The sequence below is a fragment of the Aspergillus piperis genome (assembly GCF_003184755.1).
Source record: "Aspergillus piperis CBS 112811 unplaced genomic scaffold BO85scaffold_17, whole genome shotgun sequence".
Classification (NCBI taxonomy): Eukaryota; Fungi; Ascomycota; class Eurotiomycetes; order Eurotiales; family Aspergillaceae; genus Aspergillus; species Aspergillus piperis.
In genome coordinates this window covers 306,749-555,587 of record NW_020291607.1, presented here as the reverse complement: position 1 = coordinate 555,587, position 248,839 = coordinate 306,749, and the positions used below count along the sequence as shown (strand labels likewise).

At 51.1% G+C, this 248,839-nt stretch overlaps 85 protein-coding genes and 3 non-coding genes across 88 annotated transcripts in view; 36 read left to right on the top strand and 52 right to left on the bottom strand.

The window, feature by feature from the left end:
* Nucleotides 1–4,562, bottom strand: part of BO85DRAFT_461725 (putative AMP-binding domain protein) — a gene marked incomplete at both ends in the record, with an annotated part of 5,138 nt that extends 576 nt beyond the window's left edge. Inside the window, 8 exons of the mRNA XM_025661805.1 lie at nt 1–429; nt 487–933; nt 1,024–1,219; nt 3,428–3,521; nt 3,616–3,874; nt 3,963–4,016; nt 4,222–4,357; nt 4,542–4,562. The exon at nt 1–429 is cut by the window's left edge and continues 201 nt beyond it. Coding sequence (XP_025512959.1) covers nt 1–429; nt 487–933; nt 1,024–1,219; nt 3,428–3,521; nt 3,616–3,874; nt 3,963–4,016; nt 4,222–4,357; nt 4,542–4,562 — 1,636 coding nt within the window. The remainder of the gene's footprint in view (nt 430–486; nt 934–1,023; nt 1,220–3,427; nt 3,522–3,615; nt 3,875–3,962; nt 4,017–4,221; nt 4,358–4,541) is intronic.
* A 967-nt stretch (nt 4,563–5,529) lies between these two features.
* Nucleotides 5,530–7,398, bottom strand: BO85DRAFT_426556 (putative serine palmitoyltransferase 1; the record flags this gene model as incomplete). Its single annotated transcript, XM_025658119.1, has 1 exon — nt 5,530–7,398. One exon carries the CDS (start codon nt 7,396–7,398, stop codon nt 5,530–5,532), a length of 1,869 nt encoding a protein of 622 aa, XP_025512958.1.
* Nucleotides 7,399–7,941: 543 nt separating this feature from the next.
* On the top strand, nt 7,942–9,327 carry BO85DRAFT_90945 (metallophosphatase domain-containing protein). The gene is made up of 2 exons (XM_025665778.1): nt 7,942–8,231; nt 8,374–9,327. The coding sequence occupies exons 1-2, from the start codon at nt 8,030–8,032 to the stop codon at nt 9,306–9,308; spliced, it is 1,137 nt and encodes a 378-aa protein (XP_025512957.1). The 5' UTR covers nt 7,942–8,029; the 3' UTR covers nt 9,309–9,327.
* A 1,119-nt stretch (nt 9,328–10,446) lies between these two features.
* BO85DRAFT_t214 lies at nt 10,447–10,536 on the top strand. The gene has a single exon. It is a non-coding gene; the product is annotated as a tRNA-Asp (tRNA).
* Nucleotides 10,537–11,000: 464 nt separating this feature from the next.
* Nucleotides 11,001–12,181, bottom strand: BO85DRAFT_461722 (uncharacterized protein; the record flags this gene model as incomplete). Its single annotated transcript, XM_025661804.1, has 6 exons — nt 11,001–11,075; nt 11,196–11,372; nt 11,458–11,507; nt 11,622–11,852; nt 11,988–12,022; nt 12,099–12,181. 6 exons carry the CDS (start codon nt 12,179–12,181, stop codon nt 11,001–11,003), a joined length of 651 nt encoding a protein of 216 aa, XP_025512956.1.
* A 3,338-nt stretch (nt 12,182–15,519) lies between these two features.
* Nucleotides 15,520–17,660, top strand: BO85DRAFT_90838 (DnaJ domain protein). Its single transcript, XM_025665777.1, has one exon. The coding sequence runs from the start codon at nt 15,673–15,675 to the stop codon at nt 17,398–17,400; it is 1,728 nt and encodes a 575-aa protein (XP_025512955.1). The 5' UTR covers nt 15,520–15,672; the 3' UTR covers nt 17,401–17,660.
* Nucleotides 17,661–17,985: 325 nt separating this feature from the next.
* On the bottom strand, nt 17,986–19,656 carry BO85DRAFT_440939 (alpha/beta hydrolase; the record flags this gene model as incomplete). The annotated part of the gene is made up of 4 exons (XM_025658790.1): nt 17,986–17,988; nt 18,069–18,111; nt 18,242–18,319; nt 18,752–19,656. 4 exons carry the CDS (start codon nt 19,654–19,656, stop codon nt 17,986–17,988), a joined length of 1,029 nt encoding a protein of 342 aa, XP_025512954.1.
* Nucleotides 19,657–20,298: 642 nt separating this feature from the next.
* Nucleotides 20,299–22,545, bottom strand: BO85DRAFT_377978 (Zn(II)2Cys6 transcription factor domain-containing protein; the record flags this gene model as incomplete). The annotated part of the gene is made up of 4 exons (XM_025656284.1): nt 20,299–20,786; nt 20,836–21,135; nt 21,195–22,322; nt 22,458–22,545. The coding sequence occupies 4 exons, from the start codon at nt 22,543–22,545 to the stop codon at nt 20,299–20,301; spliced, it is 2,004 nt and encodes a 667-aa protein (XP_025512953.1).
* Nucleotides 22,546–22,789: 244 nt separating this feature from the next.
* BO85DRAFT_451937 (putative prefoldin subunit 2) lies at nt 22,790–23,659 on the bottom strand. Its single transcript, XM_025660707.1, has 4 exons — nt 23,452–23,659; nt 23,298–23,388; nt 23,002–23,194; nt 22,790–22,926 (listed from the first exon to the last, which is right to left on the bottom strand). The coding sequence occupies exons 1-4, from the start codon at nt 23,489–23,491 to the stop codon at nt 22,894–22,896; spliced, it is 357 nt and encodes a 118-aa protein (XP_025512952.1). The 5' UTR covers nt 23,492–23,659; the 3' UTR covers nt 22,790–22,893.
* Nucleotides 23,660–26,849: 3,190 nt separating this feature from the next.
* BO85DRAFT_451935 (putative oligosaccharyl transferase subunit Dad1) lies at nt 26,850–27,962 on the bottom strand (the record flags this gene model as incomplete). The annotated part of the gene is made up of 3 exons (XM_025660706.1): nt 27,617–27,962; nt 27,303–27,502; nt 26,850–27,214 (listed from the first exon to the last, which is right to left on the bottom strand). Coding segments are annotated over exons 1-3 (563 nt in total), but the record flags the coding sequence as incomplete, so codon positions are not given.
* A 205-nt stretch (nt 27,963–28,167) lies between these two features.
* Nucleotides 28,168–34,007, bottom strand: BO85DRAFT_426539 (uncharacterized protein). Its single transcript, XM_025658118.1, has 10 exons — nt 33,439–34,007; nt 33,376–33,385; nt 33,285–33,308; nt 33,087–33,231; nt 32,718–33,032; nt 32,539–32,666; nt 32,445–32,486; nt 31,859–31,889; nt 30,368–30,949; nt 28,168–30,281 (listed from the first exon to the last, which is right to left on the bottom strand). The coding sequence occupies exons 1-10, from the start codon at nt 33,590–33,592 to the stop codon at nt 28,434–28,436; spliced, it is 3,279 nt and encodes a 1,092-aa protein (XP_025512950.1). The 5' UTR covers nt 33,593–34,007; the 3' UTR covers nt 28,168–28,433.
* A 3,034-nt stretch (nt 34,008–37,041) lies between these two features.
* Nucleotides 37,042–39,602, top strand: BO85DRAFT_90697 (C6 zinc finger domain protein). Its single transcript, XM_025665775.1, has 3 exons — nt 37,042–38,231; nt 38,282–38,559; nt 38,619–39,602. The coding sequence occupies exons 1-3, from the start codon at nt 37,180–37,182 to the stop codon at nt 39,545–39,547; spliced, it is 2,259 nt and encodes a 752-aa protein (XP_025512949.1). The 5' UTR covers nt 37,042–37,179; the 3' UTR covers nt 39,548–39,602.
* Nucleotides 39,603–41,394: 1,792 nt separating this feature from the next.
* On the top strand, nt 41,395–45,892 carry BO85DRAFT_451926 (DUF726 domain protein). Its single transcript, XM_025660705.1, has 2 exons — nt 41,395–44,101; nt 44,160–45,892. Exons 1-2 carry the CDS (start codon nt 41,894–41,896, stop codon nt 45,456–45,458), a joined length of 3,507 nt encoding a protein of 1,168 aa, XP_025512948.1. The 5' UTR covers nt 41,395–41,893; the 3' UTR covers nt 45,459–45,892.
* Nucleotides 45,893–46,014: 122 nt separating this feature from the next.
* BO85DRAFT_451925 (RTC4 family protein) lies at nt 46,015–48,264 on the top strand. The gene is made up of 2 exons (XM_025660704.1): nt 46,015–47,627; nt 47,690–48,264. The coding sequence occupies exons 1-2, from the start codon at nt 46,429–46,431 to the stop codon at nt 47,955–47,957; spliced, it is 1,467 nt and encodes a 488-aa protein (XP_025512947.1). The 5' UTR covers nt 46,015–46,428; the 3' UTR covers nt 47,958–48,264.
* A 23-nt stretch (nt 48,265–48,287) lies between these two features.
* On the top strand, nt 48,288–51,202 carry BO85DRAFT_90633 (M28 family metallopeptidase). Its single transcript, XM_025665774.1, has 3 exons — nt 48,288–49,334; nt 49,386–50,761; nt 50,816–51,202. Exons 1-3 carry the CDS (start codon nt 48,422–48,424, stop codon nt 50,870–50,872), a joined length of 2,346 nt encoding a protein of 781 aa, XP_025512946.1. The 5' UTR covers nt 48,288–48,421; the 3' UTR covers nt 50,873–51,202.
* BO85DRAFT_499533 (MFS transporter) lies at nt 51,117–53,225 on the top strand (the record flags this gene model as incomplete). Its single annotated transcript, XM_025664073.1, has 6 exons — nt 51,117–51,408; nt 51,468–51,491; nt 51,556–51,584; nt 51,643–52,161; nt 52,220–52,586; nt 52,651–53,225. Exons 1-6 carry the CDS (start codon nt 51,360–51,362, stop codon nt 53,223–53,225), a joined length of 1,563 nt encoding a protein of 520 aa, XP_025512945.1. The 5' UTR covers nt 51,117–51,359.
* Nucleotides 53,226–54,134: 909 nt separating this feature from the next.
* Nucleotides 54,135–55,877, bottom strand: BO85DRAFT_470844 (putative C2H2 finger domain protein). The gene is made up of 3 exons (XM_025662429.1): nt 55,675–55,877; nt 55,254–55,630; nt 54,135–55,204 (listed from the first exon to the last, which is right to left on the bottom strand). The coding sequence occupies exons 1-3, from the start codon at nt 55,835–55,837 to the stop codon at nt 54,470–54,472; spliced, it is 1,275 nt and encodes a 424-aa protein (XP_025512944.1). The 5' UTR covers nt 55,838–55,877; the 3' UTR covers nt 54,135–54,469.
* A 144-nt stretch (nt 55,878–56,021) lies between these two features.
* BO85DRAFT_470843 (uncharacterized protein) lies at nt 56,022–58,813 on the bottom strand. The gene has a single exon (XM_025662428.1). It carries the CDS (start codon nt 58,389–58,391, stop codon nt 56,220–56,222), a length of 2,172 nt encoding a protein of 723 aa, XP_025512943.1. The 5' UTR covers nt 58,392–58,813; the 3' UTR covers nt 56,022–56,219.
* Nucleotides 58,814–61,925: 3,112 nt separating this feature from the next.
* Nucleotides 61,926–64,173, top strand: BO85DRAFT_426513 (DUF5427 domain-containing protein MTC1). The gene is made up of 2 exons (XM_025658117.1): nt 61,926–62,723; nt 62,784–64,173. The coding sequence occupies exons 1-2, from the start codon at nt 62,162–62,164 to the stop codon at nt 63,764–63,766; spliced, it is 1,545 nt and encodes a 514-aa protein (XP_025512942.1). The 5' UTR covers nt 61,926–62,161; the 3' UTR covers nt 63,767–64,173.
* Nucleotides 64,174–64,247: 74 nt separating this feature from the next.
* BO85DRAFT_499529 (5'/3'-nucleotidase SurE) lies at nt 64,248–65,772 on the bottom strand (the record flags this gene model as incomplete). Its single annotated transcript, XM_025664072.1, has 3 exons — nt 64,248–64,498; nt 64,586–65,520; nt 65,761–65,772. 3 exons carry the CDS (start codon nt 65,770–65,772, stop codon nt 64,429–64,431), a joined length of 1,017 nt encoding a protein of 338 aa, XP_025512941.1. The 3' UTR covers nt 64,248–64,428.
* A 1,777-nt stretch (nt 65,773–67,549) lies between these two features.
* Nucleotides 67,550–68,469, bottom strand: BO85DRAFT_451918 (uncharacterized protein). The gene has a single exon (XM_025660703.1). The coding sequence runs from the start codon at nt 68,012–68,014 to the stop codon at nt 67,748–67,750; it is 267 nt and encodes an 88-aa protein (XP_025512940.1). The 5' UTR covers nt 68,015–68,469; the 3' UTR covers nt 67,550–67,747.
* A 74-nt stretch (nt 68,470–68,543) lies between these two features.
* On the top strand, nt 68,544–71,830 carry BO85DRAFT_402886 (uncharacterized protein). The gene is made up of 5 exons (XM_025657208.1): nt 68,544–69,172; nt 69,239–70,394; nt 70,446–70,554; nt 70,611–70,936; nt 70,988–71,830. Exons 1-5 carry the CDS (start codon nt 68,928–68,930, stop codon nt 71,594–71,596), a joined length of 2,445 nt encoding a protein of 814 aa, XP_025512939.1. The 5' UTR covers nt 68,544–68,927; the 3' UTR covers nt 71,597–71,830.
* Nucleotides 71,831–71,918: 88 nt separating this feature from the next.
* BO85DRAFT_451917 (DUF2462 domain-containing protein) lies at nt 71,919–72,590 on the bottom strand. Its single transcript, XM_025660702.1, has 3 exons — nt 72,400–72,590; nt 72,188–72,272; nt 71,919–72,111 (listed from the first exon to the last, which is right to left on the bottom strand). Exons 1-3 carry the CDS (start codon nt 72,456–72,458, stop codon nt 71,986–71,988), a joined length of 270 nt encoding a protein of 89 aa, XP_025512938.1. The 5' UTR covers nt 72,459–72,590; the 3' UTR covers nt 71,919–71,985.
* Nucleotides 72,591–73,184: 594 nt separating this feature from the next.
* BO85DRAFT_451916 (GPI anchored serine-threonine rich protein) lies at nt 73,185–74,841 on the bottom strand. Its single transcript, XM_025660701.1, has 2 exons — nt 74,710–74,841; nt 73,185–74,643 (listed from the first exon to the last, which is right to left on the bottom strand). The coding sequence occupies exon 2, from the start codon at nt 74,404–74,406 to the stop codon at nt 73,438–73,440; it is 969 nt and encodes a 322-aa protein (XP_025512937.1). The 5' UTR covers nt 74,407–74,643; nt 74,710–74,841; the 3' UTR covers nt 73,185–73,437.
* A 2,017-nt stretch (nt 74,842–76,858) lies between these two features.
* Nucleotides 76,859–78,978, bottom strand: BO85DRAFT_451912 (aldehyde dehydrogenase). Its single transcript, XM_025660700.1, has 4 exons — nt 78,324–78,978; nt 77,852–78,245; nt 77,352–77,794; nt 76,859–77,274 (listed from the first exon to the last, which is right to left on the bottom strand). Exons 1-4 carry the CDS (start codon nt 78,788–78,790, stop codon nt 77,130–77,132), a joined length of 1,449 nt encoding a protein of 482 aa, XP_025512936.1. The 5' UTR covers nt 78,791–78,978; the 3' UTR covers nt 76,859–77,129.
* A 1,029-nt stretch (nt 78,979–80,007) lies between these two features.
* BO85DRAFT_451909 (protoglobin family protein) lies at nt 80,008–81,748 on the bottom strand. Its single transcript, XM_025660699.1, has 3 exons — nt 81,145–81,748; nt 80,818–81,088; nt 80,008–80,752 (listed from the first exon to the last, which is right to left on the bottom strand). Exons 1-3 carry the CDS (start codon nt 81,257–81,259, stop codon nt 80,314–80,316), a joined length of 825 nt encoding a protein of 274 aa, XP_025512935.1. The 5' UTR covers nt 81,260–81,748; the 3' UTR covers nt 80,008–80,313.
* A 3,080-nt stretch (nt 81,749–84,828) lies between these two features.
* Nucleotides 84,829–85,835, bottom strand: BO85DRAFT_451903 (uncharacterized protein). Its single transcript, XM_025660698.1, has 2 exons — nt 85,817–85,835; nt 84,829–85,755 (listed from the first exon to the last, which is right to left on the bottom strand). Exon 2 carries the CDS (start codon nt 85,660–85,662, stop codon nt 85,159–85,161), a length of 504 nt encoding a protein of 167 aa, XP_025512934.1. The 5' UTR covers nt 85,663–85,755; nt 85,817–85,835; the 3' UTR covers nt 84,829–85,158.
* Nucleotides 85,836–86,763: 928 nt separating this feature from the next.
* On the top strand, nt 86,764–88,418 carry exg1 (glucan 1,3-beta-glucosidase). The gene is made up of 2 exons (XM_025660697.1): nt 86,764–87,158; nt 87,214–88,418. Exons 1-2 carry the CDS (start codon nt 86,996–86,998, stop codon nt 87,990–87,992), a joined length of 942 nt encoding a protein of 313 aa, XP_025512933.1. The 5' UTR covers nt 86,764–86,995; the 3' UTR covers nt 87,993–88,418.
* Nucleotides 88,184–92,111, bottom strand: BO85DRAFT_89824 (putative importin 11). The gene is made up of 8 exons (XM_025665771.1): nt 92,005–92,111; nt 91,712–91,909; nt 91,547–91,647; nt 91,346–91,483; nt 90,277–91,292; nt 89,750–90,222; nt 89,511–89,699; nt 88,184–89,445 (listed from the first exon to the last, which is right to left on the bottom strand). Exons 2-8 carry the CDS (start codon nt 91,874–91,876, stop codon nt 88,375–88,377), a joined length of 3,153 nt encoding a protein of 1,050 aa, XP_025512932.1. The 5' UTR covers nt 91,877–91,909; nt 92,005–92,111; the 3' UTR covers nt 88,184–88,374.
* Nucleotides 92,112–92,339: 228 nt separating this feature from the next.
* On the top strand, nt 92,340–93,101 carry BO85DRAFT_522406 (uncharacterized protein; the record flags this gene model as incomplete). Its single annotated transcript, XM_025665258.1, has 3 exons — nt 92,340–92,692; nt 92,757–92,895; nt 92,967–93,101. The coding sequence occupies exons 1-3, from the start codon at nt 92,596–92,598 to the stop codon at nt 93,097–93,099; spliced, it is 369 nt and encodes a 122-aa protein (XP_025512931.1). The 5' UTR covers nt 92,340–92,595.
* A 464-nt stretch (nt 93,102–93,565) lies between these two features.
* Nucleotides 93,566–95,183, top strand: BO85DRAFT_377658 (aldehyde dehydrogenase family protein; the record flags this gene model as incomplete). Its single annotated transcript, XM_025656270.1, has 4 exons — nt 93,566–93,622; nt 93,681–93,750; nt 93,801–94,234; nt 94,296–95,183. 4 exons carry the CDS (start codon nt 93,566–93,568, stop codon nt 95,181–95,183), a joined length of 1,449 nt encoding a protein of 482 aa, XP_025512930.1.
* A 391-nt stretch (nt 95,184–95,574) lies between these two features.
* Nucleotides 95,575–97,045, bottom strand: BO85DRAFT_490660 (acid phosphatase PHOa; the record flags this gene model as incomplete). Its single annotated transcript, XM_025663669.1, has 3 exons — nt 95,575–96,673; nt 96,736–96,797; nt 96,860–97,045. 3 exons carry the CDS (start codon nt 97,043–97,045, stop codon nt 95,575–95,577), a joined length of 1,347 nt encoding a protein of 448 aa, XP_025512929.1.
* A 1,472-nt stretch (nt 97,046–98,517) lies between these two features.
* BO85DRAFT_426485 (pex2/pex10/pex12 family protein) lies at nt 98,518–100,513 on the top strand. The gene is made up of 3 exons (XM_025658116.1): nt 98,518–99,099; nt 99,168–99,431; nt 99,482–100,513. Exons 1-3 carry the CDS (start codon nt 98,791–98,793, stop codon nt 100,352–100,354), a joined length of 1,446 nt encoding a protein of 481 aa, XP_025512928.1. The 5' UTR covers nt 98,518–98,790; the 3' UTR covers nt 100,355–100,513.
* A 260-nt stretch (nt 100,514–100,773) lies between these two features.
* On the top strand, nt 100,774–103,235 carry ilv3B (putative mitochondrial dihydroxy acid dehydratase). Its single transcript, XM_025657207.1, has 3 exons — nt 100,774–101,140; nt 101,218–101,431; nt 101,483–103,235. The coding sequence occupies exons 1-3, from the start codon at nt 100,982–100,984 to the stop codon at nt 102,934–102,936; spliced, it is 1,827 nt and encodes a 608-aa protein (XP_025512927.1). The 5' UTR covers nt 100,774–100,981; the 3' UTR covers nt 102,937–103,235.
* Nucleotides 103,236–104,026: 791 nt separating this feature from the next.
* On the top strand, nt 104,027–106,633 carry BO85DRAFT_89702 (RNA 5'-triphosphatase domain-containing protein). Its single transcript, XM_025665770.1, has 2 exons — nt 104,027–104,809; nt 104,857–106,633. Exons 1-2 carry the CDS (start codon nt 104,368–104,370, stop codon nt 106,626–106,628), a joined length of 2,214 nt encoding a protein of 737 aa, XP_025512926.1. The 5' UTR covers nt 104,027–104,367; the 3' UTR covers nt 106,629–106,633.
* Nucleotides 106,634–107,163: 530 nt separating this feature from the next.
* On the top strand, nt 107,164–108,290 carry BO85DRAFT_461696 (40S ribosomal protein eS19; the record flags this gene model as incomplete). Its single annotated transcript, XM_025661803.1, has 4 exons — nt 107,164–107,193; nt 107,730–107,793; nt 107,864–107,924; nt 108,002–108,290. The coding sequence occupies 4 exons, from the start codon at nt 107,164–107,166 to the stop codon at nt 108,288–108,290; spliced, it is 444 nt and encodes a 147-aa protein (XP_025512925.1).
* Nucleotides 108,291–108,981: 691 nt separating this feature from the next.
* On the bottom strand, nt 108,982–109,784 carry BO85DRAFT_89687 (uncharacterized protein). The gene is made up of 3 exons (XM_025665769.1): nt 109,481–109,784; nt 109,129–109,361; nt 108,982–109,034 (listed from the first exon to the last, which is right to left on the bottom strand). Exons 1-3 carry the CDS (start codon nt 109,662–109,664, stop codon nt 109,005–109,007), a joined length of 447 nt encoding a protein of 148 aa, XP_025512924.1. The 5' UTR covers nt 109,665–109,784; the 3' UTR covers nt 108,982–109,004.
* A 251-nt stretch (nt 109,785–110,035) lies between these two features.
* On the bottom strand, nt 110,036–112,244 carry BO85DRAFT_451895 (CAIB/BAIF family enzyme). The gene is made up of 5 exons (XM_025660696.1): nt 112,137–112,244; nt 111,583–112,023; nt 111,237–111,535; nt 110,688–111,188; nt 110,036–110,636 (listed from the first exon to the last, which is right to left on the bottom strand). The coding sequence occupies exons 2-5, from the start codon at nt 111,956–111,958 to the stop codon at nt 110,094–110,096; spliced, it is 1,719 nt and encodes a 572-aa protein (XP_025512923.1). The 5' UTR covers nt 111,959–112,023; nt 112,137–112,244; the 3' UTR covers nt 110,036–110,093.
* A 5,382-nt stretch (nt 112,245–117,626) lies between these two features.
* Nucleotides 117,627–119,151, top strand: BO85DRAFT_89573 (uncharacterized protein). Its single transcript, XM_025665768.1, has one exon. It carries the CDS (start codon nt 117,808–117,810, stop codon nt 118,954–118,956), a length of 1,149 nt encoding a protein of 382 aa, XP_025512922.1. The 5' UTR covers nt 117,627–117,807; the 3' UTR covers nt 118,957–119,151.
* A 393-nt stretch (nt 119,152–119,544) lies between these two features.
* Nucleotides 119,545–120,832, bottom strand: BO85DRAFT_451892 (uncharacterized protein). The gene has a single exon (XM_025660695.1). It carries the CDS (start codon nt 120,787–120,789, stop codon nt 119,908–119,910), a length of 882 nt encoding a protein of 293 aa, XP_025512921.1. The 5' UTR covers nt 120,790–120,832; the 3' UTR covers nt 119,545–119,907.
* Nucleotides 120,833–121,039: 207 nt separating this feature from the next.
* Nucleotides 121,040–122,846, bottom strand: BO85DRAFT_451889 (putative mitochondrial ADP,ATP carrier protein (Ant)). The gene is made up of 5 exons (XM_025660694.1): nt 122,725–122,846; nt 122,509–122,530; nt 122,310–122,386; nt 121,874–122,119; nt 121,040–121,816 (listed from the first exon to the last, which is right to left on the bottom strand). Exons 1-5 carry the CDS (start codon nt 122,773–122,775, stop codon nt 121,253–121,255), a joined length of 960 nt encoding a protein of 319 aa, XP_025512920.1. The 5' UTR covers nt 122,776–122,846; the 3' UTR covers nt 121,040–121,252.
* Nucleotides 122,847–125,007: 2,161 nt separating this feature from the next.
* On the bottom strand, nt 125,008–127,222 carry BO85DRAFT_402843 (Krr1-domain-containing protein). Its single transcript, XM_025657206.1, has 2 exons — nt 126,983–127,222; nt 125,008–126,921 (listed from the first exon to the last, which is right to left on the bottom strand). Exons 1-2 carry the CDS (start codon nt 127,152–127,154, stop codon nt 125,261–125,263), a joined length of 1,833 nt encoding a protein of 610 aa, XP_025512919.1. The 5' UTR covers nt 127,155–127,222; the 3' UTR covers nt 125,008–125,260.
* Nucleotides 127,223–127,444: 222 nt separating this feature from the next.
* On the top strand, nt 127,445–132,319 carry BO85DRAFT_451886 (putative transcription factor SipA3). Its single transcript, XM_025660693.1, has 6 exons — nt 127,445–127,648; nt 127,719–128,082; nt 128,139–130,611; nt 130,659–130,745; nt 130,798–131,019; nt 131,070–132,319. Exons 1-6 carry the CDS (start codon nt 127,593–127,595, stop codon nt 132,044–132,046), a joined length of 4,179 nt encoding a protein of 1,392 aa, XP_025512918.1. The 5' UTR covers nt 127,445–127,592; the 3' UTR covers nt 132,047–132,319.
* BO85DRAFT_89499 (uncharacterized protein) lies at nt 132,190–133,223 on the bottom strand. Its single transcript, XM_025665767.1, has 2 exons — nt 133,140–133,223; nt 132,190–133,063 (listed from the first exon to the last, which is right to left on the bottom strand). Exon 2 carries the CDS (start codon nt 132,988–132,990, stop codon nt 132,334–132,336), a length of 657 nt encoding a protein of 218 aa, XP_025512917.1. The 5' UTR covers nt 132,991–133,063; nt 133,140–133,223; the 3' UTR covers nt 132,190–132,333.
* A 306-nt stretch (nt 133,224–133,529) lies between these two features.
* Nucleotides 133,530–135,006, top strand: BO85DRAFT_470823 (UDP-galactose transporter HUT1; the record flags this gene model as incomplete). Its single annotated transcript, XM_025662427.1, has 2 exons — nt 133,530–133,750; nt 133,816–135,006. The coding sequence occupies 2 exons, from the start codon at nt 133,530–133,532 to the stop codon at nt 134,879–134,881; spliced, it is 1,287 nt and encodes a 428-aa protein (XP_025512916.1). The 3' UTR covers nt 134,882–135,006.
* BO85DRAFT_451883 (peptidylprolyl isomerase) lies at nt 134,900–136,101 on the bottom strand. The gene is made up of 3 exons (XM_025660692.1): nt 135,674–136,101; nt 135,332–135,434; nt 134,900–135,228 (listed from the first exon to the last, which is right to left on the bottom strand). Exons 1-3 carry the CDS (start codon nt 135,788–135,790, stop codon nt 135,074–135,076), a joined length of 375 nt encoding a protein of 124 aa, XP_025512915.1. The 5' UTR covers nt 135,791–136,101; the 3' UTR covers nt 134,900–135,073.
* A 375-nt stretch (nt 136,102–136,476) lies between these two features.
* Nucleotides 136,477–137,405, top strand: BO85DRAFT_426453 (phosphotransferase family protein; the record flags this gene model as incomplete). Its single annotated transcript, XM_025658115.1, has 2 exons — nt 136,477–136,913; nt 136,984–137,405. The coding sequence occupies 2 exons, from the start codon at nt 136,477–136,479 to the stop codon at nt 137,240–137,242; spliced, it is 696 nt and encodes a 231-aa protein (XP_025512914.1). The 3' UTR covers nt 137,243–137,405.
* A 560-nt stretch (nt 137,406–137,965) lies between these two features.
* Nucleotides 137,966–139,154, top strand: BO85DRAFT_470820 (uncharacterized protein; the record flags this gene model as incomplete). Its single annotated transcript, XM_025662426.1, has 2 exons — nt 137,966–138,446; nt 138,540–139,154. Exons 1-2 carry the CDS (start codon nt 138,342–138,344, stop codon nt 139,152–139,154), a joined length of 720 nt encoding a protein of 239 aa, XP_025512913.1. The 5' UTR covers nt 137,966–138,341.
* A 30-nt stretch (nt 139,155–139,184) lies between these two features.
* On the bottom strand, nt 139,185–140,569 carry BO85DRAFT_89361 (putative 3-oxo-5-alpha-steroid 4-dehydrogenase). Its single transcript, XM_025665765.1, has 3 exons — nt 140,238–140,569; nt 139,668–140,145; nt 139,185–139,615 (listed from the first exon to the last, which is right to left on the bottom strand). The coding sequence occupies exons 1-3, from the start codon at nt 140,334–140,336 to the stop codon at nt 139,215–139,217; spliced, it is 978 nt and encodes a 325-aa protein (XP_025512912.1). The 5' UTR covers nt 140,337–140,569; the 3' UTR covers nt 139,185–139,214.
* Nucleotides 140,570–143,756: 3,187 nt separating this feature from the next.
* BO85DRAFT_440897 (putative histone deacetylase complex subunit (Hos4)) lies at nt 143,757–148,640 on the top strand (the record flags this gene model as incomplete). Its single annotated transcript, XM_025658789.1, has 5 exons — nt 143,757–147,341; nt 147,393–147,606; nt 147,667–147,680; nt 148,110–148,434; nt 148,516–148,640. The coding sequence occupies 5 exons, from the start codon at nt 143,757–143,759 to the stop codon at nt 148,638–148,640; spliced, it is 4,263 nt and encodes a 1,420-aa protein (XP_025512911.1).
* A 577-nt stretch (nt 148,641–149,217) lies between these two features.
* On the bottom strand, nt 149,218–151,237 carry BO85DRAFT_461682 (GID4/VID24 family protein; the record flags this gene model as incomplete). The annotated part of the gene is made up of 3 exons (XM_025661802.1): nt 149,218–149,408; nt 149,459–151,001; nt 151,214–151,237. The coding sequence occupies 3 exons, from the start codon at nt 151,235–151,237 to the stop codon at nt 149,218–149,220; spliced, it is 1,758 nt and encodes a 585-aa protein (XP_025512910.1).
* Nucleotides 151,238–151,980: 743 nt separating this feature from the next.
* Nucleotides 151,981–153,604, top strand: BO85DRAFT_89079 (mandelate racemase/muconate lactonizing enzyme family protein). Its single transcript, XM_025665762.1, has 2 exons — nt 151,981–152,469; nt 152,525–153,604. Exons 1-2 carry the CDS (start codon nt 152,294–152,296, stop codon nt 153,498–153,500), a joined length of 1,152 nt encoding a protein of 383 aa, XP_025512909.1. The 5' UTR covers nt 151,981–152,293; the 3' UTR covers nt 153,501–153,604.
* Nucleotides 153,572–155,206, bottom strand: BO85DRAFT_426437 (uridine-cytidine N-ribohydrolase). Its single transcript, XM_025658114.1, has 5 exons — nt 155,065–155,206; nt 155,008–155,015; nt 154,729–154,933; nt 154,343–154,659; nt 153,572–154,251 (listed from the first exon to the last, which is right to left on the bottom strand). The coding sequence occupies exons 1-5, from the start codon at nt 155,114–155,116 to the stop codon at nt 153,709–153,711; spliced, it is 1,125 nt and encodes a 374-aa protein (XP_025512908.1). The 5' UTR covers nt 155,117–155,206; the 3' UTR covers nt 153,572–153,708.
* A 162-nt stretch (nt 155,207–155,368) lies between these two features.
* Nucleotides 155,369–159,424, top strand: BO85DRAFT_451874 (PXA domain-containing protein). Its single transcript, XM_025660691.1, has 3 exons — nt 155,369–156,005; nt 156,077–156,878; nt 158,624–159,424. The coding sequence occupies exons 1-3, from the start codon at nt 155,486–155,488 to the stop codon at nt 159,339–159,341; spliced, it is 2,040 nt and encodes a 679-aa protein (XP_025512907.1). The 5' UTR covers nt 155,369–155,485; the 3' UTR covers nt 159,342–159,424.
* On the bottom strand, nt 159,376–160,673 carry BO85DRAFT_89189 (uncharacterized protein). The gene is made up of 2 exons (XM_025665763.1): nt 159,953–160,673; nt 159,376–159,902 (listed from the first exon to the last, which is right to left on the bottom strand). The coding sequence occupies exons 1-2, from the start codon at nt 160,482–160,484 to the stop codon at nt 159,799–159,801; spliced, it is 636 nt and encodes a 211-aa protein (XP_025512906.1). The 5' UTR covers nt 160,485–160,673; the 3' UTR covers nt 159,376–159,798.
* BO85DRAFT_89060 (centromere binding protein B) lies at nt 160,674–163,123 on the bottom strand. Its single transcript, XM_025665761.1, has 3 exons — nt 162,179–163,123; nt 162,096–162,117; nt 160,674–162,034 (listed from the first exon to the last, which is right to left on the bottom strand). Exons 1-3 carry the CDS (start codon nt 162,687–162,689, stop codon nt 160,864–160,866), a joined length of 1,704 nt encoding a protein of 567 aa, XP_025512905.1. The 5' UTR covers nt 162,690–163,123; the 3' UTR covers nt 160,674–160,863.
* Nucleotides 163,124–168,959: 5,836 nt separating this feature from the next.
* BO85DRAFT_89008 (uncharacterized protein) lies at nt 168,960–169,753 on the bottom strand. The gene has a single exon (XM_025665760.1). It carries the CDS (start codon nt 169,516–169,518, stop codon nt 169,048–169,050), a length of 471 nt encoding a protein of 156 aa, XP_025512904.1. The 5' UTR covers nt 169,519–169,753; the 3' UTR covers nt 168,960–169,047.
* A 2,319-nt stretch (nt 169,754–172,072) lies between these two features.
* On the bottom strand, nt 172,073–174,246 carry BO85DRAFT_499487 (GTP-binding protein RBG1; the record flags this gene model as incomplete). The annotated part of the gene is made up of 8 exons (XM_025664071.1): nt 172,073–172,750; nt 172,819–173,175; nt 173,210–173,571; nt 173,628–173,698; nt 173,754–173,790; nt 173,850–173,927; nt 173,989–174,031; nt 174,226–174,246. The coding sequence occupies 8 exons, from the start codon at nt 174,244–174,246 to the stop codon at nt 172,565–172,567; spliced, it is 1,155 nt and encodes a 384-aa protein (XP_025512903.1). The 3' UTR covers nt 172,073–172,564.
* Nucleotides 174,124–174,973, top strand: BO85DRAFT_88715 (uncharacterized protein). Its single transcript, XM_025665759.1, has one exon. The coding sequence runs from the start codon at nt 174,424–174,426 to the stop codon at nt 174,880–174,882; it is 459 nt and encodes a 152-aa protein (XP_025512902.1). The 5' UTR covers nt 174,124–174,423; the 3' UTR covers nt 174,883–174,973.
* Nucleotides 174,906–176,094, top strand: BO85DRAFT_426424 (putative cysteine dioxygenase Cdo1; the record flags this gene model as incomplete). Its single annotated transcript, XM_025658113.1, has 5 exons — nt 174,906–175,166; nt 175,269–175,340; nt 175,413–175,550; nt 175,635–175,692; nt 175,762–176,094. 5 exons carry the CDS (start codon nt 174,906–174,908, stop codon nt 175,875–175,877), a joined length of 645 nt encoding a protein of 214 aa, XP_025512901.1. The 3' UTR covers nt 175,878–176,094.
* Nucleotides 176,095–176,490: 396 nt separating this feature from the next.
* Nucleotides 176,491–179,189, bottom strand: BO85DRAFT_377893 (glycogenin; the record flags this gene model as incomplete). Its single annotated transcript, XM_025656278.1, has 7 exons — nt 176,491–176,607; nt 176,675–177,350; nt 177,400–178,154; nt 178,225–178,818; nt 178,891–178,997; nt 179,072–179,099; nt 179,157–179,189. 7 exons carry the CDS (start codon nt 179,187–179,189, stop codon nt 176,491–176,493), a joined length of 2,310 nt encoding a protein of 769 aa, XP_025512900.1.
* An 827-nt stretch (nt 179,190–180,016) lies between these two features.
* BO85DRAFT_88681 (alpha/beta fold hydrolase) lies at nt 180,017–181,959 on the bottom strand. Its single transcript, XM_025665758.1, has 3 exons — nt 181,593–181,959; nt 181,028–181,497; nt 180,017–180,974 (listed from the first exon to the last, which is right to left on the bottom strand). Exons 1-3 carry the CDS (start codon nt 181,759–181,761, stop codon nt 180,162–180,164), a joined length of 1,452 nt encoding a protein of 483 aa, XP_025512899.1. The 5' UTR covers nt 181,762–181,959; the 3' UTR covers nt 180,017–180,161.
* Nucleotides 181,960–182,381: 422 nt separating this feature from the next.
* BO85DRAFT_451864 (putative capsule-associated protein CAP1) lies at nt 182,382–184,714 on the bottom strand. The gene is made up of 2 exons (XM_025660690.1): nt 182,680–184,714; nt 182,382–182,624 (listed from the first exon to the last, which is right to left on the bottom strand). Exons 1-2 carry the CDS (start codon nt 184,455–184,457, stop codon nt 182,573–182,575), a joined length of 1,830 nt encoding a protein of 609 aa, XP_025512898.1. The 5' UTR covers nt 184,458–184,714; the 3' UTR covers nt 182,382–182,572.
* A 284-nt stretch (nt 184,715–184,998) lies between these two features.
* BO85DRAFT_461671 (uncharacterized protein) lies at nt 184,999–186,267 on the bottom strand (the record flags this gene model as incomplete). Its single annotated transcript, XM_025661801.1, has 2 exons — nt 184,999–185,705; nt 185,751–186,267. The coding sequence occupies 2 exons, from the start codon at nt 186,265–186,267 to the stop codon at nt 184,999–185,001; spliced, it is 1,224 nt and encodes a 407-aa protein (XP_025512897.1).
* A 2,341-nt stretch (nt 186,268–188,608) lies between these two features.
* On the top strand, nt 188,609–189,749 carry BO85DRAFT_470806 (aminoglycoside phosphotransferase family protein; the record flags this gene model as incomplete). The annotated part of the gene is made up of 3 exons (XM_025662425.1): nt 188,609–189,236; nt 189,294–189,442; nt 189,491–189,749. The coding sequence occupies exons 1-3, from the start codon at nt 188,871–188,873 to the stop codon at nt 189,747–189,749; spliced, it is 774 nt and encodes a 257-aa protein (XP_025512896.1). The 5' UTR covers nt 188,609–188,870.
* A 292-nt stretch (nt 189,750–190,041) lies between these two features.
* BO85DRAFT_88625 (uncharacterized protein) lies at nt 190,042–192,189 on the bottom strand. Its single transcript, XM_025665757.1, has one exon. The coding sequence runs from the start codon at nt 191,811–191,813 to the stop codon at nt 190,236–190,238; it is 1,578 nt and encodes a 525-aa protein (XP_025512895.1). The 5' UTR covers nt 191,814–192,189; the 3' UTR covers nt 190,042–190,235.
* Nucleotides 192,190–192,887: 698 nt separating this feature from the next.
* BO85DRAFT_451861 (putative MYB DNA binding protein (Tbf1)) lies at nt 192,888–196,197 on the top strand. The gene is made up of 4 exons (XM_025660689.1): nt 192,888–193,215; nt 193,373–193,851; nt 193,913–194,566; nt 194,620–196,197. The coding sequence occupies exons 2-4, from the start codon at nt 193,384–193,386 to the stop codon at nt 195,898–195,900; spliced, it is 2,403 nt and encodes an 800-aa protein (XP_025512894.1). The 5' UTR covers nt 192,888–193,215; nt 193,373–193,383; the 3' UTR covers nt 195,901–196,197.
* Nucleotides 196,198–196,338: 141 nt separating this feature from the next.
* Nucleotides 196,339–197,889, top strand: BO85DRAFT_402785 (putative TFIID and and SAGA complex TAF10 subunit). The gene is made up of 2 exons (XM_025657205.1): nt 196,339–196,959; nt 197,083–197,889. The coding sequence occupies exons 1-2, from the start codon at nt 196,588–196,590 to the stop codon at nt 197,539–197,541; spliced, it is 831 nt and encodes a 276-aa protein (XP_025512893.1). The 5' UTR covers nt 196,339–196,587; the 3' UTR covers nt 197,542–197,889.
* A 252-nt stretch (nt 197,890–198,141) lies between these two features.
* BO85DRAFT_451859 (mitochondrial 37S ribosomal uS19m domain-containing protein) lies at nt 198,142–198,999 on the bottom strand. The gene is made up of 2 exons (XM_025660688.1): nt 198,910–198,999; nt 198,142–198,825 (listed from the first exon to the last, which is right to left on the bottom strand). Exon 2 carries the CDS (start codon nt 198,648–198,650, stop codon nt 198,456–198,458), a length of 195 nt encoding a protein of 64 aa, XP_025512892.1. The 5' UTR covers nt 198,651–198,825; nt 198,910–198,999; the 3' UTR covers nt 198,142–198,455.
* A 364-nt stretch (nt 199,000–199,363) lies between these two features.
* On the bottom strand, nt 199,364–199,435 carry BO85DRAFT_t210. Its single transcript has one exon. It is a non-coding gene; the product is annotated as a tRNA-Met (tRNA).
* A 1,147-nt stretch (nt 199,436–200,582) lies between these two features.
* Nucleotides 200,583–200,654, bottom strand: BO85DRAFT_t209. The gene has a single exon. It is a non-coding gene; the product is annotated as a tRNA-Met (tRNA).
* A 230-nt stretch (nt 200,655–200,884) lies between these two features.
* BO85DRAFT_470802 (inositol polyphosphate multikinase) lies at nt 200,885–202,512 on the bottom strand (the record flags this gene model as incomplete). The annotated part of the gene is made up of 2 exons (XM_025662424.1): nt 202,270–202,512; nt 200,885–202,127 (listed from the first exon to the last, which is right to left on the bottom strand). Exons 1-2 carry the CDS (start codon nt 202,353–202,355, stop codon nt 200,885–200,887), a joined length of 1,329 nt encoding a protein of 442 aa, XP_025512891.1. The 5' UTR covers nt 202,356–202,512.
* A 2,116-nt stretch (nt 202,513–204,628) lies between these two features.
* Nucleotides 204,629–206,697, top strand: BO85DRAFT_451855 (uncharacterized protein). The gene is made up of 5 exons (XM_025660687.1): nt 204,629–205,171; nt 205,222–205,307; nt 205,361–205,378; nt 205,427–205,675; nt 205,724–206,697. Exons 1-5 carry the CDS (start codon nt 204,932–204,934, stop codon nt 206,568–206,570), a joined length of 1,440 nt encoding a protein of 479 aa, XP_025512890.1. The 5' UTR covers nt 204,629–204,931; the 3' UTR covers nt 206,571–206,697.
* BO85DRAFT_451853 (quinone oxidoreductase family protein) lies at nt 206,591–208,192 on the bottom strand. The gene is made up of 2 exons (XM_025660686.1): nt 207,000–208,192; nt 206,591–206,942 (listed from the first exon to the last, which is right to left on the bottom strand). The coding sequence occupies exons 1-2, from the start codon at nt 207,941–207,943 to the stop codon at nt 206,720–206,722; spliced, it is 1,167 nt and encodes a 388-aa protein (XP_025512889.1). The 5' UTR covers nt 207,944–208,192; the 3' UTR covers nt 206,591–206,719.
* Nucleotides 208,193–209,769: 1,577 nt separating this feature from the next.
* On the top strand, nt 209,770–212,177 carry BO85DRAFT_402773 (uncharacterized protein; the record flags this gene model as incomplete). The annotated part of the gene is made up of 2 exons (XM_025657204.1): nt 209,770–210,683; nt 210,891–212,177. 2 exons carry the CDS (start codon nt 209,770–209,772, stop codon nt 212,041–212,043), a joined length of 2,067 nt encoding a protein of 688 aa, XP_025512888.1. The 3' UTR covers nt 212,044–212,177.
* Nucleotides 212,166–213,486, bottom strand: BO85DRAFT_426392 (chitin deacetylase CDA4; the record flags this gene model as incomplete). The annotated part of the gene is made up of 1 exon (XM_025658112.1): nt 212,166–213,486. Exon 1 carries the CDS (start codon nt 213,450–213,452, stop codon nt 212,166–212,168), a length of 1,287 nt encoding a protein of 428 aa, XP_025512887.1. The 5' UTR covers nt 213,453–213,486.
* A 12-nt stretch (nt 213,487–213,498) lies between these two features.
* Nucleotides 213,499–215,470, bottom strand: BO85DRAFT_522365 (cleavage polyadenylation factor subunit CLP1). Its single transcript, XM_025665257.1, has 3 exons — nt 215,270–215,470; nt 214,408–215,170; nt 213,499–214,352 (listed from the first exon to the last, which is right to left on the bottom strand). The coding sequence occupies exons 1-3, from the start codon at nt 215,405–215,407 to the stop codon at nt 213,571–213,573; spliced, it is 1,683 nt and encodes a 560-aa protein (XP_025512886.1). The 5' UTR covers nt 215,408–215,470; the 3' UTR covers nt 213,499–213,570.
* Nucleotides 215,471–216,256: 786 nt separating this feature from the next.
* On the bottom strand, nt 216,257–217,841 carry BO85DRAFT_378011 (KilA-N domain-containing protein; the record flags this gene model as incomplete). The annotated part of the gene is made up of 5 exons (XM_025656285.1): nt 216,257–216,281; nt 216,337–217,183; nt 217,233–217,395; nt 217,459–217,712; nt 217,781–217,841. 5 exons carry the CDS (start codon nt 217,839–217,841, stop codon nt 216,257–216,259), a joined length of 1,350 nt encoding a protein of 449 aa, XP_025512885.1.
* A 1,948-nt stretch (nt 217,842–219,789) lies between these two features.
* Nucleotides 219,790–220,771, top strand: BO85DRAFT_490617 (rho GDP-dissociation inhibitor; the record flags this gene model as incomplete). Its single annotated transcript, XM_025663668.1, has 4 exons — nt 219,790–219,880; nt 220,135–220,457; nt 220,519–220,567; nt 220,641–220,771. 4 exons carry the CDS (start codon nt 219,790–219,792, stop codon nt 220,769–220,771), a joined length of 594 nt encoding a protein of 197 aa, XP_025512884.1.
* Nucleotides 220,772–221,622: 851 nt separating this feature from the next.
* BO85DRAFT_402759 (serine/threonine-protein phosphatase) lies at nt 221,623–223,408 on the bottom strand. Its single transcript, XM_025657203.1, has 3 exons — nt 222,953–223,408; nt 222,657–222,890; nt 221,623–222,507 (listed from the first exon to the last, which is right to left on the bottom strand). Exons 1-3 carry the CDS (start codon nt 222,966–222,968, stop codon nt 221,795–221,797), a joined length of 963 nt encoding a protein of 320 aa, XP_025512883.1. The 5' UTR covers nt 222,969–223,408; the 3' UTR covers nt 221,623–221,794.
* Nucleotides 223,409–223,694: 286 nt separating this feature from the next.
* On the bottom strand, nt 223,695–226,449 carry BO85DRAFT_426380 (AP-3 complex subunit beta). Its single transcript, XM_025658111.1, has 3 exons — nt 226,331–226,449; nt 226,097–226,254; nt 223,695–226,028 (listed from the first exon to the last, which is right to left on the bottom strand). The coding sequence occupies exons 1-3, from the start codon at nt 226,368–226,370 to the stop codon at nt 223,785–223,787; spliced, it is 2,442 nt and encodes an 813-aa protein (XP_025512882.1). The 5' UTR covers nt 226,371–226,449; the 3' UTR covers nt 223,695–223,784.
* A 114-nt stretch (nt 226,450–226,563) lies between these two features.
* Nucleotides 226,564–228,555, bottom strand: BO85DRAFT_451845 (MFS general substrate transporter). The gene has a single exon (XM_025660685.1). The coding sequence runs from the start codon at nt 228,091–228,093 to the stop codon at nt 226,990–226,992; it is 1,104 nt and encodes a 367-aa protein (XP_025512881.1). The 5' UTR covers nt 228,094–228,555; the 3' UTR covers nt 226,564–226,989.
* Nucleotides 228,556–229,453: 898 nt separating this feature from the next.
* On the top strand, nt 229,454–230,362 carry BO85DRAFT_470791 (uncharacterized protein). The gene has a single exon (XM_025662423.1). It carries the CDS (start codon nt 229,534–229,536, stop codon nt 230,293–230,295), a length of 762 nt encoding a protein of 253 aa, XP_025512880.1. The 5' UTR covers nt 229,454–229,533; the 3' UTR covers nt 230,296–230,362.
* On the bottom strand, nt 230,245–232,083 carry nuf2 (kinetochore-associated Ndc80 complex subunit NUF2). Its single transcript, XM_025660684.1, has 4 exons — nt 231,889–232,083; nt 231,572–231,832; nt 230,586–231,500; nt 230,245–230,532 (listed from the first exon to the last, which is right to left on the bottom strand). Exons 1-4 carry the CDS (start codon nt 231,988–231,990, stop codon nt 230,419–230,421), a joined length of 1,392 nt encoding a protein of 463 aa, XP_025512879.1. The 5' UTR covers nt 231,991–232,083; the 3' UTR covers nt 230,245–230,418.
* A 133-nt stretch (nt 232,084–232,216) lies between these two features.
* On the top strand, nt 232,217–233,677 carry BO85DRAFT_470789 (translation initiation factor eIF2B subunit alpha). The gene is made up of 2 exons (XM_025662422.1): nt 232,217–232,396; nt 232,463–233,677. The coding sequence occupies exons 1-2, from the start codon at nt 232,350–232,352 to the stop codon at nt 233,475–233,477; spliced, it is 1,062 nt and encodes a 353-aa protein (XP_025512878.1). The 5' UTR covers nt 232,217–232,349; the 3' UTR covers nt 233,478–233,677.
* Nucleotides 233,678–234,108: 431 nt separating this feature from the next.
* On the top strand, nt 234,109–236,851 carry BO85DRAFT_402744 (putative sterol o-acyltransferase (APE2)). The gene is made up of 6 exons (XM_025657202.1): nt 234,109–234,669; nt 234,725–235,168; nt 235,225–235,929; nt 235,988–236,243; nt 236,303–236,344; nt 236,399–236,851. Exons 1-6 carry the CDS (start codon nt 234,551–234,553, stop codon nt 236,423–236,425), a joined length of 1,593 nt encoding a protein of 530 aa, XP_025512877.1. The 5' UTR covers nt 234,109–234,550; the 3' UTR covers nt 236,426–236,851.
* A 389-nt stretch (nt 236,852–237,240) lies between these two features.
* Nucleotides 237,241–238,961, bottom strand: BO85DRAFT_88218 (putative nucleotide-sugar transporter). The gene is made up of 4 exons (XM_025665756.1): nt 238,798–238,961; nt 238,666–238,742; nt 237,724–238,602; nt 237,241–237,661 (listed from the first exon to the last, which is right to left on the bottom strand). Exons 1-4 carry the CDS (start codon nt 238,879–238,881, stop codon nt 237,388–237,390), a joined length of 1,314 nt encoding a protein of 437 aa, XP_025512876.1. The 5' UTR covers nt 238,882–238,961; the 3' UTR covers nt 237,241–237,387.
* Nucleotides 238,962–239,762: 801 nt separating this feature from the next.
* BO85DRAFT_88140 (uncharacterized protein) lies at nt 239,763–244,805 on the bottom strand. The gene is made up of 4 exons (XM_025665755.1): nt 244,446–244,805; nt 244,218–244,320; nt 241,316–244,156; nt 239,763–241,246 (listed from the first exon to the last, which is right to left on the bottom strand). Exons 1-4 carry the CDS (start codon nt 244,646–244,648, stop codon nt 239,840–239,842), a joined length of 4,554 nt encoding a protein of 1,517 aa, XP_025512875.1. The 5' UTR covers nt 244,649–244,805; the 3' UTR covers nt 239,763–239,839.
* Between the last annotated feature and the right edge of the window lie 4,034 nt (nt 244,806–248,839).

Sequence of the window (248,839 nt, the reverse complement as noted above, 5' to 3'; positions counted from 1 at the left end):
TGGTGCCCTCAGGCACATCCGTCTTGATGACCCGCGTTGGCAGACTGGTCAGGAAACCATGGCCTTGCCTGGCCATCCTCCGGAACTTCTCGTCTCGTGGTAATTGATCCCATGCGGGTAGCATATAGCACCTGGTAGTAGGACCATACGTCTCCGTCATACCGTAGACATGCACGGGACGCAGATTCAGGCTGGTCATCTGCTCGAACAGATGAGGCGTAGGCGGACTACCCGCCACTTGGACGATAACAGGTGTTGACAGTGGCTCAGCATCCGGGTGATTGCAAAGCAGTGTGTTCACCGTAGGGGCCGCATTGAAATGGGTGATGCCCTCCTTCTTGAACAACTTCCAAATCTGCCCATAGTCCACCTTGCGCAGACAATAGTGCGTACCACGCGCAGCAGTAACAGCCCATGGAAACGTCCAACCTAAAAAACAATATCAGTAACCATCCGCAACATGCAATTGAGCTCAACAGTACCCACCAACAGCATGAAACATCGGCAAGATCCACAAATACCGACAACGACCATTAAACACATTCAACCCAGACTCGACCACATTCCCCAAAGCAGCTAAATAGGCACCCCGATTTGTATATTCGACACCCTTCGGCCGCGACGTCGTCCCACTCGTATATGCCAAAGCAACAACATCATCTTCCGAACCAGCCTGAGCCTGCAGCCCCTCCCAGCCCTTATTTCCAGTAGCTATATCGTACTTGAGACCTTCCAAAACCGCCTCGTCAAAGGGACCCGACAATTGACCCTCCGCGGCATCGGTATCCGTATCCACAATGATCGGAGTCTCCGGCTTCGCCTCCTTATACACGCGCAGCAAGGGCAGGAATTCCTTATCCACAATGATCACCTCCGCTTCCGAATGTGTAAATATATAAGCGATATCATCTTCTTTGAGTCGGTAATTCACAGCTAGCAGAGCGTAAAACCGTCAGCATGAAACCCCACATCCCGAATAACAAAAGCAAAACACACAAAACAATCAGAAACTAATGAACTCACCAATATTCACCGCCCCGGCGGCCCCAATCCCAAAAATAGACTCCAAGAAAGCCGGGGTATTGGGACACAGAATGCCGACTCTTTTGAACCCGCGCTTCTTCAAGAAATACGCTAATCCTCTTGCTCTGTCTGCAAACTCGAGGTAGGTTCGTCGCAGTTCCTGACCATCGGATGTGATGTGGTAAATAGCTTCTGCCTACAAGCCACCAAAAGAAGACATTATTTAGCCACCCACAATTCGCTAACGTTTTCAATTGCGCCTATTCAGTTTGGAAAACGATGTAGATGAAAACTCACATCCGGTTCAATCGCCGCCGACCTCTGTAGGAAATACGCGGGCGAAAGTGTGTGGAAGTTGACTTTGTTGTTCTTGCTATTTTGCCCCTGATCTGTAGAAGGGCCTTGGGGATCGGATGTAGATGGTGCGGAAGAAGAAGAAGAAGAAGAAGAAGAAGAAGAAGAAGAAGAAGAAGGGATCAAATGGCCTAAGAGGCCGGATAATCTATCTTTGGCGGAAGACATGGGTTGTGAATTGATTCCAAGGGTGGATGGCCAGCCCTACTACTAAGTAATGTTTGGAGATTTGTGAAATTACTGGCCAATAGAGAGGAAGAAAGAGGGGATAATCAAGTGTGTGTGTATGTGACGAGAAGGAGAGATGTGATGGGGAGAAGAGGAGGCGGAGGATGAGAGGAGGAAAAGGAGGTTTGATTTTAGTGAGGGACACCTCCGGACCGAGGGTAATAAGACTAATTACTACTGGGTTAAGTCGTACTACAATAGACAGTACGTAGTAGTAATAGTAGCCTAGGTAAAAAGAGAGGAACAAGATGCGGGGGAAGGCAGATCATCAATCACCGTCGGTAAGCGGAGACGGAGAAGGGAAAAGCGGCGGACGGGGACCAATTCTTGGGCTGGGCTGGGCTGGGGCTGGAACTAGTGCCGGGAGGACCATCTATACCCTAACGAAGGTCTGTTCAGCACTACTTGTTGTATGATGAGGATTTTGAATATCCTACAGAAGTATCAATTTTACTATTGTTCACAGGCAAAAATCAATTGATTTATATACTCAATACCACAATCATACCATCGTTACCTCTCTAGACCCATTGACAGACAGACACTGATACATTAATAAACTGTAGAACTAAACTCACCGGATCCGGATCCGTTTGCACCCACAGTTGCTGTCTGTAGTAGTGCCTGTCTGTACCCACTTAGTTGAAGCAATCTCCGGACCGAGTTCAAACTATGGTCAATTGGTCACACTCTTCGCATGCCCGAGCTTTGAACCCTCTTTATAACCGAGGTATACTGAAGAAAAGAAAATACGTAGTGTGCAGAAACAACATACAGGGATTTTTACTTAGCACAGACCGACTGAAGAAATTTCTTCCAAGTCAGCCAATGACCAGCTAGTCATATCGCAAGCAGCGCTAATGGCCTCTAATGATCGATTGGACGAGACCGGTGTTTGAGAGTCTGCAGCTATGTTAGTGCGGAATCATTTGAGGAGGATTATTTAATCTATCTAGATATGAGGTAACTAGAAATCAGACAGATGGTCAGTTAATACGCCAGGCGATATTAAGTGTGTCGGGACCACTATTCTGAAAGAGGTGGATCCTGGGATTCTATCCGCTGCCCAGGCGGTGTCGTGATCTATCTTTCTACTAGGCATTATCTACTATCTGTATCGGTTATCGTAGGAGTGGATATCGGAACTCCAATGGGCAAGTTGGGGGTTTACTGGGTCACTGATACGGCTCCTAGTGACGTCCTACGCATCATCTGGACTGGCAATCGGTGGCGCTCAGGGCATCATTCTACACAGGAACAAAATAGGGGCAGCATCGCGTGGGCACGGCATGGTAGGTGATGGAACATGGAGCCTCGTCCGGCATCCTGGGTAGTCGCATATCGCAAATCAAGTACAAGATAGGCAGTACTCTTGCTCTCTCTCCGTCCGGGGGCGGGCTAGAGATACACATAATTGCAAGGGGCCAGTAGCAGTAGTAGTAGCGGTGGTAAATGGTGCATCGGATTCGTCACAGCAAAGTCATTTGAACTCTTGAAAAGAAATTCTTGGATTAAACCGCCACGGCGCGAAATAACGGGTCAGCTATTTTGAACAACCTTTCATCCCAAGTGACTCCTGTATTTTTTTTTGTAGAAAGAATCGATCTCTCCAGCCTCCATGTGCGTCACAACATAAGAATTGTGGTATTTCATGAAAAGGTAGGGACAGTGAGAAAAAGGTCGATCGGTTTGCTGTCCATCTTCTTCGCAGAGAACCGTTTCGCGATCCCATCCCATCCCATCACAAACACAAGCAACCAGCCGCGCAACTAGGTATCTAGTATCCGAGGGAAGCGAGCTGGCTCTTGGTCTGCTCGTTAACACCCGCCGACTTCTGGGCGTGGACGAGTTGGCGGCGAGCGGCCTTCTTGCGCTCGTAGTATGCACTGCTCTTAACCTTTCTGCGCTCCTCAAGTCTGTACAAGTAGAAAAAACGAATCCGTTAGCTTTCTGCACCCAATAATTCCAATTTCTCCCCATATCATCCTCTCCAATGCAGTGTAAACGTACCTGGCAACAACGTCCTGGTACTTCCAGCCAACCTCGTGGCTGAGACGACCAACGGTGCAGTACTTGCGGCCGGGGCGCAGGCGGAGAACACGCAGAGCCTGGGGAACGACAACGCGCTTCTTCTTGTCGTAGGGGGGAGGAACACCCTCGAAAACCTTCAGGCGCTCCATAGCGGCGGCACCACGGGCGGTCTTGTGGGGGATCATGCCGCGGACAGCCTTGTAGAAGATGCGGGAGGGGGCACGGAAGTGGAAGGGACCTGTAGCGATTCAGCACTGAGTCCCGAAAAACAATCAAGCGTCGTCTTTCCCCATCGTAAAAGGGGGAAAGTCATCGGGTGGTCTCACCTCCGCGGGTGGGGTTGAAACGAGTCATCTTGCGAAGGTAGGCGTGGTACTTGACTATATCGCGAGATCCAGGTCAGCCCGTCTGTCCACCAGTACGAATGTGTTGCTTGTTCCTCCACAGCTATTCCATGCAATTGTCGATGTCCTCCTCAATATGCCGCGAATCGTCGCACAATTCCCATTCTTCTTCCCATTCATCCCAAGAAAAAATCCATATTGCAAAAGAAAATCGAAAGAAACCGGGTCGGATAGAACATACGCTTCGCGCGGAAGAACTCGCCGGAGATGTTGAGGGCTTCACATCTCACGACGACGATCTTCTGACCGTTGAGCAGCTGCTTAGCAACAGTGCTGGCCAGGCGACCCAAGAGGTGTCCCTTGCCGTCAATGACGACCTGCGAAAAACCCAAGAACTCAAGTCAGCGACAAATTGTACTTTTGTATATATGTGTGAATTCCCCGACTCCAGAGCCCTGTGACGCCCTCTTCCTTTTGACATGTCTTTGTGTGTGTATATTCAATTTCAAGGAGATTGTATGTATATGTGGATGATAGGTTTCGGGATGGGGCGGTACGCACGACTGGCTCGATGGCGGACATCCTGCTCTCTGTCACCGGTTCAAAAAGGATATATCCAGCGAAAGGAAGAGCGCTGCTCTAGGATACTCCCTTGGGATGTATGTTGTCGGCGGTTGTTGTCGTTGGTGGGCTAGGTTCAACGCACACAACGATGTCGGATGAGTTCGCTGGTCGTCGCTAAGCGAGCGGCGCTACTTCCTCTTTGTGCGGGAAGAGCCCCGTTCGAGGGCCACAGCCCTAACGCCCGTGGCTTGTAGGTCACGTGAACCGTTCCGGATCGTCAAGGGGCCCTTTGATTTTCCTTATCTATTATGTTTGTTATTATGCGAGTCCTAATGTCCATGTGGTTTTGGGTTTGGCCATGGAGGTCTGATAGGTTGGCTTAGTATTACATCTACTTATATTGGGTGTGGTGTAACTTTTTTCACCCTTGGATGGTATACTTCATTGTGACTATGCGTGCCGTCATGTTCCATCGACATTAATGCTAAGTCCACCCCGCAAATAATGTATCGCGACACTAGATAGAGACCCAGTCTTCCCCCAGACAGTCCAGGCACTCCTTATTACTAGTACTTAAATCCAACAATATGATTTTTCCCACGGTCGCATTCATGCTCAAGAACAGCAAAGAAACTCCTATTGTAACTCAAATCAGAAAATGACCTTTGATTAGCATAGGATTCTTCTTATTATCTAAAAGAGTAGGCGCCATATGAACAAGATCTCCGGATCCAGCGAGGGTTTGTGTATTGTCTAGAAAGCAGAAATTATTGTATACATTAATATTAATATCATCAAGTACGTTTTGGCGTCTTCAAATGCCGGCCTTTTTTTGTTCAGCGAAAGAATTCAAACAACCCGTAACGCCCAAGTAAAACGAATCCAAAAAGAGGGCATTAGCTATATGTTCTTGGCGTGTATATTCTTGAACATCATGCGGCGTTAGAATGTCCTGTTTCTAATCACATTAAGCGGTGACATTCACCTAGTATAAAGGCTGATTTGCGTCGTAAGTGCCCCTCGCAATGACCTCTTCGAGAGGCCAACGGGGAGGCTCAATAATCCTAGGTCCCTTCGAGCTATCGTGTGCAGACAATGGTTCCCTCAGACCACCTGCAATGCCTGAAGAGAATTTGATCTCCAATGCATCGCCTATTTCATCGCACGCCTGCAGGATGCGATCCAGATCGTCTTTAGTGTGCGCGGCTGAGATGCAGAGTCGCGCCCGTGACAGCTCCAGGGGCGTGGCAGGGTATGTCACAACAACCACGGAGATCTTGCGACGCAGCATTTCTCGAGAGAAGGCGGGCATCTTGGCCGGATTGTACAGCATCAACGGCACAATAGGAGAGTCATCGTGTCCGTAGACGATGAAGCCCAGTCTCTTCAATCCAAGCCGAAGGTAGCGCGAGTTGAAAGCCAGGCGCTGCATCCGCTCGCGTCCCTCGCCCGGGTGAAGAGGATCCTCATCAGCAATGAGTCGCAATGAGGAGTAGATCTGAGCCAGGACAGGAAGCGACGGGGCTTCTCCAAAGATTTGACCAGCGTTTGTGCAGCGAATCTTGTCAATGATGGCTCTGTCGGCCGCGATATAGCCACCGTTCGCCCCGAAGGACTTGGTAAACGTTCCCATCAGGATGTCGACTTCCGCCGGGTCTACTTTGAAGTAGTCGCAAACTCCGCGTCCGTGACGTCCAACAGCTCCAATGGAGTGTGCCTCGTCAACAAAAAGGTGGAACTTGTACTTCTTCTTCAACGCCAGTATCCGAGGAAGGTTGCACATGGTACCTTCCATAGAGAACAGTCCCTCCACGGTAACAAGAATTTTCTTCCACGGCCTATGCGTGCGAGGCTGACCTTGAGAGATTGCCTCCCTGAGACGCTTCTCGAGGTCGGCCATGTTGTTATGCGCGAAGACTTGAATAGCCGCGCCAGACAGACGAGCACCAAACCGGATGGACGCATGATTGAGTTCATCAGACAGGATCAGACATCCCTTTTCCATTATGGAGGGAAAGATAGTCGCATTCGTCACAAAGCCCATGGAGAACACAACTGCGGCTTCTTTTCCCACAAACCGGGCGATTTGATCTTCCACCTCTGCATGAAGCTTCGTGATTCCTCCCTCGGGAGTCGATGCAATGCAAATGCCATCCCGGCGGAGTACCTCCTCGGCATAGTCGGTGCATGGGCCTTCCGACTGAGCAAAACCCAAATAATTATACGAACTCAGGTTCAGCGTATCCGTCGTTGTGCCCGTAAGTCTGAAATGAAGGTTGTCTTCAGTCGTGCGGTCCAACAGCGTAACATGCCTGCCCGGAACACCAACAATCGGCCTCTCAAAACAGTCATTAATCCGTTGCTTCAAGCGTCGCGTGTAGAAACTCTCGAAGTCGCTATACAATGACGCATAGCCATTCTGTGGCTTCAAGTGCCGGTAAGTATGGGAGCGAAACCACTTGTCCACGAAATCATGGAAATGGCCGAGAAAGATCAGCACGAGAAAGCTGACGTAGGTGGTCAGGACGACGAAGTACGGAGGCTCATCAATGACCGGGTCAGGGATCTCTCCACCGGGATGCTCGCTGGTGTAGAGATGCGACGGGTCGCCCAGGGGTCCGAACTCGGCGTGCTGCTTGGCTAGCTTTCGAATCGCTTCCGGGTCGGATGGTGCCTGGTCTTGGGTTACTGCTGTCGTTCTCATGGCATCGGGAGAGCAGCCACTAACAGCGCGAAGGGAGGCCACAGCAGTAGAATGAGCCATAGGGGAGTCGGGGGATACACCGGGATTGCCGCCGCTGATTGCTGCATCCTTCTCGGGGCGCGCTTTACTGCGCTTCCAGCGAGGCATCATGAAGCAGAGGGGCTGACGGTAAGTTTTCAGCCACAACTAGCAATAATATTGATGCTGAAGAATGCAGCTAAGATAACGGCGGCTGGGCAGGGTGAGGTGAGAAGGGGAGGGGAACAGGGAAGGTTGTATCGTGAGGTCGCTGAAGCGTGATTCCTCCATCATGTAATGGTGAGAGGCGGTTCCACTCGGCTTGTTCGGGGGTGAGATTGGCGCCCGATCATTGGTGGCTGATGCCGGATGCCTCCGACGGGCCAGGCGGAGACTTTCGGAGTTCATTGGCCAGACCGCTGACTCAGCATGGCCTGATGGCACATGGGCGCAACTTGTTGCATTTCCATCTGCTGCTGCTGCATGTTAAAACACATAATGAGAATATTAGCCAGGCTTGTCCTTTTGTCAAGGTGTACAATCCTCGGGGTACCGTGCTAAAACCTTCTAGCAAATTCTGTGCCTAGGGCTGACATCCATATATGGACGGCAGCATTTGAAACTACGCCTTTGTCACTGCAGCTATAGTCCGCTCCGCTTTAGGTAACACAGAACGGCTTCGCTAAGCCTTCACTGAAATAGTAACGCCATCGGGCTGTGCTGACAGCTCAACACGAAGGGGCGTCGAGTCAGGGAAAAAAGCATGAAGATGCGTCGAAAGACACGTTTTGTCTGTGTCTCTGATACGCACGCCTACACGCCGTCAGAGGCCGGTTTCAAGCTTCCCGCTGGAGATGTCTTAATCCATGCTGGTGACCTCACCAACCATGGGAGCGCTGCTGAACTGCGTAAGACAATGAGCTGGATTGCTACAGCTGACTTCGAAGTCAAAATCATCATTTGCGGTTGGTCTCCCTCCCGCCCAGACTGTTAAATATTGGGCCTCTAAGTACGGTCTTTGTTGTCCGAGAAGGCCACCCGTAGGGCTGAAGGAGATTGGGAACACTGATGGCCAAAGGATACGTACTGAGTACCGGTAATCATTAGGAAACCATGATATCACACTAGACCCGGGTTTCTACGCTGAACACGGGTCTAGCTTTCACGGCCAACATCTAGAAGATACCCAGAAGTGTCTGGAAATAATAACCCAAGCATCACCGTCGATAGTCTATCTCAGGCACCAGTCAGCACTAATCCGGTTGACCCGGCCTAACGGCCCAAATACCATCTTCAAGGTCTTTGGCTCCCCATACTCCCAGTCACCTGGAATCTGGGCGTATGGATACGAGTCTTCAGATGCTAGTGCGCTTTGGAACAGCATTCCATTGGACACGGATATCACCGTGACCCATACGCCGCCTTATTCGCACTGCGATAGCCGAGTTGAAGGCATTTCAGTCGGATGCACAGCCCTGCGGGGTGCATTAAGCAAAGTTCGGCCATCACTAGCAGTATGTGGCCATGTACACGAGTCGCGAGGCTCGGAGAGGGTGCGATGGTATTCTTCGCAGGCATCGTCATCACCAACGGTAGATGTCCAAGAGCATAAGGATCCAGTTATGCTGCCTGCCCCGGGCAGTAAGAAGCAGAGCCTAGTCGATCTCACGGGCAAGAAGGCACCCAAAATCAATAACAATTACTTTGCCGGCAACAACCTTCGAGCGCCAGCCAGTCAACTGTTCCGATCATCACAAAAGGCCCTGCTGTTACCGTCTTTTGAGTGGCCATCTGAAGGATTCCAAGGCTCTGAAGCCGATCAATCAACGTCATCCTTCCGGCCTTTGTGCTCAGAGGAAGGACACACTGAGAATGAAGACGGGTCTAATCCAAGGCGACGCGAAACATGTATTGTCAATGCGGCCATCGTGGCGACCAGTTGGCCGCATCGGGGTGGGAAACGGTTCCATGCCCCTATTGTGGTCGATCTAGAACTACCAGTCTGGAAAGAGGAGAAGGGAGGAAATGAACCCCACGGCTAGAATGTGTAGCTCATATCGTGTGTCCTGAATGGCCAGGTTAGCATTGACTCCGACGATCGGCTGTGCAAGGTGGAATATCTCTTGTCGTGCAGCAGGCAGCTTGAGCTTTGACCTGCGGATTGACGTATGGCCGACCGTTTCGGGTGGGATGCATCACTGGCTGCCTTGGATTTGGGAGACACTTCAGCCATGTAGAGCACTCCGCCCCATACTGTTTTGAGTATATACACCGGCCTGGTTGGGACTGGTTGTCGGTCATTGTAGAGGAGCGGGCATGAGTTACGCTGTGACTCAAGAGCAGCAAGGCGGTGGTGTGGTGGTGATGCTCCCTAGCTCCCTTGCTCTTTGTCTTGTGTCGGGCCGTCATTTGATGAACCAGAAACCCGGGATGGAACAAGTGGAAGATCGGGAAAGCAGGGGCAGCGTGGTAGCTGAGGGGATGTAAACAGCACCATGATCACTGGGAGCTTACGTTGAAATTAATAAGCAGCAAATGAGAACGGCAGTTCCAGGTGTCGAATGGCCATGAAAGATCATCTGAAACGTGATGTGGGTGAATGACATCCTTTGCTCATTATAGTAGACTGGAGCAGAATCACCAAGTCACTCTGAGACGGGTATGGCAGTACGAGGACTGTGACCAGAGCCAGACGGAGACAGCCATGACCATTCCTTTGAGCATACACCAGTCAAAGTCCAGGAGTAGAGACTGTTCAGAACAGGCCGCGGAATGGAGGCGCTTGATGCTGTCCTATGAGTGACAGTGATGAAGTGTGGCGGGGTTGAGACGGAGCATCGGGTCCTACCAACCCCTACTTAGGCTCCTGACTGCAATGTGTGAGCGGACCCTGTGAGCCCATCTCCCTTATTGCTGCGTGCATGAAGAACATCAGAACATCAGAACAGCTCAGGAAAGTGCCGTGTACTGTGCTGCTGTCTGCGTGGAGAATCAGATCGTCCAGTTATCTGTATCGTTATCGACGCCCCTTACCCACAGTGGGTCTTGGATAGTTCACGATTTGGGAAGAAACCGATCTGCTCCGCTACAAGCGATGATGTCAATCGGGTTGGCCAATCTTTCGATTAACCTCTAAGTAAGGACTCTGAAGGAAATAACCAACCACGTTACAACTGAACATCCTCGATGGTCTAACGGTCATGATTTCCGCTTGTCAATCCTTAATAGGAACAAGCGCGGGAGACCTGGGTTCGACTCCCAGTCGGGGAGACTTTTTTGCCCTTGAGGCTTTCGCAAGTGCGCCACAAGAACCTTCGACTGACCCTTTTGGTATCGATTGTTCTTTTGGTCGAGACAGCACCACGCATCGCTTCCTAGATGGACTTGATTCAATCGCTGAGACATCCTACGATCGCACAGCACGAGCACCGAGCCACCATCTCGAGCACCTGACTGTGTCGCAAGGTGGCAGACGACTGGTCGACCTGATGCTGCGGATTGAACCCACACCGTCACCACTTCCTCCACTCTTCATTGTAGTGATTAGCTGTGCTAGGCATGAGATAGTTTTTACATCCAGAGTCAGCTGTGAAGGCAGAAGCTGAAAGGGTAAAGAGATGCGTACGTAGGCAGCCCGCCCGTAACGACGCTGCCGGGATCAGGGCGTGGGATGAAACCGAGCAACGCCACAGAACTGAGGTTAGCGCGCTAAAGAGGCCTTGATATCCTTCCATTCAGCCGTAGCCACCAATTTGTGATGGGGCCGGTGGGTAACGATCGATTCTCAAGAAGGCTAGGTAGCCGCCAAACTGGATCGATAAGATGCAGTTGGGTTGATATTCGCCAACATCATTGGTGGTGGGCGCCGTGGTAAAACCCCCCGGGTGCAGCTGGCTGATGAGGGGGGGGGCCTGTTTCGCAATGCTTACTGCAACACTAACATTGAACGCGTACATAACCTCTACCACGAGGCACTTGGGACCTCCACACCCCACATGAAGGCCTGCATTGGCGGATGATGTGAGCCAGCAAGGTACGTACCATAGGACATTGTGGTCAGCAAGTCTCACAGGCATGGGCCTCACAGGAAGCCCCCTGCTTATTGCCTGTCACCCCCAAAGGAACAGGCCGGGATTTCAGCGTTCATCGGAACGTGTCATACGGATGCTGTAGTAGTACACACCTACACACCATTTCGGCTATGGGTAAATGTCGGGGCCGCATCAACCGACTGGCTCGGCCTGGCAGACAAAACAATGGGCGCTTCATCTGACAGCGCGCCCGAGCCGACGATGGGTCCAGAGCCCGGGCAAAGCTTTCGAACCTGAGAACAGCTGCTTTAAGCTCCTGTTAACGTTTTGCATCAATCCTGCACTTGCGAGCCTTGACGAAGAGCTGGAGCACCCGCGCCCCTTGATCCAAGGCTATTGAGAGCGTCTTATTGGATGCGCGGGATCGCGAAAGTGAAGCAGCACCATGCAAACTAATGCCGGGACAATCATTGCATGGACAGCGGACGCGAATTGTTGGCTGAGCCGTGCAGCAGACATCGGGTGCAGATGACTTTGCACAGGGTCCAATTACTCCTTCGAGAACAATCAGCTCGGCGAGGAACGTTCGGTGCGGCGTGTCATGGGCACGGATAACCTGGGGGTGGGACAGGCGAGATAGGCTGACAGGCCATTGCGTGGTACAAGACAAGCCCTGCAACCACTAGTTACGATCCCAGGGTGAGCAAGCCAGCCATGTTGCCATGCTCTGTATCAGCCGTTTTTAACTTTGGCCGTTTGATGCCGATCAAATTGATAGATCTACACGATTCGGGGCCTTACCCCGCGAAACTCGCAGGATACACCTTGTGACAGAAGATAACCGTCGCGAGGGATGGAAGACCATACCACTGACGAGCATTCATGGTCTTCCTTTTCCTTCCCCTTCACAGCCGTGAGGAACCGGAAGTAGTAGCTAACTAGTGAGTAGTACTAGTTTCTAGAGAATCAGCCCAGGGACAGGAGACAAATGAAGGGCGGGACCTTCCGGGAACAATCCACGGGACTAATTCACGCGCGCCCGGACCGGATCGATGGATAATGATGGACTGTAACCATGGACGACGCCCCTCCAGGTACCATAACCATTATGTTCCTGAAGTTCAGTCAGCCAGCCGAGGTACCTTTTTTTCTTTTCTTCTTCCTCTACCCCACGCATAGGAAGAGGTATCATCCCTGTACGAATGAGTCCATTTTGCGATGGGCTGGTTCCACTCCACCGGACTAGGCCATTCAAGGTAGTAAGGATGCTGCTGTAGGAGCAAAAGCCAAGAGGAGGAGGAGGAGGTAAGAGGAAGGAGAGCAGCGAATTCGCTGAGCCAATTCCAGACAGACTGCCGAACCCAGCGCATCGTGTCCGGTGAGGCGACCCCAAAATAGGATGCAGCTAGCAGAGCGCATACGCAGGTGACTGCTGATGTGATTGGATTGTAAATCCCTCCCGGTGAAGGGCAAAGGCTGTGAGCATTAGTGGGGTCAGCCTATAAGGAGGCAAAACAGACCCAAGGTGGTGTGTGGGAGTCGATCCAGTCAGTGGCAGTTTGCCAGTCGGCGTTTGGGAAGGAAAGTGAGGGAAGTGAGGGAAGTGGAGGTGGTGCGGGGTTTCTTTTCCTCGCGGCGTCTTTTTGGTGGTTGACAACTCGGCCTGACTGGTCAACTCCCCCCGGTGCTGAGGGAGAGGGTGTGTTCCGATCGAAGCAAACGTTGTTGATTAGTTGGTGTTGGAAGTCTTGGTGGTTCAATTAGCGCAATGAGAGAGGAAAGATTCTGTTACGACGTACTACCATAGGTACGGAGTACTTATGGGAGGTAGTACGCAGTAGATACTCCTACTTGCTCGTCATTATCAACCTAGAAACCAAACAGTAGTAGTACTTACATAGTACTGCTTAGTAGTAACTAGATGCTCACCAGGCAGAGAGTGCCCTATTCAGCTACTGTTTACTACTAACCTATTACTGCTAGTTAGTTACAGAGTACTACCGGATAGATAGATAGTTTACTCCATTGAGGGACATCTCCTCGTGGAAAAGGCCCCGCAGATCAATCAGGCTTATGACTGACGGTCGCAAAGTCGAATTCGCTCATCTGCCGGGGACCACCAGGTGGATGACCAAACAGACACTCGTCCTGCAGACACCCATGGCTTAGTCTCCTCTGCGTCGTAACTTTGACGCTAGCAATGGGACAGGCAAGATGGATTTCTGGCCAAGCGCCCGCCGTGACCGTGATGAAGATGTGACTGAGAACGGCCCAGCATCTCCCTCTCACTCGATGCCGCAGTTGCACATAGGGCTTCAGGGTTTGCGAGAAGCCAACATGATACGAAGGTCAACAGAAGTCAAGGCTTAGATACTACGAGTTCTTTCTCTCTTGTACCTTGAAGTCTTCTCTCGCCAGGTACCAATCCCTCCAATAAAAATGGTTCCTTCAAGGATCGGAGATAAACCCACGGTCAAACACCACCGGGGTATTTGTACCACATCAGGTCCAGTTTCATTTCCCTTCGTTTGCAGGATGATACGTCTCATTCTCTAGATCACCTTCTGGTGGCTGTTTTATAATAATAATCTTCGATCCTGTATTCCGTATTCTTATGCCTCCTGTGATCTACTATTTGGACATGGTATGAACCAATTGTCCTGTCTTCATTCCTGCCGTCCTCCTGAAAGGCATCAATGATTGACCGCTCCTTGCCAATCGTTCATCGTTGGTTCTCCATTATTGCAACTTGCCTGTTGACGGTTGTTGCTGTTGTTCCTCGCAAAGCGGGCCCTTGGGCTTCCTGATTGTGACAAGACCCCATCGTTGGTTTCACTTTCCCACTTCACCGCTGCTTTGCAGTCCATCTGTTGGCTCGCTCTGCACCAGGAATTCGAATGCAGAGAGTATCATAATCATACTACTCTCTTCAGAGTCATCCTTCTGCTGCTCCTCCTCATCATAATCATCATCACTCCCAAGACATTCACGAGACGATCCGACTCTTATATCGTCATTGTTGCCAATCAATCCTGTTTGAATCCAGTTGTCCCGCCCTGCTGCTACTCCTGCCCACTTCTTATACCACCGATATACTTCGCATTTGGCCTAAACCCCAGCAAGGACAATCCAACCAGACGCAGCTGGTGGCATCATCGAGCGTCTTCTAGTTTAAATCATCAGCCATTATTCATCGACGTTGGCGTCTGACCAGCTAACTCCCTCACTCGACCAGCAACCCTGACTAAACGTGGTGCCACTTCATCTGACCATCCTTTAGTCTTAGTCGATTTGGCTGCTTTTTCTACTTTTAGCTTACACTCTTCCGGTCTCCAGTTGAAGCAGCGTGGCGCAGTGTGCTTGGGTCCGATTGTTTGGCGGTATTTGCCCGTTGGGGGGAAAATCCCTTTTGATTTTCTCGCATTTTTCCTCTCCTTCTCTCTAGTATTTTTGACTTTTTCCCCTTTTGCCCCTCAGCGCTGGTCGCCTCTCCCGACCAGATAGGAATATTCCTCCCTCTTGATTGAACTGGAGTGCATCCACTCTGACTAGTACTAACTTCGGGTCTGGTTTGCTGGGCGAAATTACCCGGGCCAAGTACTGCCCCCAGCTGTTCCCCTCTTACCTTTTCTCTTGGGTACTTGGGAATCTTCCTGCCATACAACTTGGGGATCCATCAGTAACCATACCTAAAAACCTACCAACTAATTCATTATTATTTTGGGTTATTTTGCCTCGCTATTTCCCTTCCCCCTCCCCCTCCCCTCCTCCACCCTCTCTGTCTCTCTCTTTGGTTTAAACCCGCTGCACACTCCAAACCAGACTCTTACTAGTGACTTTTATTCTGCATGGTTCATATTCTCACTCATCATAAACTCCCCGTGTCTCTCCTTTTACTCATTATTACTCATTAATTTCACATCCCAATTCACTACAACTCGACTCCCCTCCTGCCTTGCCGGTTTCACCCTACCTTTTGTCATCCTGCTTCTTCCCCTTCTTTCGTCTTCGCCGGCCTTCTCCATGAATTGGCCGCATATCCGATCGGGACAATCCTGACTATGCGCCATTGATCGTCGAGCACCCACGTCACCCCATCGAGCCGTCTATCCGCCCGCCTTGTCCATCTCAGCGTACCTTACACATCCGCGCTATCGCTGCAACCCTCCCGGCTTCGCCTCCCTCCGTTCAGGTACTTACCGCTTCTGCTGTCCTCCACGCTTTCTTATACAACGCCACACCGCGGCACTTGTCGCTTTCTTGTCGCTCTGCATTTATCATCATACTGTCTATTTAAATCATCTGTTGATCCTGCATTGAGGCTGGTTTATATGTTTTCTACCCCATCTTTCACTAGTGTCTTACACAGACCATCATGGCAGCCGCGCCAGATATCGATCCATACGAAGTGTTGGGGGTGCCAAGGGATGCGGCCTTGTCGGATATCAAATCTGCTCATCGCAAACTCGTGTTGAAATGTCACCCCGATAAGATCAAAGATGAGTCGCTGAGAAGCAAGGCTCAGGATGAATTTCAGAAGGTGCAGCAGGCTTACGAGACGCTTTCGGATGAGACGAGAAGGGCCAAGTACGATGCGAAAGCTCGGCTGGCTGAGTTGCGTCGCCAAATGCACGAACAAGGCGTACCGGTCAATGGTACCTCGGCCTATGCCACCCCGCGCGCCAGCGCCCCTCGCGAGTATCGCAACGGACGGTACTACGAGGAGAGGACGCCGGCTGATGCAGCCACCTATTCCGATGACGACCTCCAATTCTCCGAAGAGTCGCGCTCAACGTCCCGAAAATACGATGAGTATAAGAAACGATATTCCTCCAAACCCCCGAGCGAGAAGAAGAAGAGCAAGAGTGATGGCCCTAGTACTCGTGCGGCGAGGGATATGGCTCGCGACAACTCGAGGACGACCCACAGCAGTCGTGCCAAATATCGTACCAGGGAACGACAACGGGATGCCTACGAGAAGTATGAGCGGGCCGTTCCGTACAGTGACTCCGAAGACGATGGCGGCGCATCTGACTCCAGCGCCTCGTCCACGGTTTATGTGAAAATTAAGCGCCCCTCGGAAAGGCGCAACCGGGAGGCCTCTTCTCGAAAGTCCCGACCGGCGGATCTCCCGCGCCGACACACGTCGACCCGCTACGACGACGAGTACACGGATGAATATGAGTCGAGGCATGAGTCGAAGCATGACAAGCTACACACCACCGCTAAAGATTACATTGAACGCTCCAAGGGATCCGTTCCGATCGAAATTGACAGACGTCCGCAAACCTCCCGCTCGCCCCCGCGCAATCATGGCTATGAATCCGCCGATCCAGAGTCTTCCTCGTCACGACACTCGGGCCGCACAAAACGACCGAGCAAGGAAAGTGTTCGGACCAGTAGTTCTCGCAATGGATCATATGAGAAGCTCGGGTCCCAAGCCCGATCCTACGAAGTCAAGGTACCTAGCATGCCAACTGCGGCAACTTCACCGTCAGTGAAGATTCCGTCTTCTGTCCGGCCGTCCCTTCAGCCCTCGCGCTCTGCGAGCGCTGCACAAACCCATTCCCGCCCCAGGGGAATGAGCCGCGAAAACCCACTGCATAACATGGTTCATGAGGCGAGTCGGACAGCGAAACTGCGAACGGACAAGTACGATTCGGGCTACTCGAGTCCGGGCACGCCAGAGATGGCAACCGGCGAGAGTCCGCCCAAGTCGACTCGCTACAAGATTGTGACGGAACCGGACACCGTGCTCAGAGAACCCAGCATACCGCTACCCCAGAAGTCCCCCAGATACGCAAGGGGGGGTTCACCGCCACGTCAAGAACGCCCTATGCCGAAGCCTCCCGTTCGGAGTAGCACCTACACCTACCCCACAGAACACATGCGCTATGAGTCTGCTGCTCGTCCCAGTGTGTCCCGCCACTCCTCAAGCCGGCCTGTGTATGGCGAGGTTCGCTCGCCCAAAGACAAAGAGTACAGGTATGCGCGAGAGGTGGGGCCAGATTACATCGCACCCCGCGATGCTTACATGCGACAGCCATACGGGGAGTACCCGGTTCCGCCCCCTGAACGGCGGCAATCCACATATGCTGGATGAGCGTCAATGATGACTTGAGAAGTCAGGTCTACAACTGACCGCATCTGTCGAACTACCAGGTTGCTGCAACAGCAAACCACCCTCTTACCCCCACACCCTCCCCGCTCTAGAAGCTCATTTTCTTCTCCGATAGTCTCTGAGCACCCGCATGCCTTGACGTCTTTCATGTCTGACCGTTGGACGTCAATACATGCCATGGCCTCCCAGCTATCACTGTTTTGCGTATACGGTCCATGTTCGATGAGTACCATGTCATAATTTTGTCATTTACCCCCTTTCGATTCTGATATTTTCGCCTCCCCCTTTTTCTTCCCACTACGATATACCTGTTTTTATTATTACTATAACAACATCCGCCACTCAGTCGGCGCACGGACCAGGGCTATCAATTTACCCTGTTGGTTGCATTTTGGTTTATACTTTTTGGATTATTTGGTTTTGTTTTTTGGATGGTGTGGCCATGAATGAATTTCACGGCGGTGGGACTGAACACATTTAGGAGTACATGATGACGATCACGAATGACGAAATTGATGTTGAAATGTGTGGGTGGGCTTTTTTGCATTTGCATTTGCCCGCTCCTATTTACTACAGAGGAAAGAAACAAACAGACGAACCATAGACATGGAAATATTTTTTGTCCTTTTTTCGTATTCCTTATTTCTCACTTTAGGTTTCTTAGGCAAAAAGAACTGCCCCGGGATCGGGTATCTATGCAGTTCGTATATTAGTATATAACTATTAGTTGTTCGGACTTCGAAGAGATTTTTGTGTCCCAATCATTAAGGCTGCTGCTGCTGCTGCTGATGATGATGATGATGAGGTTTGGGTACATACTTACTTACCTATCATTCCACTGATGTGGATATAATATGATGTAGGTAGTAGTATCATCTTCGGTATATACTTCCTGGCGATTCTATCGGTGAAGTCATACATCACACGTTCATCTAGTAGTTCATGATACACGTGAGACGATGAATGATGGTAGAGAGAAGTAGTATGATGGCATCGACAACCTGGATTTTCATCCTGCAGACAGACAGACAGACAGACAGACAGTATGCTCTTTCGATTCTAAAGTATACACCGCCATAATTATACATACGCCGAGGGCTAAGTAATCACATGAGAAGCGAAGAAGATAGTATTTCCCAACTACCAAATAAAAAAAAAACCCCGATACGAACGTAATCAGACAACCCACAGATAAATATATACATCAAACCAAGTGTCACCTACTGATATATATATACAACATATCTAATCTACTTACCACCACCCCCTAATCCACCCAACCAACCCAATCCCCCACCCGACCCCCCTCCCCAACGCCGCCGGCACACCATACCTGAACCACGTCGACACCCTCCAAACATCCGCCTCAGGCACAACCACACCCTGACTCTCCCAATAACCATCAACCCCCTTCCTAGTTCCGTCCCCTTCGAACTCAAGATCCTTCCTCCCCAAAAACCCCCCTACAGCCTCCCAAACCAACCCACCCATGACCTCCACCCTACTCAGAAAAACCGAATGACTGGCGCCCACCACCTCCCTATACACCACACTCCATCCCGGAGGACACATCCCCCTCGCGATCCCAACACCCCACCGCTGCATCAGCACCGGCAACCCTCTATCCCCCTCCGTCCCGATATACCAACACGGAACGTCCTTCCACCCCGCATACGAGAACTCACCGCCCTCGAACAGCGCTTTCAGACTCTGCGGTCTGAGCTGCGAGACCCAGTAGCGGGCTTCTTCCTCGGGGAGGTCATGGTAGAAGAGTTCGCGGGGGGAGGTGACTAGTTCTGCGAAGCCGGTGGTGTGGTTTGCGCGCCAGGAGGGTGGCGGGTGGCCGAGGAAGGGGTCCATGAAGGAGAAGCCGGTTAGGGTGAAGCCGGAGGCGATGAGGATTAGGCCGATGATGGTACCGGATGTGGGTGTTTGGGGTGATGTGAAGCCTTTGATGGCGCTGTTGGCGACCATACCGCCGTAGGAGTGCGCGATCAGGACGACGTTGCGTCCGTGGTGGAGGGTTTCGTGGGTGATGGCGGCGCGGGCGGCGGAGAGGTCATCTTTGAATGTGGCGCTGGGGTCGCCGGTTGTGGAGGGGAGGGTGATGGTCGTGCAGTTGAGGGTGGGGTGGTGGGTTTGGAGGTAGGTGATGAGTTTGGTGTAGCAGGTTGGGAGGTGCCAGGCGCCCGGGATGAAGATTAGGGTTGGAAGGGGGGTGGAGGTTGTAGTAGGCATTGTAGTTTATATAGTAGTAGTAGTAGTAGTAGGAGGGATAGTATATTCCCGAGATAGTAGGTGCTGGTGTGGAAGCTGTGTAGCGGTTTTGTTGTTTGAGTGTAGTAAGTGACTGACCTTTGAATATTGAAGCCAATTGACTGTTGTTCTGATATGTTAAGAATTGTTTGATGATATCGAGGATCAGCAGACTGCATCTCGAGAAAAGTTCTGGATTGCGGAACCGATGGTCGGAGCCGACAGAGCGGAACCGATAGCATTCCAATGACGTATCCGCATAGTGACAGGTGAACTATGAGACACACTGTCTATCCATAAACTCAGATAGTTCTTGCTAGTAGCGGCATTAGTTACTGAGTAACAGGCGGTTGTTTGGGGAGTTAGGGTGCTTGGCCGTACCTTCACTGCGGGAACAGAGTCCTTCGTCTGGTTAGGATAACAGTAGTAGCATCCTCAACATGATGCAAGTAAGTCCACCTTGGTGATCGCAGAGCTTGCATATTCGCTTTTTCCCCCTAACCACGGAATAAATGTCGGTGGAATGCCCGCAGAAGAACCACAATCGTGTTTCTAGCTTCGCCCGTACTTAAAGCAAACGCCGCATGTCGGGGCCCACTGTACTTCGCAGGTGGTCTAAACCAGTCAGGTGCTGAAATCAGAAGTCCAGCACTCAGAAAGTATATCCCCATATCGCGGCAATAATGACTGCAAAACTCTTGTGGCCGCCTCGGATCCGCCGACGGTCTCACCGAGTGAGCTGAGGCCTTTCAGCACGATATCAACCTGCCGTTGCCAAACATCGTCGGCTGTCTCTCCGGTATGGAGCGGCGATTGCTGAGAGTCCATCAAAGTTTCAATTGTTCTTTGGTAGACTGTTGCCGTTAAGCTCGGGGTAATGTGATAGGCGATGAGAGGGACTTCGGCATCAAGACCGTTTTCAATGTTGAAGGCAGAGTCTGGCGGTAGCGACAGTACGCGTTCTACGGTCTTTGTGACCGATGCGACTGCCTCAGCCTGATATGAGCCCATACTTGCGATGATAGTGTTGTCAACAGAGTCGCTCCCCCTGCTGAAAGCCAACGCCTCGGCTAGGATGAGGATGCTCAGATCCCAGAATAATACGAGCGAGACTGTTTAATTCGTCAGTAAGTGGACATATTAACTAGTTTGGGTACCCACCAGAAGCTGTTCTAGAGTGTAATGAAAGACACTCCAGGTTGTTGATGCAGTAATTAATGAACGGGCGGAACTGTTGGTCGAATTTGCTCACGGCTGCCACTGTTGAGGTGACATCCTCTATGCCAGCCAAAGACTGATCACAGTGTAGTAAATATTTGACCTCAACTATCTGCCTGCATATATAAAACGCCTCCGCAACTGCCTTCTTGCAAATATTTGGGATGTCATCCTGACGGGGAGGGAAATTTTGGTTATTGGACCAGTCGAATGTTGACATGATCGAGCCGGTACTGAAAAGCACTATTCGAATAAGTTTAGCTTGGATATGCAAGACTAATCGCCCATAATAATGAGCCTACCTTTACTGTGATCCGGAATAGGAAGTCTGCATGGACGATTTGTGGTGAGCGACGCCCCAAGGTCACGGATGTATCCGCCCCAATGCACAGCATTCAGACTGGCTTCCAGCAGACCACTGTATATAGAGTGAGCTCCCAGAGTAGTACAGTGCTTCCTAACAAGCTCATTCAGAGAACAAAGGCTTTGCAAGCCGCTGTCAAGGAACTCGCGTGTTGACTCGACTGGAGCTTTAGTCGGAACGGTAATGCCACCAAAAAGCAGAATAGCATAGACAATCCTGAACGACCGGACAGATTGTGCCTGTTCGAGAATCTCCCGTGTCTGAAACCAAGAATCGTAGAATGCGTTCTGGGATGCCTCGTTCGTCGGTATCCCATAAACATTGTCCTGCAAGATACTATCAGCGGCTAATACACTCTCGGTAGGCAGCCACTGAAGGGAGAACGTGCGAAGCACTGATTTCAGCGCAGCATCAGACTGTTTACGCGCAGTTGCACTGATGCGATTGCCGTAGAGACCCGCGAAATGATCAAGGAAACGGACGGCCCCGATAACAGTAAAAGTGCAAGAGATATCGTTTAATGGCATCCCTGAATCCGGAGAAGATATGACATCCAACGGTGTAACCGAAGCTGGGGTATCCGGAAAAGATGTGTTTGAAGAACTCTCCAATGTTGCAGGCGTATGTCTTTGCGAGGGCTGTTCACTCCAACCTTCCAGTCGGTAGCGTGACGCCGTTGCATACAAATTGCAGTCGTAATCCACAAACCGGGAAGCACATCCCGTGATGATCGCGTGAGAAATCTTTGCCAGGCGATCATCTAAGATTGTTGCATCCAGCTTGGAATTCAGCAGGCGGACAGGACTCGTTAGTGAACTACCAGCAAGTAACGGCATCACGTAGGACACCCTGTCCGACAGACTGCTGCGTACGGACGTTTGCGCCTCGCTTGATACTTGCACTGGAGGCACAAAATCCGACGCCAGTCGATTCACCAGATAGAGGTCCATAATATCGTCATGGCCCTTCTGTGTATCATGGTCTTCGGTGAGGTTGAGCCCCGTTACCAGGGTATCCCCGGGGGGCGTGGTACCGGCTTGATAGTAACCATCAGGACTATCAAAGCCTAGAAGTGGAATTTGTGGTAGCTCATTGCTGTTTGTCGATGGGGAAGGCCGCACTAGGTCTTGCTTGGGCTTTACCCTCCGAGATCTGGCAAAGTCAAAGGTGCATGAATGGCCCAGTCGTTGGCAGTTAGTACACTTCTCTCCTCGGGGAGAGGCGAAAAAGCAGCGTCGCTTGGAGCGACGGCATGGATCGCAACTGGAAAATTGACGGCGCTGTGACATGCTATCGCATATTTCTAGATTTAGGTGCGCAGTGAAGCGATTTCATTTTGATGATGCTGGGTCATGGATATGTTGTCGGCTCAGTTGAAATTGTAGATGAAGACTGGCGGAAGGGCAGATTAGTAACGCAGGGCTTCCACGGGTTTATCTTCAATGATGCTACTTTATATTATACTATTTACTTGCTGTATGTCTCTCACAATCATCTACGGTGTTCTCTGATTTACTATGCGATAGCAGATCGGATGTCTAGAATTACATGATTTTACTATAGGAATATTATTTTTCAGTGTATAACGCTGCATGAAGAGGATACAGAAACCGTGAGAAAACCATAGCACCGTTGCTCTAAGGCTGTACAACCTGGATGTTGTTCTTCTTCTGTAAAGCGACAGAACTGTTAGCAATCCATTCGTCATTCCACATATGTGGACCACCAGGGAACAATATTCCTACCTTCCAGTTATCCAGATCCGCCTGCTTCGACTTGTACTGCTTCAATAGCTCCTCCAAGACCTGCTTCAATCCATCCGAGTTTGTCTTGAGAGACGGGAGAACGTCCTCAACTGTCCGCTCTACCAGAACACCGTTCACCATCCGAAAGCATTTGCGGTCCTTCGGGAGGGGGTCGAGGGTTTCGATAACAAGCCTAGTGTTGAGTGTGCGTTAGTTGCCATTCCCAAACAAACGCAAATGGGCACACTGTTGTGCAAAACTTCACAAGAGAAGAATCTTCGAATAGGGCAGCTTACTTATGCTCTTCTGCTTCTTGCTCAATGTCACCGATCTTCTGCGCCAATTGTTGTAGCGTGTTTTTGTAGTTGGAGTACTGGAGCTGGAGCTCTGCTTCGAATCAGTTTGGCTTCTTCAGACGACAACAAAAAACAAGATAGATACAGGACATACCCTGTTGCCTCTTGGGGTTGACTTGTGCTTGGCTGGCCATGATGTCGAAATTTGATTGAAAGCGCAGTTGTAAAGCCGGAGTTGCGATGCGGGGAGTTTCGATATGGATCCGCGGTGCTTGCGGCGTCGCTTTGTTGCAATTATGTCTGCGTCGCTAACGAACAAACCACTACTAATGCAGGTGCAAGGGATAAACAGTACAATTGACTACAACTAACTAACTAATTATCAGAGCTCTTTTTAATATACCAAGGTTTTCCACACCATCTTCTGCCTGTTCTTGGGAGGGGATGTTACACGTGACGAAGCGGGCGGCGATGTTTGCAGTGTTTGCCGCAACTCCGATAGAAACGATGGATTCCGCAATTCGCGGCGATTGCATCTTCTCCAACTATCGGCGGGAGGTGTAGCCCCCTGCGAAGCATTAAGATATTAATTGCTCTAGCAAGCGATCGTGTTGTTCGATCATCAATTACACACCATTATGGCCTCCAACGACCAGCCTCCAGCCAAAAGGCTGAAGAGCTCCAATCTCCCGCCACAGCTGCGCGACGCAAAGCGCAAGGACATCGACAACTGGGAAACGAACCGTATGCTCACATCTGGTGTCGCCCAGAGACGCGATTTCGATGGCGACTTCATGCCCGAAGATGAAGAAGCCACCCGAGTTCATTTGCTAGTCCATGACCTCCGTCCACCCTTCCTCGATGGCCGCACGATCTTCACCAAGCAGCTCGAGCCTATCTCAGCTGTCCGAGACCCGCAGAGTGACATGGCTGTTTTCAGTCGGAAAGGAAGCAAAGTGGTTCGCGAACGACGTCAGCAGCGAGAACGCCAGAAGCAAGCGCAGGAGGCGACAACGATGGCGGGAACGGCGCTGGGAAACCTCATGGGCGTAAAGGAGGATGAGGGTGACAGTGCGGTCGCTATGCCAGTGGAGGATGCCTACAAGAGCGGAAACAAGTTCGCCCAACATCTGAAAAAGGATGAAGGTGGGCAGAGTTCGTTCAGCAAGAGCAAGACGCTTCGGGAGCAGAGGGAGTTCCTGCCGGCGTTCGCGGTCCGAGAGGATTTGTTGCGCGTCATTCGGGATAACCAGGTTGTGGTCGTGGTTGGTGAGACTGGGTCTGGAAAAACAACACAGCTGACGCAGTTCCTGCACGAGGACGGCTATTCGAAGTATGGCATGATTGGGTGTACGCAACCTCGTCGGGTGGCAGCTATGAGTGTTGCCAAGCGTGTCAGTGAAGAAATGGAGGTGGATCTTGGTGATGAAGTTGGGTATGCGATTCGTTTCGAAGATTGCACAGGCCCGAAGACGGTCATTAAGTACATGACCGATGGTGTCCTTCTACGAGAGTCACTTGTCCAGCAGGACCTCGACAAGTATTCTTGTATCATCATGGACGAAGCGCACGAGAGAGCATTGAACACAGATGTGCTCATGGGTCTCCTCAAGAAAGTCCTAGCTCGACGCAGGGACTTGAAGCTCATTGTCACATCGGCCACCATGAACGCAGAACGCTTCTCCAGATTCTACGGTGGCGCACCGGAGTTCATCATCCCCGGAAGAACATTCCCTGTCGATACCCATTTCTCACGCACACCCTGCGAGGACTATGTTGACAGCGCGGTCAAGCAGGTCTTGGCCATCCACGTGTCGCAAGGTCCTGGTGATATTCTTGTGTTCATGACAGGTCAGGAAGACATTGAAGCAACATGCGAGCTGGTCGATGAGCGGTTAAAGCTACTAAACGATCCGCCGAAGTTGAGTATTCTACCCATTTACAGTCAGATGCCTGCGGAGCAACAGGCCAAAATTTTCGAACGGGCTGAGCCTGGCGTGCGGAAAGTGATTGTTGCCACCAACATTGCGGAAACCAGTCTGACAGTTGACGGTATCATGTTCGTTGTGGATTCGGGCTACTCCAAGCTAAAGGTGTACAACCCCAAGATGGGCATGGACACTCTGCAGATCACGCCTATATCACAGGCCAATGCCAACCAGCGTTCTGGTCGAGCAGGACGTACGGGGCCGGGCAAGGCATATCGTCTGTATACCGAGGTGGCGTACAAGAACGAGCTATACCTGCAAACTATCCCGGAAATCCAGCGGACCAGTCTTTCCAACACCGTCCTTCTCCTTAAATCTCTTGGCGTCAAAGACCTTCTCGACTTCGACTTTATGGACCCCCCTCCCCAAGAAACAATCACCACATCCCTCTTCGAACTTTGGTCTCTTGGAGCGCTCGACAACCTCGGTGACCTCACTCCACTAGGACGTCAGATGACACCATTCCCAATGGATCCCCCGCTCGCAAAGCTCATCATCACCGCCGCAGAGACCTACGGCTGCAGCGAGGAGATGCTCACCATTGTATCCATGCTATCCGTCCCCAGCGTCTTCTACCGCCCCAAAGAGCGCCAAGAGGAATCCGACGCTGCGCGCGAGAAATTCTTCGTCCCGGAATCCGACCACCTCACTCTCCTCCACGTCTACACGCAATGGAAAGCAAACGGCTACTCCGACGGCTGGTGCACACGCCACTTCCTCCACGCCAAGGCCCTGCGGCGGGCGCGCGAAGTGCGCGACCAACTGCACGACATCATGACGGTGCAGAAGATGCCCCTGGTCAGCTGCGGCACCGACTGGGACGAGATCCGCAAGTGCATCTGCTCGGGTTTCTACCACCAAGCCGCGCGCGTCAAGGGTATCGGCGAGTTCCTCAACCTCCGAACCAGCGTCAGCATGCAACTCCACCCAACCAGTGCCCTCTACGGTCTGGGATATGTCCCGGAGTACGTAGTCTACCATGAATTGATCCTCACCAGTAAGGAGTACATGTCCACCGTGACTGCTGTAGATCCACACGTAAGTTCACCTCCACCCCCGAATCCCATCACATACCCCGATACAAGTCAAGTACTAATGGAATCCAACAACAGTGGCTCGCCGAACTCGGAGGCGTCTTCTACTCCGTCAAAGAAAAGGGCTACTCTCAGCGCGAGCGCCGCATCACGGAACAAGAGTTCAACCGGCGCGTGGAGATCGAGACCCAGATGGCGGCGGACCGCGAACGCGCCGCAGCGGAGAAGCAGCGCGAAGCGGAGAGGAACGATCCGACCAGACGCAGAAAGGAGATCGAAGTGGGATCTGTGGTACGGAGGCCTATCGCGAGGGCAAGGCGTGTAGGAGGTGTGACGGCCTCGAGTAGTGGTGGTGCGCGCAATGGCGGAAGCGGAGGCGGAAGCGTGGTGAAGAAGCCGCAGATCAAGCGCAAACCGGGACGGGCTTTTTGATTTATACTAGTAGAGAATATAGGATATACTATACCCAGGGAATATATGATTAGATTCAATAGCTGATATCATTGCTATATGAAAGTCGATGCTGAGAGTAAACAGTAGAATCGATATACATTGATACACAGGTATAAATAGTAATAGCTAGCTAACATAACGCAATAACAGATCCTCGACTTGTTTTAACCTTCTCAAACCCGGATAGGAACCAGATAAGAGACTAGGCTACTCCACCAGGGAAACAGCCTGCATGCACCCTTCCTATCCTATCCATCTTATCCTCCCACCTGTCACTTTATATCCAGCGTTCTGCCTTTCCACCCTCTTCCCATAATATCCGCTGCACACCACCACCCCTTCAAACATATCCCTCCATACCAGACCCGATAGCTTCTAGTTAATAAAGTTAATACAAAAGAAATGCAGAATCAAACTCCCGAAGACATAGTCCGCGAATGCCCTATACAAGAAAACCCAAACCAGTTAGCACAAATTCCAACCCTTTCCAAAGTCAATAGTAATGAATAAAGTAAATGTTGAAAACTCACCTCTCAGCCGAAACACCACCACTCCCTTCCTCCCCAGCATCTCCCTTGACAACCTTCTTCCCTCCCTTCCCTTTCGCACCACCAGCACCCCCAGTCGAAGAAGAAGACGAAGTAGCAGCACTAGTCTGCATCCTCAAACTCGCCGTAAGAACAAACTGTCCTACAGCGGCACAGAAACCACTCAGGAAGGCATTGAACGGCTGTGTAAGTACCCAAAACACATTAGCCACAAATTCTCCACCTAGATATTTCCCTCTCCCCCCTAACCAAAAAAGAAAGAATGTATGTATGTATGTATGTATGGGCAAACTCACATAATTCCCCCCAACAACACAATAAACAAACTGCACACCACCAACCAGCACCAAGAATCCCATGAACGCATCAAGCAGCATTGTGCGCTGCGGCGTAGTAGCCAGATACTGCTGCCAGACCGTGTGGGCGATATCGTAGATAGAGGAGTTCTGGGTGAGGGTTTTGGGACCGGAGGAAAGAAGAGAGGAGGAGGATGCTGCGGGTGCGGATGATGATGATGCGGAGGGCATGGTGGGTGGTGAGGGCGCGGGGATGGGGCCTGTTGTTGCTGCTGGTGCGGCGGTGCGTTTTGGGGCCATGTTGTGTATCTGGATTTCTCTGTTTCTAATTGAGGTCGGGGTTGGGTTGAGGGCGAAGAAGGATTGGGAAGGGGAGAGGTAGGTGGAGGTATAGTTACGCAAGCTGGCCTGTCCTGGGGCGGGTGGTGGTTACGCGGTGTCACGTGACTTATAGATTGGGGGTGTTGTTATTGTTCTATTAGGAAAATAATTGGCTGGATTGTTTGATTTAAGGGGGGAATAATGATGGGATTCTGATTAGGGATTTTATAGGATATGTTATGTTCATTTAGTGTTGCTATACTCCCTACTATGTAGGTATACAGGTAAAGTACTGCCTCGGCTGCATTGCAAGGTACGTACATACATACATAATTCATCATTAGCTTTTAGCTCATTCCTAGCTAAATTTCTCATTATCGTGAATGGAGAGGGTTTGGTGGTCGTGTAGAGAGGAGACATTCAGTACAGAGGCATCTTCATGATGCCGGTAATAGCCACCAGGGCCATCAAGGTATCAACACTACTGGTATCATCATCAAGCAAGCCAGTCCAGGGCATTGCCAAAAGGATTCTGCGTATTGGACGCTTGCAGGTCCATCTGGAAATCAGTCATGACCTGATCCCATTCTTCCCAGTTGAGATTCGCATTAGGCATCTCCTGCTGGGTCGCGCTCGGCTCCGCCGGCCTCACTAGCGTGTCTATCGACGCGCCCGAGCACTCCTGCTGCTGTATGCTGGCTGCTGTAGCAGGGTTCAGCCAGTCCGTGTCAGGGAATAAATCTTTGATCACGCTAACTGGCCCGTCGCGCAGATCGAAGTCGAGTCCGCCGTTCTCAGACACACCATGCAAGGGTTCATTCTCTTGGGTTGTTGGTGAAGCCTGGAAGTCCAGTGCTCGGGGCAGGACTGGGGGCTGTATAATTGAGACTCCAGGGCAGTTCGGGGCAGTGACATCGTGAGCTGCAATCATGCCGGAACTCATCTGCGCGCGCATCTCCTCTTGCTTGGCTCTGAACGCGGTTGCTCGCTTCATCAAGCGGGAAAGCGGACGCCAGAGCATGCCTTTCCGCTGCTTGCTGTTCTTGATCCAGTCTGTATATAGGGTGCTCACGCATTTCCATGCCCGGTCGGTAAGAGGACTAAGTGGGCGGACGCAAAGCTCTGACAGCACAAAGGCGATGGCATGCCATTGCATGTTCGTGGCAAAGAGCCAGCTCCATTTGTACGTCTTGACGTCGCCATCCAGCAGCCGCTGGAACTCAGCCACCTCCACTGAAGTAGCAAACAAGCTCTCGCGATTTGCGTGGCTCAACGTTAAGCCCCGTTCAGGCCGGGTCATCGGATGATGAATGACAAGCCAGAGTTTGGTCAGGATGAGGCGACCAATCGTTGCGCAGACCCACTGAATCGGAATATTCATGTCACAATGTTTAATATATCGGTCTTCAATGCGGTCGTTAATCGCCCGAATCACCTTGGAGCAGTTATCAGGGTTGAGCTGTCGGGTTGCCGAAATGAAAGGGGCGTTCGGACAAGTGTAGCTGACTCGACGCACAGCAACTGTAATATCGCAGCGAATTAGGCAAAATGTCATTTCAGTCCAGCCTACTCTCTCCTTAGGAGGCTCCTTCATGTCTGGCGTGATGTCCTCGTCATTGATATTCAGTGGCAGTCGAGTATCGTACAATCGCTCATGAATCTGCGCATCAGATCCGTGATCCTCTGCTGCCCGGATGTCCAACAAACAGATGTGCCACCATAGTCGTCGGCGCATCTCCGTTTCATAAGGCTTCAGGCCGAAGTTCGTGCCGTCACGATGAAGACCCAGCCCTTGCGCAAGGCGAAGAACAAGCGCTGTCATAGACCAGACAAATTTGGTGTCATCTTCTCGACGAATGCCTATCAAGAATATGACCACAGCCTGTAGGAGAGTGATATTTTGAGTGTTCAAAAGATCCGCTTTGGAAAGCGCTTGCTCGACTGCGAACCGGTATCGCTTGACAAGCACATCCCTCTCTTCTCCCAGGTGCACTGAACACTGGCTGGGCGACATGCTGATAATCGCGACCATGCACATTGCAAGGAATAGCGCCTCAAAGTTCTTATCCAAGCTGTTTGGATCTTGGGAAGCTGTAGTGAATAGCTGCCTGGCGCTTGCTTTATGAACGATTGGTATCAAGGGCGCCACATTTTCCAACCAGGTATTCCATAAGAAGGGAATCTGGGATCTCGGCGGTAGGAAATCGTGTAGTGAGTGTGAAACGGAGTAGAACCCGAATAAAAACCCATCATGGTTGGCCGAATGGCTTGACGATGTCTCAGGAGACGGATAGTCTTCCTCGTCCGAAGACGACGGATCTAGAATATCTTGCAGTTCCTCGATCTATCGACATTAGCATCATTACAAGATAAGAAGAAAACAGGAATAATCACCTCATCTCCGAGACTCGCCCAGAATCGATTGCTAACATAACGGCTTCGACCCTCGTCGATAACCAGTCGACCAAACTCATGTTCAATATTCCGCGGCGCTATCGGCCTGGTAGGATCCAGCTTGGCTGCATCCATAAGAAGCGGGCAGCCATCACCATCACCATCAGGCACCGAGGCCTGCGCATTGGCCGGGGGTGCGGGTGGATTTTGAGGATGCTGTTGTACCCGCGGGGACGGCGTATCAGGAGATGACACCGCAGCACCGGTCGCTTTCTTTTCGCTGAGATGCTCAATGACGCCCTCGAGGCGCCTTAAGCGAGACAGGAGCTCCGCATCTTGTGGTCGTTTAACTTTGCGCGGTGCCCTTCCTGGTGGGGGAAAGATACACTGGATCCCGGCCTTGGCGCAGTTGGAGCAAGGGGTTTTCTTGTTGCAGCGAACTTTTCTCCGACGGCAAGTGATGCAGCTGCGCAAGCTGTGGTCCTGTGTGGAATGGGAAGGGATGCCGTGGGTGTCGTGGCTGGTATGCGGGCCAGGCACAACGTCAGACCCGTTCCTGGGCGAGAGGGACGATGGGGCTGAGAGTGAGATCACAGACGAAGTGGACATGACGTGGAACTGTTGCTGATAATGACAGGAGCCCCACCAAACCTCATCCTCACGCAAGGAGAATGTGTAGCAGGAGACGATTGATGGACATGAAAAACAGGAACAGAGCGGTTAGTAAAAAGCAGGAGGAGAGAATAAAGGATTTAACTTCAACAATAATGGTTAGATAAATTATCAACTTGTCGCGCCTGACTTGGATCTTCAGTCATCGACTCATACTTTAGTGGAACCCCGGGATGAATGGTCTCTTGCTATTGGCTACACCCGGCCTGTTCTGGACCCCCCGTTGTGGTTAAGTGGTTTGTGATTGGTCATGTCTAGCCCTGCTTTACTAATCCCATCTGACAATCACGTGGAGGGGGAGGTGTAGGGCAAGAATTAGTTGAAAAGATAAAGAAGGATAAGATTAGGACGGCGCCTTTTCTCGGACTTTGTTGGCTGCGGGATTTGAGGCGATCATGCAGTGTTTGTGTACAGACACACGTCACTGGAGAGGTGCCGCCAATCCAGATGGTCAGGGCTGCTGATTGTCACCACAGTACTCCGTAGTTATCTGATCAACCTCGGAGTTAACCCCCAAAAGTCCGCCAAGTCAACACGCTTCTATTTCCGGACGCCCAAGCTTTTTCCGATTGTACTTATTTGAAAAAAACTGCACCAGTCTCCTTGAAGTCCGCGGATGGTCCGCGGGTGGTCCGCGGAGGAGATTGTGATCCAGTTTAACTTGGTATCTATCTGCAGGATGATTCTTTAGAAGGAATAGAAGGAACGATCAGTCCCTCTCATACATTCGAGTGCATTAGACAACTTCTAATAACAGATGCTCATGTTTGATCATCTCTTGTTCGTCAATAGGAGATCGTTGTGGTAGTGCTCAAGCTTGAGAGTCGGCTGCTGACAATCGTGTAGAGCCAAGACGAAAACAGCAAGGATGTCACACGAGTAATTTCTATTTCGATCGCAGACACCACTACCATGTACTTGAGACCCACATTCACTATATACATTCACACCATTGCGTAGTACTACTAGGTAGTAAGTCGTATTATATAGTATGTTCAGAGAAGCCACACAACGGGCTTTGATGCCCAGCAGCCCATTTAACCTATGGGCGACCACATTCTCAAACGGTATTCCATGTCCCATGTCCCAGAGTAAACAAACAAGATCCAGAGTATATATAGAAACATTCCCAAACGCCATATATAGCCAACATGCGGAATTGGTAGCGCACCGAAGGCAAACGCCGTATATGCAAATAAAGTCGAAAGTCTAGGTGCTGGGCCACTTCAAATCGTTACCGTCATACACAAGCCCGACGTGATACAAGCGCATCAAGGGCGCTCCGTCGATATCATACAGTCGCACGATCAACCCCTGAACAGGCGCCCGAGGGGCGTAGTTCGAACGGGAATGTCGGTCTCCCGTCGCCCAAAGTGCCTCTTCCGGCTAAATCGAAACATGTAAGCAAGAATCACGAATGGCTCGGGCGCATCAAACCTACCTCATCTTATCCCATACTTGAGTCTGTTGGTTGAAATGGTATCTGTGCCACGCATTAGTAAGAGCGAAGAGATTGACAATAAATCGAAGCATACCCTTGGAACACGGAAGCAGTCATCGACTTTGACCCGTATTCTTTCTTTAGTAGACGAACGTATTCGAACGGGATCTTGACCGGAACATCTTCGAAGTAACTGTTCCGCAGTGGGAAGATCTCGGTTTCCTAACCCCAGGTCAGCCACATTGTTGTGTCACCAGTTCACAAGCCACCCACATCAAACCGATGGCCATCCTTGCACATCAACGCCCCAGGCTCGCGATCATTCTCCCTCCGCTCATCATCCTTGCGTACCGCCGTAATATCGATAAACAGCCCAGACGACGTGTCTATCCACCGCGCATCGATCACGTTTAGCTTGTCATCGGTCGATCGGACGACATAGTTCGGGTTAATCTCCAGCAAATAGGTTCGGCCGCCATCGACGCCTGAAATCTCAAAGTGGTGCTCGGTCATGTTATAGTAATCGGCAAGAAAATGGATGGTCGGCTCGGAAATTTGAACGTCGAGATCATTGTCCCATGGAAAGATCTATCCATCCATTAGCGGGCGGCGCATCGTCAACACCCATGGTTTGTGTCACACCTTCTGGTTCCACCACCAAGCCAGCAAAGTTCCATGCATTATCCAGGTTTCAGCGCCAAGGTCTGCCATTGTCGAGAGATAGGTCCGGATGAGTTCCGACAGGTGCGGAACAGTCTCCGCCTCGGAGAGAGGTTCATCTGCGAAGCTATCAAGGGGATCAGCAATCGTGAAAATCAACTAGTGGTGGACCAGACATACCGTCCATCATAGTGGTAGTGGAAGCTAGTTCAGATTAGAGTTAGTCACAGACAACAAAAGGAACACCGCCCGAGTAGATCCTATGGCATACCTAGATTCCTCTGTAACTTGTTAGACAAAGCCGATAACAACCGCAGCACTAGGCCAGACTTACTGAAGTATTTCTCTCCCGGTTCTCCCCCTTTTCCGGAGTAATCCTTGACCATATCAGGTCGCACACTCATGAAATCGACATCGGCGCTTGCCGATCCAACAGCACATAATAACCCATAGAGGCCGAGAATCAAACGGGGCGTCGAAGACCACATAGTGGCGGGAAACGATAGACGATACTTGTTCTTTCAATGTTGAGAGACCGTAAAGCGCATGCTCTTATCCGAGGTTGCACGATGCCGTAGATAAGACGGGGGATGTCCGCGCTGCCAATAAAACCGGAATGGGCGGGATTTGTTGTAGGGGCCGAAGGGGCCAAAGGGGGAACGGACGAAGACAAGTTGGGGGCCACCCAGTTCGAGAAGAGAGGGAGAAAGGATGTATGTATGTGTGTGAAGGAATCAGAATAGAAGAGAAAGGGAGAAGAAGATTGAACAAGAGAACAAGAAACAAGAGTATAATTATTCAGTGGAGAGCGACGTAATCAGTGCGGCGCATAAGAGGGCGTAATGTGAATAGTCGTCAATAAATTAGATTTGAGTACAAATGGGGGGGGCGCCGAGAAAAAAAAAACCACGAATCGCCAGGGCGATCGGCAGGGAAGAGACGTATAAAAAGAATAAAAAGAACCGCCGCCAAACCGGCGTGCTACTTTACTGTGTACTGTTACGGGGGGCCCCCCGGTCGCGTGCTCAGTTACCGTCCAGCCCAAAGAGTGGCAAGGAACCTTGGAAACAACTTGAACAGCCTTGCCAGTCTTGGCGATGGGCTTACTGGGCTTACCGTGCCGATCCGACTGGAACGCCTGGAAGAATCTGCCACGCTCTGTGCTGTCTGACTCGTTGGTGTCAGCGATTTCATCGGTTTCCTTGGGTGTCCAACCTACGGATGCACCCTGGTCGGTTCACACAAATCGTCATGTAAAGACCGTTTTTGGACGAGATCAATAATTCATCAATACATCAATACATCAATACACCAGTCCACCAGGACATCTCGGGTTTGATCTCTCCGACTGGACTAGTAGCACTACATGAATAGTCGACTGCTACCAACCACCGGCCCTAGAAATCCGCTAGACGCCCGTCTTAGTACCTTGCGTGCGTAGTCTCAGGCCAATAGCATGACGAATCTCGCACGGCCTGTTCCGAATGACTTGGTCCGATGGCGTTTACCTTTGTCCTGGGTTCGCCGGTTTATAGTGCTAAAATGCGTGCAAAGTGGCCCTAAACACTGGGGCCGCGTCATAGTCTGATAGCGGCATTTATCCCCCTCTCCGCCAGAGTCCAATGCCTTCCTTGAATTACCCGCTCTGCATCCATTTGGTCTCTAGTTTCAGGTGACAGTTGTCCTTCCTGCTGCTGTCATCACCCCTAGCTCGGATGACGAGAATGGGTTTTAATCACTGTTCCGGTCAAGCTTTTTTCCCAAAGCCCCCTCACCAATGTGACGGGGTGACGGGGTGACGGTTTTGTGTTGCACGCAGTAGTTAACTGTAAGGGTAGGGAGGAGTCTGCAGTGTTAAAAGTGGGGGAAGCTCCGCTGCATCGAACAGAACGTTGGCTTTAGAATTTACGGCGATCGTCACTCATCATGCTATTCTTGCTCTCCGCTGTTCCTGCCAGTCTTTTCCTTTATTGTGCCCTCACACATAAATAGAAGCCACAGCCATAGCTTGCCGTCTCGGGCGCTGACCAAGGACCACATTGTCTCAGCATCGACCATAGGAATTTAGTAAGATTAGCAAATTTGTACTGAATGAACCGACTGAGATCTCTGACAAGATCCTCTGCTCAAAACAATGTGGTATCGGGTCTCCTTGATCGTCAGCAAACTTTATGCACATTCTCTGTTTTTGAAAGCGAGTCATGTACACGAGACAAGAAATAGGATGCATAACAACAAGCAACATCTTAGTACTTACCAAACATGCCTTATCACTGCACGAAAGGTAGTATCGCATGTCGGGGAGGCGGATTTAGGCTGCCGAGACATGCTGCTCAACTTTAGGGACCATGACACGCAGTCGATCCTGAGGACGTTGCTTGTACACAGTCTGTAGAGCCTAAACCTAAAAATATTTCCGGATTACTTGAGCTGTGCTCGACCGAGTTATGACCAGCCTGCACGCAGTGTCAGCTTTAGAACTGAGGCCATACAAAGGGGTCGAAGGCTCGTAAGCACTGAACTACTATGGAAAGCTCACTCAGCGCGGACTGAAAAGCTGCGTACTATGTATAAGCGTAAAACGTATCATTGATTGGTTGGTGTTCCAAGATACCACTACTGCCTTGGATGGTTGATGCTTGAGCTCACTGCTCTCCTGCCGGCAAGCTGTCGGCAGGCGATCATTCTCGACATGTGATTATATAAATTGTCACAATCACAAACTTGTCAGGTGGTAGTGGAAGATAACACCGGCGAAACAAGACCGTGAGGTGGATTGAAGGATATTGACCGTGACTTGCATACGTCCATTGGCTTGGGATCTATCCAAAGTTAGTAGGAGACAAGCAGCTATCTAGGTATAGAAGCTGACGCATGATAAACAGTAAACACGAGCCTCCACTAAAGAATCAAGGATATTCACGGGCCCTTATAGATTACCACATCGGGCCAAGTGGTGCCTTGCGGCGCTCCATACCGCCGAATGTGGCTGCCTGATTGGTCGGGATGTGGAGGAAGTGTGCCGGCGCATCGGGGAAATCGGTTCCGATGATTCGTCAGGTTTGGGATGTCTTCCTTTTCTATCTTTGACTTCGGGGTTATCGCTGCTAATTTGGGGGGCTAATAGTACTAATCAAGTATCGTCTACGGGGTGCACCAAGAACTAGGCTGTCTCTCTCTCTACATCGAGACTTTTCTCCTGCCGCCTGAGAACTTTGTTCTACTGGAGACAGTCATCAACGGTATAGAGTCTCGAGCCCGTTCAACGGCATACTTCCACTCCATATCCAGCAACGCACTGGGAGATTAATTCTTAAGCAGGGACATAGGACTGTAAGTAGCTTACATGCGGTAAGCACTCATCTGGGCACTAATTAATCTTTGGATCTTCCCGACTACTGTGCACCCAAGATGGGAGACTAACTGTACCATAGTTCCAACTTGATCTAATCTCTCCACTTTGGCTTTCCGCTCGCCAAAGAGAACAGGGGACTAAATTGCACTAGCCTTAGACTTCTTTCCTACAGGCCAAACCCCTCTTAGCAATGGCACCATCTTGGCCCTTAAAAGCACCGAAAAAGGCTCTTTAGCCTTTCCCCCCTTTGTGGCTGGATTCTCACATGACTGAGGCTTGTATGTGTCCCACTGCTTCAGCTGGATTCTGCTGCTGCACCAACTCCGACTACTTGCGGCACCGGGTACATGGCGAGTTCTGCAGTTTCCCCTGCCGGCGGGCGTCCAATTGGATGTCTTCTTCCCAGATTCGACTTTCGATAGACCTGTTGATTTTGTTTTCATTCTTACGATATCCTCCACGTTATCACTTCTGAGGCCCCCTCAAATCTGGTTTGTCAGACAGCAAAGGACGATGTTAATATCCGTCTTTCACATCTACAATTGATTGCATACCGCTTCTGGAGACGAATAATAAGGACCAGCAATATCGCCTAGTCAGCTTCAACAGACGCTGTGCACACTTAATCTGGATTTAGTCTATTATCCTCCGACCCTTGCGTCTATCGTCGATCACCAGTGGCCCGGATACTACGCCTTGTAGCAAGGTGTGGGGGCCAAAATGTCGAAAATACCCACAAATCCTCCAGGCGACTCAAATTCGATACCCCAGGCGGCGACCGCGCAACAATTAAACCGGTCATGCGAATCGTGTCGAGGACTGAAAGTCCGTTGCTTACCCGATCCTTCGACGCCCAACCAATGCCAACGATGTGTGAAAGCCAACAGACCCTGTATCTTCGTGGCGCCCCAAAGGCGGCGACCACGCAAGCGGACTGACTCGCGGGTCGCTCAGCTGGAGAGAGAGATGCGACAGATGCGCTCTTTACTCAAAGACAGGTTACGCGTGGATGAAAGCAGTGCCGAAAGCGTCGGCAGCGAAAGAGAGGACTCTCGGGAACCCGACCTGGGGCCGAGCATCAATGATTCGATGCCCGCAGGTTCAGATCCTCCAAGCAGCGCATCGGGATCGGCTAGACCCATGGACTTTTCACCTAGCTTCCCTTCAAACTCTCCATATCCCAATACCTTCGACGGCGGTGCCACTCCCGGCCTAGCTTCCAATCCTGTATCGTCGAGCTATTCGCTTGAAGCAACTTTAGAAAGGGATGTCGTCGGTCAAGGCTTGATATCACTGGAATACGCCAACGATTTAGTCGCCTTCTTTATCACTGAGCTCACAGCCTTTGCTCCAATCGTCGTATTGCCCCCAGATACAACTGCTTACCAACTGCGTTGCTCGAAGCCGGTGCTGTTCCTCTCAGTCATTGCCGCAGCAGCTGTCTCGTTGGATGCCAACCTGGCCGCTGCCCTCAACCGCGAGATGATTCGAGTGTATGCCGAACGCTTCTTCATTAATGGCGACAAGTCCTTGGAATTAGTCCAGGCATTGTTGCTCATGATTGTCTTTTACTTCCCGCCCGACTCTCCTTTGAAACTGCAATTCTATCAGTATACTCATATAGCGGCCACGATGGCCCTGGAGATTGGCTTGGCTTCAAAACGACGAGTGCCCCAAAGCTCCAGTCGCAGAACGAATAAAAAGAGCGCATATGATGAGCCAATGGCGGAACAAGCGAGAGCCATCTTGTTCTGCTATCATTTGACATCCATGTAAGCTTCAATGCGGTTCCTGTTGAGATTGACATGCTAATTAAGAATAGTGTCGCTATGAAAACACGCCGGCCGAATTTGCTTCTCTTTAACGACTGGATGAGCGAGTGTGTGAAGCACTTGGAACGCTCGCCAAATGCAGTCGATAGACACATGGCCACTTGGTTTGAGCTTCAGCGAGTAGTCGATGAGGCGATGACATCCTTTGGGCTTGACGACACGAGTTCGACTGCCCCGCTTACCGAGTCGCGTCTGCAAGCCGTCCTGAGGTGGTTTGACAACCGGATGCAGACATGGAAGAAAGATCTATCCATGGAGATGCATACAGGTAAACTATTTCCAAAACGGTTAATGTGGGCACGTGAAGTAGCTAATATCATACCTCAGTGCCCATGAATTTCGAGTACCATTACACCAACCTCGCGATCTATGAGCTTGCTGTTGGAGAAGGTTATCGAGATCCTGATGCGATCAAGCAACAATATTATACTCTCCCATCACTGGAAAACAGTGACAAGTCAAAAAGCGCGCCACTGAGTGCGGTCCGTGTAGACTTCACGATCAAGTGGCTGAACGCCGCCCACGAGATGCTCGACTTCTTCCTAGGCTGTGACACGGAGATGCTGCGGAAGATCCCCAACCTCATCTACACCCGGGTCGGAGTGGCCATCCTGTCTCTGCTCAAAATCTACTTCTCCGTTAGATCTGGCGCTCTAGGGGAGTTCGTGACTGCCGAGTCCGTAAATGTCGAGAAATATCTGGATGCATTGACCAGGCGACTAGCGGAGGCAAGCGGTGGTCAGAAGTACAAAATCCCCAGCCGATGGTATCTTGTCGTTGCCATCAAGGCTCGAAATTGGTATGACCGCTTTGTGCAGAAACAGATGCAGAGAACTGCTGGTTTCGTTCCTCAATTGAGCGCTGGTACGCCAATCTCTCCGAGTCATGCCGCCCCTCAAAATCAGCTGCCATTTGACCCATCACAGCCAAATGCGTCCCTGGTAATGAAGACGGAGTACTCCTCCATGGTTCCTTTCCAGGCGATGAATGTGAACTACGGCGTACCGCCGCCGACGGATCAGATATGGCAACCCGACCAGAGCGGAGGTTACCAAAACATGGTTCACATGAATACCTTTGCCGGCTATCAGCCTGCAATGTTGCCTCCTCAGTTTGGATATGATGTACAGCAACAGCGAACACCGCCAGAGAGCGGTCAGCAAGGAAACCCATCACCGGCCAGAACGGGCATGGAGCTTGATGAGTGGATGCCGGACGGCAGTATTTTTGCGATGCCCAGCTTGCCTGGATTCTGAAGAGCAGTCGCTGAAAAGCCCTCGAATCTAGATAGAGAAGATGGACCACCTGGAAGTGGCCATCTGTTTGCACACATTAGCATAGACATGGAAAGCCCTCCAAATCATTTTCATCCACCTGCCATATGGAGAGGCAGGCACGCCAGAAGGCCAGTATTGATGAACACTGCGACAAAAAAGTCTTCAGGATCGAGAGAGAACTCGACTGAGAGCACACAGTAGGAAGAAGAAAAAAGTAAGAGTCCAAGATGGGGCCGCAGACTTAACAACTCTGTCCCACAGTAAGCGATATGCATGCTCAATGTCTCTCGAGGGTACTCCGTCGGGGGCTCGGTAGACATGAAACCTCCGACATCCAGTTGGGGTAGTATGTTTCGCCCAAGGCCCCAACATCAGCGTCCACACCTGTCGGAATTTTCCGAAAGGGGAATATGTGGAGACTTTGATGGCTCCTCGAGCTCGCTCTTCAATGATGGGTTGCTGGTTTAGACCCGGTCATCATGTGGATTGTGGCCTTGTGCAGCTAGCTGCGAGTTCGACTGTTGGGACTTGTGAGGTAGACTACCACTGGCCCATGTGGAGCTGCACATTGAGCAAGCGATTGACCCACGGAGAAATAACCCATCAGAGAGGATCGCCTGATGATCGTGAGATGTCATGAACATGGGGCATATTGAGATTTATGCGGAACTGCACAACGGCAAATAATTGGCCTGGCTCCGTTCCAGTGTCTCTGGATATCGGCCGACAATTCGGAATCGGGCCGAATCTCTCGTCTTCTTGCCGATGACCATGTTCCCCTGCTATTCTGGGATTCGAGTCGCAGGGAACCTTGAATCACGCATACTGTGCTCACGCCCAAGTATTACCTGTATCGATGCCAGTCTCATGACTTCATACTTTGTACAATGACACTGAGGACATCAGAAGACTCCATCAAGCCACGTGCCGCGCCACCCCACCAGGCTTTAAAGGAAGCCATTTCCAGGTTACGCACTATGGTTGGAATCATGGAAGCTCTTATACTTGCATATCTATCGTTGTGTTCGCTGAAAGCACTGGAGCTATCTAGTAAGAACCTTCCCATATGGCAGGGTGGCTGTTATTGCTTGTGCAAGATGGGATACGCAAATTGCTATCCAACGTTATAACTTGGTGACATAGATTGCGAGGATCTTCTGCCTCAATGGTAGAGGACAAGTCTGCTTCTTGGTAACCTTTAAATCACTTACAGGTAGTGGCGACTCGAGGTTCCAGGTAGTTCGACACTTCTTAGTAGATCTCCCTACTAAACAGGTTGATCCGGGACGATGCGGCGGATGGGACAGCCGCAGTACAACTAGGTAGTAGAGACGTGCTCGGTCCTGCATCAGCTGTCAAAAATCAAGCTTTGAGCCTTGACATAAACCGTAGTGCTTGAGGGCGTCTTCAGCTCCAATCAAGGTGACGCTGAAGAAAGTGGCTTGTGGTCATCCGATCATGCAAATGGCAGCCTAGTGAAGTTCCGACCCATGCATGTATTGGGATGACGGAAAGGGCCCCGAGCTATGTAAACAAATTGCTGTGGTATGAGCTGGTTTGCGATTGAGAAAGGCCCCAATAATGGTCCATGCACGACCTGAAACTCAAAATCTGTCACTCTAGCTTGAAAGCACGTTCAACTCTATATCTAAAGAGGATGTTGGAGAGGGAAGCTGAAGCGGATAATCCGCGATCAACATGAGGGGATGGATTGCCTCCGCAGGAAGGGGGATGACCGCTTTCAGAGGCCAGCAGAGCGGTGGTTGCCCACTTTCCCTCCCCAGATGCGGCACCACGTCTCCCGGTCGCAGGCTGCTTTCCAAATCGGCCCCGATTTCATCTGGGCTGACTGTCAACCAGCAGGGAGGAAAGAAGAAAAAGGAGCCATCCTTTCAATTCTGTCCACTACTACCTACAGACTCAATCGAACTTTCAAAATATCCCCCCTAATTCCTTTCTATAATCAACCGAATCCCATCTCCTCTTGCGCCGTCACAGCTCCGTCCCCGCCGTTCGCAAAAGTACCTTGACCCTTCCCTCCCACCTCCGTCACTACCCCAGTCCCATTCATCGGCTCCAGATCCCCCCAGCTGCCTACTGGTGACCCTCGACACGACTCAGCTTCCCTGTCAGGCACATGGGATAGAACGAGTGTCCAGGGAGCAACTCAGTGCAAGATCAGCCACAATCACCCAAAGTGCCTTTTCGCACGAATGGGTCATCTTTGGCCCCATTCATGTCGGAACTTGCACGGTGATATTAGGGATTCCCGAGAAAAACGGCACGAGGCAACTGCATGCATTTAATTTGACACGTCAATGAAGAATGAGCTCAGTTTCCAGCCCGGCTGTTGACCATTCTGTCGACCATCCTGCCGATCAGCCACATATCTCACAACCCCCCAATACTCCGACTCCCTCCGCTCCAGCTGCGGCCACCGAAAGCACCACTACCTCCGACAATGCTGCCACGCAGAAAGAGAATGTCAGACCGGGTGGAGGACAATCTGCAACAGAGCAGGCCGCTGGTTCGGGCCCGGTTATAGAGTCCAAAGTGGAGGAGTTTGACGACTTTGGTTTGCCAATCCGCGTGCGTCCTAAGAGGGAGTCGTCCGAAAGCGAGGAAGTATTTCACGAAGTGGATGAATCACACGGGAATGCGGATGATAGTGGCGATGTGAGCAACCGAGAAGGCCAAGCAACTGCTCCAGAGGGTTCGAACGCGAATTATAAGGTGGAGGAAGAGCCTCAGGGAGCGGCAAACGAAGTAAATAAGGACCCGTCATTGCCGTCTGCGACATCTGTGCCCGAGGATCATGGTCACTCTCCCGGGCAAGTCCCAGAGACTTCCACGGCTAGCGAAAAGCGTGCTCTTTCCGATCACCCGTCCCATCCTTCGCAAGAGGAACCCCCACCGCCGTACACGGAGAGTCCTGCTCAGGAGAATCATGATAACAGTGCCGATCGGTCCTCTATGCAGAAGAAGCGTGCATCTGTGAAGCCTTCCGAATGGTCTCATCAGCGACTCTATGTGGCCGGGCAGTCAGATGATGATAGCGAGGAAGAAGAGGACGATGGGGGGTGGAAAGAAATGCCCGCTTTGGGAGAATTCGATTATTATGATGACTATGGCCGTCTGGTTGCCCGTGGTGCGAAGCAGGAGGATAACGAAGCTGTGTACAGTGGTCTAGGTGGTGCAGGAAAGGGTTACACTCGCGTGCAGTTTGACGAAGATGCCCAATCAGCAACCAGCTTGGATGAAGATACAAGCTATCTTTTCAAGGATTCCGCCGACACTGCCGCCGGCGTAGAGGAGGAGCTGCGCGACCGCGTGAGCCAAATGCAGGCGACAAAGGATCTTCTTACTGAGAGCCAGAGAATCGCTTATGTTGGGGTGACCAGGCTGACTATTCATCAAATGACATTGGACATGAACAAGCTCCCCGCCATCAAGGGCACACGCAAGGCAAGGCAGGCTGGTATCGATGCCATGCGGAAGTGGGGGCAAGCAATGATGGCCAGGCTCTATTCTCACATGGAAATCGACACCGCGGAGCAGGTGATGATAGAGCAATTGGCTGAACATGGCGTGCAGCCGGCAGACCTTGTCCGACCGCTAATGAGTAACGCTCGTGTTGCGAATCCATTGGCGGATGAGCCCGAAACACCAAAGAAGTCGGTGTCCTCGCCTTCATCCCCTAGACTCAGGGAGGACTACCGGAGTAGCATATCCACCGAAATGGACAGGTCCTCCCGATCAACTTCCCCTCCACCATATGAAACCCACGAAGGGGAGGACTTGCCAGAGGTCCGGACCCCATCGCAGCTGCCCACTTCTGCGAAGATCGACATTGATCTCCGCTGGACTGTGCTCTGCGATTTGTTCCTCGTCCTCATTGCAGACTCGGCCTATGATGCGCGGTCACGGACATTGCTTGAAAGGGTTGGTGCTTCGATGGAGGTGTCATGGCTGCAAATTGCCCGCTTCGAAAAGCGGGTCATCGATGCTCTCGAAATGCAGGAGGCTGCAGAAAAGGAGACATGGGACGAGTCGGAGCATATGGAGAAGCGGCGGAAGATGGCCCTCAAGCGCAAGTATATGGTTATGGGCTTAGCCACTGTCGGTGGTGGCCTGGTGATAGGCCTTTCGGCTGGCTTGTTGGCCCCGGTCATCGGCGCTGGTATAGCAGCTGGATTCACCACCGTCGGGATCACGGGGACGAGCGCGTTTTTGGGCGGTGCTGGAGGTACGGCGTTGATTGCCTCCGGCGCTACCTTGACTGGAAGTACCATTGGTCTGAGGGCTTCTCAAAGACGGACTGGCCCTGTTCAGACGTTCGAATATCGCCCCTTGCATAATAACAAGAGAGTCAACCTGATTATCACCGTCGCTGGTTGGATGACAGGAAAGGTGGATGACGTCCGATTGCCTTTCAGTACGGTTGATCCCATCATGGGTGATTTATACTCAGTCTTGTGGGAGCCTGAGATGCTCCGAAGTATGGGTGACACTATTAACATTCTCGCTACGGAGGTAGGCAGCGACACTATGTTCAGATACGCTCATGCGGACACTAACATGCTTGGAATAGGCTTTGACCCAGGGGTTGCAACAGGTCCTTGGCCAGACAGTTTTAGTTGCCCTGATGGCTTCACTGCAACTCCCACTCGTCCTGACCAAGCTGTCCTATCTGATCGACAATCCTTGGAACGTATCGCTTACACGCGCAAATGCGGCCGGACTGATTTTGGCTGACTCGCTGCGAGACCACAATCTGGGAAAGAGGCCAGTGACTCTTCTCGGATATTCACTTGGCTCGCGAGTCATCTTCTCTTGTTTGAAGGAGCTTGCAGACAAGGGCGCGCATGGGCTAGTTCAGAACGTGTATCTCTTCGGGTCCCCGATTGTGGCCAACCGAGATGAGTACCTCAAAGCCCGCAGCGTGGTGTCTGGGCGGTTTGTCAATGGATTCGCTTCCAACGACTGGATCTTAGGGTATCTTTTCCGCGCCACGAGTGGTGGTATCATGCGGGTGGCTGGTCTTGCACCAGTAGAGGGCGTTCCCGGCTTGGAGAACTTCGATGTCACCAAGATTGTGAATGGTCATATGGACTATCGTGCAGCAATTCCTCGGCTGTTGAAGGAAGTCGGCTGGGAAGTTCTGAGCGAAGAGTTCGCCGAGATTGAGGATCCTGATCCCGAGAACCACGCTGAGCGGCAAAGGGAGCTGATCCGTGAGATTGACGAGGCGCGACGAGAGGCTGAGCAAAAGCCGGAAAAGAAGCGGTTTGGTTTGTTCAAACGCGGAAAGTTGGCGCAGAAGAAAGGCTGGGAAACGTACGACGTTGAACGCAACAATGCGATACGCCGGGGCTCCAGCGACACCAACGGCTCCGGAACGGTGCTCTTTGATATCGACGCTATTCGAGCCGAGCTAGCCTCGGAAAGTATCGAAGTCAAGCAGCTTGAATCCACACTTCCCCCGATGAAATTAGACTTGAGTTCACCAGCAAGCCCGGCTCCATCTGCTCCTGCTTCCACCGGCAAAGAGCTGAAGAGCCCTGAAACTCCAGCGCCTCCGGCTCGTGCGTCTCCTGGGACACTCCGCGAATACAGTCCTACTCGTGACGCACACACGCCTGCACATCAAGAGGAAGCAGTAGAGATGACCTTCGATACGTCCTTCCACGATACCCCTCCCCGTTCTCAGTCGTCCTTTGAGCCCGCCGCCTCTCACGATGTACCCCCCACAAGGCCTGAGCTTCGGTCTTCCCTTACGATGCCGGCCCTTGGGGCCAGCACTTTAGGCGCTATGGCTCTGGAGCCAAATGCTTGGGCCGAGCACGACTTTGGCCACGGCGAAGAAGAGATTCAGATGACATTCGAGTGACGATGAACGAGACGATGGGAACGAGCTTCTGTTTGTTTATAAGCTGTTTGTTGATAGACCGAGCCGGGCCTGTGCCGGGGGTTACTTTTCTTAATATGGGTTGCTATAATTTCTTTTTCGTTGTCATTCTACTTGCTTGTGTCCGTGCATGACGCCGCGGGAGGACAATTGCAGTTATGATAAATTCAGAGCCTGGCATGCGATTGCCAAGTTAGAGCCTTATTCTTTGTTGCATACACTTTTCTGAGACATGATACAGCCAGTCTAATTTTCATGCATGCTTGATTCACCTTCCGGTGTGGCTATTTGGATATCAGGTGTTCTGGATGTGCTGGTCGGCATCCCCATTAGTTTAGCATGAAGCAGTCTTTATTACTACCTCTAGTATCAGGAAGCAAATCTTCTCCTCCTTGACCGCAAAAAGGAGTTCTCCATCCATTGATTGACGGTCGATGCGACCAGTCGGCATAGAGCCCAAGCCGACGGGATCATAATTATAGCAGCGGGTGCGGAGAATAGCGTGTCACCACACGCGTCCCTCCTCATCCGATTCCCCAGCCAATTTGATTCATGACTTTCCTCCTCTTCTCTGCCCTCCACACCAAACGACACCCAGCCCAGACCCCGCAAGCACAGATCTTTCCGGGGCATCTCTACTGTTTACAATCAAGGGGGCGGCCCTTGCACATGCTCACACTCGTTCCGTGGTTCACTCCATCACTCAAACGGGGGTCGACCTGCTCTCGTGCTTCTTCATCCAAGCAGCTCGGCCACAGTTGCGACGTGATTATTTATCATTGAAACAAATACTTACTCAAGCCACTTGGCTCTCCCTTCCTTTCTATCTGTATCATTTTGATTTGCAATTCTTCTGTCCCATATCGATATCGACCAGTCTCCACAACAGCCATAGCCAACCCATCCATCTCCACGACCAACTGATCTCCACTACAGCTACGATCTACACACCATGGTCCTGCAAACCCGACCCAAGCCCAACTCCAGCTACGCCTCCAACCGACTCACTCGACAATCCGGCCCCAGCCAATCCCTCCTCTCCACCTTCCGAAACAGCAACGGCAAAGATGAGCGTCCGAAACCCGTGAAACCGGAGCCCGCGACGGACGACGAGCCCATTAGCTCTAGCGACGAAGACGATGTCGTGAACGAGGACGATTCCGAGCCGGAAACCCGCACACGAGTCTCGGGCCCTAGCTTGGATGAGAAGCTCGCCAAGAGCAGATCGCAAACAACGCCGCGCGCCCCGCGCCAACAAAGAGGGAGCGATACAAAGAACAGTACCCCGGCAACGGGCCGCAAACGGAGCTCGCGTGAGATGGTAAACGATGACGCGGATGAAGATAAGGATGAGGGGTTTTTCGCCTCGTTTCGTGAATTGGATAATGGGAATAAGCGACGCAAGAGTCGCGGGTATCAGTCGAGGAAGTCGTTGGTGAACTCGTCGCAGTCGCCGGCGGGGAGTGTCAGAACGCCGAAGGCTTCGAAGGAGGGGAGCAAGAGTATGAGTAATGGGCCAAAGAAGAAGGGCAAGGAGTTCAAGGTTCCCAGGGATATTGAGGACGAGGCGCGTGCGTCGAGCCCCAAGCCTGAATTCAAGCAGCCTCCTCCCATGCCCGAGCCTAATGATATGATCTCGAGCTCTTCACATGCTACTTCGTCTGCTCTGGATGCGGCGGTCTTTGATGATGATGATTCCTCGGTCGGCACGCCGCTTAGTATGGCGTCGTCTAGCTTTATGAATGAGCTTTCGCAGTATGGAGAAGCAGCGCTGCTAGATGAACCGGCCGTGTGTCCGTGGTGCAAAGCGCCTGTGGACCCGGGGGCGCTGTTGCGATTCCGCGCGCAACCGAAACAGCGCATGCGCGAACAGCGACAATTCTGTGACTCTCATAAGCAGACTTCTGCGGAGCAGGAGTGGAGGGAGAAGGGATATCCGGAGATCGACTGGGATACGTTCGATGAGCGAATCGCTCAGCATTTCGCGGACCTGGAGACGATTATGGTGCCGGAGAGTACCTCGTTCTACCGGAATATCCTGGATACGGCGTTGAAGACCGGACAGGCTAAGAATTTCCGCCTTTCGCTGGACGGAGACGGATTGGAAAAGATCTCGTGTGGATATTACGGGACTCGAGGGGCAGGGAAAATGTACGCTTCACCTTTGCATCTACTTGATATGGTCTTCTATGGGCGCAGGCTAATTGAAATAGGCTACAAGCGATCACCTCGCGATACGGGCGGAGGCTCCGTCGGCTAGCGGCCGATGATCAGATTGTGAAGATGGCTGGGCCCGTCGGATATGCGCAGGAGGTGTTGGTGCCAGAGTTGGCGGTGCGACTGGTCAAGGAGGACATGGGGGTGAATGAGGAGACGGCACGGCAGATTCTCCGCGAGACAATTGATCTTGGGGAGAAGGTGAACTTTGCCTTGAATGACAAGGTGCCGGTGCCGGAGGAGTCTGGAGATGAGGTGCAGTGAGATGCATGGGATAGTTATTCATATACTGGTCGGACTCTGTTTATTGGGCAGTCCTGGGACCAATGCTGTGTTGTATATAAGGCGATGAGTGATACCTCTCTGTTCGCTAGCTAGCTAGCCAGGCTGTTATGCCGTGATTTTGTCGGGAGAAATGAAAATGAATATGGCGCGTGCAGGAGACGAATTGACACCATTGTGACTCCACAGTTGGTGATGCTTCAGTCCGGCCGAGGTGGAGCCGGCGATAAGATAGCGGAGACAGCTGATTAGCTGATAGCTTGGTTACGTCGTGCGGAGCTGTCCGAACCCTTCCTTCTATCCATAGTGAGAAAGTACTACTGCTGCTGCTAGTTACTCCTCACCTCCCATCTCTCTCTGACTCTTCCTCTTCCATCACACTTCCATCTCCCCTCTTTCATGAGATGGATAGTATCCCAATTTATCTCTAATCTAGTATCCCAATCATGCCCCCCGAAATGCGGGAAAAGGCCGATGCCTATCATTACTCCACCATGCCCAGCGAATCTACGCCTCTCCTCACCACGGTCGGCGTCCGCCCCCATCGACACCGCTACCCACATCACTCTCTCCGCCGTTTCTGTACCATCACTCTCACCTCCATTCTTACCCTCTCACTCTGTCTCTTCCTGACCCCCACCGCCCTCCTCCCCCGCGCTCACGGTTCCATCTGGAGCTACCTCCCCTGGGCGAATCCCTTCCCCCACTCCTCCTGGCCTGAAGGCCATGGCCTCAGCTACGCTGAGCTCCAAGCTGTCTTGAAAGAAACCCCGAGCGCCCAGAAGGCTCGCGAATGGAGCACCTACTACACCGCTGGTCCGCACCTGGCCGGGAAGAACCTCAGCCAGGCGGTCTGGACCAAGGAACGCTGGGCTGAGTTCGGGGTCCCTGAGACTGAGATCGTGGCATATGATATCTTCCTCAATTACCCTGTGGATCATCGGTTGGCATTGCTGAAGAAAGACGAGGTCGTATTCGAGGCAACCCTGGAAGAGGACGTGCTGGAGGAGGACCACACCAGTGGGCTGCCTAACCGCGTGCCTGTGTTTCATGGATACTCGGCCAGTGGGAATGTCACAGCGCCGTATGTATTTGTGAACTACGGTACTGTGGATGACTTCCAGGACCTCGTGGATCGGAATGTCAGTCTGGGAGGCAAGATTGCTATTGCCAAGTATGGACGGATCTTCCGCGGATTGAAGGTCAAGAGAGCGCAGGAACTCGGTATGTCTGGGGTGATCCTGTATGATGATCCCGAGTCCGATGGGGAGATTATCGAGGAGAATGGATATGCTCCGTATCCGGAGGGCCCGGCTAGGAACCCGAGTGCTGTGCAGAGAGGAAGTACCCAGTTTTTGAGTAAGTTATCCTATCTTCCCGCTTGGTTGTTGGATAGAGCTGACTGAGTAGGTATCGCACCGGGTGACCCGACTACTCCCGGATACCCGTCCAAGCCGGGATGTGATCGTCAGGATCCTTATGAGTCTATTCCCTTGATTCCCTCCCTGCCCATCTCGTATCAGGAGGTGGTGCCGTTGCTTAAGGCCCTGAACGGTCACGGTCCCAAGGCGTCCGACTTGAACGAATACTGGCAGGGCGGTAAGCTGGGCAGCAAGGGCGTCGAGTACTACATTGGCCCGACCCCGGATGATGTCCAGATCAATCTGTACAATGAGCAGGAGTACGTGACGACTCCTTTGTGGAACGTCATTGGTGTCATCAAGGGAGCCATCCCGGATGAGGTCGTGATCATGGGCAACCACCGTGATGCCTGGATTGCCGGCGGCGCTGGAGATCCGAACAGCGGGTCTGCCGCTCTCAACGAAGTTGTGCGCAGCTTCGGCGAGGCGCTCAAGGCTGGGTGGAAGCCGCTCCGTACTATTGTCTTTGCCAGCTGGGACGGCGAGGAGTACGGATTGCTCGGATCCACCGAGTGGGTGGAGGAGCAGCTCCCCTGGTTGTCCAAGGCTAACATTGCCTATCTCAACGTGGACGTGGCAGCGTCAGGAACGAGCTTGCGCCCGAGGGCCAGCCCGCTGTTGAACAAGCTGATCTACGAGGTCACCGGGTTGGTGAAGTCACCCAACCAGACTGTGCCTGGGCAGACCGTCCGGGACCTCTGGGACGGTGATATTGCCACCATGGGTAGTGGCAGTGACTTTACGGCCTTCCAGGACTTTGCTGGTGTGGCGAGCTACGACCTTGGATTCAGCCGCGGTCCGAAGGACCCAGTGTACCACTACCACTCGAACTACGACAGCTTCGACTGGATGGACCGGTTCGGCGACCCGAGCTGGAAGTACCATGAGACAACCACCAAGATCTGGGCTTTGGCAGCGGCCAAGCTGGTGGAGACGCCGGTGATCGCCTTTAATGCTACGGACTACGCGCTGGGCCTGGAGAAGTATCTTGACAAGATCAAGCCGGCGGCGAAGCAACTCCCCGAGGGAGCATCGTTCGACTTTGGGCCGCTTGACGCAGCGATCGCTAAGTTCCAAGCCGTGTCAGCGAAATTCGACGCCTATGCGGCGGATCTGACTGAGCAGCTGGGCGACGATGTGCCGTGGTACCACTGGTGGAGGAAGGTGCGGCTCTACTTCCAGATCCGCATCGTCAACGACAAGTACAAGGGGATTGAACGGCAGTTCCTGTACCAGCCGGGTCTGGATGGACGCAGCTGGTTTAAGCACGTAGTGTTTGCACCAGGCATCTGGACGGGATACTCGGGCGCGACGTATCCAGGATTGGTGGAGAGCTTGGAAGCGGGTGATTTGCTGAATTCTCAGGTGAGTAACCCAGATTTACGTAGCTGATTAATTTCAGCGGCTAACGAGGTCTAGAAATGGCGCGCGATTATCATTGAGCGCATTGAAGCTGCAACGAAGCTACTGCAGTGAGTCAGATGGACGTGATTGGAGATGAATGCCGATTGGCGGATGCCAGGTGACTGCCGTTGGAGCAAGGGAGTCAAGGAAGGAGAGTGTGAATGTATGTATGTCTTATTGGTGTATGTGCAAGTCTTCAAAGTCATTCTTTCGTTGGAGACAGTTGGAGAGCATGAGACGGGAGATTAGTACGGAGTAGTATTAAGTAGAGAGATAGCAGTTAGAAGCGGGCATGTTGATTGCTTACCGATTATCTTCAAGTGATTGATTGCTTACTTTCCCCGCCGGCGATCGACCCACCGCGAGGCTATTCGCCATTTTAGGGCCTGCTTAGCGTGTCTTAAGACTGTCTTCTACTGCCGAGTGCCGATTAGTTGGTTGGCCCTGGTCACACGCGCTGCTTGTTGAGTCTTACTCTTGTCTTTTTTCTTTTCCTCTCCCTCTTCTTTTCTTCTTTCATTCCTCTCTTCAAAATATTTTTGGGGGTAGTCTGCTCACCATGTTGGAGAAACCCGCCCGGCTGCCTGTTCGGCAGCTGGTCATTCTCTGTATGTACTGCAAATCAAATCTCCTAAGTTTATAGCGGTATACTGACCGATATACATAGCAATATGTCGCTTCGCAGAGCCGGGTACGTCCACTCAACATACCTTCTCAGTAATCAATCACTTCTAATAAATATACAACAAAAACAGTCGTCTTGACCTCCGTCCTTCCCTACCTGGTACATCTCCCCCATTCCCCCCCAACTCCAAACCAAAACCAAAACTAAAAATGTACAGCCCGAAATGATCGACCACGTCGGGGTCCCCAAATCCGAAATCGCCAAATGGGTCGGCATCACCAGCGCGGTGACCTCTTTCTCGCAGGCCCTGATGGCCGTCACCTGGGGCACCCTCTCCGACACTCTCGGCCGCAAGCCCATCATCCTGGTCGGACTCACCTGCACCATGGTCTTCTCGCTTCTCTTCGGCTTCTCCTCGTCCCTCTCCATGCTGGTCGTCTCCCGCGCCCTGCTGGGTCTCATGAACGGCAACGTGGGCATCATCCGCACCATGGTCGCGGAAATGGTTCCTCAGAAGGAACTCCAGCCCCGCGCGTTTAGTATCATGCCGCTGGTGTGGACGATCGGGAGTATTTTTGGTCCGGCGTTTGGAGGCGCGCTGGCAAGGCCCGCGGAGAAGCATCCGGGGTTGTTTGGGGGGTCGGAGTTTTTGAGGAATTGGCCGTTTGCGTTGCCGAATATTGCTGCCGCGGCTTTTTTTGTCGTGGGGATTGCCACGGGATGGTTGTTTTTGCATGTATGTTTGTGTCTATTTGGGAGGTTGAAGGGGGTGATGTGCTAATGTGGATGTATAGGAAACGCTGGCGGCGAAGAAACATCAACGTGACTATGGGTTGGTTGTTGGGGAGGCATTGACTAGCTCGTGTACTTCGTCTCGGAAGAACAAGTCAGAGTCTCATGCATCGGATGCAGAACGAGAAGCATTGCTTCCTCAGTCAACTACTACTCGTCCAGCAACAGCAGCAAAGAAAGCCAAACCAACCTGGGCCGAGATCTTCACCCCGCAATCCCGACTCGTCCTGCTCGCTTACGCTCTCATGTCCATGCACGCCATGGCCTTTGACTCCGTCCTGCCTGTCTTTCTACACAGCCCGGTGCAGCAATACGATGGTAATCCCGACATGAAGCTGCCCTTTAAATTCACTGGTGGATTCGGCATCGGTACGTCCTCCCATCCCCACCCCGTCTCAGCTCTCACCGCCCCATACTAAATGGAAGATAATAGACTCCCAAACCATCGGCATCTACTACACCCTAATCGGCATCCTGGGCATGTTCATCCAATTCCTGATCTTCCCATGGGCCGCCCACCGCTTCGGCGTACTCAACTGCCTGAAAGCCGTGGTCAGCGTGTTCCCGGTCATCTACATGCTCACGCCATTCACGGTGCTCCTTCCGGTTCCGTGGCTGCGCAATGTGGCCATTTTCTTGCTCATGTTTGGGAAATTGGCTGCGTCGATTTTCGGGTTCCCGTGCACGACGATTCTGTTGACGAACTCGGCGAGTAGTATGAGTGTACTGGGGACGTTGAATGGGGTTGGTACGAGTGTGAGTGCTGTGGGGAGGGCGGTGGGACCTGCTGTGATTGGGGGGGCGTATTCGTGGGGAGTGAAGAGGGGTTGGGGGATTTTGCCGTGGTGGGTGTGTGGGGTGTTTGGGATGTTGAGTGCGGTGCCGGTGGGGTGGATTGGGGAGGAGAATGCGTTGCAGGGGGATGATGCAGAGGGAGTTAATGGTGATGAGGGGGAAGAGGAGGGAGAGGGGGAGGAGGGAGGGTATGGAGCTATTGGGGGGAGGTAAATATATGAAGAGGGGAGAAGAGGGCAGGGGAAAAGAAAAGTTGATTGATTCATTGTTTGGGGTACGGTGCATGCATGCATATATATGATGTGATATTATGATATGATATGATATGATATGATAGAATGGACATGAAAGTGATATATACTTTAAAGTGGTAAGTTGTACATGGAATACATAGCAGAGAGTATATAGATGGTAGTGTAAGCAACCAACCAATCAGCATCCACAAATTACACTAGCCTACCTTACCTACCTAGGTACTACCCCAGCTAGATCATGCCATCATCCCAGTCCGTATTACATAGCTACTCACAACCACCACCTCACATCTACACCAAACACCCACCCACCCACCAACACAACCCCAAAACCACAATGGTACGTCTTCCCCCTCTAACCCAATCCTACCACCCCCCAAACTAACAACCAACCATGAACTAGTCCACCACAACAACAACCAAAGTAGCAGCCCTCCTCACAATCCTCACCTCCATCGGAGGCATAACCGGCTACCTGCGCGCGCGCTCCCTCCCCTCCCTAATCGCCGGACTATCCGTCTCCTTCCTGTACCTGCTCTCGTACCTCCGACTGCGCGCGAACCAGCCCTACGGGGCAGAGATCGGTCTTCTGGCCTCGATTATCCTCGGCGGTGCGTCGATCCCTCGGGCGATTAAGACGGGGAAGGGGGTTCCTACGGGGTTGGGCGTGGTGGCGGTCCTTGGGGGGGTGGTTTTTGGGAATGCACTTCTTAGTGCTAATTAACTAGCTAGCCTAGTTAGGTAGCTAGTTAGTTAGCTGGGTAAGAGGGAGGATGTAAGTGGGAGATGAGATGGAGGTGTATGACATAGGTTACTACTATTTATGTTATGTGGATGAAATAAATGGATGATGCTGATGATGATGATGATGTGTTCATTACAGGGTATACAGATAGCTAAGCTGTTTCATTATTGGTGTAGTAGTAGTCTGTATGTAGCCTACCTGCTCGATGTTGAACTTACAGTTTTCTTTCTTTCTTTTCTGACTCCGTCTGTCCCCTTCTGTGTATCTGTCTGCCTCTCCATGCTACGGTTCGTGTCGCTCGCCGCCCTACACTGTAAGAGACATTTCCAATCGTGCAAGAAACTGAACTTAGCTGCTTGATCCGATCCCCTGTCTCTGTCTCTGTCGCTGCCCCTCCATGTATTCGCATGCTCGTAAAGCTGTTATACCTGTCTGGCGGGTGGCTGGTGGCTTGGTGCCTACCGATCCGCTGCATCCTCCACCGTATCCATCTCGCGCGTCGTGCCCGTCACCACCGACGCCGGTACCTCCTCCAAAACCGTCTCGCCCTTCTGTTCGGGAACAAATGCGTACCTTGCCAGCTGTGCCATCTTCTCTTCTGGACTCGTCTCATTATCCGAGTAAACCAGTCGTACTGCCTTCGACTTGTCCTTCTTGGGCTTCTCCTCGCTCTTGGGCTTGTCTGCTGTGGTCTCCGCCTGCTTCGCGGCCCCCGAGATGAGATCGTCCACCGATGTCGAGATTGTATCAGGCGCTTGTGTCGTCTCGCCTCCGTTCAAGGCCGGCGCTTGGCCCATGTGCATCTGCTGCATCTGATACGCGTTGACCGGTGGCGCTGCCACAGCCGGTCGCTGCGGCAAACCTGGAGGCATAGGCAGACTGCCCGACCGGGGCGGGAATGCCCCGGCCGTCTGCGGAGGGGTGTGGGTTGCGGGAGTTTGTGCGGGGAATGCTGGGGGAGTCGTTCCAAACGATGCCGCCGGCGTACCCTGGAACGGCTGTGGTGAATATCCCGCCGGAGGGTATTGTGCGGTTGGAGGGAACTGGGGCTGTCCCGGGGAGAAGTTGGGATAAACAGGGCTGGCGGTTTGAGGATAAGGAGAGGCAGTGCCGTAGGGTTGAGGGTAAGAGAACTGTGAGGTGGTGGTGGGTGCAGCGGCGGGAGCAGCAGCAGCAGCAGGAGCAGGCTGGCCCTGCCTCATTGTTAGTCGCGTCACTAATGTTGTGGGAGAGAATACTCACGAATCCGCCCATAGTCGGGGTCTGTCCTGCGCCCACTGGAGTAGCTTCACCACTACTGCCTCCAGTACGTGCTTCCGCCTTCTTAGCCTTGTGCTCCGCCAGTCGCTTCTTCAGATCCGACACGCTCTCCAGCTTGGGCTTCTTCGCTGGCTGTCCGCCAACGCCGGTTCCCGGAGGCGGATTGCCCGTCACGGCCTGCCGTTCGGCCTCTGCCTGTTGGAACTGGGTGGCTACGCGCTGGTTGTGCGACTGGATGATGTCTTCCGGGACGCCCTCCATGCCGAAGATCTCGACGTCGAGGCTGGATCGGTTGGGAAGAGCATTGTCGACTGCCGAAAGTTGCTCCTTGTGGACCTGACTCATGTGCACCGATAACCCTGTGCTGTTAGTAAATATCGCCACGGCGCATTGGATGACCTACCTCCTGCAGTGTTCAGCCGGCGCCCGCAGCGCTCGCACTTGAAGTGCTTGGCCTTCTGGTGAGATATGAGAATCTTCAAATCATCAAAGTCGCGCTCACAATAGTAGCACCATGGACGAGCCAGAAGCTCATCCAGCGTCGGACCACGTCTCTTTTTACCCATATTGATTGAGTCTGTGTTGATGTGAAATGAAAGAAAAGTGATGGGTTGGTGAAGCAGCTCACTTGGTCGCCGACCAGCGCGGAGTTGAAGTGTTGCGTCACGTGGAGCTCATCATGTGACCTGCGTCATCCATCCCATCAAGTATACAATTATCATCAGTATTATAATCTACTTGAACTGAGATAGCTGAATAAAGGTATGGCATTAATGTATAATACAGCTTTTTATATGCCCAATGTACATCCTACCTGGTTGGCAATATTCACAACCAACCACGGATCGCAAAGCCCCGACGCCTGTCGCTGAAAGCACGCTCACTAATCACAGGAAACAAAAGCACAATAATACATACGAGCGAAATTAGGATACAAGCCAGGGTGGATCACGCAGGTCGCGGATGCGATGGTGGCAGCCCAGGCGCAGGCGCCCCATAAGGACTGTAGTACTCCGGGTATGGTGTGCGATACGGCTGCAGCGGCGCTTGCTGTAAAAGACCATGAGGCCCTGGGAATGGTGCCACCGCTCGAGGATCGATAGGAGCATATGGCGTAAGTGACGGTCGTGGTGCAGCAATCGGCGCGAGCTGATGATGCGCAGGAGGACCAGGAGCCAAAGGTGTCGATGCAGGCATAGGTGCGGGCGCGAGCCCTGCGTTAGGTCGCGCAGGCTCCCCATACACCCCGCCCTCCGGCTTCTTCTTGATCTTTCCCGGCTTCGGGGGCTCAGATGCCTTCCGAGCAGCCTCCGCCGCGCGGTCGGCCTCAATTTGAGCCTTGGAGCGTTTGGGATTGCGCACGCGACCCTCGCGGTTGAAACGTGCCCAGTGGTTCAGCATGGCCTCTGTTCGCTTCGGGTTCTTTGAGTTGGCAATCTTTTGTCGCCGGGCCTGTTCAGCGGGATCCACCCCATCCTCCAGTGTGCTGCCGGTTTGGATGCTTGCGGGAGGCGTAGGCGTCGTGCTACTAGGTGCCGGTTCGATCGGTGCCAACTGGGCAGTGGCAGGTCGTGCCTGAAGGGAGCTAGCCACATGTTCCCCTCGTCCAGATGACGGCCGTGGTGCTGAGGTCGCAGCAGCCACCGGCTGATATATCTCCGTCGAAGCAATGACTCCACCTCCGCGAGCTGCGCCTCTACCGCGGCCGCGGCCACTTCCACGTCCCCGAACCGCACCCCGAGGGGGTGTCGCGGATGCCTGGGCTTCGTCCATCTCGGTGCCAGGGCGACGGCCACGTGTGCGCCGCTTGGGGCCATACTCTTCGGTGTCAGTCTGAGCCGGTGTCTCGATAGTGGGCTCTTCGGAGCCAGAGGCTGCCATCTCTCGGTTAGCCGCCTCCAGCTCCGCGGCCCTGCGCTTGCGCGTGGCCTTGCCAACAAATTCCTCGCGTGGAGGGTTCTGGAACTTCGGCACGTGCTCGACTCCGAATTTGACGATGGTGCGCCAGCCATCCGGGTTAGGATGATTGGGACCAATCTTGGCCGTCATCTTTCGGAATTGAGCGGGCGTTGGCTTGAACCCGCCCTGCGTGAATGGGTTCTGGTTGCCCACTTTATCCTCCTTGGCCTCGTACTTGTAGCCGTAGAGCATGGCTTCCTTCTTATCCTCAAATACTTGAGGCCTTTGCAACTTCCTCGGGTCGCTGGTCGGCTTGGCATTATGGCGAGTCGCTACCTTGTGCAGCTTTTCTATGGCCATATACTCGTCCTGCCACGCTTTCAAGGCATATGCCACGTTTTCCGTGATAGCATACAGCTCTTCGGTCGAGCGGTGCTCCGGGTCCCGAAGCGGCGCCAAAAACTCTTCTAGGGGAGTCATTTCTAGGAATTCCCCTTTGGCAGCTTTCACCTGCTTGTACGGTCCGGGCCGTTCAGCAAATTCGTTGCCTTCACGTTTTTGTGCGCGTTTCGGGCCCCGGAGCACCATGGACCAGGAGTGGTCTAGGTCAGACGACTTCTCGTCATAGTCTTCCGAAAATTTACGGATATCATTGACACTCCACAAATTATGAAGACGTTGATCCAACGAAACTGAGTCTTGACCGCGAGAGAACTCATGAAGCTGGTTAGAAAGAGCGTCAGCCTCGGGGCCGTCAGCTTCATCGCCATCGACGCTTTGGTCCTTGTCGTTATCGTAAGCTTCCGTCACCTCAGTCACGCCATTTGCAGCGGCTTCATCTTGCTCTTCGTCATCCGCTTCACTCTCGGCCGCAACCTCTGTATTGTCCTCTGCTTGAGGGTCGGCTTCGTGGAGTTGAGACTCTTCATCTTCGTCGGCACCCTCATACATGGAGAATTTGGCAATCTGCGGATGAACGGTAGCAATATGTTCTTTAAGAGCATCATATTGCGACTTGGAATCATTGGCAGACTCAAATTCCTTGCCGCACCAAGAGCATTTAGATTTGTGCGTCATGGGAGAAGGGGATGGAGACGCCTGAGTAGAAGTAGAGTGAGCGTGTAATGGCTCGGAGAATTGTCGGCGCAGCGGAGAGTCCTGGCTGGCCAAGTCCGAAGTATGGCTGTCCAGTTCCGCCTCGTTATGAGGAAGCGGAGCCATAATGGACAGAAAAAGAAGGTGAGGAGAAGAAGTAGTCAGATAGAAAGTAGTAGGATGTGAGAATACTAGCGAAAGGGATATCTGATCCTCCTTCGAGGGGCCCAACGTGGGATCTGGCTATAGTGTTAGTCGACTAACTTCCGGCTGAAAAGTTCGCTTGCGGCGCCAAGACGCCAGAAGTAACTGCAGCGCAATCTTCTACACCAGAGCCCCGAGAGCGTAAGGGTGGGAAAGGGGAAACCAAAACACGGTCGAGCAATCGAGACAAGTGAGATGCATGAGGAATTGGGCTGCTCTCCACTGGAGGATGGACCAAGACGTTGACAGAAACGTGGCAGACATGGCTTTGGCAGGCACAAGTAGAGCGTAGTATGGGTCAGGCAGGTGATATGTAACATACCTTTGGGCGAGAGAAAATCGCGTCAGTGATTCCAATAAACGGAGAGGAACAAGATTTGAAGATGTGAAAAGATCGCCCTCTGAGGAGCGCGATAGAGCAGAAGTATTGTGGTTGTTGTGCAGAGTCAACCACGGTGGACGCCGCGAACGGTTGGCAGGGATAGTTTAAGAGGTTCGTAGTTCTTGAAGAGGAAAAGTAGGAAGCCGAGCGGGTAAGCAGAAAAACTATGCGTTCTGCCAGCGCCGGCAACAAACCAAGAAACCAGAAGCAAGAGATCTAGAAAGAGAAGATAGAATGCACCAGATGAAGGGATTGAGATAGATGGCAGGTTATGTATGCTGTAGAGAGGAAGAAAAGAGCTGGGGGTGGGAGTGTTAAAGCTTTCCGTAGCAGTGGAACTATGATGTCTTGACGGAATGGGGGAAGACGGGCAGATGGCGAAAGAGGGAGGAAAAGGAAGAATGAAAGGGAGAAGATTCGGAGGGGGGAGGGATTAACCACGAGGAACACCACCAACAGCCCAGCACCAACACGGGAAGCGGGCAAGAAGAGGCAAGCAAAAGAGGATTGTGGGATGTTTAGACGCAGTGAATGCTGGGGGGAGAAAAGGAAGGGAAAGACTTGGAGTTTAGTTTGTAGAGGCAGCAGGTCGCCTTCACAAAGCGATCTAGTAGGAATAGTAAGTCCCAGTAAAGAAAGTACTTGAGCTTTACACTTACTTACCTTACCTGGCCGGACTGCCCTTTGCAATCAACTTTTCGCACTGGGTTGGTATCGGCACCGCTTGGTGCTTGGTACGCGCCATACGCAAGTTACCTTATTTTACTGTATGGACCCACCCAAATAGCCAATCTGGGGCTCTGATCCGCCCGGAAAAAGACCAGCTCCGGATAGATCCCCGTCACGCAGACGCCGTAGTCTTGATCAGGCCAATCAAAATAATCACAGTGGTCTGCTGGTCTGTTACCGGACAATACCCCCCCAGTCCTGTAGTCCAGGTCGGAGGTATACCTTGAGCGCCCTGAAGATGGACTTGTTGATGGTGAGGGATGCTTTTTCCCTTTTTCTATCAGGGGCTACTCTTGAGAGAAAAAGTACCCCTGATTCAGGTAAAGTATTGACTATCGCAGTATCCGTCAACTCCACCTGGGGAACCGGGGGTAGATCACAGCACAGTTGGCGTCAACTTGGTCTCATCTTTCGGGTTGCCAACCTGATAGATGGACATTCATCGACCGTGTACCTGCCTGAGTCATGGGGCGGTATTGTTACCCCGTCTACGTGACATCATCTACTACGGTACTTTATTGAGGGACAAAATTCTCTAGTCAATAATAGTCAGAATATTCCCTTCCCATGCATCATAGCTATACATTAAGCTGGAAAGGATCGAATGACCTTTTCCTGTTTTCCAAAACAAAGGGCAATGTGGGCAAATGGGCTGATGGTGTTCGGGAGCGACCAGTCAAATTGCCAGTGGTTGATGAACCATCACGGAATGTCTCGGTAACAATTCATGCTGAAAGCATACTATGAAATGAGACGAGCGGGGGAAATGATCGAGTTCTGGCAGGTTCTGACATGATCATTAGGTAGCTGCGTAGGCGATGGTGGGCCCAGTCTTCCTCACACTCATCATTATCATTGACAAAGTATTATTATGATGGTACTATTGTTATTATAGCGCAAGCTAGACCTAATATCCAGCTCACCTCGACTGATTCGGGCTGCTCCTAATCAATTGATCCCTGTGTTATCTCCCGGTCTTATCAGGCATAACACCACCACCCCGGAAATCTTCTGCTGTCTGTCCCATCGCTATTGTTCAGCAAAATGTTTAGAATGGTCCATAATATCACTGTAGCAATCAATGGCGTTTTAACAACCGGAGAAATTATCATATTTTCTAGAAACTACCGGCTCAATGATACAGATTTCGCCATATCCCTGCTACTGAGGTATTGAGTTTCTTGGCCTAATATACATTTTTATGGCGTCGATATACTTCAGGCGCACCCTCTTAAAGCTTGTTGTGAAGCATATTGTATATTCTGAGACGTAGTTATATTTATCACATCATAGATAGCCTGACACTGCTTTCGTGCTCTCTTTTTTTCCCAGTAACGCGCGCTGTTATTCTTTTGATATTGAATCACAGGGAGCCGCCACGCGGCAGCGTATTGTAATGCTAGCACGCAAAGCGTGTTTCATCCCTCGACTATGAAGGACTGGGGCAGAAGCGCCGTCTCCGGTAACAGGATTGCTGCTGGGTCATCAAACCTACAAACTGAGCGAGGATGTTGTCTTCCTTCCGGATATTGGCAAGCAAGGGGGTGAAAACTCATGGAAGATCGACTTGCAGCGCTGACACTCACATACCCCTACGTTAAACATCTAATCATAACTCGTGTCGAGCATGAAGTCAGATAGGTAAAATATCTTTGAGGATATTGGCCGTACATACAGACACATGTTGCGCAATGGATATAGCGGCGGTCTGTTTGTTTGAGGATTGGGTTTTGAATTTTCATATGCAGGACGGAGTGAGGTGGGGATGCCTTTGCTTCTTTTGCTGTGAGGTTAGCAGGAGGTACTATTGGTGTCGCTTGGACTCTCTTGCATTATTAGGTAGCAGGTAATGCATGTTTATAAAAGCACCAGCTGCCGTCCCGCTCAGCATTATATATAAGCTATTGTCAAGTGGGTTATCGGGTGTGACTGCCAGTATTAATAGTACTACGATGCTAGTATTACCATAATGTCGTCGGGAGGTGTACTTTGTTGAAGTGGATATATAAATGGGAACTTGAGGGGGTGGCTGATCATGAATCAGTAGATTACACTCGATAGGCAAAATCAAGTTAGTTGGTAGTACCGTATAAATGGTGGCTCCATGATCTGCTATGTAAGTAGTATAACTAGCTAGTTGACCATATATATATATATTTTAACGTGGGCAATGCACTACTAGTTGGATTGTCCGTCGAATATCTATTTATAGCTTAGTTTGCTGCGACTGCAGTATCCTGCAGTGCTTCTAGTATACACGCGTCGACGATTCTCGCCAGTCGATTCAAGTGAGACAAAAAGCCACTGCGAGAAAGCCACCCGCCATCTATAGTTTAGAGTAAGTATGGCATTGGACGAATCCCTCCAAAAGTAGAGTAAGAAAGATACTTCACCCGCTAACGCCTCCTGGGCCCTTGGCGCAGGTCATCCGGGCTCCACCGCCCAACCTCGGATTCCCCAGAGCTCCAGCTTGCCGTCCATTCCTCCCCGATATTATTGCCTTCTTCTTGACTGTTATACCTGCCCGCCATCAATCAATATAACATACCCTCACTCATAAGGCATCGCTACCATCTGCACGATGCGCCCCAAGTCTTCAAAACCCACCAGCGATGAGCTGCTCGCTCAATTTGACGACCTGGGTGTCGACTCTGCCCCCGAGCAGCAGCCCTCCAAGGCGGCTCCCAAACCCACTACCGCACAGTCCGAGCAGGACATCCTCGCAGAACTGGACAGCCTAGCCACTCAGCGCCCCAGCAGTGGCCCAGGCACCCCGCGCGTGTCTACAAACGAACCCAGACCTACCATCAAGTCGCCCAAACCGGCTGCCACTGCCACAACCCCCTCCACCGGCCGTTCCAGTGAAGAGAAACAGGCGCCCCGTAAGTCGGAAGAGAGCACCAGAGCATCCGCTACAGAGAAGAAGGCTGCAGATGCGCCGAAGCCGGAGACTGAGAAGCCAGAGGCTCAGGAGAAACCTGCCTCGAGCGGTGGTGGCGGTGGATGGTGGGGTGGTATCTTTGCAACCGCCAGCGCTGCCATGAAGCAGGCTGAGGCGGCAGTCAAGGAGATCCAGCAGAATGAAGAGGCTCAGAAGTGGGCTCAGCAGATTCAGGGCAATGTGGGAGCTCTCAAGGACCTAGGTATGTTTTCTCCAGACGGGCTTGTTTCGCTATGAAAGATCACTAACGACAAACCACCAGGTGGGGAGCTGCGCAACATGGCTATTCCTACGTTTACCTCTTTCATCCACACGCTCGCCCCTCCCATCTCGTCCCATGAACGTCTTCAAATCCACGTAACACATGATTTGTCTGGCTACCCCAGCATCGACCCTCTGGTGTACGCGGTCTTCTCGCGCGTGATGGCGCAGGTCGAAGGCGGGGATCTCCTTGTCATCCAGCGGGGTCAGGAGTCAGCCCCGAAGCGCGGACTGGATATCGGCGGCGCCCAGTTCTCTGGCCCGGGCTGGCATGATGGCCCATGGTGGCGCACCGTGACGCCCGGCAGCCCTCGCACTCTGTCGGCCATCCGAGGCACAGTCGAGGCCACCAAGCTTGCGCGGGCCAGCGCTGAAGCCTACGCTACTGAGTACTTCTCGGCCAAGGGCGGCGTCGAAGCGGCTGCAAAACAAGCTACCCAAGATCTGAGCGAGACCAACCCGGTTCGCAGCAGCGACATCTTCCTCGCGATCCAGGCCATCAGCCAGACCACCTCCACCGAACTCTTCCAGGCGGGCCCCACAACCGACCAAGCCACCCCAGCAGGTGTTGTCGACGTGCCCGAAGCCGCCGAGGAAGAAGTCGTCTTCGCACTGTACCTCCACGACCCCATCCACGGCGTCGCCTTCCACACGCTCTCCCAGGCCATTCCTCAGAAATGGATCGACTGGCTCGAGACCCCCGCTATTCCAGTGGAGGACCCTGAGTCCGAAGACGCCAGCGTCCCTCGTACCACCATCCCCGACGACATCGCCGACATCATCGAGAGCGGCGGCGTCGACCCGCGAGAATGGGCGGCCGAGTGGATCGAGGAGAGCCTGTCCCTGGCTGCGGGGCTGGTTGCACAACGCTACGTGGCGCGGAGAATGGGCGTCGGCGAGGGCGGACCGGCCAAGGGCAAGATGCGTGCTGAGCAGGCATCCGTGGTGGACAGTGGCGCAGGCGAGGCCGCACGCGCGATTTAGAGTTAGGTTGATGTGGTGGATACGTCGATCAATCCTGTTCTTATTCCTTATCGTATTTGCGTCTGCGTCTTTTACTCTTTCATCTATCTTGTCTGCCTTTTTTTTGTGGGCGTTTGTCAACCCTTCACATGACCACATGATACGATACGATCCCCCTTTCCCCTTACACTTTCCACCCCCACATATTCTTATCTTCGTTCTATTGAGCCACGACATGACAGTTTCTCCATATTCGCGCCATCTGCGGCGTCCATAATACCATATACATACATACACGCAGACAGACATACTAAACCCGTATCCACTCAGTCCCATGTACATATGACAGACACATGATAAAAACAAACAAATACAATCAACGCAGTCTACGCCATCTAACTACACGTGGCCCACATCAAAACTATAAAAATGACAAACAAAATAGCAAATCAATCATATATTGTATTCCAAATTCTCAGGGAACATAAGTAGTAACAAACACAACCTTTGCGGGTATCTAAGGTAGTAAGTAGTAGGAGTAGTAGTAGTAAACCAGATAGTAACAAGCAGACAAGACACATAAGTCTCCTTATCACATCATCTTCAATCTACAAGGGGTCGTTATTCCATTCCGGTTTGCGTTACGCACACGCACACGCATCATGCATGAATCAAACTCGATTTTAATCCAGATGCAGCAATTGCCCTTCCAGGCCAGGAACATGCCAGAAGTTGGCGCGGAGGGCGGTGACACTACACGTTATTATTATTAGCATTTATCCTTAAGAGAGATTCCAAAACAAGCAAGAATAAGAAAGGAAACGTGGGGGGTAAACGAACCTAGTACACCCACTCAAAACCGTATGAGCATCCGTCCCCTCGGGACTCTCCTGCAACGCCCTCTTCATATCAGACAACTCGGCCGCCCAGGCAAAGTTACGTTTCTTCAAACCACCACCACCCTCACTCTTGGGTGTGACCGTCTTCGTGGTAGTACCATTCGTGAGCTGCTGCTCCTCCTCCTCATCCCCATTAGCAGCAGCAGCATCAGCAGCAGCATGTCCATTGACACCAACAACAGGCGCAGCCTTCTCCCCAGAGACCTCCGAATACAAGTACCCTCTCGCCCAGTAATACGGGTAAGTGCGAGTCCACAAGACCGGACGGGACTCGACGTCCAGGCGCATGGGCACATTCACATTATACAGCTCGACCTGGTCATCCCAGTTCTGGATGAGATGGTTAACGACTCTAGTGGCGAGACGAGCCGCAGCGTGGATGATATCTAGGGGCTGTTCATCTTTGCTGCCGAAGGAGATGGCGATGCCGCGTTTCCCGCATGTAGCCGCTTCCAGGGCGCCGCCGACGGTGCCGGAGGAGAGGTTGTAGATGGTGGAGGCGTTGCGGCCGTGATTGGGGCCGGAGATGACGAGGTCGATGGGGCCACGGTCGGGGAAGAGGTTGTGGAGGCCGAGTTGGACGCAGCTGGCTGGGGTGCCGTTGGTGATGATCACCCAGTCGTTAACATTGTTGTTGTTTTCTGTGGTGGGATCTTGTTGGAAGGATTCATCCCATGTGCCATCACCGCGAAAGGCAGCGGGTGGGACATAAGTGGCTGTGAGTGAGGCTTCGATTAGATGGGCTTTGCCGATCCAGGAGCGGGAGGCGGCGGGAATGGCCACGGAGATGCGGTGGCCGGCGGACTCGAGTGCCGTCACTAGTGGCTCGATGTATGGGGAGAGGCGTCTGGACGGCGGACCGTCATCGTTGACTACCTGATTATTTTGTTTTTGTGTTAGTGTGTGTCTCCATGTGTGTGTTTGTTTAGCTAATTGAGACTAGTCATGTAGCTTTCGTGCTCCGTATACGGAGGGAGGGTAGACAGGTAGACAGGTAGGTACGTAGGGAACATGGGGGTTGGCAAAGAAGCGGTGACATTGGGCAGCACATGTAAAGTTCAATTGATGATGACAAGGATGGAAGATGTTAAAAAAGCAAAAGCAATAAAAACATACCAATATATGCATGATGAAGGAAGATCTAGTAGATGTTTTTGACTCGTCTTGGGCAATAAGAGAAGAATAATGGTATATTCTTTTTCTTTTTCTTTTCTGGAATCGGGATGGACTGGATTGGATTGGATTGATTGATTGATTGAATTTGATGCTTCGGACTTTTGAAATCGGAATTTACAAAAGCAGCGACCTAATATTTCCCAGCTTTGTTTTTTTCTTTTCTTCTCTCAGATTCCCACACTCTCTCTCACACGCACGCGCGTTGCACTCTTTTTTCGCTCTTCTCCGATGGGAAAAAAAAGTGGATGGATCCGCACTGGGATTATTTTGGGGCTCGGGGACTTGGACTCGGGTTCAGGGTTCAAGTTGCAGTTTGTATTGCAGTGATAGTGTATTATGATATATGATAATTGCTTCTCCAGATCAACATCTGCCAGCTGTTCCATCCCCCCGGTATTTATAGGGACGACTTAGCTGGGTAATCGTTGAGCCCGACAGCCATTTTCGATCACCGTTTACCCCGACCTCGAAGAGAAACCGGGGAGAATCTGGCCTCCATCTCCATTTCGGTCACGGTGAAGCTGTTGTGCTGCGGGGGGGCGTTGCTCTGAAGACGTCAACTGTGGTTGCGAGCCTCCGTTATGACGGTGACCGGACGGGTATGGAACAGTGATTGAACATGGTATAGAAAGTATCAAGCACGTAATATTACAGTATGTGACAGGACGGGACGGAGACCAGCCGAGGGACGCCGAAAAGAGGCTGCGGTGAGGAAAAGCAAAGCCTGCGATTAAGTCACACCTCGTGGGGATTTCAAGAAGACGAATCGGACCATCCAGAACGGGTGCATTTCCAAGGAGGGAATTCGTCCGGCCTGAGAACTCGGCAGTGAGACGGTCAGCTGAGGAGTAAAGAAGAAGTGATTCGGGTTATTGTTTAGATAATAGATTGATTTCGTCAAGTAGATCTCTGAAGAATAGTATCCCCGTCGCATGTCAATAGTAGGTAGGGCATTCATCGGGGCCTCCCTGTGAAACGACACTATGTCGGTCATGGCTTTAAACTACTACGAACTAGCCAGATGTCTAGTAGGATAAGAGGGTGATCCGAGCATGATGGAAAATACCCCGTAGAGTAAGGCACCAGGAGGTGCAGGCAAGGTGACTGACTATGGGGCTCGGCGCAAAAAGCAAAGAAGGGGGGGAGAGGAAAAAAAAAAAAAAGAAAGGAAACAAGAGCATCATCAGGCGGCGCACGTTCAATGCAACACAACGATTGCCTCAGATATCCTAGATTAGACTACAATAAGGTAGACGGCAGAAGACCAGGTAAATCCGATAGGGAGATTGGGGTCACCAATCAGTTGGGATACCAAGGGAATGCTACTCTTCCGTACATATGCACTGAAGACCCCTAGTGTCTGCATACTTCTTCACGTAGGGGACATTAAGACACACACATATTTACATAGATCCTGGCATCATTGTACCATGTGGTGCTGTTGGCTTATCTACGGAGGGTTTTGAACTCTTCGGGGTAAGAGAGGTCATGTGTGTATGCATATTCTTAGGTAAGATGATCATACTGATTGATGAATTATTGCACATCACTCATGAATAATCGGTAGAACAATTATCACGACACCCATCTAGTAATACTAACTATCTATCCACACAAAAGTCCAGAATGGCACACGGGTGTGTGCGGCTATTGCAGGCTTAGAGTGGTCCCGTGCCCTACTGATTATTAGTGATTATTGTTGGTTGTTTAGGTTTTCTTTGCTCTTTGTCTTTTAAAAATTTTTCTTTTCTTTCCAGACCCTGATGGGGCCACACTATGAATTTTTATATGCGAATCCTGAACGGGAAATGCAAACCCACGTCCACCACTTCCCAACCAGCCATGGACAGGCTTCTAGAATAAGAATCAGGACTACTGTGCTAGGCCGCAGGACCACACACGCTGATTGCTCAGGAGCGCCTTATTCTTAGTTGCAAAAGCAACCACGGTCCCATCCCACCGGCGCCAAGTTGCCAATCATTCCTCTCGGCGGGTCTGTTCTATCCACGCTTTGCTCCATGGCGTTGTGGTTACTCCGTGGTAGCCGCGAGTCAAACAGCCCCCTCTGACCACCGGCACCTGGACCGACCTTTTCTAGCAATAATATCGATCCATCCGCGGAGGACAGCCCCCCGTAGTCGGTTTCAACGGAAATGATTTTCTCGCGTAATCCTCGACTGTCATGTTGGGCCATAAACGCTATCACTCACCAACCAGGATTGGGGTGGTCAGTAGTGTGTTAGTGTGTGTGTGAGTGTATGCACCTTGCACTGGCTGAATGGCTGCAAGTGGTCGTTGTGTCCGTCGGTCCTCCTTGTTCATCGTAGGTTGCAGTAGTTTCAGGCGCGAGGGGACGATCCACGGCTTGACCCCTCTTTGTACCGCGTTGGTTTGTAGGGAGGACCCCTGAGGATCAAACTCCGACGGACATGAATAGATAGAGAGGTGTACGTAGTAGGGGGGTGTGTGTGTGATCCCCTCATCATGGTCAGGGATAGACGCTGGACCAGCTGCAAGATAGATTAAGATTAATTATGATATGTGATAGAACAAGTCAAGTGGCAGGCAGCTGCCATCGATGAACGAGGCCGTGGAGGAGGAACCCAGCTCGTGCGTATTGCGGACCTGGTCAGTGCGGAACTTATCAAGAGGAATTAGTAGAATTAGTAGAATAAATCCAAGTATGTTTAATGCAAGCAGCACCTCGGAGGCCGATCGTCGCAAAATATTTGGTGGGGAAGACCAAGCAGCGCCAACCCAGTCGGTCCAAGTCAGTCAGCCACGGACGCCGATTTTCTGCTCGCTTCGTCAGTTCAGCACTGACTAAACTATCCATCTTCTCCCTTTCACTCCTGCTTCGTGCATCACTTTCATCATCGCCTTTACGCTCATCATCTCCATTTATATATCTAGCGGTCCTTCCCCCTCTTCCCGATCACCACCACCACCACCAACTACTACATAACTCCGAACCTCCGCCAAAACCCACCCAAAACCCACCGCCCGCTTCGGTTCCCAACAGACTCAGGAACGCGCCAAAGACCTGCTCCGGCTTCTCACAAAAGGTCTTTCTTACATCACCATCCCCCTTCCATCTGGCCCCCTGTATGGACTGCGGGACGACTGGCACGGCTGCGGGCATCGACCCCAAAATTCTAGATAACTGGCAATCAGATACTTTTCCGATCTATTCCGCTTACGACCAACCGTTGGAGTGGGATGCGAGCCAGGACTCGAGTCCAGGCGATGCGGATGTCGTGGATCTGAGCAACCTTCGTGGTCCGCTGTCGCGGGACCAATCCACCGTCCCGGTGGTAGGTCATGCTGGCGATTATCGAGGTAGTGAGAGCAGGTGCGATTCGTCTCATCTTCCCTAAACCTTGGAGCTTCCCGCTGACAGGTACCCCTCCCCGTGCAGCAGCAAACATGGTGCCACTTCCCCCGGAAAGTTCAGCATCAACGACGGTCCTATCGAAGGCACCGTGAGTGGTACGATCAGCCCGAGGACGCTGCCCTCTTCCGCCGACGACAATTTCCAGCTGGATGAGTCATGGCCGCCATTTCAACTGTTCAACGCCATGACGGCTGGCCTTCCCATGGAGGCTCCCCTTATGTACCCGTATGCTAAGGAGCCTGCCTCCACCAACACGGTTATTGTAGAGGATACCGGAGAGTTGCCGCAGGGACAGGGCTTGTCCGATCTTCCTCCCGATCCGTTCCTCTCCTTCCAGAATATTCCCCAGGCATTCCCCTTCTCGACCGCTGAGACTTGGACGGCACCGACTGCGCCCGCTCCCACGGACAACCTGCCTAATCAGACCCCAGTATCTCTGTCGATGGGTCTGCAATCAGCTGCCAAACGTCCAGGACACATCCGCGACTACCAGGGTTCGATGCGATCACTGGATTCTCGCTGGCTTGAAGGTCTGGAGTCTCAGCTGTCTTCCAACATGACATCGCCTGCATCCTTGTCGATCCCCCAGGACGCGACATTCTTCAAGGAGGAGAGAACTCAGCATGACGGCTTGCAATACAAATCGGAGAGTTCTTCGGTTTCTGGAGATTTTCCCAGCGTCTACGAACCATACCCCGCTAGCAACGATGAGATCCCCGCTTTTGCCGATCGCCAACTCGAAGACAATGGACTCTGGAAAGATACACAGAAGGAGTGCACTTCTTCGGAGACCTCTCAACCCCTACAAAATGCGACCGCCTTCATGGTCAGTGAAGACCCATCGGAGGCCTACTTCACGCCAGTCTCTGCAAGACCCAGAGCCTCGTCATCTGCGCAGAGGGCGCCCGCTCGGCCACAAGCTCTTGCACTACAGACAGTGGCCACGGTCAGAAAGCGCAAGCAACGTAACTCAAGCGTGCATCTGGACCAGAACCTGCCCAAGCCTTTGCAGATCGTGCAGGAAGACGGCCAAGGAGGATCTATTGCTTCGGCAGATTTCATATCACCACCACGGGGAGCGCGCCGCAAGGGCCCTCTGAGCATGGTCGGCAGGGCTAATGCTGGACTACGACGAAAGAACAAGGACACGTGTGTCCAGTGTCGACTGAACAAGCGCAAGGTATGCACTCAGCCGATCTAATTCAAGATTTGCATCTAACGAAATTGCAAGTGTGATGGCAACGCCCCGTGCGATGCTTGCCGCCCTACGCTCCACGAGCAGCCATGCGCACGCGCCTGCTTTGCCAACATCGTCGAGTACGGTACATGTAACTATGTTTGTATGTTGCGATCTCTACGCCACTTGTATTGGTCCTCGTTGCTAACGAACACCCAGCTCAACGAGCCATCAACCATCCTACCACAGATGGTGCTAGACGCATCCGGATGGACATTCCTTCTGAGTTCGACCTCAATGATCTGATCACATTCCTCGGTGAGCGACAAGGTCGATTCAACATCCGTGCCAAGCAATCCTGGGGATCCCTCTATGTCCTTGACCTCGGGGAGACCTACAAGTTCCTCCGCGGACTCAGCGAGTACAATGGCAACTCAAAGTCCAACTTTCTCGACTTCATTGATCGGCGCATTGTCGAATCGAAGGACAAGTCCAAGAACTGGCTCACATGCGTGAAAGACTGCGACCCGATGAACAACGTTTATGTAAGTGATCATTGACGTCTACTTAATGCGAACAATTACTGACTTTAACAGTCCTTACTCTCGCAATGGAACAACATGCCTAGCCGTGCTAGCTACAGCTTCGTTCCTCTTCAAGCCGGAGGCCAGGAAAGAACCATGGACATCAACAACCCTGAGGACCGTCGCGAAATTCTCCTTGCAGCACAGTTGTCTCGCATCATCTGCCGCATGCTCGAGGTAGAGGGATTCCGAAAGCTGGAACGCGACTTCTACAACATCAAGTGGAAGCAGATCTCTCAAGAAACCCACCTGCGTTTCCTGAGCGAGCTCGGCCATATCCTGCTTACCCTCCGCTGGCGAGTCTCCTGGTGGCGGCGTCTCGGTGACGGCGGTCGCGAACCCGACCCCAGTAAGCAACATTACGTGGATCGGGTTGACCTACTCTGCCGGATTCTCTACGTCTACTACACCTGCGTTCTGGCCAAGCTTCCTTCCTGGTGCGCCGCCGATGTTCCCAAGGGCATCTGGAACACATATGCCGATGCCGAGAATGCCGTGTGGGATGACTTCCCAGTCGACCCTACCGACGAGGGATTCCGGAGGTGGATTGATCGCGGCCAAGAGCTGGTCGAGCAGTCCGGTGCCCCGACCTGTGTTGCGAAGCTAGGCAAGAACGCCTAGACGAGTCGACCTGGAGAAAACAACACAAAAAAGACGGCGGATGGAATGATACTGAATTTGAGATACCCTTTGAAGCGATGTAACTTTTGTCTCGTCTCCTCTACTTTTGCGTTATTATGAGTGATGATCCGTGCTAATTTTCGTGGATATAATTATTATTTGGGCTGTGTATATGTCATCTTTCTCATACATAGTTTTAGATTTCATTTTACATTCAATTTCGGTTCTACTTTCAAATATAGACAAGCAAGAAACTTTTGCAGTAATGTGTAAAAGGGTATCGTATGTTCATTAATCATATACTGAACAGAATGAAGTAATAGCAACAGCAATCGCAACACCTCCTTCCCTCTATTTAATCACAGAATCCATAATTGTACCCCCCTTCTCTATTTCTTCACATTTCCCTTAGTATCCTTCTTCTTATCCTTCTTTCCTCCCGCCAACAACTCCAAATGTCCCGCCTTCTCTGCAAGATTCTTCTCCGTCCGGGCCACCAATCCCGCCGTGAGTTTCTACACACATAGCCCCATGATTAGCATTACTAAACCACAAATACTAACCACCAAGAGAATAATGGAAAGAAAATACCTTAGTCAACTTCTGCTGCTTAACCAACGTCGTCTTCTTAGGTGCGATTTGTCTCGGTCCGCGCTTGGGCCCGAGGGCTGAGGGACTGCACACGATTTTCAGAGATTAGCTCGCTTCTTGTGTTGTATGTATATATTCAGATATCCCTTATATCTCATTCATAGAAAGATAATTGGATGAATGGATGAGTAAGTAAATAGGTATCGACATACCGCTTCACAAGATTCCCACTGTTGCCCGCGGGCTTCTTCTTGAGGGATCCTTGGACCATGGTTGTTGCGATTTATATTATGATTCTTTTTTCTTGGTGTAGATGTAAAGGTGAATAGGAAAAGTAGGTAGCTGCCCGCAGCGATGGTTGTATATATGTTTGAGGTGTGTGGTCGCAGTCGGGTCGTCGGAGAAAATGAAAATTGCTTATCGGGGGAGGAGGCGGGCGGAGTTGTGGTTGCTGGGGGGTTAGGTTGCTTATCGATATATCACGTGACTAGATCTAGCTTACTATGGACGGAGTGCATAGTTATTAGTTAATTGAGCTAAGCTTTGGGGATAATTTATGGTGTCAATTATGACAGAAGTATAGCTATATTTGTTCCGTATAGTTTATAACAAGAGTTATGTTGATAGTGTTATGATCTGCATGTGCATGTTGGATTGTTGGATCTTGTTTTGTCTTCTGTTGGTATGGGAAAGGAAAGGGGGGCGGCATGGGATGGGGTCGGATTCTTTGCAAGTTTCAGTTTGAGATGGGGATGCGGTGTAAGCCGTTGGTATGGATACATACGTAACAAAGAATTAATAGGGCGGAGATTTAGATTAGCTTTGAAGATGAAGGGATGGATGGAAGGGAAATTGGCATCTTAGATTATCGGTCATTGATAGGATCGATGGGGGTTCGGTCCATTTAGATGAAACATTAGTGGGAGATCATTTACTTACTGTGTAGATTGTCTATCCTACGTTACTGTGTGGAAAGCCTTCTAAGGCTGATTTACGATATACTAGTAGATGTTCATGATTATTGCAGCTCTGGTATAATACAATGCTCTTATTATTACCCTTGCTCATTAACTATGGGGGTATATTGTCATAAGTAAAGAGTCGACGAATCGAATCGAATCGCTGCAAACGTAAATACTCTCAACAACTCACTCGCGCTCTTGCGCGTTCTTGTACATACAACTGTCTCAGCTAGGTACAAACCTCCATCACTTTACAAATTCCCTAAGAATGCTGGATTGCTGCTCCGCTTAGAAAGCAAGGACGGCAGCGACACCGACGGCGACGGCGCCGAGGCTGATGGCGTTGCGGTCAGCAGCACCGGTGAAGACAGGGGAGACGGAAGAGCTGCTGGCAGCAGGGGTGCCGGAGGGAGTGGCAGAGCTGCGGATGAGGCTGGCAGAGCCGGAGGCAGTGGGAGCAACGACGAAGCTGGAGGGCTTGTTGCCACCGATCACAGGGACGGAGGTGAAAGTGGGCTTGACATCGGCAGTGGCCGTGGCAGTCTCAGGGCAGATAGTGCTGGTGATCTTGCTGATGATGACGCTGGTCTCGGAAGCATCAGAGCTCACAGCAGCGGCGGCAGTGGTGCTAGTAGCAGCGGCAACAGAGGAAGAAGAAGAGTAGGCAGGGTTGGAGATGCCGAACTGGACGGAGTACTGGTACTGGCCAGTGCCCTCGACAACGAGAAGGATGCCGTAGTGGGTGGTGTCAGGCTCGAGGGTGGTGCTGGGAGTCCAAGAGTAACTGCCAGAGTTGCCGATGTCTTCGACGATGGTCTCGAGGGGGACAACGTTGGTGCTGGGGCCGCGGAGAAGGACCAGAGACACGCTACCCGAGGTAGTAGGGTCCCAGGTGATCTCGAAGGGCTTGCCAGCAGGAACAATCTGGTTCAGTTCGGGAGTGAGGATGGCATTGCCGGTGGGGCTCTGAGAGTAGTCGGGCTGAGTGTAGGCAGAGGCCAGGGCCGCAAGGGCAGAGACGAGGGCAGTGGTGAAGAAACGCATTTTTTCGATTTCACTTTCGTGTCTTGTGTGTGATGTAAAGAATGATAGTAGGTAGGGATATTGGAGAGTGTAATCCAAAGAGTGACTGGAAGTAAAACTTCGTGTATGTAGTGCAAAGGAGTGACTACCGTGGGAGAGGGCGAAAATGCGAGGGACGTCAAATCGTGAGAAGGGAAGGAGAGAAAGAGAAGGAGGAGGGGGGGAAAGGAACATTCAAGTATATGAATGATGGGGATGTGACAGGCGTAGGACAAGTCCCTTCACAGCCCCCCTCTCTCAATTCCCCCCTATGGAGGGGATGACATTCACTACAACCTACCAGGCTCCAAGCCCAACATCGCCAAATCTGCGGCTCATTTCCCGGTGGGTCAAGGGAAATTATTCTTTCTCTCAAATTGCTGATTGGGAACTTGCTCAGGAACAGCGTTCAAGACTACTGCTAGTTACCTACTATTGCATGGTTAGTCTAAGAGATGTCTGGTAAACTTTGAGAACGGTGGAATGTATGGGGCCTACCCTTCCCCGACTAAACCTTGCAAAATGAATAGGCGATGTCACCTCAAGCCAGCATGACTCTCTGACTGGCTTACACGGCGGTTTAGTCCGCTGTTAGTCCGCTTGGATCGCTCCCCTCCATCGTGGATATGCTCAAAGATACTCGGGAGGCGTGGGCCACTCAGAAAATGAGATAAATTGAGACCGCAGATACGAGGGATGAGCGGGGGTTCATCTGCCAGGGCGCTAACAGCCTAGCAATTTTAGGAGAGACATCGAATCAAGGCTCTGAGCGTGGGAGCCTAAGAGTACTGGGAGGCGGTATTTACTAAATGCTACCTGTGGGTAACAGTGTATATCCGCCTAAAACTAGGCTTGTTATTAGTACGGAATAGATCAAACTAATGCCAACGGTACCATAATCCAGAGCGTAAAAGTAAGAGAACTAGCCACGATATCGGCAAAATGGTACCATTTGACTCAGAAGAGGGTCTCAGCTCTAAGCCGGCGAAGCCGTGGGACATGTGAAACAATCATAACCTTATGTCAGACCAAGTCAGGAACAACGGAGGAACCCCGAGAACGGAGAAGGGAGGATGTTGTTGTGATGGAAGGGAAAAAGAGTTAGAAAGAGAAGTTTGTTGGTGGAACTTGGCCCGCAAGGGATTCGCGCAAAACAAACAAACACCATCATTTACCTCCTTTCCTCGTCTGCTCGTCCCTCTCCTTCCTCCTTCCAGCTTTGTTTCACTTCCAGAAGCTCGAGCGTTTTTTTTTTTCCCCTCTCACACATCTCACATTTCTGGCAAATAATATCCGGAGACTTTTCCATTCTCAATGACATAGCCCGCAGGGCAAATTACCTGGGAAATTACCCTCATGTAAATTTTACGATGGATGGATCAGTGCCCCTCATAAAGTGGTGCTTGATTGGCTTCGCCTTCCGGAGCCTTGCCAGCTTCTTCCGGTCAGTCCTGGTCTGGCACAAATGAGACATAGACACGCCACGAGGCCGAAGCGTTAATCACCGAAGTGGACAGGCACAGAGTTTAATTACCACTTCCGAATATTGGGACCAGAGGCACCCAATCCATCTCGTGTCCTCTCCTAAAGTCCAAAAGGCACCAAGGAACCTGTCCGGTGTCCCCACCCCCGTGTAATCGGATAGTCGCCTAAATTGCTACGGAGAAACACAAAAAAGTCAGGTTACTACTACTACTACTACTACCCACGTAGTCCCTCCCTTTTTTCCTCCCGCTGGCTGCAGATCAACAGATTATCAAGGGGGTTCGGAACGAGACATTCATGCTGCAAACTGACCGTTCTACAATCAAGTCCCGCAAGAGCGGTGATCAACGTCCTCAATGAAGTCATCTATGGCTATGTTGGGTGAAGATTCTCCGGTTCCTGTCGCTCATTCCTCGTTCCTGACCGGGTTAGTGGACCCTCGTTCCGACTGCCAATGCCACTAACAAGGCACGATAACTGATAACATGCCTTCCTTTCGGTCTTCCGTACCAAGAAAAAATAAAAAATGACCCGTCATACTGCGAACCTTCAAGGGACAAGCACTCCCGCAAGTATGTACCTTGCAGATCAACCAAACAAAAACAACGGGATGGCTTCCCATGAGCATTGAGCACGCCTGCCAGTGACCTTCGTGTTGGCAAGCTATCTCCGCTCGAAGCCAAATTCCGCTGCCCACACAGCATGTAGTCGTATCGCTTACCACGTGTGGGTGAGTGCAGGAATTTTCCCAGTGGCGTCGGAGACTAGTTCAAATGTCTCGGACTCCAATACCTGACCTGCAGTCTGACTGCTCATGATCCATCTGCTGTGGATATAACAGGTGGCGGAAGCTTTCTAGTTTAGTTCACGCGTTCACCAAAGACTGTCGGTGAAATTGTGATCAATTGCATCCCGGATTGGACTTATCCGAAGATGTGCATGCAGTGTTCTACACAATCCTCCGTGTACTTGCAGTCGTGCACAGTATACGACTTCCGGCGCTTGACAAAGCCTCCCAGGATACACGCTCTATTTACAGTAACAGTCGGTCGCCACCCATCAGCGAGCAGTGATAAGACTACTGGTCCAGACTTGAGAAAGGCTTGGATGCAACCGGGAGTGGCTCTTCCCGGTATCGCTAAAAAAATTAAAAAAACGAAAAGCCAAATAAGATGATGTGCTTCGTATTGCTGGGCTTTACTGAACCCTGCATTGAGTGGGTATTTCGATCAAGGGTCCAGTCCAGTCCAGTCCAGTCCCCTTCGCTGTAATAATGCCAGCCATGGTCCCAATATCGAACTATTGGCATCGGTCTACTTCATGTGGCCTCTCATTCGTCCTCCTAGTGGACGACAACTTCCCAAAGGCCTCCAATTACAAACCCGACCAGGGATCGTTGAGCGCTACGAGTCGGTGCAGTCTGCGCTCTTGCCTTATTCTACCCAAGTAATCGTCTTGGTTTGCAGCCACTCGTCGTAACCGGAGGTTCCTCCGAAGCGACCGTATCCGCTGCTCTTCCAGCCGCCATGGGGAAGAACAGGTTCGTCGTGCACGGTCAGAGAGTTTATGTGTACAGCTCTATTCATAGTCGAAAGGGGTCAGCAGATGGCACTTTCGGATCAGACGGAGAGTGATCTCGACCAACATAAACTTACCCTGCTTCAATCTGCTTGGCAACCCTGAGACCACGGAACAGGTTACCCGTAAATACCGCCGAAGTAAGGCCGTACTCCGTGTCATTGGCCAGTGTCACAGCGTCTTCCTCGCTGTCAACGACAATGAGGGATACAGTCGGGCCAAACGACTCCGTGAAGTACATGTCCATGTTCTTGGCGACATCTCCAACGATCACAGGTCGCATGCTGCTGTTGTTCAGGTCAATGGCTGCGGTGTCGCCATAGACAAGGTTGGCGCCTTTGGCAAGCGCATCCTCTACCAGCTCCTTGTTCTTTTTGACTGCAGCAGGGGCAACGAGGACCAATGCCGGCCCGTGCTTGCCAAATACTTTCTCCACCGCCTCCGCCATCATTTGCTTGAACCTGTCTGCAATAGACCGCTGTACTATAACGCGTTCCGTCGACATGCAGATTTGTCCGGACTATGTTCGAATCAGCAGGCAATTCCAGGCTAAACTGTCCAACGTCAAAGCTCTTACATGCATAAAGGATCCCAGTGCACAGCACATGGCGGCCTTTTCCAGGTTGGCATCGTCCAAGACGATGGCCGAGGCTTTGCCTCCCAGTTCGAGGAGTACCGGCTTCGTATATTTGCCGGCAGTGGACGCAATGATTGAGCCCACTGTGGTGCTACCGGTGAAATTGATCTTGCGCACAGCCGGGTGAGCGATGAGGGCGTTCGTGACCGCCGCTGCGTCCGAGGGACGGTGGTAAAGGACATTGAGACATCCCGCAGGAAGACCAGCTTCGCGATAGATGTCTCCGATTGCCCAAAAACACTTTGGGGACAGCTCTGATCCCTTCAAAATGGTTGTATTACCTACGGCGAGGGGTAGAGCAACTGCACGGGTTCCAAGGATGTAGGGAGCATTCCTACCGAGGTGATAATGTTAGCGACCATGAGACTGACGCGGAGCAAATGCCTTGTGGAAATGGAGATAGGTAATATACCAAGGCGCAATTCCTAGTACTACGCCATATGGCTGCTTGATGACCATTGCGCACTCTCCATCTTCCGAAACGGACGGCACTGTACCCTCGATAGACGGGATTCGCGCCGCGAAGTCCTTCAGGAACCCGACTCCCAGCATGAATGTTTTCTCCACAAACATACGTCCCGCACCTGTCTCCTCCATCTGATACCGAATCAATTCTTCTTTCCGGGAGAGCATAATATCCGCGGCCCTAATGAGGATATCCCTGCGGTCGTACGGCTTGGTCTTGCTCCATCCGGGGAAGGCGGCCTTCGCGGCCGCGACAGCACGGTTGGCATCATCGACTGTTGCTCCGGCGCAACGGTCAATCACCTCACCCGTCGCGGGGCTCGTGACGTCAAATATCGTCTCGGTCACAGAAGACTCGTTGTTGATCAGAAGCGGGATAACCGCGGTATTTCCGTTAGGATTTTTGGCAATCATGGCTTCTTCGAAGGTTAATTGGAGATAGAAGGGGTTGGTCTATAGGGCATTAGATTTAGAAAGGACAAGAGAGAGGGAGGGAGAGGGAGAAGAGGGTGAGATGAACAAATAGATAGAGAAGTGGAGAGACAAAAGATGAGCAAGAGGGTATGGGGTTAAGTTGAACCAACAAGCCAGGGCAAAAAAAATGAATGAGGGGAAAGGGTCAAACAGACGGGGTCAAAGACTAACAAATGGCGCGATAATGGAACAGCGCGAGACCCCAATAATCTAGTTAGTCGCAGACACTGGTTTTGCTTGCATCTGCAGCCACAGAAGTGAGGGGGCAATTTTCGGGACTTTTCCCGACGTGATGGAGCCGAAAGATTGTCAAAGATTGTCAATGATATTGCCCTTCCGGCGCATGGTTTGGAGGGCCCTCATCTGTGACTACGGAAGCTTCTGCATGTCTGCATACTAATTGGCAGGCAGATGTGCGCGTCTGTTGGAAAATGTCATCATGACTCGGTTGTTGAGTGGGGGAGACTTCCCGATGGCACATTGTGTGGATAGTCCCCCTGGATCACTCTCCCACGGTTGAAGTCGCGACTCACAACTTCATGCGTGCGGACTGCGGAATTCCTCCTTTTTCCTGCACTCCCCCCCACCCGGAGATAAGGTTGACGGTTGTAACGCTTTAGCCCCCTGTCAGCGCCGCCTCGGCTGTCACCCTCACTAGTAGTTGCAGCTGGACAACCCACAGAATTGGGTATACTACTTCAAACATCGTTGTTGTAACTGAGAGTTTCAAAGTCCTCTCACCCACAGGACGATTGCGTTAGGATCCTGCAGGTCCCATCCTCTTTTCCCTTGCTGCGAACGTTGGAGACACCAGATCGTTTGTCCCAAAGAAGTGTGTGGGCCTTACTTTCAACGAATCCAATGATCGTCAGTTTTTGGCCCCCTAGCGCAGCTGCCGCAACAGAAATTTGTCTGCTTATTGGTAGACACGGCTCGTGGCCTCCACTCCGGCAGATGCCTCAACTCGGGGTCGGTTGGGATTCAAACCAGAGTGACAGCGATGGTCTACTTGGTAGCTAAGGTGCTGACAAAAAGCAGTCGGGGACCTCTGTGCGCAGTCTCAAAAGGGACACCGATCATATTCTAGACTGCCGAGGTAGGAAGGGAGCGTCCATTACCTTCTGACTGATATACTTTGTTCTGTTCTGTTATAGACACCCTAAGAGAGGTAAGGAGAGGCATAGCCTCGACACCGAGTATGGACGTGCAGCGGATAGATCTGTCCGAGAACTGCAGGAGAAGTGATGTCACAATATCTAAATCTGGATATCTTTAATTACTATATCGCCTGTGTGAACCCCAACACCATCCATGCATGCTCCAAGACACGAACGACTTGTTTAGAAACGACAAAACCAGGAAACAAACAAGATACCCGGAACACATATGCCTGACGCCCGCTATGCTCTTTAAACCTGTATACCATCCGTGACGTTCTATTACCATCCAGACAACCGACTGTTTCAGTTAGACCCGGCCCAAATCTTGGTTTCCGACGCCGGCTTCGCCATATCTGCGAAGGGGCATGCCGGGGTTGAAGTAGGGACCGTGCCACTGTGAATGCTTGAGCGGTCATCCTCACTCGAGCTTGCAGAGGTGCTGCTGTTATCGCCCAGGATCTTCTTTTCACCCAGATATCCTTCTTTTTCGTCAACCATTATCTCCGACATCTCATCGGCATACTCCTCGCCATCTCTGATTCTCCACTTGGCGAAGAGGTCGTTCTGGATCCAGATGATTTTGCTGATGGCGCGAACCAGGGCGGTCTTGCGAGGGAGAGACAGGTGAGGATGTGACATGAGGGCTTCGGTGAAGATATCTTGAATAAATCCGAGGCAAGCGCCGATATGGATGTATTCGATGTTGAGCGAGTACAGACGTTCCTGGGCAGTGTGCATCATTCTATGACCGTTAGTGTCACATGATACTTTGTATACACTGACCGGCTAAGAGATAGGAAGACATACCCAACTTTGTTCAAGTACCGCCAGAATTCCATCTGGGAAGGGTCGGAACACAGCTTAATCAAGTACCAACGCAAAAACATCTTGCGACGTTGGATCTGGGGGCTTTCTTCTGTGAAGAACTCCTCAACTGGGGTATCGTCGGCGGTATCTCTAGTGTGGAAGGCACGAGCGGTGATGTCGGACTCGAGAAGTTTCTTATAAACGATGTTGACCACGGCAGGGATCAGGGCCTTGATATACTTGGAGCCTGCCACCAATGCCTCGACGTCACCTACACCCATGCGGTTAGTTGATGACTGAAGGCAACGAGGTTGCAAGTGGACGAACTTGAATTGAAGTCCAGGAAGTCTCGCAGGTACGTGATGCGCGCCTCTAGGCGGGTGTACAGGGCTTTGCGGTCGACATGCTTCATTGGTCGATTGGGCTCGCGAGTGAATTCCATTTTGGGAGCCTCGGCTTTGCAGGAGGGTGTATGAGTGGATATTCGAGGAACAGGTAATATAGAAAGATGTCTCGGTTAGATCGAGAGGGGCGGTTGATTGCTTTTCACGAACCCCTGGGGTCAAATCGAAGCTTGGAAGGTCGAAGATGGAAAAATGGGAGGACTGAGATTTTGTGGGAGGCATGGAGACATCATGCGATTATATAGGGTTGGCTAAGGATGCATGGCCACTGGACTGGATATCAAATGGGAGACCCAACACATGGATGTTAGTCAAGCAAGTCCGACATCCGACCCTCCTCCACGCGGGAAGGGGGGAGGGAGGGAGAAGAGCGGACCCATCGTGATGGTGGGCACAAGGGAAAAAAGCAAGACAACGGGGTTTCAGGCTAGGAGAGGAAAGAGACCCAAGTTCCAACATCAGCCCAGACAGCGCGCAACGGCCACGGGGGATCCCGAACCTTGGCGATATTATTCCCTGCCGTCAGTATCTGGTGCCTTGAGGAGTCTTGGTGGTCTGATGCGGCCTTTAAACCGACTTAGTGCACCTGATGCTGATGGTTTTTATTTTTATTCTTATTTTAATCTTTTTAGTTTGTTCGTCCTAACACGCTTACACAGTATCTATGAGATTATACCACCTTCTGCTTCAATTCTTTGATCACAGCCTGCTGTTCTGGCCGGGACAGAAACAAGAAAAGGCCACTCAACCGGCAGTGTCGGGCCAGACTCTTCATGACAGTCTGGAGCCGTGGGGCAATTCGACGCAGCTGATTGACAGCCTACAGATTTTCTCAGTAACCACGACACAACAAAGAGGAACAGAAAAAAGCAAAAATGCATCAAAAAAAATTATGATGAGCAAGAGGGTCGTCTAATTCAAGGCTCCAGAAAATTGACTTTGGAGAGAAGATGCTACTAGTGCAAAGGAAGCTGCCGAATGACACGCTCGCCCAAAGGTCGATGGCACAACCCAGTGAGGGTCCGCTAATTGATGGACAGCTAATCGGAATGGCTGCAAATAATCTCGATGCTTCCCTGTAAGGGCGCTTAGGCGGGAAGAAGAGAGGAAGAAGGGGCAAACGCCTCAGAACATCGGGAATAACGCCCTCTCAGTCGTCATCTGGGCTCCAACCCTTTCTCCGCCGGGCTCAAAACGAGTCGGAGCCGATGCGCGACCGAGTCTAAACATGGACCGCGGTGGTATTTCTCATCTTCACTACTAGTTAACTACGGAGTACTGCGACTTTCATCTTCGCTCGTGACCCCTACCCCTGCTCCGTCTTCAAGGAATGTCTAGATAGATGAGTGAGTCTGTGGTCAACCGATGCATCAATTTGATTAACCAGAACTCTGTCTCTCCTTGCGACCAAAGTCAGATATATTGCCCCGTATATTAATGTGAGGTATCTCTCTCTTCTGTCCAGCCCAAAAAGTGTCGAGGATGTGATCTGTCGGGGCGGGTGACTAAGCTCTGTTCCGATTGGCTGTGCTGCAGTTGATCGCGTCGAACCGGGTTCTCCTTAAAACATCAGGCCATATAGACATATTCCATCCAAACTCAACCAACTGAGGTCTCCCGTGGATCACACGACTCTCGGATTGCCTTTCCGTTGTCCTCCTCACTCTGAGTGCAATCGCTGCTTCACCAGTATGCTATCGTCATCGTCATCCTTAGATGGAGTCTGACCCCTCACATCATCGCTGGGCACTTTCGCTTACCCGGCAGTTGAGAAGATCGTACGAAGTAGTAGTCAATCTTACAACCTCCTCCTATCTTAGTCTACTTACCTTGCCATCATCTGGCCTGAGACGCTCCACTACAAGCTATGATGTCAACCTGACCAATCACTGGTTCAGCGTGCGTATGGCTCTAATTCTGCTCCAACACCATAATAGTGTCTGCCAGTGCAGGCAATATTCTCTTCCTCCCTTCCTGTGGAGTCCGTAATGCTAATGGAAATGGTGCCCCATAGTAGCCGACCGCGTGGGCAAACCATCTTGGGCAACCAAATCATTCCCAGCTCCACAGATTACAAGCTTTCCGGATGGTCTTTTCCTTGCAGACCGTGGGTAGTCATAGTACTCACATCCATTCGCTTGAATACAACTTCCTTGAATGGCTACAGGGCCGTGGGCAACATACGAAGCAGGAGGTTCCCGTGTGTTCGAGGCCAGCCTCACAGACTTCCGGTCCGCTGCGGTCCAGTGCCGTTGAAACGAATGGGTCGGTTCACCCGCCAAATGGATACCTGCTACACAATTCGATACGCTGGTTATACCCGGCAACTGGATTCCACTGACGGGTATTGTTTCCCCTTGGAAGTGGAATGGCTAATTTGGAGAAAAATCCCGTCACATCTGCGCCGACTCGGCCGGGCACCAAAGGCCTGATGTCCGAATATGGTTATCTGACCCTAGTCCACTAGACGCTACGCATCAGCACATCGAATGTTGATTGCTTCCGAGATGCAGGCGGCCGCCAAGAACCGTGTGGTAGTCCCTACCGTTAACTGCCCATCTTAAGTAAAGATCCATGGTCATTATTCGCTGATCAGCAACAGTTCCGTTCGCTAGATCCAAACCAGAGATCTCGACAAAGAACGTCGGACTCTTTTCCATTTGCCTTCCATTAGGGGTCCGCCTCCAATGATTTCTTGCTCTGCCATCCCAGTCCACCTACTGTCCTTGGTCCTGGGCTAGGTGAAACGTATGCGAAATCACGGATCTGATCTACAGGCACATATTACAGGAGCGTCGGTACCGGAGAAAAGAGTTGCTACTCGCGTGCGCACTGACAGGTACGGTCACCGCTCTTTCTTTTGTTGATACGTACTCGTGACTACAGATGAAAGCGCCGCTGTCGCCACGATCGGCATTTCTGAAACCACCGTTAGGCATGTTTTGCCATTGTCTTGATGGTCCGACTGATAGCAGAAGCGGAGTAGCAGTCGTACGTAGGGGTTATGTTACTATGGGTCTCCAATGCGTGGTTCCGAGTTCCGAGAGACTTGGATCTGAGCTTTTAGTAATGGCATCTACGGTATTCGAGGGTTAAGGAGAGCAACAGCAAGCAGTCACATAATCTAACTAATTCGAGAGCGGAAGGGTGGGTAAAACGAGACATGAAGCTTCAACCCGAAAGTTTGTGAGGTCCTACCACAGCCTCCTCAACCACATGGTCCATGTGCTCAACCTTGACCTGCGTAGGCAGAAGTCTCATCCGCCGCCCTGTTCGGGGAGCCGGTAAGTAATGTCCATCTGAATATGGCAAAGGAGTATTCGCCAACCAAGTTGGCACAAACAAGGCCACACTAGACGGGATGGCGGCGAGGCGGTCCGGATCTCTGAGCCGACTTAGCGTCGGCAGTTGGGTTGTTCATCGTCACCATGCTCAGGGGCAAGGGCATTTCTCAGATGTGGTGGCTCTCTATTCCTCCGTTCTCTTCCGTATAACTAGCAGCATTACTTGCTCCATAAGTGGCTCGGCCTGGTCCCCAGCCGCATACGTCAACCGGGCAATTCTCCGCATTAGTATCCGCCCCCTAGCCTCGAAGGAGAAAAAAAGCGCTTTGAGTTCTTTATCCGAGTCCAATGAAGTTGACTCGAGCTCATGATTTGTCCAGAAGGCTTGTTAAACAGGGCTTCTAGATGATAGGACTGGATTCCACCATTTAGTATAGAAGTGGGCATTGGGTCTTTGGGGGGCCATAGTTCCCCTGAAATATAATCACAGTCCCCATATTGATTCGATTGGTGGTAGAGTATGAAAGGATGGAGGATGATTCACCCCTAATTATTCAGGTGTTCGTCCACTTCAAGACACTATCGACCGTTGGAATCCACTGCGGCTGAGGTATGGAGTCTGGAGGAATAGTTAACCAAGGGAAAGCTGTTAGTCATTTAATTGCTGTTGCCTGACGCGAACTCCTGGGGCGTGCCTGGGAAGGAGGTTGAAGTAAGTTCCTTGGCAGGGTGATGAGCCGGTCACTCGTTTGAACTCCTGATCTCGTACCATGGTCCAATTGGGGAGATCTATGCGTCGTAATGATGAAGACGCAACTTGTTTCGGATTCCAGATTCAACTTGGATGCGCGGGGAGCAAAGTTCCAGCTTGGAAGGGGGCCACGTGATGGGGTGTCACCGGATCCGTCCCCGCCATGTTCTAGTTCTTCTACTTGCTCTTGGGCTTTTAACCTTTCCCTCTTCATTCCTTTCCTTCGATACTTACTTTCCTCGTCTTGGCTCGGCGCTATCCTCTGGTAATTGCCTTCCGGATCTGTATCCTCTTCCTCTGGATACTCGCCGGATCGAGCATCACACAATGACTTGCCACGTTGCTCACGCGGAGATGTTACCCACCCCCAGAATAGTACGCAACAATAGACATCGAACAGCTCCATGCGGATGAAGACGACGATGGTTGCTCTTGACGATGATACCGCAGGTCATGCGCACTGCATAGCAGTTGCATTGACCCCTGGCTACATGTAAGGCTACTGCACCTATTAGCTGGGTTATTGGTGAAGATGTTACACCGCGGCAGAGTCTCTCTACCTTGCCTCCCCTGGCCGACAGTGGCTGTAAATGCCCAAAACGATGCAAATGCCGCATCTGTGCCTTGAGAACGAGTCTTGGCTGGGCCGTTCCTTCCTCCACCACGCGAATTGAGTGGTAGAGTCCTCCCATCCAAACCATAGATGGGTAAGGACCTAGCAAATCTTGACTGCGAGTGTCCGGCTCACTCTTATATCACCAGTGCTCAGTTTCTCTCCTCCTTTCCACTGTTTATATTCTTCAAATCTATTGCACTGTCAGAGTGACTTCACTAGCGCCTAAGTCCACGTATCCTGTATTTCCATGCAGCCGGCCTGAATCGATATCCAACACATCAATAAGTCTTACTTCAGGGCTAAGTCTAGACAGCTTTCTGTTGTCATTGCGGTGCTGTAACATTGTCGACGACACGGGAAAGTAGAGACAACCTGTTCTCCACATTTTCTATTGTGGATCATTCTCCCTCAACCTTATCTACTATCCTTACGAGCACCGCTTTGTCGTGCATCTGCTTTCGGTGGGTCTCATCTCACGATCAAGTGCGGAGATCGTGGTTGACTTGGAGATCGGCATCTGCAAACAGACCAGTTGATATTAAGATTTCTGCAGATCATTTGGCGATCCAGATCTGAGAGACGGCTTGTCGTTTGCTTGCGGTCGATTGGCAGCCAGCGTGTTCAGCCTCCTCTACTTAAAGCAGGCGAATTCCATCCTATCCGGTGCTGGCTTCCCATAGACGGCATTATCCTATCCCAGCCTTCTGATAATTTTCGCTGATTCTTCATCCGAACCGTGTCTCAATATGTTTGTGGAAGGTGTAAAGAAGGCGCTTTTGGCGTTGTCTCTTTTGGCTGCTAGTGCACAAGCTGTGCCGCGAGTGTGAGTCGTGCCGGATATGTCCAGCTTCTCCCTTCTGTTTGTGGTCGTTGACTTACTGTTGAGTATAGGCGCCGGCAAAACAACGCAAGCTCTTTCGATTACAAGAGTCAGATAGTCCGAGGTGTCAATCTAGGTGGCTGGCTGGTGACCGAGCCATGGATTACACCTTCACTTTATGACAGTACTGGGGGTGGCGCGGTAGATGAATGGACCCTGTGTCAGACGCTGGGCCAGGACGAAGCTAAGGCCAAATTGTCGTCTCACTGGAGCTCGTTCGTCACGCAAAGTGATTTTGATCGTATGGCTCAGGCAGGACTGAATCATGTCCGCATCCCTATTGGATACTGGGCCGTTGCTCCCATTGATGGTGAGCCATATGTCAGCGGTCAGATCGACTATCTCGACCAGGCGGTCACCTGGGCTAGAGCTGCTGGTCTCAAGGTTGTCGTTGATCTGCATGGTGGTAAGCTGTGAGATTTCATGCGCAATTCATTTCTGGGTTGCTGACAGAAACATAGCGCCGGGCTCTCAGAATGGTTTTGACAATAGTGGACACCGAGGCCCCATCCAATGGCAGCAAGGGAACACGGTCAACCAGACTATGACCGCATTTGACGCCCTTGCAAGGCGTTACGCTCAGTCCGATACCGTCACAGCGATCGAGGCCATCAACGAACCCAACATTCCTGGTGGCGTAGACGAGGGTGGCCTCAAGAACTACTATTACAGCGCTTTGGCCGATGTCCAGCGTCTCAACCCCTCTACTACCTTATTCATGTCGGACGGCTTTCAGCCTGTAGAGTCCTGGAACGGCTTCATGCAGGGTAGCAATGTTGCCATGGATACGCATCACTATCAAGTATTTGACACCGGTTTGCTTTCTATGAGCATCGATGACCATGTCAAAACGGCGTGTTCTCTCGCCACACAGCACACGATGCAATCAGATAAGCCCGTCGTCGTGGGTGAATGGACCGGTGCTCTGACTGACTGTGCCAAATATCTCAACGGCGTTGGTAATGCCGCTCGCTACGATGGCACGTACATGTCCACCACCAAGTACGGTGACTGCACGGGCAAGAGCACGGGTTCTGTAGCTGATTTCTCAGCTGAAGAGAAAGCGAACACCCGTCGTTACATTGAGGCTCAGCTGGAGGCTTACGAGATGAAGAGCGGATGGCTCTTCTGGACCTGGAAGACCGAGGGTGCCCCAGGATGGGACATGCAAGACCTTCTGGCTAACCAACTCTTCCCTACCTCGCCTACTGATAGACAATACCCCCACCAGTGTTCTTGAACGGTCAACTTGGTATTTGAACGTTTGGATTCTACTCTAAGATATCCTTGGTCATTCTTTCATATTCGTCGTGATTCATAAATGGGCTTAACCCGTCTGGTACTGATGTTTACTGAGTCTTGCATTCCTTATTATTATGGTTACCTTTTCCTCTACACTACTTACTAAAGTCAGACTCGCATGATAATTTCATTGCTCAGCTCTGAAGTCAGAGCTACTATCTATGTAAGGGGTATTCAACTATGTAGAGTATGCTATCCCATAAAGATGCAAGTTACTGTCCAGTAGACGATATGACACACGGGCGAACACAAATGTCAAGTCACCACTCTCTCCCTTCCAACCCTTCCTACCATCCACAAATCTCAACGTAATTCCAGATCTACAACAACCCCAAAGCCCCAAACGACGCAACCACCTCCCGATCAACATTAAGCAACCACTCCTCCTGGAACCTCTGCTCCCCACCACACCCGACAATCAACGAATGCAATCTCTCCCGAATAAAGTCTCGAATATTGACCTTATGCAGCACATCCTCGTTATCCCATTCCCTACGCCGCACATTCTCCGGCGGCTCATGCTCATCAACAGCCCCCGTCTGGGCATTATTCCAGTAGATCAAGTAATCACTACCCCCACGAGGATCATCAGTATTACCCCCACTACCATCGTGTGCGCCTTCGGCGAGTTCAGTGACGATGTCGGTCCACATGGTTAGATAGGACTGGAGGTTATTGAGAAGATAAGACGGGGGCTGAGAGTCCGGTCCGTTGATGGTAAGGAGTTGAGTGAGGGCCAGAGCGTGGAGTTTCTTCTGGGTGGAGCTGCCGATGTTATCGTAGTGGAGGAACCATTCTGTGAGGAGCCATGAGAGGACGGATTCCTCGGGACTGTTGGTGGCGGCGGAGACGGCGGACGTGAAGATCTTGGGGTAGGCGAGGGCGAGACGCGCCAGGACGGAGAAGTAGTCTGTTTCGACGACGCCGTAGACGGAGGTTTGTTTGCGGTTCGGGCCGGTGGTTTGGCTGGCTTCGTGGGCGGAGTGGAGGCCTTCGAGCAGGGCGGGCAGGAAGGAGCTGTCGAGGAGGGAGCGTGTGATGATGCTGTAGGTGGTTTCGCTGCCGTTGTCGACGGTGTTGGCGCCGCGGAGGAGAAGTTCGACGAGGCGGGGGACGACGCCGAGGCGTTGCTTGGTGGTGAGTTTTAGGAGGGTTTCGAAGGAGACGAGGAGGGGGAAGCGGATGCGGTCGCTGAGGATTTCTTGTGGGGCGAGCAGGATGTAGGATTCGGCGATTTGGAGCGCCTGGGGGACGCTGTCGGTCGCGGCTTCGAAGATGGGGAAGAGGGCTGGGATCAGCGAGAGGATTTCGGGGGAGGCGGGGGCCGGCGTTTGCATTAGGATGGCGGACCAGAGGTCGAGGGCTTCGTCAAGGAGGTAGATGAGGGTTTCCTGGGGTGCGGCGGTTAGATGGGTTGGGTGAGGGATGGATTGGAGGGGGAAGGGGGGATGCTTACAGAGCCTGGTTCGACGGAGTTCTGGATGAGAGGCAGAATCAGGGAGTGGTATCTGACGGATTCCTGCTTGAGGGAGTGGATTAGGGATGAAAGCAGCGTTAGGATGGCTTGCTTCATCAGATGCTCCTCGCCGGAGCTCTCCCATAGCGGGGGCAGTAAGGACAAGATTTGGTCCGAGAAGGGTGCGATCTACTCGGTTGTTAGAGGTGTGGAGCAGGTAAGGTGAGGATGGCACTTACGTGGTCTTCCATCTTCACAACTGCCATTCGGACTGTGTCGAGAAGTCCCATCTTGGTCTCTGAAAGTTCGACTTCTTGGACAAGAGACATTAGGTCTTGCAGGATGGCCGGTGCATACGGCAGGAACTCAGTAGGGGAGAACTCGAAGGGGTCGAGCACGTTCTTGAGCTGCCGTCCGGCGGTAATGCGGACCACCAGGTCGTTCAACGGGTCTTGCTTGCTGAGAAGATGCTGGAAGATCTGGTAGATGGCGTTCCTGTTGAGCTCACTGGACTTTACGGGGACCCACTGGCCCAAGACGATGGCTATACGTCTCCGGAGGACATTGTATCCCTGCTCTTGGATTTGGACTTCGGGCACAAGTGTCGTCTCAAGAAACTTGTTGAAGTCCAAATGTTGCTCCAGACTGGCTGCAGACAGGCCAATGGCGGCGTACAAGGAATCCTTCAACAGGACGTCGTGATTATCAGGGCCTATTGAGATCGTTAGTGATATGCTTCTGGAATGGCTCGGTGGAGGTTGCTTACTTGCGAAGTTGTAGAAGACGGTCAAAAGACGCGGAATGAGCAACTCCTTGAAATGGATGACGAGGTCAAGGAAGAGCTTCTCGGAGCACGACCGGATGGAGAATTCCCAGGCCTCGGCAATATCCTCCTCCTTCCTCTCCCACTCTTCAGGATCTTCCTCCCACTCCTGGAAGTCGTTCTTCCTGAACCGGAAGAACTGGGTGACGAGAAGCTCCATGACGTTGACGACGAAATCATGGGTAAACAGCTGGGCCTTGATGAGTTCCACGGACTGTTTCTTCTCCTCCTTGTCTTGCGGTGTCTGGTACTTAAATGTCTGCGCCGGGTTGAAGGCCATCTTGGAGCAAGCCCTGATCAGAAGGAGAGCCCTGAGGCCAGTCTTCTCCATCAGGGACTTTCCCTCTGACTCACCATCCCCGCCCAATTGACTGTAGTTTTCTCCCAACTTGACTACTAGGGTCCAGTAGGACTGGACAAGCGGTATACTGTCCGGGAGCAACGCAAAAGATGCCGGGCGATCCTTGGCCATTTCGACGTGAAGCTTGGAAAGTTGCAACAAGTGTTTCTCGACTGCCCTATGGATTGGCTCCGACATTGTGGCGGGGCCATTGATAAATCCCAGGAATCTACTGAAGTGGGTATGGGTCAGGACCCAGAAGTCACAGATATCCTTATCGCGATTGGGGTGTTCATATCCGGCGATAACGAGACGTCGGATGACCTTGAGAGAGACCAAGCTTTGCTCGATCACCTCTAGCAACGATGCCTCATCAAAGCCCCCTTGTTCCAGGTTAATAGCCCAGTTGTTCACCTTGTCCACGTATATGCTCCCCAACAGATGGAAAATTTCTGGAGAAACAGATTGTAGATTCGCGCGGGTTCTCTGCAGACGGGCCGTTGACAATTCTTTGATGATTTGTAGGAGGATGATAAGGGTCCGGGGCAATTGCAACGGGTTCGCGCCAGGCTGGGTAGACGAGCGGAGGAGGGCAATGAGTGAGGTGATAGCATCCGGCCTAGACATGATCAATAACAATGCAAGGTAAATTCCCAGCGCGTCCGCACTCACCAGTCCTGAGGAAATTCATAGCGCATGATCTTAGCGATCATCAACGCATTGTGAAGAGCCAGAAGAGGAGCCGGCTCGACGACACCCGCTTGTAAGGCCCTAGTCTTTATGCGTTCTTTTTCTTCCTTTTTGATGGCACTTGAGGAGGTCAGTCTGTTGTTGCACAACGTATCGATCCGAGGGGGGTAAAAACGCGCATACTTTGTCGCAGTCTTTCGCCAATACTTGTCGATGCCGTTCTTCAACTGGATGATGGAGAGGTAGCGAACTTCAGGGGGAACAGAATGGTCCAGAAATACATCCTGCACTGCGTGAGCATAGAGTGGTAGAGAAAAGCACAAGGTGGAGGGAAGCTGAGGTATATACCTGAAGCGAAGTATAGTAACCCTCCTGCTTCTCCCAATTCTGGAGTTGCTGGGTGCCCGATTGCACCTGTTGCTGAGTTGAGCTAGCTGCAAGAACCAGTGCATTGAGAACATTATGCGGGGTCAGGGGGTTGGCCTCCCCAGCCAACTCGACGATTGGGGCCATTGTATGGGATGTATAATTGTCGGCAGCTTGAAGCTGTCAAGGAGGGGGGATGTTACTACTACTACAAAGTAGTAGCTCGGAAGGTAATTGGATCCAAACCGAAGAACGGCCAGAACAGGGCCTCTGACCACTTGATATATAGATGGGACAGAGATATAGGCTTGGTGTCTCAAATCCCGGCTGTCGACACGAAATCGGATCCTTTGACGGGGAAGGGAGCAAAGCAACAATGAAGGCCAAGGCAAGCTTCGCCGCCAGTCATCGGGCTTCACGGATTCTCTCCTTCGGGTTTCCCCGCCGAGGAGGGACCGTCCGGGTCATGGTTGTTCCTTTCCGAAAAACCCTAGGGCCGGACCCTGGCAGCTAGTCCCGATCGAACATGACTACTTAGGGCTGGATTTAAGGGTAGAGCCTGAGGTTTGATGTAACGGGGGTGATGATATCATATCCCAACTGGGCACCTCTTTGGGTTGGATGTCGAGACCAGGTTCCAGCAGTAAGAAATGGGGTTCGACTGGAGACTCCTGCACTGCTCGTTACATATCTATGATGTAGGATGATGCAATACTCATAGTGTCCCTGACGACGAAGACACTGAAGATGGCACATATATAGTTCGGACTATTTGTTGCTACTTACTCTGTAGCGCTCACCATTGAAGAAACTCTATCAAGTCTCTTGTTAAGCACTCAAAAACAAACTCTACTATCACTACCACAATGAGCGACTACGACAAGGTTCGCATTGCTTACGATGCCGAAAAGGACCTCAACTCCTACCAGGCCAAGCAGGGCCTTGGTCCTAAAAGCGATTCCAGTATGTCTATCGTCTAGAGATCACACACCACCCTTTGCGACAACCTTGTACTGAACAATTGCAGCCCTTGAGTCTGGAGTGAACGAGATGGTGGACAGGAAGTTCGAGACAGGCATTCGTACTGGCAGAGAAGCAGGCGCTTCCGGCAGCGACCGCAAGCCCATCCCAGAAGAGGAGGGAGGCAGTCGTGATGATCGCGGCCGGTGAGTCTTCTGTCACCCACACAGTGTCATCCATCAAGTATGGGTTGTACTAATATGAGTTGGCTTTCCAGACTCGCAAAGGCTGGACAATTCAACGGCCCTGGTGGCCCTGAGGACAAGGTGAAGCTGGAGTCTGAGCGTCGCCCTGGTGATCAGGATACTTTGGGTATCCAGGATTTGAAGCGTGAGGGACTGGCTCCATAAACACGCTATGTATGATATAATGAAATCCTTTATGAGATATCAAAAGCAACTTGGATTGCCTTGTTTAGCCTTGCTTTTCCAGATAATCAATAGTAGTGTTGTCCGAGTTGATCGGGGGTGGCGTTTTCGTACCAGGAAGTTGAGAAAAGTTACCTGGGACATTGTATGCCACCTCGACAACGGTAGGGCTTGATTGCCCATTTCTCCAGATACATAGCAATATTCACGTGAAGTTCCTTGAGACGCAGGTTGCTTCCATGCTATATGTGTAGATGACCTGCTTTCAGAGCCCTGTACGCGTCAACAGCCAAGCTAACTTGGTTACATTTGGTATTAGAATGAGTAAACTCTACTGCCAGCATGGCTATGACATGCATATAATGATTGATTTTTCGAACATACTGAAGTCATTGTGCTAGATTCTGCTAGGGTGTAATTGTGCTTTCCTAGTCGACACCATCACTTCATGATGATTGATGATACCCAGACTCCAATCGAGACGCGGCTTTTCATCAACGGCGAGGTAGGGTCGATGTCCTGCAAATGGTTGTTTCCGTACTCATTGCAGTTTCAAATAATAGTTTCGACCCTCGTCAGATGACAAAACTTTTCCTGTGATCAATCCCTTTACTCAAGAGCTAGCTGCGGATGGTATGTTAGCAAGGCTATATCAAAGTCCAGCAGAACTTACACACTGTTAGTCCACGAAGCAAATAAAGCCGACGTGAACGATGCCGTTGCAGGCGCGAAAGCCGCATTCCCTGCGTGGAGGGATCTCTCACCTACCCAGAGAGGCAAATACTTTCATAAACTAGCCTCCCTCATCCGTGAGCACGAACAAGAGTTCGCCCGCTTAGAGGCATTGTCTTCCGGGAAGCCAATGTCCCGCTACATCGATGCGAGCGTTGCAGCTGATGCATTCTCCTACTTTGCTGAAGCGGGCTGGACCGTCCAAGGGTCATCTAGCTGGAATACTCCCGGCCAGCTCAACATAACATCTAAGGAGCCATATGGTGTGGTAGCTGCTATTATACCTTGGAATGTCCCGTTCGCCTTCTTCGGCATCAAAATTGCTCCTGCGTTGGCAGCTGGGAACACCATAGTCCTGAAGAGTAGTGAGAAAGCTCCCCTTACCGTGAGTCAATCTCACCAAATATCCCAAGACTCCTTTCACTGGCAGAATTAACACTCAGCAGTGTGCTTTTGGAGCAAAACTGATCGCTGAGGCTGGCTTCCCGCCAGGTGTGGTCAATGTGCTTTCTGGCTATGGTCCAACCACCGGTGCTATTCTAGCCTCACACATGGAAGTGCGCTGTCTCAGCTTCACAGGCTCAACATTGACGGGGAGAAAGATCCAGTCATATGCTGCTTTGTCCAACATGAAGACAGTGCATGCGGAATTGGGAGGCAAGACACCCGCCATTATCTTCCCCGATGCAGACCTTGAATCTGCTGCAGCACAGACTTCATTCAGTATCCAGATCTTTAGTGGACAGACTTGCAATGCTAACTCGCGTATCTACGTACACGAGTCTGTGGCAGACAAGTTTCTGGGTTCATTTAAAAGCATGTTCGGAGCCGCGGTTCTGGGAGACCCTCTAGACAAGGAGACTACCCTTGGTCCACAGGTCGATCAGGTACAGTATGAGCGAGTCAAATCATACTTACTCGCTGGAGAGAAGGATGGTGAACTGACACTCGGAGGTGATGCCAAGAATGGGTATTTTATCAAGCCAACGGTGTTCGAGAATGCTCCAGAGGATGCGCAGATTATGAAAGAGGAGATCTTCGGGCCTGTAGTTGTCATCAACACATTCCGGACGGAGGAAGAGGTACTCGCCAAAGCCAATGATAGTGAGTACGGCTTGTATGCGGCTGTCTTCACGAGGGATATTGACCGGGCTGTGCGAGTGTCGAAGCTGCTGGAGGCCGGTACTGTCGGTGTGAATTGCACGAGTCCTTGTATGCCGAAAGATATACCCTTCGGTGGCTTTAAGGGAAGTGGAATGGGCCGTGAGAGCTTTCTGCATAGCATGGATGGTTATCTTGAGACCAAAGCTATCTTGATCCAGGCAGGATCTTGATAGCTGGTGGTTAGATAGCATGTTGTTTTCTTCAACTTAGGGTTGGCGTTGCCGTTGCGCGTAACCAGTTGTACTAGCTGCACTAACTCTACTCGAAACAAATTGACTACCTTGATGACATACTGCGCAGTCACATGTTTTGTAAGCATTTACGAATACCGGCTTCTTCTGCGGGAAGGAGAATATCAAGAATTTATTGAACTATTCAGTGCTGTTCTCCATTAGCGGAGCTTTGAATTCTCATTTCGTGAGTGTCATTACCATTCATAAAATACATTAAAGCCGCTCTTCTGCATGATTCTGTCCTACTTCATATCGCCTATGCCCCAGTTCTATTTGCAAATGCAACTGGCGCTTTACAATTAAGCCCAAGCTCGAGTGCAGATCACCCTCACAACAAACTGAGCATCAGTCCCATGACGAGACCGGACAGACCAGTGCTGGGTGACACAAGGGAGATACCGGCGTTGGTGGAAGGACTAGGGGAAGAGGAAGAAGAGGTGGAGTTAGTGCTGGAGGTAGTCGACTTCTTGGTCGCTGTGACATTGATGTTGTAGCCGGATTTGGTGTCATAGGGGTAGGGGCTGGTGTAGTTGTAGGTAGGTTGAGTGTTGGCGTAGGTCTCCTTCACAATGTCCAAAATGCCATGACCGGCGGAGCAGGTGGCGTTGGTCAAGGGGTTGGGCCAAACAGAAGAGTACTTGGAATAAATGCCAGCAGACAACGGGCCGGGATAGGTCTCGTTGACATGCAAGTTGGTGGTGTCAACGTTATAATTGACATAGCCAGTCTTGTTCGCAACAATCTCCAAGATGTTAGCACCGCAGTCCCAGCGTCCAAGAGAAGGCAAGCCCCAGTTCGCGGAGAGGGAAGCGATGACAGAGTAGTGGGTGTAGAAGGTATCATCCGTGGTACCCTTCAGGTGATCAGGAATGACACCACCAACTAAAATGCTGAAGATTTTGTTGTGCTTAGCGTAAGTCTCGTCCTCGTCAAAAGTCAGAAGAAGCAGTGTATCATTCATAAAGTAGGAGTTGTTGAGCAAGGGAGTAACCCAGGTGCGCTCCCACTTCGCACCAAATGTGATGTTGGTGTCGTGCGCATCGTTAGTCATGTTGGGAGTAACGAAGCCGTACTGAGGAAGCTTGTGGCTGGCCAAGTCGTCCTCAAAGCTGGTAAAGTTCTTAATCTGGCGCAACCGAGTACTGTTCTCGGCGATGGAGTTGAACAGGACGAGAGGGTTGTGCTTACGAACATAGTCGGGGTCGTAAGTCTTCTGGTTGGAGTAGTTGAATCCCTGGAAACCGGGGTAGGGCTGGTGCTCCTGATACTCTCCCCAAGAAATGCCCTTGGTGTCGAACAAATCGGCAATGGTTGACACGTTGGCGGGAATCTGAATGAAATCATCGTTGTCCATGCCGAAGGTGTCTCCAGCGGCGGAGGCGCAGTAGTTCGGCTCAGAAGGATGAGTGACGGCGTGGAAGTTGGTCCTATGAAGCGTTCAATATCTGCTTCACTCTGGGTGGTCTCATTTACTGGGCCTAAGACTTACAGTGTGATACCCTGGGAGGCGAGCCACTTCATATTCTCGTCGGCGGCCGCATCCGTATAGTCCTGGATAAGATGACAAGTCAGAGAAGAGTACACCCCAAAGTGATCGAAAGTCTGGCACATACGATGTTCTCAAGCCAAACCTGAAAGAAGCGGTTGAAGGCAAGTCCCTGAACGTTCGACACCGGCGAGTACGGCTTGATGGTGGCAGCATCCTTCTCAATTGAAGATATGGAAGGCTCCGACACATTGGTAACCTGGGCATATGCCACCGAGGCTGCCGCCAACAGAAAAGCGACAGTAGTCTTCATCGTGAGATGACTTTCTCTGACGGTAGTAAGCTGGCAATCGTCAGGTGAGAAGCGACAGATGAGGAGGATGATCAGCAGTCAACTACGAGAGAGACAACTTCCAGTGAGAAATGAGCGGGTTGCGACTTCTTATACTGCCAGGGGAGAGGAGAAGAGCGGGCGTTGGTACTACAACTAGAATAGCAGGCAGCAAGGTAAGCAGCAGCACGCGAGGCCATGTGCCCTTTCCATGGGCTGACGGCGCAAACGACTCGGTACCCTGGCAGTGAAGAGCGTATCCACCCAGATACACGACAACGCTTCACCAAGCGACTACAGAGTGAGGGTTGAGAGAAGCACGCGGCCAAGGCGGATGTTCCTATTCGATGACAGTCTGCCCTTTCTTGGCTCTGACTGGGAATAACTACTGGATAGTGAATGACCGTCGACAGCAGGATTGTTCCTAATCCAAGGCCAAGGCCAAGACCAAGACCAAGGTGCCATCGTCCGATATTGTTGGGAGTGTGGTACGCCAAAACCTTAGCAAGTGGGGAGATGGAATCGAGATCCGTCCGAATGCCGGCATACCACTTTTTCATTCATGTGCGGAGACAGGGGGAAGGTAAGACAACAATAATTGCTCGACTAACTATGATGTAACGAAATTATAGTATAGTAGTAGATATCTCCAGCCAGGGATCTCAGCTCCGCAGGCACTAAGGCTTCCCAGCGGCTTGGCACCGCAACCCCAAGCGGGGCGTCAGAGGCAGTCGAGGGCCGCACGTGCACCTCTGGCTGGCTCTGTTTAGTCCGGGGAGCCGAACACCCTGCAGCGTGGTCAAGGGGACTGGCTAGGAAGTCTTTCGGCCCTAATTCGGAGGCCAACCAACCAGGGCGGACCGAACGTCAGTATGCTCGACCCTCGTGCAGCAGATGGAACATTACTAGTCCCCTTCGGAGGATTTCACCAGCAGGAGCTCCATGTCGGTTGAACACCGACATAACATCAGTTCAGGGCGCCGGGGATTGTGGTCGCATGCCACCTTGCTCAAGCTTGGCACATATTATTCTCACTCATAGCTGAACCGAGCTCTGCTCTTAGTTTTCGACTAGCATTCCATTGCTGACTTCGATAGCAAGTAGGGTAGGGTTGCATTCAACTCGTTCACAACTTGTGAGACTGCAGGCTGGTCGGCTTGTGTAATGGGCTCAAAGGTGAGGGTTAAGTAGACTCATGTCTATCATGTAGTCAAGTGATATGCTACCTTTTCTGGCACAGGGGATAGTAATCACAGTGGAGCCGGCAAGCAGGCGGGAAATTAAAATGATGAAGATGGACTCCTATCTTGCTGTATTGCTATCGCCATGTGACTATGTGCATGCTCTTCGGTAGGACGGCATGCATTGATACGTTTTTTTATATTAGAACAACATAGGAATTATAGTATTGTCCAACGGCATTAGCAATTGTCCTCAATATTCTGCTAGGAGCAGCTGATCATCGACCACTTCTTGTATGCACATATCCAGTACAAAGATAACCTGATAGTTAGAAAGGAAGGGCTTATCATCGGTCTAGTCACGTGTTATTATCTCGACCTCGGCTGTTTCTCTTCCGAACGGACAACCGACTGAGCTGGAGCCGTCAACGAACCTACTATGATTGCCAGCACTGCGACTTCGAGGTTGTCGCCTTGACCTTCAATAACCTTCTCCAGGCGCCCTTATAGACTCTCCAGATCTGATATCCCGACAATGATTCAACGATGAGTTCTACAAATTTCGCCGCTGCCCAGGAAAGGGTTCTGGAACGTCGTCGTCTCCGCGAAGCGGAAGCTCGCGCCCGGCTGGCGGAGCAGCAGCGGACGTCGCCGCTCAATCATCCCACTCTTCAGCGACTTCCTTATCCCCTGAATAAACTGCCCCAGTCGGGTTTCTCGTTATGGAATACAATTAGAGGCCGAGAGGGTATCAGGCCTGCGTACCGCGTCGGCCAGGTCGATGCCGAACTGTTAGATGAAGAATTACTGGGACTGTTGAAAGGACAGGTGGGGGACGCATTGAAATATTACGGGGTTAGTCGAAATCCAGATAGGAGATTGGGCGATATTTCGCGGGTAATGCTAACGTCAATCTGTATCAGCCCCAACTACGTGAAGACTGGTCTCATGAGATTCAATTCGCCCTCCGTGCGATCCTTTTCAAGCTCTCGATATGGGACCACGATGCCTCCTATGGCGCAGCGCTGCAGAACCTAAAATACATCGATAGTCGCAGCAAAGGACCCGTGCATTCGGCACCAACAAAGTGGCAGAAATCCCTCTATGGTCTGCTTACAGTCGGTGGCCGCTACGCTTGGGGAAAATGGGAAAGCTGGCTGATTAACCAAGAGAGTGGGTACGAGGAGGTAAGAATACAAGTCTATCGGATCCTTGTGCATGGTGCTCACAAATGCAGCCGTCCCAGGAAGTACGCATGCTCGCCCGCATGACAGATCTCGTTTCCGCCTCTCACTCGATCGCCGCCTTCGTCTCCTTTCTTGTATTCTTGGTGAATGGCCGATATCGGACCCTGGTCGACCGCGTGCTTCGTATGCGCTTGATTCCACCTTCCGCGCAGGCGAGTCGTGAGGTGTCATTCGAATATCTTAATCGTCAACTTGTGTGGCACGCGATGACGGAGTTTCTCCTCTTCCTCTTGCCGCTTGTGGGTATTAGCCGGTGGCGCCGGTGGCTCTCCAGGCTGTGGCGCAAGACACTGTCCACCCTCAAGTCCGGCAGCGAGGACGAAGAACAGACCGGGAAGCAGGGTGAATTGTCTTTCCTTCCGGAGAGAACCTGCGCGATATGCTACAAAGACAACAACCCCACGTCCACGACGGAGGGCGAAGCAATAGCCGCGTCAGCCTCGTCGGGAGGCATCGTCGGGTCAGCCCAGACGGATATAACTAACCCCTATGAAACTATACCCTGCGGTTGTATATACTGTTTTGTCTGCATTGTGCAGAAGCTCGAAGGGGAAGAGGGAGAAGGCTGGGTCTGTCTACGCTGTGGCGAGATCGTGAAGAAATGCAAACCCTGGAATGGCGATGTACTGGAAGAAACACGACCCCAGTCAAGCTCGGGAAAGATGGTAGGGTTTGCAGTGGATGGCGATGACAGCACTGCAAACGAGCTGGGGGCGGAGGATCGCACTGGGAAATCAAGCCCCTTGGAGGAGGTTACGTCGGATGAGGCGCTTCACCACTCAAGCCAATGGTCGACCATCGAGAAGGATGCACTGGAAGAGGTACATGATGAGGAGGCAGAGACGGACGGGTCAGTACAGTAGAGATCCAGCGTCCTTATTTGATGTTACTGGAAGATAGCATTGTATCGTTCTGGTACATTGCCAGTCTACAGTCGTCGGTGTCATGCATGGATGATGATGACAGTTATTATTTGGAGTTGGCTCTTAATGGAAGATACCCAGCAGCGTATGCTCCTCTTGACCTCTTTTGGTGCTCGCAATTAGTGCAGTAATAGTACTCTGTAGAGATATGATGCAGTAGTACTAATCTCGCACTGTACTGGGAATGACGGCTGGCCCACTCTTTACAAGCGGAACCCCACCCAAGCTGCCCGACTGCTCGAATCACAACCAGCGGTTCCTCCCCCCGAGCATCAAGTGCAGCTAATCACATCGAGGATGATTATACCGCGGATCGTGTCTTCCCCGCAACGGACTGCTCGCCGACTGAACCGGGGCACTCGCTCGCCGTACCTCCGAGTCTCCAGGCGAACGAGGGGCTTTGGGACTGCAGACCGCACACATACAGCACGGAGTTCGGTATAGCCTCTCATCACCCCTCATCCTCCATCCCCTCCATATATGGCCCATTGGCCAGTGCAGCTGTTCAATACCTTCTGTCCACTCCACTAGCCCTATTCTCTCTCTTACCCTTCCTGACTCTGCACAATGGACCCCGCCAAACCTGCCGTGACATCCACCTTGGGCGAGGCCAAGTACCTCGAATTTCCCTGCGTGCCAGCGGGCACCAAGCACGAAGATGGTACCCCTGTCTTGAACCGTTGGTCTTCTACTATCACCAGAGGCCATGAATTCCCTGGCGCGAAGGTTGGTAATCAGTGTTTCTTGCATATTCCTCTCCCCGCAGATTCTGGACGAGTGTTGACCTCATGCGAACTGGACAGGCTATGCTCTACGCGGCAGGCATCCCCGATCACAATGCCATGACGAGAAGTCCCCAGGTTGGTGTTGCGTCTGTGTGGTGGGAAGGCAATCCTTGCAATATGCATCTGTTGGACCTGGCCAAGACGGTGAAGAAGGCGATCACGGACCAAGGCATGATTGGATGGCAGTACAATACCATTGGTGTGTCGGATGCGATTGGCATGGGTAGTGAAGGTTGGTGCTGAATAAACACCAATACGCTGGCCGTGTCTAACCGGATGTTAGGTATGCGGTTTTCTCTCCAGACCCGTGAAATTATTGCAGACAGCGTTGAGTCTGTAACGTGCGCTCAATACCATGACGCTTGCATTGCCATCCCCGGATGCGACAAGAACATGCCTGGTGTGGTGATGGGTATGGCGAGACACAATCGGCCCTCGATCATGCTCTACGGTGGTACTATCGAAGTTGGGTATTCCCAGCTTCTTCGGAAGCGTGTAAGCGTTTCGACATGCTTCGAAGCTGCTGGTGCCTACACATATAACACTCTCCGTCAACCGGATGATGGAGGTGATACTAGCAAGAGCAAGGATGAGATTATGGATGATCTGGAGAGGCATGCCTGCCCGAGCGCGGGAGCATGTGGTGGTATGTTCACGGCCAACACCATGGCTACAGCAATTGAGTCCATGGGCCTCTCCTTGCCCGGCTCGTCTTCTACCCCTGCATCCTCCCCAACCAAGATGCGTGAGTGTGTCAAAGCAGCCGAAGCCATCAAGGTTTGCATGGAAAAGGACATCCGTCCTCGGGACTTGTTGACCAAACGGTCTTTCGAGAATGCCCTGGTCATGACTATGGCCCTGGGAGGAAGCACCAATGGTGTGCTTCACTTCCTGGCTATGGCCCGCACTGCCGGCGTGGACCTTACTCTAGACGATGTCCAGCGGGTCAGCAACAAGATCCCTTTCATTGCAGACCTGTCCCCTAGTGGGAAGTACTACATGGCGGACCTCTACGAAGTAGGAGGCATCCCGTCGGTCCAAAAGTTGTTGATCGCAGCTGGTCTGCTTGATGGCGATATTCCCACTGTGACCGGCAAGACTCTGGCCCAGAACGTAGCATCACACCCATCGTTGTCTGCTGACCAGGTCATCATCCGTCCCCTGGACAACCCTATCAAGGCGACGGGCCATCTTCAGATCCTGCGAGGTAACCTTGCACCCGGCGGTGCGGTTGCTAAGATTACCGGCAAGGAAGGGCTCCGGTTCACGGGTAAGGCGCGCGTGTTTGACAAGGAGCATCAGCTCAACGAGGCCCTGAACCAGGGCAAGATCCCTCACGGCGAGAACCTGGTCATTGTTGTTCGCTACGAGGGCCCTAAGGGTGGCCCGGGAATGCCGGAACAGCTCAAGGCCAGTGCAGCGCTCATGGGAGCCAAGCTCACCAACGTGGCACTGATTACGGACGGTAGATACTCTGGCGCTAGTCACGGATTCATTGTGGGGCATATTGTCCCTGAAGCTGCCGTAGGAGGGCCCATTGCCGTTGTTCGGGACGGCGATGTGATCACTATTGATGCCGAATCAAATGCCATCACTATGGATGTATCGGATGAGGAGGTGCAGCAGCGTCTGCGGGAGTGGAAGCCCCCAGCACCGCATGTCACACGAGGTGTGCTGGCCAAATATGCCCGGTTGGTGGGAGATGCCTCGAACGGAGCCATGACGGATCTATTTTAGGTGGATTGGTATGAATGTGGCTCAATTCCCAGTTTCTCAATAAAATTATTTGTTTATTCCAAGATGTATCCATACTATAACCCAACTTGGCTGTGGAGACTGTCTCCAATGACGCAGCTGTCCTGTCATGGTAGTACTCTGGAATAGTTTGACACTATGTACACATCAGGAATCAAAATACAGGATGACAACAAAGGACAGTTAGTAGTGATGCTCTAACCTTCTATCATATTCATTTATACAAGTCTCCTATTAAATTAATAGAAGATGGTCTCGTGTTTGGAGCGGCGAGAACTCCGGCATCCGAAAGACCCCAAAGGGACTAGCGCGGGATGAGTCATCCAGGAAGCTGCAGCGTGACGCCATGAGTGGATGTGAATCACCGCCGGCAAATTTGCGACAAACCAAAGTATCGCAGATCCTCCACGGTCTTGCCTCCGACCCTCTGACAGGCCTGTTGTTTGTCGCCGCTCCCTGTCGTTATCCGCCACCATTTCTGCTTCTCTTCCGGATTCCGCTCCGCGATCCAGCCCGCCTGCAGTTACTCCAGTTAAGGTTTGCGTTCCTCAGTCGCAAAGTGTGGTTGCGATTTTCTATTGCTGGTGCTGCACAAAGCTAGGTATGAGTGTGCCCACCGCTGCCAAACTCCGCCCACCATTCACTCTGAAAGTTGACGCTGTACTCTCATGAGTCCCCCGTACGACTGGTTTTTGGGTGGCTTTGGGATCATAGCTGACCTGCCTCACAGTTCTTTTGCGACGTCAGGCGCATCATCCTCCGCATCACTCTGCCGCCGACTGGAATCTCCGCGCAAAACGCTCCATGTGACCCGGAGGTTACTTGGGTCAACCAACAATTGAGATACCGTCGTCATTCGGTTGGAATCAATCCTTAAAACAAATTGGGCCGTCGTCCTCCTTGCTTTGGTTCAAATAAAGACCTGGTGGATCTGTCAGATTGTCCGGAACGCCTAGGCGCAGCCAGCAGACCAACGTGACGGATACCCAGCATTCATTGGTCCAAACTATCCCGGGGCGCAGTTAAAGTCGTGCCTAAGAACAAGCTCTCCTTACCTCAAAATAGTCTACTCCAAACTCGTTTCCTCATAGCGCGCTATCGTTGGGCTTCCCGGCTGCTGAGTGTTTCGATCGACCCGCTCCGTTGCCTCACTATCGATCCCGGAGACTCTCCTGACCCGCCAAAGAGGTGCCGTTCTCTCGGCTCGTGTGAACTTCGACTCGCATTCCAGAACGGATCCTCTTCGCTCCCGATCGTTGGTCCCTAAACGGAGGGATCCCTGACACTAGGTGTTAAGGCGTGGGCGATCGGTGAGCGGTAATAAGGTTCCTGTTTAGGGGCGACGCAGCTTCGCGCCTGGACCAGTCGGTAGTCTTATAAGTATCCCCAACATTGTCTTCGTCGCCGCCGGGGATGGGGTCGACAGATGTCCCTCTAACCTCCCCTACCACCTCTCGGTCCGGTCTTGTGGATTTTGGTGCTTCTCTACGCCTTTGGGACTCGACTTACACTGCCTTCACCAATTCTGGTGCTTTTGCTTCACTCGCCCGTCTTTGTAAGGCATATAGCTATGATGGCACGGTGAATTGGGGAAAGGTCGTTTTCCTGACTACTTGTTTCATCACTATGCTGGGTTGCGGAGTCATTTCTTCCGTCCTGCGGCGCAAGGCCTGGGGCCAAGTCTCAGGAAAGGCACGTTTTCGTCGAACGCGCAAAGGCTTATCCAAGCGTTCTGAAGGAGTGGTCACTTCTTCAGATGAGGAAGACTACGATAGCACGGGATCTCTACGCCATGGCACTGAAGGCACTGTTGCGGAGAAGACGGAAGTGCCTCAACAAAAGCAGAGCGAGAATGGTTGGTACCCTCTCAGTGTTTCAATGTTGGATACTGACATAGACAAGCCCATGATACAGACCCAGGCCTCCTGAAGAAGCACTCATCATACCTGTCATACACAACATCTACGGCGACATATCCTTCTATCAGAACGTTCTTTCGTCCGCATCCTCAAAAGGACAAATTGCCCACTAAGCCCTCGCCGATTCCGTTGTTGGTCTTTGTGCATGGCTTGGGTGGATCTCTTGCGCAATTCAATCATCTGCTTACGAGTCTTTCCAATGTCGGGCCTTGCTTTGGGATCGATCTCCCTGGGTGCGGCTTGTCGTCTTTTTCGCCCACTTCTTGGGACGCGTATACTGTGGAAGCGCTGGCAGAGTTGCTTGCTACAGCCATTGAGCAGCACCGGGACAAGGAAGCAGGCCAAGAAGTGGTTCTAATCTCTCATAGTCTGGGCTGTTCGCTGTCTGCTTTATTAGCATCCTCCACGTCTTCGATAGGCGCTGGTTTGAAAGAACATATTCTTGGTCTCATTGCCGTCTGCCCTCGCGCTGCACCTCCACCCCCACATGATGTTACCAAATTTCGCCGGCTTCTTCATGTACCCAGCCCAATCTTCGACCTCTGGCGCTACTGGGATCGGCGGGGCGGTTTACACAGCACCAGCGTGAACAGGCTTGTCGGCGCAGCAGCAGATCCCGATACCAGAGGCCTCCAAGTCCGCTATAACAAGCAGAGCAAGACGGCCGTGTGGAGACGGATGGCATGGGGAACACTGCCGTCGTATGACAGTAATGGCAAGGCCGTCGGAGGCATCCCGGGCGAAGATGTATGGGCAGGCGTGCGCACGCCCGTTCTCCTAGTGGCTGGTGAAGCGGATGCGGTGAACAAACCTGCAGAGCTAAAGAAGATCCTGGAGTTCTTTGCCCGAGCAGGGTGCAGCGTGGATGACGACGCGGATGGAGTGAGCTCCAGTCCCGATGCATCCGCAGTTCACGATAAGATGCCGGCATCGTATGATCGGCGGGCACACGAAGAGGAATTCGGGGTGGAGCCACAGATTGAAGAGAAGGAGATCACGAGTGAGTCTGATCAGCCGGGATCTCGGCGGTCGGTCAAGACTGTTATCTTGCCTGCTCCGGCGTCTCATGCTTTGATCTACGACCGTGCGACGTACCGCACTCTTGCCGGGATCATCCAAGACTTTCTCAGCCAGCACATCGATAACCGCCTCAGCATGGGTTGGCAGCTGCAATATCTCAATACGTCAGGAAAGTGGGACGTGAAGAACCTGGCGAAGTGGAAGAAGGTTGCTCCAGTGTCAGAAAGAATTGCTGACACCTTTGCGGCGCTCAAGATGCTCCGGGAGGTGGACGAAGAACACAACCCTGTGCTGTTTTCTCAAGCTTACCGCGACAAGATTTACGCTGTGATTGATATCAGCTACGAGAATCCGGTGTACAATCCCGCGTCCATGGAGAAAGGCGGCATCCACTACCACAAGCATCCCACGGTGTCAAAAATCCCACCTACTCCAGACGAGGTTCGCGACTTCATCGCACTAGTAGACCGACTACAGAATGAAATCACTGAGAAGATGGAGAAGTCCGGCAACCCCGCGGGTCCACGGCCGGTGGTAGGAGTCCACTGTCATTACGGATTCAACCGCACGGGATTCTTGATTGTCTCGTACTTGATCGAACGGCGCGGATTCAGTGTGCCGGAAGCGATCGAGGAGTTCGAACGGCGACGTCCACCGGGCATTCGTCACGAACACTTTATTGATACCCTATTTGTGCGATACTGCGTTGGCCTGAAGCGGGCGCCAACGCTGTAGGAAGAATGAGTTAGATTTGGCAGGGCAGGCGTTGGCTGGGATATTTCGGGTTACTTTTTTTCTCTTCTCGTAATGGAGGATAATGGGTTTTCGCTTTATGAATCACGATAATTATACCATAGACTGTACAGTAGGGATGGAGAAGAAATAGAGAAATACGTATGCTGAATATGCTCCTTATCTAATGTTAGTAGTAATTGCTCACTAATCACGGATCTACATGATATCAAAGTAAGGCATCAATATAATTCATGCCTGAACGCACGACCCCAGTCACATGACCCATCAAAAACTCACCGCCCAGCACCATCTGCCCCAGGCACCAACTTAGGGTACGGCTAACCCAAAGAGGCTAAGCGAAGCGCCCACAGCCAACCGAGAAGCACTACTCGCGCAAAGTTGTGTGCGAATCCGAAATTTCGAGGCTTTCTGACCCCGACTCCCCTTCAACGACGACAACGACCGACCCATCCCCCTCCACGCCTCCCTCGTCCCTCTCTTCGATTCCCCGTTCGAGGTTCAACAAGTCGCAAAAATGGGTGGTGTCACCGTTCGCGATGTCGACGTAAGTCATGTCATGTTAAGATTCGAGATTGGTTGGTCGGTGCGGAATGGGATGGATGGCTATGGCATGGCACAATATGGCACGGCACGATCAGGACAAACCGACAAAAAAAAATGAGATTTTATCTGGTATCGGCATTCGACGGAGCAAACGACAATCATATATATCTATCTGGGATCGAATTTGGGCGCATCAAGCAAGGCTGGGTACATATACTCTCTGAGTATCAGATGTGATGAGTTTTGGGTATGGATTGGGAAATATGCAATGCTTGCACGACTATGCGATTGTGTACTCCAGCCATGTATATTGGATATGGAGATTCTGGATCAAATGGATGTTATGGGGATCAGGAACGAACTGGAACTACTGCCGCCGCGACATGCAGGATATGTCCAGATTTGCCGATACGTGCCGTGCCATATTATATGCCATGCCGTGCCATGTCATGCCTGAATGCGCACCTGCCAGACAATCTACGATATAGGATGTTTTATGGACGGAGTGGCTAACAGGATTCTTTTCCTTGGTTATAGGCGCAGAAGTTCATCGCTGCTTACTCTGCTTTCCTGAAGCGTCAGGGAAAGCTCCCCATTCCTGGTTCGTGCACATGGGATTCTTCCGAACAATCGCAACCATCAGATCAAAATTACTAATACGGTTTAAACAGGATGGGTTGACACTGTCAAGACCTCCGCCTCCAACGAGCTCCCTCCCCAGGACGCCGACTGGTACGACAACTGCCATTGATTCAAACATATTTGAAGAAAACAAAGAACCAGCATGATTAACGAATACTTGCAAATAGGTACTACATCCGCGCCGCCGCCGTCGCTCGCCACATCTACATGCGCAAGACCGTCGGTGTTGGCCGTCTCCGCAAGGTCCACGGTTCCACCAAGAACCGCGGCTCCCGCCCCGCCCACCACGTCGATGCCTCCGGCTCCGTCGACCGTAAGGTCATGCAGTCCCTCGAGAAGATCGGTGTCCTCGAGCACGATGAGGAGAAGGGTGGCCGTCGCATCACCCAGAGCGGCCAGCGTGATCTTGACCGTATCGCCAAGACCACCGTTGACGAGGAGGAGGACGAGGAGTAAATTAGTCTCTCCGGATGCTCGAGCTAAAATAATGAAAAAGTCCTGATGTTACTCTTTTTCTCCGAACCCCTTACCTTCTGTCTTCTCTACCTACACCTGGCAAACTCCCTATTGAAGCTGAGCTAGGCTTTTAGCTTCTTTGCTGTGTTTTTTCTTATAAAAACTCCCCGTTTGTCTTCTGACACCAAATCCCGCGCGGGTTTGGATGGGGGCCACCCAAAGGGGGGGTGTGTTGGGTTAGATGGGGAAATGGAATATTGGGACGAATGAGTGGCTACGACAGGGAGAGGATGACTTGACTACTACTACTACCTTTTTCTCTTTTTTTTTATCGATCAATTGGTTGTTCCTGCGGGCATAAAGGACAATTCATATATCTGGTGTAGATTTTTGCCTAAGTTTCCTCTCCCGATAGATGTATAGAGCCCGTCTAGAAGCCAGCCATCATGGACATAGGTGTTCAAGCCTATATGCAAGCCCATCAACGAGACCCGCAGCATAAGAACAATTGTGTAAAGCATACAACCATATACAAGAACCAACTATATACATCATCATCATCGTCACCATGCAATCAATGCCCATCCACCTACTCTACTATGCAAATACGTCTGTCTATCCAACACCCCATCCTCACCCTAATACTACCTACCAAAGTATCATACTAACTCAATCCTAAACCCCACAACCTACTCCTCAATCCCAACTAAGTACTTATTTCTTCCCACCCTGCGCCGTCGGATCCTAAACAATACAGAGAATCACCAGTTAGCCAACCTTATACATACACCTCAAATAAAGTATGGAAAGAATATGAGAGAGAGAGAGAGAGAAATACCAAATAAACCTGATAAAACCGCATTTTCTCGACCTTCTCATCAAACACGACCCTCCCCGCCCAAGGCACCTCAATCTCCTCATCAGGCTTTCCAGCCTCCACATCCTTTCTCAGCACATACTTCACCGTCCCATACAGCATGAGTTCTCGCTCCGCGCCGAAATACACCCGCTCGGGGGTGTGTTTGCGGCGCGCGACGTGGGTCCAGAGGCCGTGGCGGAGGGTGAGGATTTCTGTTGTATTATCCATATTTGTTAGTGTATGTAAGTCAGAGTTGTGGTTCGGATTAAATTGATAACCAGTAGTAGGTGTAATCGCATAAGGAAAAGGGTAAAAAGAGGAGAGAGCATACCATCCAACCCCTTCGCAACCTTCGAGCCCATAATGAGCGTCGCATCTTCCGTGAAATTCGTCACGTATTCGTTATGCAGGGATTCGGTGTCGCTGATGCGGTAGAAGTTCTCCAGGAAGGAGATCATGGCGGCGCTGGTGGGGGGGAGGAGGGTGGGTGGGGGGGTGGTGATTGTGTAGCTCATTTTGGATGTATAGTATGTACTAATTATTCTTGGGTTTGGGGGTGGGTGTTGTAAATTGGATGGGGTAGGGGTAGTTGTAAGGGGATGGAAGAATGGTATACTTTTTATTTAATGGATGCTGCATAGATCGGTGATGTAAGTAGTAACTTGGTAGTGGATTTGGTGAGGGGAGAAGATCTGTCGGGCCGATGGAGGGACTTCCGATAAAAGGATGGATGGATGGCGGCGATGGTTATCGGATCCGATCGGTATGGTGATTGTATTCTTATCCGTCTTGGCTGAGGGGAGCGCTGTTTTGCTTGCGTAAGAGTTGGGAGGGTATCTTGGCTAGTCTTTCTTTATTTCTACGTAGTGTAGTTTACTGTGCTTGCTTTGTGGTGATGTTCATTACTGGTAATATTTGTCATAAATGGTCCTATGTATGTAGGTCTACGCCTTCCGGCTATCAACATCCTTCTCAAAGTCCTCCCAATTCGCTGCATCAGTACCGTTGGGGCGACTGGACCGAACAAACGAGTTATCGACACCCTCGATCTCTGCAATCGGGCGAACGATCTCAATGTCCGCATTGTACGCCTTAGAGAACCATTTCTCCGTAAGGGCCTCGGCGCCAGCCTCCTCAGGAGCACGGTAGAGGTGAGGGAAACGTGCCTGCATTATCTTAAGAACGGTCGATGAGATGCGATCAACGCTGTCACAATGACGAAGCTTGAAGAACTCTGCGGGCTGCGCGGCGCGCATCTTCTCTTGCATGGCCTCTGAGTATTGGCCTACGGCAAAGAGAAGCAGGTCGTAGTGCATGAGAGACGCTTTGCCGTGGTACGAACCGCCGTATTTGGCGCGGTTGTAGAGACCAGTCAGGGCGGCAATGGCGCCCATGCAGCCGGTGCCGTAGTCGGAGATGGGGAAGGGGGGGACGACAGGGCTGGAGAGGCCCATGAATTGACCTTGAGCCCAGGCGATACCGGTGACCTGTTGTATATTAGTTATCTATACTCGTGTTGAGTTGCAGGCAGCACTTACGCAATCGGCGATCTGCTGCCAGCCAGGACGGCCGGCCCACTCTCCTTCATAACCGAAACAATTTTCGTTGACGTACACAATGCCCTTGCCGCGCTTCTCAGCTAAAGCAGCAAGAGCATTGGGGCCATAGCCCAGCTTCTCAAGCGCACCAGGGCGGTACCCGTCCACAACAACGTCGGCATCAGCCACGAGCTGCTCGAACTGGCGGCGACCTGCTTCGCTCTTGAGGTCCAGGTCGGCGGCGTGCTTGCCCATGTTGCCGTCAACTTGGAAGAAAGGGACATCGGAGAGGTTGGGGCTGGTGATCTTTAGCACGTCCGCACCGTATTCGGCTAGGATACGTGCAACAGTAGGGCCGGCAATGATGCGGCATAGCTCCAGAACCTTGACACCTTCGAGGACTCTCTTGCTGCCGTTGCGGCTGGCTGGGAATGGGGTCGGCGGCAAGTCTCCATTCAGACGGCTGACTTTCCACGGAGGCTGTTGGACGTTGAGTGCTCCCTGGTAGCTTGTCAGCGTTGCTTGGTGGGTATATGGCAGGGATCATACATGCGGGGTCTTCTTGAAATCCTCATATTTGAATGCGGTCACACCCGCCTGTCGTCTTTCTCTGTTCATCTCTTCCAGCTCTGCGGCGCTGTACTTTTGCACGTGGCTCTCAATGACCTTGATGATCTCCTCGTAGTCTGTCAGGTCGGGACGCTGCCCTTCCAGGCCAATCATGTTGAGCGTTGTGGTGGCCTCCAACGAGCCGTGGATGTGGAAGTACTCGTTGTCGTTCTTGGTCTTGTAGAGGTTCGCCGACATCCGGCGGTAGCCATTGGATTGGGCTGCAAGCAAGTCGGTATCTACGTCTGTTAGCTTGGGTTGAATGTACTTGGAATGGGCAGCTTACCCTTGAGCTTCTTCTTCACCTCGGGGTCCAACTTGGACAGCCCGTCGACCTTAGCCATATAAGCCTGGCAGCCGAACGCAGTCGCCCGTTCAAGACTTATGCTGACATTGCGCTTGTGTTCAGAAGGTCCATAGCGGAGGTCTGCAATAGCACCGGCTACGGAACCCTCAACACCCTTAAGGGCAGCAAGCGTCTCGGTTTCCTTAAAAGGAATTGGAAAGTAAACTTCGTCATGTGTTGAAGAGAAAGAAACGGCATCCTTGCCCTCAGTCACTTCTTTAGGTAAATCAAGCTGCTCAGCTTGATCACAGAGAAAAGAAAAGATGCGCCCAGCTTCGCGAACTGGTGAATAGTCCACCGCGGAAGATCCCGCCATGATGTCAGTCAGTACTAGGTGGAGCTTCGTGAGTAGATGTGTGTGCGACAACGATTCTTCCTCAACTGCAAAAGCAAATTGTTAGCGCGGGATCCCACACGGCTGTCAGTTGCAAAGAATAGTTGAGGTGAAACCTTGCCTTTTAATAGGCAAGATTTTCGGCACGGCTGGGGCCTACTTCAAAGGCAGTGAATATTGTGCCGGGAATATTCCGACGTTTGGTCCGTCGGGTGAAGGTGCAGTGGTGAACACACGGCTGTGAGTAACTGCACAGCTGTGAACGCGCAGATGTGGACCAATCGGTAGGTGAATGGGCGCAGGAAACCATTATGCTTGTTGGAGAGGCGAATTATGGGCCAGGATAAGGGCAGAGGGACGAACCCCGCAGAGGGGATTCCGAAAGGTGGACCGGCTTTGCGACGTGCACTTTTCGGATGCGTCGCCGATAAGATCGGAAGCGGAACCCTCCGGCTTTGACTCGGCTGAGATAGGCGTCGATCTCATTTATCTCTATGGCCTGTCATATAGCATGTATTGAAAACGAGTTTGACATGTTGGCGTGCATCATGTTGCAGGCCTATTGCTGTAGACACTAGTGTGATCAACAGATGAGATATTGCATGTACATAGGCCATCAGTATCCTATTTCGGAGACGAACCCTTCCGAATCACCCCTCAATTGACATTCCTATACAAAGGAAAACAAGAGAATTAAAGGCCTATCCATTTGGGTTGATATGGTAGACAAGTAGACAGTATGACTCGTCTCGTATGATTGCTTGTTCCCCACCAACGAGCCCTTCTAATCCAATCTTATCATCCAGGATAGTACCATTCGGGAACAGTTACTCGTATGGTCGAGCAGTAGTATATTGGAAGGCTCACCTCAACTATCATGGTACCAGGTGCGCAGCTGACCGGGCCAGTTGTGCCTATATAAATCTGGAGTAAGTAGTATATTCTTCTATATTTTCTGTGTGCTATGCGCAGACAGCGTTCTGTGTAGCTAAATCGGCTCATATATATTAACATTAGTTCATTCAAGCCACCGTGCCGGGATTTCGGCGTAAATGTTCAGCAGAACCTCATACGACCGTAGCCAATGCGCTCGGCAGGCGCTTGCGAGGTATTATATTACGTTGGAAGTAAAGTAGGTAGTACCAACTTAACATCTCCCAATGAAAGTCTGCTTTGTCGTGGCTGGTCGGAGTCTTCAAACAAATAGCAGGTATTGAGACTGTCAAAACCCGCTCCTAGTGGCTTTTATAGTATATTTTCCGATTACTGCAAACGAGCTACCCCTTGTTGAGAAGGGCCTATTTTGGGGAACTGAATTGAGCAGAGCCAGTGTGAGAATTATCCTCTATGTCTGTCCCCTATCTGGACTGCAGGAGCTGGAACAAGAGTATTGGGTTTGATATGTTACGCTCCCAACTTCCCAAATCTCGACGTGTAGACCAACGGACAGTCACACCATGATAGGGTGCTGGAACCTTCGCTCCAGCTTAAATTTCTCTCAGGCTATGGGCGGCATGCCCATTTTCCACGGTCTCAGAGAAACATGATTTCTGCCGCGTTCACTCCGGTCCCCAGGCCAGGGGCAGTCTTCGCAGCTCGGATATCATGGTCCTTTCTGTTTGGCACGAACGTTATCTTGTCCTTGAGCGCGTCCGAGATGAAAGTGGCGTCGACCACGATAGGATGTTTGTTCCTGATGAAGAGATCAAGCCTAGTATTCAGAATGTCAAAACTAGACCTCCTTTTACTCAACGTTATAGTCATTCGCTGGCTTCTCCTTTTCGGCGCCAGGTCCGACCATAGCAATACCGTAGCCAACGGTCTTGTCTTTCAATTGAATTATTATAATTAACCACCTCCGAGTATGTAAGAGCCACGAACATGGGGCACCAGGGGATGCCCTTGTCCTCCAGCCAGACAGTCAAACCGGGAGGTATGCGGTTGGGGCATATATCACCCTCTCCATTGAAGTCAGTAGCCCACCTTCGGCCTCGTGTAGTAGCAGCGATACTAGTATCATGTAAGATATTATAAACCCACGCGTCAGACTAACACACTTGGACGAATGGTCACTGATACGACAGAATAGCCCCCGCTGGACATGATACCAAACTGCCGCGTTCGCTCCGGTTCGGAGCGATCAACGACTTCTAAGCGGTGGATATAGAGTTAAGAAAAATACAAGAGAAGAATATCATGGTGCTTTAAGTGTTGTTCCATTTGATGGTTCGATTCATGTTAGTTACATGAGTAGATGATTAAAGGAGTTAAAAAAACAGAGGGGAAGCCGGTGTGTCTTTAACAAACAAGGCAAGCACGCTGCAAGTTGACATCTGATATTCTAGCCCTATTGGATACATTGGTGCTGCATGGTTGCTATCCTGGCCTCCCTTCGCTCAGATAATTCATGGGTCAACTAAGCTCGCACATATTTTTAAACGATTGAACTTGGATAACAATAGGAGCATGACTCTCTCGATCCTGTGGAATGAGGGACATTGGGTTGCAGAGATGAAAGGTCTTACATGGTTGGACTACCAGACACGCATTATCTGCCTAAGTACCACGTTTAGTGTTAGTATATGCGAAACGCCTATCAGCCGCAGGTGTGCTATTTCTTAGGCACTAGAAAGGTTCGCGAAAAGAAGCTGCATGCTTGGATCCCTTGTGACCTTGGGAGTAAGACGCACCTATAAATATATAGAATTAAAAACTATGTTGCGGTATCGATTTCTTCTGTACGATTGTCAAACATGCAAGTGCACTACAAGGTCATATGGATGACAGAAGTTTGTATGAGCTTAGAAGTTCCATGAGTGCTCAGTAGCTCAGTGGCGGTATCACAACGAATCGTAGCACCGGATAATATTACATTGGGCATCGATTAATCACCCCTAATATACTACCCAGCTGCCCGACGTCTATAGTTATAAAGTTACATTGTGTTCTATGTTGTAATTTTGCTAGTCCATATATTTGGCTATAAATGTGGCACAGATTCGCCACAGTTTATGGTTGTAGACTGTGGCTGCGGCTGCGGCAGATCGTATGGAAGATGTAGATCCCGTATATTGCTTTTCAACTATGGGTCTCAGGCTGCCTTTTCCTTCTAGTCGTGACAATAGTATGTTCAATCGAAAGTTCCATGGAATTCCCAACCAATCTGCATAAGGGTGATAGATCATAACAGTCCCTATCGTTTAGGGGGGGAGTGACAATAATAGACCACTACTATTTATTTAGATGCGGCGTTGCTGGAAATAGTCTTACCTTTAGCCTCTAGTTTATTGAATCCACTTCTAAGGATATAAATAACATACCCACTATGCAGTAGATACTTACTCTATTGAATAGTAGATCGAGCATTCTGATACACCACTATTTAATAATGTTATCCACCCCGACAATTTGAAGTCAACGTGTAAAGACACCTCAGTTTATAATCATCGTCAACGAACGGAGAACCATCCCCCGTCAACTCCTCTTTCTAGTACGATTGGTGGGGGCGGATGTTGATCGCATGCGGCACAAGCAAAACGACATTAGAACCAGAGTAGAAAAAGCAAAGGAGAAAAAGGCCCGAGCGGAGATGCATAGACATCACGAGCCCGTCTCAGCCAGTGAGCGATTGTCCATTTCCCCCAACCGACATCCCAACCAGCCTGATATGGCCGATGAGAACATGACACCCCCGTACTATTCGATGCAAGCCTGCTGCATGAGCAAAAAAGCAGACAGGCAATCTAATGAACGTCGACATATCTAGCAAAAAGTATATGATGCAACGATCCAACAGATGGATAAAGAGTCCAGTAAGTAGATAACGCAGTACAGTAGAGGATTCTCGCTAGTCAATCAATTAAATGCCTCTCTAGAATCACGTTGTTGTTGCCAACCCAAAAATTGAGAGCAACCTCCGGTGCAACCTAAAATGCCCCAGTTCTTACCCATGAATCCCGCACACAAGGAACAATCCACATTTCTACACTTTTTTTTTCCCAATACACATTTAGGCTTCTGCAAGAAGAAACTCTCCATGGGGGTTGGATGAAGGGTGGGATGCACAGCCAGTCACCACGGCGTCCACCTGCGCATGTGCGGTGCCCGACAACCCACGTGCCGTCATCATGGAAGGTTATCGCGTACCACAAAAATCCATGAAGGATAATCCAGTTGTAGGGTAAGAACCCTGCAACCAACCCTCCTAGACGCGGGGAGGGGGCGCACGGGCACGAGGCACCGGCCTTGATATGCTCGATGGAATCAAGTGGAAACGTTTGCTTTTCCGTCTACTACTCTTTTAAAACCAAGGAAGTGGAGGTGGTGGTTGTAGTATACGTCCTATTGAAATTACCTCATTGGGGGGGTGTGGTGAAATTCAACCAACTTGTGGTCGGTTGGGTTTTGGGGCGGGTATCACAGGCTTCGTCACCGACTTACTCTTTGTAGTCTGTGTGAAGATAATGACGAAAGCATCTAGGATGGAGGGGGGGATATGGGGATAATCATATTGATTAGTTTGTAATAATAGAAGAGAATATGAGCCCAAGAATGGAGTGGCTTTCTGCAATAAGTAGTTTCTACAGAGTTACTATCTACTTTCTCGGTATGGAAAGTGTGAGTGATAAGCCGGTGTGTGTGTGCGTGTGGGAATTCTACAAAATACGGTAAGATAACGCGAGGATTGAAATCAGGGCCGATTGCCCCCGGAAGCTCCCGGCGCTGTCTACGGCGGGCCTGAGGCTGGCAACCAATCAGCCGGGCCACGGGCTGGTACGGCGGACTGCTTGCGTCGGTAAGAAGGAGGTTCTGGGTCTGACAGGATGGATAAGGGGAACTTTATGAAAGATGTCGATGATAAGAGGGTCGTACTGGAGACATACCAGGCAGTTCCATCCTTAAAGGAGGTCGTCATCCCACACTAATTATCTACTTAGTTTACTGTGTATCTCACCGGAGAGAGAGAGGGGTTCATCTTCAATCAAAGCAATTTAATTTAACTCCTTTTTGCCAGGGATCTTTTTTTCAAAAAAAGGAACAAATACCGTACCTTTCAAATCTGGCATCTACTGAGTTATTTTATTGTTATTTGTTTTATCTTATTTCCAATCAATAATACACACACCTACTTAATTCCCTTTTTTATTTTTGCCCCGAAAGAAGGCGCCTCCTTCCCGGCTGACAGACATTCCATTATTGCTATTCTTACTACTATTGACGGACTGCAACCACCACTCCTTGCGTTTACCCCCCTCCTTCTCCTCTCCGTCTCATTTCCTCCTTCTACTTGCCAAATCTCCTTTCTCTCCTCTCATCCTATTCCTCATCAAAGAACTTCCCAAGGCTTTCTGACCTCCCCCCCTGGTTCTTGTTGGCTCGATCATCCTGGTTCTGCTTGTCTCGACCTGTCGCGTCATCCTTCCTATCAACTCTCCTGCCCAGTAGTACGCTGAGTTAGCGCGTCGCATCGCATCTACCCTGCATACTACGCCTCAGCGTTGCGTCTGCACAGCTGTCCCGACTGTGATCTGCCTTTGCGAACAGTGCACTGTGAGTACCAAACCCTCAAAGAAGAAAATTCCAACCAAATTCCTTTGAGCTCAATTTTTGGTTTTCGTTCCTTTTTGTTCCTTTTTGCCTCCGAACGCGTGAATCTTATACTTCCCAATTGTCCTTCTGAGTGTGGGACTTAGTCATCTGTTCCATTGGTTGGCCTCATGCAATGATTGGCGGATGGTCCTCTGACTCATTTGATAAGCAGATTAGCCACCCTCAGGTCCCCCCAAATAAAAGAAAGTATCTAGATCCTCTTGTTGGTCTCGATCATCACCATGGCTTTCATGAATACCACCTCCAGCATTGCTATGGCCCTTGCTGGCAAGACGGCCTCTGTCGATATCCCCAAGCCGCGCTCCGGTTTCACCCCGGGCGGTCGTGACTCCGCTCGTCCGGGGCATCCTGCCATGTTGCCTACTCCGCCCAACTCCATTTCCCCCACTTTGCCTCCGCAGGGCTTCAGACGCCAGGGCGCTAATCACCCTGGATACTCCCCGCTGAGCTCCTCGCATGTGGAGTCCGATGTTGAGCTCGGAGATGCCGCCGATCATACGAACAATTCGAATGAAGCTCGTCCGTCGGCTCATGATCTAGATAGCACCGGGGCTATCACGCCCGGCATGTTGGCCAAGTGCCATCTCCCGGAAATCATGCTGCAGCATGGCCCTTTGGCTATTCGCCACCTGATGGGCTATTTGACCACTAGTGTTCCGGGATTCTCAGGCATCCCGCCTGCCAAAGCCCGCAGGCTGGTGGTCGCTGCGCTGGAAGGTCGAGGGAGCGAAGACAAGAGTGGCGGTCGTGATGGTGATGTTATCTTCGAGAAGGTCGGCTGGGGACGCTGGGATGCTCGCCGTCGTGGTGAGCCTTTGCGGGATGCGCAACACCTCAACGTGTCGCCACCCGCCAGTATCTCCAACTCTTTCCCACAACGGGGCATGCAGATCCCTACGAAGCGGGGAAGCGTTCAGCCCTATGGTAGTAGCGTCACTGGCGACTCCGCTGTCTTCTCTTACTCGGAGATGGACTACGGTGGACATGATGTCAGCATGCTGGAACATGAGGCTGACAAGATGTCACTCGACGGAAACGAGCGCGAGTACTGCTCGTCGTCTGAGGCCCCGGACGACGAGATGCAGGACGAAGACTGGGGCGAAGAAGACATCACAGACGAGGAAGATTGGGCACAGATAGGTGCTGATGCGCTTCGCGCACGATCATTGAACGCCTCGGGAGGCTTCGTGAATGGGACACATAATTCGCCACAGCTGCGCGGCGGAGGACCTGCTGCGTCGTCGCTGGCGAAGTCTGCACCGCGCAGATTACCGGTTCAACAACACGGCTTTACCCTCCCTGAGGGTGTCATGGGTGACCGCGAGGAGCGTGCTGCAGTCGAGGCGCTCCTCCGACTCGGATCAATGTAATCATATATAAACTTTTGGCAGGCGTTTGTCAAGATCATCTTGTGTTCTTGCAACCCTGCAACGTCTCTTTGAGACTTGAGGCTGGTCCCATTTCCTGATACATACTTTTACGTTCTACGATTACTTTTCTTGTTCAAAGAATACACCAGCAAGCTGGACGACGTTATCGATACGACTGGTTCGATCCTGACGATGCATTGGGTTTGGGTTCTGGGAATGACCCCGGCGTTTTGGCATTTCTTTATACAACATTCACATAATTACATCGACCTGGTACAAAGTTGATGAACTTGTTGCCTATCAGGCGTTCTTGGGGGTGCGTTTCAACACACATACTGGCACCCCGGACCACTCTCCATTCTTGCAATTATTGGAACATATGATTGTTGCATGGCAACAAACTGCAATGGACTACTTCTATCCATTCACTCCATATTGTTTATATGGTTCTTACGACTCAGTGTTGATAGCTTGAGTCTGCCGAGTGAGGCATTGGACATATTTTTTACACATAGAGATAATAAATATACGGTCTATGCTTGGTCTCGGCCACATAGTCATACACATACTCATGCCTTTACCCGTAGAGTTTGTAGTATATAACTAAACAAATTCTTAGTATGCTCTTTGGTTTATCTCATTCACGACAGTTAAATAACATAAATGATTCAAGGCCAAGACACTACTTGATTTACAAGCCCAAATAAACCCACCTTTTTATCCCAATCCAAACCCCGAGCACAACCTATACCGTTCCCTTCCCATCCCAGCAAAGACTAGTAGTAGTAATCTAATCAGACACACTCAAACAACCAAACAACCAGCCAACCAACCAACGCCCACCCACCCCAACAGATATCCATATCATACATACACATCCCAACCCTACCCTACCCAACATCCTCCCCACCTCAACCAACACCCCTATATATAAATAAATAAAGAACTAAATCACCGATCATGCACCTCATTAATCCTCCTCCACACCTCCGCCTCCACCTCACCCAACTTCCGTCCCGCCCACCTCATCCACCCCCACACTCCATCTTCACCACCCTCCGCATCACCCAGATCCACTCTCCCCGACGACGACGCATCCGGCTCATAATGCAGTGGCAGCTGCGCCCCCGCAGAAGTCACTGTCGTAGTGGCCGTCGTGGTAGCTGTCGTGGGGGGCTGGTAGAGGGAGCCGTAGGGTGTTGTGGTCGAGTTAGGGATGGGGTTGGAGGTTTGGGTTTGGGTTGGTGGTCGGTAGCTGCCGTAGCTGCCGTAGCTGTAGCTGTAGCTTTGGGGGTGGGTATGGCTGGATGGGGGTGTTGGGGTGTAGGAGGATGCTGTGGGTGCGGGTGCTGGTGCTGGTGTGATGGTTGGTGGAAGAGGAGGTTCGGCTGGTTTGGGTGCAGGGGGTGGTGGTGGTGAAGGGTTTGAGGTGGTGGATGTTGGAGCTGGATGGTCAGTGGAAGATGTCGGGGGAGGGATAGGGTGGGCGCCTGGTTGGGGTGGTGGTGGGGATGTAGATGTAGATGTAGTTGTTGGAGGAGGGTCTTCGGTGGTGGTGATGGTGGTAGTGGCTGCTGCGGGTGTCAATGGCACTTGGGTGTCCAGGGAATTGGTTGCTTGGGTTGGGAGGTCGCTGGGTTCTGCGGTGGCGTAGATGGGAGAGTAGGCTGGGGCGGTTGCTGTCGCGGAGGTGGTTGCGGGTTGGGTTGCGTCTTGCTCTGGCTGGGGCTGTGTGTCTTGCTCTGCCTCTGGTTCGGAGTCGGCGGCGGCGGCGGCGGCAGCTGGACTGGAGGTCCGGGGAGGGACCTCATCTGTGGTGGAGGAACTGGTCATTTTGGATATAGGTGGAATTGGTGAAGGGGATGTATAAATGGAGGGAAGGAAGCGATAACTATGGGATGAAGCTGGAGCAAGGACCGACGTCATGGAGCTATGTTGCACGTGACGTTGCCATTGGGTCAGGTGACCAGAGGGCTGCAAATTTTCACAGCAACTATGGCATCTACGATACGGGCTAAGAACTGGTTTGATCCAAGGCAAGGCAGGACATACTGATTTTGATACCAAGGTGGAGAAAGTACAGTTGGAAGAAAAAAAGAAATAAGCTTGCGGGCAGTAAAATACAACTGGTACAAGAGGAAATATCACACGATTCTATGGTCAAGATTATTGATATCACTCTTGACGCATATTTCTATCCTCCGCAGCACCTCCGGCATCTGGTAGTTACACCGAGACACCGGCAACCCCATTTCCCCGATATCATAACTGAAACAGCTTGAAATTAATCAAGCGCTTAGCCAGAGCCACCCTTGTACTTCTTGCCGAAGAGGATGAGCTGGACCTGGTCGTAGATAGACAGGACACCAGCACCGGCAACACCACGGAGGATGTTAGCACCGGCACCCTTGAAGAGAGACTTGACACCCTCCTTGGCGACGATCTGGCGAGCAGCATCCATGGAGGACTTGTACTTGACGGCCTCACCGGAGGTCATCATCATACGACGACGGATGGTGTCCAGGGGGTAGGAAGCGATACCGGCACCGGTGGTGACAGTCCAGCCGAGCAGGAAAGAGGCAAGGAAGTTACCCTCGAGAGGACCAACCAGGACAACGGGCTTGATGGAGTCGTACATGCCGAAGTACAGACCACGGTAGACAACGATACCAGCAACGGAGGGACCGAAACCACGGTAGAGACCGGCAATACCGTCGGAGGCGAGGGTCTTCTTGTAGACGTCAACGAGACCGTTGAACTGACGGTCACCACCGCCCTTGGCGGACTTGGCGTCGTTGGCAAGACGGGTACGGGCGTAGTCGAGGGAGTAGACGAAGAGGAGGGAAGTGGCACCAGCAGCCTGAAGCAATTGTTAGCGTGATCGCTCGAATATTAAGCTGGATATAGGGATACATACACCACCGGAGGCAAGGTTACCCATCATCCACTTGGTGTATCCATCACGCTCCTTCTTGTAGGAGAACATGGACTTGTAGGTGTCACGGAAGGCGAAGTTAAGAGCCTGGGTGGGGAAGTAACGGATAACGTTGGCAGTGTTACCACGCCACAGGGAAACAACACCCTCGGAGGCGGCGGTACGACGGAAGCAGTCCATGATACCGTTGTACTTGCGGTCGAGACGACCAGCGCGAAGCATCTCATCCTGAAGGGCAATCGTATTAGCATCTGTTTGGGTCGATCTCATGTCCGGACTGTCCGGAGTGAAAATTTTTGCGCCCGGCTGAATTGGCAATCTTCGGTCGGAGAGATGTCGTTTCGAAGACGCAATTGCAGATCGTGCCAGCAATTTTCGTTCCGGCAGTGCGAGACATTGGTGTTGAGGCTTAACCAACCTGGTTCTGGATGAGGAGCTTGATACGCTCGATGGGGGCGGCAGCAGTCTTGGAGACGGCAGCGGAGACACCACCCACTGTACCAGTAGTTAGTATTAAATTCAGGTCATGATCAGATAATTCGTGTTGCTCGTTGGATAGGAATTGATCGATCGTAGTATAAGGATCGATCATTCGGGGCGAGCTGGAATGCACATACTCAGGAAGTCGACGACGAATCCCTGTGAAAATTTTTCATTAGCCACCTAGTCCGGCAACAACACCATTGAACCGGGCCAAATTGTTGGATAGTCGTGTCTTCAAGGAATGTAGTACTCGATCTTCCATATAAAAGACCAATTTCAACCGATTCCATCGAGAGCGCGACATCCGACAACCTGGCCTTTCCGTTCGTAGGGGACAAGTAGGGACTTACGGGCATGCCGAAGACGGTCTTGTCGGCCTGGTTAACATCACCCTTGGCCATTTTGACGGCTGTGATAACGAAAACTAAGGAAAGAAAGAGAGGAGATGGATGATAGTGCCAGTCAAACAGGACACTTCAAAGGGGATGGAGAGAAAAGGAAGAGAGGAAGGGAAGGGAGGGAAGAAAAAATAGCGAGCGAAGGGCTCTTGTAAGCGGGAAGAAGCGAGCGGAGACGCTAGGACGCTCTTGGGTTTTTCACTGGCCTGAATTTGCAGTGGCAGCGGCGGCGATGGGCGCCCCGGCCCAGTTTCCATTGGCCGGATTGGTTGGCCCGGTACGGAGTAGGGAGGCCCTCCCATTGTTAGGGGGAACGAAAAAAAACAGATGCAAAAAAAAAAAAAAAAAAAAAAAAAATGGACCCGGCGCTAATGCTGGCCCAGGCAACGAAGAGCCGATATCTCCCGATCGCGCCAGTAACCAACTCCGACCGCTGACATTATTGGGAAATACCCTTTGATACCTTAAAGTTACTATGAGTGAATTTCTGGTCAAAGAGGAAGAAAAGCCACTTTCATCTTCATCTCAGCCTTTCATTGTAGCGATTATACGTACGGAATGATATTTTGGAGTATATCAATCTAATAGCCTCTGAAACGGCATGTAGCTCTCGATATTTCTTCCCTTGGTCCTTTTTTTCATCCCTTCCGTAGTCTACCGATCGGTGTACTCGCAATCACCGCTCGGTCCTTTGCTGATTGACCTACAGACCATAATTTACATGTTTGGGCCCTTTCTCCGTAATTCGGCTTCGTAAGATACCCATTCCTCTCCCATTTCCCCGTCTTGACCGAACCAAAGCGTTTTCTTGGAGAGTCCACACCTTCGCGCTCCATCCATGGGGAACCGCCCCTTCTTTCCATCTGGTCCCGGATATCCGATGGCAAACGCTTGCCTCTCGGCCTCCATCTTGTGTACTTTGCCTTACTCGTGCACAACGGCAAATTGCAGGAACGGAATTGTCAATTCGAGTCGGTCTCCGCAGAAATTGCTCGAAGATAATTCAACAAATTTTTACTCACCCAAGTACCTACGCTACTACTTATCTATCTGCAGCATCCAAACGGAGTCCATGGTTTCTGGATTTTCCTACGCGCCACCGGGACTGATCAGGTGCGTGCGGCGTCTTTCGGCTGACATGCCGCGATTTCCCCGTTTTTCTGCTCCGGGCGGAAGTTCTCAGGTACGGAGACAGAGCGAGAGACAAGAGACAGAGACAGAAGGGGGCGGCCAAGGGAGCAGCGATCGCAAACACGGACAACGTCGGTAATATGAAGTATCCCATAGGTTGGTATTCTATCATACTCTCTCTGGCTAAATACTATCAGTTCTTATCATCCAAGCTTGGTTCCCTATGAGTAGTACTACATGGTTATGCTGCATTTCGTAGGCAAGGGCACAGCAGTAGCATATGCTCGTTGCTAGAGGTTGTTATGTTATATACCTCAGACCGTACTCCTTTTTATCCCTCATCCTAGTGTCCGAAGATCGCAAGTAGTCGTCTTATAAGTGCACTAAGGGGTTATTCATTCAACTATCACCACTCTTCAAAAACCGAACAACTATGTTATATTCGTTCATACAAGAGGTATACACATGACCAGTATATCTATCCCGATCCCGACGTTCTTCCACACTATTCCAGTGCCAGCATCATCTTTTCGTATGCAGCCAAAGAAGACACGAGACCTACATTACCCAAACAGGACTTGTCCCAGCCGGGACCCACTGTTTCTGCTTGAAAGTGACTAGTTTCATTTTTCCACCTTGGTCCTCCTCTTTCTGTTTTTTTTTTTTTTTTTTCTCTTCTTTCTTTCCCTTCCTCCTTTTTTTTTATTTTTTAGTTCTATTTTTTGTTTGTTCGACGGGGCGGGCAAACCTGACAAACTGTTCTCTTTTCATCCGGGACCCACCCGCTTAAAGAATATGGGGATACCACTTTTCATCTGCGCCGTTGTGCCAGCAACGGTAGCTTCTGGTGTGGTTTAGGTGTAATTAAGGCTCGTTTATGTAGCATATTGGTTGGGTTAATGTTATTGGAAAGTTCATGATTGGCTGTTTTGCTGTTTATGAATGTCAGTTGCTCCTGCAGTAATAGTTCATTGTTACCATGTAGACTGAACTGTGTTCACATGGTTCGGTCCCCGCGAAAATATATAGCATCAGGGAATTCAAATCGAAAGTAAGTACTACAGTCAATTACTTATCACATATCCAATGATCATCACATGTTCCCCCGACGTGGCACTACAGTAGAGCACCTCGGTTCTATCAAGAGAATTGATATAAAACTAAGTACTACCTGATCATTTGACTCAATAAACTCTTTGCTATGCAGTAGGTAAATATATTTGTAACTTTTGACCAGCTTATCTACCAACAACGTAGACAGCTTTCATTACCGATACGCCGTTATTGAACAATGAAAAAACACTGTCTAGTATATCATAAAATCCCAGATGCATGTACAGTAAGAAGCACCCCAGGTTCAGTTCTTCTTGTTTCTCTTTCTCCTCTTCTTCTTGGGTTCACCCTCACGGATATCAACCTTACCGACATTATCCTTCTCCGGTGTAGGTGCCCGTGGCGCCTCCTCGGAAATCCTGGGGCCTTCTTCGTCACCAAAGGTATCCTTGCGCCATTGCCTTAGACGGGCCTTCTTGCCCAGCTTCCTCTGATCCCGACTCTTCTTCTCAGGGTCACGGAACGATGCAAGCTTTTTCAAGCCCGCAAACTGGTTCAGATGGGTGTCGTCGGCCATGAGGATATCCCGTGCAGTCAATCCAAAACTCTGAGGCGATGTCTCCCGGTAGCGGAATCCAGTAGAATTCTTCTTGGTCGCACCCGGAAGAAGGCTGATATCAAGGTCCAAGTTGCGATCCACGGCCTCCTGAATGCGAAGGCGGTCTTTGCGCGCTTCACGCTTTTGGTCTCGTTTCTCCTGCGCCTTGCTCTTCTTGTTACTTCCCTCTTCATCATCCCCCATATCGACATCAGAGACATCCACGGCGGGCTTCTCCTCTTCCTCGAAGTCGGGCACGAGATCCTTGATATCGATATCATCATCCCACGTAGGCTTCTTCGGATGCTTCTTCTTCTTCCCTGACTCATCACCGCTTCCTTCCTTATCACCCTCCGCGTAGTAGTCTTCACCAAAACGTTTCTGCATTTCCTCCTCCCAGTTCTTGTCATCCCAGGCAGCGTCCAAGAAGCTGACCCAATCTTCGTCAGTCAGCTCATTGGCACGAAGGCCTGCAACCTCCTTGATTTGGTTGACCTTCTCTTGAAGCTCTTCCATCTTGAGCTTCCGCAGGCGGTTCTTTTCTGTCTCGCGCTGCTTCTTCTCCTCTTCCATCTGCTGTCTCTCCGCATCTCTGCGTTTCTTCCGGCTGCTCTTTTCTTCTCTGCGGACCGACTGCTTGTTAGTCAGGTCACGAGAATGGGTGATTAGAGTAGCGTTGATTTTGCTGGGGTCTTCGAAGCGGAAGTTGTATGCCTCTTCGAATGCCTCGGCCCGTTGATCCTCCTCCTCGTCATCAGACTCGAATGGTTGAAGTTCCGATCTACCAGCAGGTATCCATGCTCTTGCCGACATGAAGTTTGAAAGGAAGGTTTCCGGGTCTTTGTCCGCATTTTCAACATCTAGGTTGACATCCTTCTTGGGCTCCGGAAGAGGTTCAGGCGCCGATTTGGCAACAAGGAAATCATCTTCGTCCTCCTCCTCACCCTCATCTTTACCGGCAGCGGCGTGCATTTCGCGGACAACCGCATCCTTCAATTCCTCTTGCTCCTGAGCGTAGGTCTTCGGCGCGTCAGATGCCTCCTCATCTGCTAGGTTGGCACCACTCAACAGATTCTCACGATGATAATCACGAAGAGTCATAGGCTTTTCTTTCTTTCCAGTGCCTTCGGTTTTCGCCTCCTCGTCGGCTGCGGTGTAGAAAGTGGCATTGCTATCATACACCCGAGGGTCCTTTGATCGGATTGCGTTCAGCGTGGCCATGATTTCGGCATCCAAAGCGGCGGTAGCCAATTCTCCGTCCTCGTCCTCTTCTTCAGAGGTAGAATCATCCTCCGAGTCGCCGGACTCATCTTCACCATCGCGATCACGACGTTTGCCTAGGACAGATTTTCCGTATTTGGACTCCACTATTGTAGAACAAAGTTTAGTTTCTCTCCATACGCAGGTTATAAAAGTATGAAATCTTACATTGCTGCTTCTCTTCTCTCTTCTTGTTGTATTCGAAGCGGCGCGCATACTCTTCATTGATCTTGAATGTGATGTCCTCGTTGGTGATGGGAACTCCGCCGGACTCGTCTCCTGAGTCGCTGGAGCTGTCGTCATCGAGCAACTTGCGCGACCTCTTGGCTGGGGGCTCCATTTCGAAATAACAGACACAGCTGTTGGGAGATCACTAGAACGTGAAAAGCGATCGATGGAAAGTGGTTATCTCCGACCAAATGCGCCTCCCAAAAGAAAATAATAGCGGTTGCCGGCAGAAAAAAAAAGTCGGCGGGGCTCACCGCCCTACAGGGCCCTTTGTTGCCTGGGGACCCAAGGCCGTCAAAGGGAACCACTGACGTAGCCAATTAGATCATGCGCGGGCCTGTATCCGCCGATGGCTCGAGCAAGAGGCGCTGTGTCTCCTTGTAAGCTTCCTCCACTAGCCATGCTACTTTCCCACCTTCACCTGTATCCCTGAGATTTTCGGATGCTTCATTTCTATCATTATTCTTTGACTTGACCAGGGGCCTCATTGCTGCCTTGTCTTGCCGCTACTTCTGCTCGCATCAAGTGTATGGCTGGTGACATACACTAGATGTCGACTCAGCCGCAGATCCCATTACCCCAGGTCGGGAAGCTCGTCAGCGTCGTGTAAGTCCTCTGAATCGGCTCTGCTTCTTCGAATCGCTGCATAGGTTCCTTTCTAACCCTTCCGGTAAAGTCCAGTTGGTCTAAAGGAGGCTGCTCTCGACTCGCCCACATTCCGAGCCACCACCCTTCACTTCTCCGACCAGATCGAATTCCTCGAAAGATGGCTCGACGGTTATGCGAGGGCCGCTTCCAAGCTCTCTTCGGAGCTTGCGGCAATGGAAAGCGCGGCGAACATCTTCCTGTCTTATTCTACGAACCCCCTACTGGTCTCCGAAGCCGTCCTGGATCATGATTACACGCTGCAGTCGATGAGGAGGTGTGGTGACAGCACCAAGGACATGTGGAATGGGCTGATATCCACTGTCAAAAAGATGGAAAATCTTATCGCTGAGCCAATCCGGGCCTTCATGCATGAAGATTTGCGGACTTTCAAGGTACTTGACTGGTTGCCCCTGAAATTCGTGCGGATGTGGCTCTTACCCCGCTATAGGAGATCCGTCGCAACCTCGAGCAGACACAGAAACAGTACGACTATCTGTTGGCCCGATACTCGTCGCAATCGAAATCGAAGGAGCCTTCTTCATTAAGAGAGGATGCCTTTCAACTCCACGAAGCTCGCAAAGCTTACCTCAAAGCGTCGATGGACTATTCGATACAGGCCCCCCAATTGCGGAACGCGCTCGACCGACTGCTAGTCCGGGTTTCGTATGATCAGTGGCGGGAGCTCAAGATATTCCACAACAGCAATGGCACGGCGTTCGCGAAATGGGGTCAGGAGATGGATCGCATCAAAGGCTGGGCTCACGAGATGGAAGGGAGCGAGCGATCTTCCAAGCGGGAGCTTTTGACTTCGAGGAAACAGATCGAAGAAGCAGCAGAGAATGCAGCTAGGCCATCTCGAGAACTAGAAGACTACTCTTTGTCCACTGTTCCCTACCTCGGCTCCCGGCCTCTGTCGACAACCAGCATGAGCAAGGAGGCTAGACCCGAGAAGCAAGGATGGGTGTTCCTGCGAACACTTTCTGGCAAGCCTACCCGGACTATCTGGGTTAGACGGTGGGCATTCTTGAAACACGGCATTTTCGGCTGCCTTGTCCAAGGCTCGCGAACAGGTGGCGTTGAAGAGAGCGAAAGAATAGGCGTCCTTCTCTGCAGTGTTCGGGCTGCCTTTCAGGAAGAGCGCAGATTTTGCTTCGAAGTTAAAACCAAGAGTAATACCATCATGCTCCAGGCTGAAACTCAGAAAGAACTCATGGACTGGATTGCTGCCTTCGAGGCCGCCAAGCGGAAGGCTCTGGAAAATCCGGCTAGCACTGATCTTTCAGTGTCCGGCAAAGTTACTGTTCAGGATCCTGCTTTCGCAATCTCTCAGCCCCCGGCTCCCGAGTTTGCTGCCGATCCTTCTGATTCGCTCACTCCCCGTGCCAGTGACGAGCAGAGCTCTGCAGATCGCAGCGGGATGCTCGCCCTACCTGAAAGAGACCCATCCGCCATGAGGAACAGTAGTGACCTCAGCAGTTATAGGAGGTTGACGACGCTGGATTCCGAAAGCTCCGCACGCGAACACGCATCGCGTATAATGCAGAAGTTGGACCTTCACCGCAAATCAAACAATGCAGTGGCGCCGTCCACTTCGTTGCCGGGTGCTGGAGGTGGCATAGCAAGCTTGATATCTGCCAGTCACAGTGCTCTTGGGCCGGGTAGCCCCCCTTTGCCCCTCGATGTTGATGGGACTAGGACTCGTAGCTCGACATTTGGCAACGATCCCCCCTCTACTCTTGCCCCAGGCACCTTGGCAAATCCACCTGCCCCAACAACTATGAGCAAGGCCGCTGTGATCGTAAGCAATGAAAGGGGTATAGGACTGGGCCAAGCCGACAAAACCGGAGGAATGCCGAGTGGCATGATGGCTAATCTGTGGGGTAGTTCAAACTGGGGCTTCATGAATCGGATTGAACGTGAACGCATAGGACTACCTGGCGAGCAGGACTCAGGCCCCTCAGACAAGCCGGCCTCGCCAGCGAATGATCCATCTAAACAATTCTTGACAGCCGAAGCTGACACGTCTAGTGGGTCCCCAGGGAATAAGCCGCCGAAGTCTGGGCCACGTCACAGGCAGACGGTGAGCCTTGACGGAGACTCGTCCAAGATGCAGCGGGCATTGCTTGGCGATGCGCACGACTATCCCAGTTACTACCCGCAGCAGCTTAAGATTCAGGATGCGCAGTTCCGGCTGCTATTTCCTGACATCAAAAAAGATGAACCTCTGGTTATGGTGTTCCGCGCTACCTGGAATCCTAACGATCAGCAAGATTTCCCCGGAAGGGCCTACGTTACGACCCAAAACATTTACTTCTACAGCCACCATTTCGGTCTAGTACTCACGACGTGTATCTCATTGGAGAGTATTAAAGAAGTTACTGCTGCCCCAGGAAGGGACTGTGACTTTTTGTATCTTCATATGATCCCTCCTCCAGGAGACGATACTCCGGGTCGTGGAACTGTTAAGACATTCCTTGAACCATTGCGACTTCTTCAACGGCGACTTAACTTTTTGATTCATAATTCAACTGCCGCCGAGCCACTGGGCCTGGAAGCAACCTTCAAGACCTTGAACCGGATGGAGAGTGAAGCACTAACGCGGACTCCTAGCCTCGATAGCTGGGAGGATGTAGCTGCTGGGGACGATCATGTTGAGGGAGGAGAAAGTGGCACGGAACCTCCGAAGAAAGATGTTGGTGTCTATATTGATAACGACCTGGACATGCATAAGAAGAATGGCAATGGCAAGGACACTCCCAAGTTCAGACTACCAACGCAGCCTGTTCAATATGTACCCCAAGGAGATCTTCATCTGGCAGCCGAAAAGGTCTTTGATACAAGTGCTAAAGCGGTCTTCCATATTCTTTTCGGAGACAAGAGCGCCGTCTGGCAGCTTCTCCTTCATCAACGGAGAGCGAAGGGTAAGTCAAGCTCAGGGCTAACGCTGGCCATTGCTAATTGAGTACAGGTATCAAACAAGGACCCTGGGTCAGACAAGAGTCCAACCATCTTAGACGAGACTTCCATTATGAAATTGAGACGGCTGATGCCCTTGGTACGTTGGATACCCTAGCATGCCATGTATCGTTCTCACTAACTCGGTCTAGGACGTACCCATACTAAGGAGATCTCGGATTATCAGATGATTGATGTCCTGAATGATCATCTCTGCTATGTGATTACAGACAAGCGGACGCCTTGGCATCTTCCTTTCAAGAGATCCTTCAGGCTGGTCAGCAAGGTTGTGATTACATTTGTCGCAAAGGGAAAGTGCAAGCTCTCTATCTATACTAAAGTGGAGTGGCTGTGGTCCCCATATGGCCTTCAGCGTGAGTTGTTGCCCCTAGGAGAGCCATCGGCGCTTGCTAAGATATCTTAGATATTATTGATAAAAACGCCACCAATGATCTGGAGCAAGACGCGTTAGATCTTGTCGATCTAGTTGGCGACCAGGTCCGCAGGCTCGGCGCGCATAGTCGTACCAAGAAGGCCATTACAATTTTCGGACACATTGGACGTCAAAACTTCTCCTCCCAGTTCTCGCCACAGACCGACCTACAATTGAAGCTGCGCAACCCTCGCATTCAGAGGTCTCTGCCACAGCTTCTCTTTGAGACGTGTGCATCTTTGACTGAGAGCATTGTTTCTGACCTGATGATGTGGATGTTCGCTTTCCTACGTTGGGTGTGGAAGACCACACACGCAAACAAGGTCATTCTCATCTTATTATTGTCGAGTATGTTGATCAATGGGTTCTATTCGTCCCGCGATGCCTATGAATGGTGGCACGACAGGACTGTTGGGAACTTCATGGCCCGCATCGGAGTTAGCCCCGACAACGTCATGACCAAAGCTATTTACATGAGAGATATCGACGACGCGATCGCCAATACAACGATTGGCCACGGTAGTGAAAACGTGAGTGATTGTTTCGCAACCTTCCACCAGCAGACCGTACGCAGCCCAGGAAACACAATCTCTCTGGGAACGTCAGGGTTCCGGGACTCCATGACCAGGAGTGCAGCCCGACGGATTCAGCAAACGCGCGAACGGTTGGGTTCATACCGACACGATCTCCTGGTAGCTCTCCGCGTGGTCAACAGCATCGAAAGAGAAGTAATCCAAAGCGAGTGGGAGCGATGGTTGCGACAGGAATTGCGACGTTGTCGCCAGATCCAGATTCTTCTCGGTAAGAATGAAGGTGAAGAAGACGTGGACCTCGAGGTGGACCGCTCAGGGCCGAGTGTCTTTGCCGAACTCACCGATGATGTTCAGCAATGGTACGAAACGTACTGCACTAGCTGCCAGGCGGAACACGCACAAATTGAGGATGAACGTCCCTTAGGTGCGCCATGAGTTGTTCGTTTTCGACAACATGGCTAAGGATGCATGGCTGTTTTTGTCTGTCCCCGTTACTTGCTTGTTCCCACGATACCCGGCTGCAGTTGCTCATCTGTCCGTTTCGTCGAATGCCTCTGCGAGGTACTTGGTCCGGTTCGTCTCTTGTTGCTGTCTGTCATCCGTGTATATAATTCGATCTTCTTCGGTGTAAAGATAAATTGGAAGGAATAGCTTGCTTCAATGCTTCTTTCTGTAAGCTCAGCAGCATATGTCTTTGAGTCCCTTCCCCTCCCCATCGTAGATTAATTCTGCCTCGGCTTCACCGCACCATCCTGCACAACATAATACACCACCGTCCCATCACCCCCCATCCTCCTATCCACCATAGCCAACAACAACCTCTTCCCACCCCACTCCTTCGTAGCCCTCGCCTTCCCCCGATACTCATAATACTCCCTCAACTTCTCCGCCTTCTCCCCTGCCCCTCCTCCTCCTTCCAGTACTTCTCCTTCCCCGCTACCCTCAGGCAACGAATCAAACACTCCCGCCAACTTGCGCAGCGTCCATGACTCGCCCTGAACCGTGGGGAGGACGAACATGCGCTCTAGCTCGACGTCGTCTTCGCGCAGCCCGCGCTCCAGCATGAAGAGTTGCTCGTCCGGGTGGATGTAGAGATGGTGCGGGGGAATGCCGGAGATGAGGTAGAGGGGTTGTTGCTGTTCGGAGTTGCTGGGGAGGTGGAGGTTGTGCACGCGCAGGGAGGTCCACAGGTGTTGGTGTTGGAGGTTGTGCAGGATTTGGAGGGTGTTTGCGGAGAGGGGGGTCGGTGGTGGCGTTGTGGTGGATGAGAGGAGAGTTGTGAGGGCGGAGGGGGGAAGGGGTTTTGTTGCGACCATTTCTGGTGTTGATGGAGTGGCTTGTTGTTCTTGAGATGGTGGTGGTGGTATTGTGGCAGTCATGGTGGCGGTGGTTTTGGTTGTAGATGGAGATGGTAGAGTTGAGGCGGAATTGGAGGTGTAGCTACAATGGAGTCTATAAATTCTAATTGGGTTAATTAATTTATGCGTTTGTGGTCATGATTGAAAGTGAATAGATGGATAGGACTTACCTGGCACTGGTAGATAGGTAGGAACTATAGTTCGCAATTGTAAGTTCTAGAATTAAATTAAGGGTCGAACAAGTGAGACCGAAGAATGAGACTCGGCGGGGCGGAAGGAAAGAAAGAAAAAAAATAGGGCGATCGCGCCGAGATTCCGCGGCGGGTTTTGGAGACGCGCAGAAGAACACATGGCATCATCGGTTTCTTTGCTCAACTATAAAGTCAACTGTCTGCTCCATCGAGGCTTTGTTTGACTGTCTGTCTATTTTCACATACCTCTATATTCGTCAGTGTTTGGCGATTCAATACTGATTATATTCTTGCCCTCGTCCTCTTTCTTATCTTTCTGCAAACAACCTGGACGAAGTATAAGCGCTGCTTAATTGTTCCTCGTCGATCATGGCGCGCCAGAAACAAGCTGCGCCTTTACAACGCGCCACGTCCTCTGAACTGATGCATATGCCTCCGGATGATTTGCAGTCGCTGGATAAGAAGATGGATGGGAAATCTTCCGTCGCAAATGGAAGTGCTTCTGGAAAGCATGCGCCGCAGGAGAATGCGCCGGACACCCCCGGCTTGATGCAGCTTGCGATCTGTGTTCTTGGAATCTACGCTTCTTTGTATGTCTTTCGTTCGTGGTGTTGAGAAATTTGAGGTCATAAAATGCTAACTGTGACTGTTTTAGTCTTTCCTGGGGTGTTCTTCAAGAAGCCATCACCACCGTATCCTATCCTACTCATCCTCCGACTGCTGAAGTCCCCGAACCACCGACAGAGCGCTTCACCTATTCGATTGTCCTGAACACGATTCAGTCGACCTTTGCCGCCATCACCGGCTTCCTGTACCTATTCTTTTCGACCCCGTCCGGCCAGAAGATCCCCTCTCCCTTCCCAACCAAGAAAATCGTCTTTCCCTTGCTCCTGGTCAGCATCTCCTCGTCTCTCGCATCGCCCTTCGGATATGCCAGTCTCGCGCACATCGACTACCTCACCTTCATCCTCGCCAAATCGTGCAAGCTTCTGCCTGTCATGTTCTTGCACCTGACCATCTTCCGCAAGAGATACCCTCTGTACAAGTACGGTGTCGTTCTCCTGGTCACCCTCGGAGTCGCTACATTCACCCTCCACCACCCCGGAACCAGCAAGAAGGTCGCCGCATCAGCCGCTAAGGGCCAGTCCGGCTCAAGCACATGGGGAATCTTTCTCCTTTCCATCAACCTGCTCCTGGACGGCCTCACGAACACCACCCAGGACCACGTCTTCGGCTCTCCGCAGCTGTACACGCGCTTCACGGGACCGCAAATGATGGTTGCTCAGAACGTGCTCTCAACCGTCCTGACGAGCAGCTACCTGTTGATCATGCCCCATCTGTCCTCGACTGGCATTTTGCACAACCTTCTGCCTTTCCCCATTCCCCCATCCACAGAAACTGAGCTGAACTCCGCCATTGGCTTCCTGTCCCGTCACCCGGAAGCCCTGAAGAACGTGCTCGGATTCGCCGCCTGCGGAGCCATCGGACAGCTGTTCATCTTCTACACGCTGTCGCGCTTCTCATCCTTACTCCTGGTCACGGTGACGGTCACGCGCAAGATGCTGACCATGCTCCTGAGTGTGTTCTGGTTCGGCCACTCCCTCTCCGCAGGTCAGTGGCTGGGCGTGGGTCTTGTCTTTGGCGGTATTGGCGCTGAAGCTATCGTTCAACGGCAGGAGAAGGCAGCCAAGGAGCGAGCGAAGGCTGCTAAGAAGCAGTAAGCGGTAATATATACTCCGCCTTATGATAGATTTGTATTACTTTTCTGTATATGTACATATAGTTTCATTATTAGACTTGATCTGATCTCATAGATTGATTGATCAACTGGTTTTCTTCATACAATATTCATACCAATCCTAACCTAGCCCTAACATGACTTAATAAAAACAAACACTTAGTAATATGATAGTTTACTTCCTCCCCTCAACCATAATAATATGGTACCCAAACCCAGTCTTCACATCCACATACTTGGGGTTTCCCGTCGTACTCGGCTCCAGATCATACGCCGCCTTCTCAAACGTCGCATCCAGACTGCCCCGGGTCTTCCAGCCAAGGGAGCCGCCTGTACCAATTTCCCTTAGCATCAACATCACCAAGCCAATAGTCCACGCCGAGGGAGGAATGAACAACAAATAGAACAGAAGAAAAATTAGAGGAATACATACCCTGCCGAGCCTTATCCTCCGAGAATTCCCTCGCGACTTCGTCGAATTTGGCTCCGTTGCGAAGCTTCTCTAGGGCTTCTTCCTTTTTGGAGAATTTCTCGCACTGAAGCTTTGTCAGTTATTGTACCCGGTCGCTCGATTATTGTTATATGCATAGCCATCATCTTCTCGTCTTCATTGACAGATACACATAGGTAGATGGTAGGAGTATATCCCCATCACATAGAGAAATACACCCCACCGCCAAACCAAAGCAAGAAGACCACCTACAGCCATACAAACCCAAATCCAGCACAACAAAAGAAATACAAAGAAGTGGAGAGAGACAGAGGAGATACGTACAAGAATATGTCTCACGTTAATAGCATTCGCAGGCTTGAGGCCCTTTCCGCCGCCTTTGCTGTTGCTGTCTCCGCCATCCTTGCCCTTCTTGTCGCCGCCTTTGTTCTTGGGTGCCATGGTTTATTACTTCTTTAAGTTGAAGTTGAGTATGTGAGGAAGATAACGAGGACGCGTAGTGAAAGGGGAAGATGCAGTGGTGATGGCTGAATGAAAGATGATGTTTGCTGTTGCTGTTTGCATATGAAGCAAATGACTTCCCCCCGCCGAGGAGAGGGGATGCTTTGTGGTGGGGTGGCGGCCTGAGGCAGATATACAACCAATGCTTTGCGGAGCGTAGTTACACGCTGAGTGGGTGATCTTACTTATACTTCCAATGTGTCTGGTAGGGAACTCGCAGCTGATTAGTTGGGGGTATGGCTTCTGTTCAGTGTCTAGGAGGTATGAACACTTCTCTGTCTCTTTGGATGACTATAACGTGAACTTTCCCTAGATATAACTAATTAGTCACCGCTGACTGCTCCGGTAGATCTAGACCGTAGATCTGAATGATGCACAGTAACCCTCATGATCGAAACCACTACAGAAAAAGGCCTTCAAGGAAACGCTTATTAAGTCTTCCAAAGGTTCCTTCATTACAGGCCCCTGGAGGCACCATTATTCTCTTTCTCCTCCTTACCTTCCCTTCCGTATTCAGCCCAGACAATTCACACGCATTTTAGCCCTTCTCGTATACCGTGGATACTCTTCTAGAACACAGCCAAACAAAACACCACCACCATCTCTCTCGCTTCATCCATAACCTAATGAAGATCTTCCCTGAAAGCAGCTTCTTCCAGGAGGGTCGGGCCCCTGCGCTTCCTTCACTAGCAGAAGTACGAGACCTCAACTTGAAGACAGGCAATGTTGCCGCCACAAACCTCAACTATCCTCCTTCTGTTATAATCCCATCATTGGGAGTAGTCATCAAATATGGTCTTAGTGTGAGCATTGTTGAGGCCCAAACACAGATCATGGTGCGCGAGGAATCCCAGGGCCGCATTCCTGTTCCCGAGATCTTCGGCTGGATCGAAGATAATGGACAGACCTTCATATATATGTCACTGATAGAAGGTGACACTTTAGCAGATCGATGGGGTGGTCTAAGCGATGACGAGAAACAAGCTATCTGCGAGGAACTTCATCATTATGTCAAGCTGTTGCGGACTTTGGAACAAGATCCGCGAGACAAGTACATTGGTGAGTTGAATATAATATCTCTCATTACTAGTACTAGACTGAGATCCATGAAGCTGACCAATTATATCATTAAGCAACCTAGGCAAGAACCCACTGACGGACATCTATGTTATAGACCGTCCGGAACTGGTTGGCCCGTTTCAAGGCGAAGATGCTGTTAAGCAACTCCAGGATGCTTGCGGGATCGAAATCGATGATGATTTAGTATCGCCCATTGTGTTCACACATAATGACCTGATTTCGCCTAATATCATGATAACCCCGGATCCAAATCCCAAAGTGGCTGCCCTTAATGACTGGGCACAGTCTGGGTGGTATCCTGCATACTGGTAGTATTGCAAGTGCCGGAAGGTACAAATGAATGCGGAGTGGTTTTGCAATGAGCTTCAAGAAGAATGGAGGAATGTGTACCTCCCATTGATACTGAACCCTGTGGACGATGAGACGACTTATTATCCTTGGGTTTATTTTGTGATGACTAAAGGGATGTAAATAGCCAGGTTCATAATATAATATGATAGTATGGGTTCATAGTAGAATAATGATACATATTTTGTATCCATTCTAGTGAGAGCACCGATAGCTTTGTTCCTCTACTGGCCATATTCCTCCTCATATAGTCTGAGCTTCGGTGATAGATAATGGCTCGCTGAAAGCTTGCAGACGAGCATATCGCGGCTTGGATCTTGCTAATAATTGGAACCCTAAACTAGAATATAGTAGTAGATAGGTAGTACTTAGTAATGGACGTCCACCACACAGTCTCTCCCTTCAGCGAACCAGGTTACCAGAGACAGCTTGAGAAAATTGATAGTAGCGGCACACATCATCATTCATGGAACCATCCGATTTGCTAATTCACTCGAGTGTCAATGTATATGAAGCTCGATGATGATTTATTCGAAGTAACTTCAGTCCCGGAGTATAGTTAACGGCTAAGCTTTTTTTGTCGAGTCATGAGCTGTCAGCAGATGTCAGGTGAGGAGCAAGTTAAGTGAGAGCAAGTGGCTTCTATTCTTATCACCCACACGCCCGGTTACACTGTAACTTGGGCATCAATTCATTGTGATGGAGTAAACACTACGTGCTTACGTACCACATCACGGCCAAAGTGGGCAGCCATTGCGTCTCATCGTGACGACATGCCATTCATCGGCATCATCACCTACTTCTTATTCCCAGATCAGCCATTCATCCCCAGTTATTCATCCCGTCTGGGTTCCCGGTCTACGCTCAACGCCCGGTAAGTTTCACTACGATCCCCCCTTCTTTCTTCGTGACCCCCCGCTGTCTGATCGCCGGCTTACCGTGTAACCAACTCAACGGACTTGTTCTGATAGATTAAACCTCTCCTACTAGTCGTCATCCAACCCCTCATCGAACAACAGGGATAGTCTATTTGCTCTGTGCTCCCCGGGATCGACTCCAGCAAATGAGAGCCGATCTTGAGTCTGCCCGCATCAAATCACTGCCGGACGATGGCTTCTACATAGCGAATTTCATCTCGGAGGATGAAGAGGAGTTTCTCCTCCGAAAGGTGAGTGAGTTACCGTGGCTTTACTGTGCAGTGGCCTAAGTTCATTCAGGCCCTGTGGGGGAGGTTGGGCGCTCATTGGAACCCCGGCTATAGATAACGACTGCGCCGCTACCCCGCTGGACTCATCTGGCTCACCGGCGTCTTCAATCCTGGCCCTCGGCCCTGACCAAATCGAACGCGCTCATTTCCTCCCCGTTGCCTTCTTGGCTCGTCTCACCCATCATTACCCCTCGCTTCGACTCCTTGGGCCTTTTCGCCGACGCCCCGCATCGCGCCCCGAATCATGTTCTGGTAAATGAATACCGCCCGGGACAGGGCATAATGCCGCATGAAGACGGTGCTGCCTACTACCCGCTCGTAGCTACTGTGAGCCTGGGAGCTCCTATCGTGCTAGATCTGTACGAGAAATGTGAGGACGGCGATGGGAACGGACATGGCCGGCGTCCGGTGTATAGGATTCTGCAGGAGAGACGCAGCCTGCTCGTTACCACGAAGAGTATCTATACCGACTTTCTGCATGGGATTGCAGAAGCCTCCAGGGATGAAGGGCTGGGCGCAGAATCCATCTGCAACTGGGATCTGTTGAGGGAGCCAGACAGGTATGAGTGCGGCTGCTTGGAGAGGGAGACTAGGATAAGCTTGACTTATCGAGACGTGCTCAAAGTTGCAAGTCTCGGGAATACGATGAGGTTCCTGGGCAGTCGGTGACGCGAGGCATCCGGGACTCATGTCTCGGGGCAATTTCCCCGCTGGTCTCATGCTACATAATTAGTAAACCAAAGGGATCATGTTCCATCTCTCCCGCACAGATTCCACGCCGAATTTTCGCATATACCACTGCCTGGTGTTCGCAGCGGTGACGCCCAAGTTGATAACGACAAATACGAGAGCGGACAACAGCGACTTGTTTACGACCTCACCCTTGGGCGCGCCCAGCAGAGCCAGCGAGAGATATATCACACACTCTGCTGTATAATGCGGACAGATAATCCCGCGGAAAATGGGATGAGTGGGTAGGGTATACTTCTTCAGAGAGAAGAGATAATGGTGGCAGTCGTGCTGGACGCCCGATGCAATCAAGAAAAGAGGGATGCAGACAAAGGTGCGGAGAGACGGAGCTATCGTAACCTTGACGTCGTCGAGAATCACTTTATGAGACAGCAGGGCTCCTAGATGCGATCAGTGGGGTTCCGTACACTAGCCTGTCAGTCGGAGTGGTACCTGCTCCTTCAATCCATAAGGCAACGGATACTGCTAGGTAAAATGCAAGGCCTACGAGCCAGTGAACAAACCACATTCTCGAGGCCGAAGGCTTGGCGAAGGCGCTGCACTCATATAGCCGCCTTGCACCCTGGATGAGCATGAGCGCCCAGCACAAGAAGACTTGCTGTATCGACATGGACTGTTGCATATGTTCCGGACTGATTCTCGTCGCAAAGGCCTGGAACACAGCACCCTGACACAAAAGCTGCGCAGCCCAGAAGACCGAAGCCAGAACGGAGGCAATGTAGAATTGTGTGAAGTAGCTGTGAGGGACTGTCAAGGCGGCAGCATAGTCAAGAGCGCGGGCTGCCGGAGAGTCCGAGGACGCCGGGGGTGAGGACTGCGAGGATTGCGAGTCGGCCGTCGAGGTTGTACGAGCGCCATAAGGAATGAAGCGTGAGTGAAGCGAATCTGGCAAGATGCTGACGGAGAGGATCTAGGTAGGATATTCTGGGTTTAGTTTTGATGCAGAGTCATTTCGCAACGTCGTCTGCCTCGAATTTGGAATGGCAACATATCGGTGCATACCGTGCAGGATGCCAAAAGAAAAAAGGCTCGAAGGGCGTCGATGGCGTCAATGTGCGTGGAGGAAAGAGCTGTATCCACCAGGTTGAAGGGAAGCTCCATTGCGACCGGAGTCCGCCGCCAATGCGGAGTAGGACTTTTGCAGCGGAGGGGGGGAGGGGGGAGAGAACAGCTAATGGCCACACCAAGGTCCGCCGGCTCCTATAATTGGTGACAGAGAGTCTAGACAACAGGAGAGAAGCTGGAGAGGATGCGAGAGAAAGGCAAAGAGAGCGAGCTGCGCCCCGGGCCGGATGGTATCATGGCACCGGGGCGAGGGAGAGGAGGCTCTGGTAAAGTGGTAATATTACGGTTACAAAGGGTAGAGGCTGTCATGATGATGCGACACGTTCAAAAAGCTCGAGATGTGGAGAACAAAAACCACCGAAACCACTCCACAGCCAAGGGGATGAGCGAGATGAGCAGTCATAAATCATAAACAGGCCCTCCCCGTCCGAGTAGGAATCGGCGTGTGTTTGATCCACCAGGGTCTCGTGAGAAGGAAGCAGCTTGCGAGCTAGACCCGAGACTAGAGCGGCCTCTTCATCCTCCTGCAATAAACAGACCTCCCAAATGACCGGGTCATCGGAGGTCCGGAGGGAGGAGAGGACTTGAGGGAGAGGAGCTTCAATTCTCCTCCGTCCGGTGTGTGTGTGTATGTGTATGCGTGTGTACTACCCCAGCATACTCGGTATTTGAAATAGGGATTGATTTGGATCAATCCAACATTCCGGATCACCGGACAACTTGACTCTTTCACTCCTTCACCACAACATGACCCCCCTTTTTGTCCCAAAGGACTCGGACGATCCATGGACGGGGGTTGAGGTAGTAAAAAGTCACCCATGCAACGCCAACCAAAAAGGCCGCCCACCATCATTAATTACCACCACAACAAGCTACACTACTAAACTAACATAACAGCAACAGCAACAACAGCAGCAGCAGCAAAGAGGAAGGGGGGGCAAAGCGGGGCGATAAGCTGGAAGCAACCTTTGCGATGACTGGTCTCAGCCGAGGATGGGAGGAGATCTGCTGTTGCCCAGTGGGTCGCGCTCTTTTTTTTTTTGCAGAACCCTTCTAGGCTGAAAACAGCAAGAACCGGGTCGCTCGGCCATCAATAATTGGTCAAACCAGGGGACGAGCTGATGCCTAGCCTGATAGCCTACGCAGCTTCCAAGGGAAATGACCCAATGGCGACGAGAATTGGGAGGGGACTGCCCATCTGCTAATCTGCCACTAAACTGGCACTGACTGCCATTTGACTGGCTCCCCCGTCCCGTCACTTTCCTTTTCCTTCGATTCTGTGGTCCCCCCTCCTCCCTCCGTCTCCTCCGTTCCAGAGCCCGAGTTTCAGACGCAAGAGTGAGTCCGACCAAAAAAAGTAAAAATGAAAAGGAAAAAACAGTGGGCGCTATGCAGTCAGCTCCGGCGAAGGAGAGGAAAACCGAGAGAGAAAGAAGAAAAAAAAGAAGAATAGGGAAAATCAGTTAGATGTTTTTTCCGCCACATCGTTCCTCGACAGAGTCACTGGTCTTGACCGCCCATCCCCGCCCGCTTTTGGGCCTTCTCGCAGGATACTAACTAACTAAAAACTGTGTACTAATCATTTGAGTTTCTGGATCTGGGTCGCGCGAGTCGACGCATTCGACCCTCAGGCAGAACCGGCCAGCAAGGCCAACAAGGCCAGCAGGCAAAGAGCAGGCTTTCCCCCGGTCGGTCGGGTCGCTTCAATCACGGCTGCAGCTGGACTTGTCCGTCGGAGGTGGGATTGGATGGATAGTGACTGGCGTTGCCCCCCGCTGTACGTAAGGATCAAGGAAGGTAAGTCAGTCTGGTCAGCAGTAGCTGAACTGGTCTCCATCCATTCCATCTTTTCCAAGGTGTCATAGTTGCAACTAGTACCTGGTTATAGGGTAGATACATCCCGTCTGCGTCCGTATTCAGCCTGCGGAAACGGCCAGTGTGGTAATAATCAACACTGACCTACCCTCTTACTGCTTCCCTGACTGCCCATCATTTGCCGTTTCATGGGGTTCGAATAAACGTAAGTACTTTACTTGGCGGGTCACGAATTGTCACATCCCCAGCTATCTATTTATCGAATTTATTCAATTTAATCCACACTTTCCACAGGCCACAGTAGCAGCAAGAAGCAGCGGCAGCAGCAGCAACAGCAACAGCAACAGCAGCCCACCCCTCAATTTCAACGAAATGAATTTCAATACCCTGAATTTCTGTACCGTACTTGGTCAGACTGGGGGACTATCTATGACTAACCAACTAGCGAAAGGCATTTGCTCCGCTGGTGGCCAAATGGCAAGGCCCCCGGTGGTAAGTTTCCCGGGACGAATACTAACTATGACCACTATGACCACGACGACTCGAACGATGAACTAACGATTGATTGATTTCTTCTGCTTGCTGCTTGCTTTGGCTGTTGCTGCTGCTGGCTGCGGCGGCGGCGGATGACTCCTAGCAATCATCATTCATCCCTCGGGGTCGTCGTTTCCACCCCAATGCGTGATTAGTCCAGTAACTACGGGAGCACTACTATTATTACCTGTTATCATCATTATTATGATTATTTGGTCTTGACTGTTGTTATTGTTGTTGTCTAACTGTCGCTGCTACTGCTGCTGCTGTTGTTGTCATTTACGATCATATTAATTTTCTTATTCGTATTCTTATTTCTCCAGTTTCTCTTTCTTTTTAGTCACAATTATTTCCATAACAACTTCTGATTATTTTGCATTCCTATTTTCCTTTTACCCTTTTTTGTTGCTAGTTCGCCCTCCGGATCCTCCAGAAATCTTCACTAACCATCCACTAAGACCCAACTAACTTCACGGACGGCGAACTACTCCTACCGCCCTGGTCCTCCTACCAACTTCCACTACGGGACCGCCATTACCTGGTAATTTCGCCCATCCCAGTGCCCGTCGGCCGTTTCAACTCCTCCCATCTTCTTTCATCTTTTCTTTCTTCCACTATTTCTGTCCTCTCGACTTACTTCTTCTTCCCCCCTTCCAACTTTTCCCATCCAAACCATCCGCTTAGTTTCTTAACTCTTATTTTCTTCCCCTCTTCTTCCTCCCCTCCCTCCCCCTCCTTCTCCTTCATCTTGTCCGATTAATTACTATTTCGACTCCTCTTACACCTCCCGACCGAATTCCCTACTACTTGCTATCCTGTCGCTACCCTCTCTCTTGATCTCACCACCAACGTCGACACCTTTTTCTGGCCCCTCTCGCCACTCTCCAATCGAACCGGCTGTTCACCCTTTTCGCTCTCGCTCTCTACCACCCCAACCTTTCTTTTCGTCCAGTGAAAGGAAATAAGCTGTCACTTCTTATTTACGTTCAGCGTGGTCGAGCACCAGCTTCCGCGCGCAACTGCTGGTGTATCTGACCACGGGTCTTCAAGTCCGCCACGGCCCCCGAAAATGACGAGCAGAACCCCCAGAAATCGAGTGCTACCGCTATGAGTGATGTTGAGGCTGTCTCCTCCCTGCCAGCTTCCCTGGATGCCGGACAAAGCGCTTTTGCTGTCAAGGTGAACCACCAGTCTACCTTGGGTCATCCACCTTCCAAGAGGACCACTCCCCCGGTTGCTCAGGAAGTGGATGCTCCCGCTAAAGAGGTAGATCCTGCTGTCGGGGACGGCGATGGGCCACCGAGCCCCAAGGCTGACTCGGAGGCAGAAACCATAATTCAATCGGGCCGCGAATCTCTGTCGCCTGAGAAGAGACGGAAGTTCATCAAACATGAACCGAAACGACGTGATGATGCAAATGACCATGCTGATGCCGCAGAGAGCGATCTTCCTCCTAATGATTTGCAAGTGAGAAAGCGGAAATCGGCGGACGATGATGATGATGTGCCCAGTGAACGCGACCGTCCGGTGCGCCCGGCCAGCCCTCAGCGGAGGGCCGGCTCGCCACCTGCCCCCATAGTTAAGATCGAGAAGACCGAGGAACCCCAGACGGTACCCAGTCGAGTCGAATCGTCCCATCCGATCACATCCGCCCCCAGAACGTCAAGGAAGCGCAGCTTCAGCGAGAGTGTCGACGGGGAGGCGGATGCTCGTCGAAATGCACGTCAACATCACTCGGCAGCCCCCCGCGACCGGGAGCGACGAGATTTGAATGGGATTTCTCTCCCTCGCCCAACACCGAACGATCGATCTGTCTCACCAGTTCGTTCTCATAAGCGGACAGCATCCGGCCCTCAGCTCAGCAGCGATCTACAACGAAAGAGGAAGGCACCCACCCCGCTCATCTCTGGGGTGCCCAGGCAGAGTTCCGAAGACAGACAGTCCGTCTCCTCATCTACCAGCGGGTCTCCCTTGCCCAGTGCCTATGTACGGAAGGTTGCGTCTGTGGATGGTGCTTCGGCGTCTCCCGCACGGCCTATGGGGCACAAGAAACAGCGAGATCAAAATGGCCGGACGCGACTTGCACGTGCCTGTGCCGCCCAGGAGTTGGAGGTAGCCATGGCTCGACATGCCGAACGACCGGAGGATCTCAATGTTGCTGATAATGCGGGAAATACACCACTACAGATTGCTGCCCTGGAAGGTTGTGCGTCCATTGTCAAGTTCTTGCTAGAGGCTGGCTGTGAGGTCGAGACCAGGAACATTGACAGGGACACGCCGCTGATAGATGCCGTTGAGAACGGGCATCTTGATGTTGTCAAGCTCTTGCTTCAGGCCGGTGCAAATCCCCGCGCAGTCAATGCCGAAGGCGACGAGCCCAGCGATCTGATTCCTTCAGACTCGGAGGACTACGACGAGATACGGCGCGTGATCGAGGAAGCAAAGGCGAACCCACGCCCGAGTCGTCGCTCAGAAGAGCAAACAGGATCTGGGAATAGGGAAACGTCCTCCCGTCGGGTTGCGATCAATAGTCCACGTGAATCGCCACCGGTCAGTGGACAACGAAGTCCGCCTTATGCTGGTATCACGAGCAAAAGGAAGAGTGTCAGGAGCGAGGCTACTCGGAATGATCTACTGTGGACCAAGGCTACACCAGAGAATCTACAAGCATTCGCTGCCAAGGGCGATATCGCTGGAGTTGCCAACATTCTTAATGTCGGGCAAAGGGCGGATCCTGAGTCTATGATCGCCGCAGCCAAAGGTGGTCACGATGAAGTGTTGTCCCTTCTACTTGGCATGGGCGATGCAGATCCGGATCCAGATCCTGTACCGGGCGGCTCTCAAAAGCCGGGATACAACACCCCTATGTTGGCAGCGATTGGCCGAGGCAACCTTCCCGTGATCAAACTGCTCCTTGCTCAACCAAGTTTCAATCCGACTCGCCGTCTCCACAAGGACCGTACCTACTTCGAATTGTCTCGGGAGCGTAGGGCTGATAATTGGGAGGAAGAATACGATCTTCTGCGTGATGCATACGACGACTATATCCGGACAAAGAAGCAACGTAAAGCCGAATTCTCATCTCCGCGACGAGTGCGTGAAAGGGAGAAGGAAGGCAAGCGAACCGGCCGCAGAGAATCACCGTCCCCGGGAGGTCGGCCTAGGAAAGCAATGGCGAGCCCTGGCCGTCGGGACTCGTCTAAAGATGCACTTTCGAAGGAGCGCCGGAGAGAGGCTATGGCTCATGGAAAGGAAAAATCCAGTGCACCTCGTCCGAAGGTTGCCCATGTTGGAGCAGGCGACCAGGATGCGTCGCGTTCGGAACCGGCTCGGTTCAAGGGATCTTCTGCAAGGGAAGGCGAATCTAGTCGTGGCGATGAAGCGCCCAAGAGGAGACGCTTAATTGCTGGACGACCCCCAGACCGTGATCGGAGAGTCCCTAGTTTACCTCCGTCAGAGTCCATCTCGGGGAGAGACGAGAATACCAAGACACGCCCTGATCCTTCTGAATCCGCTACTTCCAAATCTGGAGCGCCGCATTTGAAACGCGGACGCAGCAGTGCTAGTCCCGATCGACCGCGATCCCGTGATACCGATGCCGAACGGCACCCGCGTGATACCCAGAAGAAGAAACGACGTGTGCTGTCGGAGGACGGCACACCTAACATTACCAATGGGGGTGTGAAGAAGAGCCATCCAACCTCGGAAGATCTCAAGACTCCTGCTCGTTATAAGGATGACACCCATGCCATAGAGCCTAAACGGGAACGATCGAGAGAACCTGACGTTCCGTCTAGGACAGCAGAGAAGAACCCCGTGAAGGAGGAGCAAGAGAAGGTTGAGACTCAAGGGTTAGAAGATATTCCTATGGAGGACTCAACAAGCACCGCGGAAGCTGAAGCTAAAGCCAAAGCCGAAGCTCAAGCTAAGGCTGAAGTCAAGGCTAAGGCGGAAGCCAAAGCCAAGGCTGAAGCCGAAGCTCAAGCCCAAGCTGAAGCCGAAGCGCGTCGGCAAAAAGAAGCCGAAAAAGCTGCCGCAGAGCGACAGGCAGAAGAAGAACGCTTAGCGGCCGAAGCCGAGAAGGCTCGAGTAGAAGAGGAAGAGCGGGTAGCGCGCGAGGCTCGTATTGCCCAGGAGAAGGCTGCAGAGGAAGAGCGCAAGCGGATCGAGGCGGAGCAACGGCGGATTAAGCAAGCCGAGGACGAGCGCCAGAGGCGCCTCGAACAAGAAAGGCAGCGCCTTGCTAAACTGCGCAGGGAGCAGGAAGAGCAGGAACAACGCCGGCGAGACGCCCTCCCCAGTCGGCTCAGAGCTGCAGCAAATCTCGTGGGCTCGAATGATCCACTGGCGAAGAGTCATGCATGGCTCAAGAAATTCATGCCAGTGGTGACTGCTGAAACGAAGCAGCTTGATCCATCCTGCGGGCCGACGGTGGCCGAGGAAAAATGGGTTCCGAATTACCTCGTCGCACCATTGCTGGCGACGAACGATCTTCAGTTATCTCAATATGCCACATGGGAGAAGCGCAATGCGACACCTACGCAACGCATGAACTTGTGGCGTGTCACACGAAGGATGCTGGTTCAAGCGGAAGAGACGGAGTTTCTTAGCTCGTCCTTCGAACAGATCATGCAAAAAGACTGCGAAGCACGACCCAAATACTTCGATATGGAACATGTATTTTGGGTTAAGGTATGTTGATCCTGACGAACCAATTGCTTGAGCACGCGCTGACGTATCTAGCTGTCTGATTTCATGGATCTCGTTCCCCACATACCGCACCTTCATGGGTTGGACATACAGTTTCTGAAGATGCACATTGATCAGGAACCCAAGCCGCAGCCCGTGCTGGAGCTGCCGCAGGCTAATGGACATATATCTGGGACGCCGATCGAGGAGGCGCCCGGGCTTTTGGGAGGAAATGGGTTGACTAACGGCTATGGACACAGCCGGCCTAGTACATACGTCTAATTGTTTGTGCTTCAGCGTTCTTTTAGCTTGACGCTAGCCTGTACAGGTGAAATTCTTGATGTATGACTATGATACCTGATGTGAGACGTTGGATAATCAGTCTTGGAGTTCGTAGCGATAGTCGTAGCGATGTTCTCTGCATATGAGTAGTATATGAGTAACCGCAGTATCGCAAAGTATACATACAGATCACGTGACATACCAACAACCTTAACCTTATCGCAACTCACGTGACCATGACTAATGCGTAGGGCACACATTTAGCGAGAAAGTAGCCCAAAATTGCGCGCACCACAGGCCGAGCACCACCACCTACTAGTCTATACAAGAACAAACTACCTCGACTCTTTGAGGATAATCCGACATCTCGTCATACAACACAATCATCAAAATGGTGCGCCTCCCCTCTCTGCTACCAGCTACCTTCCCAACAACACACCACCACGATCAATGAATCAACTAACCAAATGTCTTGATATATGTTTATAGTCGGACGGAGAAGAGACCCAATCCAACCCCGTTGTCGCCGCCGATGAGGTCGAGGTTTCGGCCGACGCTGGCGCCGGTGGCCAGATGTCCGTCTTGGATGCCCTGAAGGGAGTTCTCCGTATCTCTCTCATCCACGACGGACTTGCCCGTGGTCTGCGCGAGGCCGCTAAGGCCCTGGACCGTCGTCAGGCTCACATGTGTGTCCTGAACGAGGGCTGCGAGGAGGAGGCCTACAAGAAGCTTGTTGTGGCTCTTTGCTCCGAGCACAAGATCCCCCTTATCAAGGTCCCTGATGGAAAGATGCTTGGCGAGTGGGTTGGTCTTTGTATGTATACCCCTTTTTATTATCATTTTGGACTTCTCCCGGGGGTGTGGATGGATTGCTAACGTGGGTGGTTGTGTTCAGGCCAGCTCGACCGTGAGGGTAACGCCCGCAAGGTCGTCAACTGCTCTTGCGTCGTCGTTAAGGACTGGGGTGAGGAGTCTCAGGAGCGCTCTGTCCTCCTTAACTACTTCCAGACTGAGCAGTAAATTGCTCGCCTCGATATGAAAGTCTGAGGAGTGGTAGTAGGGGTTTCCACACTTTTTTTTTTTTTACCCCCTTGAGTGGTGTGGTTCGGTCGGTGGTGTAGGGTCCGCGGGGCGGTTATAGGTGTGGGATGTCCTTATATGTGTGTGGTGGTGGTGATGGATAAACTTGGGGGAACCACGGGGTTTGTGAATTTGGTTTTACGGGCTACGGATTCTCTGGAGTGGGTTTGTTCGTCGCTGCTGCTGCCGCGTCTCATTACTTATACTCTTCCATCCTATTGTTGTATCAGCTACGATTTGGGTGTTTCACTTTGTGATAGCGTGGATCAGACAATCGACGAATCATGGTACTCTACTTTTTGTTCTTTCCGGATGTAGATGCACAATGTGTAGATTGGTGTAAGGTAATTGGGTAATATTTGCACAATTTGACATGAATGCTGATACTGGTATAAGAACACCCGGCTATGCAAACATTGTCCCGTTCAACGCCATAATATAAGCAGGGCCCCAAGATTAGCAGTTTACATATGACATATGTGACAGACAGCTGTACCGTGCTGTTTTTTAAAAAAGGTTAGCGGAACCCGTACGAGGGACGCACCATTTTCTTCGACTCTGGTTTCAGTGACAGCTGTTGGTATGGCGAGCTGCCCGGGTCGTAATATAACCCTTCGATATGTCCAGTCTGCCGGTTTAGTGAGATATAGTAGAATCCCGAGATCGTCAGCCCTTGTCGGGAGTCGGTGGGCGTGATGAAACAGCGTTCTGTAGAGCCTTATTAGTATGGCCTTACAGCCTCTGTCAATCGAACTCACCCTTCCATCTCATCAGTATCCACTGCTTGGATAACTGCTCAGTTATCCACTTCCGGCTCACGAGTTTCCGCGTCATTTCCTCATCGCTCAGATTCTTGAATGGCTGCAACTCCCGCCAATATGTACTGTCAATCTCCGCATCTGCTTTGAAGTTCTTTGTTTCGAGCGTATGTTTGTTAAAATCGATAATCTCTCCCTCCAGATATGTGACGATATGTGCATCATGCGCCGGGGTCGTTTTGTCCGGTATGTTGTATGCCTCCATAGTACCCGACAGCGTCATATCTTCCGGGTTGATGCTATGTATGGTGACCTTGACTGGCCAGTTCTCGTCCTTACCACCTCCGAGGTGGTAAATATTATTGGCCAGGTAACGTCGTCCTGTTGTGGTATATACACTAATGCGACTGTTGTCACTCCCATTGACAATCATTGGGTCCTGGGATGCCGATGGGCTGAGCCCTCGTTGTGCGAAAAGCGAGCTCGCACTGCTGGCAGCCCGCTGCGACCCTGAAAAGACCATACCCGGACGAAGCCATGAACTTTCCGGCGGCGGCGCTATCGAACTGATATCGAGGATAAAATCATCCTCGTTCCCGTTGAGGAAATCAGTATGTACAAAACCCCCTGCGGCCGCTGAAGTGAGACTTTCCTCAAATGAGGTTGAATACCGCAGGCGATCCAGATATAGAATGGTCTCCTTTAACCGTGGGTTCGGAGGGTTGTCCATGTGTAACTGTCGATGAGCGCTTATCCGAGCGCGTAGGTCGTTGTGCGTCAGATATCGTTGCGACTCGCCCCGGGCGCTGGGAAGGAAGCGATATGCTCGTGAGGCTGATGAAGGGCCTGGTCGCTCTCGACTCTCATCCGAATCCTGGGAAGCCCGTTCCCGCTCTAATAAATAGTCGTGAAGCGCCCGCGCGCGTGTTCGCGAACCCCGCTGTTGGCGTCGCACCGACTGTAAGAAAGCCTCTGCTGTCGAAAGAGCCGGGTCGCTTTGGCGATTGGAACTGCCGTCAGACGGTTCGTCTGGCAGTGTTGGGGGACTTCGACCAGCGGCATCCCGGCGCGCGTGGCGACGAGCAGCCGCGTAGCGATCGGAGAATCGGCCGAACCATGAGATGGTGTTACTGTCGTGAAGCGGCTCGTAGCCTACATCATCATCATCGTCATCGGAGGCCGGAGCCCAGCCGTATACTGAGCGGGAATTCGACATCTGACCTTCGTAGTTGGGGAGATTGGTCAAGTTGGGGTTGCCGGAGGCGTCGCGTTGACGGCGCACGATGGGGATGCGGCGGTTGATTTCGATGCGCAAGTGGGACGGATCATCCAGCTCCATGGGCTCTAGATCGAAATCAGACGCGATTTGCTGTCGACGTCGGCGCTGGCGACTGAGTGAAGAAGTCGAGTCTGGTGGGGAGCGCACACGAGATCGGAGAAAGCTCACGTTATCATCATGAGCGTCATCGGACACGGCTGCGGGGAGCGAGGGAACAGGCAAGGAGAGCGCGGTCAAAGGCCGAAACGAAGAAGCGGAAGACGACTGAGCGGGGGGATCCTGTGATAAAAAGGAGAGAAGGTTAGAGTGGAAAATGTCGATGGCATCAACCGAGAAGGCAAGGCACGTCACAACATCGGCTTGGTACCTCAATCCCACGGTCTGCGCAGAGTCAAAGTGGCGACCGTCCCGAGGTACGGGGATACGCAGGAACAATCGACATGGATGGAGGGCCAGAGCGAGTAGTGACAACTTACCGATGGCGAGTTGACGGGGGGCATGATCTGAGTGAAAGCAACAGGTGTAGATCGAGTGGCGGCGGAGAGGCAGTCCGCCAGGGAGGAAGATGGATGATGGGAGATCGCATCCACCAGGAGGCGGTTCAAGGAGAAAGGAAAATCCCCAACAAGTAGTAGCTCAAATCGAGGAGCCGGAGCGAGTGAAACATAAATTCCCGACCGTTGGAAGGGTGCAAAAAGACGAGCGGCGATGCCGAAGCAACAGAATGTGAGGAAGAAGATGAGGTTTTTGACTTGCAGGAAGTTCGATTCCAAAGCAAATCCAAAAGCCGCCGAGTCACTGGATTGCCTAATCGGGCACCCCTCGCCGACTTCTCGTTTGAACTTCCTTCCTTTAGTTTCCCTTACAATCTCTTCCGGGAGACTTTATGCCTTCCTTGTACCTGCTGAATTTATCTCCATCGCTGCATAGTTGTCTTTGACATCTTAAACATTCCTCATACACAACGGGGCTCACCCCCTCCATCCTCCGACGCTGGGTTCTGTGCCTGGACAGAACCCCGGATGTGCCCCATAGTTATACTCCACTAGACCATTTAGATATCTACGTACAACAATCATCACGCTACGCACTTTATTTTCCAATCAAAGGGGAAGACCTGCACAGCCGTCTCATCCATCTTAGCGAAACATGCAAGGGATTCTCATCGAACTCCACTCTTGAATACCTCACGCACCCCGGAATTATGTGAACTAATGCAGGATGACAGCGTCCGTCTATAAGCCGAGTCCACTATGGCTTTAACGGTGCGTTTCATGCCAAAGCCAATCTCCTCTCATTCCTGGGCATCCTGCATGGTCTGGTCTTGGTCGATCGGATGCCGTGTCGCCAAGTTCCACCATTGCGAGAACCCATCTATTCATCCTCTCCGTGATGGAGCCATGTCGGTAATTCGGCCTGGTAGACGGAGCAACTCCGATTGCTCTTCACCATCATAAATATCACTTGTTGTCTCATTGCGTCGTCTATATTGTGTATCTGCCAGCCCACCAGGAGATCGACTCATTCTCAATCAGCAAATATAGTCACTCGCCAGCATGGTCAAGATCAAGTCCATCGAGTACTTCCGCGTCCCTCCCCGTTGGCTCTTCGTCAAGATCGTCGATGAAGATGGCCAATGCGGTTGGGGTGAGAGTACTCTAGAAGGCCATACCGAGGCCGTTGAAGGCACATTGAATGCTCTCTGCAAGCGGTTCCAGGGTTACGAAGCCGAGTACATATCCACCCTCCCTGCTGGGCAAGGCATCCAACTAATCTCGAGTGACCAGTGAAATCGAACACATATGGCAAATGGCCTGGCGTCTGGGTTTCTACCGCGGAGGCCCGGTCTTCATGTCCGCCATTTCAGGAATTGACATCGCACTCTGGGATCTGAAGGGCCGTCGCCTTGGCGTCCCCATCTACCAGCTCCTCGGAGGCAAAGTCCGGAACAAACTGTCCGTCTACGCATGGATCGGAGGAGATCGGCCCTCCGATGTCGAAGCAGCCGGGAAAGCTCGTCTCGCGCAAGGCTTCAAAGCCATCAAGATGAATGCTACCGAGGACATCAACTGGCTCGATTCCCCTCGTGCGTTGGACTCCTCCGTCGAACGGCTGAAAACCGTCAAAGCACTCGGCTTAGACGCAGCCCTCGACTTCCACGGCCGCCTCCACAAACCAATGGCCAAACAGCTCGCCAAAGCCCTGGAACCGCACCGCCCTCTTTTCCTGGAGGAGCCGCTCCTCTCTGAACATCCCGAAGCCATCAAGCAGCTATCGGATCAAGTGTCTTGCCCCATCGCCCTCGGTGAACGCCTCTACAGCCGCTGGGACGTGAAACGCTTCCTAGAAGACGCGAGTGTGGACATCCTCCAGCCCGATATCGCTCACTGCGGAGGCATCTCCGAGCTACGACGCATAGCTTCCATGGCTGAAACGTATGATGTTGCAATTGCCCCACATTGTCCTCTGGGATCCATCGCTTTGGCGGCGTGTATGCAGGTGGACTTGGCGACTCCCAACTTTGTCATTCAGGAAATGAGTCTGGGGATGCACTATAATACGGAAGCAGGCGAATATGATATTACTAGCTACGTCAAGGATCCTAGCGTATTCTCCGTCAAGGATGGATATGTGGATGCTCTGACAGCGCCGGGGTTGGGAATTGACGTGAATGAGGAGCTGGTCAGGCAGTTGGCGGTAAACTCCGAACCATGGGCACCTAAGGAATTCTTTGGACCTGATGGGGGCATCCGCGAGTGGTAGCTTCTTTGAAAGTTGTTTAGTGTATCTAGCATAGCGTGAATAGATAGTGTTGACCTATACGAAAGCATGATGAACCGGGCTATGCAGTATTTCTTTTATCTAATATATCTATGTACTATTCATTGAGAAGCAATTCTCAATATTCTAATATCAAATATCGCCTCCAAAGGGAGAAAAGTCCTGCATAACACATGCCGCAGAAACAACATTAGGCCTTCCTTGCCGCATTGCACTTATCCGCCCGCTTGATGCAGTCATTGATCATATGCCAGAACGCATCCAGATCCACACCACGGGGAATGCAAACCGCGTTAGGGTTCGCCTCAACCACAGACCGACCCAGCGAGCCCACCAGCGCAATGTCAGTTCCATGGAGTCCGTCTGTGATGACATTGACGGAGAAGCGCTCTCCGCCGCGGTCGTCGAACTTCAGAACCTGGTCGGGGTGGCTCTTCGCGTAGGCAGGGTTCAAGTTTGACAGGATGACCGCCACAGCAAGGGGGTCATGCAGGGGAGGACCGGTGGAAAGACCGAAGACGGTTTCGTAAGTATTGGCGAAGAAGATCAGGAGCTCGTATAGCATCTGACGCAGGGTGGTGGGCTCGACGGAGGCATCGTCCACGCCGTGGCGGACGAGGTTCCGGACGCTCTGGTCGGCAAGGACTTGGTGGGTGAGGTCGAGAGTAATCAAAGTGGTCTTGGATGCAACGACTGGGTCGCTGAAGATGGCTTGGGAGGCTTCGGGGTCACACTGGTTTTATATGGTGTTAGTAATGTTAGATACAGGAGGTCGGTCTCTTAAGAGAAGGTGACTTTGGGAGGTAGTAGTATAGGGGACATACGTAGATGTTGAACTCAGCAAGGGGCGTTACATTGCCAATTCTGTTTTCTTGTCCCTCAAGTCTGCTCATGGGAGCGTCGGTGAATCCTTCACCAACACCTCCACCCATGATGGTCAGACCGGCAATGTGCTCCGCAACCTCGGGGAAAGTCGCGAACAATAGGGCAACATTGGTCAATGTGCCGGTTGCAACAACCCATGGTGTACCCTTGGGGTGCGCCATGAGGGCATCCCGCATGGCTAGAATGGGGTTCTTGTCTGTGATCGGGGCCGTCGAGGCCTTGGGCAGGAGGTCGGTACCGTCCAGACCAGAGTCACCTATATTTCTCAAAGGTTATTCTCACGGGCTTCTGCTTTAGTGGAAGCACATTCATGCGCAATGCTTACCGTGGATATTGGGCGCATGGAGAGCGGGTCTGCAGAAGGGCTTCTTGCTTCCGGGGTACACGGGGATCTCTGGCCGGCCGATGGCCTCCAAGACCCGAGTGGCATTGATAGTGGTATTCTCCAAGGAGGCATTGCCGTGAATGGTGGTAATACCGAGAAGCTTCAGCGAGGGATGGTGTGCAGCAAGGAGAATGGCGAAAGCATCCTATATATGGGCCAAAACTCCTGAGTGGTTAACCTTGTATACTTGATTTTCTCTGACTCATAGATTATACTCACATCGTGGCCTGAGTGCTTGTTAGCGTAGCTACACTTGGATGGAAAAGAAGTACCTACCTGGATCACAGTCCAGCCACAAGGGGATCGGCGTGTCCACTGAGGAAGCCATTGTATAGCGCTACCAAAAGATATAAAGGGAAAAAAAAGGAGAAAGAGGGGACGCCGAGATGACAGCGAAAAGCGATTGCGGGGATTGCAGACAGATAAGAAAACCCCGTGCCGATAAGCCTTATCGGCGGGCACGGGTTCAGATCAGCCCTAAGCCCTACCTTCCCGATACGGCAGGGACAGAGCGTCATCCCTCCAAGTCCGTCGCAGTTGCCGCGGCTTGCTGCTCTTGCTTCCCCTGCCTGATGGCATTCTCACCGGGAGCGCCTTTCTCTCCGACTGCTTGATTTCTTATATCTGCTCTGTACATACTAGGTATCATAACGGTCTACTCCTTTTGCTCCCGTGCTGCCTGCTTTCCTGCGATGAGATGACCAGCGACCCTCTCCGCCCGGGCCTCCATCCGCTGTCGCATCTCAAAGCTGGCCCAACGACCTCCAGCTCGAAGTCGACGGCTGTGCCTTCGTCTCCAACTCTGCAGTCTTTTGCCCAAACTCCGACGCGCCCGCAGCCAGTCAAACATGCCAGTCGAGAGGATTCAGTTAATGCGACGAGCGACAAGGCGACGATTGCTCTAATTCGACGCGTCCTATGTCCTCAAGCTGGTAACCATGGGGGTGCCACTACTCCTCAGCCTCCGGAAGATCTGCTGCCTCCACTTACGAGCTCGAATGAGGTAGATCGTCAGCTTTATGCGCTGATTGCCATCATCGTCAAGGAGTTTGTGTACACTTGGTACTCAAAGATCACATCGGATCAGGTGCTCGTGAACGAACTCCTGCAGGTCATTGCACACTGCACCCGCGCTCTTGAGCAGAGGTTGCGCGAGGCCGATGTTGCGCAGCTGTTTCTTGATGAGATTCCTGCTCTCGTTGAGAGGCACATTACATGTAAGACCTTGCGTCTTGTCCGACGTCTAAGGAGAGGTACATGAGCTGACCGCGGCCTTGGTTGTCTATAGCATATAGACTAGCGAAGCAACAATCAGAACAGTCTTCGATATCTCCTCCGCTCCGCGAGCTTTATCATGCTCTGAATCCGCATCCAGGCCTCTCACCGATTCCCGACCCATCAGACGCTCAAGCTGTTGCACAGCAAAGAGAAAATGAATCAATCTATCGGCAACTATTGGTTCACGGCATGTTAGCGGTGCTACTTCCCACGGAAGACCTGGAAAATGCTTCTCTGCGGACTCTGCTCGGCGACATCCTGGCAGATCTTGTGCTGGGCAACGCAGTGGCCGGGAAAATCAGCGAAGGATGGTTCTTGTGGGACAGTATCACGAAGGTGGTGGACAGAGTAGGGCGCAATGAACAGGATGAGGATGCAGCGACTGCAACAATGCGTCAGCGATCCAGACTTCACAAGTACGGTCTTCTCTCTCAAGAAGCGTTCACGGAAGGTCATTCATCGTCTCAAGTCCAAGTGCCAGTTCCCGACTGGATCTGGCAAGCGCTACAATATGTCTACATGATCTACGTGACTTTACGTTTCATTGTGATCGGCCTGTTTCGCGTTGCATCCGCTCCTCCGGTTACTGCGTCCCTGACACCATGCCCTCCAACCAGCAACGCGGACGGACCCCCCTCGTGCGCAACCTCCAAGAAGCGCCCGGTGCTGGACTACCGATTGTATGGCATGGTCTCGCAAGTGATGGATGTGCCGCAGCGGATGCCTTGGCTGTGTGGAATGCTCGCACTGATCCAGTATCTGATCCTGGCCGGTCCAGGTAAATTGGGTGATACGGATAGTGTTCTTGATAGGTGAGTCGCACATCCCGATTTGAAATTTTCTAAACCCTACCCCCCTCCATCATCACTCGCAAGCAATCTCCTACAGGCCACGGATGGCCGTTGGATTCAGATGGGTGTTTCGAAGCGCGAGACGGCGCGACCCTAAGGGGCATGTGGTCTCCCAACTGTGGAGAAGCGGTACGGTTGGATCTCCGAACCATGATCTACGCAGGCGGCGGCGACCGGTGTGTTTGCGAGAGTGATGGTCAAGAGGATGATGGTGCGCAGTGGTCGAGAAGCAAGCCATTGGAGTAAAGACGGCGGGCCAGCAGGAGTATGCAGGTGGGATGCGCATTGCGCGCATGCTGCAACGATCACTTGATCGCCTGGTGGATGGCAGCCCCCGCCCGCCCTCGTCTTCTTGACTCTCATTCGCCCAGCCCCTGGCCGTCTCGTCATTACCAACTGTGACCGGCGCGTACTGTTTTCTTACCAGACGGGTACCGTCCGTTACATGACACCGGACTCTCGTCTGGCTTGCCAGTTCTGCAGACATCAAATTTCCAGTTGATTAAACTGCTAGCTAGCATGTTGGACGGGCGGGCTGGCTGGCTGGCTGGCTGGCTGGCTGTGCCCCCTCTTCCTCTTACCCCCCCGGGGGAAGAAAAGAGGAGCTTTGACATCCTCTGGTCATGCCATCCGGGACTGGGGTGCCTTCGGACATACCGAACTGCTACTTACTTTCTAAATTGCTCTTCCGTTGGACCTGGTTTGGTCTGCAAGTCTGCTGCCGTCTGTCAATGGGTCTGTCAATTTGGGCCGTGGGCTGGCCCGGCCCTTCCGTCCCGTCCAGCTCCAGCTCTCTTTTTTTGTGCCGTGCACAACCTGGTCGGAGGGGCAGTCAAACAATGATCGCGGCATCGATCGCACAAAGATTAAGAGGGTGGGAACCATTGAAAAAAGCAATTTTCGCACTACTGGCTAGTCGACCACCTCCTTCGAAGTTAAATCGAGCGAAGACCGCCTATCCCTGCCCCTGGAAATGGGCGTAGTCGAGGTCCTGGCCCACGGACCGACGCTAATGGGCCTTCAAAATGAATCATGACGATCAGGCACCTATTGGTTGAGCGAAACGGTTTTATGACTTGGGGAATTGCATGGATAGGGCGGAATCTCGTCCTGTTCTCCATTTTCAAGCCAATCAATCACCTAGTTCGCCCCCATTTTTTCTTTCTGAGATGGAATCCCGGCCATGACTCGCCGGGGCCCTATGGTGCGTTCAGACACGCTTTTGGAGGGCGCCTAGGTTGGGTTTCCCCCGAACAACGCCTGAATCGTCATCTTTCTCTGCTCCGTTGCTGGACGGATGAACGAATCCGAGGCGCTTATGCTCTCAGTCCACGACCTTGTCGTCATCTTCACCACTGGCAGCATCTCCATTCGCACCAATGGCTGGCCCAAGCTCCTGTACTGCCCCCCTAGCCAAGCAGATCCCTCTTCTAGTGCTACTGGACTTGCTCACTTTATCGGAGTGTGGCCGTCATTACTATCCTGATGGGGCAAACCGCTTCTCCACAGTCTGAGATTCTGTCAAGTGTCAACTGTTACCTCGGGGCTATCGCGGACCTCCCCGTGTGATTCGACTGTTGACTCCTTCTGTTTCCCCTTCGGGATGAATGCCTTACCTTGAACCTAATTATCGTTTTTCAGTTCATTTTCAATGTTCAGAAAATTATTAATTTTCTTTTTTCTTACGTTTTTCTTTTCTCCACTAGGTTCCTTCACGAGACCATCCGCGATCACGTCCTTACCCCCGCCCTTTTTCCAAACCTGCTTCTTGCGACTAGGGCCGCGCTCTTTCCTTTGAACGCCCGGCCAGCTTCCACAGCGGCAGATGGTCGCGCCGCGGCTTCGGCGCCGCAGCTGTCCGTGCAGCCTCCAGCATCTCCTATAGTGAAAGGGTCTGTTAACGACGCCGCTGGCGCAAGTGACGCTTGCAGTAGCGTTTCCTCGTCTGGTGTCTCCGCGACAGCGCCCTTATCGCCGGATCCGCGGCCTTCCACGCCCGACGTTGCTTCTATCAAGCGACGCTGTGCGGCCAGCATTCTCTCCCGGCTTCCTCGCCCAATCGCACGTCGTTTCTTCGGTGTCCCGTCTTTTTCTATCGAGCATAACCCGTCGTCCCGACGCCCAGGGCGACTGAATAGCTCCGACGAGCCTGAATCGCCCTGGCTCGACTCTCCCCAGGCGTCATCCACGGTCTCACCCGCAGATTGCGGCCACGAGGAGTCACTCCTACTCGCTGCCGTTGAGGAGGTTCTCGACCTCTTTGCCGATGATTATTGCAACAAGCATTTAATATATTCCATCATAGAAGCCATTCTCACAACGCTCCTTCCGGAGTTGTCTGAGCGCAGCATCGCCGAGCTAATGGAGGACAGGGGGGTACCCCTGGCATCTAACTTGACTCCGCCTACCCATGCGGGCTCATAGACGGCGTACAGTGTACGCGGAGCGCTACATCGAGATATTCCCTTCCCCTAGGATAGTAATGTTAATGATACCAATATCGCATAATAACCCTTCTTTCAGGGTTCAGTTCTTGCTGAGATCCCGTAGACAAGTAGTGCTTAAGCCACTCATATAAGCGGTATGTAACCCTCCATCACCACGTGCCCAAGCTGTGGTGGCTTCTGGTGGCAACTAGGGCGTGTCACCAGAAAATGTGGGCCCAAACTAAGTGGAAGTAAACATTTCCCTTAGCTCAACTCTCATGCATGCCCCAGAATACATCCGTTGCAAAGAGGGTTTTTTCTTTTCTCGACTCCACCCGCCAATGGCATAAATTCAAAAGCGTCACGTAGTAGTAGCAATACACCAATGGGCTTGATGTGAAATCACCAAAAAGAGCGACAGCATAGTAGATAGGTAGTAGTATGATACGTAATGGTTACAAACACATGTCGGCATGGACAGACAGACAGGCCAAGTACCGGGATGGTACAAAAATGCCATCTTGCCTGGGCCGAACGTCAAAAAAGAAACGAGGCAAACCTGCAGAAGAGTCAACGAATGAGAAGGCCTCCCGATCCAGGCGTGCTAGCCGTGGGGAGGGGGGAAGCCCCGGTTGCTGGCAGGCCGAAGGACCTGACAGGGTCCCTTATGGATGGGTGCCTTATCTGTCGAATTAGACCAGCCCATCTCCCCAGAGACAGCGCATAAAGGACCGGGGGGAGGATCAAACAAGGTATTAGTTGGTGGGAATAGCGCAGAATGCGGTGTGAAAAAATAATAATCACTAAAGCAACGACAAATAAGAAAGAAGAGAAGTAAAGAGGGAAAAGAAAAAAGAAAAGCCACAATTAGTCTGGATACCGTATGATCACGAGTCTTCCAGGTTGTTTGCCAGTAGTGTTTACCCCGGCTGGCAGCCCTATCAACGCACATCAGGTTAATGCACAAGGATTCCAAAAGATGTTCCATGAACAGAGGAAAGCAAGGAAGGACAGGTACAGAATAGTGACACAAGTGCAGATGCAGGCAAATCCGCGCGAGCGGGTAAGTTCTGGATAATATGCTCGTCTCGAGACAGAAGTATATGAGCCAAATAGTAAAAAAGACAAAAATAAAAAACATCCCAACGGCCGTATTCCAAAGCGACACTCCTCTCAACACCAAAAGGTCCTGCGAACAGGACCAAGCACCTGCGTTCCCTTCCCTTTAGACCGGATATTTGAGGTTGCCCTCGCGCGGTGTATCATCAACAAAAGAGATTTTTCTCAGGGCCTCGGCAGTATCGCAGAGCCACTGACTGACACATTCGATCTGGCATGAAAATGCAATGGTAAAGCAGAAGACCGCCCGGTAAACATAATCATATGTGGTATAATGAAAAGAGCAATAGAGAAACACCAAAGAGAATATTAGGATAATATGCCAAAGGTAATGATCACATGTAGTCGCTACATGTTTATGATGCCATGGTTCGGGAGATCACTGGCAAAAACAGGACTGTCTAGCCAAGGCTGTGGATGCTCCTCTTCCTGTTCAATTGAGGTGAATCTTCATGTTCGTCAATTCGAGTGAGACCCCCCGGAAGGGTCACTTGCTGTGCCTTGGCGAGCTCAAGCCTTTCCATCAACTTCCCAATTGTCATGTAATCATCTGCCCCAAGTCCTGACGGTTGCTGTTTGAAGTAATTCATCACGAGCTCTAGTGCTCTCCTAGCTTCATCCTGGGTTGGCGAACCCGGGGAGCTAACCGGAGACACAGTGTTGGACTTCGAGAACAATGGTGGATGTATGGACTTGGCTTTAAATTCCGGATTGCTCCGATTGCGTTTGATTGTATTCGCAGACGTATCAAGCGCTGGGAGGAATTTCTGGTCGTGATGTTCCTCAGGGGGAGCTTGATGTTCTGAGATTGAGAGTGACTGTCGTAGTGCGGCTTTTGTCAAATGCTCGGAGTTTTCATCAGGGCACATAAGGTTCGGGTCGGACGAACTGAGCGGAAATGTTTGGCTGCGTGGTCTGGTGGAATTGCCATCCACGGATGAACCAAGGGACTGGCTAGTAGGAGTAAATGGACTTTCGGTCACGAAAGTGGATGTCGGGCTGGTAACCCCAGCAGAGAAAGAGCATGTTGTGTCCAGTGAGGTTGTACTCTTGGTATGCGTGTGCTGATAGTCACTTGCAATCTCTGCAAGGCTCTGGACAAGCTCGCCCCTGATATTCTCATTGCTCTGGACCGGTGATAGCGGCAATGGTGATAGGAAGCCTGTGGGGGATGTAGGCGAGAGTAGGGTAGGCGATTGAACCGCGGACGCCAGTGCTGAATCGATGCTCAAACAAGTAGGGCTATCCGATTCGCTCTTTGTACTGGCCCAGGAGCCCTTGCGATTCCTTGCACCCATCAAATTATACTTGCGTTTGAATTTCTCCAACCAACTGGTACTTAGCACCTTCTCCTTGCCGTCTGAACTGCCACAGGTACTAGCAAAGAAAAGGGCCTTCTCACGTATCATCTCATCGTTCAACGGGTAGCCCTGTTTCTGGTAGTTCCGTGCCCAATTAGACAAAGCCTTTTCAATATCTGGGACTCTTCCTTTGGCACGCTTGATGGGAGATCGACTGCCATCGTCTGGATTGAGATACTTATCCTTCTGCCGCAGGACCTTTGAGACAGTGCTTTAATCATACCAGTTAGACGATTTTCTCAGCGAGTGGGATCCTCTAAGGGTGACTTTACCTTCTTTCGACACCAAATAATGCTGCAAAATGTACTAGTTAGTCTGAAGTATCTTCCCTCAGTAGGATTAGAGAACGCTTTACCTCCAATGTCTGTTTGCTTGGCTGTCTTATTCTCCTCGTGATAAAGACACATCCGCCGACGGTCTTCATCTGTCAGAGTCCTGCGAGGCGTTGGGTTGCTATTCGACTTTCCACTGGATGACTTGCCGGATGATGATTTCCCAGCCGTCGACTTGCCTGTAGATGCCTTGCTAATAGATGCCTTGCGAGGAACTTCTGGCATAGTTGGCACCGGGGCCAGTGTGGGTGGTGCCTGCATCAAGGGTACAGCTGGCATGCCCGGTTCCGGGAACGGCCCTTGGTTTGAAAGCATACTAGGCCAGGAACTCGGGGGTGGAGGCATAGCTATTGGCAATGTCTCATAAGGTGGAGGGATATCGACGCCATAGGATGGATCTAGTGGTACGACTCCGTATCCAAAAGCTTGGTATTCCAGCGTTGGAGACTGCTCGGAGGGACTGAATCCACCTATATCAAGCCAGGAAGTCTGCGCAAAGTCATGTTCCTGCGCATGGCTGCTCTCTGTGTCCATGTCTGGCGAGCGAGCCCTAAGCGTGGAGGCTGTATGCGGAGGATGAGAGATTAAGAGGGGTAGTGATATCACAATTGTTCGTGAGTGGTGGTGATGGTTGCACCGAAGTCAGTGCCCGACGAGGACAGTCTATCGGCGCACTATAGAGGTTATAAAGACCGAGATCGGGTGATTTGGGAATCGATAGACGGGTGAAAAAAGCAAAGAAAAGGAATGTCCAGTAACGACGGACAGCTTAAGGCCAAGACGAGGTAGGCAGACGCATGTTCGAGCTTGAACGGATGATAGACGAGAAAGATGGTGCGATTACGGAAGCTGAGGCGCTCGCATGCATTAACTGGAGCGGATGGAAAGCGAAGATCCTCGGGAGCAAATCTCCTTCACACTCGTAGTTCGGAAAGGTTCCTAGAGTAGTAGCGCATACCAGACACCTGCAGCAGGCTTGGAGTCTGATCTTTTTCTGTACAAGGGGGGAAAAGAACGGAAAAATGGAGAGGCGGGTCGTCTTATGGGGGAGGGGTGGGAGGAAGTGCGGCGGGTGGGTAAAGCCTGGAGTTTAAAAAAGGGACAGGCCAGGCCACCGGCACAGGGACGATCAGGGAAGGAAGAGAATCAATTGGAGAAGGAAACAACGACTAGGAGATGGGAGGTAAAAGGGTAAGGTACGGAAGGTACGTCAGTTCACGGACAAAACTGGGCGGAGAAGGCAGTAGTAGTAGTAAATGCAGTAGTAGCAGTGGTTGTAGTGGTTGCAGTAGGTTATGGAAGGGAAAGTAAGTAGCAAAAGTAGTAGATATAGTAATACCCAATGCATGGATGTAGTAGGTTTGTGCAGTACCTACTGAGTACGAACTAAGGGAAAATGTACCTAGAGCGTATTTCGTGGTATACTTACTCCTACTATTTCAGGTTCTAGCTGGTAGATCAGTCGGTAACCTCCGTACTGATGTCCCGACTGGAGATTACTAGTACTAGTAGTAAGTCGTAAATGCTCTAGGTAACCTGCTTCCTGTTCTGCATCAGCCGATGAGAATCGATACAGATAGATAGGACCTCCTACCCGGAAACTAAGTACTACGAAGTTACTGAGATACATCGAAGGGCTGGATCCCACCGATATTGAAGAGGGGACCCCCCGGTTCGTTGATACCTAACCTATCAGATCTATCCAAGGAGATTATTACGGACAGCCAGACACGAGGCCGCCGCCGACGATGCGATACATCCAGATTTCCAGATAGCGAGAAACCTGGAGCTGTGGGTGAAATAGAGAGAAAAGGGAAGGTTTAGGGGGGGACTAATATTCAAAAAAGAAAAAAGAAAAATAAGAAAAATCAGAAAATAGAAAAAAACAAATAATAATAAAAAATAAGAAAATAAAAAGACGCAGGTCTTGCACGACGATTGGGCCGCGAAATCGAATAGTAATTCAGAGTGAAGGCAGGCACGCTAAACCCCAACCAGATGATGGGTGGGGGAACTGCCGCTGATTGGCAGGGATCTAGATTGACCAGCAGGGATCTGCCTTTGGGACCAAATACCACTAAAGACGCATGGTAAGGCCTCGTACCACATCGGGTCAGCATCCTGTATCGTGCATGACGGCTCGTATCGTGGTTGCGAATGGTCCGTTCCTAACTGGCAATCAGGCAAAGTATGGAAGTAGCAGCAGTAGGCCCCCCGAGCTTGACAGAATGACATGATGATGGGGGTGTGTCTTCTCCTCCCACCGCAGAGATTTTCCTTTGCTTCCTGGTGTTACACTGGCGGTCAACTACACCAATGACCGTTGGCCTAGCGCAGGATATACTTGGTTAGTCGAGATCACTGAGAGGACATTGGGTACTTAGAGACCGTACCCGATTCCAGGTGGAGCAGCAGAACCTGGTATCCATGATAATGTCGTTGATAACTCAAAAAGGGCAATTGAACGGTGGATGGATGAAAGGGATAGGTCAACTACGAGAATGGACAATTAACCTTTTTTTCTCCTGCTATTCTTGTCTATCTCTTCTTTCTTTCTCTAGGTTGCCTATCCTCTATTTCCAATTGAAAGAAGTATAGCTCGATTTCTATTATCTGTCTCTCCATCTTTCTAATTTTCATTTGTTTTAGAGAGAGGAGCCTGTACTTTCTTTTTGCTTTCTTAACCATTGTTGGCTTGTCTCGCCTCTACTTAGATTAATTATATGGATGTTGCGCGTTTTATCTTCCATCCATCCTGTAGAACATTCATTTTGGAAGCAATATATCCCGCAACTGGGACGAAGAGCGATGTGAGTGGACCAGGCACCAACGAATAGATGAGGGGATCGGCTCGGACAAAAGTTATGGAAGGTTGAGAGGAACCCTCGAGGGCAAACCAAGGTTCAATTGACGGAACGGGGAACGGATCGATAAACCGCTGAACCTAAATGCCCGCATGACATACTTGCGGACAAAGAAAGAACTTCGAAACTATACTGGAATGTCGCTCATTATCAAGCGGCGAAATCCCAACGGTTTCCTACTGGAGATAGTCCCCAGGATGATAAGTGGGATTTCTCAATTCCCAGCACTGCCCGGTCCATGTCGCTTTGTGGCGTTGACCGAATGTCAGATCTGACTGAAGAAGGTGGAGACCAGGGGAGTGGTCGCATGAGATGAGGGGAAGGTCACTGGAAATGTAGAAGTACAGGTCATCAGGAGATAGTAAGGAAGTAGTAGCCTATGAGGAGAAGGGAGGGGGTGTGGAAAGGAAAGGGAAGAAAAATAAAATGACAAAAGACGAAAAAAAGAAATATAAGAAAAGGGAAGAAAAGGGAATAGGAAGAAACATTGACACCGGCAAAAAGCGGTCGATCTTTCAGGGAGACTAAAGGCGATGAGGCCTGAGTGGTGCAGCTGGTTAAGCTAGATTGCCACTTTCGGAAGTAGTTTCTGTTACCTTACTGGTATTAGGAAGGTTGTCAGAATATGATTCCGACGCCGAGTTTCCGTCCATGGCATAATAGACTTCACACATCTGAGGATTCCGTATATTTCCCTCGCTCTCCCCTTGCTTAGCGCAATTCGGATGAATAATGATTATTCAATCATACTATGCATGTTTTTTTTTTTTTTTTTTCTTAAATATTTTATTCTCAATTTTCTTTTCTTTGCCTGGAAGTGACTCGGGCCTGCTCACCAATAGTCGACGCCCAAGCCGACAGCCAGTCATCAGCGAGTAAATGCGATCTGCATAGTACTTTGTCACGAGAAAATACCGTCAGACAATTATATGGACGAATGAGAGGCGGCAGACCGATTTCAATTTATTTTGCCTGCCATGCTAACATGGGGGTTGACCAGGGTTGAAATCCAGACTCCCCCTATCAGAGAGCGCACAGACCGGATGGGTTCTAGTCAGGAAGAGTCGGTTCCTTTTAGCACGACTGAAGTTCAAACCAGCATGAGGTCCTAGAGCTAGGACCCCACGGTCCACCTGGGACCCGCTGCGGTCCACTCCGGGCCGACAACCTAAGTAAGCAATGCAAATCGTCGCACAAGTCGTACCCAGAGAAATTGGTAGGAGTGGATTGAGGAGGGGCTGTCGTTGGTCTTCTGGAAGCAATGCAAAGGCAAAGAAGATTCTTGGGATATGAAAATAGCAAAAGGTTGGAAGAATTTCAGGCACGGGGGGAACTCCGTTGTGCGAGTAACAGAGGGGATGGATTGGGCGGATGAGAGTTTCGACGCATTGGGCCATGCTTACCTACCCGCCTTGAACGTGAAGATAGTGATCGGCCATTGATCATTCGAGGGTAAAACTTTTCCTAGGTCCGGTGTAACTTTCAGTCCACTGCGAATCATTGCAAGCTTTTAGCCCTACTTGTCTGACTCCCTGGGAGTCGGAGTCGGAGTCGGACGGTTGGAATTAACTTCCTGTCAAAGTGCGCCCCCCTCCTCCTTCTTCCCCCCCCAAATGTCCGCTAAAACAGTATATCTTATCAGCCAACATAAACTGACCAGGTACTGATTAGTAGAGGGGAGGAAAGAAAAAAAGGTACTGCATTCCACTTCGACCCTCTTGCCGTGCGACTTCTGGGTGCCCTGAGCGGAACGCGACAGGTCTCCCTGCAAGTGCAGCCTTACTGGGGCTTCAATAGTGCCCAAATAGTACTAGGGGCTAAGAGTTCCCCGTATTTTGTCTTTTGGTATCAAACGTTATGTAAGGACGTATGCTGTACCCTTCGGGGATGTGAGACTGATCTGGAATCATTTCTGATTGCATCTTCCGTGGCCAATCCGCCCCGCTTGGGCGGATGGCCACGAGGCTGCTGTCGTGAGTCAGGTACTAAGTGACTGTATGTAATACATTTGCCGCCCAGTCGAGCCTTGACTACCCGTCACGGTATGATGTATATGAAATTAATTTAAAGCGACAGCATAGACAGAAGTCTATAACAACTAATATAACGATAGAATTGAGTGTATCAGCAAGATGAAAGGATACAATGAAAAAAATAAGAATGAAAGCTGACGAAAGCTGATACTGATTGTAAGCAAAGCTCCCTGAGACAACGGATATTGTTACCATGAACCCTACTATCTTCTTCAAAGGTCGTTGCCACTTTCCGTGCGTAGCAGCACAGCCGAACGTCCAACAGATGATCTGCTTGTATATCCAATCAGAGGAGCCGGTTATTTGGAATTTATGAAACATTACCACATGAAGCGATAATCCAATATACGCTTCCAATGTGGAGGGAGGCTTGCTAGCTTCACTGATGTATACTGATGAAAGTCACACATACTCTTTACACACAGATTTTTCTTTCTGACTCGCTTCTGCCTGGTCGGTCCAGTTCTCAAGATGTTGCATTTCGCCCCTTCCAAAAGAAAGCTGAAGTGGGAAAGGAAAGGGAGGATATCGCACAAGAAGCATTGAGGTCATAGTAGAGGCCAGCAGCTGCTGGTGACGGCGCTTAGAGCCGAACTTCTACTGGCTGAATCTGATGATCCGCTCAGCGACAGGGCCTCGCATGGACCAGGGTATGTAAGTGCATAGCAGAGGAGAGGGTCGGAAAGGGGAATGGCCGGGGACGGGCCGGGGGTGCGACAACAGGCACCGAATGAGGCACCATTTCGTGGTAGCCTTACCGGTTTACCAGACCAATAATAGATATCTGTCAGGTACACAAGCCATTGCAGGAGTCAAGGGGGCTTCTACTGGATTCGTTTATTCCAATGTAGCATGTCCCAGGTACATGCAGTGTGCACCGCTGTGCCACCAGTCTACCTGGCTAATTACCACCGTAACCGCCCATGGTGGGATTCGAGGAGAGGGGTGATTCGCCCTAAACGGAACACTTCCGAGTCCGACAAATGCCTGATTAAATGTCTCAGTGAGTATGACATCACTTTGGAAGGACAGATTGAACCATGAGTAACTAGTGGACAGTGGCGGGCGTCTGCTGGACGACTATGTAGCGGTGGGATCAAGGAGGCCGAGGTATGTGTGTGTGTAAGTGTGAGTGTGTAGTAAAAAAGCGAGATCTGAGGCCTACATCGGAGTGGAGATTGGCGGGTGCAGTTCGCGCCTGCCTGACCAGATCCTACGATCCCGAAACAGGTAACATACCACTTACCCTTCTACCCATCTCCATGTCTTCCGATCGCCGATATAAGGGTTCCTTGACCTTTACAATACCCTTCTCCGCTTCAAGCGCCATTCCTCACAAACAGCGACCTCGTCGTGGGGTTTCCTTTGTGTGTTGACCAGCGCAAGCCACCACGGCTGTATTGGCTATGGTGAAGGCCGAGGATACCGCGTTATCCAAGGCAAAATTGCCTGGAAGGGACGGTGGTGAAGAGAAATGGCGTAACAAGAAAGCTCATTTGTGCGAGGCCGTTTCGCATCGTGATATTCCCGGCAAATAAGGTGAGACGGGAGAAGGAAAAGCACTCAGATGCAATGCAGCCTCCACTTCCCAGTGGGAATCAACGTCCGTCGGACGGTGCATTTTCGGTCATCTGATGAGCAAAAATTCGTCTGGGTTTTATGGAGAACTGAGAATTGGGAATCACGGGGACTAGGGGAGATTTCAGCCATAACTCTTGGCGAGGCCTTCTTCAGACATCCATTCGGCCTGTCTATCGAGGCTGTGCCGCAGCAGAAGAGCAGATCTCAACATCAGGAGACAACGTATTCTCGCAAGTGACCAGGGTGGTAAGAAAAAAAAAATGACGCTTCGATCGGATGCATTATCCAATCTTCGCTAGATCATCAGTATTCGTCATTTGGCCATTCACCATCTTGCTGGAGATACTCGGGGTTTGAGAACGGCACCCCATCACTGCAGGAGGTTATCTGCTGAAATGATCATCATCAGCCATGTTAAACTGCTCCACTTGGCTGAGGTTCCCTGTCCGCTTGCTTTTCCAGCCTGTTTAGTGTCTCCAGCTCGGGCTTGTCCTCCCTAATTTCGTTCCTAGTTTTGCCCCTCCTTCCCACCATTTCCTGCTGGGGGGGTCTCACGCATCCTTCCCCCATCGCTACCAAGTTTTGTATACAACCTAGCCCATTTCCCTTGCCCTCCCCACCCAGCCCGCCGCAAAAAAAAAAAAGCAGTCGTGCATTAACTAACAGCAACGGTGACTCGCCCGTCATATGCAGAAGGACGCAGACTTTGAAGTAAGGCGCAGGACAAGCTCCGCTTCGCAGGATTAGTAATACTGAGGGGATTTCCCGGATCTTATAGGAATGAGGTCTTGTTATGTGCAGGGAATAATTGCCGCCCGTCATGACAGCTTCTTTCCATCCCGCTCGCCCGCGCAGACCGCTTCTTGAGAGACTGTCAGTAGCCATGCACAGGGTACTCTATACTCCGAGGAAAACTTCTAACCTGCATTATCGCATGGAGTAGTCGGTTATCAAGAGCCTCGCCTGGAGCCGGTCATTGGTCCAGGGGGGCGTTGACACTGACCAAATTACTTATCCGGTCGTTGAGAGATGAGGAGATGTCCTGCAATATAGTAATTAGAAAGAAAATTAAGAGACTAACCTAATAACTGACTAGATGATAGACAAGGTAGTGAAATGATTAAGCCATTCTCATCCGAAGTCGAACAATTACTCTGTTTAGTAACTGCCGAATTGAACCCAGGATACTAGCCATAAGCTCACCATATTTCCGAGAAACCGCCAGCGCTGCGAGAAAAGAATAAGATCGCAAACCCGAGAGAAACTTTCTGAATCACTGACGCCATGGTCTAGATACTAACTAAGTATCTAGACGATGGCTAATGATTGACCAATTACGCCGCCTCTCTTACTACTTACTCCAGTAAGTATAGTACGTCGGTATCGGTACTTACCCCCCTCTCCTGGTAATCGTACCGTACGGTCATGACAGGTACGTCATCCCAGCAAATGAGAAATAAATGAAGACTCGGCTGAAGGGGGCAGACCGAATTACTTACTACCAAGTACTGACTTAAACTAGTCAACTAATAAGATAATAATCCCTGCTGGATGGAGGTGAGTGTGTCCTCTCGAAGTGTTCTCCTCCCAAGTACCCCAGACCCTGTCCGCATCTGCAGGCGCAGCCATTAGCTGCAGAAGGTCAGGTACTACAAGAATACTATGTAACTGTTAGTTGGGCATGGCATTACTATCCCACATTAATTCATTTAATTATCTATTTCAATATCAAAGAATTACCACAGCACCAATTTGAATACTACATTAGAGGAGACTGGCCTGGCAGTCGTGCCCGACCCAATTCCACCCCCTCAATCCACCCGTACACTAACTAGTAACAACTACTACATATTAGCTAGAAAAAAAACGCACCGATCTTCAAGTTTCCTTCTTTCTTGCTTACTTACGTTAACTAACCCCAGAGGCGTTTCCAATCTTGGCCCTCCACTCGTATAAATGGAGCCTTCGTTTAAAATGGACCAAGAAAAAGCCACCCCATTTCTCCATCTTGATTGGACCTGACTCCTGAGTTGCTAAATTGGTCGCGAACGGTAAGAATAGCACCGTCGTAGTAGTAGTTAAGTCGGATTGATTCCTGATTGCCTACTATCTATCTACTTACCTAAGTTTTCATGTCTCAAATTCGGGGTCACTACTACTCAACTAACAACCCAGCGAGCTGTCCCAAATCCAAATTGCTAAAACACTATCCATCTACATCTAGCATTGAGATAGTATATACAAATGTCCAGACCAGACGAGGGTATCTTCTTCATTTACTTACTACTACTACCCCCTCGCATAAGTTATAGATCGCATCGGAAATCCGATCCCAGCGCAGCAATAGAAGCAATGCTTAAATGTGTTCAGTCCTTCTATCCACATACATTCGCACATACATACATAACATACAGCGCAGCAGCAGCAGCAACATAATCACCAGGTGATAAGAGTTATATGATGATCAGATAGCCCAAAGCACGGGGAAGGGTGGACAGTGCGTATGTATGCACTTTTACATTGAGCGCATGGATCATCTTCATTATACTATCCTGAATCATAGCTTCTCTTCCCACTCCTGATAAATGACTGCATTGATTAGAGCAGGAAGGAAGGAAACTCGGCAAGGAAGGGAAGAACCAAACAAAAATAAGAAATAACATGATAATAATGATCAGAGGGACGTGCGCTGTGTTTTTCTTTTGCTTTCTTGCTTTTTCGTTTTCTTGCTTGCTTGCTAACTAGCTAACTAGTCAAAAAAGCACAGGCCTGGGTTCGGCTGGTCCAAGCGATGTGGATGTGGTAGCCGGCCTCGAACTTAAATTTTGTTGAATAAATAGACAGACAACTGAACTGCGCCTGGGCCAGGTAGTAAGGAAGGAAGGAAGGAAGCGGTCGGTCAATCAATCAATCGTAATCTAAATCAAATCAAATCAATTAAGGAACCGAAAGGTAGTTGGTATAAGTACGTAGTAGTAAGCGAAGCAAATCCCTCCGCACGGAACTTGGTAACTAACTAGTGGTTCGAGAGTTACTCGATTGATCTGTGTGTGCATGAAATGGAAGTATGTGTGTGGTAGGTAGTCTAATTGGGTTTATGTTGGTCTACGAGACTGGAAATGCTAGTCTGGGCCTTTAGATCTAGAACATCCCCGATCTTCTTGTCTTTCTTTCTCTTGTCTTTTTTTTCTCGGATCGGGACAACCGGCTTCGACCATAGTACATCATCAACCAAGGATGGATGGATGGATGGATCGATGGATCGAAGGAACGCTCCAATAAAGAAACAAGAATAGAAAGAAAATAAAAATGAAACCCCAAAAAATAAAAGAAAATATAAAAACGGCAGGACTACTTAAGTACCGCTGATCCAGAAGAACAGATTGGAAGAGAAAGAAAGAAAAAGAAAATAGTACCCTATTCCAGCCCTTTTTTTCAGCGTTCGTAACAAAAACTCCCTGCCTCCAAAGCCGCTTTTGTTTTTTTTCTCTCCTTCTTCGCCTTCCTAAAAGAGGATCGCGCATCACACAGATTTGAGTAGTAGTAGATAGAAGAGAAGCAATCCGATCCATACTGACTCCATGGTGTCTATCCCATCCAGGCTTCCGTCTTCCAGACGAGTGATCGTGCTGAAATTCCAGGGCGGCGTTCGCCAGCTTCTTCTTGCTGCCCGTGCGCACCTCGTCTTCCCCCAATCACAATCCTTATGGCATCTCACGGAAATATGTCACAAGGGCCGGGCCTCTTTGGACCTGATACTTGGCGAAGCAGCCCCAACACCGCTACCGATTTCGATTCCCTATTCGAGTCCGATTTCGATTCGCCATAGCTCTCGCCCCGTTCATAAAAGCGGATCCTTCAAGGATTGGATTCGCGCTCCAGTAAAGACTCATTTACCGCTTGACAATCGACACTGCAGTTCACACCCCCGCTAGTTAGCCCTGGAGATCCTAATGATCGCGTGTTTGAGGTTGAAGCTAAAGAAGAAGTACGAACCGATATCTTCGTCTGCCAGCTCGTGTGACAGACCAACACGCTGCGGCTGGTGCTTCACGGAGCGACCATACACAATAGCGTGCTTGAACTGGTCCTTGATCGTCCTGTGAATTTGATTACACTGATTGCGCGTCAGCGGATCCCGTCTAACAAGGATGGTCGGACCTGCCGAGGTAAAGGGAGCCTTACGAAATCCTCGACCGTGCAAGCATGCGCTCTGAGCACCACGGGGGCCGTGTAATCGGGTGCCTTTCCTTTAGGCTTGGTGTAGATGCGTCGGAGGTTGAGCTTTGCCCACATCATCTCCAAAAGTTCGTCGATGTTCCAGCCATGCTCAGAACTGATCGGGCAGGCGTTAGGTATCCGGTACAGCAAATCCAACTCCTCAATCGTAATAGCGTCAATCTTGTTCAGGGCATAGACAACGGGGATGTAAGCCCGACTCTTAGCTTCAAGAACATCAATAAGGTCATCAATCGTTGCGTCACATCTAATGGCGATATCTGCCGACGAGATCTTGTACTCGCTCATGACAGCTTTGATTTCCTAATGATCAAAGTCAGCCCGAGTGCACGTCAACGTACTCTGTGTTCTGGAAACCCACGTCGTGATCAATATGTGTCAGAGGGACGGTGCTTGTGATGGCAATACCACCCTTGTCCTTCTTCTTGAAAGTGATGTTGGGCGGCTGCTTGTTGATACGGATACCAAATCCCTCCAATTCGTTCTCGATGACCTTCTTGTCGACTAGCGGCTTGTTGACGTCGAGCACGATGAAAATGAGATGGCAGGTCTTGGCCACTGCAATGACCTGTCGACCACGACCTTTACCATCTTTGGCACCCTGAATAATACCAGGAAGATCGAGAATCTGAATCTTAGCACCGTTGTACATCACTTGACCAGGGACAGTCGTCAAAGTCGTGAACTCATAAGCAGCAGCTAGACAAAGTACCATTAGCACCATTACCATTGACTGGCACTTGCCTGCAACGAACCTTCGGAATGTTGGCCAGTCAATCTGCTCATCAAGGTACTCTTTCCGACGGACGGGAAACCAATGAAACCACTATCCAGAGTCAGTAGATATCCCACACTCCTTCAAGACTTGTCATGCGACATACACACTAGCAACACCGGTACGGGCGACATCGAAACCAGCTAGCAATCCAATAGTCAATAACTGACACATCCATTCGATACAATCACTCTCCACTTACCACCGCCGCCGCCGCCACCACCGCCAGTCGGAGTCAACAGCTCTCGCTTCAGCTTAGCAAGCTTGGCCTTCAACTGTCCTGCACGATACCATCAGCTCTGTCTGTCCTCGAACCACCTCCAAACCCGTTCGTCTCATACCCAAGTGATAAGCCGTCGCCTTGTTCTTCTGAGTCCGAGCCATCTGAAATACCGATCAGTATACGAATTCCGGCGCAAGATAATTTTAGCGGGCATTCGGCGCGAACCTCGTCCTCGACTTGTTTGATCTACATTTGTACACACAAAGACAGTCAGCATAATCCAGTCTGATATTATAACTTTCAATATGAACAGTAAAAAGAAATAGAATAGAGCAATAGTGGCGGGCTATCCAACCTTCTCCACGGTTGTCGACATTTTGGCGGTTTTATACGAGTTTCACCCCTCGCACACGGTACAAAAAAAGAAAAGAGACTATGCAAGACAAAAGAAAGAAAATCAAGGAAATCTAATATTGTAGGATTTCCGCCCTAGCGATCGAAACCCTTTTCCAACGGTGTCGTGGTGAGAAACCTGAACGAAAACGCTCGCGGTATGTCAGTCGCAATGGTGGAGATACAATCTTTGAAATTGTGGCCGCCACTTCATTTGTCCGTTTGCTTCGTCACATGGCGGGGAGGTTGCCTCAGGCATGAAATGTTCAGGCATCCAATCCACGCTTATCGGCGATTGTGGCAAGAGCTTTTCCTTCCGCCGGGATCGGGGTTCATCCCACATATCCACCACCATCACGCAATTCTTAACGTTCAGATACATTGGCTGGTGACTCGTATTCTTAGTGGCTGCAATGGATGCTGTTTGAGTTACTATTCTTGTTTGCGTCCAATTCATAAGTTCATTCTGTCCATTGAAGGACACCTACACATTCCTTCTGCACTCTGTCTTTACCACCACCCTCTATCTATACTTCCTTCCGAATCCTCCGATAACCGAAAATATCTATATCATACAACACCGAACCAAGGAAAAGCACGAAAGCATTGTTTTTCATAAGAGACCAAAGATACATAACCAGCATGCCATACATCAACACAGACACCCCCTCCAAACCTTATTTTTCTTCCAAAAATGGCTTCGAGAACCTTGTCCAAGATCTAAGTGACGCTCTGGGTCCGAGCTCGGGTCTAGATTCCGATGACATTGATCCAATGGACATCCTGCGCTTAATGGAGCAATATGATTCAAACCCAGATGAATGGCTCCCCTTTGCGCTGGGAGACTCGAAAAAGAACTACACGAGGAACCTCATCGATGAGGGCAATGGCAAGAGCAATTTGGTGAGTTGCTCGTACTTGCTTGCGTTTTATCCGCCGTTCTTATGTACAATGGCATAGAAACTATGTACTATCACAGATCTATACTAACATAAGATATTCAAGCTCATCCTAGTCTGGAGCCCCGGAAAAGGAAGCGCAATACATGATCACGCCAATGCGCACTGCGTCATGAAGGTACTATATTCTCCATAAGAAAGAGGTGATCCGCCCACAAAGCTGACCAACGATGCAAACACTTTGATGTAGATCCTAAAAGGCTCTTTAAAAGAAACCCTCTATGCCTGGCCAGATCAAGACAAGCTCCAAAATGGAGAATCGTCTCCACCGCAAATAAAAAAGGAGACTGTATACGGTGAGAATCAGGTTACGTATATGTCCGACAAGGTTCGTCTGATATGTTCTGTTGTGATGATTGGACCGGGTATCATCTTTGGTGTAGTATGGCTAACACTGAGTCGCATGTTACAGCTGGGCCTTCACAGGATCTCGAATCCGGATCCCAATGACTATGCCGTGTCGTTGCATTGTAAGTCTATCATCATATCATGATGATTACTATGGGTGTGATGGCATGCTAACTTCGATAAATTGAAAGTATACACGCCTCCCAACGCGGCAACGCACGGCTTCTCCATCTTCGATGATAAGACCGGCAAGGCCTGTCATATCAAGACGTCGCATGTTTATTCGGTCCGGGGAGAGCGGTGTTGATTTGAGTCGTTGTTTGTTTCTTTTTATTCTTATACCTCCCCTAGTTGTTCTTAGCTTGGTGGTTGCGTTTAGTTGCTTGGCGTCTTGTCATTCGATATCCATCTGCTGTTTGTGGACTAGATTAGACGAGGGCATCTAAATATTCTTAGGAGGTTGAGGAGTTGCTGACTAGAGCCAAACTCTCACAACACATCACAGCTCTTTCATTCGCTCAATCAAACCACAGTATTAATAAACATAGAATAACAGTCGTCAACTCAGTCTTGAACACTCGAAGCAGGTCAAAATCACAAGGATGCGCTCCTAACGTATGGCATAGTAACAGTTTGTATCCGCAAAACGAAACAACACAGCAATCGGATGCATATGCATGTGGGTCAATAAGATACTGTACAATGCCAGACAAGGTATAGAAGGAACAAACAAGAAGGGAGTACTAGCGAAGATAACAATGCTGTGTGCACACACGAAACACAAAATGCAAAACAAAAGACAGCTAGCTAAGGGATAAAGATAAAACTCGCATTGCCGAGGAATGAATAAACAGAATCAATGCTCAAAACAAACGCATTTCACACATAATATCGTACGTAAACTCATGAATATGACTCCCTCAAGCATGACCAGAAGCAGCCGATGAGCGCATCAAGATCCGCTCAAACAGCAAATCTGGATTTTCCAACACTTCGGACTGACGTCGACGAAGATCCTCGAGGCCGACTGTAGGGTTCTGTAAATCTCCAATATAAGTACGTCGCTCGAAGGAGGTGCAAAAAGATATCAACCGTGATACCCACCCAGTCCTCCTGGTTCGGCACACCGTGTGCGGGCGGGAGTAGGCCTGTGTCGGAGTCTTCTTCACCTGGGATAGGGGCCTTTCTGCGAATAGGTGCGGGGGTTACGGGGAGGCTAGGCCGTTCTTGCTCGCTGGGGAAGTCTGTCACCCGTGTATTGTTGGACCAGCTGAAAGTGTATCTTTCTTGGCCGGATACTAGGCTCTGTCCTGTGCTGGATGGGCCGCCGGTGAGCACCTGCACCTTGCCTTTGCGGGCTTGTTGTATGGATTGGATGTATCTTTGGATCTCCGGGATTTCGTCCCAAGCATTAGACCGCGTGTAAGAGTCCCAGGATTCAGTTGGATCTTCAGACGTCCAGGACGTCACTCGAGAATCAGGTGACGGGCCAGACTCATCTTCTGTGCTTTCAATGAACGATCTTGGAAGCGTAAATGTAATTGAGCTCTGGTCGTCTTCTGGGAACACGCGTGTGGGTCGAGGCGCACGAGTTTCCCAGGGAAATACCTGGGCGAGCTTTTCAGGCTCCGGCTTGGTGCTTGGGACTTCATAGTACATGTTTTTGGGTGCTTCCGGGTAGGATTCTGGTGGCTGGAAAAGCTGCTCATCCTGCGACATGGCGTAGGTCTTCTTCTCCAAAGCGATACCTTCTGGCTTCGTGTTCAGTGGCGGAGGTTCCCTAGAAGCGTTAGCAATGAGTTATTGAATAGGATTCTTCGGTAGCTTACTTAGATGCATCCCATTCTGCCTTGGGTGGCTCAAACGTAGTCTGTACTTCAGGTTTTGGAGACGGCGGTGCAAGTGGCTGCTCGTCAGGCACATTGACTGGCTCTGTAGGCTGTTGATGGTACTCGTGCTGGACATATTGTGACTGTGGAGGATCTGATTGTATGTTTGATGGCACGCTAGGTTCATATACATACGATTGCGGCTCGCTATGGGCTACAAATGATGTCTCGCCTGATTGAGGATGTATGTATGCCGTGACATGCTCTTCCCCACGAACATACCGCGGAACAGCACTTATGATTGGTGCTTGTGCACTCTCAACCGCACGCTGTTCCTGTCGTTGCTCGTGCTCGGTGGGTATGCTTGAACCTGCTACAGGCGTAGGTTCAGGAGCTGGTGTCGCCACACTCTGTTGAGGATGCGGTGGGTAATTTTCATGTGCTTGGTGCCCCTGTGGAGCCTCGTGCGCAACTTGTGTAGGGTAGCTTGGTGCCGATGCTGGTGGCTGAGTTGGTGGCTGAGCCGGCTGGAACGGCGCGAAGTCCTGGTGAGAAATCTGTTGGTGTTCTTGCGGGTGTTCGTATTGCGCTTGCGACGACGGGTCGAAGTGCGTTTCTTGAGCTTGCTCATGAGACACATACTCCGTATACTCCCTGTGCGGCGGCGGCTGTACATCCTCCTGGTGACCCCCATAGAATTCCTGATGTGGGGTTTCCACCTGAATTGTAGGCACAGGCTTAGGTAGCTGGATTGGCTGCTGGTACAATTAGCTCAAGGACACTATGTAGACATGCCTCAATGGCTATCCACGGGATAGTACTGACATTCGTAGTCACAACAGGACGATAGTGCCTATCGTAGACAGCCCACCATCTTCCCAGCAACTGATTATAGGGAGATTGAATGGGTTCTACCTGCCTCGCCATGTTCCAGGGCTTCTGGGCACCAATAAAATGAATCATGCTGATCGTACTTTGAAAGTGCTTGTAGGCGGGAATATACTGGTAGTTCGCACTGGGTGTGCAATTGTACGAAAAGCTCAGTCTGTGCCAATCGCGAAAGTGCATGTTCAAAAGACCCTGATCAGCGCCATCGAAACTGATACCTCGCTCTGCTAATGCTCTAAGAGCAAGGTAATCCTGTAGATTAGGACGGAGCACCATAACACCGCTGTTGAAGCAATCCGGCCAGCCTACGTCTGGAACCGCTGCGAAATCCACCTCCAAATCTAGGAGCTCATCGGGCGCTCTGAGTGCGACCACATCACAATCAATGTAGACTATGCGCTTGTACTGTGTTTGGCGCCAGAGCTCGATCTTTGTGAAGGTTGCAATCAAGTCCGGCCGATCCATGAGCCAGAGGTTCGCTGGAGTGATGTTTGTCAGAGGGTGCACGGGAATTAGTTCATCATAAACAGCCTAAGGCGCGCTAGTCAGTGATGGCCCTGTGAGGTGGGAGTTGTTTCGCGTGAACGAAGCATGCGCGCGCACCTGAAGTTCCTGGATTGTTGCTGGCTGCAAGCTGTCCGGGGTGAACAGAGCAACCAGCTTAGCTTTAGAGCCATTGTCGCGGAGAGAATGAGCAAGAACGGTGGCGCCTATAGATTGAGTGGAAGCAAGTCAGGAAGGGAGCTCTGAACAGTAGTCTGACAGTCACAGGAGCAAAGCATACCTGGGAGATAGTGATCACTCAGTAGAAGCTGTTGGGGGACCAATTAGTAGCAGGCAACGTGATCACGGGATGAGGCGGAACATACAGTGCAGTAAACGGCACTTCCTTCATGAACCATTGCGGCGGGAGGTGAGCCGCGCGATCCAGACGAGACCACCAGCTACGAGAAAAGGGAGTGATGCAAAGAAACAAATAAAAACAAACGAGTGTGAGGTGCACGAAGACGAGAAGGAAAGCAAAGAGGAGAGAAGGCAGGTTGAGAGCTAGTCTAGGAGGTACTGAGCTAGTTCACCCCCAAATTACTACGATCCCCCTCACTCGCAGGTGACGTTTGGAGCTAAACCCCGCCCGCCAGCATAAGCAGCAATCAGCAAAGTCGGTCCTTGGGAGGCTGGGGAAGTCAAGATCTGGATGGAACCAGACTTCTTTTCTGGTTGGATTTACGAATACCCACACGACAACTTGAATTGAATTGCTGTGCTTGCTGAATGATGGGGAATGGAGGATACAAGAAAAGAAAGAAAAAAAATAAAATAAAACGGATAGCTCGTTCGTGGCTCGGGACTACTACTCTGGGGGAAAGAAAAAGTCAATGCGCGCGCACTGGCTGGGGATGGTCTGAGGAGGGGGGAGAACAAAATGAGCCAAAGCCAACGCCAGGGATTATTGGTGAGGAAGCGGCAGAGCTCAACTGCATCAGGCCGCGTCCCCGTGCCACCAACGCTTGCTCCTCCCGGCCGTTTATTCACCGGATGTCGGAGGTGATGCACGTTGCGTTGCGAAAACTCCCGTCTATTTAAAGGAGGAAGGGAAAGAAGCTGTGGAATTCCGATTGCAGACCAGCCTAGAAGCCAGACCGACAGCCAACCTCCGCGAATGCCCCTTGCATGTCCACACTCTTTTCTTTCCCCTTGGAGTGCACCGATAGTGGTCTCGGCGCGGAAACAAGAAAACCGTGTTCCTGGCTTTGTGTCCCCCTGCACCTGCTGAGCCAGTCTCGGCAAAACATTCACAACAACTAAGGAAGGACTAGGCCAAAGGGCGTCCGTCCTAAAATAGCTATTCAAGCAAACAACACGATCGGATCAGTTCACTTCCGAAGAGTCACTACCGCCGTTGGATAGCAAGCCTTCATAACCGCCCCGATGTCCTCCTTCTCGCCCTTGACAGCCCACTCAACGGCCTTTTCCAAGGCAACCTGGCTCTCCCGTTCCATCGGAGTGAAGTGTCCCGTGAGTGGAAGCTCGACCAACTGACTGTCTGCGACAAGGTAATCGGCGAGGCCATCCAAGCAGATCTGCGGCTCTAAAGCAATGTCTCCCTTGCCCCAAATAACGGTCGCACAAGCTTTCAGGGCCCCCTTGGGTCCGTCATCAAACAGTCCAGCCCCGCTGCTGGCACGACGGGCACCGCTACCGCTCGCGATGCTGTGCAAGGCAGTAATCGTCTCAACAGATTTGTCCCAACGCGCGTAAGCAGTTCCATCTCTGTAATAGCAGGCCATGTGCTGGAAGCTCGACGGTGCGCGCTCATTCTTCAGTGACTCGGGATATTGCTCGCCATCAGCGGTCTGAGTCCCGGATTCTGCAACTGACGGGCCCAAGGAGCTAGCAAAACACTCCGCAGCATCCTGAGACGTATACTCCCGCTTTCCGAAGGAGCCTCTGTGGATGAGCTTCAAGAAGGAATAATTTCCACCCCTTCCGAAAAACCGAACGAGAGGCATGGGCAGCTGCATAGCAAAGATGTACTTGGACTTGAAGAATTGCCGGTAAACGGGGCTCATGGTGGCAAAGGCCTTGTAGATCATCGAACGCGATTGGATCGGCGAGCGCGAGGCCGTCTTCAACATCTTAACAGATGCAGACAGCAGACGACTTATGTTGGACGTGGCAAGTGCAGGCTAACATCATCAGCACAACCGAACATACCCGTAGAATCTCAGCAATAACGTACCAATGGGCCATTACTCAAGATAAACCGATCCGCCAACTGAGGAGCTTCAGCCGCAAGTCGCATAGAAACAACACAGCCCCAGTCATGCGCGACAACAACTAGCTTCTTCTGGCGCATACCGGCCTCCGTATCCACGCCATATTTGGCTCTGATCGCAAGGATAAACTCCGTCAGACTCTCGAGCACATTAGTAGGCGAGTAATCAGCCAAGCTATCAGTCCCACCATAACCAGGCATATCAACCGCAATGAGCGTCGCAGACTGCTGAAGAGACGAAGAGCTCAGAACATTGCGCCAGATGGCCCAGCTATCGGGGAAGCCATGGATAAAGACAACCACGGGTTTATCCTGATCCGCCGAGGCTCCTTGGTCGTTGCAAACGTAGTGAAACTTGAATCCGTTCTTCAGGCTAAGTATATGATGCGAAAAGCCATCCCAATCCTTGGACAAGTCCCAGAACTTGTTGCGCGCTAGGATTCATCATAAGTCATCAGCCTTTATGTACCCCGCACAGTCCCAGCATAGCACGTAAAACAAAGAAAAGCAACATAGACAAAACTCTTACCGATCTTCAACTCCAACTCCTCCTTTTCAGTAGTCTGCTTGAAGAAATACCCCAGCTTCACAGCGACAAGGCCATAGAACAACAGTCCGCCCAACCCATATGTCAGAACCACAGCCGATTTAAGCTTTCCAAGCAACCAAGCTGTGGGCGTCATGATGCATGCATGCATGTATCTTATCCCATGCAGACACGGAAATTGTCAATCAATCAATCTCAATCACCAGCACTACAGTACTTGAGTGAAGTCCAATGACTGAAAGATCGCAAAATAAAAAAATAAAAAAAAAAAGGAAACAAAGAAAGTGAAGGGGAGAAGATGAGCTGACGACAACAGGTAACCAGCGGAGGCCGAGGCAAATTTATAGTAGACCAGAGCAAAGCAAACAGAAGATCCACCTGACGGAACTAGTCCGGATAGGATAGGGGAAAGGGAGGGAGGATCTTAGTGGAAAAGATCGAAGGATTGAGGTGGAGGGGAAACGGTTCTTGGCTGGTGAGCAAGCATATTGGTAAGTGTGTGTTTGATAGCCTTAAACTACCCAGTGCTGGTTAGTGCTTGTCTATTAATGGGGCAAATTCCGAGACTGGAAGAGGTCTCCGCCACCCAAGCTCTTCTTTCTCTGGAACTAACCAAAGTAACTCTATGGGAGGAAGAGACGAGAGGACTGGGGCCCGATGACCTAATACCCGCTCAGATGGGACCCGCCGCATGTGAAACGGGGCCACAATTAATTCGGAGAGTATAAGGGTTTTTGTGCAGTGGTGTTTGGTACACGGCAACAGCATAACTAAGGATATAAAATGTGAATTTCATTTTCGATTTATTCCATAAGTCATATATACACACATCAATTGGCAATTCCAGATTTTCGTCTCATCATAGCAAAGGCTCCAAAACGCCATATATATCGTACGTTCGTTAAACAATGGGGAATAAGACAGAAAGCAAAATAGCAAAACCTGATAGTCATCATACAAAGCTAGACCGAAAAGCCCAGGTTATGTCGGTTGTCGTCAACTAGGCGCCCGTACCTATTGGATGGGTTTTTAGTATCAATAAAGCAAAAGATACAAAGAGTGCACTTACTCTAGTAAAAGTCGGAAGAACCAGACCTCCATGTCCTCGTTCCGAAGAGCTTTCTGCGCCCATTCCCGGCCTTGCTGAGCCAGTCTGGGTGCGATCACTCTGCCCTCTTCTTCGGACTCAAAGTATCGCATTGCCTCCAGATAATCATCTCCAGTTAGGCTCAAAGGTACGTAATGTGTCCAGGGTTTGAGCCACTCATCATGCCACTCGCGGAAGATTGAGACCTTATGTACGAGACTCCTGCTGCGTAAGAACGCATAGAACCGACCACTGAACGCATTCCCATCCATGTCCAGCAGATGTTTGTACGCCCAAGCGTCTTGCTGATCAACCGGTTCCGCCAAATCAAAATACTCTCCCTGGGCGGCACAGTCCTTGTCATCACATTGGCCAATGTACGTGAACCGAACGTCGAAGAGATTTGCAAAGGAGTTCCGACCAACACCCCTGGCCTTCCATTGGTTACTTTCAGTCTTGGACAGTATCTTGGCTGTATTGAGGGCATTAACATTGCCGACGAACAATTGTCGATGCTGCCGCCGCCAGCCCCCAGCTCTGGAGTATCCTCCAGTTGTTGAGCCTCTCCAGAACATCTGGCTGCTCTTCTCATTCCACTCCATATCTTTGTCTTCTTCGTAAGGTACCTGGTCAGACCAGTACCAAGGGCTTGGGTACAGGATATCCTGGTAGCTCGAGATCTTGCTCTGCGAGAAGACCGGGAACAAGTCATGTACAGCCTCAAACCTGTTTGGCCGGTCAAAGAACCCATACTTGTGGCGGAGGGAAGGTGAGTTGCAAATGTCAGAAAAGGCGCTAGTGTTGTATATAAATCCTAACTCGCCCTGAGCGTAGGAGTTTACATTATCCGCGGCCTGCTCATCAAGAGAGCGGACCGGACTGTCGACTGGACAAGAAGACCGAGAATAACTCCACGTGGACTGACGGGTGAATCGATTGAAACGGGTAGTACGCACTTCATCAATGCGGTCACCCTTGTTCAAGTCGCTGGGTCTATCTGACCATGCATTTGTGGGCATGGTATTCGTAACAGTAATTTGAGAGACTTGCTCTCTCGCAATTGCAACCAGCCTCTGGAGATCTTCGCTGGGTACAACGACTCGCGGCTCATCGAGGGCATTGAATACAAGATCCATATCAGGCAGATACTCGACAAAACTTCCGATCATCTTAGCGGTGGCACTGCGCTGCCAGCTCTGCTCGAATGCTCCGCCTTCCACCAGTGACACAGATCCATTTCTGATCAGTACCCCGATCATAGAATTGTCGAAGCCCAGCGTCTCGCGAGCCCGATCGCGAATAGTCTTTGGTTCGAGGGCCCAAAATGGCAACAGAGCATGATAAATTGTATCATATTCATCAATCAGCTGAACCCCTCTATCTTTGGCAAATTGAAACCATTTGTCAAAATGCGGGGGCGGGTGCATGTTGTAACGCTCTCGATATTCATTGACAGCCTGAGCCAAGGTCTTCGATTGACGTGACAGTAGCCGATCGAACTGCTGCTCCGCATTATTGACAAGCGATGCAATCGGATGAAGACTGTCCGGTTGAGCAGCCTTTCGGAGGCCAGACTGTTCAATAAGCTGGGCATTGGACGGTACGGGGGGCCTCTGCAAAGTAGTCGGAGGCCGAGAATCGGGAGAAGGATAGAGGTCCACAATAGGTGAGGGTGAGGGGCTGGGACCTCTGAAGAAGATGAGGAATAGGGAGACGAGGACAAATGTGCCCAGCCAGACCACAAATCGTTGGGTTCGCATTCTGCCACCAGGGCGAGTCTACGCCATGCAGAGAGACGAGGTTTGTTGTTTGTAAACAAACCGGGAACTAAGCAGAGGCAATGATATTGAGTCTTATCGGTCCCTCGAAGATGCTTCAGTCCTTTGATTCAGCGAGAGACCAGAACCACCAAATCTCTGAAGAAAAAAAATTGCAGTAAGAACAATGGTCAATGACGAGAATGTTTCACAAGCATTGCTAGCATTCCATTGATCTGCCTGATAGACGAAGAACGATGACGGTATCAACCAGCGGGAAACTTTATCGGTCGGTCCCTCTGGCAATCCCGTGCACTATACCCGTTTGGGTATTAGTGAGTGCCCGTGCGCGGTTGTTACTACATCAGGCTAGTGGCAGAAGGCTATATACAAGATGAGCACACGAGAGTCAAAGACTAGATAGAGGTATTCTCTTTTATCTCAGGCAGGAAGATACCTCTGTCGGAAATGAAGTGGGGTTTCTGTATCTACTAAAGGCAAGCCTTACCTGCCTGCAGTAAAGTACCAACTTACATTGTTTAAATTATATATCCTGAAGGACACTAATAATGTCATCCTTTAATTCACCACTTCCCCATCGCAATATAGCTGAAAGTTGCCGTAAGAAATTCAATGAACCGTCTTTCAATGTCGTTCTCCAGGTTCCCAAGCACACCATGTAAAAATCTTCTTCTCGGGGCTTCTGGAAATGAATCCATAATTCGTGAATTGGGCCCTCTGTGGTGACAGAGAAGGCGAGGCGCAACTTGGTGTTTGGCAAATCTTGGGCTACCACAGGGCCGTCTTCAGTAATTTCTTGGCCCTCTTCGTCCAAATCTTGGAGATCCGAAAGATTCTTCAAGATTTGAAGTGCTGCTGAACCACCTACTGCAGCTTGATTCTGTGCTTGGTACAAGTTCCCCCCAGTTGCAGCAGCCTTTGCTTCGACTACCAGAAAAGGGAATCGAAGGCCAAGAGGTGTGACGTGGGGGTCACTGATAAGGCTGGAGGTTTCTTGCAGGTCAACTAGAAATCTTCGTGCAGCGCTACGGCCCTTCTTAGGTACAAGAGCGTTTGCTAAGTTCTCATCGGACAAACCGACACATATGTCTGGACGTGGATCTTTAAGCTTGAATATAGGAATGGTTGGTTCGACTGTGTATCCCGGTACGATTCGATGTGACCGGTCTCGTTTCCGCGGGATGGTAGAAAGAGGATTATATACTGGAGGTTTTAGATCCTCACGCCAGTCTAAAGAAGTTAGCATGGCCGAGTTTGACGCATTATGGTGCTTACCTCGATTGCGCGCAACTTCGAGCCCATCGGGTTTCAACTCGTCAATTGCCGTGTAAAATGCTTCTGTCCATTCGGCCTCCCCTGATAGTTTTCTGACCAGTTCTTTGGATTTATGCCAGAACTTCTCAGAAACCTTGTATAAATTACTGTCGTCAGTATCAAAGAGTACATTGAAAACCTTGTTCTCTGTCTCATGCTGAATGTCCATGGGGATCTCATCATCAACAAAGATATTTGCACGCCGGAGAAGTCTGTAACGATATTGCGCGTCACTTAGCCTGGAGGGGCTGCTGGACCGCGACCGTTGTGAGGAGCGGGTGGATGGGGAAAGTATTGGGATCTCCCCTGGTATGCCGCTTGTGCTCTGCTCTGAGGCTATATCGAGACGCGTGATTAGAGAGACAGGGCGTGTGTTTCGGTCATGCTCCTTGAGGGCATCAGTTGTGAGGCAAGCGGTTGTAGAAACGCGCTTGGAGGGGAGGGGCGTAGGGGAGCATGGCCGCTTCATTTGTGTCATTGCGCAGTGTACAAAGACTCTTGGGCTTTAATGCAGGTGAAATGTCAGGTGCTTCCCAACACAAGCGAAAGAGAGGATGACACGTCAAAGATGCTAACAGGGCGATAAAAGGGTCACCAATAGATACTACTGCGCTATGCGATGCGGCCAGTGTTTGGTTTCTTCCTCCGAGGCCGTGCTGCTGAACAGGCTAATTATGTTAGGCTTAGTACCCTTCCTATAGATAAGGTACTAAAGAAAGATGATGTACAGAGTACGGAGTAATACATAAGGTAAGGCTTGTTTGTAGTACAGACAGATACCCTACCGCCTTTCCAATAGATGATTTTCTGCTTGAGGAGCACGGTTTCTGTCTCAGGCTTGAACGGGTTGAAATGGCAGGCGGTGGAATTCTGTCGGTGAAGAAAACAAGCCTTAGTTATCTTCAGGTAAGAGTGTAGCGTCTTCCTATTACTGTTTAATCGGCCCTCCCAGGATTGGAGCCCCGTAATGACTCTTTCTTAGCTCAAGCTCTAATACTATCCAAGAATTGTGGTAGTCAGGTATAGCTTACCAGGCAAGAGGGGTAAATCATCTCCAGCTTTTGACTTTCGGGCAGTAATATTGTCTATCTGATCTAAACCTATTTCTTAAATCTATAGAACCATGGTTGGGCCTTTGCAAGCTCATGACTATTCGTTCTACGTAGTACTATTGTTACTACTGGTGATATGAACGGAAAAAGAGATGCAATCGATTTGATATAGTAGACTAGAAGACACAGAAGAGAAGGGCAAAAATTGTAAGGGGAAAAAATATAGAGGGAACACATCAGAGATAAGTGGTCCAAGGATCAGTATACTAAATCCAACAATTTCAGAAGATAGGCGCCGGGCTAAGAATAGCAGCAGAACGAGGGGGTCGCGCCATGCGCCATGGCGCGGGAGGCTTAATGAGCACGGCTGACAGTACATAGTTCGCAGCCTCGTGTCTTTGAGAATCGAATTCCATGTCCACCTGCAGTTTCATATAGTTTTCCGGTCTTGCACGAGTCCACGGTCTTGGAGGCTTACGTTAAGTGTCAGGCTGCGGAGCAAGAGGACGTGTGAAAAAGCCAGTGTCGGTCCTTTCAGTGGAATGAGGAGGAGGACCAGCGTCAGGGCTTTAGGGATGAGTTGAGCGGGTGGCCAGGCCAGTGAGGGTATTGTCATCAGTGCGAACGGCTGGCAGGCCGCCCTCTACTGGTACGTAGGTCTTCTTGCGCTAGTCGATCTCATAGCGGTTAGGATTGCGGAGCCGGTCTTCGGACACGGGATACATCACTGGAGTTCCTCGTATGCTAAGCGCAAGCAAGGTCGATATAGTCCCACGGCGACGTATGTCTCGAATGGCACTGGCCGGTACAGAAGTCGGGTAGAGTTGGTGCACTCGCAGGAATACATCCAGCACGAAAAGCTGACAGTTTCGTGTGAAAATGTTGTATATCTTGTAGTTCTCGTACACTTTGTTCACTGCATCCTCAACTTGGGCAAAAGTAGCGAAAGCGTCAGGTATTGTGAACGATCTGGTGGGTCAACTTTCATTGGGGAGCTCTGAAAGGTTCTTTGGATAACCTAGAAGATGTGGTACACGCGATGTAGCGTCTGCGCTCTTCATAGCCAATGTGATAGAGGATTCCTTTTGTTCCACCATTTGGTAAGGCAGAAAGATGGCCCAGTGGGAAAGACTGCCATGTCTCCAGGATATTATATGCAGCGGCAAAGGTCGGTCTTTTGGTATAGAAGCTAAACTAATGCTAGAAAGACTCGACATTCTGGCTCCGATAATGATGTTAGAAAAGGAATGGAGAACATTCTGTGCTAGTTAGTACTTGCCACAGCAATGTCTCTGGTTATATACCGTTCTTGTCATTCAATCTAAAGAGGGCCTTATGTGAAGATCCGATTTCACATGCACCCGTAGTAGTGAAAGTCAGCTTATAAGAAGTGAGCATCCTGGCTCTGTTGACACAGAATTCTAATCTTTCACTGGGTAGCCTAGCGGTATCATTTGGAGGATTCACAGTCCAAATCGTACTAGACTGAATCCTGACACCTAAGACGAGAGAAGTACTATGTAGATGGGAATCCTCTATTTATAACAACTCAATCACTACTAGTCTAAATTGATATATATATTGAATTTCAGGAAACTTCCGTACTAGGTAGTTACTATATTTTGACTCTCCTTCCATACAAGATTACTTTTAGTAGAGTAATTTATTGCTTATTTCCGGGGTTTACCGTACTGGAGTAGATAAGCGGGGGACATCCGCTGGCGAAACGGGTCCAGCCCATTTCTATTCCCCACCAATTTCTGCCAGCTCGGGAGTGGGCAGGAACCTACTATACACCCACACACCATGTCTGCCCTCGAAGACAGAGTATACGTAACAGGATGAGACAGATAGAACTAACTATGGCGCACGTGCGGAATAATAAAGCTACTGTGCTAAGAAGTTCTCCCGCTCCGGTGGTTGGCGCGCGCGGGCGGCTCATTTGAGGACGCCCAACAGTAGTTCGCGACCTCACTTCCTTCCTTCCCTCAGTCATACTCCCCCTCGCGGCTTCGCCATCATCTACAACATGTCAGAGGTAGAGGAAATTGAGGCCCGCCTGGCTAAGCAGCTGGAGGAATATCGGAGCATCATACTAGGCACAGACCTCTGCGACTATATGGGGAATCGCGTGGTGGAATCCCGAACCACGAGCGGTAACTTGGTCGCTGTGAAAGTGAACCGGAAGGAAGACTACAGGCGATCGGAAGCTGAAATGATGCAGTTTGCCCATGAAAAAGGGATCCTCACACCTCGGGTACGCGGTTGCTATGACGTGAAGAGGGGTGTCATAGCCACAGTGACTGACCGGGTGCCTGGCGATTCGCTTGATAAAGTCTGGCACACCTTAACCAAGTCTCAAAAGAAAAACATTGAACTCCAACTCAAGCAGCAGGTAGGTTTCATAACCTACATTGCCTGGTTGAGCAATTTGTGTGCTCACCTTTTCAAGGTACAAGAGATGCGGAAACACACCCAGCCGTATATTGGCCGTATCGGCAATGTCACGACATATAATTTCTTCGACCGCCTGCACAATAATGACATGGGTCCCTTTGCTTCAGAAGAGGAATTTGATGAGTGGTGCTTTGCCAGAGTTAAGTTTCCTTACCAATAGGCATTCTGGAAGCGATACTTGCCTAAGATGAGGAAGAAGAGGCCTTCAAAGTTCGTTTTGACACATGGTGATCTGTCTGCGCGGAATATTATGGTTCAGGATGGCCAGCTCACCGGCATCGTCGATTGGGCGTACAGTGGATTTTTCCCTGAATACATGGAGTATGCCTTGGCAACGGTCATTCATGAATCTATAGAGGATTGGTGGCTTCCCGTGCTGAAAAGGGTGCTGGAGCCCTCTGGGTATCTCCGGGCCAAATTTATCGCTACCATCAAGGATCGAGGGTGGTAGTCATCCTTGTCCTCTTGTTCTCTCTATTGTCCGTCTTCTTGTCCAATTTACCCTGGCGTCATGCGAGCTTCTCATGTCATTGATATGAATTTCGTCTAGAGGTGTTCTTAATTCCCCACTATTATGTACATCTTATGTTCCCTCATGTTTCCTCATGTCTACGCTAGATACCCACCCCTACATCGTGGCCCCGAAGGGTGTCTCACGCATACAATTCAGGCCGAGGCTGTTTCAATTTGTGCGATATAACCTCCTTAAAAATGTTGGATCAAGTTGTATTGACTCGTCTGCGTCACCCCATCTGTTCCCCGGGGCAATTGCGACTAGACGTAGAATGAATTTATCCCAATATGGAATATAGCTTTTTGTATTGAAATGGAGCAACATGTATTCAATACTAAAATTCACATAAGACCGCTGTTTTGTTATTATACTCATCTTGCTTTCCATGATATCAAGGTCATCAGCCTGCCCGTAGATCCAGACTCAAGGCCTTGCCGTCTTTGCTGGCGGCGCAGCATGTTCCCGCAGGGCCAGGTTCGAGTCGCTTCCCAAATCAATACCTCCTTTGATTTCCTCCAAGCTCGGCCTGCGTCCACGCTGTACTCGGACCCCAAGCAGCAGGAACCCGGCAGCAGCAATCAACCCAACGACAACTAGAGTCACAATCGCACCGATGACTCCTCCAACGGCGGGGCTGATTCCTTTGCGTCCGGAGGAAGAGGCTGCGCTACTACTCGGGCCATCGTTTCCATCATCCAGGACACCCGGACAGAATACAGCTGACGAAGACGAATCACACTGGAGGCACCACTCCTGCGTCGAATTCAGCGCAAAGGTCTGCATCTCAGCCTTGAACTCGCTATAGGGAACTTCGATGCTGCTGGGGCTGTGTCCAAAAAGCGGGTAAGATTGGAATTCCGGTGATGTTGTTCCATTGCGCAGGAGGAACCGCACATAAAGCTGAGACGGGTCAGGATAGGTTGGAAATGACTGGTTTTCCAGACTAAAGAGCTCAAAGGTGAGCGAGGCCCCGAGCGCAGGTCGTCCATAGAATTTTCCATTTGCCGGGGATGCAAGTTGCACGAGGGAGGTAAGAGCCACAGCAGGCTCGTAGCCTCCGAAGACGAATGTCAGTTTCCCACTGGTACCCCTGTAAAGAACATTGGTGTCGAATGCATCCAAGATACTTCCGGCTAGTGTCTGACCTGCAATTGTGCGAATGGCACTGCTATCGATTGGGCTTGACAATGATGTATCCGAGTTGCCGTTTGTTGCAAAAGTGTATTGATCGGCATACCAGCGCGCGAGCCTTATATCCTCTTGGCTGACGCTGTGCAACAATGTCTCGTTGTGCAAGAGCTGGTATTCTAAGAATTCAGAGACCGCAATGGAGTTCGCATAGTTGACCGAAGAGCGGTCAAAATCGCCTGACAGGGCCTGGATGTAAAGACGGTTGTAGAGCGCGTCAGACTCCTGTATCATTTGCTGAGCGTCCGTGCTAGCCTGATAGTCAGCATTGGCGATCTGATGCAGGAAGCAATTATCTTGGCCTGCCACCACGACCGACTGAGGGTCGTCCGAGCTCACGGTGACAATGGGCGGATATTGGTAGCCACCCATAGGGGCAGTCGCAAAGCTGCCATTGGCCATGAGATACGACGGGTCAGGATATTGCACGTCGTAAGTATCGTTGAGAGGTGGGTATAGCCCCTGCATAAAAGCCTGCGCTGACGCAATGACCGATGGATCGGTGGTAGACAGAATATCAAGATCTTCATCTTCGAGAGCATATGTAGAGATGCTCTCGATTCTCGTACTCGGACTGACGTCGGTCGAATGGATTGCAACATATCGGTCTCGGAAAGCAGACCCAGCTTCATACAGTGTGTTGGCACCATATGGTGTCAGAATATTGGGGCGAGGCAGGGCTGTCGGGACACGGTCTCCGTATAGAGTGTAAGCGAATACCGCCCAAACTTGCTCTTTCAAATCCTGAGCCGAAGCCTGAGTAGCTGCCTGCAGGATTGCCGCAAGGGCGACAAACTGGCGCGTAGAAAGCATTGTGGGGCTTCTTAAAGTCGGCCTTTCATGTAAAGTGAAGATGCTCAGTCGACACTATGGGTGAAGACTACCAAGCACTATCATGTATACACGAATGAGTGTCGATCATCCAACAGTGGGAGGGCCCCAGATAAAAGCATTAGCAGCACCGGTAGTTACATCCTACGGAACCGGGTCAAATAGAAAATGTTGAACCTGCGGGGAGTGCTCATGGAATATAGGGCGAGGAGGGTTCTAGAGGTGTCAAATTCAAGGACCGGTCCGTGTCTGGACTCCTCCAATGGTCGGTTAACGTCTGGTACAGACCACGGACGTAACTGCGCAATAATTTTGCCTACAATCAAGAACCATGGGAATTGCCTTTGTCCATCCGACAATCAGGGCTGAGCTGCTCGGAACACACCAGTCCTGTGTCTGCATCCCTAATCATGCCTATAGATGCTATAGAGATAGGTTAACTTAGACCCTTGCAGGAGGAGGTGTTCTCGACATGGCTATAGTGGTAGACGCGTCTATCTACTGTCACTTGTTGGCATCCTCGGGGATGAGTTCGTTCTGCATATGCCATTGTACCACTCTCCAATCATCCTAAAAAAGCAGCTAGAGCACGTCAGTGTGTTGCAATGATTTAAAGTAGAGGTCTAGAAAGAGATAGGAGGTAGTCTATGACGCATGGATAGAGTAGCATTGGACGGAAGTAACCTTGGATGAATGTTACCACTGAGGGGTCAAAAAGTGATCAAATGATACACTAGGAAGGGACTTTATAGTCAAAAAGTGAAGCCTGTTCCGGATTCAAAATGGGGTGTGTACCAGAGAGTGGTGGAAGAAGAGAAGAAGTAACAGTAGAATCTTGAGTATAGAGAGAGAGAAGTGGAGGATCAGGCACCCAAACAGACAAGAGAATGGGTTTCCGAAAGAGGAAAGGCCAGGAAGACGGTCGGGGAAACACAACAGAAGTACTACAACAGAACCTGGCAATGACCAAACAGACATAAATGGATATGTTGTCTTTCATCATACTGAAAGAAAAAATAAATAAATAGAATTTGAAAATGATATAGAACATTAAATCCAACTAGTGTACTATCTATGTCGTAAGTATCCCCAGGAAATAATGGAGCTGGAATCCACACCCCCAGCCGAGTTCCCCGACCGACCGGGCGGAGAGGGAAAAAGTAGGAAAAATCTGAGGGGGCGATTCTCAATCTAACACTTCCCAAAAGCCCTACGCCTGCGCCCTACCCCTAAGCCCTCATTTCTGCTCTTGGAAGTCAACGCCTATCCCTTCCATCAGGAATTGTTCCTATCATGGTCGACACGAGAGGTACAGACCCGTCTCTCGATGAGGCGGCCTCATCTGAGTTGCCTGTTCCCTCCGTGACCGATTCCGCCGCTCATGGTGAGTTCTCCTGCGCGCCGTTCGAAGGAGTCTCTGCTCCCGCTGGCCCCGGCAGCTTCCTGGGTAGATTGTCTTCAAATCAAACACCCGCAGTGATGAAGACTTTCTGTATGCCCTGTTTGTTTCCATTCACAGGGTTGACGTGAATTCACGGCAGTTTCCCCCAAAATGTCTCACCCTCTCGAGGAAGATGACGGTTCCCTCTCGCCGCCAGCTTCTAAGAAACGCCGTCTCGAATCCGAGCCAGCTGACCTTTCACTACCACCTCCACCGACCACCTTAACTGCAGATCAAGTACCGGGAAATCAGATTGAAGAAGAATTGGCATCTGCATTAGGCTCTGGTGTTGTCGACCCCGTGGACCATCCCGTGGACCGTCCTCTAGACACGCCCGCTCCCATCGAAGGATCTGCAGAAAGCGCGGTGCCACAACCAGAAAGCAGTGCTGATATTGATTCGGACATGGCTACTGTGATTTCAAGTATCATGAATCACGCAGAACGTGTGGAGGAACAATGTGTGTTAGGCCAGCAGCAACTGGCGGAGACCTCCAGCGCGTCGCCTCCGAAGGGCATGGTGTTTGTCAAAGCCAACTCACATCTGAAGATTCAGAGTCTGCCCATTCTTGACAATTTGGTAAGTCGCGACTTACTTCGCGTGACTTTGCTTACAGGATTCTAACCCGCGGTGTCTCTAGTCAACCCAGATTCTGTCGCTGCTAGCCAAGTCCTCGTATCAGGAAATCACGTCCTTCGTTTCCGAACCCGAGACCGAGAGTGGCCAAGCCTATGCGACCATGCGGTCGCTGTTCGATCATACAAAAAAAGTCTACTCGAGCAAAAAGTCCTTCCTTTCGCCTACAGAGCTGGAGCTCACCGAATCCTCCCAGATCGATATTATTCGCAAAGCCAATCTAGCATCCTTTGTTTCCAGTATTTTTGGCACGCAGGAGATCGGATTTTCGGAACTCAACGATAACTTCCTTGATGTGTTTGTTCCCGAAGGTGGCCGTCTACTCAAGGTGCAGGGTGCCTTGTTCTTGGAACTTAAGACCCAGGCGTTCATCGCATCGATGAACAATTCGGAAAGAACCCGAACCGAGCTGCTTTACGACCTGTTTCCCGATGAGCTGGAGCAACAGCTGCTTGATCGGCGTCCAGGGACTCGTCAGCTGGCTCCAAGTGAAGCGGACTTTGTCAAGCGGGCCGGTTCGCGCCGTGACATTCTGCTGAGCGACGTCAACAACGAGGAAGCCATGAAGGCCTTGCCGGACAAGTACCACTGGGAGGATTTTCTTCGAGACTTGAGCTCCTACATCACCAAGAACTTCGATACCATCAGCAACCAACAGGTCTGAATCCCCATCATTCATCTTTGCACGTGCCTGTACTAACGATGAGCCAGACGAAAAAGACCGCTAAGGGTCGACAACCATCCTCGTCCGACGGAGACTCACAGCCGTCCAATGCTCCTTTGCAGGGCCAATTCCCCGTCTCAACCCAGCCACCTGATGTTCCTGTTGACAGAAACATGCACGGCGACTTGGTTGCGCGTGCGGCTCGTGCGGCGCAAATTGCATTGCAAGGCCACGGCTTGAGACGCTCCCAGCAGCAGCAGGCCCAACAGAACCAGCAACAGCAACCGTCGCAGCAGCAACCACAGCAGCACCAACAACAGCATCAGATGCATCAACCCCAGCAACTTCAGCAGCAACCTCCTCAGCATGCGCCGCAGCAGGGGGGGCAGATTCTGCATGGCTATTCTGCTGCCCAGCCCACGGGTCAGATGCAGCATCAGCAGACTCACCAGCAGCCGTATCATCATAGTCCCGCTCCGTCCGGTTACCAGCAACCTCCTGGTCAACTAACTTTCCAGCAAAGCCCCCTGCAGGCCAACTTCCAGCAATACAACCATGTGACTCCTGCTTCGATTCCGCGACCCAACTCAGCCGCAGCCAACCATGGCTATATGCCGGGGATACCACACTACTCGCAGTCTCAGCCGACTCAAGTACTCTACGAGCGCGCGCGCATGGCGGCATCTGCCAAGTCGTCGCCTAGCAGCCGCAAGTCTGGGTTGCCCAGCCAGCGTCGGCCGTGGACGACGGAGGAGGAGAACGCATTGATGGCCGGGCTGGACCGGGTCAAGGGCCCGCACTGGAGTCAGATTCTTGCCATGTTTGGCCCGGGAGGCACTATCAGCGAAGCGCTGAAGGATCGCAACCAGGTTCAACTGAAGGACAAGGCGCGGAACTTGAAGCTGTTCTTCCTCAAGAGTGGCATTGAAGTGCCGTATTACCTGAAGTTTGTGACAGGAGAGCTAAAGACGCGTGCCCCTGCGCAGGCAGCCAAGCGCGAGGCCCGCGAACGGCAGAAGAAGCAGGGAGAAGAGGACAAGGCACATGTTGAAGGCATTAAGGGCATGATGGCGCTTGCCGGTGCACATGCGCAGCCGGTTGGAATGACACACGGCCACGATATGTCGGCATCGCCACTGCCACCAGATGCTGGAGCGCATGCGGCGTTTGACCAGACAGCCGAGCAGAACCTGATGCAGACGCTGGGACAAGAGGTGCATGGTGAAGCCTTTGGGCAGCATCACCACCACCATCACCATCACCAGCATCACCCGCATCATACCCACCATCAAGACCATGTTGATCCCAATATGCATCTTGGACAATAAAGCGTCCGTCATGGCTTGTGTTTAAGCTTCTGCTCAATGTCCATCTCATTCTTCTTTGCTCCTTTTCCACATGTATCAAAATGTGTTCTATGTTTTCTTTTGCGACATCTATTCTAGCGATTATGTTGATTTCCGATGTGACTGTCCGGGGGAGTTGATTGGGGGTCCCGAGGGTGCTTTGCTTGCTGGGGAGACGAACGGCCATGTAGAGTTGGGGCTGTGTACCAACATTGTTCATTTTTCGTAATTGCGAGGCAGCATTAGGGACTTAATGCAAGACTGTACTTTATGAATTGACTGTTCGGCCAATATCAAGCATGTAATTGCTGTAGACGTAGCCAGAAAGATACACTATAGTAGCAGAATCGGGCCGACCGCGGACAAGAGCAGAGAGACGAATGGCTCTCCGCTCCGGCAGCGCGACCCGGCCAGTCGACTCTCCGCCATCCCATCCATCTTTCAAGTCCCATTCATTCTTCGTCTTCCTCCCACACAACCCCCCTGCAGCTTATTCCCTTGTGCTGGTAACTCAGAACCAGCGCATCACCGCCATCCCGGCTCATTGTCTGACCGCCGACGCGCTCCTTCATTCACTATTGGACTAGTTCTGGCCGGCCCTCCCTTGCTCGCCAGCCACCAACCACCCATTACCACCACTCACCTTCATTCACTAGTAACACTACCACCATGGCCGACTCATCGGCTTCGCAACCTCCCCCTCCAGCTGCTGCTGCTGCTGCTGCTTCCACTTCCGCCCCGGCTCCAGCTCCAGCTCCCGCAGCATCGCAAGATTCCTCCGCGACTGTCGTCCCCAAACAAGAACCAGATACCGGTGACAACAACCTGGATGCATCTATCGAACAGGACATCGACCTAAACGCAAACAACACCGCCAACATGCCGAATCAGAATCCCGCTGGCAATGACGCCGCGGCCGCGGCCGAAAACTCCATCCCCGCGCCCACCTCCGTGGACGCTCTGGCGGCCGCCGCAGCGCCTGCCAAGAAAGAAACCAGCTTGCGGGAGTTCATGGGCAAGATGGATGAATATGCGCCGATTGTAAGCTTCCTTGCCTTTCCAGCTGGATTACCCTCCTATGTCACTTTTTTCTCTCCACTACCACCCTCGTTTACTTCCACCCCATATTTCTGTCCTATATCTTACTAACACGAATATCCTTAGATCCCCGACGCTGTAACAGCCCACTACCTCACTCTCGCCGGTCTCCCGCCTCCGGGTAACGGCCCCAATCAAACACCACCACACCTCGCCCGCCTCCTCGCTCTCGCAACCCAGAAATTCATTGCCGATATTGCCGCCGACTCGTATCAGTACGCGCGCATTCGCGCCTCCAACAGCTCCTCCGCCAGCAACCCCATGGGCAGTTTGAACGCCGCCTCGGGGTTGAACATGCCCGCCGGCGCTGCGGGTGTGGGATCCGCTGGTGCTGCGACAGGCGTATCAGGCGGCGATGCAGGAAAGGGCAAAGCGGGCACGCACTTGGGAATCCAGAGACCTGGGTTTGGAGGTGGTGGGTCAGGAGGTTCCGGACAGGGACGGACGGTGCTTACGATGGAGGATTTGGGTATGGCAGTGTCGGAGTATGGGGTTAGTGTCAAGAGGGGGGAGTTTTATCGGTGATTTTTTCCCCCTTTCTTTTTCCCACGTTGGGAATGCTTTGGGGGGTTTGTTTGTTGCAAACGTGCTGGATGTTCATGGGCATGGGCATGGGGATATGGGTAGATCGGAGACGGGACGGGATGGGATGTGCTGTTTTACTTTACTTTTTCTTTTCATCTTTGCTTGCTGGCGTAAAATACTGGGCAACGGCCGAACGATATCCTGCATGTGGGCCGAGTTTGAAATATACAAAAGGCGTTTAGGGCGGAGTTATCGAGATATGATATGATATGGTAGGAAGGGCGGCAACCAACAAAAAGAAAGAAGACAATAACTGAGACATTAATAGAAGTGACTTGATGTTCTGTGCTTTATGTGTTGAGAAGTCCATTGACCTGTTGAATTTTATGGTCTGTCTAGTAGTTTACATGCAACACGTAGATATACATTGGTGGAAGAATAAGCAGTAAGGAACTGGATATAACGCCCGAGATAATAAAAAAAGAACCTAGCCATGCAAATATGAAAATCACCACCTTTCTGTCCGTCTGCCTGTCTGTCTGCTATACCTCTTGAGCTGACAATCTACCTATCCCCATGTCGCAGAGGACCCAGTAAGATTCCAATGCAGAGCACACAGCAGGATAGCCACATAGCCAGACAGCCACACACAACCCTAAAAGCAATCATTTGTTCTTCGACTGCTTGTACGTGAATCTCTTCCGAGTCCTATCGAAACGATTCAGTTAGCAGTGATTCCATCATCATCATCATCATCATGATCACACGCCAATCGAATCTCTCGTTCTCCCGAATATCTCCCAACCGTCCTCTTGTCACCCAAAGCCTCCAACCTCCCCAACCTTCCATATCCCACCCCATCCTCCCCAGGAGAGAAAGAAAGAAAAAAAAAAGGAAAAGAGAAAAAAAAAAACTCACGCAACAAACTCCCCCAACTTCCTCCCGACCATCTCCTCCGTGATCACAACATCTTGATAAATCTTCCCATTGTGAACCTGGAACTTCAATCCCACGAAGTTAGGCAGGATCGTAGCGCTGCGCTTCTGCGTCTTGATCGGTGGTGTTCCTGGCGGAGCGGGGAGTTTGCGGGGGAGAGGGAGACTATTCATAGCTTCTGTTAGTATATATCTCTAGATCCATCGTATGTGTGTTCAGTGACGAGTTTAATCGACTAGGAGTCGAAGGTAATGGCATTGAGTTGCGGTGTTGATAACAGGTTATAATGTAGGTAGGGGAAGGAAAGGGAAATAAATGCGACGAGGACGTACGGGACGATGTTCGGGCCTGTTAGGTATGCAATGTTAGATGGGGTTCAATTTCTTCCAGGAAGATTCATCATAGAGGGATAAGAGGTAGTAGTAGACTCACCCTTCCAGACCGAGCGAGAGAAGAGAGCTCGCGTGGGAAACATCTTGGTGTTTTTTTTTGTGCTGTTGGCTTTTGGCTGATGCGGACCGGCGGCGGGTTTGCGATGGATGATTGATTGGGGTGGGTTTGAGATGGAGCGGAGGGCGGATGGATTATGTAAGATTTTTGTGCTTGGTTGGGGATTGGTCTATGGTCTAGTTATGATTTTATTTGCATTATATGTAAACTGATGAGGTCTTCGTGGTTATTGAGTTTTTTTTGTTATTCTAATACATATATATGTATTTATTGACATTTTAAGAAGCTAGTATAATTCATACAAAAATAAAATTGCCAAATTGGTGAGTTGAGTGAGTAAGAAGAGCGAAATGCGGTAGTATCCATATCTACTCCATACATGACATTGCGAATCCACTCTGCATGAGACAAAAAAGAAAAAAATGAATCATTTAGCTAGCATGTCCTGGTTTCGATCCAGGGACCTCCGGGTTATGAGCCCGGCGCTCTTCCCCTGAGCTAACATGCTGGGTTGGTTGAAGGGAATTTTGTTGTTAATGTTATGACTCAATAGGGTATGGATGGATGAATGTGTGATTGTTCCTAGATTTCAATGTGCGGCGGCGCTTCACGTGATATCAGATGTCCGGCTACAAACGGAGGTACGTTTCCTCCCCTTCAACTTCTATTTCAGGTTCTGTTTGTGATTTCCATGGTATATTGTGTTTTTTCTTATTTATGGTTTGGTGTTGCATGTGGTATGAGAAAATTATGTACCGTTGGCAGGTTATACATACATATCCTGAGTCGAGAAAGTGTAGTTAGTCGTTATTAGATGCATACATAGAAGCAGAATATTCCTCTATCAGGATATATTCCATGGTTCTGACATTCCACATGATCGGGTTTTCCTCTCATTAAGCTTGCCAGCTCATGATAACACTGGCAAGTGATGTAGGCATGTGCTATCGTAGACCAGTGGAGACCTCGTATAGATCACACTGCACAAGTAGCAACTCCTCGCCAAGGCAGCCTCAGCTTGATTTAACATTCGAAGGATCGTTCTGCTACAGACTATATTCTTGAGCACCGTATATACATCTTGATATCAGCCATGATGGTTTATACCATGATGTCAGCCCAACAATTCATTTGCCCGGCGTCGCTGGGAAGACATGCGAGAATGCATCAATGTACGGAAGACGATGGCCTCATGACTTGGCTGATAGGAGGGATGGTTTGGATTACTACGTTCGTCTAGCGACGGTCTGTAGGTTGTCATTGCCTGCCACTGTTTGAGATATTCGCGATCTACCACTGGAGATACTATATCATGAGATGTATGCCATTCTGCAGAAGTGTACTGCGCAGGGCAGTTCTCCGCATGGTGATATATACATCTATTGCGCTCGATTATCTCCCCTAGCATGCCCTGTGATGTAGGGATGTTTGACAATGTCAAAATGTAAGTTATCCTGCTAGTATAGAGTCTTGGAAGGTTAAGAAGAGGACCAACGAAGTCAGGCTATATCTTTGAGGGATAACGTGTAGCCTTGTCAAAGAGCAGACCGTAACAGATCAGAAGAGATCAATAAGAGAGTTTGTACGGACAATTTGATTGCTGTTCGGTTGTCTTGGTAAGAGAGCAGATGGGACAAAGAAAAAAAAGAATCAGATAGCATGTCCTGGTTTCGATCCAGGGACCTCCGGGTTATGAGCCCGGCGCTCTTCCCCTGAGCTAACATGCTTGGATTGATGTTGAAAGCTCCCCACTTTGGCACTATTATCCTAAGCTTGCGAGCCATGTGCACAGCACTCATCCATGTGCATATGTTCTACCCTGCAACATGAAGATTTATGCAACGGTATTCAGTACCAAATAATTGATGTACATTTGTATATTCGCTAACACCAAATTGTTTCATATAGCATCTAAATCGCCCGCGAGTTTCGATGCCTTGGCCTGCATATCGTACACTTACTCGACGGCAAGTCCGGACAGGATTTTGATCAAGTTCCGTATCCCTTTAAGCACATTCTCGTCCGGCCCCTGACCCGGTGTCCAACTGGCGTGGGCAAAATCGATCAGACGAAGGTCATGCACCTTCGGGGGATCCTCATCCTCATCATCTTCCAAATCCCCCAAGTCTCCCAGATCGGCCAGCTCGGCCATTTCGGGGTCGATGTTGATGTTGATTGCCTGGTGCGATTTGATTCCCTGACCGACCGGTATATCAACCACCTGGATTGACCCGCCCTGCTGGATGTGGAATTCCATGTTTTCCTCCTCCTCGTCTTCGTCTTCGTCCTCGGACTCACCCCGTTCAGGCCGGGGCTTTTGTTCCTCCACAAGCGCATATTCCATCGCTTCTGGATCTCCCTCATATACAATCAAAACACTTGAAGAATACATCCGGCTTTCCTCTGACTCCAACACATGCTGTACCTTTTTCAGTTCGTCCGCCAATCTCTGGGCGACCAACTGGGAGCGGTCAACGGCCCCAGCTTTGGCACCAGCAAGGAATTTTTGGAACCCTTCTATAACAGTGTCTTCAGTGAGAGACCGCCCATACCACTTGTCGTAGCGCTTATATCCATCTTTCTCGATGACCTCGCCCCGCGCCCCCTCGGAACCCTCGTATTTCGTAGCATACGGATCGGTTTTACTTCCTTCGTCGCTTTCTCCACTCACGCCCGTCCAGACCTTCATTCCCGCAATCCGGAATCCCAGCTTTGAGCTTGTCGTCTCCTGGGATACAGCATCTAGTTTCGCTCGCTTCTGGGGCGGCGCATCATCAGCCCATAGCCTTGCGCCCAGCTTCACGTCCAAAACGTTCGGCCGCTTAAACCCCGAAGCCACGTTTTCCAGCACAATAGATATTCCTGTCTCCAGCTTCTTCCCGTTCGAAGGAACCCATGGTAAATCCTGCGCGGTACTCGCCGATCCCGGGGTTGCCGCGCTGGGCTGCGCTGGTGCGGTCGCGCCCGGCGTGCCCGATGTCGAGGAGTAGTCTGATCCGGGGAGAACAATCGCACCAGACTGCTGCGCAGCTTCGATGGCGGAGAACTGCTGCTGGTCGGCAGATGCCAAAGTCCCTATGTATGTAGGGATAAACTCTCTGAATTCCGGGTGGAGGGCGCTAGACTCGTAAAACGCGACTTCTTCGGGGGTGCAGGGCTTTGCGATAAAGGAGCCGGACAAAGTGCATTGGACACCGTCGCTGTATTAGTAGCACGAGGTCAGTAACCTGTAACGACTCGTATGCTGAGCAGACAAACATTGCTTGGGGAGGGGGTGAAAATAGGAGTGCTGGCCATGAAGCATCTCGTATCTTGCGGCAAGGGCGGAGAGGCAGAACTTACTGGCCAGCGGCGGCATGGTCAAAAGCGACAAAGCTGTCGGTGTCCAGTTTCTGGGTTTTCAAGCTGTCCGACCGCGACGAAGACATATTGGGTGTCCGGAAGAACTAAGGGATTATTCACTGTCCAACAGAGACCGTTGGATTCTAGACGGCATTCCGCATGAGTTGAGTCACGGGCGATGAGAATTGGAAGCGATGCGGAAGGGCGCAGGACGAGTCGGGTAGGGGAGGAGAGGAAAAAAAAGATGTATATGGTATATATATCTAGGCAAATGCCGGAGAAGAGTAAAAGGAGGGAAAGGAGGCAATCAAACAAAGGAGAGAGTAATAGGTCGATAGGGCAAACAAAGGGTTGGCAGAAAAAGGAGGGACAAGCCACAGGAGGTGGTGGTGAGTGAAAAGAAGTGGTGGAAGTTGCTGGTTTTGTTCCGAGCTGAAGTGACGTGCAACCGCGGAGAATCATGCAAGCATCCGCTCTTCTTGCGCTGGACGATGGACTGACCTTTTTCCCCAAGGAAACACAAGGCGGCCCGAGCAAACCTGCACCGCCCAGGGATCCCCGAGACGAACTCAAAGGAATGGTCGGTATTAAAAATGTAATCATCCGAGAAGGCTCGAGTGCAGCCCAGAGGAAGTATAATACCAGGCGCTATGATGCCGCATGCCGGCGATCATTCGCTGGAAGTTCTTCTCTATACTTCATCGTTCCACTGGATTTCACCCGCGCTTTGCTGAGAAAATTACCAATAACCAGCACGTCAGCTTATACTGGTGCCAGATTTCAGCCTGCTTGAATATGGTGCCATAGAGAGTCATGGTCTAATTCACTCACTCATCCTTGACTAATTTCATTTCATGGTGATGGTGAGTTATCTGCATGTTGCATCATGATAGGAGTTTATGTACGAAAGCCATGTCATCCATACGCCCAGGAACTTCAACTGGCACTGATTTTTTCAGAGCCAGTTACACAGACGAGGCTGTATGTTCAAATTATCGTTTCTCCTCCTTCTCTCTGGCCCTCTCATTGCACACTGCTGCGCTTTCATCCCCCGCCGCAACTTCTCGCGACTTTCCTCACTTCAAACGGACCTGCGCTGGGGTTTCTCCTGCTATATTGATCTGATCCACCGAGACTCCCGCCTCTTCCGACTTTCCTATGGAAGCACCAGGGGTTTGCGGCAGATGTTTGGCGTATAGGGACTCGGCATGACCTGTAGACTCAACCTCCCCAGTGCGTATCACCCCTCGCATAGCCTCGTGCAAAGGGGTGTGCCTTGGTGATTGCGCGAATTTACATCTGCACCCCGCTAAATAAGCTGTCGGGCTGCCTCGATGGCAGCCTTGTCTCTGATCCCTGTTTGCTCCAGCAGCCGGTTCGCAGATTCGGGCTCAGACACTCGGGATCTTGGTATGCGCGAGTCAGTTGATGCAATAGATTACGTCCCTCGGAGTTACCGACGCGGGCATCTGCTCCACGCGCTGGCAGCAATTTGAGTAGAGGGATAAGTGAGCCATTGGCTTTGGCATGAGGCTGGATGGCTTAACTTGCAGCAGGGATTCCCTAGTAATGGGAAACCTTCACTGTGTCTGAATTGGTCTCCAGCAACAGGCCCACCGTGTCCAGGAGCATCATGCGGCTGAAGCCTTTGTAGTGAGAGTTGACCCCAGTTATCCTGGCAGACCACCATCGTTGCTGGCAACTTCATATCCTCTCTTCGTTGATGCTCCATCAGGGTGCAAATAGTAATCCCCTTTCAGTACAAGATCGCAATATGCAGCGACATGATGCTGGCATATGGATCTGCTCACACTTCAATAGATCTCCCACGCCTGGCCCTTGTGCAGATAAGTTTTGTAAACAATCAGCAGCAGAGCCATCTCATAGTTACCACGGTAGAAAGCTGCCCCAAGCAAAGCGCTTTTCTTATCTGGAACCATTTCCAAGACACTCAATCACCCACGCTTAGTTCTCACCCAGCAGAAACCTAATCACAGCACTCAGTAATGCCATCTTCCCTCAAATTCGCCTCGAGGATGGCCTTGGTACTGACCTTAGCAAAGGCCTAGGCTCGGGAGCAGACAAGGCCCAGAGAAAATGTAATATGGCCCACCGCACTGGTTTTACAAGCTGGAAAAGGCCTTTGGTGCCTGGTAAATGTGGCATATATTGAGCTAAATCATTACTATTCATCCGTAGACATGAATTTTCACAATAGTCTTGATCTCTAGCAGCCCAATCAATGCGTCTCCTACCATTTCCCTTGAGGTATCGATATCACTTCATGGTATGAACGGCATCTACCAGCCTAATAAATGCTGGCATGGAAGGAACCGGCTTTGTCCCAGTCATTTAACAGGTGAATCCCTCTTACTCGCTTCACTGCCAGTGCTTTCTATCACGTTCGACTCTTCCATCATTGGCTGTGAATCCAGGAAGTCTCAGATCTAATCTACTGTCAATAAATCAAAGATCTTCAAAACAATGTTTCACGGTGTTCCTCGTGCAACTTCCGAGTTCCAACTCCCACACGTCCAGATTACCCCTCCAGCTTTTATCTCTCTCTTTTTTCTTCCCTCGCTTTCCTCCCTCCCCTCATCCTCTTCTTAAGGCCGATTCCTTATTCTTTATCTCATCTCAAGAGTCTGCTACTGCACTCACGATGTCGGACTCTCAGGATCCTTCAGATACTGGCAAAGAGCTTCCTTTTCGCCCAGCTGCATCTAAAGCCATCAACGATCCTCAGCGGACGGACCAGTTACCAAAAACAGCGGAAGATAAACCAGACTCGGCCCCTAACAGTCCTAAATCCCAGTCACTCGAAGAGTTGCCCATTGAGTTTGACCAGGCCAAGAAGAAAAAGAAGAAGAGCAAGACGCGCCCCAAAAGCAAGCGTGGAAAGGTGAGAATGCTAACTGATGCAACGACCTGCAGCCAGACTAAGGTCTACAGAACAGGCCAACCGGCTTCGAAGAGTACTACGTCGACGCGCCCATTACCCCCGAGGAATTTAGCGCTGAGAAGGAGCTCTACAATGTGTATGTCCCCAAACTTCCATGTTTAGCACCTGCTAACCGCAATATGCGTGAAGCTCGCGACCTCTCACCCAGTAAGTCTTGCCACCCCTTGGATTCGGCTCTCATCTGACTAGTCCAAGCCGAATTGAGGATGCCCTTCTACGCTACCAAAAGAATCGGCGTCTGGAGTCAGACAGAAGAGATGTTTTTCTGAAATATCTGGCATATGGCGGGGTGAACGTTGGTCAGAGAATGTTCGGGGGTCTGGACGGCCGTGACCTCCAGCAACTGGACAGCAAACAGATCTTACAGGCGCGAGCAATGACCAGTGTAGGCAAGGACAGATCTAATCTTACCGTGGATTTTGATGCAGTCGTTCGCGGCTTTCTGTACGAGTTATACACGCCTTGAAACTACGTTTGACTGACTCCTAATAGGACTTCCTTCTTTCCATACTATTTCAATCCGGAAACTGAAGATATGATTAAGCTGGCGACAGTCACCATCCGCAACTTTCTCTCCTACCTCCTCTACCACGATGTATGCCCGGAGTACAACGATAACATCGACCAGGCTAGGATATCGTGCGATATAGCTACGAGGGAGCTGTGGAACAACCACCAACTCATGGCCAAAGGCCCTGGTGACTTCAACTCGTGTTGCTTCTTGCTTTTCGGCGGAGAGCTCCATGACACATATGTGGAGGACAATCAATGGAAAAACTCCAAGGACGATGCGCCTCGCCTGACGACTGAAACAGCCCGCAAAATCGTCAAATTCGCCCTCGCCGGCGCGGGAGAAAATCGTCATGCCCTCCGGTTCCAGGAACTGACCGAGAATGATACGCTGTGCGCAGTGCGTATTGAGGATATTGATGGGTTTGAAATTACCGCTGTTCATCCTCCCGGAGAAGACGTCCGCGAGTTTTACCAGACGCTTGCTCCGGATCTTGTTCCCGTCGGAAAGCTGCTAGCAAGGGCTTACCGAGATCCAGGTATGCCTGATTTCGACCTCAGCCCGGAGGAGCAAGTGGCACAGCAGCCGGAAAAGAACTTTGAATTCTTCATGGAGGACAACATACTTCAGTACTGCTACCCGGGAATGAAGGTAATCACTCCGGTATGGGAGCTGAACTGTGGATTCCATTATTTCGAGGATGCGTATAGAACGTATGGTTCCAACTACACCCCACTCGTAAATGACTTGATGCTTGGATGGAAGGAGCCGAGAGATTTAGCCAAAGCAGAGAGTGATGGAGAGGATGACTCGTCTGTTACTCTGTGAGCATCGCCAGAGCAGGCCTGTCCGCGGAAGCTCAATTCTTAGGATTCTAACAGCTACTATCATATTCTCATCTTAGTCACGGCTCATTTCCAGATAGTCAAAACAAATTGATTTCTATTGGAACATATATTCATAGCAGCTGCACCAGCTCAAGGCTTCAGCATCGACTTGCCGGTGGTCTTTCTACCCTCCAGATCGGTGTGAGCCTGGGCAACCTCCTCCAAGGGGTACACCTTGTGAACCTTGGCCTTGAGCTTGTTAGACAGGAGAAGCGAGAACAGCTCATTGACGTAGAACTCGAACTCCTCGCGGGTCTCAATGTAGCCGAAGAGCTGAGGCCGAGCGACCTTGACACACTTGGGGGAGAGTTTCCTATAAAGCCATCAGCATCGCACCTCACACCACCAACCAGAGTAGGAATCAACTTACTGCAAAGGCAAAGGCGGCACCGGACCACTAGCATTGCCAAACCAAACAATAGTACCCTTGCGCTTGACGCTCTCCAAGCTTCCCTCCCAAGTATCCTTGCCAACCGAATCAAAAACAACGTCAACGCCCTTACCACCCGTAATCTCCTTCACCTGCTTCACCCAGTCCTTGCCTTCCTCACTGCGGTAATCAATCACCACATCAGCACCCAGGCTCTTCGCCAGCTGGCACTTCTCAGGACCACCAGCCGTTCCGATGACCTTCGCGCCGATGGACTTCAGCACCTGCGTCATCAGGGTACCCGCCCCGCCAGCCGCAGCATGCACCAACACCCACTCATCCTTCTGCACGGGATACGTCTCCTTCGCCAACGTGAGAACCGTCAATCCACTCAGGAATGACGCCATCAGGTTCTCATCCGTGATCCCCTCGGGGATCTTGATCGTCTTGGCCATCGGCACCGCCGTGTACTCGGCATATCCGCCAGTGCTGAGCCAGGCCACCCGATCTCCGACCTGGAAATTGTAGGGGTTGGGGCCGTCACCCAATGCGACGATGGTACCGGCGCCCTCGCGACCCAGGATCTCGGGCTTCGCGGAGGGGTAGAGGCCTGTGCGGAAGTACGTGTCGATGTAGTTGATGCCGGAGATGTTGTTCTTCACGAGGACTTGGCCTTCCTTAGGCGTGGGGACGGGATGGTCGGACTTGAACTCGAGAACCTCGGGGCCGCCGAGCTTCTCGACCAGGACGGCCTTCATGGTTTGAGGGACGGACATGGTGGTGAGGGTGCGGATGGGGGATGCGATGGTGGGGTGGAGGTGGGAGTTGATTGCGGAGAGTCGTTGGATCGCTGGGGAAGACAGGGTTGATGTAGTAGTGGTGGTGGTGGTGATGGATGGAATAGAGGATCGGATAAGACGAGGAAAGACGCGATGGAGGGGCATTGGATAATCGGGGGTATTTCTAGTTGCGCGATGAGGGGTGGGACAGCAGGTGGGTTAAGTATATCCGGATAGTCGGGTGGGGGAAGGTGGAAGTTCTTCCCCCGGCTACGATTGACGGAGCTCGACGGTCTTGCTGGTTGGTTTTTGCCGAAAGTGGACCGCGACTTGAGGCAGTCGATTCCCGTCATTTGAAGCTTGATTTTCTGCGCTTCTTCCCCGCAGTTCTTCATTATTCTGCGTTGCGCTTGCGGATATTGGGTCAGGATGTCCGATGCGTCTCCGCACTGTATCACCGGGATCTGAAGCAGACCTTTCGGTCGGTATTTTCTACTGCGCTCATTGGTATTCGCTGTTTCAGCTATTCAGCGACTTCTTTCCTACTCTCTGGCAATAATTCCAGAGTCCATAGAATGACCACCTCTGCATCCGACGGAGTGACGCCATCGGCTGCAAGTCCGAACCGTCGGGAATATAGCTGACAAATGCCGGCTTCCTGCCGACGGACCGTGCTGTACACAGCTGAGTCAGCTTTGCATAGCGATATTATTCCTTGATGCATAAATTCCCGATCGGGACATATACTCGTGCTTCTCCAGAAACATTCCGGATTGTCTTCATCCTCCATCCATTGGGCCTTCATCCTCTTCATCCCTTCCGCGGACAACTTCATTATGCATCATCCAGTTCAGCCAGACAACTCAGCCCCCCTGTGTTACCGCCTCGCTATGCATATTGCCACCGTTTGCTCTTTCACCGTCTTTCCTACTGATGTCATAGCAGTGTCGCTTCCAACAGTGAATCGTATATCATTGGAAGCTACTGATCTCCCCAGCATCATCGGTCAGGGGGCATGCAGCTCATCCCAAAAGGTGGCACCAGTAGCTGATGACGCCCAATGTGCCGAGTTGCCCGGTATCCCTTGAGCGGAGGCTGTGTGGCTTTGCCAAAAAGCGTGTCGGGCTCACGACGTGCTGTGCCTACTGTATACTAGACCAACAATCATCCACGCCAATACTCGAAAGTGGCGCCTTTCCCGCAGACTAAAATCTCTTTCGCCCGTCAGCGTACCTAATCGGTCGACGGAAAGCGGGGATAGCGAATGAATGAATCTGCCAGCACAGGTTGTCCCACAGTCTGACAGACCACACTTGACCTCACCTGCATAGGGATGGGATGGTTTCATGAGCGACTCCTTGTTGACATGGCTAAAGGAGATCCATTCGTTCCCGACGCTTGACGTCTGGCCACGATCGCCATGTTTCAGGGCTAGTGGGATTGATTCGTTGCCTGTTAACGCCCAATGTCTGAGCCCAGGCCCTGATAGGGCCACCATCCCCGGAGAGGCGCTGCCCGACCAGGTTTCCCATTGGGGTCTGTCTACTTTATATAGCCTCTCGAAAAATCTCTTCGCAACTCCCCCGATTCCTGGGGTGTGTACATCAGAAACTAACCTCTCCGTCGCTTAATACATAATTCTAGCCGCTCACAAAGGACCCCCAGGCCATCTGACTGTCTCATCTGCAAGTTGATTGACTGTTCTCTGTTCCATCTGGATCGCTCCCGTGCCAATTGCTGTTTGCCGAACGCTCTTGTGTGTGTCTGTGTGTGTCTGCTATTTTTTCTTGCTCATCCTTTCGAGACCCTTTCTCGAGTGAGTCCGATGCTCGACGGATATATGATGCCAACTGCCCGGAAAGTATTTCTGATCCACCGTGCCACCGCAGGATAGCCCCCAGGACCGATACTTTCCCGTTGGAGCTTTGCTTTTCTTTGCTAAAAGTTCTTTGTTCTTCTGTTTTTATTACCAAATGTATTCTACCACCAAGATGAGCTTGCGCTGGCGCAAGAAGACCCACTGGCCGCCGTCGCCATGTGTGGAAGACGAAGCTGTTTCCCTCTCCCGCGAATTACACGGATTGTCCCAAATTGGAGAAATGCCCGGACTCGAAGGTGTTTGCTCCCGCGGAACCGTCGACCAATACCCAGTCCTTGTGGATGTTTTCTCTTACTCTTCATATGAGGAGACGACCGTCATCTATGAGGACTTCAGCCGTGACAGCAGCTCCGAGGACAACGTAGGGCCGCCAACCCCGGTGGATGAGAAACAGGGCCCGATGCTCTACCTTGTCGGGGATGACCAGGCAGTCTCGTTGTCCGCGCCACTTGCAAGTCGAGAGAAACCCCAGGACCCATCCAAGAAACCAGCTGTTCAGAGGCAGGACTCTACGACGCGAGGCCGCCCCAGGGCGGATACTAGAGCCCAGAGAGACAGCCCGCCTAAGAGGGATACAGCCCAGAGTTCCCGGGATGCCTCGAGAGCTTCGAACATACGCACTCCTGCCGTCACACAAAGCAAGTCTACTCCATCGTTGCCCAGGCGATTTGGGAGTGTGAAACATGGCCGCTCCGCCGACGCCCTTACCACTAAATCCGGCTACCAGTCCGACTCGGCTACAGTCAAGTCCAAGACCAAGCCTGAACCTGTGAACAAACCTGCCGCGCCTCAAACGGACAAAAAGTCGCCCACTGGGCTCTCCGTGGCAGAAAGGCTGGAAGAGAAAATCCGCCAGAGACAAGAACTTCGTGCCAAGGGAGGCTCAAGCGATGTGCCGAAGACGCCTAGTCCCCCGTCTACTGATCAACCCAGTGTCCCGGTTGAACTTCCCGCGGAGCCATCCACGACCCCTGCTGTCACTGCAGCGCCCAAGAGCACCGCCCCAAAAACCCGTCCTAGGTCCACGTCGACGCCCAAGGAGCCAGCTACTGACCGCCGTGCGGATGAACATGAGGCGTCCTCCTCAGCTGCAGCCCCGGCACCACAACTTCCACCACGTCCGGGATTGGCCACTAAGCCAGCAGGCCGATCAATCTCAAGCGACAAACCTCAGTCAACCGCTCAGCTGCCAGCCCGGCGGGCCGTATCTTTCCTAGATGACGTGCCGCAGAGGTCCTCGTCGCTCCCACGGACTCCCGAGGATATTCCTGAGCCACCACCACTACCACGCCGACGGAGCTCCTCACAGGACGCTGTTCGCCATCGAAGTTCATCGCAGGATGCTGTCCGTCAGACATCGCCAAAACGGCCGTTTTTCCTCCCGCCCTGCCCCAGATCGACTCCCATCGCCGGATACCAGGACTGGCACACGGTCAAGGGACTACCCCATCTGAATATTTGCCCGTCATGCATGAAGCAAATGCGCAAGTCGGAGTTCCGCGACCACTTCGTCCTAGCCAGTCCCCGATCCCGTGGAGAGAAAATCCGCTGCTCCATGAGCGAGCCCTGGACCCGACTGGCATGGATGCAGACGCTCAAGAAGCAGCTAGACCACCTCGAACTGCTGCACCAAATCACGCGGCCACCCCTCAGCATCAAGCCGTGCCCGGGGCGCATCATCACCGAGCAGCACTGGTACCGGATTGTGGACCCGGAAACGAACATGTACCTCCCGCAGTTCAATGTGTGCTCTGCATGCGTGCGGAACCTACGGGTCCTGATGCCGCAGCACCGGGACACCTTCAAACGGAGCTCCACCAAACAGGAACGAGCCTGCGACTTTCTGACAGACAGCCCGCGGTTTGTCCGGTACATTGACTGCCTAGATATCGCGGCCAACCGCGCCGACCAGGAACATATGCTGCGCCCCGACGTGACCGAGTTCCTCTCGTACGCTCGACGCAAGGTAGTGCTGCGGGACTGTCGGCGGGACCGACGGATCCTCAGCACGTGGCACTACATGCCGCAACTGCCAGAGCTGACAGTGTGCGAGGACTGCTACGATGACGTGGTGTGGCCGTTGGTCCGGGCCAAACACCCCATTGCGCGCAAGTTCTCGACGTCAATGCGACTGCTCCCCGGCGACGGACCGTCTCGGTGCCGCGAAGCAAGCTGTCAGCTGTACTCCCCGCGCATGCGCGCCAAGTTCGCAGAGGCGGTACAGTCGAACGACCTGATGTATCTGAAGCAGGTGGCGCTGCGCCGGCGCGACGCCGAGCAACGCTACCGGGACCGCGAGGAGGAATTGCTGGAAGATGCGAGTCGAGGATACGACGTGGAGGGAGAGATGCGGCGCAACGTGGAGGAATGGAAGCGAAACGAGTAGTTCGATACCATGTATTTCTTTGTTCGTGTTTGTGTGTGTGTGTGTTTTTGTCAGGAACCCGCCTGTATGTTAGTGTTGATGATACCTGTACACCTGATATCCAATCCAGCCCATTCAATCAATCAATCATCCTCCTTCCCCCCATCAGTAGAACCACCATCATTAGCAGCATCAACAATCCCCATTGCCTCCCCCAACCCAACAAACCTAAACCCCCTCCCCTTCAAAACCGGCAACACCCTCCTCAACCCCTCCACCGTCCAACTCCTCCGATCATGCATCACAACAATACTCCCCTCCCTAACCAAACTCCTGACATGCCACGCATTCACCCCCGCCCACCCAATCTGCGCATCATGCGGATACACACTCCCAAGCACAATCCTATACCCGAGCCCCCTTACCAGCTCTCTCATCCACCCCGAAAAGAACCCCGATCCAGGTCTAAACCACTTCCGCACCACCCCCTTCCCATCCCTCGGCCGTTCCACCCCAACCTCCTCATACACCCTCGCAATCACCCCCTCCACCTCCTGCATCTCCTGCTCCAGCACCTCCCTCTCCAGGGACACAGACGGCTCGTCGTGCATCGCGTGGTTCGCAAGTTCCATCCCGCTCTTCACTAGCGTGTGGAGTATCCCCTCCCGGCCGGGGATCTGTGACCCGATGAGGAAGAATGTCGCCCGCGCGTTGTATTCTTGGAGTACGTGTAGGATGTCGAGGGTGTAGGCGCTGGGAGCGTCGTCGATGGTTAGGGCGATGAGTTTCTCTTTCGGTGCTTCTTTTCCTTCTGTATCTTTGTTCTTGTTGGTGTTGGGCAGTGGTGGTGGTGGTGGTATCTCCCATAATGTATCCGGGTACTTCTCTGCCATGGAGCGGATGAGGGCGTGCGGTGGTCGGTAGATTATGTATAGGGGTAGGAGGGCGAGGAGGATGAGGAGGATGATGAGCAATGGGAGGAGCATGGTTAGGGTGCGGGTGCGGCGGTGTCGGGAGCGGAGGTGTGGGATGCGTGCGATGAGGGTTGTGAATGGGATGGCGAGGACGCGGAGAGGGAAGAGGAAGAGGGAGGTTGGGTGGAGGCGGGGCATGCTTTGCTTTGCTTTGATTGTGCTTGGGGTGGTTATCTGGGTATGTGGTGTAGTTGGTGGTGAGGAGGATGTAGGTGTGCGGAGGTTAGTTGGGTGTGTTTGTGGTTGTTGTTGTGTGTAGTATTTGTGGGTGGGGGGTGGAAGGCCGGTGTAGCGAGTGGATGGTGTCAGGCCATGGTGAATATGTGTCGGTGGGAGAGATTGCAATGAGAGATAATGTGAATGTAATGTGTTCGACGATGTGATGTGGTGAGGAGGTTGAAATTGGGGAAATGTCAGGAGGCGGAGCGGAGGTATGCGGCGATCCCGTTGGAGCATGTCTGGTATGTATGTAAGGGATCTAGACCTTGCTGAGGTCAATGTACTTTGTCTTCTAGAAAAGTTTCGATATGCAATACAATATTCTGCCATAATGTCTGCTATGTAAATACTGGTATTATCCCACTAATCCCACCACCTCTCCAGGCCATTTCTTCCCCCATACAATCGCCCGCGGTGGCACGCGACCCCCAACCGGCGCCAGCACTCGGATCTTGCCCTTTTCCGCGTCCACGTCCGCTACATACAGGAAGCCCATGATGCTGGCATCGCGCACATCCGCCGGGCTGGCCGTCGAGCTTGCATGTGTGATGGCCAGCAGCGAATTGGCCAGCGCTGTCGGCGCAGGAGGTAGCACCTTCTTCAGTGGCACGTTGGACGACCCAGCCGGCGTCACCGTTTCCTTCACCGGTCCGGCAATCCCAGGCAGCGTCAGTGCTACCGGGGTCTCTTCCTGCGGAGTCTGTCCCAGATCCACGTCATTGCTCCCACCGGGGAGGAAGGCATCGCCGGTACCCAGCTGCGACGGGTCGTACTCATCTTCGTCCTCCTCTGTTGAGGCGATGGTATAGTTGTAGACCGCTAAAGCGCCAAAGTCCAGCTGCTGCGCATGCGGCGACAATGTAACATTCGTCGACGATGACGACGCTGACAGTGACAGCGCCGCAGATGCCGTCGAGGGAATTGGGTTGCCGAAAAAGTATGTCCGGATCTGCGACTCGCTGACAGCCTTCATGAACGCCGCATCGCGATCAACACAACCCCCGGACTTGGACAGCTTGATCACCGATATGCGCTCATCCGACGCCGCTGCAGACGCACTAGCCGTAGGCTTGTTATCAAAGTTCTTCATCATAATGCTGTACAGTCGCTCGGAGCCAATAACCAGAATCGTCGTAACTGTGTCAAACCTGTCAGCGCATACACCCTCACCAGGATCAAAGAAAAAACTCACTTGCAAACTCCGTCACAATATGATTAATCATCTCGACATTCCCAGCCTTACTCTGACTCAAAATCCCCGGCGTATCCACAATAATCCCCGTCTCTCTAGCATCCTCATCCTCGGCCATCCTCCCCGTCACCGACAGCGCCAACCTCGACACGATAGACTTATACACCGACCCATCGGCCTCCAACGGATTCTGCATCGGATAGAAGTACACCAAAGGCAATTTCACCGGCACCGCACTCGGCCCGGACATAGGACTACTCCCCCAGCCTTCCTCAACATCAATCATCGTCCGGAACGCCGTAGCCGTCAACGTCCCCGGAACACTCAACATTCCCTCCGTAGGATCCAAATTAACCACCAGCGGCTGCCGGCCCACCTTAGTCGCATACGCCGTCAAGATCTTCGAAAGACTCGTCTTGCCCGCATCTTCAGGTCCGAGGATCAGCACCCGTGGACCATCCTTCCCCGTCGCCTTGGCCTCCTGTCGTAGCGTCTCCAGCGCAAAATGCACGTTCGCATATTCAATCATCGGTGTTTCCTCCGCCACGTACTCGCTCTGGCAGCCGCCCGCGCCGAGTCCGCGCGTCGCTGTTCCATTCGTACCGCCTGGGGCGAGGCTGTCCAGGCCGGTGATGGCCTCTCCGGCGCTGACTTCTAGCGTGCATCCATGCCAGGTGTAGATTGCTGCTTTGGTGCCGGAGAAGGTGTAGGTTTGGGAGGGGGCTAGTTCGGTACCGAAGAGTTCGGCGGTTCCGGCTAAGAGCTAGTTCTCCAGGTGGTAGATATGTCAGTCAGCTGTCTCTTTTTGTGAATTGGGGGGATATGAAGATTGCTCGAGGAGAGGGGGGTTATGGTAGCTCACCTTTACGCGGACGGTCGTGCCAAAGGCGACTTCGAACCGCCACTCGGAGCCCTTGGAGAGGCTGATCTGAGAGGGCGGGGCGGGGGCGAACTCGCGGTCCGCCGAGGGTTGTGTTAGATCGAGACCGGGGAGCGACATGGCATCGCCTGGATAATTGGGTTCGTTATCTGGAGTGTGGTATGCGGACTGGAGTTTCTGGTAGAGCTCCGAACAGGCGGAGAGAATGACGATGTTTAGCCTGTTTGCAGGACGGAACCGTCCCGACTGGTTCGCGTTCGCAGGACATCTTACTATTATCTTAACTCATCTATATTATACTTTAAGTTGCTACACAGAATACCTACTATGGCAATGTTCAATTCATAGTTACTGCATATCCATCATTTGCAAATCTACCTAACAATGACATAACTCCGAACACAATCCAGTCAAACCATCCCGATTGCATCACGACTCCAGGGTGCAGCCCCGGTCCAAATGGTGTAGAACAGAAAATAGAAAAAGGAAAAGAAAACCACATTATAGAGGCGTATATCAGGTATCCAGGAGATAATAAGAAACGGCATAGATAATGAACGAAACGAACCCAAGGCTTTCCTCGATCGCCAGGACCTCACCGGCCAATCCCCCGTGCGAACCACATCACTCGCACCCAGACGGCATCATTAGTAAAGAAATATTCGCGGCCAATACGATACATCAAGAATCACTTCAATTGGGACTTAGGGATCGTGATGCGCTCGGGTGGATTGGCCAAAGCCTGAACTCGGATGAATTCCAGAGTAGGGGCAAATTGTGAACAGATAAGGAACAGCTTCGGCTGCTTCTCCATTAAGCATCGTTCAAAACCATAGCAGTTGGGGAATAAGGGGGAGATTTTCCAAGGGGGTGGAATCGATGGCGAATCTGTCCAGACTCGAGCTGGACGTGGGCAAGCCGACACGGCGCATAATCACGACAATTTTGCTTCCAGATTGGCTAGGGTGTTTAGAAGAAATACGGAATAGAGGCGCTGTAAAGCAGGTTAGCAAATATACTTTGAAGATCTGGCGCCATGCAAGACTTACGCAAGCGCAAAGGCAGCCGTAACGCCAACAAGAGCACGGTTCCGCACGCGCTCCTGCTTGAGCTTTTCCTCCAGAACCTTGGCCCTCTTCACACGGAGGGTCTTGGCTTCCTCATCTTCTTCCTCGTCATCGTCGCTGAGCACTTCCGTCTTGCGCTTCTGGGCTGCCTTGGCCGACGAGGGCTCTGCCGTCTCGGTCTGAAGCTTGACCGCCTCTTCTACCATTTCTTTCGCCTTGGCGATCATCTGCTCGGTATCGGCGGCAGACGGTGCCTCAGGAAGGCTGATAGGCATCTCAACGGAAACGGTGGTCTGGGAGGTTTTGGCCTCGTCAGCGGTCTCCGCGTTGGTCTCAACATCGACCTTGACCTTCTCACGCTCCTGCTCCTCCTTCTCCTCGGGCTCTTCCGCACGAGCAGCCGTCCTCTTCGCCTTGGATGCGGATGCCGGTTTCTTCGGGGTAGGAGCGGGCTTCTCGTCACCGTCCACTTCAACGCTCTGATGAACGGTGCCGGTGACCGATTCCGACTCCACGGTGGAAGCCGTCAACTCCAAAGAAGACTGAAGGTTGGCGTTGGCAGCACTAGTCGCCGCGGCGTTGGCCTCTTTCATGGCGCGAGTCTGGCGGGGCTTACGCGGGGAGGTCGACTTCTTGCTTGGAGAAGCAGACCGTCCCCTACGGAGGCGTGGTGCAGTGAGAATGGCCGGGGCTTCGATCGGCGGCAAATCAAACCGAGGTGGCGGGGTAATTTGCTTCTTCGCGGACGAGGGGCTTTGAACGATGTCGGTAGGATCGAGAAGGGCCCTAACCCAGTCGTACATTTGATACTCCTTTGCTAGCTCGAGGGCTGAAAGTAATCAGAACAATGTTCATAACTGCTGAATTGCGATACTTACCAAGCAGAGGCGAGATCCAAACATTGCCGGCGATCTCGTCTTCGCTAGTCTCTGTCCGAGTCTTCAGGTACTCCCGCTCAGACCGTTCTTCATCGAGCTTTGCCCAAGGGAAGGCAATCTTGAACATTCCGGTAGCACTGACAAATCCATCTTTGCTACGTCTCTATAGCGACAGGTCAACAACCATTCTATGACATCACGTTTGTTCATTCTCGGCCATCCTTACCATCAAAAAGTAGGTTTCGGGATGCTGTTGAGGAGAGTGTGAGGGGAAAATCTCGGAGCCCTTGAGGTCTCTAGGCAGCGGCGCGCGCAAGTGTGCATACTCGAAGGGGCCGAGGTTTTCAGGCTTTGTCGCATTTGACGTGCCAACCTGGGTGGGTTTCACGGCGAGGTTGGTCTTTCCCAGACGACGGCGCGAAAGAAGTTCATCGTCTGAAGTCGCAGGAGGTAGAAGGAGACAGATTAGTCTGGCGCACGCTTTGGTGGAGATATCGGCATGCCACGATCGAGTCTGAGCTCGGGCGCTAGCTGGAATCATAACTTACAAGCAGGAGCCACGTCCGCAAGGATGAGAGGGTTGTTTTTCTTCGGCAATGAGCGCACCATGATGAATGATCAGGCTCGCGAGCAGGGTCAATGGAGAAGCGAGGGGTATCGGATGAGGGTTGGTGATGAGAGAAGATGCGTCGCCAAAACGGCGGCCACGTTGCAGGCGCGTCTGTCGGCGCTCTCCAGGCGAGGTAGGTCGCGAACGCAAACACGGCACCACAAGAGGGCGCACAGAGACAAGCACCGCGGGTTTAAGATGAGCGGGTGATGGACAAGGACGCTCAGGCAGAGAGCCGCGACGACCCAGGTGATAATGGAATGGAAGTCAGGGCGCGGGTTCGATAAGCAGGATCAAAGAAATGCGTAGGGGAAGGAAAATAATCAGGGAATCGAAAGCAAATTGGGGAGGGCGATTGATTCCCACCGTGACCAACTGTGACCGTCTGGGAACCCCCACAGTACCGCGCTACTGTGACACCACTGCAGCAGTGAGCCAATCATAACTTTATTTGTTGATGGGGCAAGCCAAAACAGCAAGTATCTGCGGTGCCGGCCCATCCCCCGGTATCTGTTGTGACGTGTTTGGCTCATCATGGTATCGCTGCCTTGACGCCTCACCGCTGCCGGTTGTCCCCGTGACGCCCATCCATTACGATTCTTGTTGTTTTTAGGTTCCTTGCAATGGGTTCCATGGCTGCGGTTCGCGTAAAGTATCTACGTATTCTACCAGAAGAACCTTCCTTTACTGGTTCAAATCCAAGGCAATAATCTGGCGGTATTGGATTTATACCAGGACTTGTAGGTACTGGGTTGGGCCACCCGCATATACCATGCATAATGCCTATGCGCAATATGCCGTGAGTCGGACATTCGGGCAACTTGGGTTTGGTGCATTCGGGGCACTGGATTCGAATGAAACACGCCCACCATGTCTGCAAAGCATGAAACAGCTTAACCACCGGCTTAGTATCTATTCCAATTGCTGATATTAAAACTTGTAACACTGTGCTTAGTAGTGACGCGAACACCCCAACTCCAAACTTGTCTAAGACATTTTGTACTAGTTAGTAGTACTAGTATGCCGGCGATATAAATAACCCGACTACTACGGCCTGGCAATCATAGTATGCTAGTAATACCACGGAGTAGCAGTGGAATAGCTCAGTCCACCTATTACTAGTAGTATCCTTAGGCAAATCTTTAAGCATAATAATCGTAGTAGAGGCTCAACCAAAATGCAGTACATCATCCCTCACCCAATGCCTTGGAATCAAAACATCATCACCGGGAATTAGTGCGGAATAGGTAATATGTAACTATAAATTGCACGGCAGCCATCCGGATAAAGAGACTTAATCTTTGCAGATAAATGGATAGTTATCAAGCATAATATGAGTATTTCCAAAATAGTATCCCATTCAAACCAATCAAAGCCGAGTACATAATTCACCTCCAAGTGCAGTTAATACTCAATGGTAGATACCAGACTGTAGCCTTTCTATGACATCTCATCTCCGGCATTCCATCCAGGGAGGTAGACCTCGGTGTTTGTATAACAACCTAGCATGGTCTCATTTCTCGTCAGGATCGTGAAGTCAAAAGAGGATCAAGATCCCCAAATTATCATCCGTTCCAAAAATACCCATTGCGTGGCCTGTTCCATGGATTGCTCTGGCTCCCCTTAATCTTTCGGCGGACACCAGGCAAGAAGAAGGAAGAAGGTCTGGTCTGGCCCATCCACTTCCATCCACTCCTCCACCGCCTTTCTTTCCCCCCCACTTGTTACTTTAGTCCACTGCTTCCACTCCAAAACATCCCTAAACAATTCTCTCCTCAGCAGTTTCCTGTATTCCTATCGTCTGGTACGTGATGTTCGATGTTCCTTAGACTCTCCTAACGAAGACTCACCTTTTCCCTAGTCTGTATATCCTATTTGCGAGGAGCAACATTAGCATATCCCCTCCCATCTTCCCCCCTATATCCAAATACCCCACCAACAACAATCATGACCGATCACGAAGAAGATCTCGTTGCCTCCCAGACCGAGGGTTTCAAGGTTGGAGAGAAGAAGACCATTGAAGAGTACCAGAACCTTGGTATGTGCTATCTACGCTCGCCTACCCCTCTCCCTGGCAATCCGATACCCCTCCCACTCCCCCGTGGTAGTAGCCTCGTGGCATCCAACATCGCCGCCGCCCCCTTGCTTGCTGCCCAGTCCCGTCAAACGTACATCGCAAGCATTCCTGACACTCCACCGTTGAAATTGGAAATTGTGTCTCTTGCATAACTTTATCTTCTTCATTGGAACCTTCATCCGCCTTAATTCCTGTCTAATTCGAATCATTCACAGACAAGAACGACGAGTCTCTCAACCGCTGGAAGGCCTCTCTGGGTCTGGCCACTGGAACTCCCATTGGCGACCCCAACGACCCCAGAAAGTGCATCATCAAGTCCCTTGCCCTGGAGGTGGAAGGACGCCCCGATGTTGTGATTGACCTGTCTACTCCCAATGCGCTCGACACCCTCAAGGACAAGCCCTTCAAAATCAAGGAGGGTGCTGTCTTCCACATCAAGGTCGTCTTCCAGGTGCACCATGAGGTTCTGAGCGGTCTCAAGTACCTTCAGGTAGTGAAGCGCAAGGGTATCAGAGTTAGCAAGGACGAAGAAATGCTGGTAAGTGCTCTAATTTCGACAATCGTGGCAGAATGTAAGCCGTGTACTCACTCTCTTCTAGGGAAGCTACGCCCCCAGCACCACCGACAAGCCCTTCTACGAGAAGAAATGTAAGCTGCTCATTAACTGCTCTCCCCCCCTCCAACTCCACAGTAAAGGGATCCGTACCTAACACACTCCTAGTTAACGCCGAGGAAGCCCCTTCGGGCATGATCTCCCGTGGCCACTACAACGCTGTATCCAAGTTCGTCGACGACGACAACCACACCCACCTCCACTTCGAGTGGTCCTTCGACATCGCCAAGGACTGGTAGAAAGGATGAAATGAAATTCCTTATAGAAGTCAGTCGGACTGGCTCTGCTTTCTGGCTTTTCCCATCACACTTCCTTTCTTTCTTTATCACCTCACATATGAAACTATGAATCCACTACCTGCCTATTTACTCCTCCATGAGAAGCGCAAACTTATCATATTACATCCCTGTCTATTCTGCGCAGTTTTACTAGCGTTGGACCTACCTACCTATCTGCATCTTACTATTGTCCGAATTCTGGAATACAATATTCTATTTTATAACCCTCCATTGTCTACTAGTACACACTCTTGCAGGGCTCATATCAAATTCCCAGGCTATGTTCTCGATTTGCAGAGTTATCGCCCTATCTACTACATACCGATGACTGCATACTATGCATACATACTAAGGGCCGTTTTGCGAGCGGCCCGGCCCGGTCCTATCCTGTCCTGGGCCTTTTTCTTTTTTCCTGTTTCTCCCCTCTGGGAACCGAGAAATCCTATGTGTGACTGACTAATTTTTTCTAAATGTTCTAACTGCATCTTGCTGTCGTACATCGCACCATGGGATATTGTCTATAAATGCCTGTCATATTTACCAAACTCCCCAAGAAGATCCATGAATGATGTGTAAGAGGATGTGGGTTTGAAAAAAAAAAAAAAAAAAAAAAAAAAAGCTTCAGAAAACAGAGCATACTTAGAATGAAAAGCTATACATCATCTCTCTAGAAGCCTAGAACGGTAGCAGTCTGGCTAGATAAATACTAGTGTACCATGAGCAATTGCAGGTTATGTCATAGATAGACCCATAGATATAGTAATATCAACCACTTTTGATCCAAAAAAAAAAAAAAAAAAAAAAAAAAAAAAAAAAAAAAAAAAAAAAAAAAAAAAAAAAAAAGACACAAGAAAAGAAAGGAGGAAAGGACATAAGAAAGGGAAAGAAGCAAAAACAACAGCAAAAAAGCAACCTCAGGCAGAAAAAAGTAAAGAGAATCGAGAAAAAAAAAAGAATATAGAAGGAAAAAAGATAAGAAGGGTATCACAGAAAGTAGTCAATCACCGGACTCTGGCCATCCTTGTTCTGCTGCGCCTGCTGCTCGCCCCGATGGATATCATTTTCCGGCGCGGCGTCAAAGATATTGAAATACCGTTCGCCTGTATCACTAACCTCCAGGACACTAGCCAGGTTTCCGCACCGGTAACAGTAGTTCGGTGCACTCCAGACCGTACTGAGCCGGTCATCGTAGAGAACTTGATATCCCTCCTGACACAGCTGGTGAGCCCGTAGAATATGCGACATGCTGTTGACCTCGAGAAATTTGCGGACCACCTGCGCACCGAACGTATAGCCCGCTCCACGCGGCGACAGGGAGAATTCATCCCGTTCGGTGTCGGGATCCGACCAAACTAGATCAGCCATGGGACCTTCGTGTGGGATTTCGCGGAACCGGTCGATGATTTTGATTTGGTCGATGGAGTGGATGGATGGGGACAAGCCGCCGTGGACGCAGAAGATCTGGTCATTGATGACCACGCTGAGGGTCAGGAAGTCGAACATATCCGTGAAGTAATGCCAGACGTTGGCATTGCCGTATTTGCGCGCGCATTCCGTGTAGAATCCGTATGATTGCGTTACACCACGCGACTCGTGATTGCCGCGGATAAGATGGACGCGCTGGGGGTATCGCAGTTTCAAGCACACGAGGAGGGAGATTGTCTCCACGCTGAACAAGCCTCGATCAACGTAGTCGCCTGTTTGGGTGAGAAAAAAGAACGTCCGTCAGCACTCATGCTCGCACATAAACCGAATTATCTCTGGGGATCGGCACGCCTTTTCTTGTTGCTGCCCATTTCCCTTCTTTCCCGCCAACCACCAGTATAATATCACGCGGAATACTAACCAAGAAACAAGTAGTTTGTATTGGGACAGAACCCTCCGATCTTGAATATCTCAATCATGTCGAAGAACTGTCCGTGGATATCTCCGACCACCGTGACCGGAGCCGCAATGTGGACGACATTGCTCTCTTTCATCAACAGTTCCTTGGCCTTGGCGCATATCGCTTCGATCACCGAGTCTGCCAGCAACTCTTTCCGGTAGAGTCTCTCAATGCACTCGTCGAGGTCGATACTAGCTGATCCAACGGTGAGGGGCCGCACAGGACGAGTAGAGGGGGGGGGTGGGGGGAATGCTTACCTGGTAATCCAGGCATTTTTCGGAGTAGATATATTAATCAACTCAGAAGATTCAAAGATATCTGTATACTCATGCAGTGCGCAATGTTCGATTGCGCTCAATAATAGAAAATGGAGGCTCAGAAGTCCACCGAAAGTCGTGTATAGGTGCCCAAAAGGAAGGAGAAAAAATCAACGGATTGAAGACACCGCTATTATAAGCGGAGAGTGAATAGTAGTCGTTCCGATTCGAGAAGGGATATGTTTGTTTGAGAGGTTCCTGCAGTAGCTCGCATCATGGCCAACGGCACACAGTACGCAGGAGCAGGAGTGAGCGTCTCACAGGGGGCGACCTGTGACCGGTGAGGGAAGAGCAGGGTCTAGACGCGGGTTCGGAGGGGTGTCAGTTAAAGTTCGGAGAGCTTGCGCTGCACTCAATCCATATTTCGGAAAGAATCTGTACTTCTAACAGATGGGGATGAAGCAAACCAGGATTATCGACAGGCACAAAGCCCATTCAACCCGCCGAGGGATTCCTGGCTACATTCTGCCGGGTGGCACCGCCTGCTGTTCCGTCCGCATCATCGATGAAGTTGGAGGTGTGAATATCCCGTACATCACTTGTCTCGGTGGGTTTGCTAGCAACTAACTGTCAGAATACTGTATTATGCATAATGTCTTTGAGATCTGGTGCCTTGGAGGTGCGAAAGATCTCCTGCCAGCACCCATTCTCTGTACTAGAGTGAAGTATTTGAATACAGAGTGCAGGCCGTCACATCTAGAATTGGAAGTATATCAAGTTGGTCTATGCAGCTAATCTGTACAAATGCTCTTCCCATCTCTCCAATTGGGTATCACTGCTTCAAGAGTCCTGCACTCTGCCCCTGCTCTTCTTCATCCGTCTCATATTCTTCATCTGTTTCCTCCTCTTCGTCCGTTTCCTCGTCCGTCACTTCCTCGTATTCAGAGTCGGTTACCTCTTCCTCTGTTTCTGTCTCTTCCTCAGTCTCCGTCTCGGGCTCATCAAGCCACTGGTCGAGTGACTTCCCCTTCGCTGAGGAGGCACCCGCTACTCCGCGACCATCCCGTTGCCTGCCTGAAGTTGCAGCGGTACTTTCATGCTCCTTGAGGGCTCGATCAAGCCGCTCGCCTGCAGTCAATGAGGACTTTTCTACCACGTTTGGTTTAATATCATTCTCTCGGAGGCGTGGGTCGGGCTCTTGTCCGGACTCAACCCATTCAGGGAGGCTTTGATAGCCATTCAGGCCAAGCATTCCAGCGTCGGGACCAACGACGAGGGTCGAGGAGCCAATCAGCCAATCTTTGCGTGTTTCTGACGGGCTTGGGGCGTGTGGTACGGGCTTCGGGGCAAGTAGGAGCAGATTAGCCAGTTGTGTAGAAGAAGGAGAAGCGAGCAAAGCCTTGTATAGGCGGGCACGGTCGCGGAGATCGTAGGAAGGATCATATCGAGCAAGGAGAAGAAGGTACCGCCAGAGCAGCGTCATCCTATCTTCTTCAGGTTCATCACTCTGTGGTTTCTCGTCGCCTGAATCCTCTTTCCGCTCCTCTTCGTTCTCCGTCCACTCGTTGACGATCTTCTCAGGCTTGGGTTCTGGTGGTGGCACCTCCTTTGGAGGGTTTCGCAACAGATGATGCAAATATACCTTAGCACCCAGGAGGATGATCTGCTGCTTAACAGCCTCGGATTCATTTGCAAAATCTTGTACCAGAATGCGCAGGATATCGGCCGCAATATTTCTCTCAGGCGCGACACCAGCAAATTCTCCGACCAGCCAAACAATGGTTGCTCTGGCATCGGGATTCTTTGTTAATCCCAAATGCTTGACAAGCTGAATCACTGTCTTCTCGTGTGAAGGTGGGTCCTGCTGAATGAGGTGTCTAATAACGGTCAACGACTCTGAAACAAGATTGTCGTCTAGACTCGTAACTTGGCTCAAAAGGACGCGGAGACAATGATCAGCACTTCGAGGTTCACTCTGTGCGCAGCGCCCTATAGCACGCACGCTTTCTCGTACTAGGTCTGGGTCTGAGCTCTGAGAAAAGTGTTCCAGTTCGCTGAGGATCACGCCCTTCAAGTGCAGCCCGCAGTGGGGAAAGAGTAAAGTGAGTACCTCCAGCTTGAGGCGCCAGATATGAGGCGGATCTACCGCGTGGACCAGGAAGTGCGTAGTGTATTTCGTAAACGGCTTGGGGTGTTTTAGGGCAACGGCGACAATGTTATATAGCGCAACGTGCTGCGTATCCTGTGGGCTCCGAACCAGCGCAACTAGAGGACCAACGGCGGCATCAAGATACTCTGGAGTGCCGAGGTAAAGGAAACACCGGACAACGCCAACAATCACAGCGGAGTTACGATTTTGCAGCAACAGCTTGCAAGTACGTAAGAAGAACTCAAGATCAGGATCCAGCACAAGCACTTCATGCTCGTTATCATCACCATTGCTCTCCGGCGCCTTATCGTCCTCGTAGAAGCCTTCGGGGATTGCCTGTTTACCTTTCTGGACCTTGCGAGGGAAGCACTTCCTGGCGTAAAAGGTCAGAAGACGCAGGGTTGAGAGTTGGCTCCATTCGTCCATGTCGACGAGCTTCTTGACAAGGCTTCGGTAATGCTTATGGATGAGATCGATTCTGTCCGGACAAACATCTAGGAAAGCGGCGACAGCAGGCCCGAGGACAAAGTACTGACTATCACCGAGCAAAGTAGCAAGATACCCAATCAGCTGAGGGAGTGTACTCGGGTCCAGGCGATAACACTTTGGAATTGCCAGTGCTGCGGCTTTGCGAACATGTGGGCTCATGTCGCCGCAGCCTCTTTTGATAGCAAGGGACACAATCTGACTGATGACTGGCACTCTGATTCCGGACATTGTACGAAGCGCCATAGCCCGTGAGTGGGGGTTCTGATCGGTAAGCGACTTCTGGATGGCATTGATAGATAGGAGCGCAAGGTCCGGTTCCGCCTCCGCATGATGGACCAAATAGATGTAGACCAACTTCTTAACCTCAAGATTCGAACTAGCGACATTTTTGACCACAGCCGAGAAGAAAGGAAGGGAGGGTTCGGATCGATACATCAACTATATGGCGCAAGAACAAAAGAGCGTTAGACAATGGATTCTTGCATTGAGGCATCTCGAGGCCTTACCGTAATCACCCGGCGCATGCCATCCAGGACCTCCCGGTCATTCCGACTATCCAGAAGCTTTTTGATGTGAGCAGTAGCCAAATTCCGAGACGATAAACCCGTGCTAGACCCCTTACTCAGGGCTGCTGATTGGGCTGCTTCGAGGGTGAGCTCACGAGCTGCTCGCACGACCAGTTAGTTGATTTGTCCAAATGCGGAGGACAATTGGCGAGCAACTGTCCGCGGTGACATTACCTGTTTCCAGCATCGTGGATATTCTGGAAATGGTCTCCATCTTGGCCCCGAGGTCCTTCGCATAGGCGCAATAACAGATCAGACCTGGGGAGGGGGATGTCCCTAATAGAGGGGAGCTGGAGGAAGTTGGAAGTTCCGCGGCGGCGGGCGGGCAGCTGACATGACGATTGGGTAACGTGCTTAACTACGGCTACTTTCCATCATCCGCTAATCCCACTTGCTATCTCGGTAACCCTCACCAAAGCAGGAGATTAGGAGAACCTATTATTCTTCAACCCCCTAATTTATCATTCGTATCAATGCTATCTATCTAATTTCTACATGGAATCTACTATTATGATAACTGCAGTAAACAACCAGATGTCTCGACGGCTTTTGGTGGGAGAGGCTCATGACTTACGGCGTCATGTCTGTGTGACTGAGAAGTCGCTTTAGAGCATGACAACTCCATTTGTTGCTTTTACGCCGTGTTTTGATATGAAGAAAGCAATATGCTGGATAGAGATGACGTGATCAGCGAAGTCCAGCAAAACTTGCTCATACATCAACACCAGGTGATGGGTCATGGCCTGAAGCCACGAAGTTGGCTAATTGGCTCCTATCCATAGAACGGTAGAGTAGGATGACCCCTTTATCCCAGACATCTTAGTCTACATCATTCAAACCCTCGCCATCGTGAATAATCCCTTTACAATCTTCACTTTACTTGTGATTCTAGGCACGCTGCTCGCCGTTCCCACAACGGACTCTCGTGGCACAGCATCATCGTCTTTGATCTGGGTTTCCTGCCCGAGAGGATCGCCGTCAGCATCAGAGCTGGAAAGCGCTGATACCTTCCATGCTCGCACAAGTCCGAGGCAAATGCATGCTGCCATAAACATGAAGCCAACAAATATCTGGGCATGCAGGAAGTTAGTTCCGTTGTCGGTGCGTAGCCAAAGAGCGATCGGTTCAGCAAATGTGCTCGGGATGACGACTGAAAGCCAGAAGATCGACAATGCAGATGGCAAGAGTTGTAATCCCACAACCTCCGCGCCAACTGGAGCTACAGTAGTCGTGAAGGTCGCAGCAAAAGGACCGCTAATCAAGGCATAGAAGATGAGGACTCCGAAATCTTTGGCAAAGACCCAGATGACGAGAGAAAACAGGCCGGCCAAAAAGGTACAAGCGAGAGCGGTGTTCAGCCGTCCAAAGCTGTCGCTGACGTACCCTATAACAGGTCGCCCAAGGCCTCCTCCAAGATTGAACATGGCACCAACAATTGAGCCTTGAGATGCGGTCAGGCCTACGGTGGTTGCATAGTCGGGAATGGAGAACAGAAGGGCCACGTAGCCCAACACGCTAAAGCAACCCCAGGCCAAAGTGAGCAGGAATTCTGGTCTTCTCAAAAGCTCTGTATGGAAGGCGATTTGAACAGCTCCAATGGCCTTGTTTCGATCCCTTAAAATGATAGCAGAGAAGCCGCACGCAGCAGCGGAGACGATCGCCAGGATGCGGAAAGCCCAGCCAATGCCCCATCTCTGAATCATGGCACCTGTAGCCAATGAATAGATAAGGCCCCCGATCCCCGATCCAGCCGTTGCAATACCATTGGCAAGGGACCGACGGCGGGTGAACCACTGAGGAATGATGCCAACAGTAGCACTGAATTGCATGCCCATGCCAAATCCAAAGCACAGAGCCTGACTGAGGAACAATTGCCAAACCTGGCCCGCCCATGACGCTCCCAACAATGCCGCAGTCTGCAATGTGATCCCAATCATCAAGGTAAATCTTGTACCCCACATTCGGGTCGTGATTGTTGCGACTGGCGCGATGAATTGAGCCATACTAAGGGAGAGGCCTCCGACAAAGGCGTAGTCGAGGTCTGATGCTCCTGGGAATGTATTTGTGTCCAGATAGTGGGCCAGAAAGACACCATAGACCTATTTGCGACAAGAGTTAACAAATATAGCCTTGTCTAGAAGACCATGAGTGAGGCCTTACACTGTTGATTCCCCATGTATGAGCATTGACCAGAAAGACGCACAGCACACAGATCCAGCCATAACCACCGTCGACCTCTATGGGTGCTGATGATTGAGTCTGTTCGGGGTCGGCTAGATTGTCATCGGATGTGCCATTCTTGGATAGCACCGTCTCTGGACAGTCAGTAGAAGGATGAATGGCGTCGTGGTCAAGCACAGCCGCCGTCATCGTGTAGCTTGAGTCACCGCCCTTCTCGGAATGCATATCTTTGCTCGTCACCAGCAGGAGGGCTTGAAAAGAGTATAATACGAAACAGAATGAAGAGGAAGCGATGCCACAGTTTGTCTTCGATTGAATGGCATACTACTAGATCCATAGGTAGTGATCTAAAAAGGGCCATTGAGATATGATTATATCAGCCCCATATATAAGAAGACATTGGCAAAGTAATTGACAGGGATCTAGTTGTCTATCACCGTGGTTGAGTCATACCATTGTTGCACTTAGTGTAACTATCGGACTATCATAGAAATTGCGTACCCCAGCTTGGCGTGCATAAGGCTATCTAGATATCCCTGTAGATGGCCGCCAGTTATCATAAAATCTTAGATTAAGTGTGGAGACCTCTACTATAGTATCTTCCGGTTACCAGTTGCTTTAACCTTTCTTGATTCGAAGCTAATCCAGTACTTTCCCACGCCTCATTCTGCTGATAAGACACACCATCTGCTTGTCTTCAATGCCTAGACGAGACGATGACATGAAAAGTACTAGTGCATGATCATAGACGGAGCAGGTAAGCGCTGACAGTCACTAGCCGTACTAGGTAGAGTAAGGAAAGGTTCCAATTAAACCTACTACTAGTAGCTGGCGTGTGATTGTTATCTGACATATTATCATGGCTCTCGGCACCAACTGAACATAGTTCAGCTAAGTAGGTATACGATCAATTCACGGCGGCTGACTGAGCTGCATCTTTCGATTCATATAAACTTGATAAGAATTAGGTTACGTTGTATAGATCTAAACGAGCCTCCGTCTTCTATACTAATTTAGATGCTGCGGTAGCAATTGAAAGCACCAATCAGAAGTGCCAAATCAAACGGTTCAACCACCCTCTCCAAAAATCCTAGCCCAACCACTAAAGTAGTAGTCATAAGTAGATAACTTAACGCTAATGCACTCCACAACTCATCCATCCATCCATCTATCCATCCACCTTCTATCAATCTATCATGACCCTCACCCCCCCAACCCGACAAATCTACACCACCAGCGACCGCATAACAGATTTCCTCCACCACATCATCACCCAAGACGCCCCCACCACAATCCTACTCATATGCTCAACAAAGGAACAATTCCTAGAGCAGTTACTACTCGCCTCAAGCTCCGGAAGTGAAGAACATCATCATCAACATAATCACATACTTACCAAAAACACCATCGGGGTGCTGTCCAAATCAAGCAGCATTAAGTTAGTGTACTGCCCGACGCTGGAACATCTTCGAGCGTATTTGTCTGTGATACGATCGCCGGAAGATGGAGTAGGGTTGCAACGAGAGTTGTTGACTACTACTGCCGAGGAGAAGGAAAGGCAGACGAAACAACCACCACCACCACCATCACCACCGTCACTACCTCTGATGGCTATTCTGAACCCGTTGGCTTTACATGTTCCTACTTCGGAGTTCTCTGCTCAGGGGTTGTTGAGGACGTTTGCGGCGGTGGTGGAGGTGGCGGATCGAGGGGGGATGGATCTTGTGCTGTGTGAATGTAGAGATGTTGGTGATTCCATGGGGAGTGGGAGTGGGAATGGGAAGGAGGAGGTGTCATGGCATACGCAGGTGCCGCTGTTGAACAGCTCTGTGCGGGTTGGAGAGGAAAGTACGTCGTATCGAGGGGGTGGGGTACCAGTTAAAAGGGTCGTGCAGCGGTGGTTTGAGTTTAATGATAATGAGGCTCCGATTACAGACACTACAATCATAGACGCCTGACGATTTGAATGACAGTAATAAAGCAAGATATGTACTATAAGACAATGTAAACCCCCCTAAACAACCGGGTATCCTTGAACCAGCCCTAAACTCCCGATTTGACACCGTAATGAATTCCCAAACTTATAGGCATTTCTCCATGTCCGTGATATAGAGTTTGATATGTGACTCCAACTTCAGGTATTCATCGTGAGCGCTTTGTATTTCGCTTTCAATGTTCTCCTTGAGATCGGCCATCTGTGGAAGAATTAGTAAAGCATGTAAGGCTAAAAGCAACAAGAGACATTTACCTTCTTCTCAGTTTGTTCTATCCGGATTCTCCTCCGCTCCATGTCGCGCTGCTTTTCAGCTCTCTCCTCCCGGAGTTGTTTCTGGACCTCCCGGAGTTCCTCCATACGCGCCTGCGCGATTTCGGCCTTTTCTTGAGCATTCTTTCGCAGAGCCTCGATCCTCTCATTCCATCGTGCCAGCTGCCGCTGCAGCAACTTCTCAGTCTGCTCCACCTCTCTAACATTGTTCCCTCGCTCAGAAATGGCTTCTCTATTTCTAGAGGCCCTTGACTCTTCATCATCTTCCTTTTGCAGTTCCACGGATATATCTTCGAGAAGGCGCACGCAGGCCTGCACGTCGTTACTAACAACCGTAAACGTGTCTGACGATGTTTGCAGAGCTCTCGCTCGTTTCTCCATCGCATCGATTTGCGCTTTCTCACGAAGGAGATTCTCCGACAAATCACTCAGCGAGGCCTGGAGAGAGATGGGGCTCTCCATTACATAAGGACGCAGTTTCTCAACTTCTTGCCGCGTACGAACGACCCTTTCTGTCTTCTCCTCGAGTTGCGCTTGCCGTCTTGCCTTATCCGCCTTGGCTCTTTCTAGCATCTCGGCCACTCGCTCTTGGTTGCGCCGCAGTTCGAGTAGTCGCGCTTTCAACTCGTCGTTACGTCGTACCTTGTCCTTAACTTGTGCCTCGTTGGCCTTCATAGTCCGGCGCATTTCTTCGAGGCGCTGCTCCATCTCCTGATTCTCCGTGTACAGGGTGTCAATGCGCGATTTGATCTTCTCGCCCTTGTTGAAGTGCTCATCAATAACGGGCGTTTGAGATTCGCGGAATCTAACAAAGTTGATGAGATAGGAGAATATCTTGACGAGTCGATCATGGGTAGGCTTGGTGAGATCGGTAAACATAAAATCATTGACACCGCACTATATCGCCGTATGCCATGTTAGATCCGACTGAGCTCGTCTGGTTTAGTATAAAGCGGGTTCATACGCACTTCCATCATCAACCGCCGTAAGCTGGTAAAGAACCCCATGAGGTTGCGCGTGTCGGTAGGTACGATGTCGGGGTAGTCGCCGCAGATATCATCCGCCGCAGCTCGCATCGCTGGCTCTACGGTTTCGCGTGTCATATTCATGAGGAGCTCAGCAAACCATTCAAAGACCATTTGAATCTGTTGCGGGTTTGGCTTGATCAAGTCTGCGGCGGTGAAAGGGATGCCGATGTCATTAATGCATCCTGCGATTTCCTTGTCTGGCTGCTAGCAGTGTTAGATATTGTAAGCGAAGATGCCTTGTTCGACCGTGAACTGACCAGGCGCATGAGAGCATCATTATCATCCTCCTTTTTGCGACCTCTATTGTGGTGTTGCTGGGAGCCATGGAATTGCTGGCTCATTCGGCTGCCGTACGCCATGGTTTTTCGCAGTCCAAGCTAGGATGATGAGCTACAGAAATCACTCGAACACGGCCAAGGCAGAGTGGTGGCGAGATTGGTGCCCGCTCGATGGATGTTATGATGATTGTTTACTGCGCAGGACTCGCATGGCAACCAGAAGCGGATTAGCGCGGTGGGAGAGGGGCATCACAGACAAACAATGCAAACTTACTCCACGCTTCCCTTTTTCGATGACTCTTTGCGGCGGCCACAGCGGAATTACCTGTGGACAGTGAACCAGTATTAGAGAGTGCTTTCTTGCTGTGAACGCGAGGTTTTCCAGCTCACGGCTCTCAACTTCTCGGAGTATTATAGCTTCTCGGCGTTCTTCGAACATCATGGCAGCTCCCACATCAGGCTCATCGGCCGCCGCCAAGCCGTTCGAGTAAGTCAACTACTTCACATCCAGGAAGTTCTAGTCCTCTGGATCGCTAATATTTGTTCTTTCCAGCATTGTCGCGACCTACAATGACTTGCTCCGCTCCGACCCAGACCTGACTATGCCAATTGCAGCTATCGAAGCTCTGGTACTACTCCTTACAAACTCTCCCTCCTCGACGATATCCGAGACGCTCGACCTTCTCGAGAAATCTACTGCACACCTGAAACAGTCAATCCCGAACCCCATTGGTCTCTCCGCTGGAACCGATCTCTTCCAGCGGTATCTGATCACTACCCTGCAGAGACCCGGACAGCTCGGGCCCGCAGGTGATTTCAACGCGATCAGGGCGCATCTTCTGTCAAACGGACGGTTGTTCATTAGACGTGCGAAGGAGAGTCGAGACAAGATCGCGGCGTTTGGACGAGGCTTTGTACGCGATGGAAGCACAGTTTTGACGAATGGAGGATCGCGAGTTGTCGCTTCGTTGCTACAGAAGGCTGCGGATGAGAAGGGCGGCCCGTCGGCAGTGCGGTTCAAGGTGATCTATGTCCTGTCATCGGCGAAGGGTACTGGTGCGCATTCCGATGAGCCGGAGGGTATGGAGACTGTGCGCGCTCTCCGGGCGAAGGGTGTTCCTGTCGCTACGATCCCGGAGTCGGCTGTTGCATACTCGATGGGCAAGGCCGACACTGTCATTGTCGGTGCCGAGGGGGTGGTTGAAAACGGTGGAATCGTGTCGCGCATGGGAACCTACCAGATCGGTCTTCTTGCTAAGGCTATGGGTAAACCCTTCTACGTTGTGGCGGAGAGCCACAAGTTCGTCCGTCTCTACCCGCTCAGCCAGTATGATTTGCCGATTGAGCAGCGCGTGATCGATTTCAAGACTGAAGAAGATGTTGCCGACGAGGCGAAGCAACAGCAAGCTTTGTCTACGGATGCAGCTGTTGCCAAGGCCGTCAAAACGGCAGACAGTGCTGATGTAGTTGACTTCACTCCCCCCCATCTGATCTCTGCCTTGATTACCGACAGCGGTGTGTTGACGCCAAGTGCGGTCAGTGAGGAGCTGATCAAGATTTGGTTCTAATTTTCTATTTCCATTCCCTGTCCTTCCATACAGGCATGAGGCGTGGAGCTTGTGATGTCTTTTAAAAACTGAATGAAGCGGATTGGCGTTAAGGTCATGATATCTCCGGATACTCAAGGTGTTTATTGGTTTGCAATGTGATGTCTGTCTGCAAACCTCAAAGAAAATAACAGCTGAATAGAACTAGGATTACAAGTCTGACAAGGAACGTAGCATATTACTATCTCCCAATTTACAAAATGCAGAATCCCGGCATATTGGCTATTCACAGCCACACCCGCCGCCGTTGTTTCATACCACACTAAGATAATCTTAGTCCGCCTCACCGCGTTAGTGGTGTTTCTGCCTTAAGGGGCAGATGTAGCTGACTACTACTACTACTACGTAGTCATCATTCTTGCCTATGAATTACGTGAGACATTCGAAGCGTGTGAGGCAATTGCTCTATACTTGCGTCATAGTATGTTTGTTTGTATTTGTATTGTAAGCCATACAGTTTGCGGGGGATTCTGCCGAGGCTATCCTCATTCAACTTTTCAAGGCAGTAGGCGGTGAAGGAGGCAACGGACTTGCCATATTAGGCTGGAAGTACTCCGTAATGGCTTCCCCTATGATTTCATTCCGCGATGGACTTCCTGTTCATGAACTCCTACAATGTAGTTTATCTAGCCCCCTGCAGCCGCCATTGGCTTTCATTTTCTTACTGTACCACGCTCCAAGCCTTGTTCATGAGGTATCATTCGTCTTACTCCCTGCATTAAGACTGTACACCTGATACCGTCGATCGCAAAAGACTTCCGCCCTACGTCTCCTTGTCTGCGCGCAGTTTCGTATTCGTTTCTGCTGATCGGCCGCTGCACGAGCCAGCCTTACCAGCCCGCGGTCATACTCCGTCTTTTGCTATAGGATCCACCTCAAACCGTCCAGCACTCACCCCCCTTCCTGTCTGTGTCAGCTTTCTGCATGTGTCAGATTTCGTCTATCTATATAACTATTGGGGTGCTGGCTCTCCGGTTCCTTGGATCCATGTGAACCGACGAATTTCTCCTATTGCTTTTGTCCCTGCCCGCAGCATGTCTTCGGCCGTTCAACCACCTAATGGCTCCCCTTTACTACGGCCCCGTGCCGTTCCGGGGTCGAAGAATCTAGACGATTTGACGGCAATTTCCCCCTTGGAGAAAGCTGATTCGAGGTGAGTACTTGCATACGGAATTACTAGAATGGCTGGTGCTAACTTTCCTTACTAGTGGCCGCTCAACCCCGGTCCCCGACGATGCTCCCCCCTCCGCGCATTCAATCTCCACGGCAAGAAAGCAAGCACGAGCCCGGACTCGAATATTTTATACAATCGATTATGTTCCTCGAGTATCCCATTTTGACCCGCGGAGCGAGTACCGCGACTTCCGCGGCTTCTATACCCTATTTTGGATTGCATTGTTTATCATGGTCGTTACTACGATGCTTCGGAATATCAAGGATACTGGCTATCCCCTGAGGATCAGAGTATGGAGCCTGTTGTCAGAAAATGTGTGGTCCATGGGGTTCAGTGACGTGGCCATGGTGGTCAGTAGCGCAGTGGTCCTGCCGCTCCACCATTTCATACGAAAAAGCGGTAGCTTGATGCGCTGGGGAAGAGGTGGCATGGTCGTGCAAAGCATCTTCGAGGCAGGCTGGGCCATTCTATGGATCAAGTAAGTTGGCTCTCACTCTACCTTCGGCTAGATGAAGCAGCTAACTAGGCTCGTAGTTGGCCGTTTATGATGCGCTGGACCTGGACGGCCCAGGTCTTCTTCACCCTTCATACTCTAACCATTCTGATGAAGGTGCACTCCTATGCATTCTACAACGGTCATCTGAGCGAGACGCAGCGTCGACTAGCGTCGCTCGACAAGCCAGGAAAAGTCTCAATGGAAGCGCCAATCCCATATCCAGATGCATCCCCCCGTCGACGTTCGGTAGCCCGGCGTGCGAGCTACCATGCACGCTCCGAGTCGATCGCTGAACTGCGCGAGGACCTGGCCACAGAGCTCACTTCACCCATGGGAAATGTCACCTATCCTCAGAATCTTACCGTTGTCAATTATGTCGACTTTGTGTTCTGCCCCACTCTCTGCTACGAGTTGGAATATCCTCGGAGCAAGGAAAGACGGTGGATCGAAATCGGCTTGAAGACTCTGGCTATCTTCGGATGCATCTTCCTATTGACATTGACAAGCGAAGAGTTTATTCTCCCTGTCCTGACAGAAGCCAACATCCAATTGCACAGGGTGTCAAGCGCGACCGACAAGGCCCTGATCCTCGCGGAGACCATCAGCATGCTTTTGTTCCCGTTCATGGTCACGTTCCTTCTTGTGTTCCTGGTGATCTTCGAATATGTTCTGGGCGCCTTCGCAGAGCTAACTTGTTTCGCTGATCGTCACTTTTACTCGGACTGGTGGAATTCCTGCGACTGGTCAGTGGAAACCTATACAGACAGCTTTTGTAGGTGAAGGCAACTAATCTGGCTACAGGCTCGAGTTCTCCCGCGAATGGAATATCCCCGTGCACCACTTCCTCCGGCGCCATGTATACTTCCCCTCGCTATCAAATTTCTCTAAGCCAGTTGCTATGTTTATCACTTTCCTCGTCAGCGCCATTGCCCACGAGCTGGTCATGAGCTGCATCACCAAGAAGCTCCGCGGCTACGGATTTTTAGCCATGATGCTCCAGCTACCCATCGTTGCGGTACAGAAGTCCAAATACGTCCGAGGAAAGACAACACTTAACGTACTCATCTCCCTCACAACCGGATTCCTGAAAAGCAGGTACTAACTCATACCCTATAGAACCTCTTCTTCTGGCTATCTATGATTTTCGGATTATCAATGGTAAGTTTACCAGTAACCCTACACGCATAAATCTTCACTGCTAACCTACCACAGATGTGTGCGCTTTACGTCCTCGTCTAGACGCACGAAGCCAAAAATCCCTGTTAGCAGTTGGCTACAAATTCCCCGCGACCTACCTGGCACCACCACCATCTTATTCCGAGTCTGTAACATACCATATTCGACGTACATTATCGTTTGAGCTTGTCTTATCATTCCGCTTTACATATATACTACTATACACATATACATGCGCGTTTTACAAGCTATATACCCTACTTGTTGGTTTGGCATTGTATATCATCAGTTGGGTTATGTTTTCTTACACTCTTATTTTCGTTTCCATTTATCAGTTATATTCTGGGAAGGACTATTTCTCGTTAAGAGGAAGACAATAGATTGGTCTATTCGAAGTGTTGATTCTATAGATGGACTCATGTACTATAACACCTATTGTATTGATTGATTTAGATATACTACAACTTAGATGCAGAATGTGAAGGAAAGCAACAGGTTAAAACCAGGTGGGATCTGGATCCTCTCAACGATTGGATTCAGCTATACCGAGCTAGTACTACGACCACTACTTTCTCTATATACCCATATTACGAGTATATGACTCGTTGTCTCAGCCAACAAATCTCGGAGACGCCAGTTACACACAGCCAAATCAAACATAAGACCAAAGAATAAGATACTGATACTGTATATTGTTTCCCAGAAACAAACCCCACTCACCAGTGGCTTCATGCCTGAGTACCTGCCTCTATGATCCAATCTGTATTCCTAGAGCAACGCAGCCAAAACTGAAACGCCGATAATGAACCAAAAAGCAACCAATGACAGAAATATCCCCATGCCAAGAACCTGAAGCACTTGTATTGCGAGAGCGATAGATATCCGGTATCAAACAAAACCTGTAGCGGTGTCTGGTCCGTCAAGGACAAGAGACATGTGACGTCACCGATCAAGGTGACGTACTCTTGGTTTCGAGTTGGGTGTGTGTGATGTGTATCATGCGAAGATGAAGTGAGCCGAACAACTTACATATGCTCAATCGGCTCTTCAGGGAGGAGAATCTCTCGGTCGCGGCGAGAACTAGGAAGGCAGGCTTTGAGCGGCGGGCGGACAATATCGTTGAAGAGGAAGGTTCCGTAGACGAGGAGCGCGAAGCCGACGACTTGTAGCCACTTGAAGGTCTCCCAGCCCAGAGCGAGGGAGACGAGCCAGATGAAGAGGGTCCGGCAGGTGTCAATAGTGCTGCGGGAAGTAGCGGATACGGTGCGGGTGACGGAGAGACCGAAGAAATTGAATCCGCTGAGATTGTCTTCATTAGTATGTTGTTGACGGATAAGGAGGGGTGTTAGGAAGAGACTCACCCAATACTGATCATGATCAAGAAACTGGACATGGCGATTGCTCGGTTATGGAAAACCTGGCTCCATCCTTCCTTTGCATCGAAGTAGCCGTAGCGGCCGGCCTCCGTACGTCCGATGGTCAAGTACAAGATGATCGAGCCAATGACGGTGACAGAGAACCCGAAGATACCTTCCCAGCCAACGACCTGGAGGGGGTCCATTTCATAGTTTTCCAAGATCCACTCTTCCAGAACGAATTGGGACGCAGTGAAGATCTGGGCTGCGGCTATAAGCAGCACACCAACGACAGCTTTCAGTGCTTCCGGAGACCGCGTTGTTGCCTGGACTTCTCGGATAGCATGGGTTACTACGGTGGCAGCACTTCCTTGGGTGACGTCGTGCCCTTGGTTGTCGGCGAAGAGGGCACCTGCAAGACCGACCAGAGCAACACCTAAGACCACAATGAACAGCGCCAACCAATGATAGAGATAAAGTTTGCGGTGGAGGAAAAGAACACTGAAGAGGCCGACGAATAGAACGAGGGCACCGCGAGTCATCTGGTAGACACTGGCAGCAACAAAGAGCAACCCGACGTTCATCAGAGTTGTGCCCGCGATATCGCAGCACGCTGGTGCAGCAAGAAGAAAGATCTTGTATCCTCGAAGGTGAACGCGACCGTCTGCTAGCGTGGCGGGCTTCGTGACATCATCTGAGGCTTCTGGCCCTCTGATGGTATAATCTTCCTCATCGTCGAGTCCTTCCGTATTGTTGACAGGGTGATAACCGCCAGCTAGAAGAGGCGAAGAGTTGTTGGACAAGCGCGGAGCAAGATACCGTTGATACAGCCAGGTCATGAGAATCACCAGCCAGCTTCCCATTTCTCCGGTGAACATCTGAATACTGTCATCCAAAAGGGATTGTGAGCCGACATATGCAGACTAGGGCAAGGAGGGGAATGCCTACGTCTGGATAACGGGTTGCTCGAAGGTGCGACGGTATTTGGGATAGGGCGAATCGCAATTCCACACGCATTGCATGTCCTATTCATCGGGTGAGCGAAGAGGTGTGTGGCATAGAACAGTAGGGAAGTCAGACCTGGTATTTGTTGAGGATGGTGTTGCACACCCCGGTGACGAGCATCATCGTCACCAGGAATGGAACGGCAGCTTTATTCGCCATGATGCCCCGAATGTGGTAATGAGTATGAGGGACAAAAGAAGTGGTTGTTGAATAGCACGAAGCAGGGAGGAGGTAGAGGAGGTACTAAGGGCGATAGATAAGCCACTCGGTGGCTCACGTGGGTGGAGTGATAAGGTGGTCACAGGGAGGGAGGGAGTGGGTTAGTTGGCCAAGTCCGGAGAAGCTGACGATGGGTGGGAAGGCAAGAAGGAATTCAAGGCACATTCAAGTCGAATGGCGAGACTGATATGCGGAAGGAAGCTAGCAAACAGGGAGCTATTGAGCACCCATCCTGGAAGACCGAGGATAATCGATGGGAGAAACACGGAACAAAGCAGACGAGGATGATGGGTGGAAAGATGGAGGGAGAGTTCATTGGGAAGAAGAGCCACAGCTTTCAGGTGGACAGGCTAACCTTATCGGCAGCTGATCCCGGAGTGGGACTTGTCACGGGTCCGTATGGGGCGTATCATTACGGTTGACATACATACGGACGGGACAAAGTAATGAATTAACTCTCGTTCTAGTTAGTTAACACTTAGAGTATGCATGCATCGAGATGTATACAGATGGAATATTGGTATAATTAAAGCTAGACTAGATGGTGCTTCAAAACAGCCATGGGATACACATCCAGTTACCCTCCTCAGCCCTAATTCTTTCTCCAGGCCGTGGCGGTTCTCACTCTTCAAACCATCCCCCGAGAGAGCCTTGCTCCCAGGGCGACTCAGCAAATAAACCCTCTTTTTTTATCACTCGCTCCGTCCAACGCCGCGCCAGAAGAATACCGACCAGTGAAAAGTAAAAAGAAAACACAACACGTCACAGACTAGAAGTGACAAGACCTCCTCGGCTTAATGTACAATAATCATTCGTGGTCCATGCCATAATGACATAATAATCCGCACGCCTTTCGCCGGCTCAAATCATAAAAAGCTTCTCGTCACAGGCTACCTGCCTATATCGCACATATCGCGATGCCGCTATCGTCAACGTTGATCGACCCGTCTTTGCGGTCGACCAGATCCCAATCAAATTCCTCCCAAGGATCCGTCATCATAATTCCATCTTCCAGCCGGCCTGGGAAGGTAATCCAATCCGCTGGAAGCCAGCTGCCCTCACTCCCTTCGGTCTTACCATTGAGATCATCCGTCTTCGGAAGCTCGGTATCCTTGGGTGTTTGGGTTACGAGGCCAGTCTCAACGGAATCCGGAGTGTCTTTCGCTTGCGTGTTGGTAAACATCTCAGGGTTAAGGAATTCATCCATAGCACCGAATCCAAGGCCGCCGTCATCGGCGAACTCCATGAAGGTATCCTGTATCGCGTCGAGAGATATCGCGCTGTTTGCCCATGGATCTTGGGGAGTTGCGTCTGCAGAGGGCCCTGGCTCAGCCATTTTGGCCGGCTCCTTCTTGCCGTCTTTGCCGGCGGTTGGCTTGAGGGGAGATGGCATTGCCGGTTTGGCGGTGGACGTGCGAGGCGTCAATTGTTGGTTCGATGCTGGCGAACTAGGCTTTGGTCCTACTTGGCTGGGAGCTCGCCCCATGGCGGCCGCACTTGTGGGCACTGGAGTGGCCGCCTCGACTTTGACCTCGTGCTTTGAAGGTGACGAGGTTGCAACGACCTTACCATTCACAAGCGGGATGCTCTTCAGGTCCGGAGCCCCACTCTTGTCCTCGTCCTTCACAAGACAGGTGCGGAAGCTCTCCAAAGCGAACTCCAGCGGGTTCTCAATGGGCTCTTCAACCTGGTGAGCCTCTGCGACGTGCCTGTCCAAGGCGTTTTGCGTCGCCAACCCTTGGTAGTGATGCTGACACTCGGGGACACTACACTTAAATGCCCCACCCAAGGCTGCACCGGTCGTCCGTGCATCGGCCGGTTTTCCTGCCTGCGCCTTGGAAGTTGGCGCGGCAGAAACGGGTGTAGCTCCGGTTTGGGACTGCTTGCGTTTCTTGGGGGGAGGAAGTTTCAGCTGTTCCGGAGGAACACTACCCGGGCCATAGGCATGGGGAACACCTTGAGGAGAAGGCGCTCCAAACGGGGCTTGCGGGATGGCAGCAGCGCCAGAAACAGTCTGGCTGGAGGCTCGGCGGGCACGCTGGAGTGCTTCCTCCTGCTGTTGCAATTGCTGCAGATTGCTTGCGTTCAGGGCGGGCATGTTGGGTTGGCTGGCCTGTTGCGCAGGTGCTCCCTGAGAGACGCCAAACCGTGGCCCTGGCATCTGTTGGTTGACGCGCGCAAACATGGTATGGAACAGCTTCTTGATGGAACCAGTGTAGATTCCCAGATATTGTGGCGAAATTGTGAACTGGTCATTGAGAGTCCAATCAGGCCCTGGTTTGAATTGCCTCATTAAGTAGACCCGCTGGAAAGCATCGTCAGTAATGAACGAACCTCAGATATAATAGAAAGGGAAAGCAATCGCATAACTCACCATTGAAAGCAAACTGTGCACATTCTTCTCTTGTCCGGGAATTTTAGTAGCCAGAAATTGAATGAGATTATCCAGTTTACTTAGGTAGTCAGTGATCTCCCGCAGCTGTTGCGCCATGGTTGCCTTTTGCTCTGGCGTAATGGATACAGGCTCCCCTGGAGGAGTGTTTCTAGCAATTTCGTTGTATAACTGCTTTAACTTTTCTGGCAACTTGTTCCATTGTTCCTCTGCATGCGCTCTGCTGATGGGAACGCGAGATTGCTGAGATTGCTGCCGGCGCAAATGTGCCTCGAACTGTGCGCGTTGCTGGGGCGTCATAGCAGCCAATTGCTCGCGAGTGAAAAGCATATTCGCCTTTGCCTGTGTAGGGGTTGCTCCCGCCTGAGAAGGAGCGGGTTTCTGTTCTGGAGTGGGCTGAGATTCTGTAGACTCATCATGTGGCAACTTCCTTTTCTGTGCTTGTTTTGCGACAGGCCCTTTCGCATTCTTGCCAGACGGCACAGACTGGGCCTGAGCCTTTGTAGTAGAATTTTGCTGGGGCTGCTGCGCCGTTTGCTGTGAGGGATGCGGCTCCGGTTTGACTTGAGGCATCGAGGGCGGCACAGTAACCGGGGGCTGCGGTGCTGATAGAGATTGTTGTTGTGCCTGTTGGGCAAGAGCCTGGGCCGCTCGACTCTGGGCCGCCTGTATTTGCTTCTGTCGGTTTCTATGCAGCAATTCGCGGAGCTGTTCATCACTCAGGTTCTGCACCTGACTGCCTAAACGCTGGCGGGCCAATTGAATATCTTGCGCGGAGATGGGACGCATAACCGGCATATTCATTGGCATCTGCTGCTGGCCAGCTTGGAGCTGTGGGTTCATCAAAGGCTGCGGCTGCCCCTGGAACGGTGTCGGCATCCAAGGGCCTTGTCCACCCTGTTCGGGGTTGCGAGCATTCTCTTTGGACTGAGCAAGAATCTGAGCGAGATGGAGTTTCTGCAACGCCAGCAGCTTCGTGATGTCGGCGCCTCCCAGCAGTTGCGGGCTTGTGGCCGCCAATTGCTTCAGCTGACCCCAGGTCTTTATATTTTTCGGAACAGCCGAGGAGATGTTCGGATTGTTGCTCAATATCGCGGGCGGGAAGTGCAATCGATCCATTTCTTTGACCTGCTCAGGAGACATCTCCATACCGCCGCTATGCGCACGAAGAAGTTGAAGCTTATAGAGATCCTGCTGGCGCTGCTGTTGCTGCTGTTGCTGTCGCTGTTGGACGGACATCTGACCTGGCAGCATCTGGTTAGGCTGTTGGGCACCACCCATTCCCGCAAGTTGTTGTTGCAAATTAAGAGACGCTCGTAGGTTCTGCCCATTTTGCATCTGGCCGTTCATTATTTGGCCATTGATCATCTGCTGGCCTTGACTCGACTGCGATAAATTCTGCTGCATGGGCATGGACTGCTGCGAGGCATTTGCCCTAGCCAGAGCCTGGTTGTTTGCCAGCGCACGCCGTTGATGGTTCATAAGAAATGCGCTTAACTGTTCGTTGCTCATCGAATTGAGTTGCTCCTGGATTTGCGGGGGGAGGTTAGGTGGAATCTGTGGTCTTTGCATAGACGGTTGTCCATTCATCTGAATGTTCCCAGGCTGTTGTCCCATTCCCTGGGGTCGGGACGGAGGCCGGGCTTGCGCTGTTCCTTGTGGCGGAGAAATCTGACCTGGAGCCATTGGCCGATTCAACATGGGCATAGCCGGGCTTTGTTGGGACATTTGATGCTGCATTCGCGCGCCAGGTTGGTTTTGAGACATTGCGAATTGTACTTTGGCAGCTGCTTGCACCCGCGCTTGGTCTTGCGCTGACTGAGATTGTGGCTGTGGCTGCGCCTGGAACTGAGATGCCTGTTGAGATCTATCCTGCGGCATAGTCTGTGCATTCTGCACATGCTGCTGGGCTAGAAACTGTGGGCTTATTCCAGAGCCGTTTATATTTGCCTGCGCGCCCTGGCCAAGCTGCTGTCCGACCTGGAACATATTCTGCGGCGTCGTGAATGGTTGCTGATTCATCTGGGAGGAGCTCGCGGGCACCACAAGTTGGCCGGCCTCCTGAGAGCGCAACCCATCGGCCTGTTGTCCCTGGATGTTCTCAACATTTCCAATGAACGACGAGGGATCCAAGCCTTGCTGGCTGCCTACCGAGAAGGAGTTGCGTTGTGCGTTTATCATATTCTGAAACATATGCCGCTGTGTGTTCATCATGGGGTCGCCCATCATGGCACCGTTGGGATCAACCCCAGCACCTGGCGGGCGAATATCACCCCGATTTTTCTTGAACCTCTTCAACTGGTTGAGCGCCTGAGAGCGAAAGAAGTAAGTGATCGGGTCCATGTTTTTCCGTTGCAAATACCCCCGCTGCTCGGGCGTCATGTTCTGCAGGTTCATCTTGATTTTCTCGAGATCCTCTGGCGAGGTCTTCGAGATGATCTGACTCGCTATGCGACAGACTTGTTCGTACTCGGAAGCGGAAAGGGTGTTTAAATCGTCCGAAAGCGCTGCCCCATTCGCAGGCTTTTGTTGCGGGCGCTGTTGCTGTAATATGTTCTGATGTTGCTGCTGCGCTTGCTGGCGGTGTTGCATTGCAGCTTGTTGGCTCATGTCACCCATGCCCATCGACATTTGTTGTTGTCCGGGCAAAGGCGATGCTTGCACGGGGCGATTCATTTGCGGGTTGAATGGCGGCTGTCCCAATCCAGGCATTCCCATAGCTTGCCCTTGGGGCATCATCCCACCTTGCATTACGGCTGCCTGTCTTGCACGAGTATCGCGAATATGAAGGAGCTTCTCATTGCATTCCCTTTCGTAATCGGCCTGAGAGATGCCATGATTAGAGCCCACGTAACACAAGATAAAGGGAAGTAGCAGTATCTACCTTCTGGCCAGCCTCTTTGAATGCCTTCTGTTCAAAGGTCAAGGCAGCATGCGCAGCATTCTGCATGTCTATACGAGGCTGAATTAAACGCAGTGAGGTGATCCTAGGAGGTGATGGATTAGCGTAGGCACCAGTCACTTCTTAGTGAATGAAAGGATGGGGAGGGGTGCGAGTAGATTTATTGGAGTCAGGTTAGTGACGACAGGGATGCGCATGGTGGGAACCTACATTTGGTACACCTTGAGTGCTCGCTCTCTAATGGGAACATCCGCTCGCCAACCGGAATATTGACCCTGTGCCTGCAGCGCCTGTGCGACTTGCTGGAGGATTATTTGGTTATTCTCAGGTTTTGTCGGAAGTTGCATCTGGCCATGCGGCTTAACTCCGCCATTCATGGCCCCGCCAACATTGGGGAAGTTTGCCGGATTCATGTCAACAACCCCCCTCAATGGGGATCGAGGAGTAGTCCGCGCAAGCCGTCCGTGGGTGTCAGCATTCGCCGGCGTCAATGCCAAGCGCTACACTATGCGATAGACGAAATTGTAAGTCAAAGTAGACGGGCGCTCTTCAGCAGACGTCGTGGGTGCGAGAGAGATGTGGGATGAGACCGGCGGTGGGGCCTGAGGGGGCACGAGAGAAAGGAAAACGGGAAGACGATGCAGATGAGTCTCGTCGCAGGTTGATCGCGTCCGAGACTGTTGAGTTGGTTGCGGCGTGGGCTTTCGCTGTAAATCCAGGTAGGTAGATGGGGGTGAAACGAAAGAAGACGAGCAATAGGAACAAGCACGGGACGGCGGTAGAACACGGGGGACCAACGCAGCAGGGAAACAAGGCGTTCGGGCACCAGTGTTCAGACAGAGCGGTTTCGTTGGCAGATGCCCGGGGGGAGTGGCTTGGGGGGGTGTCAGACTAAGCAGGATTGAGTCCGGTGGATGCTGGATCAGTGACAGGGATGTTGCAGTGGCACTGGGCCAGTGAGTGCAGAGCCGTTCGTCTCGATGACTATGGAGCTTCCCGGGGCTCTAAGAGTCGGGAAGATGGGTGGCAGGACGGTGAGAAATGACGAGGTAATTTCGGAAACCTAAGCGGGAAGGAGGAAAAATGAACAAGTTATGATGTTGCTTCGATATTACAAGAGAAGAACAAGAGGAAGAAGAAGAAGAAGAAGAGAAGAAAGAGAAAGGCAAAAGCATCCAGCAGGGCAGTAAATTTCCAGCGTTCTGGTTTGGCAGTGAATGAATGCAGAAGTGCGCAAAAAGCCGAACGGTCGGAAAGAGGAGGACGCTAGAGTCAAGAAGGGGATCATCATACCTGAGTTTACAGTAAGACAGGTAACCCGATAACCAGCTGCACGGTGGCGTGTTCGACAAGCGTGTCAGCTGGGAGGGCAGGATTAGATGTAGAGAAAATGAGACGAGGAAAAAGGAAAGAAAGGGCCGAAGAGAATAGTGATAGTAATAGCAATAGTTTAAGAAAAGAGAGAGAGAGAGGTGTGTGTGGTCAATGAGAAAGGAAATAAACAGCCAGAGAGGAATCGGTCTGAGAAACTCGAGTGGTAAAGAGAGAGTGAGAGGGTGGGAAAGGCGGAGATCGCGAAACCAGGGAATTAGACTAGGAAGGGAGGAATAGCCGGGTTATGAAGAAGGTAAAATTGAGTGGGTAAAAAATAAAAAGAAAAAGGAAAATATAATAAGAAAAGGAAATAGAAAAAATAAGATAAAAAAAAAAAGGAAGGGAAATTTTTGGAAAAGAAAATATAAAAAGACAAAAAATAACAACAGAATATAATAACCTCGACAAATCCCAATATATGGGTAACAAAGGGGAGAATGAGGAAGATACAGAGGGGGGGTGTGGTTAAGGGAGATTGAAGGTGGGAGGAGGAGGAAGCAGGCAAGAAATGTTGAAGATCCCGCTTGAAGGAGCGAGAAAACGAGCGGGCAAGAGGGAGGAGGAGGGCAGGCGATGCTGTGCTGGGGTTAAGGAAGTCTAAGTTTGGGTGATGGTAACGGTAAGGTAATTGAGCAATTGATGGGAGTGGTCTGCCTAAGGCGCGAGTTTGGGTTAGTGTGGCCGAGAGGAGCCAGACTAACAGGTACTAGACTTCCCAAGGCCCTTCTTGGGGATCTGCCCGTTGGTGCTCGTCGTCGGTCGGGCAAGGTTAGGGAAACTTAATTAGTCCCTCAACTAGGACCAAGTGGGTATCTTTTCTACTTGCCGTAGGTCCAGAGTGGGCTGCCTGCTTAAGGTACACCCTCTTTTCGTCGCTTGGTATTTTTAAAAAGAGATGTAAGTAAAAGCAATAGATACTTCTCCCAAGAATAATTACCAGTATGTAGACTTAAGTAGAAGTAACTATCTAAGTAACTGACTAACTAGTACTTTGTATCGAATCAATACTCTTCTTGATTCTTTCATCCAATAAGTCAATGTATTGACTGTCCCTTTCTCAATCTTCTGACCCGGTCTCCATCCATGGATTCTTCCTCACAAGATAGAAGAAAAGAGAGTTGGGTGTCGTGAAAATGACGGCTGCAGAGATGGGGGGGGACGACCAAAGCGGGCCATCTTTTCCTTCTCGGTACCGGTCCCCTGCTGCCCATTTTCAGTTCATCATGACTGGCTCTGACTCTTGACTGATTGATTGAGTGACTGACTGAAGGTGACTTGAACTACTGACTTACTTACTTACTTACTACTTACTAACTATCCGTCTACTTACTAGTACCGTATTGGCCTGGTCCGGGTGACTGGCTGAAAGGGACGCAAGGTCTGTCAGGCCAAGAAATGTTGGTTTCGCAGACCTTCCGCATCGAATCAATGCTTCATGATTTTCTTTCTTTTCCTCTCATTTCTTTTTTTCTGTTCTTTACTTTTTTTTGCCCACCCTACTCTTCCAATGCTCTCAATATCCCGCACAGGGGCCGACCATTCTAGTTAGTGGTAGTACACAGCCTGAAGGAGTTAGTAGTCGGTTGGTCAGGTCCCCTCCCCCCTCCCACCCCCCATACCTTCACCCAATTAGTGTGCATGAACCTTTGGAAACAAAAAAGTCTCTTTTTTGTCTGGATGTTTCCGCATTGAATACGGATGTCCTCACACCCTAGGTAAGTGAAATATCCACCGAGTCGGTAAGTGGGCTACCAAATGGGAGGTTGTCTCTTCTGTATAATAAGAGTATTACTACGAAAGCGGCTGCCTGGTTCCATCCATAATTCCTACCGCTACTCAATCGGACTTTCTAGAGGCGCGTGTGTACTCTTTGCCCCACTACTGGCAATCCCTCTGGTTCCGTGGGACGATAGCCTACCCAGCGACTAGATAGATAGCAGTCTACTAGTAGATAACCTGCACTAATATTCAAAGAGGGCGAGCTGAAGTCAGATGAACTAACTGCAATCATTCTCAGCTTGGGTCCACTGCATTACATCCAAAGTCGTGCCAACTGAATCGATGGATGTTCCTGCGTCCAAATAGTTTTTTCCCAAGTATGTAGAAATCCCAACAGGAGTCTGAACCAAGCTGTCTGTCTGTGCGGATGGAAGTGCGGTAACAAGGACCGTCCTACAATACTTGATCTTTACGCTCCGGTTGTTGCTTTCCGGTCTATCCATTGCTAGCTCAATAAAGTGAGTGTCTACCTTGCAGACACTGAACCAAATGAAGTAATAGCACATAGCGTCCGTACGCGGCAGACCAAAAATGACTACTAAGTTCCGATGCGCGAATAGAAGCCATGGCCATCTGCCAGTCGACCGTACGACCTACTCACTAGGGCGACTGTGGGTGTCAATGCTGCCTCCCCCCCCTTCCAATCTATTTCTATCGATTGACAATCTGGGTCATTTTCCATTCTTCATTTTCCATCCTTCGAATCAGATTACTATAAATGTAAACATGTTCCACAACACTCTCTTCATCTCACAGTTCCCCTGATCAAGACGAAGTCAAAGCTAACAGCGATATCTCTGCGTTCAGAGATCTTGTTCATGAGCCTTGGGGGAGTGTTCTTTCTACAACTAAGGACAGAGTTTGGGTGGCGGGTAGAATGAAGGTAAGGTGTTTCCTTCAACCTGCAAAGTAGAAAGAGGAAAGAAGAAGTGAGCAGGGAAAGCGGCGGCTGAAACACGCGGTGCTTCGGGCTAGTCGGGATTAGTATTGCATTTGCAAGTCGGACTGCATTTCATAGGATGAGGTATTCACCATGCCACTCTACAACTCTGAAAATGATAGGGCAGTCATGTTCTAAGAAAAATCAAGCAATGAAATGGGATGATATATCCAGCGGGAGAACTTCCATCCTTCCCGTTTCAACTCCCCCACGGGTGACCGACCAGGCACGGAGTCGATCGCAGGCACCGCCGTGATCATCCGTCCGTATCCATCGGGCTAGTGTCGAATGCGGGCAAAAGCGTCAGCCAAGTGGACCTGACTAAACAATGCCTTAAAAGTACTCGTCCGCCTGTTGCTTCTTTTAGCAGCGGGACACGTCAGGTGATACCACGTGACGCGGGTGCTGTCGTCACCAGATGGATGCACTTTGATTAGCATCGACCAACAACGACGAGCTTTGGGAAATGAGATGATCCATAAAACTGTCCTCGTTTCCATTATCACCTCTC

Excerpts from the sequence above, each read along its gene's own strand:
- BO85DRAFT_90945 (XM_025665778.1), top strand. The coding sequence starts at position 8,030 with ATGAAGATGCGTCGAAAGACACGTTTTGTCTGTGTCTCTGATACGCAC. Across the intron at positions 8,232-8,373 it reads AGTCAAAATCATCATTTGCG|GAAACCATGATATCACACTA; the intron begins GTTGGTCTCCCT and ends GGTAATCATTAG.
- BO85DRAFT_90838 (XM_025665777.1), top strand. The coding sequence starts at position 15,673 with ATGGCAGCCGCGCCAGATATCGATCCATACGAAGTGTTGGGGGTGCCA.
- BO85DRAFT_451937 (XM_025660707.1), bottom strand. The coding sequence starts at position 23,491 with ATGGCCAGCCAAGCACAAGTCAACCCCAAGAGGCAACAGG. Across the intron at positions 23,389-23,451 it reads CAACCCCAAGAGGCAACAGG|AGCTCCAGCTCCAGTACTCC; the intron begins GTATGTCCTGTA and ends GATTCGAAGCAG. Across the intron at positions 23,195-23,297 it reads CAAGAAGCAGAAGAGCATAA|GCTTGTTATCGAAACCCTCG; the intron begins GTAAGCTGCCCT and ends ACTCAACACTAG.
- BO85DRAFT_426539 (XM_025658118.1), bottom strand. The coding sequence starts at position 33,592 with ATGTGGTCTTCGACGCCCCGTTTGATTCTCGGCCTCTATGGGTTATTA. Across the intron at positions 32,487-32,538 it reads ACTGCTTCCGTGTTCCAAGG|ATACCATTTCAACCAACAGA; the intron begins GTATGCTTCGAT and ends TGCGTGGCACAG. Across the intron at positions 30,950-31,858 it reads GTGACATCCTTGCTGTTTTC|TTCCACGTCATGTCCACTTC; the intron begins GTCTTGGCTCTA and ends TATCAGCAACAG.
- BO85DRAFT_90697 (XM_025665775.1), top strand. The coding sequence starts at position 37,180 with ATGTCGAAAATACCCACAAATCCTCCAGGCGACTCAAATTCGATACCC. Across the intron at positions 38,232-38,281 it reads TGCTATCATTTGACATCCAT|TGTCGCTATGAAAACACGCC; the intron begins GTAAGCTTCAAT and ends AATTAAGAATAG. Across the intron at positions 38,560-38,618 it reads ATCCATGGAGATGCATACAG|TGCCCATGAATTTCGAGTAC; the intron begins GTAAACTATTTC and ends ATCATACCTCAG.
- BO85DRAFT_451926 (XM_025660705.1), top strand. The coding sequence starts at position 41,894 with ATGAGCTCAGTTTCCAGCCCGGCTGTTGACCATTCTGTCGACCATCCT. Across the intron at positions 44,102-44,159 it reads TTAACATTCTCGCTACGGAG|GCTTTGACCCAGGGGTTGCA; the intron begins GTAGGCAGCGAC and ends TGCTTGGAATAG.
- BO85DRAFT_451925 (XM_025660704.1), top strand. The coding sequence starts at position 46,429 with ATGGTCCTGCAAACCCGACCCAAGCCCAACTCCAGCTACGCCTCCAAC. Across the intron at positions 47,628-47,689 it reads ACTCGAGGGGCAGGGAAAAT|GCTACAAGCGATCACCTCGC; the intron begins GTACGCTTCACC and ends TAATTGAAATAG.
- BO85DRAFT_90633 (XM_025665774.1), top strand. The coding sequence starts at position 48,422 with ATGCCCCCCGAAATGCGGGAAAAGGCCGATGCCTATCATTACTCCACC. Across the intron at positions 49,335-49,385 it reads AGGAAGTACCCAGTTTTTGA|GTATCGCACCGGGTGACCCG; the intron begins GTAAGTTATCCT and ends CTGACTGAGTAG. Across the intron at positions 50,762-50,815 it reads GTGATTTGCTGAATTCTCAG|AAATGGCGCGCGATTATCAT; the intron begins GTGAGTAACCCA and ends AACGAGGTCTAG.
- BO85DRAFT_470844 (XM_025662429.1), bottom strand. The coding sequence starts at position 55,837 with ATGGGTAAAAAGAGACGTGGTCCGACGCTGGATGAGCTTCTGGCTCGT. Across the intron at positions 55,631-55,674 it reads CCGGCTGAACACTGCAGGAG|GGTTATCGGTGCACATGAGT; the intron begins GTAGGTCATCCA and ends CTAACAGCACAG. Across the intron at positions 55,205-55,253 it reads CCCCGACTATGGGCGGATTC|GGCCAGCCTGCTCCTGCTGC; the intron begins GTGAGTATTCTC and ends ACAATGAGGCAG.
- BO85DRAFT_470843 (XM_025662428.1), bottom strand. The coding sequence starts at position 58,391 with ATGGCTCCGCTTCCTCATAACGAGGCGGAACTGGACAGCCATACTTCG.
- BO85DRAFT_426513 (XM_025658117.1), top strand. The coding sequence starts at position 62,162 with ATGCGCCCCAAGTCTTCAAAACCCACCAGCGATGAGCTGCTCGCTCAA. Across the intron at positions 62,724-62,783 it reads GGGAGCTCTCAAGGACCTAG|GTGGGGAGCTGCGCAACATG; the intron begins GTATGTTTTCTC and ends ACAAACCACCAG.
- BO85DRAFT_451918 (XM_025660703.1), bottom strand. The coding sequence starts at position 68,014 with ATGGCCCAACATGACAGTCGAGGATTACGCGAGAAAATCATTTCCGTT.
- BO85DRAFT_402886 (XM_025657208.1), top strand. The coding sequence starts at position 68,928 with ATGGACTGCGGGACGACTGGCACGGCTGCGGGCATCGACCCCAAAATT. Across the intron at positions 69,173-69,238 it reads TATCGAGGTAGTGAGAGCAG|CAGCAAACATGGTGCCACTT; the intron begins GTGCGATTCGTC and ends CTCCCCGTGCAG. Across the intron at positions 70,937-70,987 it reads ACCCGATGAACAACGTTTAT|TCCTTACTCTCGCAATGGAA; the intron begins GTAAGTGATCAT and ends TGACTTTAACAG.
- BO85DRAFT_451917 (XM_025660702.1), bottom strand. The coding sequence starts at position 72,458 with ATGGTCCAAGGATCCCTCAAGAAGAAGCCCGCGGGCAACAGTGGGAAT. Across the intron at positions 72,273-72,399 it reads AGTGGGAATCTTGTGAAGCG|TCCCTCAGCCCTCGGGCCCA; the intron begins GTATGTCGATAC and ends AATCGTGTGCAG. Across the intron at positions 72,112-72,187 it reads AGCAGCAGAAGTTGACTAAG|AAACTCACGGCGGGATTGGT; the intron begins GTATTTTCTTTC and ends CTATGTGTGTAG.
- BO85DRAFT_451916 (XM_025660701.1), bottom strand. The coding sequence starts at position 74,406 with ATGTTCCTTTCCCCCCCTCCTCCTTCTCTTTCTCTCCTTCCCTTCTCA.
- BO85DRAFT_451912 (XM_025660700.1), bottom strand. The coding sequence starts at position 78,790 with ATGATTGCCAAAAATCCTAACGGAAATACCGCGGTTATCCCGCTTCTG. Across the intron at positions 78,246-78,323 it reads GTACTAGGAATTGCGCCTTG|GAATGCTCCCTACATCCTTG; the intron begins GTATATTACCTA and ends TCACCTCGGTAG. Across the intron at positions 77,795-77,851 it reads CACTGGGATCCTTTATGCAT|TCCGGACAAATCTGCATGTC; the intron begins GTAAGAGCTTTG and ends ATTCGAACATAG.
- BO85DRAFT_451909 (XM_025660699.1), bottom strand. The coding sequence starts at position 81,259 with ATGGAATTCACTCGCGAGCCCAATCGACCAATGAAGCATGTCGACCGC. Across the intron at positions 81,089-81,144 it reads CTTCCTGGACTTCAATTCAA|GTGACGTCGAGGCATTGGTG; the intron begins GTTCGTCCACTT and ends GCATGGGTGTAG. Across the intron at positions 80,753-80,817 it reads CGGTACTTGAACAAAGTTGG|AATGATGCACACTGCCCAGG; the intron begins GTATGTCTTCCT and ends TAACGGTCATAG.
- BO85DRAFT_451903 (XM_025660698.1), bottom strand. The coding sequence starts at position 85,662 with ATGGAGCTGTTCGATGTCTATTGTTGCGTACTATTCTGGGGGTGGGTA.
- exg1 (XM_025660697.1), top strand. The coding sequence starts at position 86,996 with ATGGCTCAGGCAGGACTGAATCATGTCCGCATCCCTATTGGATACTGG. Across the intron at positions 87,159-87,213 it reads TGTCGTTGATCTGCATGGTG|CGCCGGGCTCTCAGAATGGT; the intron begins GTAAGCTGTGAG and ends ACAGAAACATAG.
- BO85DRAFT_89824 (XM_025665771.1), bottom strand. The coding sequence starts at position 91,876 with ATGGCCCCAATCGTCGAGTTGGCTGGGGAGGCCAACCCCCTGACCCCG. Across the intron at positions 91,293-91,345 it reads TATGAATTTCCTCAGGACTG|GCCGGATGCTATCACCTCAC; the intron begins GTGAGTGCGGAC and ends GATCATGTCTAG. Across the intron at positions 90,223-90,276 it reads CGTCTTCTACAACTTCGCAA|GCCCTGATAATCACGACGTC; the intron begins GTAAGCAACCTC and ends CGATCTCAATAG.
- BO85DRAFT_426485 (XM_025658116.1), top strand. The coding sequence starts at position 98,791 with ATGAGTTCTACAAATTTCGCCGCTGCCCAGGAAAGGGTTCTGGAACGT. Across the intron at positions 99,100-99,167 it reads ACGCATTGAAATATTACGGG|CCCCAACTACGTGAAGACTG; the intron begins GTTAGTCGAAAT and ends AATCTGTATCAG. Across the intron at positions 99,432-99,481 it reads AAGAGAGTGGGTACGAGGAG|CCGTCCCAGGAAGTACGCAT; the intron begins GTAAGAATACAA and ends TCACAAATGCAG.
- ilv3B (XM_025657207.1), top strand. The coding sequence starts at position 100,982 with ATGGACCCCGCCAAACCTGCCGTGACATCCACCTTGGGCGAGGCCAAG. Across the intron at positions 101,141-101,217 it reads ATGAATTCCCTGGCGCGAAG|GCTATGCTCTACGCGGCAGG; the intron begins GTTGGTAATCAG and ends CGAACTGGACAG. Across the intron at positions 101,432-101,482 it reads GATTGGCATGGGTAGTGAAG|GTATGCGGTTTTCTCTCCAG; the intron begins GTTGGTGCTGAA and ends ACCGGATGTTAG.
- BO85DRAFT_89702 (XM_025665770.1), top strand. The coding sequence starts at position 104,368 with ATGGGGTCGACAGATGTCCCTCTAACCTCCCCTACCACCTCTCGGTCC. Across the intron at positions 104,810-104,856 it reads ACAAAAGCAGAGCGAGAATG|CCCATGATACAGACCCAGGC; the intron begins GTTGGTACCCTC and ends GACATAGACAAG.
- BO85DRAFT_89687 (XM_025665769.1), bottom strand. The coding sequence starts at position 109,664 with ATGAGCTACACAATCACCACCCCCCCACCCACCCTCCTCCCCCCCACC. Across the intron at positions 109,362-109,480 it reads GGTTGCGAAGGGGTTGGATG|AAATCCTCACCCTCCGCCAC; the intron begins GTATGCTCTCTC and ends ATAATACAACAG. Across the intron at positions 109,035-109,128 it reads GGTTTTATCAGGTTTATTTG|GATCCGACGGCGCAGGGTGG; the intron begins GTATTTCTCTCT and ends TGTATTGTTTAG.
- BO85DRAFT_451895 (XM_025660696.1), bottom strand. The coding sequence starts at position 111,958 with ATGGCGGGATCTTCCGCGGTGGACTATTCACCAGTTCGCGAAGCTGGG. Across the intron at positions 111,189-111,236 it reads ATTTCAAGAAGACCCCGCAT|GGAGCACTCAACGTCCAACA; the intron begins GTATGATCCCTG and ends ACAAGCTACCAG. Across the intron at positions 110,637-110,687 it reads GGCAGCAGATCGCCGATTGC|GTCACCGGTATCGCCTGGGC; the intron begins GTAAGTGCTGCC and ends AATATACAACAG.
- BO85DRAFT_89573 (XM_025665768.1), top strand. The coding sequence starts at position 117,808 with ATGGCTTTCATGAATACCACCTCCAGCATTGCTATGGCCCTTGCTGGC.
- BO85DRAFT_451892 (XM_025660695.1), bottom strand. The coding sequence starts at position 120,789 with ATGACCAGTTCCTCCACCACAGATGAGGTCCCTCCCCGGACCTCCAGT.
- BO85DRAFT_451889 (XM_025660694.1), bottom strand. The coding sequence starts at position 122,775 with ATGGCCAAGGGTGATGTTAACCAGGCCGACAAGACCGTCTTCGGCATG. Across the intron at positions 122,120-122,309 it reads AGCTCCTCATCCAGAACCAG|GATGAGATGCTTCGCGCTGG; the intron begins GTTGGTTAAGCC and ends ATTGCCCTTCAG. Across the intron at positions 121,817-121,873 it reads GTAACCTTGCCTCCGGTGGT|GCTGCTGGTGCCACTTCCCT; the intron begins GTATGTATCCCT and ends CAATTGCTTCAG.
- BO85DRAFT_402843 (XM_025657206.1), bottom strand. The coding sequence starts at position 127,154 with ATGGAGCCCCCAGCCAAGAGGTCGCGCAAGTTGCTCGATGACGACAGC. Across the intron at positions 126,922-126,982 it reads GAGAGAAGAGAAGCAGCAAT|TGGAGTCCAAATACGGAAAA; the intron begins GTAAGATTTCAT and ends GTTCTACAATAG.
- BO85DRAFT_451886 (XM_025660693.1), top strand. The coding sequence starts at position 127,593 with ATGTCGACTCAGCCGCAGATCCCATTACCCCAGGTCGGGAAGCTCGTC. Across the intron at positions 127,649-127,718 it reads GGGAAGCTCGTCAGCGTCGT|TCCAGTTGGTCTAAAGGAGG; the intron begins GTAAGTCCTCTG and ends CTTCCGGTAAAG. Across the intron at positions 128,083-128,138 it reads AAGATTTGCGGACTTTCAAG|GAGATCCGTCGCAACCTCGA; the intron begins GTACTTGACTGG and ends ACCCCGCTATAG.
- BO85DRAFT_89499 (XM_025665767.1), bottom strand. The coding sequence starts at position 132,990 with ATGACTGCCACAATACCACCACCACCATCTCAAGAACAACAAGCCACT.
- BO85DRAFT_451883 (XM_025660692.1), bottom strand. The coding sequence starts at position 135,790 with ATGGCACCCAAGAACAAAGGCGGCGACAAGAAGGGCAAGGATGGCGGA. Across the intron at positions 135,435-135,673 it reads TTAACGTGAGACATATTCTT|TGCGAGAAATTCTCCAAAAA; the intron begins GTACGTATCTCC and ends ACAAAGCTTCAG. Across the intron at positions 135,229-135,331 it reads GGAGGATAAGGCTCGGCAGG|GCGGCTCCCTTGGCTGGAAG; the intron begins GTATGTATTCCT and ends AAATTGGTACAG.
- BO85DRAFT_89361 (XM_025665765.1), bottom strand. The coding sequence starts at position 140,336 with ATGGAGCTTCCCTTCAACCTGGTGGATACAGCTCTTTCCTCCACGCAC. Across the intron at positions 140,146-140,237 it reads TTCTTTTGGCATCCTGCACG|ATCCTCTCCGTCAGCATCTT; the intron begins GTATGCACCGAT and ends TATCCTACCTAG. Across the intron at positions 139,616-139,667 it reads CTTATGGATTGAAGGAGCAG|GAGCCCTGCTGTCTCATAAA; the intron begins GTACCACTCCGA and ends GATCGCATCTAG.
- BO85DRAFT_89079 (XM_025665762.1), top strand. The coding sequence starts at position 152,294 with ATGGTCAAGATCAAGTCCATCGAGTACTTCCGCGTCCCTCCCCGTTGG. Across the intron at positions 152,470-152,524 it reads TTCCAGGGTTACGAAGCCGA|TGAAATCGAACACATATGGC; the intron begins GTACATATCCAC and ends TCGAGTGACCAG.
- BO85DRAFT_426437 (XM_025658114.1), bottom strand. The coding sequence starts at position 155,116 with ATGGCTTCCTCAGTGGACACGCCGATCCCCTTGTGGCTGGACTGTGAT. Across the intron at positions 154,660-154,728 it reads CCATGCGCCCAATATCCACG|GTGACTCTGGTCTGGACGGT; the intron begins GTAAGCATTGCG and ends TGAGAAATATAG. Across the intron at positions 154,252-154,342 it reads TTGCTGAGTTCAACATCTAC|TGTGACCCCGAAGCCTCCCA; the intron begins GTATGTCCCCTA and ends ATATAAAACCAG.
- BO85DRAFT_451874 (XM_025660691.1), top strand. The coding sequence starts at position 155,486 with ATGACCAGCGACCCTCTCCGCCCGGGCCTCCATCCGCTGTCGCATCTC. Across the intron at positions 156,006-156,076 it reads CGTTGAGAGGCACATTACAT|CATATAGACTAGCGAAGCAA; the intron begins GTAAGACCTTGC and ends GGTTGTCTATAG. Across the intron at positions 156,879-158,623 it reads ACGGATAGTGTTCTTGATAG|GTTCCTTCACGAGACCATCC; the intron begins GTGAGTCGCACA and ends TTTCTCCACTAG.
- BO85DRAFT_89189 (XM_025665763.1), bottom strand. The coding sequence starts at position 160,484 with ATGTTTTTTATTTTTGTCTTTTTTACTATTTGGCTCATATACTTCTGT. Across the intron at positions 159,903-159,952 it reads GGGCTTCCCCCCTCCCCACG|GTTTGCCTCGTTTCTTTTTT; the intron begins GCTAGCACGCCT and ends ACTCTTCTGCAG.
- BO85DRAFT_89060 (XM_025665761.1), bottom strand. The coding sequence starts at position 162,689 with ATGGACACAGAGAGCAGCCATGCGCAGGAACATGACTTTGCGCAGACT. Across the intron at positions 162,118-162,178 it reads CAAGCAAACAGACATTGGAG|CATTATTTGGTGTCGAAAGA; the intron begins GTAAAGCGTTCT and ends TACATTTTGCAG. Across the intron at positions 162,035-162,095 it reads TTATTTGGTGTCGAAAGAAG|CACTGTCTCAAAGGTCCTGC; the intron begins GTAAAGTCACCC and ends GTATGATTAAAG.
- BO85DRAFT_89008 (XM_025665760.1), bottom strand. The coding sequence starts at position 169,518 with ATGGCTACTGACAGTCTCTCAAGAAGCGGTCTGCGCGGGCGAGCGGGA.
- BO85DRAFT_88715 (XM_025665759.1), top strand. The coding sequence starts at position 174,424 with ATGTCAGTCGCAATGGTGGAGATACAATCTTTGAAATTGTGGCCGCCA.
- BO85DRAFT_88681 (XM_025665758.1), bottom strand. The coding sequence starts at position 181,761 with ATGCATGCATGCATCATGACGCCCACAGCTTGGTTGCTTGGAAAGCTT. Across the intron at positions 181,498-181,592 it reads GGAGTTGGAGTTGAAGATCG|CGCGCAACAAGTTCTGGGAC; the intron begins GTAAGAGTTTTG and ends GATGAATCCTAG. Across the intron at positions 180,975-181,027 it reads TCTTGAGTAATGGCCCATTG|CCTGCACTTGCCACGTCCAA; the intron begins GTACGTTATTGC and ends TGATGATGTTAG.
- BO85DRAFT_451864 (XM_025660690.1), bottom strand. The coding sequence starts at position 184,457 with ATGCGAACCCAACGATTTGTGGTCTGGCTGGGCACATTTGTCCTCGTC. Across the intron at positions 182,625-182,679 it reads TTCTTCCGACTTTTACTAGA|GTACGGGCGCCTAGTTGACG; the intron begins GTAAGTGCACTC and ends CCCATCCAATAG.
- BO85DRAFT_88625 (XM_025665757.1), bottom strand. The coding sequence starts at position 191,813 with ATGCTTTCTACGCGCCAGTTTGTCGCCCTTGCGGCAATCCTGCAGGCA.
- BO85DRAFT_451861 (XM_025660689.1), top strand. The coding sequence starts at position 193,384 with ATGTCTCACCCTCTCGAGGAAGATGACGGTTCCCTCTCGCCGCCAGCT. Across the intron at positions 193,852-193,912 it reads TGCCCATTCTTGACAATTTG|TCAACCCAGATTCTGTCGCT; the intron begins GTAAGTCGCGAC and ends CGGTGTCTCTAG. Across the intron at positions 194,567-194,619 it reads ATACCATCAGCAACCAACAG|ACGAAAAAGACCGCTAAGGG; the intron begins GTCTGAATCCCC and ends ACGATGAGCCAG.
- BO85DRAFT_402785 (XM_025657205.1), top strand. The coding sequence starts at position 196,588 with ATGGCCGACTCATCGGCTTCGCAACCTCCCCCTCCAGCTGCTGCTGCT. Across the intron at positions 196,960-197,082 it reads TGGATGAATATGCGCCGATT|ATCCCCGACGCTGTAACAGC; the intron begins GTAAGCTTCCTT and ends GAATATCCTTAG.
- BO85DRAFT_451859 (XM_025660688.1), bottom strand. The coding sequence starts at position 198,650 with ATGAATAGTCTCCCTCTCCCCCGCAAACTCCCCGCTCCGCCAGGAACA.
- BO85DRAFT_451855 (XM_025660687.1), top strand. The coding sequence starts at position 204,932 with ATGTCGGACTCTCAGGATCCTTCAGATACTGGCAAAGAGCTTCCTTTT. Across the intron at positions 205,172-205,221 it reads CCAAAAGCAAGCGTGGAAAG|AACAGGCCAACCGGCTTCGA; the intron begins GTGAGAATGCTA and ends TAAGGTCTACAG. Across the intron at positions 205,676-205,723 it reads GCAGTCGTTCGCGGCTTTCT|GACTTCCTTCTTTCCATACT; the intron begins GTACGAGTTATA and ends GACTCCTAATAG.
- BO85DRAFT_451853 (XM_025660686.1), bottom strand. The coding sequence starts at position 207,943 with ATGCCCCTCCATCGCGTCTTTCCTCGTCTTATCCGATCCTCTATTCCA. Across the intron at positions 206,943-206,999 it reads GTGCCGCCTTTGCCTTTGCA|GAAACTCTCCCCCAAGTGTG; the intron begins GTAAGTTGATTC and ends ATGGCTTTATAG.
- BO85DRAFT_522365 (XM_025665257.1), bottom strand. The coding sequence starts at position 215,407 with ATGTCGCTCCCCGGTCTCGATCTAACACAACCCTCGGCGGACCGCGAG. Across the intron at positions 215,171-215,269 it reads GCACGACCGTCCGCGTAAAG|CTCTTAGCCGGAACCGCCGA; the intron begins GTGAGCTACCAT and ends CTGGAGAACTAG. Across the intron at positions 214,353-214,407 it reads TATTGTGACGGAGTTTGCAA|TTACGACGATTCTGGTTATT; the intron begins GTGAGTTTTTTC and ends GGTTTGACACAG.
- BO85DRAFT_402759 (XM_025657203.1), bottom strand. Across the intron at positions 222,508-222,656 it reads TACAAACTACTTGTTTCTTG|GCGACTACGTTGATCGAGGC; the intron begins GTTAGTATTCCG and ends TCACCCAAACAG.
- BO85DRAFT_426380 (XM_025658111.1), bottom strand. The coding sequence starts at position 226,370 with ATGGAGACCATTTCCAGAATATCCACGATGCTGGAAACAG. Across the intron at positions 226,255-226,330 it reads ATCCACGATGCTGGAAACAG|CTCGTGAGCTCACCCTCGAA; the intron begins GTAATGTCACCG and ends TCGTGCGAGCAG. Across the intron at positions 226,029-226,096 it reads GCATGCGCCGGGTGATTACG|TTGATGTATCGATCCGAACC; the intron begins GTAAGGCCTCGA and ends TGCGCCATATAG.
- BO85DRAFT_451845 (XM_025660685.1), bottom strand. The coding sequence starts at position 228,093 with ATGATTGGGATCACATTGCAGACTGCGGCATTGTTGGGAGCGTCATGG.
- BO85DRAFT_470791 (XM_025662423.1), top strand. The coding sequence starts at position 229,534 with ATGACCCTCACCCCCCCAACCCGACAAATCTACACCACCAGCGACCGC.
- nuf2 (XM_025660684.1), bottom strand. The coding sequence starts at position 231,990 with ATGGCGTACGGCAGCCGAATGAGCCAGCAATTCCATGGCTCCCAGCAA. Across the intron at positions 231,833-231,888 it reads ATGATGCTCTCATGCGCCTG|CCAGACAAGGAAATCGCAGG; the intron begins GTCAGTTCACGG and ends CACTGCTAGCAG. Across the intron at positions 231,501-231,571 it reads TACGGCGGTTGATGATGGAA|TGCGGTGTCAATGATTTTAT; the intron begins GTGCGTATGAAC and ends ACGGCGATATAG.
- BO85DRAFT_470789 (XM_025662422.1), top strand. The coding sequence starts at position 232,350 with ATGGCAGCTCCCACATCAGGCTCATCGGCCGCCGCCAAGCCGTTCGA. Across the intron at positions 232,397-232,462 it reads GCCGCCGCCAAGCCGTTCGA|CATTGTCGCGACCTACAATG; the intron begins GTAAGTCAACTA and ends TGTTCTTTCCAG.
- BO85DRAFT_402744 (XM_025657202.1), top strand. The coding sequence starts at position 234,551 with ATGTCTTCGGCCGTTCAACCACCTAATGGCTCCCCTTTACTACGGCCC. Across the intron at positions 234,670-234,724 it reads TTGGAGAAAGCTGATTCGAG|TGGCCGCTCAACCCCGGTCC; the intron begins GTGAGTACTTGC and ends TTTCCTTACTAG. Across the intron at positions 236,244-236,302 it reads GAGGAAAGACAACACTTAAC|AACCTCTTCTTCTGGCTATC; the intron begins GTACTCATCTCC and ends CATACCCTATAG.
- BO85DRAFT_88218 (XM_025665756.1), bottom strand. The coding sequence starts at position 238,881 with ATGGCGAATAAAGCTGCCGTTCCATTCCTGGTGACGATGATGCTCGTC. Across the intron at positions 238,603-238,665 it reads GAGCAACCCGTTATCCAGAC|TATTCAGATGTTCACCGGAG; the intron begins GTAGGCATTCCC and ends TTTGGATGACAG. Across the intron at positions 237,662-237,723 it reads TTGATCATGATCAGTATTGG|CGGATTCAATTTCTTCGGTC; the intron begins GTGAGTCTCTTC and ends AGACAATCTCAG.
- BO85DRAFT_88140 (XM_025665755.1), bottom strand. The coding sequence starts at position 244,648 with ATGAATCCGGCAAACTTCCCCAATGTTGGCGGGGCCATGAATGGCGGA. Across the intron at positions 244,321-244,445 it reads GCACTCAAGGTGTACCAAAT|GATCACCTCACTGCGTTTAA; the intron begins GTAGGTTCCCAC and ends ATCACCTCCTAG. Across the intron at positions 241,247-241,315 it reads TGCACAGTTTGCTTTCAATG|CGGGTCTACTTAATGAGGCA; the intron begins GTGAGTTATGCG and ends GATGCTTTCCAG.